This window comes from Lacerta agilis, chromosome 10, assembly GCF_009819535.1.
Source record: "Lacerta agilis isolate rLacAgi1 chromosome 10, rLacAgi1.pri, whole genome shotgun sequence".
In the NCBI taxonomy this organism is placed as follows: Eukaryota; Metazoa; Chordata; class Lepidosauria; order Squamata; family Lacertidae; genus Lacerta; species Lacerta agilis.
The window spans coordinates 43,886,187-44,174,544 of NC_046321.1; the positions used below are offsets into that span (position 1 = coordinate 43,886,187).

At 42.2% G+C, this 288,358-nt stretch overlaps 4 protein-coding genes across 4 annotated transcripts; 2 read left to right on the forward strand and 2 right to left on the reverse strand.

The window, feature by feature from the left end:
• Positions 1-777: 777 nt before the first annotated feature.
• Positions 778-21,525, reverse strand: HELB (DNA helicase B). The gene is made up of 14 exons (XM_033162590.1): positions 21,221-21,525; positions 17,951-18,337; positions 15,748-15,938; positions 12,307-13,191; positions 11,470-11,638; positions 9,811-9,952; positions 8,568-8,698; positions 7,049-7,133; positions 5,313-5,372; positions 4,372-4,546; positions 2,941-3,075; positions 1,838-2,269; positions 987-1,007; positions 778-956 (listed from the first exon to the last, which is right to left on the reverse strand). Exons 1-14 carry the CDS (start codon positions 21,429-21,431, stop codon positions 888-890), a joined length of 3,093 nt encoding a protein of 1,030 aa, XP_033018481.1. The 5' UTR covers positions 21,432-21,525; the 3' UTR covers positions 778-887.
• An 11,461-nt stretch (positions 21,526-32,986) lies between these two features.
• TMBIM4 (transmembrane BAX inhibitor motif containing 4) lies at positions 32,987-42,626 on the forward strand. Its single transcript, XM_033161997.1, has 7 exons — positions 32,987-33,129; positions 35,524-35,632; positions 36,923-37,028; positions 37,969-38,002; positions 38,786-38,903; positions 39,315-39,360; positions 41,694-42,626. The coding sequence occupies exons 1-7, from the start codon at positions 33,027-33,029 to the stop codon at positions 41,898-41,900; spliced, it is 723 nt and encodes a 240-aa protein (XP_033017888.1). The 5' UTR covers positions 32,987-33,026; the 3' UTR covers positions 41,901-42,626.
• A 1,816-nt stretch (positions 42,627-44,442) lies between these two features.
• LLPH (LLP homolog, long-term synaptic facilitation factor) lies at positions 44,443-47,569 on the forward strand. Its single transcript, XM_033162898.1, has 3 exons — positions 44,443-44,526; positions 46,337-46,541; positions 47,176-47,569. The coding sequence occupies exons 2-3, from the start codon at positions 46,352-46,354 to the stop codon at positions 47,337-47,339; spliced, it is 354 nt and encodes a 117-aa protein (XP_033018789.1). The 5' UTR covers positions 44,443-44,526; positions 46,337-46,351; the 3' UTR covers positions 47,340-47,569.
• A 44,888-nt stretch (positions 47,570-92,457) lies between these two features.
• HMGA2 (high mobility group AT-hook 2) lies at positions 92,458-223,992 on the reverse strand. Its single transcript, XM_033163365.1, has 5 exons — positions 223,594-223,992; positions 220,986-221,072; positions 206,526-206,576; positions 108,739-108,771; positions 92,458-94,463 (listed from the first exon to the last, which is right to left on the reverse strand). The coding sequence occupies exons 1-5, from the start codon at positions 223,723-223,725 to the stop codon at positions 94,416-94,418; spliced, it is 351 nt and encodes a 116-aa protein (XP_033019256.1). The 5' UTR covers positions 223,726-223,992; the 3' UTR covers positions 92,458-94,415.
• Positions 223,993-288,358: the final 64,366 nt, after the last annotated feature.

Consider the following 288,358-nt stretch of genomic DNA (forward strand, 5'->3'; position numbering starts at 1 on the left):
CTATCATTTTAACTTATGTGAACAGGAAGAATTTAGCTTTGCTGTTATTAGAGCACTGCCAGAGCATTCTGTTAGCAACCCTCACCAGAAGGAAATTGCTCTGGAGACACCTTCAAAACACTGCTATGAGATGCAGAAATGCACTGTGGAGCAGAACATGTTACAAACAGTGCCTGTTGGGTGTGCATTAGTACAGTACTGGGTTCCAAAATGGATTAAGAACAGCAAACAGGGTTAAGATTACAGGCATTCATTCTCTTAACTCAGGAGTTGGCAAGGCTTACCTCTGTGGGCCAGACCGGTGCAGTGCAACGCTGAAAATGGCTTCTGCGCATGCCCAGGTGCCGAAAATCGCACCTGCGCATAAGCCATTTCCGGCGTCTGGGCATGAACAGAAGCAATTTCTGGCACCACAGAAGAGAGCCCCCATGCCGCTCCAGTTTAGCGCAACGTGCTGGGACTCGCTGAGCAGGTGGCTCAGTTCGGGGGTGGCTCAGTTCAGGGGTGGCTCGTGGGCCAGTTAAACGGCCTCCATGGGCCGCTTCTGGCCCATGGGCCTTAGATGGCCGACCTCTGCTCTAACTGGCTAAGGAAAACAAAAGCCAAACAGCACTAACTAGAAACGAATGCCACTTAAAACACAGAAGTACAAACCAGAATTTATTTATATATATATATATATATATATATATAATTAGGTCCTCTAATTTTAAAAAGCTAGAATATAACTGTATTAATTTTGTTAAAACAGAGTAAAAAGTCATACCCTTTGAAGCTGCAAAATGTTTTCAAAAGTCCACGAACACTAAATATATTCTATCTAAATATATTCTAAAAAAATAAAAGACATAGCAGAGCATGAAGCATCTAGGTATAGAATATACTTGCTAGGGCGGGAAAAGCTGCTTGGCATGTGGACTTTTCAGTGTCAAGCTTTGAAGTTTGGTAGTTCCAAGTGGGGAGCTTTTAAGTCCGGTAGTTCCAACCGGGGAGTTATTTTCTGTTACCTGCAAAACAGCAAAAATGGGGGGAGGGGGACAACATTGGTTGTTGGCCAAGCTTATAGCAGAGAGAGAGAGTATCGCTTTAAATAAGGACAGAAAGAATACAGTAATGTGAGCAGTAGCCTGGAACACTATATAACAGGAGCATTTACACTTCGCACTTTGTAGACTGTGAAAATCTATGGCAGGCACTATCTGTCAAAGGTGTGTTTTCTAGCTACACACTGCCACCAAATGAGAAGGAACCTTCATGGGCGGTAACCATGTCCCAGCCTCTGTTTGGTGTGGAAGGTATTCCAAGGTGGGCTATGTAAAGTCTATGCAGGTTCCTGCATATGGGTCTTAAGTGGATGCCTTAGGGATGAGGGAGAATGTGCTTTATCACACTCTCCCATATTGCCACCCACGCAGAACTGTGGGTGTCAACCTTACAGCATCTACTGCTTGCTAAGGACCAGGGAGCTGCTCAAAGCTGGTAAGTATTCAATTCTATTTCTCACATGACCAGAGCCATACCCACTACTCCACATGGCATTTACAAAAAGACATGGTCCCTTAAAAGTGCAATTTTCTCGCTGGGCTTTATCGTATCCCCCACCCACCAATATAATCTTAGTCAGTGCTTGGACAGGAGGCCAGAGAAATTGAATTTAAAAGCTCTACTGTAGCAGAACAAAGGCCTACCATGTCCAACATCCAGTTCTCAAAGTTCCACAGCAAATGCTTATTCAGAGGCATACTGCCTCCGATAGCAGTACACAGCCATCTAGTAGCGACTGCTAGCCTTATCAGTTCCCCTAACCCCCTTTTAAAATGCTTCTTACCAAACGTATTTTCAAAGGACTTGAGCAATCATCTGGAAGTGTACATTGCCTTCTGAGTTCACCCGAAGTTTCCTCTGCGGTACCAGCCGGTTCAACAACTGCATCGTCAACTTCCATTTTATGAGAAACAGCAGGTTCCCCTCGACTATTTCCAGAACGAGAAGCAACGTCACACGTGTCATTCTCTTGCTGACTCTGCCAGCTCTTTTGAGGTGATGTTTGCTCGGAAACATCAGTTTCTTCTGCAAGTGCATCTTTCATGAACGCTTTTAAACGTGTTTTCCTGCGGAAACTCTTTTTAGCAATGACTGCTTGGAGTTTGGCTTCTTCAGCAATAATATAGACTCGGCAACGTCCTCTAGTGATAGCTGTGTATACATGCTGCCAGTTCTGGTGAGGTGTATCGCCAACAACATATACAATAGTATTTTCCTCAGAACCCTGAAAATTATATTGAGAAAGAGCTCTTGAATTAAACTGTTTAAAAAATGCTTATGGTTGGGCCCAGATTTAGCCATGTATAGAGAAGGTTCACTGAAATAGGGTCTTAGTTAACAATGACTAATTTAAACCCAATTTGTTTACTTACTTGACATGGCTAAGTCAAAATCCAGCTCTCAAAGTTTTACAATAAATTAAGGAGTCTAAATGCTTCAAGTTTTTATTTTTTTTCCTTTACAAAATTAAATAAAGCCATTTGCATCGCCTGTAATTTCTACCTCAGGAGCAACAAACAAAAATAGACAGGACTAAAGTAAAAGTATTTCTGCCTAATTCCTATATAGGCACAAGTTAAGTTTCTGAGTCATGTGGCCAGGCCCTGCCTCTTCCTTGGCTTCTTACTTTTCCACACTGGCAGACACACCTCTCAGAGACTTGCCATGTGCCCTTTCTAGATTTCAAAAGTTACTTTCTACTATGGATGCTGACTTCTCAAGTTTATGTTGCAGCAGGGCCAGGAACAACTTGATGGCTCTCATCGAAGCTTCCTTCTACCACAATCCTCTAAGTTGAAGAGTTAAAACTAACTCCACCTCACAGATGTGATAGTTTTGACAAATAAATGCTGCTGTTTTGAATTAGGGTATTTGAGCAATGACCCCACAGCTTACCTGAAATGTGTGAATAGTTCTGGCCCAGGCATGCTTTATCTTAGAGTGTTTCTGAAGGGCTCTATAATGCATGACATACTCAGGTCCATCAGTTATGCCAATAGTCAGGAAACGGCGACGATCGACTTCCTTATCCTATAAACAGAATATGCAAATTCACTGCTTTTCAGTACAGCATCAATTTGCCAGCTGGGTCCTTAACTTCAAGCAGTCCTTCCACTAGGAACCCAGCCGTGACATTCTCCTGATTACAACACAGGTGCATAGATTAAGCCCCATCTGAGAATTCCCTGATCTCCTGTACTTTGAAGCCACACACCTCATTTTACTTAGATGTGTTAAGTTTTCCAGTCCACCTGCCTCCTTCCAATTAGTGCTGCCTCCTTACCTGAGAATCAGACACAGAGATTTATTTATTTTTAAGCTTCTAAAAGCAGGACGATGACAAGTTTTTCCCCCTGCCACTAAACAACTATTGGATCAGCTGAAGATTTGAGCCAGTGGATACTCACATAGCATCATAGCGCCAATTAGATTTTGATAGCAAGGCTTGTAATAATTAAGGCTTTTTGAAATGATTACCACTTATAACGGCCCACCAGATCCACTATCACAGAAGCAGCGGATCTTCAATAAAGAAAGCCCCACGACTTAATATCAGCAATTGCCCCTTTTTACATCTTTCTATCATAATGAGGTACAGTACATTGTGTCTCTGTCATGGTCTAGAGGTTGGCTGCAATTAGTCTTGATTAAGCTTGATTTTACTGCTAGGTTTCTTTAAAGCAAAAATAATAACCATAACAAATACAGTGGTGCCCCGCTAGACGAAAAACGCGCTAGACGAACGGCATTCGCTAGCGGAAGGCTGCCCCGCAAGACGAAAAAGTCAATGGGGCTGCCTCGCAAGACGGAAAAAAAAATTCGGCGCGAAAACCTCCACGCTGCATTGCCGCTTCGCTAGACGGAAAATTCGCTCTACGAAGACACTCGTAGAACGAATTTTTTTCGTCTAGCGGGGCACCACTGTAACTTCTCTGGACAAGAATTACATAGGCATGTTACTGGACAACAAACCTTGGCTACAGCTTGTGGCTAGCGAAGAGGTACTGTAGCTTAACCACAAGTCCTGGTTTGGATGACACAAGAATTCAGCACGGGATGGGAATAAAAGAGAACACAGGAGCTGAAAGGTTGCAAACTCCTTCCTGGGAACCTACATATTTGCATAGTCCCACAATGTCCAAACCAGGCCACTGTAATGCCACAATTTCTGCTATTGTGACTCCAAGATTTTGAACGGCCAAATATGAACGCAGACTAAGAAAGGAGGCAGCTGCCTTTTCATGTGTGACCTGAAAGGCGGGGGGAAATGTCTCTCCTTTCCAGGAAGAGTTCCGAAATCCATTGATCATTCTACAGAGTACTTGCCTCTTTAATGAAGAATATTTCTCCATTGCACAACCGCTTATCATCATAATTGTTATTACGGTCATCATCAGCATCACAAGTAACGGAGTCTTTTGCGAGAAGATCTTTCATATACGCATTCTTTGTGGAACAGATTTTGTCACCACACAAAAATTGCAGCCGATTTTTATGGTTTCTGAATCAAATTGAAGCACAGGTCTAAATTAAATTAAAGTTTCAACAAGTTGCTCTTTTGGTTATGGCATTAATGACTGCCCAACAGCTCCCCAAAGTAATTTTCCTGGCTTTGATAAAGAACATGCAAGAAAGGATGTTGGGAGGTTTGCTAATAGATTCGCCAGCTTTGCTGCATCAATTAAAGCTAAGCTTTTTAAAAAAAATATATACCTCCTGGGAAAACAATAAAATAGCATATTTCTTAGCTTTTCCTTCCAGTTTATTATGAACGCAGTTAAAAACAATAAAAACACCAAGCACACCCCAATTTTAAAAACAATGTTCTCATGTCAATAAGCTGGCAAACTCATGGATTCTGGACTTTACAAATGTCTGCTAGTACACCAAGAACTAGAAATAAGGACCTTTTCACACAGCGAGAAACACTGCAGTTGTGAGTGGGACTCCCATGATATGTTCAGTACAGCATTGGAGTGATGTCCTAAGTCCATGCAAGGGGTGAACACAGCCATATTGTAAGTGCTCCAGCACTTGCCATGGTGTCCCGTTGCGCCAGAGGCGGTTTAGTCATGAGCCGGAAAACTGTCTGTGGACAAATGCCGGCTCCCTCAGCCTGAAAGCAAGATGAGCGCCGCAACCCCATAGTCGCCTTTGACTGGACTTAACTGTCCAGGGGTCCTTTACATTACCTTACCTCACCTTACAGCACAAACACTGGTTAGGGATAACCTTGAAAGAGTGAAAGCTCTTCAAAAATGTCATACCGCGTTGGGTGCCCCGAGTAGTGCTTACAGCAGATTTCATTTATGATGTCACAGTCCTTCCTAAGATAAGAAGAAAAAACTTTATTAGTTTAATTATGAATTATATACAATAGACTTAGAATAATAGAAGCTAGGTATCTTCAGTGAAATAGCAAACGTTTGCTCCCTGCCAGTAAATCGCTTCCATAGTTATCTGCTCAGACAGAAAAGAACTTAAACAATTAACACCGGCACAAAGAAAAAGGTGGAACAGCTGAAGTAAGGGTTTTTATCCTTACTTTGAGTACTTTTGAGTCCTGTGAGAATAAGAGAAGATAACAAGAGCTGCCACTGTCACTCTTAGGGGTCTCAAAAGCTCAGAGGGCAGTAAGTGAAGCAGAAGAACTGCAGATTGGTCACAGGAAAGGGGTAGCTATCTCTGTTCACAATAAATGACAGAAATACATATATGCTCTAGGAGCGAGAAGGGTTTATGACTTAAGCTATTATGGTCTAAGAATAGACCACTGCCCAACGGAAAATACCAGTGATCCACACCTTACACCTATGTTAACGATAGGTTTACAATGCACACATGAAGATCCATTATCTGCAGGAATTGTATACAATACACTATATCTCTCCCTCCTCTGCGCACATACTGCTGATATCAGGTGATGCACAACTTTTGCCCCATTTATGCAACGTTGTCCTCAACTGCAAGCACCTTGGGTTTTTCCTCCACCATTCATTGCATCCATTCATTGACCTAGGAAGAATAATTGGATGTACTCGGGCATCTCTTAAGTAAACGCTACTCCTGTTTTGCCTCATCTCAAGAGAATTTACTTCATATGCTCTGTGGGAGAACTGAGCCAATTGCTAGCTCTACAGACTCAACTGTCCTTTCACAGAAATTAACCCTAGGTCCTTTTTGTGTGTGTGTGTTACTCTAGAACGCGACAGAAATATTCTTAAGAACTGGCTTTATACACACACACACACACACACACACACACACACAAAACCAATCCTTGCAATATACCATAATGGAAAGAGGGATGTGATGGCGTATCTTGATAGTATGATATACAGTGCCAATCAAGAGAGTATTGGAAGATAAAGAGAAAACAAGCATTTGATTTACCCTCTTCTAGTTTTGCTGAAGGCACTACGGTAAGGTACAGATTTAAAGCTGTTATTTCCTTAACCATTGTTAAGATAGCAACGTGGAAGGGCTGTAACTCAGTGGTAAATATCTGCGTTGCATCCAAAAGGTCCCAAGTTCAATGCCCAGCATCTCAAAGTAGGGGAATGCCCCGTCTGAAAACTTGGTGCAAGGGCCGCACATTTTCTCCTCTCGTGAGAATAATACCCGCTCCAGCCTCCGCCATCAGTTGCTGTTAGTGATTATGTCTGTTCAGCACTAATCAGAGCTAACTCCTAATGGGGTTTTTAAAACAGTCAGCCCAGGGAACTCCACATGCGAAAGAACTGGGGAAGCAAGCCTGTGATTCTGCAATCAAATCCCAATTGCTTCTCCATGATTGACAGACGGGCAGTGTCCTTTCTACAACGGTCAGCCAAAGTTAGCCCACATCTGCACACACAACAGTAACAATATTTTTATTATTTATACCTTGCCCATCTGGCTGGATTGCCCCAGCCATTCTGAGCAGCTTCCAACACGTATAAAAAACATAATAAAGTGTCAAACGTTTAAAAACTTCCCAATACAATTTTGACATGGCTATTACCTTCTGAAAGCAATGAACTGTGACTGCTTAGGATCTTGGAGTCCCGGCCCGTTTTTAAGCAAAGCTTCAATGGCATATTGCAAATCTGATGACAACGCAAGACAGGAAACTGGTTACAGAACAAGCAACTGAAACCGAAACCACTACAGTCCACTGTGAAATGGCTGGTTACTGACTGCTAGGAGCCATAATGCCTTCCCTGTGGCCCACTGAAGATTGCTCAGCACTCACCCCCCATCAAACTGGCAAGTGTGTTTGCAAAGCTGTCAGGGAGGTAGGTACACAACAGTGGCTCTCCCCATCACAGTCCTGCTATTCTCAGCCCACACAGCTATTTATTATTTCAGTTATGAATCATTTCCCAGGAAACATCCCAAAGCAATTTAAACAGCGCACACACAATTTCTAATCCAATGCAGATAAAAATCTCCACTTACAAGGCTTTGGCTGTCTGGGGAAAGTGTGATTGCTAGCACCAAACAACAGGGAAGGAACACAATGAAGATCATTTATATCCCATCGTGCCCACTTTGTGTGTGTAAGCGAGAGTGGTGGTGGGGCATTCCAGTGCATGTGCAGCCCTGGCCCACCCCTGGCCTATCAACAACTTAGGATAGACTAGACAAGTTTCACAAAGCTCTAGGGCAGGGGTGGCCCAGAACAAGTCCCAATTTGGCCCAGGAGGCTGTTTTCACAAAACCATGACCACCTGCCCCACATCTAATGCCAGGTGCAAGACAGGTAAGAGATGCAGCAGGACTGGCAGTACCAGTCCCTGTGAGGATGTCAATCACTCAGCCAATTCCTGCAGTATGCAGCCCTATTCTCAGTGCTTTGAGAAGCACCAGGCTGGCGAAGTCCTTTTTGCTGCAATTGCCAGCTGGCTGTGTGGTGCATGGAAAAGCTCTTATGCAAGAGGATACATATCGGTGGGCGGAACAACCCATCTGCCAATTGTCTGATGTCATAATGATGTCAGGTGACCGAGAGGTAGATTGTCAGACCCAGCTGCCCAAGCTGGTCCATGAGGGTGAGGCCAGCTAATGATTTGGCCTGCTGGGCCAAAAGCTTTCCCAACCCCTGCCTTAGAGCTATGCAACAAATCTAATTGCATTCGGTGCAATGTTGAAGTTGCTCTGTGCTTTTTCAAGGAAGGGAGATAAGCCATCCCAGTTAAGTACATCATGGATATTGTGCCCGAGGTGGGTGGGTACTAAAGTGAGGTCTACATAGCACCTGGTGGCTGATAGCATTCAAAACTGCTGGAGTAGGTGGCATTTCTTATGCAAGAAGGTAGATTTGATGTGCCTCAGCTGTTTTAGAGCATGCTGCCTTGCCTTGGGAATTTAATGTGTGTCAGTAAACCATGACAAATTTCTTTTTTTAAGTAGACCATGCAAGGCTGAAGGCACCCTATACCTATGCTACCCAGTAGCTAAATCTAAATCTGCAGCAATAAAGCATGCATTGGATATTGTGCAGCATTTAATAAATTTTATTACAAAAGTTTGAAACTCACAGTGACTGCCATCTCCAGGAGGTAAAGCAACAAAAATAAATTTCTTTTCAGCACTTGGCACGGCCCACGTTTTGTTCTCTTCCGACATCCTTAGCACTTCATCAAACTCTGGGTATTTCTGCTTAGAGATTCTGCATCCAAAACAAAGTAACGAAAGCGTCTCTTGCTGCCCTCGACAGAATTGTTTTCTTTATGGGCAACATCATTTAATTTTTAAGCAAAGAACCATAGCTTCGTTTCATACACAATAACTTATACAGATTGTATCCTCCCATTACACAATATGTTTATGTATAGTTATCACACCACGCATTCCCAAAAGAAATAGGTTTGGTTTGTCCCAAATGCTGAACTAAATTTCAAACAAACATTAATGGGAGGATACAATCTGTTTCAAGTAAGAGGCTGTTTTTAAATACAAGTGTCAACACATGCACAAACACACACACACACACACACCAACATTATTCAAAAGGTTTGGGGTCTTTCCCCCCATTGTTCCGAGACAGAAATGTGACAGTGATAGGCTAAGCTTTCTAAGCATGTTACACATCTCCAGGTAGAAGTTCAGCAAAAATTCCAGTGCAACACACAACTCAATATCACTGTGAAGAATAGAGCAGGTTGTGGCAATCAGATATCTTCCTGTATAAGAGGGGAAAGTTCTCATGACACAGTCCGCTTGGGCACAACACGACAGCAGCACAGAGGGCAAGTGAAGCTGCGCAAATGAGCAGGGTGGCACAGCAAGCGAGTGGCACAAGCAAGCCTTCCTGTGTCCCTTGAGTCACAACCACCTGCCAGCCCACTTGCACGTGCACATAAGACAGAGAGGGACGCCTGCGGTGAGCCAGCGGGTGCAAGGAGCAAGCAGGCAGGCAGCCCAGACAGGTCTGCAGGCCTTCAAGCACTTCCCTCTCCCGTCACAATGGCCCCCATACCGCTGCCACTGCTGCTCACAAAGAAGGGGGGGGACAAAGAGGCGGCGGTCCTTCTCCCCTTTACACAGCCACCAACAGGAAGAAGCGGGCAGCATCGTGGCAGAAAGAGGAGAGAGGCTCGTTCACCTCTATTCTGTGATTGGTAGAGGCAGCAGGGATTTTAGGATTGGGGCAGGTTGTGAGGAGATTGGGAGGTCTGGGTGAAATGTGGGGGGGTTGGCAGCGAGGTGGGGGCTTGGCAAGCGCAAGGGCAGCAGCCCCACATTTTTTTCCAAGAACAACCCAAAAAAACAAATCCCTACCTTGTTGCGTTATCCACAATTAACTGTGACTCAGCCCTGTGGTTAGTTTTCAGTTCTATAGACCAGCCCCTTGACTGAAGACTCTCAAAAATATCGGCCAGCATATTACCAGGCTCAATACTGGGTAACTGCCTAACATCACCTAAACAAAGTACAAAGTTTATATTTAACGAAATTAGCTGCATTGTCGTCATTATTTTATTTACTGCATCTCTATCGCACGCTCGGGTCTCTCCAGTATCCAAAGCTGTTTACCGTGATATAGAATAACACATCAACCCAACTGCTTCAGTCTAAAGTAACAGCAAAGACAGCACCAGCTCCGAAATGATATTGTGTGATTTTCTTAGTAAGGATTTTAAAATAAATAAATAAATATTTCCCGTCTCTTATAGTTCTCCCCAAGTTGGGAGTCCAAATTAATATGGAAAGAACATTCTGTGTCTCTCTGTGTGTGTTGGCACAATAGCTCATCCTGAGCAGTCCGTAAGGACACAAGAAGAGCTCTGCTGGATCAAGCCCAAGACCCCTTCTAGTCCGGCATCCTGTTATCACAACCAGATTCCCAGCAACTGGGAGGCATGCTGTTTCTGACAGTGGATGCAGAACATAGTTTTTATCCCTCCATGCATATGTTTAATCCTCTTTCAGAACCATCCAAGTTGCTGGCCATCACCAAAGCTTGTGAGAGCACGGTGTTTAACTATGCACTTTGTGAATCTTTTGTCTGCCCTAACCTTCCAACATTCAGCTTCGCTAGACGGCACACAGTTCTAATACTATGAGAAGGAGAAAAGCAACTCCCTATCCACTTTTGTTGCATATCCTTATTAAGAACCTTGTAGCATCTGCTCAAACTGGGGATACCATATAAACATCTAGAGTAGGGGTCAGCAAACTTTTTCAGCAGGGGGGCCGGTCCACTGTCCCTCAGACCCTGGGGGGGCGGGGCGGTCTATATTTTGGAAAAAAATAATAATGAACAAATTCCTATGCCCCACAAATAACCCAGAGATGCATTTTAAATAAAAGGGCACATTCTACTCATGTAAAAACACGCTGATTCCTGGACCATCCGCAGGCCGGATTTAGAAGGTGATTGGGCTGCATCCGGCCCCCGGGCCTTAGTTTGCCTACCCATGGTCTAGAGAGTTCCCTAGTACTTCCCATTATAAATATTTATTCATACATCACTTTCCGTCAGCCCTAATGAAAGAAGCATGAAACACAGTGGGATCTCTTGTATTGGTCCAGAGCCAAGGGCTTTCTGGCGGTTCCCTCACTGCGAGAAGTGAGGTTACAGGGAACCAGACAGAGGGCCTCCTTGGCAGTGATGCCCGCCCTGTGGAACGCCCTCCCATCAGATGTCAAGGAAATAAACAACTATCTGACTTTTAGAAAACATCTGAAGGCAGCCCTGTTTAGGGAAGTTTTTAATATTTAATGTTTTATTCTGTTTTCAATCTGTTGGGAGCTGCCCAGAGTGGCTGGGGAAACCCAGCCAGATGGGCGGGGTATGTATGTATGTATGTATAAATAAATTATTATTATTGTTATTATTATCATCATCATCATCATCATTATTATCATTATCATTATTTTGCATGGATATAGCTCGTTTCGATTTGTCTTAATTGTTCAACAAAGCTTTACACTTACCAAGAATAATAATCTTCGCAAGCCGGGCATGGTGCAACAAGAGTTGTAAAACCCTGCTAAGCATTCTCACAGGCACCATACTTCCTTCGTCTACAACCAAGACATTTACTGAAGAAAATGTCCATTGATTGCATTTACTTTCACTCCATTTAGAGAAACTGTAGGTAACCTTAAAAAAAAAACACAACCCAGTAATTTGAAATTAGAATTCCTTCAAAGAATGATTTGGAGCATCAGAGTCGTGGGTTTGCTCAGACTATAGTTTGCTATGAGGTTTAAAGCAGCAAAGTATGGTTTGCACTTGGCCCTTCAAAGTAGAATCGGAAACCATGGATTGAAGTTGGAAGGCCTTTTGGGGAAATGACATGAAGAATAGCAGCTTTCAGAACAGGGGTCAGCAAACTTTTTTCAGCAGGGGGCCGGTCCACTGTCCCTCCTCAGACCTTGTGGAGGCCGGACTATATTTTGAAAAAAAAAAATGAACGAATTCCTATGCCCCACAAATAACCCAGAGATGCATTTTAAATAAAAGGACACATTCTACTCATGTAAAAACACCAGGCAGGCCCCACAAATAACCCAGAGATGCATTTTAAATAAAAGGACACATCCTACTCATGTAAAAACACGCTGATTCTCGGACTGTCCACGGGCCAGATTTAGAAGGCGATTGGGCTGCATCTGGCCCCCGGGCCTTAGTTTGGGGACCCCTGTTTTAGAGAATCAAACAGTTTCAGTTCTCTCAAATAATGCCAAATATAATATTCAGATCATTAAACTGAGGTGCATATGATTATTCTACCATGTTATTGGAACGGTTTTAAAAATAATTCCTACCTGATGCAGAGTATAAGCAGGTCGCCCTGTTTTATCAGACAAGAGAGAAGCTGCCCTCCCTGTAGGTGCTGTATATAAAACATTTAAAGATTCGTTTCTGCATTGAATCATGTTGGAAGAAAGGCCGGAAGAACCAGTATTCCATTCTTCAGGTGCATCGAGGTCAGCTTCAAAATCTTTACAGGCATTTATAGCTTCTTTATTTTCTGCCTTGCTTAGATAGCAGAAAAGGCGGGTAACTATTGTTGTTTTCCCGCAACCACCTTTCCCACTTATGATCGTCACTGGATTGGAACAGATCAGTTCTATAGCACTCTCCTGATCTGGATCTACTTCTACATTGCGTTTCAATTCCTTCTCGGGTTCTTCAAAGTCGGAATCGGGGTTGGAGTTTTCTTGCACATCTGAGGAATTGCCAGGCTCCTTTTGGTCCACTGCGCAAGGTTCCTCATCGTTTATTTCACTTTTAACGTCTCTCGAGTTAGTAGCATGTGCACTTCCATTAAGTACCTTTTTCGGATCGGCACGCAGCCGCCATGGGGTTTTATTGCTGAGCTCACATACAGAAGTTGCAATTTGCTTTTCAGAATTGAACAAATGGGGAAGGAACACAAGCTCTCTCTCGGTAACCACAATGTTTTCATCTTTCATAAATTTAATCGATTCCCAGGCATGTTCCACGGGCATATTCTTTGATACCATACGTGTCAGTTCACGCTGTTCTTCATACGTATGTCCCAATTCTGCACAGCTGTGTTTGAGCTTTTCATATACCATTAGTGCATTCTTCTGCAAATCGGGAATCTTCTCAAGAATATGTCTGCACTCTCGTATGGCCTTCCAAGATGCCTCACCAAAGTAAGTATGCAGCTCTCTTTTCATTATCTTTCAGAGAAAGCAAAAGAAAAAAGAAAAAAACCTGTTATTTTGACACATGGCATTTTTAACAGTACTCTATAAAGTTAGAAGGCATGCAACCTTCCATGAGCATTGGTGCACTATTTTCAACCAAAGCAAGCAAGTTCAACAGAAATCCCAAAAGCCAATTCCAATGTTGGCCAAAACATTAAGAGCGGTATGTAACTAAGTAGTCCGTTAGTACAGAGACTTCCCCTCGCTCTCCTCCCCAACTCCAACCCACATGCTAACGAGGGTTGGCAGGAGGGGGGGGGGGTAAACCCAGAACAGATTTAGGGGAGGCACAGAAAGAGGAGGGAGGGGGAAGTTCTGTTGCACAGCCAGAAGTCTTTGCACAAACAGAACTACTGTAATGGATCCTGCCCTAAGACTACAATTCTATACCCTGCTACTCAAGTCCTATCGTTTCCAACTGGGGACAGAACTGCAACAGCTAAAAACTAGTATTCACCGAAATTAAATAAAAAAACCTAATGGGCAGAGGGCTGCTAGGCTTAGGAACAAGAGGAAGGCTGATTGGGAACAGCTCCAAGGACTTTGTTAAGCGCACTAAGGATGCTGGGATTAGGGTGGCAGATACCAAGGACAAGCTGCGTGCACAGATGGTCAGGGAAGCCCAAAGTAGGCTGCAGGACTTGCCACATCAATTCTACCAACAGCAAGTATACGGTATGATGATACTCATCTGTACTTTGCTGCTAAACCTGGATCAGGAGAGGGTGTGACTGTTCTAAACTAGTGCCTGGGTATAGTAGTGAGCTGAAAGGCCTACAAAGCAAGAATGAATCCTGTTAAGATAAAGCAGGCATAGGCAAACTCGGCCCTCCAGATGTTTGGGGACGATGATTCCCATCATCCCTGACCACTGGTCCTGTTAGCTAGGGATGATGGGAGTTGTAGTCCCAAAACATCAGGAGGGCCGTGTTTGCCTATGCCTGAGATAGAGACTCTGCGGATGAGCAGTACCCAGGTCTAGGAGTTCCCCTGTCCTAGACAGGGTTGCACTCCCTCTGAAGGAACAGGTCATAGTTTTGGGGGTGCTCCAAGATCCAACTTTGTCTCGGGAGGCTCAGGTGACCTCTGTGACAAATAGTGCCTGTTATCACCTTATGCTGGCATGCCAAACTTGACTTTTCCTTGGCCATTGGGATAGATGCACCACTAACCTCAGGGTTGGACTACCGTAATGTGCTATGCTATGTGTGGGGCTTCCCTGGAAGCTGCAGCTAGAGCAGAATGCTGCAGCCAAGTTGCTGAGGGAAGCACTCTGATGTGCACATACTGCACCTGCGCTGAGGGAACTGCACTGGCTGCCGATCAGCTACTGGGCCACCTTCAAGGTTGCCTGAAAGACTGTATGTCCGTGTATAGACCTGTAAGATCCATTAGATCACCTGGGGAAATGCTACTCATAGCCCTGCATCCTACAGATTATCATAGGCTGGCCACCGCAAAATGGGCATTTTCTGCTATTGCCCCTATATTATGGAATGCCCTCCCCTCTGCCATAAGCGAAGCAGCAACCGTCAGTTGCTTCATATACCTTGTAAACGCATCGTTTTTCTAGGCCCTTCCCTGACTCATAAGGTTGGGCCCTGTTTTATGTGTCTGAACCCCCCAATTCCTGTTTTATTGGCTTCTATAGCCTTGTATTATTGCTGTTTTATTGGTTCTAGGCTGCTGTTTGGGTTTTAGTGATATTGGTGTCTGAGTGTGTGTATTGTAGACTGATTAGGGATTTTGAAAATATTAAGCAGTTAATAAAAGTTTTAAATAAATAAATAAAATTAACTTTACAGTCGGTGCAAATCAGGCCTCTTGTCTCTCTTTGGATTAGAATGCAACCCAGCTGTACTACAAGAAACTGAGGTATCTGCCATAATGGGGAGATGATGTGAGGACCCCGTTTCCTCTTTCCTGTTAGCTAGGTCTTTGCTCAGAGAGGCCAAGTTGTATTCAGGGAAGAAGGCAACTTTGCTCTTCCAACAGCTTCGGTATTTGGCTCATGTAACAGAAAGAAGAAAACACCCCGTCTCTCCCTTTGTAGCTGTTTGCTTCAATGGAGGAAAGTCAGCCGCTAAGGGAGACAAGGCAGAGCTGCCTTACCCTGGTTTTGTTCATGCACAGATCTGCAGTCCCATGAGAACATCTGGTGAGAGAACCAGTTGTGCATCCTTGCCCCAAAATTCCAGCAAAAGCATGGAAAAATCCCAAAGCTAGCTTTTGTACATGGCATTCTTCTATAACGCTTATGAAACCATTACATCTAATCCTGTTGAAGCCATTTTAAAATCTATTGTAGTACAGTATGACTACGGTTCAGCTGACTTGAGTTATAAGTTGTTACAGGGGAAAACTGAGTCCCATTATCAAATGAACCGCCATCATATTATGTTCGTTTGTTGGCATCCATCTGTCTCGAGAGACAACGGAGCCCAAGTCAAACGTCTGTGTTAGCAGCACTGAGGTGAGCCGTGTGTTTGGAGGTCATGGGCTGCCCAGGCAACAATATTAGTTTCTTACTTCTCCGAATCCAAGTTTCCATGGCTCTTCCTTCAAGATTTTATCCAATTTTGTCAATGTATAATCTTCAGCATGTATTTTGCTCCAGTCCAACTTTTCAATGCAACAAGAAACAGCTCGTGGCAGAAGCAGCGGCATTAATTCCAATATAATCGGAAAGGCCAAGGCTACTAGTACAGCTTTACCTGCAACTGTGGAAACAAGATACAAAAAAATAAATAAATGCTACTCATAAAAATTGAAGTCAATATGTTTTATTGCAAGTTTAATTTAGCATGGATAAAGATTCCTTGTGTAGTTACTGAAAGTAGTTCCAAACATCGCAATCTCATATACGTTGGGTTGTAATCAAAGGTAAAGGTAAAGGGACCCCTGGGGTTGGAATCAAAGGTAAAGGTAAAGGGACCCCTGACTGTTAGGTCCAGTCGCGGACAACTCTGGGGTTGCGGAGCTCATCTCGCTCTACAGGCCGAGGGAGCCAGTGTATAGCTTCCAGGTCATGTGGCCAGCATGACTAAGCCGCTTCTGGCGAACCAGAGCAGCACACTTAGTTCCAAACATTGCAATCTCATATACGTTGGGTGCCTTTCCTCAATTGGAGGCACCTTTGAATCCATCCTGTGGACATTTGTCATCCATTTCTTACTTTGTAGTAGCTTACATAGATTTATGAGGCTGTGAAAGCAGTATCTGCTTTGAAAGAGAGAGAGAGAGAGAGAGAGAGAGAGAGAACAAACTGCTGCTATTTATGAACGAGTTAGGACACTGTTTGAAAATATTAACGAACTCCTTGGTTCAAATATAAAGTATCTTGGCTTGTTAAGTTAAATTATGCTTAAGTCCTGTGCACCCTCACACTGAGTTCTTGCATTGCCTCCTTCCACATTAGCATGATGCAATTCAAAACCTCCAGGGGTAACTAAAAATAGCCGAAATTGTGAAACTGTAGTTATTAGGCTTGGAACAACCCAGGATCCGAAACAGCACTTTGATATTGTTTCAGATCCAAGTTTGTTCTAAACCTGGGAACTACCGTTTCTTGGTTCAAGGCGCAACGGGAAACTTTTGTTTAATTAATCCAGGGAGTCCTCAACTGCTGTGTGCCGAGAAGGGAAGACCAACAAAATGACAGAAGGCACAGGTGCATGTATTTCTCAATTTAATAAGCCAAGGCAGTTTATGTCTGAACCGGGCCAATTTTAGCACAGGGAATCTGAATACAGTCACTCAACAAGCCAGTATAACAGAGCTGTGGCTCCTGGAAACTCAAGAGTAGCTACAAGCAGAGTTTCACTCATTCTTTGTGTGTGCCTAAGTATGTTCTGAGTGTAAATATAGGAACAGCCAGCATAGTGTGACCCTGCTACTGAAGTGTATCCAAAGGCATGTATTTACACTTCCTTTAAAATAATAATAATAATTTCCTAAAATAATATTATTTTAAAATTCCTTTAAAATAATAAAACTACAACTAATCCAGAACGCACCTGCCAGACTGGTGACTGGGAGCAGCCACTGGGACCATATAATACCTGTCCTAAAAGATCTACATCGGCAGCCCAGTATGTTTCAGAGCACAGCACAGTGTTGGTGCTGACCTTTTAAAGCCCTAAATGGCTAGGCTCAAGGTTGCCATCTAAACTAGCCAGGTGTTTAACTGACAATCAATCACAGTCAGTCCATCATTTGGAAAATAAAGACTTTAGAGCTGTCTTGCCCTCAAAATGGCAACCAGACATTCTGTTTTGGTGACCGTAACCTTGTTTTAAGGGGGCCATTTGGCACCTAGCTTATATATCTGAGTTTCTAACACTGCCTCTGAGCAAATGATTAACCCTTAAAAAGTATTGCCCCCCAATAGATATTGGATTGTTTTTCCTTATCAACAAGCACAGCTTCCTTAGCCTTTGATATAATGTTTGAAATTGTTACAAAACATTGTTTTCCTTAAAGCTAACCTAAATGTGGTAATGGCCAGTTTGTAGCTATTGCTTCTTAGGTCTACACTTAGATCTTAACATAAAAATACTTCTTTTGAAAAAAAAAAAAGTTTGAAGAACGATACTGAAGTCTATCACTATCACTTTATAAACATATATTTAAAAAAAAAACCTGAATTCCTATCTGATTTCCATATAAAGCTAAGACCAGTGAAGTAGCCACTATAATAAGAAACAATTGAGTATTACATAGTTATACTTACATGACTCCTTAACGTAATGAAAAATGTCAAAGTTTTTGGTATCCGTACACGTTTGACTTTGGGTATTTGCAGATATCGCTCCTTCCTGAAGTTTTGACTCCTGAAACTGCTTCAGTGTTTTTTCAAGATGTGCAAAGTTTAAAGACTCTTTAGGAAACCATTCAAAGAATGCATCCCGAAATAACGGTGGGACATTACATTCTTCAAAGAACAGTGAAATAATATCTTTCCCTGCATCAGGCTGCAGAAAATAAGATGGGTAGCTCTTCATATAGTACTTTGATTGAGACCGTGTAAGTTTGGCATTCACTTTCCACCAGGGATCAACCAATGGAAACCGTCCAATCACTTGGTATGTCTCTTGGGATGCTTTATCCTGAATTTTAACTGAAATGGTTTAGAAAATGATTGTCAGTACAATAGTCAAATGTGCTGGTACAATATTATCTCTAGTGGGGTTTTTTATATATATAAAAAACAAACAGTCAATGATATGGCAAGGGGGTGGTCTGCTCAGATATAGGCTTTCCTAGAATACAGTACACAGGTTCCACCAATAATTGTTGGAATGCAGAAAAGATTTGTGCATAAATGGGCAATCAGTTTTGCAAGAAGTAGCCTATCAAATACATGAGGCAAAATTACAGAGTAAACACAATTCTTCTCTTAATTCTTCCACTTTTCTCACATACAGGACCTGAAATCATGGTTTCCCATTACAGTCATACCTTGGAAGTCGAATGGAATCCGTTCCGGAAATCCGTTTGACTTCCAAAACGTTTGAAAACCAAAGAGCAGCTTCTGATTGGCTGCAGGAAGGTCCTGCAGCCAATCGGAAGCCGCGGAAGCCCTATCAGACATTCGGCTTCCAAAAATAGTTCACAAACTGGAACACTCACTTCTGGGTTTGTGGAATTCGGGAGCCAAAACGTTCAAGAACTAAGCTGTTTGAAAACAAAGGTACGACTATATAGGAACAAGCCTAGATGGGTCTCATGCTCATATGCTCTTCCTCTCCTCTTCTCACATGGAAATGCAAAGCATTCATCTTTAAGCAAACCATGTTCCCGGTTACATCAGAACTCTAGGAACTGAGGCTTGTTAGAAGAAGCCAGATTCAGATCTTGGCTTGTTTTTAAAAGATGTACAATAGTCTGTTTTCACAAACCATCTCCCCCTAGATTGTGCTCACCAAAAAAAGTTCTACAGTATGTGTTTACTGCAAAGGCCAGCTGTGTAGAGCCCTGAGTAACTAGAAACATAGGAAAGTTCAAGCCTACTTCCACGCACATCCCAAACAATTATTTAATGTTGTATGGATTGTGCTTTCTTCATGAAAGGGAATGTAAGTTATGTACGTACCACACTTGAGTGAAAGGTACACTTGAACTACAGTATGGTGTAGTGGTTAGTGTTGGACTTATTACAGTCGTGTCCAAACTTTTTTTTCAAAGAGGGCCAGATTTGATGAAGTGAAGGGCTGTGGGGGCCAACCAAAGTTGTTGACCTTTTTAAATGATTTTTTAATTATTTTACCCCAAAGTTGTTGAGCTTCTTTTAGGATTCAAGTTGTTTAGCTTTGCTTAGGGTTGGAGTTGTTGGGCTTCTTTTAAGATTTAGGTTGTTCAGGTTTTTTTAAGATTTTACCCCAGGAAATAAACTGCCACAGGAGCTGGATTAAACCGAACAGTAGGCCAGATTAGTCCCCTGAAACAGACTTTGGACATGCCTGGACTAGCACCTCGGGGAACCAGGGTTTAAATCCACACTCAGTCATGAAGCTCACATGACCTTGGGCTACTCACTACCTCTCCTCAGACTTATTTACCTCACAGGGTTGTTGCGGGGATGAAATGAGTACAGAGAGAACCATTAAACAATACTCCCACTACTTATGTAGAGCTTTAACAGCAAGAAATTTGAACCCAGCTCTTACATAGTCCCCAACTGCTCCTTCCAAGGCAGCAGAAGTGCAAGCTGAACGTAAGACATCTAACTCACTGAGTGCCCTGGGCCAACTGATAACTCTTGGCCTAATGTGCTTCACATGGGGAGAACAAAGTATGCCACTTTGAGCTCCTTTGAGAAAATAGTGGGAGATAACTGCAATAAACACTTTCAAAAGCAAAGTGCCCACTAGAAACAATGGGATTATGAAATGAAGTTCTGCATTTGTTGGCAAACACTTTGCAAAGACAGGAAGAAGGCAAGGTTACAGAGCAACTGCTATACATGACTATGCAAAAGGGAGTCCCATGCAGTTGAATAGGACTTGCTTTCTTTTAAGTGTGCATAGTTTTACAGTCTTGAACTGCAGAAAAAAACATAACAAATCAACAATTAAGTCTTTTGCAACGTAAACAAATACGGTAGTCCCATGGTGGCACCTGAAAGGCTACCAGTTTTATTACAGCAGCAGCTTTTGTGGGCTAGGATTCACTTCAGCGGGTGGACCCAGGGCTTTTTCCCCCTTCCAGCAGCACCTCTCAAGTGGGCACCGTTGCCATTCTAAGAGAACGAAGTTCCGGCACCTCTTTCTCTAGAAAAATAGCACTGGATGCAACAATGAGTTGGCAAGAATGGGTGTGAAGAAAGGTCTGAGGCAAATGAAATGCAGGAAATTCCACACTTTCGTAATGACTTTAAGTGTGAAAATAACTACGACGATTCATTCACACTGCAGCATGGGTGGACAATTGCCCTCCTCCAATTCCACCCTAACCCCTCGATTCACAGCTTTCATTAAAAAAACCCAAAAGTTTGTTCCATTTGTAGAACCTGAAATGTGAGGCAAATGTACAGGCACTGTTCCAACTAGGCTACTCCCTTTCAGCGTTTTACTTGTCTCCCCACCACCAGGAAAAGTTTCCTCGGACGCCCATGCAAGTCCGAGGTGCCGCTGCTGCTTGTGTTAGCACCTAAAGTGGTTTAAAAAGTGAAAGACACACATACGCCAAGCATTTATATTCCTAAAAGGCGTGGGGTTTGTTTCCTGTTAATGCAGAGGCGCTTCCCTGTTTCTTCCACCTACACTAGTTGAAAACAAATTTCGGGTCCCACACAGCCTTGCCCCTCGGACTGCTAGTCCCAGACTGGTCAAGCGCCGCTTCAAATGCAAAGAGGAGGGCGAGGCCTGCCCACGTCCACCCGGAAATGCTGCCCAGCGGGTCCGCGGGGACTTGCGCCAAGCAGGCAAGCAGGCAGGTGCTCAAGGAAGCGAAGGAGCCTCCCCAGCGCCCAGGCCAGCGCGCGCCTCCTCCTGCTCCTTACGGGTCTTGCGCGACGGTCTGTGAAGCAGCTCCTGGTTCGCGCCACCGAAAACATCTTCGAAATCCTCCGGGTCAGGGTCGTCGTCCTCGTCGTCGTTGCTCTCTGCATCTCCGTCCTCGGGAGCCGCCTTTTCTTCCTCCGGTTTCAGCGGCCGCAAGAGCCCCCAGACCTCGAAAGAGCGACTCTGGTCCGACCTGCGGCTCTGCGCCATTTTTCGGAGTTCCCGCCCGTGCAGCTCTTTCCTCCGCGCGCAGCCGCTGCTTCGCCTGTAAGGATGCGCGGCCTCTTCCGGCCTGCGGGGCCAGAAACAGCGGGCAAAAACAACAGCAGCAAGAAGCGCCCTGTTTCCGGGTGTGGGATTTCACAGCTTGCGCAAGAAATTGCTGCTAGCCTCCTCTGCTTGCCCATGATGTGCCTGCGCAATCAGGATTAGCAAAGCAACAGTGCAGTTGGTGTGAGAAAAGCGGAAGTTGCCTCAGTTTTGGGAGCGGTGGCTGTGCTTAGCAATCTTTTGCAACAAAAGCAACTCGCCCCATTAGGTTCGAAGCGCAGAGCCGCAATGCCTAGCCCGCTTAAACTACAGGTGTATGTTGGGTATCCAGCCTGTGGTACCTTCAAGACGAATAAATGCTGCGTTCGTTAAGCCTCGTTGAACTCGATAGGACTTAGGAGCAGGCATGAGAAGGGTTGCACTGCTAGTCTGTAAAATAAGATACAGTACTCAGAAGTGGCTTGAGTTGGCCATAAACAACCTGACATGAATGCTGGGTTGACTTACGCATTGCTCTTGCATTGCTACAAATTCCCTTAAGCATGCTTGCAAAAAAAATAAAAATAAAGCAGCAGCGTTACTTTTAACTTTTAATACTGAATTTAGGGAGCTTACCTCTGAGTAAATATGCACAACATCACACTTCATCTATTAAATAAAGCTGCAGTCCTACGTGTGTTTACTAAGGACAGGACTATACTAGTCATCATTGGGCACCAATATACTTATTTCATTTTTTTTTTTATAAGAATTTATTGGTTTTACAACAAACAACATACAAATATAACACCCACATTAACCCACCCCCAGCTAGAAATAAACAAATACACAAATACCAATAATTCTTCTTATGCTGTTAAAAAAAAAAAAAAAAAATTCTTGGTCGAATCTTGGTACAGACTTCCCCTGCCTTTTCACCTTCGGTTCCAATCCCAAATATTACTTTCATAACATCTTATACCATCTTAATCTTAAAGATCCAAATATCTAAAAATTAAAATCAAAAGCTTCCTTTTAACAAATCTTGTTTCATAATAAACAATATTTTCCCATTCTTAACTTAACATAGATCAGATCATGTTATAACTTAATATTAATTCCATACAAGATTCTGGTTCTTATCCACTTATTTTCAAAATAAATCATAACAAATATCTTCATTCACTATAACTGCTGTTAGTAACAAAAATTTAGAATACCTCTTTTCTTTCTCTAAAAACTTAAAGTCTTGACACACCGGTTTCAGGTTACCATAATGCAATCTTTTCCTTTATACCTTAATATCATTCACCCTATCCCCCTTCTGTCCATTTTCTTTGGTCGTCTTGCTCCAGAGCTGCTCCTCGAAGTGTCCTTTTTCTTTACATAACCACAGATCCAGACTAGGTCCAAAGTAGTCCTTGCATAGAACATCCGGGTGCGCACCTTTTCCCCCAGCCTCTCCGGTTCATCATCACATTCTTCTTCTATTTGTAGATATAAACATAAAGTTCTCACCTTCACTCCCAAGCTCTCACCTCGGGAGTTAGTTATAACAATTTTCTCCGTCCTGGGTCTGCCACCCCCAAGGGACGATCCATTACTCCGGAGTAGCCATACCTTTTCATCCTGTTGTTCAATCAGTCCCTTCAGTTCTGTGCCAAGGCTCTCCTCCAATGCAGCCATTTCCTGTACAGTCTCCTCTGTGGGATATAACTTTTTTGACATATGACAGTTCAATATCTCCAATTTTCGGTTGAGCAGTTCCAGTCTCAATAAAATAGTCCTTTCTTCATGGGTCATTTCACAGTTCGTAACCAAGTCAAAAACAAAGCCGAGCATGGCAGAAGCAGGCATAGGTGTCAAATTACAGTTTCGGTTCTCAGACTTCTCCATCTTGCCAGTAACTTTCCATTCAGTCAAAGTCTTTCACGGCCATTTTCCCCGAATCCAGGGTGCAAGAGCCAAAAATTTTAAAAAGAGATACTGTCCACCAGTTTAGTCCCCAAAGGGGAAAACCATAAGTCTCACTTATCAAATTTTAAATACTTTGTTGCCATCGCTGTAACAGCAGTCTCTTAAGCTGGTTATTTTCTATCTCGCGAAGGGAAAGAGGCAGGCTCCCTTTCCAAATGTCCCCCAGGTCGTCAACAAGGCACAAAAACAAGTCCGATCCAGTACTCACGACACTGGGATTCTTAAACTCCAACTTTGACAGGTAGAACGTTAACGCACATCGCGGGGGCAACCGCCGCTTCGCGTCCCGGTTGGGGCTTGTCCCCTGAAGCCCGGCTCCGTTTTTCCCTTCACCCCCACTCCCCCTTTACAGGGGGAGCGAGGGAAGGGGACGGAGCCATAGTGGGCATAGCCGGGGAGCCCAGGGTGCGGGACGCTCTTCCCGCACCCTATCGGAGCCCCGCTTAGCGGTAGCGGGGCTCCAAGGCAACCCACGACCGCTCCGCCATTGCGTCGCCGCCGGAAGTCCCACCAATATACTTATTTCAGAAAAACCATGCATATGATTGCACTGTTGCTGGGCCCACCTTGTCTTGGGGGGGGGGGACATTTGCTTCTAACTACAACATTTATTCCTCTGGCCCTGCACTAAAACCACATGCAGAGTGCTATCCTGTTTATGTTCACCAGAAGTAAGTCTAACTATGTTCAGACACACATAGCTATGAGTAAGTCCCATTGAAGTCAGTGGGGCTTGCTTCTGAGTAAGCACGTATTATTGCATTGTGAAAACATTGGCAGTAATGATAGACGATTTCCTTTCTGTTTCCATAGCATTTGCCCTTAACTAATATGGCCACTCCGGGCAAACTAATGACTGCCTCCCTTCCTGTCTGTATTTTGGCAAAGAAGGGTGGCTTGATCATCTCCACTTGACTGGCCACTCTGGCTGCTGCAGAAGCTGGCAAATAACTTCATTGGAAGCCATGTTCCATGCAAATGTAAGGTAAGCATTACACTTACCATGAGAATAGGATAGTTTGCCAAACGATGAGTTCTTTCCGAGGTGGAAAGAAGCTAGCAAAAATACCTATTGCAAATGGGCAAAGACACCACTGAGCAAACATCAAAATGTGAATATAACAAAGCCTGCTTCTTTGCAGGAACTATTTTCTTACAATCTTAACCGTTTTGGACCTGTCAAAAAAGAATAATAGAATTGCAGAGTTTGAAGGATCATCTAGTAACAGATCACCACCAGCCAGGTCCCACAACATTCAACATTAAGCTTTCGTTTCACCCAAACACATCAAATTCAGTGCTTGCTAGGCAGTGTGGCAAATGGTGATTCATTAGTTTATGAGATGATAATTCATAAACTTGAGATAATAGCGTTAAATTAAATCATTCTTTAATTTATGGGAAATAATATTCCTACCTCATAAATTCAGGAGAATTGCTTTATCTCAAATGTGCTGGTAAAGATGTGCACATGTCTCATCCTCTTGACACTTATATTAGCTCATCATCATGGCAGAGACCTCTCAAAATAACTCCCCAGAATGATAGCTTTGGGGCTGACACAGAAGATAAATCTAGTAGCTGTAAAGTTAGAGGTCAGGGAATTGATGTTATAGGTTTGAAAGGAGCAGACTTGCGCTCCAAAATGCTTGTTTAATTTCATAGGCACAAGACAAAATGTGCCCGAAATGATTTCTTATTTTCCCCATCGGAAGGTGCCAGCCTTATTCCAATTGCCTGCTGGGTTGCTTTATTAGTCTTAATCAAGTCCTACCTCGTGCCAATAATTCAAGAGGCCAGAGAACTCAAAATCATCTTGCCACTAGCTGTACAAGTTGCTTTGTTCTATGCCTGATCACCTATAGATGCTCTGATCACCTATAGATGCTGAATCCGAAACCTTTAATGCCCAAGGGATGCCCTTGAGGTCCTAGTGGCCTGGGGGAGCCAAAACAACATCTCCCAGTGGCGGAGGAAGCCTCTCCGCTGCCCAGGGCGGCAGAGCGGAGGCAGCCCCCTGGGGGCATGGCATCACAACGCACGACAGCTGCACTACGCATGCCCTGAATTTCCGGGCATGCGTAGTGCATCCGGGCCAGCACTGCTGCTCCCGTGGTGAGCGGCAGGTTGTGGGGCTGCCCTGGCCATGCTGCTTTATGGACGGGGCAGCCCCACGACCTGCCACTCGCTCGCCGGCTCACTTGGTCGCTGTAGGAGCAGCAGTGCCAACTCGGATGCACCACGCATGCCTGGAATAGTGCATCCGGGCCAGCGCTGCTGCTCCCGCGGCAAGCTGGCGAGCGAGTGGCGGCTTGAGGGGCTGCCCCAGCCATCCGTAAAGAAGCATGGACGGGGTGCCGGGCGGTGGGGGAATGGTGGGAGGGGCTGGGGAGTGTCACCCCCCTCCCCTGGAACCCGGGGCAGCCCGCCCCCTATGCCCCACCCTTCCTACACCACTGACATCTCCTAAAACATTAATAACCTAGAGGTGCAATTTCCTATTTTCCTTAGTCAGCAGTTTTTGGGGGGCTAAATCGGACCATTTGGTGCCTTATCAGACCATTTGGTCCACCTATCTCAGTATTGTCTATATGGTACTAATGGGCAATAGCTCTCCAGAATTTTATCCAGGAATCTCCCAGCCCCACCTGAGGATTAAACCCACCTTTTCTTACCCAGCTGCATATATCATTACTACTGCTGTGGTGCTGCCAATAGGGCTGGCTTTCCATACAATACAGTTCAGTTCTACACTTACCTAGTTATAGTGTTCATCTCTTAGCTCATTTTATTTTATGGCATCTTTGCATTCTTCTTGTAAGTTGCTTTGAGACATTTTTTCCTGTAAAAATCAATGGATAAATATAATAAATAAAATAAAAACTCATTTAATAACTGAGGAAGGGAGTAAGCATAACAGAGAAGGATATATATATATATATATATATATATATATATGCATGCGACTCTGTGAGAAACTTATGCAGACATCTGAATATTAAGTTGGTCCATGAATATCTTTCCATGAAGGTCATTGGTAATTACTGCAGCCCTCCAGCTGTGATCATTTATTCAGTTAAAAAATATAGTCTTTCACAGATGTTTAGCAATCCTTTTGAAACACTAGGTCATGTTGTACATTTGCAACAAATTAATATTACGGCGAAGGATTGGTTAATCATCTCTACTGGGCACTCAAGGGGTATGACAAAAATGTCAGCTAAAATGTTACAATTATATTGATTGATTGGCATTCTAATAATTTTAAGTGGAGAATAGCCTAGTATTTTATGTACAAAAATTATTCATTTTCCTTTCATAAAAAGGGACTTTTAACAGCTGGATTTCAAGATGTCGCTTCCCAGCGGTGGGTGCCATCCAGCCAAGATGAAGTGTTGCAAGTCCGGTTCTTTTTAAAAATTAAAAATTGCAGAGAGTTAAGCATGCGCTTAGCTATACAACTGAAATGTGGAGTGAAATGCGCTGAACAGCTGGGATCTTCCTTTGTTTTAAGAAACCATTCCATATTTGAATATCTCTGTTACTAGGTTGACATTCATTTTCACTCATTTAATGTAGACTTCTTTGCATCACTATTGCAAGGGTTCAAGCCAATCTTCAATATAGCCTATTTTTTTTAATTTTAATTTTTGTACAAACTACATATTAGTTTGTGCTGTATGCAGAATTAGTATTACTGTATGCAGATTTCCCCCGGATGTCTCGTTGTTGGAGTCCTCCTCGTACAGTTTCTCAACTACAAGGTTTAACAGAGAGAATCAGCGCTCTGGTCTTCAGTACATTACAGTTGAACTCCTGAACCCGGTGATGTTGAATAGTAATCTGTAAGATTGTATATATCTCTTCAAGATTCATCTGTGTCTATATATATATATATATATATATATATATATATATATATATATATATATTCTTTAAGCTCGCGTTGAGTTATAGTATATGTTGCATTGAGATACAGTATTTAGTGTACAATGTACCTTTATTTCATATACAGAGTTGTGCTTGATGAGGTTCTAGCCTAGATAACAAAAGCTTTCCCCAAAAGGAAGTTCTTTGGGGGGGGGGGGAATTGAAGCAAAATAGCTCGATACTCACAACTCCCTTGAGATGTGCTAGAAGTAGGGCACTCCCATCAATGTTCTCTGTTCTAGCCCAGTGCTGAATTAGGCTCAAAAATAGTGAAATTGCTCCTGATTGAACAGAATGAGGAATGTGAATGGACATTGTCTAGTGTTTCAAAATGTGATTCACATGTAAACGTACATTTTAAAAAGCAGACTTAGGGTGCGACCATATCCTTTGGATACATTAGCCGAGCGGTCCTTTGAAGCGATGGAAGTGTTTATGTGCCAGTAGAGATGGAGCTACAGCCATGGAAAAAGATGTCTGTTGCCAACCTGCACAGCCCTGGAAGGCTTGAAGCTGCAGGGAAGGACCATAGCTGAGTGGTAGGGAATCTGCTTTGCATGCAGATGTTCATCCCCTAACATCCCTAGGTAAGGCTGGGAATGCCCCCTACCTGAAACCCTGGAAAGCTACTGCTAGAGTCCTGGGCTAGATGGACCATTAGTCCATCTAACCATCAAACCTGCTATGTCCCTAAGGCACTGCTCTCTGGAAGGCTCCACTAAGTCCCAGCTGTAGAGCAACCAAGAACAGGGTGTTTTGTGGGCAGAACAGGGGTGGCACAGGGGAGGAGCACACTGTCCACTTGGTTGCATGGACACAGCCATGAACACCAGGGCAATGTACACCAAAGCATAATCAAGCAAAAAATTACTCCTCTCCCATGGACTTGAATAGGAGGGATCGGGGTCAAATGAGGAATGCCCCCACTGTCTTCTGCAACACTTTTTCTGTTTTCCATCTTCTCTTGTGAGATGGGGGTAGCTTGGATGCAAAGACTGGGGAGGTGAATCTCAGAACCGGAGGATTCCGGGCCCTAGGACTGCTTGTTCCCTCAGTTATATTATACATCCTAGTGCGGTGCCTCCGAGCTATGCAACGCAAATAAGCAAGACCACTGTAAATGGTAGATATTCATATCAAAGCACAGTAAGCCTTTTTCTTTTTCTTTTTACTACTACTAATATTATCAGGCATTTGTTAATCTTAACAAAAACAGGCTTTCGTTTATCAGCTTATTTAGCTTCATGTTAAAGTACTCAACAATGACTTAAATGAAATAAAGCACAAGGTAATTTGCTTAAAAATGAACTCATTGTCATATAGTTAATAGAAATAGTTTCTTATTCATGCATCATTAATATTTTATGCTTGTTAAAAAAAAGTAGTCTAATTTTAATGTGCCCTTTTGCTAGGCAGTAATGGAAGTTTTGATGGGTCATAAAGCAATGATTGAAGATTCAAAGCATATTCCTATGGTCAGAGCCACAGCCACATTCCAAGCACATTGGTTTTCCTCCTCCTCCTCATGCTTCTAAGACTATTTGTATTGTACATGACTCTCAATTATAATCCACTTCTGTTAGTGATTCTGGTGTGTGTGTGTGTGTGTGTGTGTGTGTGTGTAAATCTACATGACTTACTCCTTGACTTGATTACAGAAGATGATTAGTTATGTTCTAATCCAGGCACGTCCAACAGGTAGATTGTGATCTACCGGTAGATCACTGGACGTGTATAGTAGATCACTGGTAGATCACTGGCTCCCCCAAAGAAGCTCAACAACTTTGACTTCCCTAAAAAAAAGCTCATTTTTTGCCCCGCACCCCAAAAAAACAGGGACTTCCTTCTCCCTAAAAAAAGCTCAACAACAACTTTGACCTGAACCCCAAAAAAGGGGGTAGATCACTGCCAGTTTTTAACTCTGTAAGTAGATCACAGTCTCTTGAGACTTGGCCACCCCATAGTGCATTATTATACACTTCAGCCTATTTTACCAAATGTGGAGCTGAGTCCTGCAATAATTTGTTTACTTTTGTGTTTTGTTAAACTCAGTGCTTTGGTGCATGAACATACATTGAACACTGCTCTGCAATACTTTGTGAAAATTAGGCATGCTTAAGTCCCAACTAAATCAAGGGCACTAAAGCTGCAATCCTACACACTTTGGAGTATCCTACTAAACACAGAAGGGTTTTGATCTGAACGAGCACAATGTATATTTCAAGGTTTCATTGATTTCAGTGTAATTTCAGCACACCTCATTTCCAGTGGCTTGCACCCAATGGTTGCTCCCATGGGGTTTATTTAGGGGTTCAGTGACCAGGGTGCGTGCATGGGTGTCCATTGTCTAGGATGCATGCACAATAGCCAGATACTTGGAAACATCATGGCAAGGGATGATCTCTTGCAAGAGAGGGCTGTTTAGGTGTGTTTAAGACGGATTAAAATTATCATCCATTTTGCAGAAAAGAATACACTGGCCTGCTAAACAATAGAAGGATGAAGGAAATCGGCTGCTGTTCAGATAGTATCTAATGTACTACTGTAATCAAAATGTATATTCTGTTGAACAATTTGCAGGTGCTAGATAATTAAGGTAAACTGAAATGTAATGTTAAGCTACTAGCTTCACCTGTCATGTTGTCTACAAGATTTCTGGAACACTTATGAAGGAAAAGAACATAGAAGTTGTTTTTGTTTAAATGCTGTTTGTTAATGGCCTTTTTTGTCCACTCCCCTGTCTTATTGGAGGCAGGATAAATTATGCCTGTTATCCTGAGTAACTATTTGCTAAGATTTGTATTTAACAACATTTGCATTTAGGTTTTGATTACTACTCTAAACAGAGTAGTTTTTCAGTATGTATTTATACTTTAATGCATATTTTATGTTAGAGTTAAAATATGTGATTACTAGTTCATAACAACTAAAAGCTTTCATAATATTTTAAAGACACTGTTCAAGCACAAAAACTTATAAATATACAATGGAAGTGTTCACTAGCGATGATTTTATGCCATTTTGCGAGTGCACCAATGAATTAAAGCACAATTTCTGGTCCATTAATATCTGATCTGGTAATATTTATTTTTGTTTTACCTGAAAAACAACGTTTAGTCTGAAGCTAAGTAGCTGTTTTAATCAGATGTTTCATGCTTTTACTTAGTGTGTGATTGCTAAGAGAATACCACAATTTCAATGGTACAGTCAAATGCATATATCTGTATAAATAAATGCATTTGCCCTTATCTTACAAGATACTGAGTATACATGCATTTTTCCCTGTAGGGATTTATCTAGAAGAAACTCAACAACAATAGGCCGGTAATAAGGCAGGGTGGAGAATTAGCAAGCAAGCATCAAACTCATGTATAAGACTGACATGGAGAATCTCAGATCCGGGGACCAATTACAACCCTTCAGATTACTCTATCTGGTCCAGCCACACCCTCCTTCCAGGCCATGCCCCACACCAATCCTACTTTGCAGTCTCCTTGGGTGGTTTTCCCTGACTGGAATGTGACTTTGAACTGTGATAATACTTCATTTGTCTGGATGTATGATAAAGAGACGGTCGGAGTGTAGCTAACAAGCCTCAGTCTGTCGCTGGTCTTTGCTGCTATCCTCATTATTCTCAAGAGCAGTGTTTTTCCACCTTTTTTGGGCAAAGGCACACTTGTTTCATGAAAAAAATCACGAGGCACACCACAATTAGAAAATGTTAAAAAAATTAACTCTGTGCCTATATTGACTATATATAAAGTAATTCTCTTGAATTTTTCAATTTTTCCCACGGCACACCAGGCAACATCTCGCGGCACACTAGTGTGCCGCGGAACAGTGGTTGAAAAACACTGCTCAAGAGAAGCACTCCTATCAGAACACAGTGTATTATTTAAAATACATGACTGCTTTCTGGAGCTTCTGGAAAAGCACTGATGGTTAAGAGGAAGTCAGGAGCATGGTAAGGGGAGTACTGTAGTAAAAATTAAGTTTGATTCACCCACAGGGAACAGATTGATTCAACGTGCCCACTTTCCAAGTAGACTAATTTGGAGTCATATTTTCCTGACTGTTATCAGATTATCTTCAGATTGAGGAAATCCAAATTCGCAGAGTGGAAGACCTTCAGTCTGAGGTGGATGTCACATGGATGAACCAGATTAAGTGGGAATGCACATTAAACTCTGGTGTGGACAAGACCATACTTGCACCAATGGCTATGTAACATTAGGCACTCTTGACATGGTGGTACCAGACAAATCCTGTTGTTGTTGTTGTTGTTGTTGTTGTTGTTGTTATTTTCATCAGAGAAATGTTGGAGGGTGTGCTAAGATACGAGCAGATGAACCTTTTGGCAATTCAGTCCCAAGACATTTAGTCCTTTAAAGACCATCACCAGCACTTTAAATTGGGCTTAGAAACACATTGGCAACTATTGCAAACTGCTACAACACAGATGTCATCTGTTCTTCTGACCAAGAGTTAAGCTGCCACATTTTGTTCCACTTGGAATTTCCACACTCTTTTTTTAAGGCAGCCCCATTAAAACTGTATTGGTGGCTGAAAGCAACCAGCAAAACCAAGCTCCTTCCGTTTTTTCCCTCCTCCTCTGTAGGGAAACACAGTCAGCGCCATTTTGCCATTTAGATGCTATGACTCCCATCTATTTCCCGGTGCGCCATGCACGTCTTAGAAAATCATACTGTAGAGTTGGAAGGGGGGCCAGGACGGTCATCTAGCCCAAGCCCCGCAGTACAGGAATGCCTTTGCCCAACATGGGGCTCAAACCCACATACCCTCCAACATTTCTCAGATGAAAATAGGGAAGTCCCATTCCAATTTTACTATTTATACCCCACACAACTTTACTGGGTTGCCCTAGCCACTCTGGGTAGCTTCCAACATATATAAATGCGTAATAAAACATGAAACATTTTTAAAATAAAAGCCTTCCCTATACAGGATTGCCTTCACATGGCTCGGGGGGGTCGGATAACTCCATACCCTCCAACATTTCTCCAGTGAAAACAGGGTCACCCTATTCCAGACCCTCCCAGGAAAATAGGGATGTCCTAAGGAAAAGCGGGACATTCTGGGTTCAAATCAGACACTGGGACAGTTTATCTAAAATCAGGGCCTGTCCCTGGAAAACAGGGACACTTGGAGGGATCTGAACCCATGACCCTGAGATTAAGAGTCTCTCATACTCTTGAGCTGCCTCGAATGCCCTTCTCTGCAGATTTTTAATTATTATTATTATTATTTAAAAAGTCTTTCTCTGTAAGCTCGAGGTCTGGGAACAGCCACAACGTCCTGCAGCTGTTTTGGAACTCGGGGGAAGGAGAAGAACTGAACAAGCCCTGCATACAAAGCATACTGTATTCCGAAGCCTTAGCCACGCCCACCACCCCTCCGCTTACGTCGCGACGAACGTTCCGACGCAGCGGGAGGGAGGGGGGGGGAGAAGCGCCGGCGAGCCTTAAAACGGAGGAAGGCCGAGCGAATCGCTTGAAGGCGCGATCGACGCGCTCCGCGAGCGACGACCTTGCGTCACCTGGATAGGGCCTGAGGAGAGAGGGGCGGAGGGAGGATCGTTGGTGCGCAGTTGTTGCTTTCCCGTACGAAGACGAAGCCGCCGCCGCCGCGATGATGGCCGCGGAGAGCCCTTCCTCCTACCCGAGGACGTCCATCGAGGACGATTTCAACTACGGCACGAATGTGGCCTCTGCGAGCGTCCACATCCGCATGGGTAAAAAAAGGAAAAAAAGGGGGGCGGTGTGTGTCCCGCTTCGCTTCCTGCTTCTTTGCCTCCTCCAGGTCTCTGCCCCGCTCCCTCTCCAGGCATCGCCCGGCTAACTAGTCCGGGTTTTCCCCCTCCCCCTCTGGTTTTGAAAGGCCAAGGAGTCGACCCGTTTGCTTCCTGGAGCTGAGCCTGTCGCAGCTTTTAAGGGCGCAGGACGAAACCAGAGAGAGAAGGTGTCATCGCCGCGGTGCTTTTAATTTCGTTTTCTATCCCACCCTTTTCTCCCAAGGAGCTCACGGCGGTGTAAACATGGTTCTTCTCCGCCCCCGCCCCCCATTGTAATCCCTACAACAACCCTGCCAGGTAGGGTTAGGCTGAGAGGCAGGTTTTAGTTCGACACTCTAACCTTTATGATACACCTTTAGGTGCCAGGCAAAGAAAAAAACACACGTTCCTTTTTTAACCAGGCCTTTGGTTGACTTGATTGACACCCGACCTATGCCCTTTTTAAATGTGGGGTTTTTTGGGGGGGTTATTGGGTTGTTTGTTTTTATTTTGATTATATATCCTGCGGTTTTGTATTTAGATTTTGTTCTGTGAACCGTCCTGAGACCTCTGAGTATAGGGCAATATATTATTCCAATAAATAATAATAACAACCACTGCACCACACTGGCTTCTAGACAGTGCTTTGGCAGCATCGCCCTGACGTACACACTAAGGTAGAAGCAAAGATATAAAGATGCTTTAAAAAAATAATAATAATAAGGCAGCTTGGCTGGAGAGAAAAATTATTTGAGCCTGTCTTTTTGTCTCTCACACGCACACCCCCATGTGCTGATAATCCTTATTAGTTAGGTGGCAAAGGATAAACCATCCTACCGTCTCCAAATTGCAGATTGTTGGGGTTCACAGGATCAAATTACAACTTGAAATCACAAAATATATAATGAAAATAAAAACAGAAACAACCCAATCATCACCACCACCACTTACCCATTTTAAAAGGGCATTGAGTGGCAGTCAACCAAAGGCCTGATTAAAGAGGAATGTTTTTGCCTGGCACCTAAAGGTGTGTAACGAAGGCGCCAGGCGAACTTCCCTGGGGAGAGCATTCCACAGACGGGGAGCCACTGCAGAGAAGGCCCGTTCTCATGTTGCCACCCTCCGAACCTCTCTTGAGGAGGCACATGAAGAAGAGCCTCAGAAAATGATCTCTGGGTCTGGGTAGGCTCATATGGAAGGAGGCAGTCCTGGGTCGTTTAAGGCTTTATAGGTCAAAACCAGCACTTTGAATTGGGCCTGGAAACTAATTGGTAGCCAGTGCAGTCAGACCAGGTTAATATGCTCAAACCATCTTGCCCTGGTGAGCAACCTGGCCGCTGAATTCTGCACTGACTGAAGTTTCCAAACCATCTTCAGAGGCAGCTCTATGTGTAACACATTGCAGTAATCTAACCTTGATGTTACCAGGGTATAGATGACAGTAGTTAGGCTATCCTTATCCAGATAAGGGAATAGCTGGGCCACCAACCGAAGCTGATGGGAGGGACTCCACACCACTGAGGCCACCTGAGCCTTGAGTGACAGCAAAGGATCCAGGAATACCCCCAAGCTATGAACCTGCTCCTTCAGAGGAAATGTAACCTCATCAAGAGCAGGTAACCTCCTAGCTATCCGGTCTAGGGAACCACCCACTAACAGTGCCTCTGCCTTACCTGGATTGAGTCTGTTTGTTGGCTCTCACCCAGTTCATTATCGAGAGAAGACACCGGTCCAGCACGTCCACTGCCTCACCTGCAGATGTAAAGGAGAAATAGAGCTGAGTGTTATCAGCATACTGCTGACAATGTATTTTCATTGTCACTTGCTGAAAAGGGTGGGGAAAGCTGCATCTACTTTAAGAAAATGTGTTTCTAGATGCTGCTAAAATTGCAGGAGTAGGACTAGTAAAAATGATGTTGACTGCAAGGAATTGTTACATCTTTGAAGGAGCCCTAAATCCAGCAATGGTCTTTGTACAGGTGTTATTTGCTCTGTGGCAATATGAACGCCCACTGTGAATGTATGGATGGAAGGTGGAAGGAGAATAATTCATTGGCCAGCAACAAACTGTCCATTGTCTTGTTTGCGCAGTTGAGTGCTTACTTGGGCTACTTATGTTTTCCCTGATGCATAACTTTGGCAGTGCTACTAAACAAACAGGTTGTTAACCTATTGCTGCCCTTTGAGGAACCACTTGTTCATTTTAATGAGTACAATTTATTCACTATTACACTATTTTTTGTTGTTTCTATACTTCATTAAAAAGATGCACTGGTTTTTTTTATTAATCATCTGATTCAAGGTAAAGCAAGAATTAAACCATGTTAATATGCTGTCTTATTTCCCAACTCTTAGCATTTCTGCGCAAAGTCTACAGCATTCTTTCAGTTCAAATTTTCTTGACTACGGTGACCTCTGCAGTTTTTCTGTACTCGGAGACAATTCGGACATTTGTGCATGAAAGGTAGACCCTTTTGATGAATACAGTTGCACAGTATTTTCCCCACATTTCAATGTATATTAAATTTTAGGCAGGATACTGTTTGATGTAATAATAGGTTTCAGGGAATTTTGCTGGCATCATTGGTTCTCAAGCATGGTTCTCTTCTATACGTTGCTTGTTACTGTGATATAACAATGATTTATTTATTTATTAAACATCTTAGTCCGAAGGGTCTCAAAGCAACTTGCATTGATTATTTTTTTTGCATAAATACATTATACCGTAGAAAGGGGGAGAGGTCTGCTGCATGCAACATAATTGGGGAAACAAAACACCAGCTCCTTCCCATAACAGTAATAGAAAAACATTAGCAGTATGTGAACAGTAAGCAAAACAGTACTGGTACCCACTAACTAGAAGAGAAAAATTAAAACAACACCGATACACCCCTCCCTGACCCAAAAATAATTCCCATCAACCTGCCATTTTTAAAAATAAAATGTAACTATTCCACCAATAAGTCTGCTATAACTCAGGGGTGGGTGGGTGGGTGGGTCCTTCAGGGATGGTCCATCACCTCTTGTCTCCTTTCAGGGGGAAAAGCAGCAGAAAAGCAGAGTAGGAAGATGGTCAGAGTTTTACCTGCTATACAGTTGTGCTGGCTGATGCTCCTCTCTTGCCACTGGTGGAGGTGCCACTTTTCACTGTTAAGAGCAACCTGAAGCCTTTCCTAATATGGAGATAAAGGGATGGCACAACCCTCATCTCTGTATTTTGTGTATATAATGATGCTTGTTAAAGGCACTCGAGCGGGGTCAATAAAAGATGGCAACAGTACAACTGGTGGATGTAGCTGTGCTACTGCTAAGAAAAATAAGCAGCATTTATATAGGTGTGTTCAATTGTTCAAAGCAGGTTGCATTACCTTGGTCACCCTTAATACAACCATTTAAGGTATGTCACTTATTGTTCCCATATTGTAGATGGAGGACTAAGGCTGAGAGAGATTATATTTTTCTTCCCCTCAGATGTGTTCCTGAATGAAGCTCATCTACTTTCTGTCATAGAATTTATACAGAAATAAATTGCTACTATGAGGGTTTCATACGCTTGAAATATTGGTAACTTTGTAACTATAGATGTCTTAATTTCATACAACCAGAAGAGAGGTGTCTGACTTTCATTGCAGACATAATAATTTTTTTAGACATGTATCCAATAGACTCTTTACTTTTTTTTACATTAAAACAAAAGGAGCTAAAAAAAACCCAGCAAATTAATGTTGACTGTGTTCTCTGTTAAATCTCACAGCCCAGCTGTACTTCTGGTTTCCGTGCTTGGTTCTCTGGTTGTGATTGTGGCATTAACTTTGTACAGACATCAGCATCCACTTAATTTATATCTTCTCTTTGGCTTTGTAAGTATTTCCATTGCTCACACTTTCTTCCTTAGTGCTTTGTGGAGACTTTTTAAAAAGTTGCAGATAATTTGTTCTTCTAGTAGCCTTTCTGTTAAGATTGCTTTTAAAAGAGAGAAGCATTTAAGTAGAGTTCTGTAAAATATGCACTGTACCTTCTGAAAATTGATGTACACTCAATTTCCTCTGTGTGCTCCTCAGAAATGTGCAATAGTGTGAATGTTTATAACTTCAGGAAGACAGTGGGTTGCATCAAACAGTGGAGTTATCTTTGTGAAATGGGACTTCTCTGTCCCCTCCTCCACCTGTGTGCCCCCAAATCTGCCCTAAAGGGCCCCTTCAGAACTTTGTCCAATGAGCATGAAGGCTGGAGGGTTTTTAAGTATGTTCAGTTGAATGCACTTAGATATTCTCCCCATAATTTGAAACCCTGATAAAACATGGTTCTTGTTCTGCAAGTTTTCCAAGTCTATTCAATGGAACATGCTTTAAAACTTTCTTTATGCCTTTGCAGCAATTGTCCCCAAATCCGATTTGCAGTGCCAGTGCCTGGCCCTGTTCCTACTTTAACCCTGTGTGTGCTCACACAAATGCTTTTAACACAGCTAGTGTTCAGTGCCCAATTGCTTATAAAGCACTGTCTGCTTCTGTGGTGGTTGGTGCGATCTCTAGGAAGTGAAAGGTATATAAAGGAATGCCACTTTTCCTTAATCCAAATAGGTTTATCTTGAACTAAACATATTACTCGGCTCACATGCATAGAAACCAGTCTAATGACTCTGTTGCATGCACATCCTGGCTGCATGAGCTGACCATTCCCATTTCTTCAGTGTCTGATAGAGCGCTGCCGTACACAGGGTGCCCTTTGGCTTGAGATTGCTGAGTGGAGCTGCCATAATGGTGGCTTTAGATGATAATTCTTTCATTTTATTTTTCACAGACCCTTCTTGAAGCACTGACTGTTGCTATTACAGGTATGCATTCACCCTTATATAGATAGAAATTGAAAAAAAAGCCCTATTTTATGATTAGTTACTGCTTGCTGAAAGGCGACTGACAGTACAGAAGCCAGATTTGATGTCTCTTCTGTTATACCTCTTCCAACTGAAAATAAACAAGGAAAAAATAGAGAAATGCAAAGTATAATTAAAAGAACAGAGACTGTATCCTAGAAGTATGGACATCTGCCTATTATTCTTTCATATTCTATAGAAATGAGCATGGTTATTCTTGGGATTAGCACTGCAATCGTAGGTGTCTCATTGCCTGGAATATAGGTATGCTTAAGTAAAGGTAAAGGGACCCCTGAACATTAGGTCCAGTTGCGGACGACTCTGGGATTGCGGCGCTCATCTCGCTTTACTTGCCAAGGGAGCCAACGTACAGCTTCTGAGTCATGTGGCCAGCATGGCTAAGCCACTTCTGGTGAGCCAGAGCAGCGCACGAAAATGCCGTTTACCTTCCCACCAGAGCGGTACCTATTTATCTACTTGCACTTTGATGCGCTTTCGAACTGCCAGGTTGGCAGGAGCAGGGACCGAACAACGGGAACTCACCCCATCGCGGGGTTTTGAACCGCCGACCTTCTGCTCAGCAAGTCCTAAGCTCTGTGGTTTAACCCACAGCGCCTGTTCTCAAATGGAGCTGATAATTTTTTTCTTAATGTGAGCACGATACCTGCATTGATTTAGTTTGAGGTAACAATGCCAAATGTTTGGTAAAGATTTTAATTATCCTTTCCTTGTTTCTCCCCATAGTGACTTTCTATGAAGTATCTGTTGTTCTGCAAGCCTTTATCTTAACGACGGCTGTCTTTTTGGCTCTCACTGTGTATACTTTGCAGTCCAAAAGAGATTTCAGCAAAGTTGGAGCAGGGTAAGTTACTTTCCTATACATGCACACAAACACACACTGTATATATATCAGTACATCCATGTATAAGAGGGATATATTGGCAAAAATTGGGGGAGTTTCTATAACCACCCTGCAAAACAACAACAACAACATTTGTATACTCATAGAGGTGAGCAAATGACGGTCACTTTGGAATACTATACAGTGGTGGTCATTTCTGTAGAGAGCTGCTGTTGGAAAAACACGGGGCAGCTGAATTGATGAAAATGTGGGCACAAAGTAAAATCGGGGGTCATTGTGACTTGTCATGACTGAAATGGTGATAGCGAGTATCACAATGTGAATGTATGTTCTATAATAGGCATGTATGTAACTTAAGATGAAAGCATAGTTTAAGAAGAAAGTCACTAACCTATTAATGTGTGTTCACAGGCTGTTTGCTTGCTTATGGATTCTTTTCCTATCAAGCTTTCTAAAGGTAAGAGGTCACACCTTGTTGTTGATATTGAAAACATCACTGGATAATTAAAAATGGGGGGAGGGTAGGTTTATGCTAGGGCTGTGCCCTCCATCTAATTTGAGGTCCTTCTGACTCAGGGCCTCCTTGTAGTAGTAAAAGAGTACACTGTAACATTTATTGTTATTCCACAGTTTGAAATGGGTGAAGTAAGAAGTTTAATACAGTTTTTAAACTAAAACTATATACTTAATTCAGTGGTTACAGTTTATATGTTTCAAAGCTGGACTTCTGCTGTATTTGATTTGTCTTAAGCTCAACAATGCGAAACCACGGTTTGCAAGCCCAATTAAAAATATGATTTCTAAATTTTTGAATGATGACTGAACTGACCGAGTGTAAACTCATTCCACCAAGATCTGGTACGAAACCTCAGTTCATTTGTGGTGTGCTTCTAGGCATGTTTTTGTAACATGTAACATAAATCAAGGATGCAGTCCTATACACACTTAACTGGGTGTATAGCCTCCTTGAGCATAATGGGGCTAAGTTATGAGTAAACTTGCATAGGGTTGCAGCAGAATTACTTAGCATTTTATTCCAGTATTTTAATCTGTTTTCTCTTGAAGCCACCATAAGACCTCTGTGGTGCAATGAGTAGGTGCATCAGGCTGTTCATCAGAAGGTTGGTGGTTCAAGCCCACCCAGGGACAGCCGTGGGCCAAATTCCTGCATTGCAGCGGGTTGGACAAGATAATCCTTGAGGTCCCTTCCCACTCTACAATTCCATGATTTGAATACAAAGTAGGAAAAACCAGTGCACATCACTTGGCCTGTGTGTTGTGCTATGGACATGTTAATACAATTTAAAGAGCTTAGATGTTTTCATCTTGACAAAAGTAAAAATGGCATTGGTATAAATTGCCAAATAAAGCATTTAATGAGAAAATCCCAAGATCTGTGACTATAGTGTGGGATATCTTTTTTAGAGAACTAACATAAGAGACACAGGTGGTAGAACTCAAATGTTTTGAAGAATGCAGTTCGAAACATCCTTTCAGAATAACACAGATGCAAAATGCCCAGCCCAAAACCTTTCAGGACAGCAATGTGTTCAAGAAAATAGATTAAAAAAAAAAATAACAGCCAATCAACAATCTTAACAGCTGTATAGGGATTGGGACTAGAGATCCCTGTCTGTCTATTCTGAAGCGAATTCAGTTTTGTCATCTCAAAAGAGCAGTTCTACAGCAGCAGGAGGAAGGAATATGTGGTCCTCCACGTGTTGCTGGCCTCCAACTCCCATCCACCCCAACCAGCATGGCCAGTAGTTGGAGATGATGGGAGTTGCTGTACTGCATCTGGAGGCACAGGTTCCTAACTCCTGTCAAATAATGAAAGTCATAGAAGAAGACATGACAAGGTCTGCCAATGTTAGGGTTGTTGTGTGTCCTCTTTTTCCATGACACATCCTCTTTTTCAGGGGTAAAATTTCTGTCTGGGTGGATTTTTAAAATTTGCCAAATTGTCTCTGGCTCTACTTTCTGGATGAGACATAGACTTACCTCTTCTATTCTCCTGCACCCCTCAGCAATGTATCACAGCTTATATAGCCTCCATATATTAGGGGTATTTAAAATGAGAGTCGCCATAGCGTCCTCTCTTTTTTGCTCTTCAAAATATGGCAACCTTACCAATGATAAGATGTGGAAAACACTAAAGACTCAGGAATGACCAGGAAATGGTATGTTGCACATACAGTCATACCTTGGTTCGCAAAGGACTTAGTTGTTGAACAAATCGGCTCTCAAACACCAGAAATCCGGAAGTAAGTGTTCTGGTTTTCGAAAAATTTTTGGAAGTCTGACACGGACTCCGCTTGAGTGCAGGAAGCTCCTGCAGCCAATTGGAATCCGTGCCTTGGTTTTCGAACGTTTTGGGAGTCAAACGGACTCCCGGAACGAATTAAGTCATGAGAACCAAGGTACCATTGTATACAGCTTCTCGGTAAGCAAGCAAAATATATTAGTGGCCACATTCAACTAAATTACTGCACTAGCAGAAATCAGGACAATGGTGCTTGCTAGTACAACATGAATTTCACCCCTCCTCCTGCACCCCACTCTTCAGATCTGCTCCAGAGGGTCAGAAGAACTTGCAGAACATCAGGGGAGGGGAGATTGTTCTGTAAGGCAAGCAGAAAAGCTTGTACTAATGGAATAACCTCCTTAGCATTACATTGACTACAACTCTTCAGCTTTAATTATAGTTCCATTATGGTCAAATCTAATTTTTTGGTGTGCTTTTATGAAAGACATTTGCACAAAACCTCTCTCTCTGTTCTTTGGTTACAGCTTTTTTTCTATAGTGAAGTATTCGAGGTAGTACTAGCTGGTGGAGGAGCACTTCTGTTCTGTGGATTTATCATCTACGACACTCATCTTCTAATGCACAAACTCTCCCCTGAAGAATACATACTGGCTTCAATCAACCTCTATTTGGACATCATCAATCTGTTCCTACACCTGCTGCGTTTGCTAGAAGCATTTAATAAAAAGTAATTGGGAGTTGTTAAAATTTGAGATAATTTGGATGTAGCATCAAAAAAGTTATTAAGACCTAGGAAATCTGCAGAATGCTCTGAGATTGGAGCTTGTTTTTACATTCCACTGTGGTTTCAGTGTTTTCTGTATAAAGGGTGTTTTAGAGAACTGGTGTTTATGATTCTATTCTGAGATCAGTTAATTACATATTGCAGTCATCTTGGCTGTTCAGTAAAGGCTTTACTCCATCCGTTTGCATATCCTTTTTGATTGAAAGCCTTGCTCATCAACCTCCATTTGTGCTATTAGAATTCTATTTTCTGCAATAATTGCCACAGATGTGTCCTTTGATATTCACAATTGTCACTGGCTGGATAGCATAAAATGGAGTCTCTTAATTTTGCTATTGAGCATCAAAGCTTTAAATAAGCTAACATTCTGTTGCTGGTCATCTGTGGAATGTGAAAGCTTACCCTACTAGCATTTTGATGTGAAGGAATTATCCCACAACTTGGCTCCTACACTTTCTGAAATGTTTTAATGTACTTCTAGTTAAATACTGTGTTTCCAAACACTGCAGTATTTTGTGAGATTAAAGGAACTTTATTACAAAAGTGGATAATTAATACAAGTAAAAGATGTAAATTATTTGTTTAACAGTAGTTTCTGCTATTTTGAAGGCTTGTATCCGGTCTATTTTAGATTTGTGAAATTTTAAAAAGTTCTAAAGCGTGTTTATATATATCACACAAAAACACCAGAGCTGTTTTCTGTTGACACTTCTGGAATGCTGGAGAAGTTTGAAGTATATTTTGACCCCTTTTCCAAGGCTTGTCGTTGACTGTTAATAAGGGGTAAGACACTTGCGTGCAGTGGAGTGTTTATCAGATGATGTTTTGTATTGGTTGTGTACTGTGAAGTGCAGGCAGATCAGGAGGGGCAGTTACACTCCATCTGCTCTTCTTTTGGGGTAACATTAAGAATTTATGAAAATAAATTTTATGAACTGTTAGCTGTGCATGTCATTTGCCTCTTTATTTGCTTTTTGTCTGGTGGTGCAAGATTGCGAGCTAATGGTTTCTTGACGATTAAGCAAGCAATTACAGGCAGAAATGCAATGTTGTGCCCGATAATTTAACAAGAGTCCTAGAAGCTCATACCGTTGGAGTGGCAGTGCTTCTCATTCTGACTTGCTCCTGTTTAACTTCTAAAACTAGTTTTGCAGGAGTAAATGACTGCCTGCCAGCCATGTTCTTTAAGCTATATGCCGGCCCTCTCAATCTTGGTTGTGTGGAGCCTGGTAGTGTTGCTCACTGATGTGAAAAAGACATTGAGGGTGTAATCCAGATTTGCACTATTGCAAGGCTCTTTGTGATGGCAGCTCTTCTGCCCACAGCCTTCACTTTTGGTAGGCAGAACAGGGAGCTCTGCTCTGGATGAGTGATGCTGCCTTCATTCTATGGACAGAGACTGGTGGAGATGGTTTGGGCTAGACAGAGGGAGACCCCTGCCCCATCCAATCTCCACAGTGTGGCACAGCCTATGGGATATCAATATAGTTGTCATAAGGTATAAAAATTAACCACGAGTGCTCTTAATAGATGTTTTTGTTTAAAATACAGAAAATACAACTGATTAGGAAGCTAAAACTATATATCCATTCCCTCAAGCAATACCCCCTTGCATGACCAAAATCAACGCAGCATTCTCATTTTGTGAGTTTGAGTGAATGTACTTTTCAGCAAAAATGTTGTAAGGATAAGCAAAGAGTCGGGGATTTGGCTGAACTTGTTCTCTTGGGATCTAACATGGTATATTAACCCTAGGTGGCAGACTGACAGTTTAGGAAATGAAAGTGGAAAGGGCAGTTGTGTATAAAAAAGTTCTCAATATTTTGCCACATGTGAGCAAACTGGAACGCAAAGTGGGATGGAGTGAACAGTGGGTGGGAGCACATTTCCTTCCTCCTCTCAGCGGTGTCCCAAGAGCTCCCTTTTCTGCTTCACGTGAGTGCCCCTTTACCATTCATCCCTTGCACTGAGCGGCTTGCCTGCCCTTTTCGATTCAAAGGACAATTCAGTGTGATTAAATAACCTGGCGGAGAGGAGGGCGAATAACTATGCTCCCTGGTTCTCTGTCCCGACACCTGTCCTTCATAATCTCTGCATGCATGGACATAGGAAGCTGCCTTGCAGCGAGCCAGACCACTAACGCGACTCATCGAGCTTGTCAAGACTCTGACTGGCAGCAGCGAGCCAGGACTTCAGGAAGCGGTCGCTCCCTTCCCGCCGCCGCCAAAGCTGAAGATGCCGGGCATTAAACGTGGGAAGCTTATTGCATGCAAGACAGGATCGCTATGCAGGGCAATTTCTCTTATAAAGCGTATAAACAGCAACAGCCAAGTCAGCCCACCCCCCGAACAGCGCCGCCAGCCTAGCTAAGAGTCATTTACAGAACCGCAGCTACGCCTTCGCGCCGTGCCGGAGGAACTCGCAAGGGGGCGCTGTTGGGCACTGCGGCGGGTAGGGCGTTTCTTGCTTCTTCCGGAAGCGGCGCAATTCCCCCCTGCGCGCGCAGCTCCGGAAGAAGCGCTGTGGCCGGCGTGGCTTTCTTCGCAGGGGACAGGAGAGCTCCGAGTGACCAGGTGAAAATATCGGGGGGCGGCGGGGGCGGGGTGTGGGGTTGCCTTTGGTTTCATTCTCTGCGTGCGCTGTCTCCCTTCCCCTTATTCTTTGCCGGAGGGGCCCGCCTGCTTGCCACAGGTAAGCACCCAAGGAGGGCCCCGCCTGCTGGATCGGACCGAAGTAGGGTTGACATATGGCCTGTATTTCAGTGTAAAAAATGCTACGTCCTGTAGCATTTATTTAGTTTTTATTTATTTTTATTTTTATTTTATTTTATTTTAGTTAGTTAGTTAGTTGTTAGTATTTCAGGTCTCTTCCCCCCGACCCATTTGCCTAGTGAGGGACCCTCTCCAAATGCACGTGTTTGGAAGGGTGTGTGAAAGGTCATGTATTTAAGCTCTCCTGGGTATCAAAACACAAGCAGATTTACAGATTCATGTGCCTGTGTGAGAGAGATTAAAATTCCAAGAAGGGCCATCCTGTCAGGCTGCCATTGCAGTGCATTGCTTTGAAGTCACTTCAGCACCAGGTGGGAAAAACAACAACAATTTAGCCCCAACTGCCCCACCTTACCCTGTCCTGTATTTTGCCTGAACGAAGGTGGCAACCCTACACCGAATATCTATCTGGTGCATTACGCTGTTTCCTGCAGTGGCCAACCAGGTGTCCCCAAGCAAGGAGTGAGCACTATATCACTCCTTTTCTGTGTTTCCCAGCAGCTGGCGCTCAGAGATGTTGGACTTCTGATATTGAAGTGATTGGGTTGGTTTTTTTAAAAAAAAAATATGTTATTTGACCTTAGATTGTGATCTTTGGATGAAGGATGGTATACAAATGTACAGTGGTACCTCTAGATGTGAATGGGATCCGTTCCGGAGCCCCATTTGCATCCTGAGCAGTCCGCAACCTGCAGCGCCACTTCTGCACACGCGCAGGTCATGATTTGGCGCATCTGTGCATGCGTTTGATGTCACTGCACATCTGCGCATGTGCGACCCGCCGAACCCGGAAGTAATCTATTCTGTTACTTCTGGGTTCGGCGTGTTCGTAACCCATGCGGTTCGCAACCCGCAGCGAATGCAACACAAGGTACGACTAATAAATAATAATAATAAAATAATAATTAGACTTCAAAGTGCCTAGCCAGACCCCCTCCACCCCAAAAAAACTATCAGGGGAACTGTAGTGATTAGAGGCCCTGACTAGGACTTGGGAGATCCCAGGATTCAGTCACGGTCTCTCAGCCTCACAGGGTTATATTCCAGGATAAATCAGGGAGGGAGAGAAGCACACACACCACGTTGAATGCCTTAGAGCAGGCATAGGCAACCTTCGGCCCTCCAGATGTTTTGGCCTACAACTCTCATGATCCCTAGCTAACAAAACCAGTGGTCAGGGATGATGGGAATTGTAGTCCAAAACATCTGGAGAGCCGAAGGCTGCCTATGCCTGCCTTAGAGGATATAAATAAATATAATACATAAATAGTGCCCTGCATTGCTGTCAGAAGCATGAAAGAAAAAGCAGAAAGGCATCAAACTGCAGGAAAAGGAAGGAGACCTTCAGCTGCACAAGTTTGTTTGTAGTTGGTGTTCCAAACGTGGTTTGGAATTAACTTTGGACTGAACCTAGTTGTTCAAGAAATAGGTTGAACAGAACTTGATCTGAAATGTTTTGGGCTGTTAAGAAAGATTTACTTTGTGTATCTGGAGGTACCCTTCCTTCCTTTCTCCTGCATTGGCCCGCCTTAATGTGGGTACCTGTGCAGCTGTGGGGTGCTGCACTGGCAAACAATGGGTTACATCTTGCCCTGTGCTTTCCTCTTCATAGAAGTAAACAAAAAAAATGGCAAAAAGCTTGAGGAGTAAATGGAAGCGAAAGATGCGAGCAGAGAAGAGAAAGAAAAATGCCCCCAAGGAGCTTGCCAGATTGCAGAACATCCTCAAAACAAACACTGATGTTCTAATGGATGACATGAAAGAGATAGCAACTGTCGTTCCTGCTGAGAAAGTCATAGAGAAGAAGGATCAGGAGGGTGAGTTGACCTATTTTTTGCTTTTGCTCTAAGGAATGCCGCAAATCAGCTCTGAAAAATGGGAAGCAAATATTACATACATCCTTTGCCAGAAATGCTCTTCCTCTAATTCATTTGATGTCCACTTTTCTGATTCCCACCCCCTCTTTTTGTTTTCCAAGTCTCTCAACGTCTCTATTAATGAAGTTCAGCCATTGCTACTGTAGGAATGCAACTGCTTCCTTGGCAAGTTTAGCCAATTACGTGGTGCAGTCAAAGGAATCTCTGTAGAAGAAATTTGCTGTTCTCTCCCCAAGTGTATTTTGAACCATAGCTTTCTTTATTCATATGCTGAGGACTGTTGCCTGTGTGCCCAAAGGGTTCAGCATTTGAAGTTAAACATAAGAAGAAAAAGTGGAGGGGAATATTTATAAAAAAAATATAAAATATCCCCATACTTTCTCACACCATCCTTTTTTCCAGTTCTTCTCTCCTCCTCCCACCACCAGTCAGTATTAGAAGTAGCCTGAATCATTTATCTTATTTCTCCCAACATCTTTTGATTTGCTTTCAGCACTAGTGTTTTTAACTAGCTGCTGTAATAGTTCACACTGCTCATACTTCCTTAAGTGTTTTCCCCCCTTTTCTTTTCCAGAAGGTAGTAAGATGGACATGGATTCAAAAAGAAACCAAAAAACCCTTCTGGATGAACATGGACAGTATCCAGTATGGATGAATCCCAGGCAGAGGAAGAAGCTCAAGTCAAAGCGGACCAAAGGGAAGAATAAGCACAAACCACCTAAGGGTTTAGCATGGTAGAGTCGGGGTGAATTTAAAAAAAAAGTCATGTGTGTTTGTGGAAGACTTTTCTGTCAAAAAAGTCAGCAAAAAAACAACCCTGTGACTTAAACCATTACTACGCTTTTCACTGTTTGCTTCAAATGACTAATTTCTTGCTTCAGACTCTTGGACTGTCACCTTGTGGATGTAATTTTGGAGGCACCTTGGAGTACTTTTGATTTAATAAAACTTCCACGTGTTTAGTATGCATTTTACATGCTGCGCAAACTAGAATACAGTCAACCTGAACAGAGTGAAAGCACATTCTAAGTTAGTTAGGTCTATGCTTTTCAAAACAATGGGACTGGTCAAATGCTTTAAGACACAGTGATTTCAATGGAATTCAGTCCCAACTAATTATCTGTGGATTGTGCTCAACATAAACAATGTGTGCTTCCATTTGGGTGCTGGTACCACGTCCCGGCAGAAATGTTTATTTTTTTGTGGTGCAGGATAGGGATCCACAGTTGGAATCCACTAGACAGGAGTATGCAAATTAGGAGACTTGCCCCCTGAATGGGCTGGGCACCCCTCCTTATTTCCTTCCTGCCTACCTCCACAGAAGATCATCAGCAGCATGCTCACCACTTCAAAGGCTTTATGCCTCCTTAATTTCAGTTGTTCAGAGATAAGCATATGCTGTGCAGCCCAATCCAGTTTTGTTCTGTTGAGTTCCCAGCTAAGAGTACACAAAAGCATAGCCCCATTATTCCCTTGAAATCAGTATCTCTAAGGATGCAGCCCAGCACACAATTGTTTTGGACTAAGCTCTATTGAAGTCCCTGGGGCTTCTGAGTAGACATGCCTAGGATTACACTGTTATTCTGTAGTCCTGTGCACACATACTTGGGAGTAAACTCCATTGAACTCCATTGAACTGACTTGGAATTACTCATGCTGCTCAGATTCACTTACATTTTTAGCCAATACACACAAATGGGATTTTAGCATTGCAAACGTCCTCGTATGTTAATGGCAAGTTTTGCACTTTAGTTTTTTTTTAAAAAAAACACCTGAATGTTGAACGGATCTGGGTTTCCGTGCTTGTGAGATTGACTCTGTATGGCTTAAAGGTTTGCTTAGATGTTTGGTGGATGTGTAATGCAGGTTCATTGTTTATTTCTAATCTCCCTGCATGGGTTGTGAAGGAGGACTGTGTGTAGTGCAAGGAGCAGGACGGCACTGCTGGTGTTTATGCCTGATGTGGCATGGCCTGGCTAACCTCCATCCCTCTCCCAAACCTAAAAATAACTCTGCTGGATCAGACCAAAGGCCTACCTAGTCCAGCATCCTGTTCTCTACAGTGGCCAGCCAGATGCCTGTGGGAATCCCACAAGATAGACATGAGCAGAACAGCAACTTCTCCTTGCTCTCCCTAGCAACTGGTATTCAGAAACATACCGCCTCCAATACTGGAGCTTATGCACAGCCACCATGGCTAGCAGACATGTTGAACATGAGCCATCAAGCTGTTGCATTTTGCACTAGGCTGCAACTCACTGGACACCTCAGAGGCTTCAACACAGAACACCATGTAGTAAGCCAACATGGAGGTTACCAGTGCATGGATGCCAGTCCAAGTCCAGAAATAGCCAAAGCTGTCATACCAGGTGAAGGCATTCCTAATCGCTGAGGTCACCTGTGCTTTTGGTGCCAGAGATGGATGCAGGAGCAGCCACAGACTAGAATTGGAATACAGCTCCATCCAAAGCAAGCAGTTGACCAATTATTCAGACTCATTTCACAGTCCCTCTGTCTTGCCAGAATTCAAGCTTTGTTTGTTGGCCCTTATCTGGTCTATCACTGAGTTCAAGTACTGGTCGAGGGCTTGCCTGGCCTCTCCTGCTTCAGATGCTAGTCTAGAGAAATAGAGCTGTGTATCATCAATGTACTGATGGCACCTCACCCCAAATCTAATCATCACTCCCAACAGCTTCACACAGATGCTTAATAGCACTGAGGTACCTTGCAGCACATGTGCCAGAGAACCAAAAATTAATCATTGATCCTGAAGATAGAATTGGAACCAATGAGTCAGCTCAGGGAGATGCCATTGTCCTGCAACCCACAGAGAGTTTAAGTAAAAATAATACACATTCCCCCTGTCCTCTTGAAGGTAGCCATTTATCAGAGCAACCAGGGCTGATTCAGTACCGTAATAAGGCCTGAACCTTGACTAAAATGGATCAAGATACTCTTTCATCCAAGAGCACTTGCAACAGTCTCACCATGACCCCCTCCCCTCACACCCAAGAGAGAATTAATGGGTCACTGAGCTTTTTCAGGTCAAATCGTAGCCTTTTTGAAGAAGGCTAGGACCACATGCTCCTACAAGGATGTGTTGTCCTCATAGCCATACCCCTTTAATAAGAAAAGAGAAGCAAGACAATAAATGGGCACATCATGGCAAGCATCTTAGCCATGACATCAGGCTGCATCAAGTGAACCTGATGCCATGGTGTCACAGTAGATACTGCGCCAAATACTTCCCTGGAGACTGCAATAAATTTCAAAATCGCTTGAGGGCAGTGATTCTATCCTCAGAGTGCATTGGAAGCAAATTAAAGTGAACTTCTGAAGCTCCATTTCCTGGAGGAGATGTGAGCAGGCCCTCAACAATATTTTAAAATTTCCACTCCCTTCACTGCCACACAGCAGGCACAATCATGTTCTCACGTTAAGCTGGCTTCACAGCATTAAAAATTTTTTTGCCACTTATGCTCCAGCTTGTTTCACCAGCCTTCATTCCTTGGTACACCAAGGGGCAGAACAGGCTTTTTAGTGCTGGAGAGGGTGCTTGGGAGTGGTGATGCCAAGAGTTCAGTGCATCTCAGTGTTCAACAGTGAGAAAGGGCTTCAATCAGGTCACCTGCTTTATCCACTGAAAAAAACACCAGGAGCATTAAGGAATCCATTGTATTAGTCATCAGCTGCAGACCATCCAAATCTGTCCACCCTCAACACCCCAGTGGTGCTGAGGGAGGGTCAAAGCACTACAAGTCCAAATTTCACCAAGAAGTGATCTAAGCATGATCACTTATACTCCTGTTTCCAAATAATCCCTTCATCTGAAGTGAACACCAAACTGAAGGTATAATGTACCCTCTTTGTCCAACGGACAACACCTTGAGACAGGCCTGTGGACATCCTGGAGGCCTGGAAGTCATGAGCCAGAACACTAAAAGGTAAAAAAATGATACAGGACCCCTGGACAGTTAAGTCCAGTCAAAGGCAACTATGGGGTTGCAGCGTTCATCTCACTTTCAGGCCGAGGGAGCTGGCGTTTGTCTGCAGACAGCTTTCCGGGTCATGGCCAGCATGACTAAACTGCTTCTGACGCATTAGAACACTGATGGAAACCAGAGCGCATGGAAACACCGTTTACCTTCCCGCCACAGCAATACCTATTTATCTACTTGCACTGGCATGCTTTCAAACTGCTAGGTTGGCAGGAGCTGGGACAGAGCAACGGTAACTCACCCTGTCGTGCGGATTCAAACCGCTGACCTTCTGATCGGCAAACCCAAGAGGCTCAGGGTGCAAGTGGCACTGGTTTAGACCACAGTGCCACCTGCACCCTAACATTAAGGCAGCATCAGCATGGACACTACAACTACCCAGAATTCTGGGTTCCTCCAAAACCGCACCTGCATTGCTTCCTAGAACCCGCAAGGCAGCAAGATGCATGGCACACCACCCAACCTTAGTTTTACTGTCTCCTTGGCTCGACACCAGATGCAGGCCCTCACATCCAGCTCCAAGATGGAGGGGTGTCCTGGTGTTAGAGATGCAAGTTTTGTGGACCACAGCAATCCTCCCCCTTTGTCCTTGCACTCTGTCTTGATGCTGCACCAAGTATCTGGACAGGCCACAAGTGGGTCAGGCTCAGCTCCTCCCAGCTTGCCCATTCAGCTCTCAATAATACATGTCCAGTCAGAACCCCAATCCAAAATGGCACCCTGAATTAGCAAGGTTTCATTATGCACCGATCGTGATTGTGTTTTATTGTGCTGTAACACAGCACTGCAACCATAATGAAGGGCAGCACATAGTCCCTACAAATATTATTGTTGTTCCCAAGAAACATTGCCAACTTAATATGTGCATCACATATTTTCAGCGTTTGAAAATGGATTTCTTCGTGGCATTGATTAGTGGAGAGGGAGCATAATTTTAAAAAAAACAAAACAAAAACATTTGTTCCTGTTTTCTCAAACTCTTCCCGCTTGTTGCATCCTGAAGCTCGCACAAAATATGCAAAAGTTCCCTGGATTAACGGGGGCAGTCAGTAATCCGAGAGGACATTTTTTTCACCTCTAGGTCATTGGTTCAAATGCAGTCCAGTGATGAAAAGTGATTACCATCTGATGGCTATTCAGAAGGCAATTTAGCATGAGCTGGTGGTCTCCCTCCAGTTACCCACCAACTGTTGTCCAGATCTCAACTGACACTAATTGGAACTTTTATTGACATCCAAAGCAATAAGAGCAAAGTGGCGGAATTCATTCCCTCTTTAAGAAATGATGCCCAAAGACTTGAGCATGTGGAAGTTCGCCTGGTTTCTTCATGTTTGATAAATACATCAAATCTTGGGTTTCCATGAAGCCCAGTAGATGGCACTATGAGTCAAGTACAAGGGAAAATGTGATTTCAAATGTTGTTGCCCCAGACATTGCAACAACTGGAACAATGATAACCATAACATTAATAAATAACAATTTTCAGCTTGTTTGGTACGAATTAGCTGTGTGTTTGTTTTTCTAAAATATTTTTTTCATGGCTGCGCAAGCTACAATTCCCCTTCCAAATGTTTTGCTCTTTGAGAAAGCTTTGCAAAAAAAAAAAAAATCTATTACCCATCATTACAGATAAGTTTCATGATTGTTTGTTTTATTTCTAAATTGGCATAAACAAGGATGTTTGGTTTGGATTTTACAAATTTCCTTTTGGTGTTTATGGCTCGAGCGATAGTGCAAGAAAACTGGGGAACGTAACTGAAGCTGACTGCTGTTCTAAATATTCTAATCTACAGTGAAGGGCAAAACATGAAATCAGCAGAATGCATGGTTACATATCACTTAAAACAATTTAACCTTTGCTAATGCAAAAATAACATTTGTTTCCTACAAAAATGTAGTCTGACAGTCTCCCCTTAAAAGTAATCTCAGGGTCATGGGTTTGAGCCACATGTTGGGCAGAAGATTCTTGCATTGCAGGGGGCTGGACTAGATGTCCCTCGTGGTCCCTTCCAACACTATAATTCTATGATTTGTGGTTTGTGCCCTGACATAGACAATTATCTGTCAGATTATGTTATTTCCAGCCAAGAAAATTAAGGTGTATTTCAAAAGTGTCAAATGGTATGATGCTGCTGAAAATAGCAGTGTTTTAGTAAAGTTTAGTTCATTTTTTTAATTTTTAAAATATTTTCCAAACTTTTTCAAACTCTTGCATTTTTTAAAAAAAAACAAAACTGGACAGTTGGAAAATTTGAGAATAGGTTATATAGAGTTACAGGTGACAACATTAGAAGCAGGTAATATACAGTACAAGAGAAAGTTTTTTTAAAAAATTAATTGCCAAACATCAACAGGATGGAAAATTCAGGAGAGTATTGACAGGAACATAGCATGCCCTCCAACATTTCTTCGATGAAAATAGGGACATCCTATTCAATAATGATGATGATGATTTTCTACTCCTTCCATCCGACTGGGTTGCCCCAGCCACTCAAGGCAGCTTCCAACATATATAAAAACATAATAAAACATAAAACATTTTAAAAACTGTCCTATATTGGGTTGCCTTCAGATGTCTTCTATAGTTACTTATATCCTCATGGCTCAGGGGTTGCATAACTCTATACCCTTCAATGAAAATATGGACGTCCTAAGGAAAAGCAGGGCATTCTGGGATTAAATCAGAAACCGGGACAGCTTCTGTAAATCCGGGATTGTTGCTGGAAAATTGGGACAATTGGAGGGTTTGACATAGGAAGCTGCATAATACCAGTTCAGGCTATTTTGTCCATCTACCCTAAGTGTTGTGTACTTTGACTGGAAGTTGCTGTCCAGGGTTTGGGGCAAAGAGAGTTCTTTGCCAGCCATGCTATCTGATTCCTCTCCCCCCCCCCCCATGCCCTGCTGGGCATGCTTGGAATTTAATCTGGGGCCATGTGCCGTACCCGTGAGCTCTGGTCCTTCCCTTGGTTTGGAGGAGAAAGGATTTTAAGCTTTTCTTGTATTTGTGGTAATCCATATAATCCAAGCAGATATTCTGAGAATACAGAAGCTTGCACAGCAGTACCAGATTCACAGCAGAATCCGTCATGTCTAAAATAGCTATTTGCATCTTCTGCACATGCATTAGAGCTAGTTTCATCCCCACCAGGTGTTACTCAATAGCTGCCTAATCTTTGTTGTTGTTCAGTCGTTCAGTTGTGTCCGACTCTTCATGACCCCATGGACCAGAGCACGCCAGGCACCCCTATCCTCCACTGCCTCCCGCAAACTCATGCCAGTCGCTTCGAGAACACTGTCCAACCATCTCATCCTCTGTCGTCCCCTTCTCCTTGTGCCCTCCATCTTTCCCAACATCAGGGGCTTTTCTAGGGAGTCTTCTCTTCTCATGAGGTGGCCAAAGTGCTGGAGCTTCAACTTCAGGATCTGTCCTTCCAGTGAGCACTCAGGGCTGATTTCTTTAAGGATGGATAAGTTTGATCTTTTTACAGTCCATGGAACTCTCAAGAGTCTCCTCCAGTCCAGCACCATAATTCAAAAGCACCAATTCTTCGGCGATCAGTCTTCTTTATGGTCCAGATTGTGTGGCCCAATCTTTAGGAAGTACTCAATGACTAGGCCACACAAAAATCTTAGGAACTCCACCTTGTAGCAACAGCGCAGTTTAAAACATGACATTGTTTTATCTTCTGGTCTTCCAAAGTGTAAGTATTCCTCTCTTTACTGGATTCAGTAACCGTTTGTTTGTTTGTTTGTTTGTTTGTTTGTTTGTTTGTTTGTTCCTCTGATGGTCTTTCAAGACCTGCTGCTTCTTATTTCAATTTTGCTAATTTTGGTGCTGCCTGAGGCAAAATGGTTTAGAATACAAAACCACAGCTCCCTTTTGGAAGGATAATTCCTCTGAGTGGAAGGTTGTGTGCATTTCAAGCACATCTTATCCCCCGCGAGAATACCGGGAATGGTAGCTCTGTAGTAAGTGAACTACCGTTCCCAGAATTCTTTGGGAGAAGTTGTGCTTTAAATATATGGTGTATTTGCAGCCGAAGACTTCTGTGAGACTCCAATGGCTGGATTTTCCACCACCTGTTGGTATTTGATGTGTGTTCGTAATCATGTAAAGGGATCAGTGTCGTGATTTGGAGATGGATGGATTATGGGTGGAGGGGGGCAGGCAGAAAAGGAGAGAAGAGACAAAGAGAGAAGCATAGGCTTCATAACTGATGAGCAGGGTAGAAAGCAGTGATGCCAAAGGACAAGAAGAGTAAACGGTGAAGATCACACATATAATTTATTCTCAAATCCTCTGTATCAATTATGTTTTTTTAAAGTAAGCACTAATGTTTATGTTGCTCAGTCTTGAGCTTAGTTAAAGATAAATCAGTCCTTCATAGGTATTTTGTTTGATCAGGATTACCGGTACATTTTAGAATGGAAAGAAAAAGAATGTAAATCGTTCTGATAGACTGAAAACTACCGGTAGTGCCAGTTTTTGTAAGTAAATAGGCAAAGGCACCCAGCAGTGCTTTTTATTATTTCACCCAGCAGTGCTTTTTTAGAGGCCAGGGTGGGGGTGGGGGGGGGTGGGCAGCAATGCAGGATCATGAACAAGAATATAGTGGGCACGCACCCATACTCTGAGGATGGAGCCCAGTTTGATACTGTCCCTGCCTGAAAACATGCATCCATTTCCTAAATAAAACGGGTTAATTCTAAATGTTGTTGTTCATTGTTTAAATGGCATACGCGTGTGTATGATCAGATCCAACTGCAACCATTTCTCCAAAGTAACGTTTTGCAAATAGCATGCATAACCCACTGAATGCATCCTCTTCACAGAAGCAATGTTAATTGCAAAGCTGGCATGGTTAAGTTGCTATTGCCAAAGAAAAAGAAGACAAAGTGGAAATAATTTGCTGAGCTCATGATTCTATGTATTTGCCAGTGGATTTTTTTAAAAAACAAGTTGCGCTTAGGCATCTTCCTCTGTTCAGTTGTGTGTGGATTTGATGCTTCTTAATGAATCAGTCTGCTTTTGTGAACAGCGACTGGATCATATCCAAATATGACTCAATGGGAAATCAGTTAGTTTTTCTTCCTCAGGGTTGCTTTGTGATCGCATCCGGTCATTGCTAATAAATCTGAATACCTTCTAAAAGGGTTTGTATTGGACCCCAGTGTAAATCTGTGGAAGAAGCTTTTCCTTTGAATATGTTAGTAGAATTCAGCGAAGGTGGGCTTTTTATATTTTTATTTCTGAAAGCCTGATTAAAAAACAATCTCTTTGCTCACATTCAGAAGAGACCTAAGCATTTGTTTAAATCTTTCTTTCTTTCTTTTGTTCTTTTATTTCTTAAAAAAGGGTTTTCTTTGAAAAGATGAAGCAGTCTGTGCAGTACACTAAAGAAATGCTCAGTTCTGCATTAATATCAGGAGCAAGAAGGCTTATAGGAGACCTGCATGCAGCCAAAGAATAGAGCATGGGTAAGGGTCAGGGGAGCCTGATTTCCATGGGCAGGGGTGGCACAGAGGGATGGCTCCCTCCACATGCCATCCCTACCCATCAGAAGTGGGTAGGGATAGCACTCTGCTCTGGAAATCAGGGAAATTTGGTCATGGGAATGTGACTGTGGCCACGGGGATTTTGACTGCAGGGATCATCTGGGCCACAAGAAAGGATGCAAGAAGGTGTTGTTTTTCTTTTCCGCCCTGTGTTTGTTACACGCATCGCTGTTTTTGTTCTGCTGCAGTTTGCCTTCTGCCCAAACTTATGGTATCTCACTTAAGTGCTGCGGCAAAATGATGGAACTTACATAGTTACATGCTACGTTTTCATTATGTGATTCCATCCTATTCAATTCAGTGTAAAGGAAACACAGTGCAGGTGTGTGTGGAACAATCAGTTATGAATGATTTGCAGACTGAAAGCAGCAACAGTGAACGCCAATCGTATTTGCTAAATTATGTTCTGTTCTGGACATGGGATGAATGAGCGAATATTGTCAATTTCCATCTCTGTTTCTGGCTTTGGTGAATTTCTCTAACATCTCCAGCCCCAAGCGCCATGTGAAAATGCATTCAAGCGGCCTGTGGGCCACAGTTTGCCAGTATGACATAAAGGTTTGCAGTTTACGTTTCCCTGGATTATGATCATGCTTAATCATAGCTCTACAGGTAAGTTCCTAGGTTCTGTCAGCTCAACAAACTCTAAGGGTCACCTGCTATGTACCCCAGGGACTGATGGTGTCTAGTCACATGGGATACTGATTCTCAGTGGCTTTTCATTAAATTCTGTGGGAGCAAGTAAAATCTCTGCAATCAAATCCTGCCTCCCTCAAGAAACTGAGAGGACGAGTAGATTGTTATTTCATTTTATCGTTATTTCATTTTAAAAGCACCTAAATACAGCTTAGAGTTGTTGTTTTTTCAAATAAACAAGACAGTCCCTGCCCACAAGCTTATCATCTAATAGACATGTCACAAAAGGAAGAAGGGGTGGTGAGGGAAGACGAAAACAAGCAAACTTGATCATCACTTGCTTCTTAAAGTCATGCAATTGTTATAACAACAACTGGCTGGAATGGAGTTGGTTCAGGGAGTGAGGAGCCAAATGGCAGCTGGTGTCTCAACCAAGCAGATGGAGTGGGCCCCTCTGTCCCACTTCTCTCTCTGCTACAGTCAGGTGGCAAGTCTAGGAGCAGAGGTGAACAGGACAAAATGCATGGAACATTGCTTTATCTGAATGTCTGGTCAGACATAGATGCATAGTCTGGGGCAAAGCCAAACAGGACAGTTTTGATGTGGACAGGTCTCCAGTTTTTATTATATAAATAGCAAGAGTCATATAAGTAATTTTCCAATGACGCATTCCTTGTTGTGGTTGGGCTACTGCTATATAGACTCATCTTAAAATCATGGCTGTATGTAACTCTATCTCTGTAATTTGTTTTTTTATACTGAATTTGCTCTATTTAGTATAAAATTCATATTGTTTGTATGCTTATGTGTTAGTTTGTACATATGTTTAGGATAAATCATATATATAAACACACACACACACAAAAAAAAAAACTGGTCTTTTTATTGGGATGGAGATTTCCAACAGAAATTCAGATGTCTGACTTTTCTCTCTCTCTCTCTCTCCTCCCCATTTTGTTTAATGTCTGGTCTGATTTAAGAGTTTCTTAGAACGCAGAAATTTCCTTGCTATTTGGTAGGTCCTATTAAATATATTGCCCTGTGTGGATTTTGGATTGTTTCCATTGTTATTTCAAATAATTTATTTGTCCTATTTTGTTATTTTATTGGACTGTAAGTGGTTGTTAAACAATCATGTGACATCTGGCGGTGGGAGAGATGTAAATATTTTAAATATAGTAAATAAAAAGTATACCTAAATGGACTGAGGGGAAAGCAGCAGGAGAGGAGCTAACTTTTGGATTGTATCGAAGAAAATTGTTCGATACCATCTTTTTTAAAGCTTAGGTGGTTTTTGTAGGTGCTCTGGGGTAGGGATGGCTCAGAGGCTTGGTCTGGCTCCCAAGGACTTCCCATTTGCCTGACCCAACCAGTTTATGTTTGTTAAGTCACCTTCTTTTGCAAAAGCCAAGACACAAGGGAGTTAATGTACATGTAGGTCACAGAGATCCAATTTCCCCCTGTGTGCTTTGGTGTATTTCCACCCACAAATGAACACTTTTAAGTCTATCTCAGTGGGAACTGCAAGATGCTATGTGGTACCCTCTCGTCATTTGCCGCTTCCTCATCCCAGGAGCTTGTATTTCCTTGTGGACATGCACGAAAGGCTGCTGAGGAAAGAGCAGGTGTGCCTTGGGGGAGAAACGGGGGAAGTAGCAGATGGGAAAAGGTATCTACTCTTAGTGGAAAGGTATTTGTCTACCTGTGCACCACCCACTCATACTTTTTTTTTTAATTGAAATTGGGTTAGTGCAGGTATGTCCAAAGTCGGTTTTGTGGGTCTAATCCCTGTGACAGTTTATTTATTGGGGTCAAATCCTTAAAAAAAAAAAAGCTCTTCAAGTTCAATCCTAAAAAAAAAGCTCACCAACTTTGGGGCAAAACCGTAAAAAAAAGCTCAACAACCTCAGCAACTTTGGTCGGCCCTCACGCATGTTCACTTCATCAAATCTGGCCCTCTTTGAAAACAGTTTGGGCACCCCTGGATTAGCACAATAACAAACTTTCACCAAAGTCAAAGTTTCTCACATGGCGGTCAGGAACAACAACAACAATGTATTTAATATTCGTCAGGTGCGCGCAAAACAGCAATTTCAAAAATATAAATATATTTCTGTGTTACATGCATCTCTATCAGGTACAGAACCAGCAGTGACTCACCAGGGCAAAGAATGACGGGGCGGATAGAGGCAGGGGCGTCGCTGGGGAGGGGCGGTGGGGGCGGTACGCCCCCAGTGACAGGGTGAAAAGCGGCGGGTGGGGGTGACAAGCGGCGGCCCCTCCCGCCACTCCCACGCGCTGCCGCTCCCTCCGTCACCCAGCAGCACATGGAAGGGGTGCTTTCCGCCGCTTTTTTCGGCGGGGGGGGTATCGACCAGCGAGGGAGGGTGTCACGCTTGTCACCCCTCCTCGCTAGTCGACCCCCCCCACCGAGAAAACCCACGGGGGGCGCGGGGAAAGGAAGCAGAGCCGGGGCTTGAATGCAGAGCGCCGGCTCTGCTTCTTTTTTCCCCTTTCCGCCGCTTTTTTCAGTGGGGGGGGTCGACTAGCGAGGAGGGTGTCACGCTTGTCACGCCCTCCTCGCTGGCCACCACCCACCGCCGGAAAAAAGCCTTGGAAAGGGGGAAATTCCCCCTTTCTGCACCCATGTGCGTCGTGACGTCATGATGACGTCACGACGCACGCGTCGTGCCCCTCCCCCAGGGGGGTTCCTCTGCGCTGCCGCCGCCCCCAGCAGCGCAGAGGCTAGCAACGCCACTGGATAGAGGCATGGGAGCTTCCAATCTCCAGGAAACCGAAAGCCACGGTGAGACTTTAAATAAATAAATAAACAAACAGTGGTACCTTGGTTCTCAAACTGAATCCCTTCCAGAAGTCCATTCCAAAACCAAAGCATTCCAAAACCAAGTTGCGCTTTCCCATAGAAAGTAATGCAAAATGGATTAATCCATTCCAGACTTTTAAAAACAGCCCCCAAAACAGCAATTTACCATGAGTTTTACTATCGTAACGAGACCATTGATTCATAAGATGAAAACAATAAACAATGTACTGCAGTCCCGCAATCAATCAATCAATCAATCAATAGCTGAACTGGGTCCCACAGAGTCACAAAAACAACAAAAAGAGACACAAAAACAAAAATGCAAAATAAATAGCAAAAACAGACAGACCTCAGCGTAACACTCAAAATGGGAGTGTGGCACTCAAATCAGAAGCGTAACACTCAAAACGGAAGTGAGGCACTCAAATTGGAAGCGTAACACTCAAAATGGAGCATGTTCGGCTTCCGAAAAAAGTTCGCAAACCGGAACACTTCTGGGTTTGCAGTGTTTGGGTTCTTGAGTACCAAGGCGTTTTGGGAACCAAGGTACCACTGTAATAATAATAATAATAATAATAATAATAATAATAATAATAATAATAATAATAATAATAATAATACTTTTATTATGTATACTCGGCCCATCTAGCTGGGTTTCCCCAGCCACTAGCGGAACATCAACAGTATGTTTTACACACAATCATGCAGAGCCTATGCAGGACTGGGAGAGAGATTTGGAGACAGTGTTTTTGTTTTTTTTCCTTACCTCATAGCTCCAGCTGACCTTCGGGGTCCCTTCCAACTCTACAATTCCCCGATCCTACGATCTGCTGAAATGGACCTGTAATTATGGACAGATTATAATGGTAAAATATCGTAAAGAAACAGCCACTTTAACAATCTCACTCTCAGCTACTCTGATAATTTTCAGCAAGGGGGCTCAGGGTTGTACCCAATTAACATAAGCTCAGAGTTGGTTAAGGTTTAGGCTAATTATTGAACCTAAGTTCACCATATCCATTAAGATCAATAGGTCTACTCTGAATAGGACTAGCACTGCGCACAACCCACTTTTATTTTTTAATACAGGCATGCTACATCCTCTCCATTGGGCTGATGGAAACAAAATGGCTAGGATGTGCTGCAGTGAGAATGTGCTGCAGTAAGGGGTGAGGCAATACATAGCACCCAGCAAAATGTCACCACACATGTAAAAAAGCCATCCATCCACTCAGTGCACTCAGGTAATGTGTGGTTTTATATTGGATTCCCCACCACCACCACATTATCCCTGCATCAGGAAAATCCAAATTAAAAGGTGAAAAAATGTGGGTTGCCACTTGGATGTGGGTGACCTTGTGTGGGCTAGGGCTGGATGATGTATCAACATATCGTCCAAAATTGGTTTGAAGTCCACATTGCAGTAATGGTTTCATAATATTTGACATGGCGATACATCATGAATCGTGATTTGTGCGTGCGCTATGGGGGAAAATATCACGATGTGGGGAAAACTGTAAAGCCGGTCATCGCTTCTCATGATTTCTGCTGCTCTTGTTGCTCTCTGCAGTCATACCTTGCATCTCAAACGCCTTGGCTCCCGAACAAATAGGCTCCTGAATGATCAAAACCTGGAAGTGAGTGTTCTGGCATCCAATGAGGCTTCCGCGGCTTCCGATTGGCTGCAGGGGCTTCCTGCAGCCAATCAGAAGCCGTGCTTTGGTTTCCGAACATTTTGGAAGTTGAACGGACTTCTGGGATAGATTCCGTTCGACTTCCAAGGTAAGGCTGTACTATAAAATAACAGTTGTAACAACAATATGTTAACAGTAAGTAAAAATGTATCAGTTTTAGAACCCTAAGTAGTAGCAGTTTGCCAGGACATTACCCTATTTCAGACATTGTGATATATTGGTACATCATGATGTTTAGCTGGCGATAGGTCACCATGTTGGAAACCAGACATCGCTCAGCCTAAGTGCGGGGAATGCAAAATACATGCACATATGAGGTGCTCTGAATTCACCTTAAACTGCCATGCGCGCACACCCCAGCAAAGCCATTTCAGCCGTCCACTGCTTTGTTGAGAGCATCTCTTATTTATTTGTCTTAAAATGGGTGACTCCATGTTTGCTGTGAAACTAGTTTATTTACTCAGGTTCTCATTACCGACCCCAGTGTGTGTGTGTGTGTGTGTGAATCTGAACCATATTCAGTGAACCAGTGGAGGCGCCACGGAGCCAGCTTTCTAGGATGTTTCTGTTCAATAGCCACAAATTGTCCCGGAAAGTGCTCTGTGTTCAAAGCAGAGTTGGCCCAGTCTGCCTCAAGTGGTGATTCAGGCATTAGTCACCCTCTATACCCGTCCACTTAAAAGTTGTACTTTGAAATAAATTTGTTCTCTAGGACTCTGTGGGAATTTTATGGGTTGCTGCCTGCATTTTTTTCATATAAATCACTTGAACCAAACTTTGTTTTTAAAACCCTCTTTTAAAACCCTCGTCTATGAGTAGTTTCTTTCGTGTGTGTTTTGTTTTATTTTCAAGAAATGTCCTGCTCTCAGGAAATGCATGGAGTAGGAACATAAGAAGCAATCAAGCGGCGTCGATAGAAAAACAAATATAGCACTTTTGCCCGGGTTAAATGTCAGCTGTAAGGAAGTGCAGAGCATCCTACAGCATCACTCATCTCTTCTACGGATGGCTGCTTCCAAAATGCAGTCATGAAAACTGGGCGGGGGGCAGGCAGGGGAAGGATGTGACAGTACAAGATGGAAAGATACTCCCATCAGGCATGGGTGACAGACATCTATCTACCATGAGTGATCTTCATTTCATAAGGCAAAGTCGGTTTCCCCCCTCCAATTGTTGCTTTATTTAGGTAACCCGCAATCCAGTGTTTGAGTTTAAAAGTTAAAATATTAACAGCAGTTTTCTATAGCATAGTGTTCCTATCAAAGTGAAATGACTCATAAGAATGCTAAATGCAAACCAGATGAGCATAAACATTAACTGGAGTGTGTGTGTGTGTGTGTGTGTGTGTGTGTGTGAAATCACACACACACAATATTTAGAGAGTTCAGTGTGGGTGCTTTCACAAATTTGCAGTAATAAAACAGAAAATTTAGAGATAATTTAAGGTACTTTAATTGCCCAAGACTGTTAACTTGAATTAGCATTTCCAAAACATTTCGTTGCCATTTTAATTTTTTTGGTGGGGGGGATGATGATCTCTTTAATATTTCCTGCACAACAAGGAAGTTCAGCTCTGTGCCATATGCTGGTAATAATTTTGAAGAATCTCTGGAGTATGCTTTCAACAAAGGAATAATTCTCAGACTATAGATTTGTAGGGTATAGGAATCTTCACCACAATTTGAAGGCATGGTGCCAAACTTAGCTTCTCTTTGAACAAGACTATGGAGAGGGAAATGCTCCTATTCTCTTGCTGTTATACGCAAGACTCCATTTCCCTCTGTGGCTCATCACTAGGGAGGGACTTCCACATTACTAATTCGCATGGCCCAATGCTATCTGTGCTATTTGATGTTTGTCAGAGTTAATGCGAGTTAATGCAATTCTGCACATTGCCTGGCTGATAGGCACAATCGCCAGGTGATGTTGGAGCATGTGAATTGCTAGCAACATTTTGCACATTGGCAACATGACATGCACACTGTCCACATTAATTGTACATGTCGGCTGGACACTGAACATACCGTAGTCCCACCCCACATGGGGACCATAGGCCAGAGTCCATTAACTTATCCCCCTTGCAGAAGCCCATGCAAGGACTTCTGCTGGTGCAGTGGGGGGCTTCTCCTGCCTCTTCTCCCCACTCAGCCAGCATGTTGTAAGAACTCACAGAACAGCATGCAGCGAGGAGAGGCAAGAAAGGGAGGATTGTTCCATCGGAGGCAGGCACACTTAGAAATCATGACTGTCCTTTACCTTTTTACTTTTTATGTGACAGGTTAGATACAATCCTATCAGCACAGCAGGTAATTTGCTTTACATGGATGCACAGATCATGTCTCCAGGGTGTTTGAAATGCCTTTGCGATGGTGCTTTTCTGTTCCACTTTACTTATACCACATTTAGTAATGATTATATATATCTGTTATAATCTATATTTGATTATATATATCTGAGGGACGCGGGTGGCGCTGTGCGTTAAACCACAGAGCCTAGGGCTTGCCGATCAGAAGGTCAGCGATTCGAATCCCCGCGATGGGGTGAGTTCCTGTTGCCCGGTCCCTGCTCCTGCCAACCTAGCAGTTCGAAAGCAAGTCAGAGTGCAAGTAGATAAATAGGTACCACTCCGGCGGGAAGGTAAACAGCGTTTCCGTGCGCTGCTCTGGTTCGCCAGAAGAAGCTTAGTCATGCTGGCCACATGACCCGGAAGCTCTACGCTGGTTCCCTCGGCCAATAAAGCGAGATGAGCGCCGCAACCCCAGAGTCGTTCATGACTGGACCTAATGGTCAAGGGTCCCTTTACCTTTTATATATATCTGATCAGTGGATTGGTACTACATGCTAGTCTGTGGTGTCTGGTTGAGTCATAGCAGCACTGAACCAGCTTCTTGCGAGACTACCACACTCACACTGCGACACTGCTGCAGCACAATGGGTCAAGGTTTTCTTCTACAAAGGATGGTGTGCTTTGATTAATGGTGCTATGCGGTTCCATAATATCTCTTGCATAGCTGCTGTTTGTACTGGTTTTTATAATGAGGCTATTTATATATTAAACCACACCAATTCAGTCTCCTGGGCTGGATCTAGACACATCGAAGAAGCATTTCCGTTCAAAGCGTTGTAAATTTAAACAGGGAAAGCAGGTAGAAGAAAAACGGGACTCTGTGTAGCCATCTTGTGGCACATTGTTATATCGCACCTACAACGCATATAAATTGCATTTTCTTTTCTTTACCAGTCTAGCTGAGTCCCTGGTTAATGAATGAAGTGTATGTTGCTATTCACCATACTACCATATTCCAATCCATATTCTGTAATCTTGCAACACACAAAAGAACAGGCTGTATAATGGCTTATCAAAGTAAAAGCTGAGTTTAAACTTCCTTCCTTCCTTCCTTCCTGAGACTATGGTTGAACTGAAAAAGTAGCCGAGACCAAGATTGATAACGTAGTTGGCACCTTATGATCTCTTACTAGGTAAAAATATGTTTCAGAATTCATCGGCAAAAGAATAGTATATTTTAGGCCAAGAGGATCATTGCCAATATACAATAACAAATTATATCACATTTTGTTTGACAATGAACACAGTTAAAAACAGTTTTCTAAAATTAAAATGATATTTGTAAGTGTGCTAAATTTCATTTGTATTGTTTCCCAAGTGAAATATAAATTTAATACAAACATGATAAAGCACACACTCAAAAACTTTTAAACCTGGCATGTTCTTATTGCAATAGGCATGTTTGTTCAGAAATAGATGAATTTCAGACTGGAAAAAGTTGACTTCAATCGGAAATTTGACTTAATTATTTAAATTGCTTTGTTTTAAATCATCCCACACTGCAACCCCAAGATAGGAAGAACCGGCTGGTGGGTCAAACCACAGCTCTTTGACTGCACTCCTTTTCATGTTCATTAAGAAACTTTGCAAGAGATCAACTAAACATATGTTATTAGAATTTTACAAAAGAAACAGAACATTGTTCAAAGCTTAAAACACAGCAAACTGCAGTGTCTTAACTTTTTTCCTTTGGGTTGAATGGGTGCCTCGTGCTGCATGGTCTCTGGGTCACTTAGTACTGTTGCCAACGCTCATGTTTTGTGGGTGCAAACACTGCTGGCTGGACAACTATAAAGGGGGATGGAGACTGGTCCTGTTGTTGGAGATAGTATTACTCTTCAAACTGTCACTTTTTATCCTTACTTTCTCTGACCACACCTGTCACTGTCCTGAGTTGCCGTTCCAGTGCAACATCTGATGCGTTTTACTGCACCAGTGATCAAATATAATTTCCCTTGACCACAGTCATCAGGAGAGGGTGGGAGCTATGTATCTTTGAGTGGCTGGTAGAATTGCTTTAAAACTAAAAACAGAACCCGAGCTGAAGCCTAAACAGGACATAGTTTGCTCATTATTATTTTTATACATCATTCATAAACCGTGAGTAGTTCTCAGCAAAGAGGCAGGCAGAATTAAATCAGTGCCTGACTTCTTAAAAACACTAGTGATTGTTCAAAGGGCTGTTTGCTATGAGACATTTGTACCTTTTCACTGCCAAGTCAGTGATTGGCGGGTTAGTCATCGGAATCCCTGGAGCTTGTAAATGAGAAAAGTGCTGAATAACTTGCGATTCCGCTTATAATCAACCCTAAGCAAACATTAGTAACTCTCAGCTGCCTACTCCGTCGCCCACGCCCTTGACGATACTCCTACACTCATTCCCACACTGAACCGGATCTGAGCTGCTGCCAGTAATTTTCATAAGTTGCTGCAGACAATATACTACTTTACTCTTCAGTGCCCTTCCAGTATCGCTCTCTAGCTACAGAGTAGTCTTCTTCTTCATCATCATCATCTTCTTCTTCTTCTTCTTCTCTTCCTCCTCCTCCTCCGCCTCCAATCCTCCCTTGTTTTCTTAGTAAGAATTTTAAAAGCATAACACTGAATTGAGTTCTACCAGAATGATCATGCTCCAAGAGACCTGGAAAAGCATGCCTTGCCTCTCACCTTCCCAGAGGGGATGATATCCTGCCTGGATGCCCACTGCAGGAGCATTTCACCAGATGGTTGTGGCAGATAGGTGATAATGGTTCTAGTGCTGCTGCTGCTGCTGCTGCTGCTGCTGCTGCTGCTGCTGCTGGTGTGATCAGCTATGATCAGATTGGGTCAACATGAGGGCCAGATCAGATCAAGAGTGACATAGAATCATAGAATCATAGAGTTGGAAGAGACCACAAGGGCCATCCAGTCCAACCCCCTGCCAAGCAGTGAGAGGCCAGGCAGTCAGGAGCCAACTGCCAATTGTAGACAGATCTGGTGGTGTGTAGGTCACGTTTGCAGCAAAAACTGTGAGGGGTCTGCTGACAACTCTCAGCATCCTTAACAAACCACAGCATGTTGTGGATGTGACTTTACACACCCACACCCACACCCACCCACCCACACACACACAGAGAGAGAGAGAGAGCTTTCCAATATCAGCATACAGCACAAAATATGCACTTAATACAAATGCTATAAAATGTTATCAGCCATAAACTGCTGTCAAGACTTCATTAAGGATACTAAATATGCAAATAATGAAACAGCAAGCAAAAAGTGGTGTCAGACACAAAATGATTTTTTTTTAAGGGTTTGGGAAACTTCTGTATTTTCCGAAATGTCAATATTTTGAAATTTATTATATTGATCAAGCAGGGTTTAAAAAGTTGTAAAGTGTTGTTTCTCTGCCCGAGCCATTATTTTTCAAGAAACTTCCATGATGGTCAACACAGGCCTAGCCTCATGTTGCTCCTTGCTCTGCCTGCCTCCGTGTCAAAACCCTAATACTAGCTAGTTTAATATGATTAAGGTTGTGTACAGTTACTTGAAATAAAGCAATTACACCTACACACAAACCCAACTGCATTTCGTTTTGAATTCATGGAATCCACATCCTGTGTATATTTTAGTTAGGGGTTCAATGTTATTTTTTCACCTTTTATTTATCGCGAGTTGTCCACTGGGTTTTAATGAAGAGTGGAAATTGAGCCCTCAGGTGGTTTCTGTGGTAAAAGCTTGTACTTTTTCTTTTTAAAAAGAGGGGGAAATACTTTGTTTCCTTTGGCATTATCGTAGATGAAGTTAATGGTGGGTGGAGGCTCCCGGGGAAGGAAATGTGTAGGGATTTAAAAAAAAAAAGCAGTTGTGGTGGGACTACCACCCTGTAGAGCTGAACAATAGTCTCAATGTTTAGGCTCTGGTTCTGGGAAATCATGTGTTGCTGAAGATGGGTACAGTTTTCACAACAGTAAAAGAATCCTGCTCATGTTCCCCACGCGGGGGGAAATTGAATAATACCTCATTTGCTATTGCTACGTTATTCAAATTTGCAAAATGGTGGCCATAATAGTCTCCTGTAGCAAAAACAACAAATGGTTCTGTGGTCCTCCAGATGCCATTGAACTTCACTTCTCATCATCCCTGAACATTGACCACGCTAGCTAGGAATCCAACAATATCTAGATTGGCCAACCCATTGGTTGTCAACCTGTGCGCCGTAACACCTTGGGGAGACTTGAGGAATGTTCAGGGGAGCTGAACATTCTCTCTCTCTTTCTCTCAGGGGAGCTGGCGGCTTTAACTTGCAGCCCAATATATACCTGCATACATCTCTCTCTCCCTGGTGGCCACCCTTCCTTTAGTCCACCCTGAAAAGGGGCAGGGTAGAATGGGGATGGGGCAGAGTAGGACGGGGTGGGGGCATCCCTACTTCACGCATTTTGTAACAGAACCCCAGTGTAAGTGGCTCCCATAAGGGAGCGACAGAAAGAATATGAGTGGTCAAGGGAGCCGTGGACTCCAAAAGGTTGAAGACCATTGGGGCTAACCCAACTTCCTGGGGTTTACTGAAACAAGCCAGTTTCAAATGTTGATTTATGAAGCTGGCTCATTTCAATAAGCAGTAGTTAAGACTAAACCAGTTTAGGGTCCAAGTCTAATGCTAAAATGTGGTTAACTGAAAATGAAAGGAAACACTTTCCATCTCTCCCTCACACAGCCTGGTTTGTAAGATGCAAGGTAACTGAACAACTCACAACAACGGTAACTGAACAACTCACAAAAGCAACTCAATTGTATATATTAAAAACGGAAAGTGGGGGGGGGATTTGGGTGAAATAGCCTAACTTGTTCTTTCTTTTGATATATTATTTAATTTGCTGGTGTATATTTTCCATATCAATTCTAGCAGCTACATGCTCACAGCAATGCACCACAAAAGCTAAAAACCACCCTAATAGCAATTCATAATAAAAAAAAAACCTAGTACAGCAGCAAATAAATTTAAGCCAGTATGCGCCACAGTCTCCATAAGATCTAACTGCAGCAAATCTAACCCCAGAAAGCACACACCCCTCAAATCTAACCACAGTAATTGAGAGAATGTAGGGCAAGACCTCAGTAAGTGGTGTAGTAATTGGTAATGATAGTGTTATACAGTGTCTCTAGTTATTTTGGGTTGGAGCTATGAGTCCACCCTTTAGCTTGTTCTCATGGCTACTTTCATTTTCATATATTGTTGTTGTTCAGTCGTTCAGTCGTGTCCGACTCTTCGTGACCCCATGGACCAGAGCACGCCAGGCATGCCTATCCTTCACTGCCTCTTGCAGTTTGGCCAAACTCATGTTAGTAGCTTTGAGAACACTGTCCAACCATCTCATCCTCCCCTTCTCCTTGTGCCCTCCATCTTTCCCAACATCAGGGTCTTTTATCTTTTCATATCTAGTTGTGTGTTAACCGGTTCACCAGCCTCTTCTGGAACAGCCTACAAAGTTAGTAACCCTGCCTTATCGATACATATAATAAAAATGTTTCAATTTCATCATGCTGCAGTTCATTTGGCCACAGATAGATGGCGATGTGAACTACAGTGTGATGACAGACTGGGCTTTCAGAGCTGCCAGGCCATAGCAGCACCAGCATATGAGCGCATGGAGGAAGGAACTAGAGGTGGGCAGGTGGGTAGGCAGCCCAAGGACCATAGATATTGTATATCCCCCAGGCTGCCCATGAAGAGAGATCCACCCTCACAAGTTTTTCTATTGTAGTTGTGGGCACCTCTTCTGCCATTGCTGTCCCTTCGTCTGTGCTCAGCAAAAAAAAAAAAAAAGGAGTTTTACAGTACTGGAGAAGGAAAAGGAAAAATTAGGAGCCACAATATTCAAAGACCTCCCATTCTCCTGATCATGGTTACAATTCCTTCCTTCCTTCCCCCACCCACAGCTACATTTAAAAATAAGTTAAAGTGCCGCACCATTTTCTACCCTGTCCCCCATCTCTGCCCAGTTTCAGCAAGTCTGTCTGCATACGTTTTGCCACAGCTCTTCCAGTGGAAGTTTCTGCCAGCCTATCAAGAGAGTTATTCCAGTGTATCTGTCACACTGGTGACATATTTTGATATTACACCACTGTAGTGGAGCTTCTTCATAACCCTAAAGCCCCTTTCGCTGGTGTAACCCCAGTAGAGGATTGTTCCCATAGGGTGTTTCTCCATCCCCACCCTCTCTTGAGATTCAGTGTATGTTTTCCTTGAGATTAAAGCTATCTAGAATGCCATTATTTCATATTAGAAATAATAATAATTTGACACGTTTTCTGTGAGTGATCTTAACCCACGCTCATTTGGAAGGCTCCGGGAGAGATTGCGAACCATATGAATTTGTGAATATTATTTTTGGAATCAAATCACAGAGAATATGAAGCAATTAAGTTTGCGTACATTTGTGCAGCAGCATCATTAAAGCTAATGAGTTCATTACGGAGGATAGGGAGACTTTATCAGGCAGCAGTACAAGTCTGTATCTCGTTCAACTTGCTCATCCGTGAAGATACAAGTGTGCTACAAGCTGCAGGCATGCGTCTGCTCCATGCGCCCTTACTTCAAAGATAACAGATGATGTCAGTGGGACTTTATATAAATATCATGGTCTAATATCACTATTAATTAGTCTGTGTTTACATTATATCCTCAGCAATAAGTCACTGATGGAACTAAGGACAGTAAGGATCGAGCCGGCTGGTGGCTCCTTCCAGATTGTCTGGTGAGTGGGATTCAATCACATACCCACAAATTTAAGGTTGTGCAATTAAAGGGGATTTGGTGCTCTTGCAGAACAAGCCCACTTCTCTCAAAAAGCAGACTTATTTTGCTATAAGAGAAGTGACGGGAAAATACATTGCAAAGTGTGGGTTAACAATTGCTTGACATGCATAAGATGGCAACGTAAGAGTTAGTAACAGTCCATTTTGTTGCTGTTGTGGACCACAAGTAGGGTTGCAGAGTCAAAATGTCTTCAGATAAAGAGTCAAATTGGAACAGGTTGCGTCTTGGATATAATTTGCTAAAGCAGCTCTCAAAGCGGCTCTGTATCATGAACTGGCAGGACGACGGGGAGGAGGAGGAGGAAGATGCCAGCAAGGGGTGTAGCTGGGACTGGGACACACCAGGGCAAACGGGATGGGGGAAGGAAGTACTCACAGGGCGATGGAGGATGACGATGGAGGAACCAGAGCGGCAGGACCCATCACCAGAGCCAGAGGGGCCCCTGTCTCCATGAGCATGGTAAGCTCTGAGGCGTAAGGAGCAGCAGGAGGAAGACTCTAGAAGGTTGAGGCAGGCAAGGGCCCACAGCCGAGCTCCCTAGCTGGCCAGGTGGGGCTCGCTAGCTCTGGGAGGAGGTGTGTGATTCCTCAGCCGGAGTAGACTCAGAACAGGTGGGGGTTATATGCCTCGTCAAGCCCAGATGCTGCAATCAGCATGCAAAGTACTAAAAGGAAGCAGAGCTGAGGTGCTAGGTCTGTTCAACTGCCCGTATTGAGGGACCTTGACTTGGATAGTCCTCAATCTCTACAGGACTGTGCACCAGGTTTGACTCTGGACTGTATCCTGACTGTTAGTCTTTGGACATGGGTACTTGGATTGACCCTGAACTTTGTTTCCTGACCTTTGGGCTTTGCTTGTGTGGAGTGATCTTCAGACCTTGAACTCTGGACTTGGGATATTGACTTGCTGCCAGGTAGGCCAGGAGTTCAGAACATATGGTGAGCTTGGATTTATCCTGGCTGCTGTTAACTGCTGAGCCCAGGTGGCTCATGCCTTTACTGTAGCTGCTATTTCTGAACTATCAGCGCTGTAAACATTCAAGGCTGCCAACATGTTTGCTTTCCAGTGGGCTGCTAACATATATACATGTGCAGTTTTGGATGCTCCAAAGTGGCAGTGGCAGTGGCAGCAAGGTCAAAGGTTAATAGATGAGTGCCGTCCTCAGCAGGGGACTGGGTTTGGGTGCTGGAGGAAGGATAAAGTGTTGGAGCCAGCAAGCTCCTTGCTTACCTGAGTATCTGCAACCTCATTCCCCATCCTCTGTGCATGGTCTGACCTACCACTTTTCATTTAGTTATTTGGTAGAAAGATGATTATGATGATTTATATCGTTATATTTAATTTTTCTGTAGCAGCTGCTCAATAAAAATAACTGTACATGACATTATGCAAACAGAAGGATCAAGCAGTAACCCACTACAACCAAGAACTACATATGGTTGGTTTTAGAGTGTCGCAAAGACCTGAAGTAAGAATTCAAAAGGGGAAACTACATGGGAATATTAGGGTTGTCAAGTGGTTAGTTTCTACAAATACATGAATCAGGGCTGTGATTATTCAAAGGTGAAAGACATAGAGTGGCATTCACCCTAAGCTTTACTCAGGGTAGGCTCATTGAAATTAATGGGCCTTTACTGATTTATTTCAACTATTTATACATCGCTTCTCATTAGAGAATAGAACAGCTTACTCATGTTCATGAATTTCAAAGGGTCTGCTCTGGTAAAACTTAGGAGAATTCTGCTTATGATTACTATTTTATTTCATGTTTCGGAGTTGAAGATTGCGCTGAAAATAGATTGCAGATTGGAGTTGACAACTTGTGGGGCTCAGCCCCCAAAGCCATGCAGATATACGAACATAATCTAAATACATGTTTTGATGAAAGCCAAGCTTTTTAAGAAATGAAAAGGAAAGCCTGACACGGTGGCAACAAGATGGCACAAAATCAATAATTGGCTTACTGAATGCTTGTCGTATTTCCCATGAACTCTTGAAATAACTTTGCAAGCTTAAAAAGTAGCAGACACAGAAGCTTTTAATATGCTGAAAAATGCACCATACCTAAAGCCCTTCCAAAATATCAGATTTAGATGTGATTGTATTGAGAGCTGCGAGTCATTTTAAAGCTTGAATAAGATTGGTATGTTTTTTCTTGTGGAAATTATTTGGCTAATTCCAACCGTTAATTAGCAGCCCCTGGACTGAGGTATATTCCAGACAGAGATGTTATTGGCATGGAGCTGGGTGTGTTGCTCCGTAAGAGATCAAAACAAATCTTGTATGCTCCGACAGCATTATACCCTGCTGTGACTTGATGGAGGATATGGTTTTTCGCTTGCAGAAGAAAAATTTAATTCACGATGTTGCCAGATGTTGTCCCCTAATTCCTCAGCCTCACTGCCTGCCCACAGAGTAGGTGGTCTCTTGAGGTAAAGCTAAGTATGTGTACACAGAGCTGTGAATATGCTTAGTTAAATAGTTTCAGAAATATTAAAATTACAGGAGTGGGTGGGGGCAGGGAGGTGAATAGCTGCTGGCTATCATACAATTAATGATCTTTCTGGGGTTCCACCAAGATGCATTCACTTGTAGGATTAGAGAATCGGTAGGGGGGGGGGAGGGGATGCTAGCAAAGATTTCCTAGCTGCTGATTCTAAATCCTTATGCAGTATTCAAAATTAGAAAGGAAACAGTGGTCCAGCTCTTACAATTTCAGCCACACAGTTTCAACATATCAATACATTCCTGAGGGCAGAAGAGTTTATCAGATGTCTTCATTTGCTGTTCTTCATGCATACACCACCTGGCACCTGTAAACATCAGTGAGGAGCATTTCCAAATGACTGAGATGACCAATCATTCATATTTCACAGGCGTCGGAAGATAAAACCTCACACCATACTATAATTTATTTGCTCGGGTATTGTTCTGTATTGTTTGATGTGCAAAATAGGGAGTGAAGCTTGTGTGGATCTCGCCTAATTCTGCTACTCTTGAGATGACCCAGTGTAAGAGAATGCTATCCAAAACCTTGTACAAAAAAATAATAATGCAATTTTCTCTCTGGTGAATTACAAGGTGGCATTTTTACCCTCTGTCTGTTGAACAGTTTTTATTCCTACCAAATGCACAAAATGGCTCCAACTTTACAAAATGTGGCTCCAGGCTCTGGCAGGATCTCTTATCTTTTGAAATCTATTTTAAAAAAAAAATTGGGGTAGTTGTGGAATAGACCCAATATCACAAACGGGGCTGTGTGTGTGTGTGTGAACCCATTATTCCCCATACCTGTACTACATATTTTCCTACTCTAAACTGTGTACCTCCCAAGCTATTCCTGTCCCAAGCTATTCCTATTCACATTAGCCTCCCTCCCCCATCAGTTGGCGGAAATGGTGGAGAGGGCAGGGTCCATCCTGATCTAATTCACTGCCTGCTCCACATGGCTGCTTTTAAAATAAAATGAGATGGGAACGTCTTTTTTTTGTTTTGTTTAGCAAACTTACTGCAGTTGTGTCTTCAGACCTCCATTATCAGGTAAAGTGGCCAGCTAATACAGTTGTCCCTAAATTTCTCTCGGTGAGTACTAATGTATGGCAAAAGCATCTTATTACTAGGCCACAAGCAGCATGTATTGCTGAATTTTTTTTCTGGATTCCCATTTTCCTTTTGATTCTGATTGTTTTCGGTAAAGACAACACTCCCCCCCCCCCACCCGATTTTGTCATTAGCAAGTATGATTTGGCATTCTGTCCATTGGCTTCTTAGCAGGATGCGGGCTGCTGGCCTTGCGGATCTCCTGGGCAGAGAGTTCAGCAGCTTCTGAGGCCATGGCCTCCTCGATGGCCTTCTGCAGCATGAGGTCTGGCTTGGCGAGGAGACGCCGTTGCAGACAGTTGTCCCGGACCCCGCAGACAATTCGATCCATCAGGGCATCGTCTAAGTCTCAGAACTCGCAGTGAAGTGCGGCCTTTTGGAGGGCAGCGACGTAGCTGTTGATCGACTCTCCCTCTGCCTGGTCCCGGTGGTAGAATGCATGGTGGGCAGCAATTTTGGACGGCTTCGGAGCGTAGTGGTTGCGTAGCTTCCCTTGTACTATGTCCCACGGCGTTGCCTGGACTGCTAGTGGCGCAACCAAAGCTCGGGCCATCTGGAACACCTCAGGCCCACAGAGGCTGAGGAAGAGGCCCCGCTTATGCTCCTCTGACCCTTCTGTCAGCTCGTTTGCTTAGAGGTAGCAGACGAACCGAGTGAGGTACAAGTCCCAAGATTCAGAGGCTGGGGCAAATGGCGGTAGAAGCACGAATGAAGCCATGGTTTCGATGCTGACGTGGTGGGCAATGGATGGAACACAGAATGGGTAGCTCTGAATTGGGTTCCCTTCAGTGATTTCACTCAGTGTTTCACCTCAGTAGTTTTGCTCAGTGAGTGTTTCAGCTCAGTGATTTCACTCAGTGAGTGTCCGAGTCTGGCTGTGCTTTGATGTCCATCATATCCCATCTTCATCGCCAGTATTAAGTAGTAGGTGGACATGGCAGATGACAGATATTTCTCCAATAAGTTCTTTATAGTAAGCTGGAACTGAACTGAACACAAACAGCTCAGCCAGCCTTCTTTTATAGGCAGCTGGCTGACAACATTGTAACAACAACAGCCCAGGGTTTCCCGCCTAAATTAACTGAGGTGGACCTGAGTGAAAACTTCAATACATAACAGTTTGGCATTCAGTCCAGCATCATTGTGGACAGGAAGATAATCTCCAAGGATGTGTTCTATAGAACTCAGTTTATAAATAACCTCTTTGTGGCTTAACACAGCCCTTTGTATTCCCCCCTCCCCAAAAAAGCCTATTCCTTGTTCATTTAATAATTTTGGAACTAATCCTCATCTTTTCCAGATTAGCTAATAATCTCCCATGTAGCACTGTGCCAAATGGCTGTAGTGAAATTTAAGCAGACTGGAGTATCACATTTCTATTGTCGCTAAATCAGTTAATTTATGAAAGGAAACTGGCATGATGTGCCTTTAATGAACAGATGTCGTTTCCCTTCTTGTTTTCCACCCCCCCCCCAGTTTCTTTCTATATGTCTCTTTAAATCTCTCCTACAAGCATTGTGTGCCATAGCTTCAGACTCATGAGTGTTTGGAATTGCATTGAACTCCTTTTTTACCAAGTGAAATCCATGATGAGAATTGTTTTCCAGCCTACATGTACAATTCACACACTATCTGAGCAATAATGCCAACTCTACAAGACTATCTTAATTAAAAATTAATTGGTTTTTGGTTCCAAGGGTAACGTACAGGCTTAAGCCTGAATTCTCAGCAGATTCTTATGGTGTGCTTGTGTTACAGAAATCCTATCTGTCACAGTACTCAGCCTAAGCATGTGACTGTCTTGAGTTCACTGACACATTCTGTTAAAGACTATATTGAATGCAAACTGGGAGCACTCCCTTGGACATCTCTACAAACAACGGACCCAATTATCTTAATCTGGCTGTACATGCGCACACCTAGGTTTCAGTTCTAAATGACATGGTGGCAGGCATGGAAGTGGGAAAAACACTATGCATTGCAGTCAGTCAGTCATCTAGGGCTGCCATATGTCTGGAATTTCCCGGATACAGCCGGGATTCAGATGATGGAAACAGTGCCTGGTCAGAAATAGTTTAAATGTCTGGAAAAATCCGGACATATGGCAACCCATGTCGAGAGTGTAGATTTTGGCAAATGTCCTTAAGAATAGCTCAAAAACATTTTTTTTAAAAAAAAAATTAAAACCCTAAGTGGTTTTATTTTGTTTTAAGAACTTTTTTGGCTGAGTTTTCAAACTTGTTAATCATTTATTCAGTTAAAAAAGTAGGTCTAAACTCCACAGCTGTTGTACAATTACTTCATTAAGGTTCAAGGTAGAAATACCAGATAAAAATGTAAAAATTGTAAAAGGAAACCCCCCAAACCCACTGTTAAAAATCATGTCAACCAGAAAGACGTGAAAGGCCATATTGCTTTCCTTTCCTTTGGACCACATCAGTGGAGCCGAGAGGAAGAAGAGGAGGAGGAGTTTGGATTTGATATCCCGCTTTATCACTACCCGAAGGAGTCTCAAAGCAGCTAACATTCTCCTTTCTTTTCCTCCCCCACAACAAACACTCTGTGAGGTGAGTGGGGCTGAGAGACTTCAAAGAAGTGTGACTAGCCCAAGGTCACCCAGCAGCTGCATGTGGAGGAGCGGAGATGCGAACCCGGTTCCCCAGATTACGAGTCTACTGCTCTTAACCACTACACCACACTGGCTCTTCTCAGCTGGAAAGCCCAGGACCTCCATATACACTCCCCAAACTTGTACCATTGGGGGAAAGTTACTTTCTTCAAAAGTTTCCCTTATTTTCAGCTAGACCCCTTCAGCATAAGAAGTCCCATTGATTGAAAGTACGTTTCTTAAATGTTTGAGTGGGAAATTTTCTGTGCAGAATAAATCCTGTCCCCCACCCCCCGCCCTCACACCTTCACTTTGTGTGCAACCATATAGCTCAGGAAAGAATGTTTACTCTCATCAGCACCAAGTGCAAAAGGTTTTGTTTAAGACCTCCACTGCTAATTTGTGTCTGTGTGAACAAAGCAATAAAAATCTTGCAAACCTGACCTGGGCATTGTTTTGCATCTCTGGAAGAAATGTGAAATGCCTATGGAATTTTCACCTGCCCCCCACTTTTTTCTCTAGACATAACCCCAAAGAGTGTAGAATCTTAATCACCTAGAATAATAACTGTGGGCTCTTTTTAATTGTGGTGCACTCTTTCTCCCCTCCTCCTTTCTCATGTTTATAATTTTCATGAGCCTTACATTTTATTGACCTCTTTAGACTCATAATTTTCAACCTCAGGACAACAACTGGCTGGCACAGAAAAGATTAAAAGCAAAAGCCAGAACGCAGTAGCATTTAATTCCAGGAGAATTCTGGCAGAGCAGCTAGTTATGTGCTGTTTTATTTCTTAATTATATTGCATGCTGCACCATTAAAGTAGGCAACATGGATCCACATTCAAGGAGGCAATTGCTATAAATCCCAGATAAATGATTAATCATTATGAAATTATGATGACAATCAAATATCTTTTAAGGAACCAAATCACTGCAAGCCTTCAAGCAAATGATGGTGTTCAGTCAGAGATGTTTGAATCTTATACTTCATTTCCCCCCTTTAATTTCCTCCTCAAGCCATATTTTTGTACTGATAAGTTGTAGATTCAATACAGGTGACTCATCATATATTCTAGCCTAGTTCACAAAACACACTAAGCCAAACCATGGCTTAATGCAAATGTGTGTGCCCACAGACTCCTGGAGAGGAAATCACAGCCATTTTGCTTCTCCCTGGTTATTCTGCTGCTGTGCCCTGCTGACCTAAACTATGGTTTGGCTTAGTGTGATAACCCAAGGTGAGGAGAGCTCAAGCATTACCTCTCTGTCTGCAGTTTTGTGCACCTATAACCTTGCCTTCTCCACAACTGTGGGTTAGATACAGGGTGGCTTACACTGTGTGCACATTATGGTTTACTCATGCTTCCCCCCCCCCCAATATTTTATTCAAGTTGGCACCCCTGATTGAAGTTATCACTGAATAGCATATTATTTGCCCCATATCACTCCTCTGTGTTAACACAAGAAGAGCGACAACACAACACAACAGATATTCCCCCTTGCGTCTGGATTGGAAAGGTCATAGAATGGGGTAAATGCAGAATCACATCAAGTGTTTGGTTTAAATCAAAAGGAAGGTTCACCACACATAAACCGTGAGGAAAAGATCACTTTGTGGCACTTTTGACACGTTAAACATGGTTCTTCTAGCCAGGTGGGAACCAGGCCTGTGTCATCTGAGATTACTGCACATGTTTGCCGTGTTTAGAATGGCTTCTTAAAATTGTGAACTATGGGTGTTCACTTTCCATCTGAGATCATAGAGCACAGAGCAATTAACACAATGAAATATTTATAGAAGCCAACTGCAGCTTTTCTTTATATATAGCACTGTACAGTTCATTCCTGTTTCCTAGACACAACCCTTTAGATCCAGTTTCACATTTGATAACGCTTTTGCAGGAAAGGTCTCGTCGTCAGCTGGGACCCCTTGTCAAGCTCACAGGAGAGAGGTGGCACGTGCACTGTCAAAAGAGGATGTGTTGCATCCTGTTATTATAACAGCACTCACCAACTTCACCAAACGGAAGGCCGAGAAGCTATTATGAACTCTTCCTTAGTATGAGTTCTAATCACATGGAACTCAATCCACTGGGGTGCTGTCATGCGCAAGCCACGCTGCCGTCAATGAGAGCTTGCAGCAATGGCTTGCTTTCTGCAGGGAGCAATTCCCCAGTCGATTGTGCCTTTTACAGTATCTCCTTATTGGCAATAAATCACTATTTGTTGTTGTTCAGTCGTTCAGTCGTGTCCGACTCTTCGTGACCCCCTGGACCAGAGCACGCCAGGCACGCCTATCCTTCACTGCCTCTCGCAGTTTGGCCAAACTCATGTTAGTAGCTTCGAGAACACTGTCCAACCATCTCATCCTCTGTCGTCCCCTTCTTCTTGTGCCCTCCATCTTTCCCAACATCAGGGTCTTTTCTAGGGAGTCTTGTCTTCTCACGAGGTGGCCAAAGTACTGGAGCCTCAACTTCAGGATCTGTCCTTCTAGTGAGCACTCAGGGCTGATTTCTTTAAGAGTGCATAGGTTTGATCTTCTTGCAGTCCATGGGACTCTCAAGAGTCTCCTCCAGCACCATAAATAAATCACTTATTTGTTTATAAATTTATAAATCACTTGTTTGTTTGTTTGTTTATTTATATAAATAAATAAATCACTATATATGGATGCAAATAGCACTGAATACAGAGTTCTGAATGCACTGGTGATGCTCCTGGTTTTCCTAGGGTCACCTTGTGGTCAACAGCTTCTCCCCTGAAAGTCTTCTGTGGATTTGTCTGTGGAATCTTGTGCATGCACAAACACACAGTTGGTCATTTTTTTGTAGACAAATTTCACAAAGCACTCATATAGCAACTTTCAGTGGTCTACAGTGGAGATGTATTATATTGCAAGTATCTGTACGTTCAGAATTGGATAAAAATTAACGCACATAAAAATGGAGACCTGTTTTTTTTTTAAAAAAAGGAATCGCCACAGAAGCTATTGTGTAGACGATCCCTCTGGTTCAGTAATCTTTTCTGGATGCAGAGTGTGGTCATGGAACTTCTCTCCTGAGAAAAGATTCCCCATTAATATAAATGAGGCACATCATTACAGAGGGGCCAGAAGGGGCTTTGCCCACCCCCCCACCCCTTTGGACTACTGCTTTTTGAAGGCTGCAGAATGGGGACATGAATAATAGTGCTAAAAATGGGAAGACTCATGGGCTGGGTCTTGAGGGTTCATTAAGATTCACCACAGAGCCTAGGGCTTGCTGATCAGAAGGTCAGTAGTTCAAATCCCCGCGACAGGGTGAGCTCCTGTTGCTCGGTCCCAGCTCCTGCCCACCTAGCAGTTCAAAAGCACATCAAAGTGCAAGTAGATAAATAGGTACCGCTCTGGCGGGAAGGTAAACGGCGTTTCCGTGCGCTACTCAGGGGTCCCTTTACCTTTTTATAGTGTGGTGTAGTGGTTAAGAGCGGTAGACTCGTAATCTGGTGAACCAGGTTTGCGTCCCCACTTGTCCACATGCAGCTGCTGGGTGATCTTGGGCTAGTCACACTTCTTTGAAGTCTCTCAGCTTCACTCACCTCACAGAGTGTTTGTTGTGGGGGAGGAAGGGAAAGGAGAATGTTAGCCGCTTTGAGACTCCTTAGGGTAGTGATGAAGTGGGATATCAAATCCAAACTCTTCTTCTTCTTCTTCTTCCTTATAATTTGAACACTACAATGGAAGAGAACACCTCAACACACAACAGACTGCCAGCATGGCTTGGTTCATAGATTCTTCATGGAATTTGGATCAAGACAGGCATCGGTCAGGGTTATTCACTCTCAATCTGCATTGATTTCAAGCATGCTTATACATGCTTAATAATAACTCTTTCACAGAGGACCATTCAACCTACAGCCTGATCCTGCGCATGTTTGCTTGGATGGAAAGCCCCACTGACTGCAGTGGACTGGATTTACATCCATAATTACATTTCATTCACGAATTCATTTGATGCTGGTTTTAATCCTAGAAGAAATTTAATGTAAAAAGGCATTTCTCATCCCACCCACCTCCAAAAAAAAAAAAAAAAGGTATATGTGGATAATGCGCAACAACAGGAAATGTAATACAGAAGCCTAAGGAAAATAGAAACAAAACATATTGTAAAAACCATTTTAAAAAATGTAAGTGATGTACTGAGATAGGAAAGCTCAACATGAGATATAGATGTTATTTATCCTGACTATCTCTTTAAAGACTTGCCATTTGTTATCCGAATGCAGGAAGGAATGGGCAAAAGCAGAGGTTTGTGGAATAAGAAGGTCAGAGAAAAATAATATCGTCTGAGACTACCCAGCTGATTTTTCTTTCTCTCCAAACCCCTTCCTCCCCCTTCAGTTTGGCTGCCAGCACTGATATTTACAGCTTTAACACATATGGCATTTCTTCGGCATGAGGTTATTTATGTTGTTGACATTATGATAAAACTGCCCGTTGAAACTTCTCTCTGACATAATAGACAAAATGTTACGTTTCAGCCTATCGCTCCAACATAGAAACATCGGAGGCTTTTCCTTTTGAATGTAATCAAGACAACATGTTTGGGACTGGTTTGTCCTTAGAAAGCAAAGTAAAAGCAGATGAAGTGTATTTATAGACTCATCAGCCAATGAATGGATGAAAGAGGAAAAGAAATTAATGGGAAAATGTCAGCAGGATGGAGGAGGGAAGAACTGTGAAGTTCATGTCCAGACCAACTATTTGGAATTAATTCCAAAGACACCAGAGTTCTCTTGATTTACAGTAGGGGGGGGGGAGTGGCACTTTATATGCAATTAATTTGAAAAACAAAAGAGAAAAAGGCCAAGCCCAGCTTAGTGTGGATTTTTAAATTAGACTTGAATTTTCGTGTATGAAAGGGAAGGTGGCAATTCAGACTGGCTGGTTAAATATACGTGGCTTTGATCTGGAGCTTTAGGAAAAGGACATGGAAGTATTTGTGTTTGTTTGCAACAAAACAGATTACAGTTTCTTTTCACAGCATTATATCAATGAAGGTAGGGTTGATATTAATTTAGTCTCCTGTCAGCTTGGCTTCTGTAGAGTATTTTTCTAATTCTTTAAAGCAGGCCCAAACTGATTTCACACATGCCACTAAAGCACTTTTGAGTTTCTCCTCTGCAGTTGGTCTGCATGTGTGAAAGACAGAAATGCAGTTCCAAACGTGCGTGCTTGTATCGGGTTTTGAAATCAATTAAGCCCATGCTAGAAGGTGGGCTTACAGTTACATCTCAACCTTCCTGCAGTTGTTTTTTTTTTGTGCCACCTGGGAACAGATGTGCTTTCTCTGAAATGCAGTTACAGTTTCCCACCCATTATTCCCCCCCCCCCATAGTATTGAACATATTGGGAATTACTTTTTCACATTTTAAGCTCCCCTCCACAACTAGAAGTATTGGTTTGGTCACTTTTAACAGACCCTAGCACGACTCCTTTGCCCCATAATTCCTACCTGTTTCCATGATGATGGGCAACCATCTTCCCTATGAATATTTGCACCACAATCCTCCTGTTACAATTCCAGTTAAACTGACAAGTTCAGGAGAAAGTTTCACAGTTTGTTTTGATTTTTTTTTAAGGTATTACCATATGCACCAGCAATGGTCTTTTTCAATCTGTCCTTTTGAAGAAGAAATAAACCTGGTGGAAAGATGATTATGATGATGATGATGACAGGCTTCTGCATGGAATTAGAACAGTTTTAAACATTTTTTTAATGCTCAGACAATTCGCCTGTGTAGCCCAATATTGTCTATTCTGGCAATACTTCTCTATGGTCTCAAGCAGAGAAACCTTTAACAGATGGCTTTTAGGTGCCTTGTAAATGCATTTTTATTTACTCAGTGGCTGGAGGAGATGTTTTGTTGCTCTCATGGTGTTTGTGGTATAATTTTGGTTTATTGTTTTGTGGTTTGAATTTTTTAAAAGATTGTTTTATTTTATTGTATTATACATTCTATATATATTGTGTTGTACTGTGCTCTGTGATTGATTCAAATAAAAGCAGGTAATAAAAGCCCAAAATAAATAAGTAAAAATCGCACTGCTTCTAATTGGGGATGCCTGGGATCGAACCAGCAACCTTCTGTAGACAAAGATTGTACTTTGCCGCTGAGTTGTTGAGACCCTTCTCAGTATAGTAGGCTGGAAGGAAACAACAGGAGTTTGTAATCATATTCTCCAACATTGTTTGTTATGGATTTTCATAGGCATCTGGCTAGCTGCTGTTGGATTCAGACCACTGGGTTATATGGAACTTTGGTCTGAGCTAGCAAGGCAATCCATTTTTATTATTTTTGGAGTTGTCAAATCACATCCAGTTTATGACAACAAATACAAAAATGCATTATAATTCAACAGAGGGAAAGAACATAAAACAAGATGAGGGATTATAAAGAGTGGCAATAATAAGAAAGGAGATAGAGAATATAGTCGAACAAGTAGAGCATAGCAAGGAGGCTATTTTTCGGATTTACTTCTGAGTAAGTGTGTGTTGGGTTGCAGTGTAAGTCTACTAATAGTGTATCATGCAGATACACTATGAAATTATGTTAAACCTGTGAAAGGGAACCAAATGTCCAGTTAAGTGTCTTTTGATCACCCTCTTGTAATTATTGTTGTTATTATTACCCGCCAGTCCCGCCATCTTGGTTTTAGATTTTCATGTGTTGCTGGCAGAAATTAACACCCAGCTCCCTTCTACCTAAGACTGGGTGTTAGGAGCTCCTTTTCACCATCAACCCTAGCTAGCACGGCTGTTTGTTAGCGCTGATGGACATTGTAGTCCAAAACATCTAGAAAATAACTTGTGGGGGAAAGCTGCTCTAGGTTTTGGTTGTAGGCAGTGCTATTTTTCTATAAAAAGAGGTGCTGGAACTCACCATAAACACCTCCCTTGTTTTCTTAGAATGGCAGTGGTGTTCACCTGAGAGGTGCTGGAATTGAGTTGTAGGGATATTCAGTAAATCAATTATATCATTGCTTCACCAAGAGTCTCCCCATCAGTCCTGCCATACAGTTATTTCCTGGCCAAAATTAGGGTTGCCATACTTTGAAGATAAAGAAAGAGGACACATTTGCCGACTTCTACTTTTAACTCTGGATTGCTGTGACAACTTTAATTTTAAATACCCCTACTATATGTAGGCTATAGAAACTGTGATATATTGCTAGTAGCAATGCTATTAACTTTCAACAACAACAAAAAATAACCGGACATATGGCAACCCTAGGGCCCAAAATAATATTTGACAGTTGGCGTCCATCTGCCTTGAGAGTCAATGGAAGAGTACGCCATTGGAGAATTAATAGCATCTGCTGTGCCTGTAGAAATGAATACTGTATGGGTTTGATAGTATAATTTCACATTTCATCAAGTTTCCCCGTGCAAGGAGCTGGTGTATCCTTTACTGGGGAAAACCCTGGTGATCCCAGGACAAATTTCTTAGGAACCTCACTAAATCAGCTTTAAGTTGCAAAGATACTGTAGACTGATAGGTTCTCTTCCCTCCCAGTTTCTAATCTGTTGCAGGGAGCAACTAAAAAGAGAGGTGTCAGTTCAGAGGCCATTAGAATTGGCAGGTCAGGAGCATCCTAGGCCCTGTGATTTCAGGGTCTAAAGCTGAGACCTAAGGGTGGTTCCTGGTGATGTCATGAGCAGGCCCTGGAGATGGAGGTTAATTGGAAGTGAGGAGCAAAAGAGGGCAGACTCCCCATGGCATGTTTGTGTTATAACTTGCAGTCAGATCCTGCAGGGATGAAGCTTGCAAGCTGCATGCACAGTCTTAAAAATTAAATTAAATTAAAAGCAGTCACTCACTTGGAGATTCAGGCCCTTCGCCTGTCCCCTGGAAGGGCCCAGGCAAACCTAAAGACTTCAGGGCAGACTGAGAGGTCTGGAAATCCCATATGCAACTACGTAGTTGTATAAGAAGATGGTGATGCTTCTTTTTTAATGCCACCAGCTGCAACATATACTCAGACGCCTTTTTATACTAATTCTGGAAGAGAAAATGAGGTTTTATTCTTAATTAGCTGAAGCTTTTGTGGAGGAGCCGTATGGATCCTAGCAAGAGAAATTGCAAAATCAATATGAGTGTAAAGAGGTAATTGTGGGCTGTTTTCTGGTAAATTGGAGGGAAGTGCCAGAGCTTGACCTGGATTGGAACTGGGCAGCCCTTTTCTGAGGCCATCTCTGTAGCAGTGGTCTGGGAGTAAGCCCAAAATTATCACAGGGCTTTTGCTCTGGGAGATTTAAGAATGGACGCTAAGCGCCCTGAAACAAGATGGAGAAACGTGTGAGATGAAAGTTGTTTCAGAGAATTCCTTGCAAAGTCCAGCAAGGAATAAGAACTTTTAGCATGTGGTAGTCAGAAGAACAGTCACCATATCTGAACTCCCTGAAGGTGAGTGGAAATCCCCTCTCACAAAAAAGGCTTTATGAAAAGTGAGCCTTCATGTGAAATGACTAACGTTCACCTCAGTCGCTTGGAAACTTCTGGCAGCAGCAATGGCCTTGCGCATACTGAGGCGAGACAGACAGTTGGGCAAATTATTTTTTTAAAAAATGCTCTACATAAGCACAGAGGGCTCAAGAGAGATCGCAAACACATGACTTTGTGTCTTACGCTAGATTCAAACCATGATCCCCCTGGTGCACAATGGATACTTTATCACCTCAGCAACCCCACATTTTTAATGGCATAAATTTAATAAAATGTCTTCAGGATTTATAGCCAATTTGCTACTTAACAAGGGTGCACAGTATTAGAAGGATATATTGCATTGTTTACATAAAGGTTTTCATCTCATTTTCAGCAACCATTTAAATAGAAATGTTTAGTTTTCAGTAAATGCTACCATTATGTTCCGTTGTATTCTCCTTCTGCACAAAAGCAAAGGTCATGAGTAGAATAATGAGTGTTTGAGGTTTCTAGGATTGCTTTGATGTAAATTCTATTTGCCACTGGTATTCTCCATTTACCACACACATCCCCTGAGAACAGCTTGCCTGCATAACGTATGAATTTGTTGTAAATAATAATACTAGGATTACATCATCTCCAGAATATCAGGGTAAAAGAACAATATCGCTCCCCCCACCCCATGTGAAATTTCCAGTTTGGTGGCATTTTTGGTTCATAATAAATTCCAGACAGCCTTTCATGGTATATCTAAAGTCTGCTGTAAAGTGATCCTATGGGCTATAAAGACTGCTGGAATTTTGTCACTGACTGCAAGGGGAAGCTTTTAAAACATTTAACTTTTTCTTTGTTGAAATAGTACACTGTTTTGAAACTAGCTTTATGAAAATGTATTTAAAGACACAGATGTCTTTATAGTTAATTTAGATGCCAGCTGTATGAATGACTTTTTCCAATCAAACTGTGTTTCTTTTTCTAGCTCAGCAACAAAAGCTATTTGTACATCAGGTTTATCTTACACTATAATTATTATTACTATTATCCTACATGAGTGTGCAGGGCATAGGGGAAATTATTTGTGTAACATAGTATGCACATCTGTACAGGGTGTTTGGGTGACGAAAGCACTTCATATATCTGGGCATCCTTGCCACAGTAAACCCCCCCCCCTCTCTATATATAATTTACATATTTATAATCTGCACTTTCATGGAAATTATATAAAGACGGTATGCAACATGAAAAGCCATACCATTAAAATATCAATAAATACTGCAGACCCTCCAAGCGCCCCTATTTTCCAAGAACAGTACCGAATTCACAGAAGTCATTTCTTCTGTTTCTGATTTGATCCCAGAATGTCCTGGCTTATCCTTAGGATGCCCCTGTTTTCATCAGAGAAATGTTAGAAGGTATGGAATTATGTACCACCGAGCCAAAGAGGTAAGTAACTATACAACCTTTAGAAGATATCTGAAGGCAGCCCTGTATGTGGTTGTTGTTCAGTCGTTCAGTCGTGTCCGACTCTTCGTGACCCCATGGACCAGAGCACGCCAGGCACCCCTATCCTTCACTGCCTCTCGCAGTTTGGCCAAACTCATGCCAGTCGCTTCGAGAACACTGTCCAACCATCTCATCCTCTGTTGTCCCCTTCTCCTTGTGCCCTCCATCTTTCCCAACATCAGGGTCTTTTCTAGGGAGTCTTCTCTTCTCATGAGGTGGCCAAAGTACTGGAGCCTCAACTTCAGGATCTGTCCTTCTAGTGAGCACTCAGGGCTGATTTCTTTGAGAATGGATAGGTTTGATCTTCTTGCAGTCCATGGGACTCTCAAGAGTCTCCTCCCTGTATAGGAAAGTGTTTTTTTATGATTTTTATATATGTTGGAATCCTCCCAGAGTGGCTGGGGCAACCCAGTCAGATGGGTGAGGTATAATAATAATAATAATAATAATAATAATAATAATAATAAATAGGACGTCCCTATTTTCATTGGGAACATGTTGGAGGGTATGAAACTGTTTGGTTAAAAAAGAGAAGGTTCTGATTGCCTACCCAAACCCTAAAATTTCCAAAAGTCATCTGAAATAAGCGATGGATAGTTCTTGCTCATCCTCAGCTGGCAGAGTTCCACAGGGCAAGACCTGCCCCTCTAAAGACTTGGTCCCTGGTGGAGGCCAACTAAACCTCAGGGACATGAAGAATTACCAGTAGTTCCCCATCAGATGACCCTGGTACTTGGGGCCCAGTTTGTGTAGAGCTTCATGAATTAACACAAGTACCTATTAGCAAATTGGCAACCACATGTAAAATGTGTGACTGTATTTAATATGCAGCAGTTTTCCATTGTGGAACAAGGGAATGCATTGGGGGACCACAGTGCGTGACTCCATTACATAATAAAAGTGAAGTTGAGAAATCCAGGGTATATATTCCATTTCCTTTTATTGAGAGCCTATCAACATGAAGCATCAAAGCAAAAGTATTAAGAAGCTTCATATCATCACTGGGATGAACTGTGTATTTTAGACAGTGGGTGGAATTCAGCATTGCGCTATTACAAAATGTTCCATCTACGCAAGCATATTAGATTGCCAGATGGAACAATTGCGCAGGACTTCCGCCGATGGGGTTCATTAGGTGAATCTTTCCCTTTATTACACTTTGTTGATTTGGCATCTTCTGCTTAACTTGCTAGCAAAACAACTTCCCTGTGTTGTTGCATCAAATCAAGTGAATAAACAATAAATAATGTTATTAGCAATTAAAGCAAACATGATCCTGTGGTGTCTACAGTTTGCAACACTGAAGATCTGAACTATCTAACAGTGTCTCCTTAGGGTTTCTCTCAAGTTACAAAGGATCTTGGTCAAACTATTTTACCAGCCCTTCCCAAGTTTTTCTTAAATTAAGCACCATGGCGATGTCTTTCAAAGTGCTATGCTTTGTTTTAGCAAACTCATATACTGAAAACCTCCTCTTAATTACTAATAACATTTAGGAAACCTCCTTGAAGAGGAAGCTCTCCTGAACAAAGGCACGTTTGGGAGATAGGATTTCAAAGCGGGAGAAAGATAGCTTTTAGAAAGATTCAAAACTCAGACACGGATTGTAACGTATATGGGTCTGAGAAGATTATGTGTCTTCTCAGCAATATAATAAGATGAAAGTTTTAGTTTATTGTACTCAATAAACTATCTTTCCCAAATTAAAATTGTATTTAAGTTATCTGGAGATGGAGAATGTGATGGTTTGTTTCTCCTTATTTGTGACCATGGATATTGTTTGCTCCTAATTAAAATCAATACAATGTTTACATTGATCTAAAAGTTAGTGTTTCCCCTTTTCAAGTGTAAGACACATGGCAATCTTTGTACTATCATCTTTGTGCCATTGTCATATTCAAGATTTACTTTGTGTTCATTGGGATTATTTCAGACTAATTGAGCGGAAGAATCATTTCTATGTCACTTTAATGTTTTTGCTTGCATACCAGTTAACAGGTGATTCTAATCGAAGTGGTCAAAATGTCAGAACCAAAAGATAAATTGCAATGCATTACTTTGAATACTGCAGTGTGAGGGCATTGTATCTTCTTACTGCCTTGAAGCTGATCTTTAAAAGACTTTCACAGTAACCAGTCAATTAGCTACTTTTATGTTGGAGATTTTCCACATATTTCCAAGGTCAATTAAGAAGCCTGCTATCAAGTAAGCCTTTGAAAATTATTTATTCTTTTATGACTGCAAAGTATGGAAACATGATACTTTTAATGGAAAACTATAAATGCTTAAAACATCTATGAAAGGGCTTTATGTTGGGCTTGTTATGTCACAAGCTACGCATACTTATGATCCCAGTGAATGGAAACTTCACTGATAAAGTCTGAATGATGAGGTCAGGATTTATAACGTGAATCTTGCAGTATCTACGCTTCTGTCAGATACTATGGGTTGCGATATCTGGGAATATTTGCTTCTTCAAAATCTGTTTTCCGTCACCTCATTGCCCCTTTGGCTAATATATGAGAATATATCACAAGATGTGGAGTTTCGTGGTTGCCTTCACCTTTGCATTCATTCCAATGACAGACCTAGGAATCTCGGGCACTACTTGGTATATATATGATTATGGTGCATTTTGTCAGATTTGTTCATTTTTAATTCCAACAACTAAATGAGCCTTTTGTTGGACCCATCTCTAACAAAAAAAGACTTGTCACTTTAGCCTCTTTGCTGTCCATTTATGTATGCAGTAACAAAATGATTTGTGCATTTGGCAATGCCGTTGATGGCCTTTGTTTTTTCAAGACAAGACACTGTCAGGATTGCACATCCCTGAAGAGTATATAGAACCTTGAGCATATCCATAATTTAGAGCTTTGAGGATTGAAAGAGTAAAATTGATGTATGCAGATCCAACCCCCCCCCCCTTTTTAGCATGAGGAAAATGTAGTGTTCAAGGTCAGTTTTTCCAGGTCAGGGATAATTACTAAAATGACTGGAAACAACTCTGAAGTTGTTAATGGAAAGCAGATAGAAAGAATATTGTGAATGCTTCCTGTGTTCCATAGAAAATGAAAAATTACTATATGTCTTTCTTAAACATATTGCCTTTGGAACACAAGAGATGCACCATATAACTTTATGTGTCTGCTACGGAAAAATATTGGCTTCATATCAACTACTTTGTGTTACACCTATTTTCTAAGGGAAAAAAACCTTCTGGCTTCAGTTAAGCCCACCCAACTCAGTAGTTGCTTGAGGACCTTATTTTTTAACACACCCTAAAATTAAACACATTTACTTGTAAGTAAAGTCCGGTGATTTCAATGAAATGTTAATCTGTGCTGGAGGTTGCCGGCTCACTGCAGTCTTTATGCAATAAATATAAACGGAGCTTTCTCTTAAAACATTTAATGTTTCATTTATGTATGAAAGGTTACTATAAGAATACTGGATTTATATGGGGGAGGGGGAATCCAGCAAAGAGATGAAGAGTGCAAACAAAATAATCACAGATCACTACATTTGCCCTTTTATTTTGGAATTTTTCAATTTCTTTCAATTTAGTTTTTTTTCATTCATTGCATTGTCTTGTGCCGTTGTGAGTCCATGTGAACAAATAACGTGCCATTACTGCTGTTGTCAGTGGGAACATTTCCCCTCCAACTTCCTCCCCTGCTCTTGTCTTTAAGGGAAAACAAAGGAGCGAGTTGGGGGGAAGGGACACCAAACTTTATGGACAAATGACTGTGCTTGTGGGATGGTGCACGCGTTTGCTTGTGTAAATTAAAAGGAAAGTGAGCTTTCAAACACCAAACACTTCCCACACGATTACACCCAATTAGAGATGTGTGCTACCCAATTGTGTAATAGGGAATATTATACAGTACACGTGCCCTAGGAACTTCCAACTTTTAAAAATGCACTTGCTGTAAAATACTGTGGTGCGTAGCAGAGAAAAGTGTTTTTAAGTGAGATACAGCACGATACTCATATAATGTGGATCCTATGTGACAATTCCATTTGCAAAGAATTCCAATGCAGTAATGCGTTACGAATGAGAGTAGATTCAGTGTAGTTTCTTAAAGCAATTTATCCACCATCTCCTTCAAAAACACGCTTCAACATGTAGCTACCAACATACAATGAAATGCATGGTGGCGGCGGACCTAGATCATGGTCTGATCTGTGGATATATCAAAACTCGTTTGCTGTGCGTGCTGGGTCAAAACAGCTGTACAGCCAAAGTTGCTGAAGATGTAAATAAATATATAGATGTGTGTTTATACTTTTTAAAGTTAACCATAGTATGGCTATATCTCCTAGGAATATTTTGATATGAATCTTTCATGTATGACCCATGTTGCTTGAACAAAGATAACTGGCATGCATTGTTTTCTTTTTCTTACAAACTTGGTTCATGGGGACCAAACTTTATTACTTATTTCATGGAGCTGTGACAAAACGCTAGGAATCAAACAACATGGGGATTACAGAGGCTATTATGTTTATTGTGCTGAACAGACGGTGATAATCCATTAAAAGAACATGTTCAACAAGCAAGCAATTCAAAGTACAGTCGTAGTCAGAAACTCTATATGAATAACAAAGCGAAGAGTTAGGAGACAGGCAAGGAAAACAGGAAAAAGTAAACTGTAGTTATACATCTTGACTTTTCTTCTGCAAGCACATCCACCTTGCAGAAATGGCAGAAAGGTTAATGTCCAGTCTTATTTAGCTGTGACCAATGACAGCAAAGAACAGTCCTATAAAATTTATCTCCCACAAAAATAAACTATATATATATAAATTTTTATGATGATCTTTCTGTTTCAGTGGTCACAAGCAGTTTTTTTTCAGTCTGAAAAATGAGGTATAGAAGACCCTGAGAGGTAGTAATGTATTTTGATTGTTCTACAATATTACAGAAAATATAAGATTTAATTTCATCAGAGCTGTAAAGTCCCTTGGAGTTTGATATCTGACCCACATATACTGATAGCATGATTTGTTTCGTCTCATGCTGTTACACCAATCCAGATGCTCCAGAACAGGGAATATACCATGCTGCCAAGGGCTACCTAATTCCTTTCAACGAGTCTCTCAAATCCATGGGGATTTCCCATTTTGTGTTCAGAACACTCTCTAAAACTGAAGAGAAATTCTCCCCCCCCCCCGAATGGAATATGTGTGCACCTTGGACACTTACAAGAGTTTTGGAGTGTGGCCTGTGTGCATCTTAAAACTCCATGATATAGGTAATATAGCATGTTATCAAGTCCTGACCCAGTGTCCCTATTAATTAGGTGATTTCTTCAAACAGTAACCCACTGTACCTCATGGGGTGCTGCTCCAGAGTGCCTTGCAATCTTTTTGGAAAAGGTGGAGGGCTTTTCAGGGGGCTAAAATGCCTCCCATGCACAGTCACTGTGCACTGTGCTTTTGATCCCGGGCAACAGCTTGAACAGACATGACTAGGGCCCATAAGGCAGTTTGGTAACGTAAGGATGCCAATTCCACCCCTACCCTGCCACTAATTTCATTCTTGGTGATCCATAGCAAGAAGTACTCTTGTCCCTTGTTGAGGTGCTTGTGTCTTAATGTTGTCTATTGTGAGGCAGCCAGCAAGTAGTTTTCCTTAGTTGCATTTGGCTAAGTACTTGAGTCATACTGAAGAAAGCCTTCCTGAGAAACTACCCCTGGCCCAAATAGTAAAACCATGTTAACAAGTAGACATATCGGCTATGTGAGAGACATAGAAAGGGAGAAAGAGAAAGAAGTATTAAACAAACTCTACATAAGAAGCATTTAAAATAAATCTGGTTGACACATTTTTTTTTAAAAAAAATCACATTTGTGAAAAATACATGGAAAATACTTGAAAAGTATTTGCATACAATCTACTAGTTTTTTAAAACACGCGCACATATTTGTGATTGCATTATGCAAAAAGCTGAGCTTGTTGCCTCCCACCCACAAAGATTCAAGTTTCTTTGAAGGGTTGTTTTTAATAGGAAAGTAATTAATGCATTCATTTCCCACAAAGTTCATTTACAAAAAAATAGTTTTGATCAGGGATTTGTTGCAGTCCTAAATGTTTCAATCTTCTCAAAAACTAATGCTGAAAGAAACAACAAGTTCATTCCATTTATAGTCTGGAGGTAGGTCTTTGTCAATCAACTAGTCCATTTCCTTAAAAAAATTATTTGAGGTACAAACTTGGACAGTAATATTTAAACATTGTGGTTAATTATTATTTTTTCTGTCATGTAGTGTTATCAAAGAAAATTATCCTTACAAACCTTATGAGCAATTCGGTACAAAAATATATTCAAGTTAATGGTACATTACACAGAAATTTAGCAGAGTAAAGGCATAAAAAGGGGGGAAATTACATGGTTATGCTGAAAAACACTAAAAGTATTGTCTCCTTGGCTGCAATTAGGTGACAAAAGTAGAAATAAGGGGGAAATGCAGAAATTAATGTTTACCTACCCAATAATAAAAAGTCTGCATTGTATGATTATAGCAGCAAATGTTTATATGACTGTTGAGTTAATGGTAAATACCAGAGGTAGTATTGAAAAGTGGGGTAATATTGCATTTGTGGCTAAAAAGTGCTGCTTTGAGTGAAAAAGGTGGAGACATTTGCCCAGCAAACCATCCTATGTCAAGGTATATTGCTGAAAAGTAATAACAAGCTCACTTGAGGTACACGGTGTTGGCTCTTGCATTGAGATGTGTGATTTAAGAACAGAGATCCATTTGTTAAGAAACAATAGAACGGGACCGACAGTAGTGAGTTGAGTCAAATGAAGAATTTGACTCTTTGCCCTCAGTTCCAGTTTATGACCGTGATTCAGAACAATTCTGAGGTAATTGTTTTAAATTCAAATTTTAGCTGTTAAATGTCTGCTATGAGAGAGGGTCTGCTGTCAACCGTTTGTAAGCAACAGAGGCTTCCCAGAAAGCATAGTCTACCTGAAGAGACGTCAAATGTGTTCCCACAGAGGTGTGCTGTTGAGTTCTGTTTAGTACTACTTCTGCAGATATATGTGTATTAGTGAATATACAATGTATCTTTGTCGTTTTTTTTCCCTTTCGCAAAGTAAAAGTACCTTTTTTCTTGTGGCTTTCTTTCCTGAATATCAGCTGAATTAAGTGAAAAATTATCAGCCATCAATGTATCTTGAAATACCAGTAATGTTAAAAAAAAAATCAATCAAGCACAAATCTAGAACAAGGCTATAAAAAGAGTAGTATCTAATCCTTATCTTTGGTGTACTAAACAGGGAAATTACTAAGCTAGGGGAGTGGGTTGTCAGAGGTGTTGTAAAGGACTGGTGTCAAACACCAAGGCCGCCTTATTTGAATGCCCATTATAATTAATATTTTACAAAAGTCTTATTTATATGCAGTGCAGTGAATGACTTAAAACCCGGTTCAGAGATTTACTGACCCATTCACCCTTACTTAGCAGCTCAAACAAACTATTAGTAGGTTAAAGCAAAATAAAAGAGAAAACAGTAATTAAATGTTGCATCATTAATCTGTGTCCCCCTGTGTTACAGCAGTTTCACTAAAACCGGGGCAGTGAAGGGATTACAACAAAGGTGATTAATAAGTCCTTTTTAAGGTTATGTGATTTCCCCCCCTCCCCGTCCCCCCTCAGGCCAAAGTGGAAAGATTGTGGCAACAGAAGCAAGTGGTCAAGGCAGTGTCTTCTCCCTTCAAAAGACCCAACTGCTGATGAGGTAGAAATTGCAATGTGTGGTCTTCTAATCATCTTCTGCAGATTCTTGTGAGGATGTCTCTTCAGTCTGTTCCTGAAATGTGCAACCAAAATGGTGCATTAGTGATGCAAATATTAATGATGCTTCTAGGTTCAAAACTATTCAACAGAGTCCATTTACATGAGGTAGAGGAGGGCATGGCATTTTCAGCAGGAGACCCATTGGTGAAATTCAATTCCAAATAAGGTGCAAATATCTACTAATTCCAAGTTTCTTTCCCTTCTATAATATATATCATGGTTCTGTTGTCTGAATTGGTGCTGAGTAGGATTCAATTATTTGACCCGATTTTAATGATATTATATTGGGTTGAGTGCTGTTCTTATTGTTCTTTTATTGCTGTGGTGTCCTACAGATGTTCTTACAGTTATTTGTGCTAGTATTTTAGATGTTTTGATGGTGTACATTGTATTTTTATATGTCGGAAGCCACCTTGTGATGGTCCGGGGCTAAAAAGTACCCTAAAAGTACTATTCAGTGAATAAATATACACTGTTTATAAAACAAAGTCACATTCCACAAGAAACGATTGATATACCCTGTTGTGATTTTTTTTTTGTGGCAAATACTACAAGTAATACTGCAACTGTGGGAATCACACCAAAGTGTGCCAGGGTGACATGCCTTCGTATGGTACTTTGTCTGTGATTGGAGGCAGTGCATGTGCCTTTAAACAACTGCATGGAGATGGCAAGAAATGCAAACTATTCCAGCTTCTAGATGGGGGAGAAGGCAAGTGCTTCTTCTAAAGGCTGTGAATCTAATGTGAATGGTTCTTTTGTTATCCATCCTGTCTCCAGGACTTTTCAGTGCACAACCGTACTTTATAGTTGCTTATCTCATTTATCCACCCAGCCAACAATCCTGGGAAGCAGGTTAGGCTTCGAAATGGAAACCTGAGCAAGGCCACCCAACAAGCTTTACAGCTGAGTGCGGAATTGAACTTTGGCCTCCCACATCCTAACCTATCACACTATACACTATACCACAATAGTCCCACTCAGCCATTATTGAGATTTTGTTAAACCAAGTGCCACTGTGGCACTCCATCTGAAGCCTAAAATGAGTGTTAAAGACAACATTGTTTTGAAAGTCAATGTCTAAAATCTGCGTTAACCACACAAAACAAAAACCTGACATAGGTTCATTTTGCTCTTTCTCTTTCTCTCTCTCTTAGCAGCCGGAGTCCTCCCCTCCCCTTTGGTCTTAAAATATGTAGGGGCCATCTCCTGACCTTGCTGTACTTCGCCATCCTTTTTACACTCCTTATTCAATTAATGTGCAGCAGTACCTTTCAGGATATGGGTGGTAAACTGGAGACAATAAACATTGCTGATAAAAGGGGGCCTGTGAGCGAGAAGTTGATTTTTATCAAATGCTGCACATCATCTTGTAAGACAGCATGTGAAAAAGATCTAGGGCGAATAGGTAAACATTTACCCGTACAGCAAACTGAGACCTTTTAAGAATGACCAGCTTATAACAGTCTTCATACTTTAATAGATTTGATTTTCCACATGGCTTCATTTTGTCTGGGTGGCTAACTGACACAATTTATAACTCTCTTCCTTTCCCAGGCCACTGCCGCACACCATTCAGCAAAGCATGCCTTACAGCTTGTCTGCATTATGTGACCAAACTTCCATTCATTAGTGTTTGAAACACTTCAGCTGTGAAGGGGATCCTAAATGCTACCATGTGTGACACTACTGCACAAGAGCAGCATGCAGAGGAAAGAAACAACGCTAGGCTTTAATCTTAGGCCACGGCTTACTGCAATCCTTCCCCCCCAAAAAAGGTTTCAAACATCCACCCCCCCAAAAAGGCTTGAAAAAGCTGTAAATCCAGGGAATAAACACAAGTACAAATGAATGGATGACAGCTTAAAAAATATAACCATAGCAGCATCAAGCCATGAGATTTCACACTGGTTTTGTTTAGTCTGCTCTGGGTTATGTGGGAAATGGGGAAAGCATGAAGAAAAAGAAAAAGAAAAAAGCCCCCCCCCTTTAAAACTGTGGGCCTCAAATATTTAAGCCAGTAGGTTTATACCTCTTGACTAGGAAACAGGCCATGACCCTGAGATAGTCTCTGGAGAACGAAGCACAAAGAAAGATGTAGCATGATCAAAGCCACGGGCAGACGAAAGAGAGAGAAGCCAAGTGTCGGCTAACCCCTGACCTTATCTTTTCAATTAATATTTAAATTACAAAAAAGGCAGTAACCTATCGCACAAATACAGTTCCATTCATCACAATAACTCATTTCCAGCCATCGTCCTATTCCTTCATTGCGCAACCATACGTAAGCTGCTGCTGCTGCTGAGGTAAACTTTATACAGCCCCTGCTAGTAATTGTTTAGGCCTACTGTCGAAACTCTTTTCCCAGCCTGTGAAGAATGGTGGGGACACGTTACAAATATTTCATTGTCACATTTTCTCCTTCTCTCTCTCTCTCTCTCTCTCTCTCTCTCTCTCTCTCTCTCTCTCTCTCTCTCTCTCAAACCCTGTTTTATAGTTCAGGCTGAAAGACAGTGACTTGTCCAAAACGGCGAGACAGAGTGTGCTCCTTGCCTCGCCATGCCCACAATCCCACTTAACACTACTCATATCTTAAAGCAAGTTGCTGTGATGCATTTCTTGCAGTTTTCCCAAAGGAAGTTGCCAGGCAGCTCTATTGTATGATTCCACCCCTGCTTTAGCAGCCGAGGTGTTTGCAGTGGTTTCTGGCATGATAAGTAAAATTGGCATCCTTTGCTTGCCAAATGAAGCGGAGTCATCCAGGTATGGTTCACTTGCTATTAAACACCTCCAAATACAGGGATAAAGGAAACATACATTTATCTGCCATTCTAAAGGCCTTGGGGTCCCAGCTATGGTTGTTGCTGGCCCAACCTGCTTACTGCACCTTGTGTGCAGTACGTAAACTGCTACAATGGATGGCAGGAATCTGCTGTGCCAGTTCTGGGAGTAAGATCACAGTGTTGTCTGTGGTCTGCCCTAGTTTGAGCACTGGGAATTTCAGGCTTCATCCTCTGATCTGTTGTGACAGTGCTAAAAGTCACTGGGCCATTAAAAGACTCGGTGACTCCATTAATCTAATCAGTGTTTTTTGTGATGGTACTCACTGGTACAGAGTACCATTGCCTTCTTTTTTTTCTGCTGTTCATGGCAGCCATTTTGTCCCTACACCCTACTTTTGTCCCTACTTGTAACAAGATATGAGCAGTGTTAGAAACTGAGATATGAAAGCTAGGAGCTAAAAGGGCATCTTAAACCTAGGTCAGGGGTCAGCAACCTTTTTCAGCTGTGGGCCGGTCCACCGTCCCTCAGACCATGTCGTAGGCCGGACTATATTTTGAAGAAAAATGTGAATGAATTCCTATGCCCCACAAATATACCCAGAGATGCATTTTAAATAAAATCACACATTCTACTCATGTAAAAACACCAGGCAGGCCCTACAAATAACCCAGGGATGCATTTTAAATAAAAGGACAATTTCTACTCATGTAAAAACATGCTGATTCCTAGACCATCCGCGGGCCAGATTCAGAAGGTGATTGGGCCGTATCTGGCCCATGGGCCTTAGGTTGCATACCTCTGACCTAGGTTATGGATGCAACAAATAGGCACACTTTTTAATAACAGGAATACATAGCTGAATATGAACGAACTGCGGCTAAAATAATATGTTCATTTTTTACATGGTCTAGTCCTTTTCCTGCCCACCCACTCCCCTTCTTCAGTCTTCACAGAGTAGCTGGAAGTAGGGAGGCAGAAAAAGGTCCTCCTCTCCTTTCACTCTGCAGTTTTAATCTGAAATCTTAGGCTCGGTACTGTGCCCCAGAGCTCAGAAACTGCTCACACTAATGAAGTTCCCTATTGCAAAATGCACCTAGAACAATGGGAGTTTTGAACACTGGATATGAGTACTGGCACTACTGGTGCTGCATCTAAGCAAGAGACCTCTGTGTTGCACAAGCATGAAAAGATATGTGAACCACCCAGCTGGGAAATGTCAATAATTCACAACTCATTGAGATCATAACTGTAGCTCCTTTTCCACAAAGATAACAGAAACTGTTGTGCTGTAAATGATGACCCTAGATTTGCAGATAACTTTTCTGCCCTGAGTCCTACGTGCTCCAAGAGGTGCTGTGTATCTGGGAATAATTTATCTGTATTCCTCAGCAAAGCAGTGTGATTGTAGGAGGGTATGAAAATATTTACACGGTGCCTCTTCAAACAGGAGACACGACCCACTTGCTTCAGTGACAAGCATTTGCTTACTGCAACATCAATGGCAACATAAAAGGCAAATAAATTTCATACCAATACCTCTGAATCTCAGGGTTTTCTGACTATACAAAGATTTGCTTAGAAAACATTCTCAGTGGCTGTTTCATCCACTGAAATTGACCTGTCACTATGGTCAGATTATAGTGATGTGGTTGAAGCAATTGCGCCTGACCCTATGAAAGATGTATCCAAAATTAATGGACTTTAGTTAGTCATGGCCATTAATTTCAATGTTTTACTTTGTGCAGAACTAGTATTGGATACAATTCCCCAGACTGAGCTTTCATTAAAAACAAACAAACAAACAACAACAAAAAAACCCATAGTCGTCCTAGAAGGAAAGCTGTTAAGCAAAATGAGCAGGCAATGTTTCAGTGATTTTGTGGGATGAGCCAGCCAGGCTGCACCCACATTTCCACGATTTTAACCAATGATTGAAGTCAAAGCTGTGACTGACAAGCGAGTTGTTTGGACACCAGGATATAGGAATCCATGGGTTCCTAAGATGTGCTGTTTCCCCCTCCCCTTTCATGCACTTTTATTTCCTGTTTCTCTCCATTTTTCTAGCCTTTAGAATCTCTGCAGTTTGCCTCTCTTGTTTCTTGGAGAGCAAAGTCCAATTTGTTTACATATAGGTTAATCTGAGATCAGATACTACTACATAATATGTATATCTACTCAGAAGTAGGTATTTTATGTTTAATAGGGTTTACTCCAAGGTAAGTGGGTACGGTCTTACAGCCTTGGATTTCTTTTAAGAGGCAGAAAGATTCATTGTCAGGGACTCAGCGTCAATGCAAATCAAGCAGAACTTACTTAAATATAGTTGGCCCACTATGTTTAAAGTTATTTTATAAATGAATGGTATAAAATAAAACAATATTGTTAAGACAAATTCTTATTAATAAAATAAAAATTATTCTACATTTAAAATGTAATGGAATTTATTCTACAACATCCTGTTATGTTATTTCAATGGTTTTGCTGTTGAGGCAGAAAGTGGGAGCAGATATTTTTTGAGGCAGGGGAATAGTGATTGACTCTAGGCTTTTCCATACTCCTTTACATGTAAAAAGATTTTTTTAAAAATCAGGACGGTCTCCCATCACAAGTAGTTATAGACCTAAGATAACTCATATTTGGAATACATTCCCGTGCAAACTATCCGGGAGTTAACTGTACTAATTGAGGGGGTGCATAGAAAAACTAAAATTTGATGCCTGTGGCACAAGAACGATGTCCCTTTTTGCAGCTACTTTATACCTCCTCCAGTATCTTCACAACAGCAGGTAGGCTATGCTGGGAATAGGTGACTGGTCTAAAGCAGGAAGTGAGCAGAAACATTTCTGGGTAGAAATGTGCCAGAAACCCTAGAGACACACTGCCTGTTGCCAGATGGACCAGAGGCCTAGCTTGGTATGAAGCAGATTCTTCTGTTCCTATAAACAGGAAATATGTCTTCCTGGGTGGAGGGAACTAGAAATGGGCAGTACTAGCAAAGGAAAGAGAAAGACCAACAAAATTTTAGCTACAGTCCAATCCTGTGCATGTTAGGAAGTCCAACCAAATTCAGTGGCTTACATCCATGTAAATGTACACAGGAATTAGAACTTTGTTTATATCATACTCTTGTCACAGAATCATAGAACAGGAGAGCTGGAACGGGACCCTCAATGCAGGAACTGCAGGTGAAGAATCCTTGGCAGGTGGCCACCCAACCTCTGCTTAAAAAACTCCAGTGGAGGGGAGTCTGCCAGCTTCCGTGGTCATCTGTTTCTTTCTTGAATGGCTGTTACCATCCTTCCTGATATTTAGTGAGAAGATCCTTTCTTGCAATTTGAATCTGTTCCTTCAAGCTGCAAAGCAAGCTTGCTCCACCTTCCACATGGCAACCCTTCAGATATTTAAAGATGGCTGTCATCCATTTGGTCTTTAGCTGCTGCAACCTTCTTTGCAAAGAAGGTGTTTGTTCCTCAAGGCAGCTGCTGGTTGGATAACAAATGGCATCTTTGCATTGATATCTGTGATGGATGAGGGCCAGGCACAAATGAGAAGATCAGGGCACAGTGGTGGCAGCAGATGCTTCTCCTTTTCCCTTCCAGAAGGGTGCATGAGAGCAAAGGTAAACAAGGAAGGTTTCAATCCTATGTACAATTAAACGAGAGTAAGACATGTTGAACTTCCAAGCACAGTGGTATCTAGGTTTACGAACTGTCCTGTTTACAAACTATTCGGTTTATGAACTCCGCAAAACCGGAAGTAGTGTTCTGGTTTGTGAACTTTACTTCGGTCTACAAATGAAATCTGAACGGTGGAAGGGCACCGGCTGCGGGAGGCCTCATTAGGGAAAGTGTGCCTCGGTTTAAGAATGGATTTGGTTTAAGAACGGACTTCAGGAACAGATTAAGTTCGTAAACCGAGGTACCACTGTACACATGGCTACGACCAACTCTGCTGCGTTGCGTATGCGAGGGAGCAAAGAGACATGTATACCAGCCAAAACACTAGCTGTAGGCCTCTAGTCAAATGTGAAAACAGCAGCTTTGAAGTTACACGAAAGAGATTGAAAGCCGAAAGCCAAGAGCTGTGCACACCTCATTAAGACCTAGCTATGTGGGAAGGCCAAGCTGCTGCTTCCTGGTCAAGCGTGCTTACCCTTTGGAAAGGGGGCTTCAGGAAGGTAAGATAAAAGAGCCTTTCAAAGTGGAAGTGCATAGTGACATTTTTATGAGCGCTAGTCAAGGAGGGTTCCAAGCACTGAACAGCTCACAGCCATATACATAGCAGCCCACTTCACAAAGAAAAATGAAGTCCCAGCTATACAAGGGGTTTAACAAGCACATTCTTCAGTGGGAGCAATGTCTGAATTGGATACAGAGAGAGAGCGCACAAATTTTCCTGGTTTTCCCTTGACCTCCCCTTTGATTACATGAACGAAGAGTTCAGCAAGTACAGCTATAGCTTCCTTGAGGAATGCTCAGCATTTTTTTTTTATGAGAGGAATAGGACTGGGGCTTGTGATATAGCTCAAAAGGGTTCAAATAAGGCACAGCTGATGGCAACGTCTGAGACGGCACATATCCTACGGAATGCCTCGCTAAGCAGGGTGCACTGTATGTCAGTCACTACATGGTTTAAGTGGGCTGGCAAAGACAGGGCTGTTCAGTCAGTGTTTGCCTGATTACTTTGTCTACTGCTTGGCTGTGCCGGAATTATTACTGCGGATTTTTGGTTTCATGATGTGACTTAATTGCAGATTATTTCGATGGAAAGACAGGGATTTATTGTATCACAAGAACAATCTAGTTTCATTGTAAGATTAAATAACAACTTGTCTAAAACACAGGATATGTCTCTGGCCCATAGCTGTCAACTTTCCCCTTTTTTAAAGGGAAATTCCCTTATTCCGAATAGGATTCCTCGCAAGAAAAGGGAAAAAAAGTTGACAGCTATGCTCTGGCCTGATCTTTGTAGAGGGCACAGTTGTGGCCCTATGCTAAGGAGAGTCAGCTGAACTGTATCCCACCTTTACAATGAGAAATGGTAGCAGTAGATTCTAAGGCATATAGATTGAAAATGGCTCCACTCATTGACCTGAAACTTAGTGTAAGAGACTGAGTGTAGGAAAGGAAGTTGCGAGGAGAGCTCATGCCAAATTTAGTGTAGAAAGAATAAGATATAGCTTTCTTTGAATAAGTTAAATATTTGATGAGAGACAGGTATAGTGACAGGTATTGAGTTTTTCTGCCATAGGCTTTGTTGGGGTGGTTTTTCTGGAAAGATTCCTCTTGTGTGTTTGGGGGGAACTGGTTGTTTGTCTTAGGTCAGGGGTAATGTTTAGTATGTGCTTTTTCACATGCATTGCTTAAAATATTTGTACCGTTGTTGTTGTTGTTGTTGTTATAAAAAATGCATTTTTACGAGCAATGTAAGTAAATATATGCTTATCCAGTTATTGCTAGGCAACAGTTTCTGGCTAATCATGGCTACTGATTATAGACCAGGCTTCCTCAACCTTGGCCCTCCAGATGTTTTGAGACTACAATTCCCATCATCCCTGACCACTGGTTCTGCTTGCTAGGGATCATGGGAGTTGTAGGCCAAAAACATCTGGAGGGCCGAGGTTGAGGAAGCCTGGTATAGACACTTGCTGCTGTTAGACAAGATTCCTATAGACCAGGCCTCGACCTTGAAGAGTTTAAGTAGGCCAGGAGATTAGGTATGAAAGGAGAAAGGGAAAGAAATTATAGGAGATGAGTAAAAAGAGTTAATAAGTATGTGAGAGTTTGTATCTCTGAAGTACACAGCAGATGGGCTACTGTGGTTTTAGAGCCTTCAGAAAAAGGGGAGGAGATTTAGGTGGCAACTGTATGGCTATGTGTGCTTTATCTTGCAATATCACCATTATAAAAACCTTTGTTTTTGAAACCCCATTTCACATAATTGGTCAAATGACAGATTTACACGCATATTGTTTTTAGGCTTCAGAAGTGATAAAAATAAAGTATGTCCTGTTGTTGTTTTTTAAAAAAGTTTCACTTTGATAATCTTCATGATGCGTCCCTAAAAATAACTATTTCCTTTGTATTATTTTACAATATAATCACCCATATGACACTCTGGCCAAGGATACAGCTGTTGCAAACTGCTTGCAAATTAGGAAACTGGCTTGTTTTTCCTCTATTGCTTATCTAGCAATTTAAGCAAAAAAGTACAACAGATTTTATTAGAAATACCAATTTTGTGTTGTTGTTAAATTTATATATCCTTTAGTCCTCAAACAGGCCTATCAAAGGGCTGTAGCTGAAAGGGCACAATAAACATTCTGTCTTTAAACATAGCATACCTAACTTTTCTGCAAGATATGTTTAAACTTAACTGGTGGCTTGCATGTAGATCTGGTAACCTTTTCTAAAACAAGTTCACTGCAGGAGTTCTTTCTGTAGTTATAAATCATTTCACAGCTATCATGTGGACATACACATATCTTATGATTTAAGAGTCTGTATTAATACTGAGAGAATATCATTTCACAGTGTAACCTGCTCTTGCATTCTCCAGCTGCAAAATGGAAAATCCTCTGGGTTCTTTAACTGTCTGAAGATACTGTTGAATTTTACATAGTGTCTTCATGGCTCTAAGCTAGAAAGCATCTGTCCCTAAAGTAAGATTTAGTGAATGGATTTGCCCTGCAGTGTGTTTGAAAGCTGGAAGGTACTGACATTTATAGAACTGTAGTAAAAAGGGGGAGGGACACACACCTTAGACTCTTCTGTATTTTGCACAATATTCTAAAGAAAGCTGGTGGTATTATTTCAGATGAAAATAGAGATAGGAGCTTGTTTTTTTTATAAAAAAAACAACAACTAAATAACTAAACGCGTCATCTTTGAAAACACACAGATCTAGAAGTTCAAACCAGTATACAACAAAATGTTCCATACACAAAAGCATACCTTTCAGATGCATATCATTAATAAATAAAAATAATACAACTGGAAACTGCAACAGTATGTTACTGTGTGTGCACTGGGCAGGCAGGGTGGGGACAACACAGAGCTCACACAATGATCTTTGGCAGGGGTCCCCAAACTAAGGCCCGGGGGCCGGATGTGGCCCAAGCACCTTCTAAATCCGGCCCGCGGACGGTCCGGGAATCAGCGTGTTTTTACATGAGTAGAATGTGTCTTTTTATTTAAAATGCATCTCTGAGTTATTTTGCGGGCATAGGAATTGTTCATTTTTTTTACCCAAAATATAGTCCGGCCCCCCGCAAGGTCTGAGGGACAGTGGACCGGCCCCCTGCTGAAAAGGTTTGCTGACCCCTGATCTTTGGTATCAGAACTGGAACGCTAAAAGCAGGTAACCTCTTGTTCCAGAGGGCACGAGACACTACAACTGGATTTTTGCGTGCTGCATTGTAAGGGAGAGTTACAGAGTGGTCTGTATTGGAGTTGTGTTCAGAAGTCTGGTGTTGTAAGCAAAAATTCTTCCACCCCACCGCTGGTATAAACTGGGCAGTGGGGAGATGTGATTCTGTGGTTTACCTCAGGTGCCAAAATGTTTTGGTCTGGCCCTGCTTTGAACACTCCTCAAATGCTTTTGCCTGGCTGCTTTTGCCTGGCTGGAATGTATCCCAGAACTGTGATGATCCCTCGTGTTTATAGTGTGTGCACAAACAGAAACCTAGGATTTTTGCATCTTGAATGTAGCCTATTACTGTACAGTGGATGCTCGGGTTGCGAATGCGATACGTGCGGGAGGTGCGTTTGCAACCCGCAGCGCCGCTTCTGCGCATAGCTCGATTTAGCGCTTCTGCGCATGTGTGAGCGCCGAAACCCAGAAGTAACCCGTTCCGGTACTTCTGGGTTTGGCACGGAGCGCAACCAGAAAACGCGTAACCCGCAGCATTCACAACCTGAGGTATGACTGTATATACAAAGGTGAGATACATCCCTTCCTCTGCCTGCTGTTTGCCTTTGGTTCCACCCAGCAATGGCATGCAGCCCCCGAGAGCTCCTCACAAGGGAACATGGCTCTGGGACTGAAAAATGTTTCCAAGGCTGCTGGTCCAAACTACAACTAAACACTTTGGTACTACAAGGCTTGGGCTTAATATTTCCAAATCCCATTTCATGGAGATTTCTACCTTAATCCAGAAAGCTGTCTGGAAAAACCATCTGCAAGGCTATTTTGAAGGAAACAGATGGAAAAGGAAGTGATTCCTCTGAATGTAGTATAAGATTTACATTATCCTCCATGAACTTCCATGTAGTCCCTATGTTTATATTTTATCATTATTTCCTTAGACAGCTCAGATTAGGAAGCCTGCATGAGCTCATGTTCTTGCTAATTTTGAGCCTGAACTATTTGCTTTTATAGATGATTTCGGTCATGTAAAATAAAAGGGAGTAGTAAGGCAAAGAGAAACGAGACTGAACTGTGGCAGAACTCTCATCCTTCTTAGGCTGTACAGCCTTCTCAGGCATATTCAAGCTTCTCAAATAAAAGGGAAGCTAGTTTTTCTGAGGCTCAAAGTACATATTGACGAAGACAGATAATAGATACCCTAAGCTTCCCCCTTAAAGCTGATCTCTTTGCAGAATTATTGTCCAATTACCTATGCATTTCCAAAATATATTTATAATACAAGTTTGGGTGTCCACCTTTCAGTTTACTCTCTCCCATCAAAGGAGAGAAAATGAAACTGGAAGAACATGTTGGAAATGTTAGAAGAAGGCTGCTGGTGGCAGGAACATGGCTTGCTCCCTTCTCTCTGCTTCCTTGCCCTGAGATTTAATACTTTCACCTGGGAACAGGTTAAGACCGCAGCCCTATACAGTGTACTTCTTTACTTGGGACTAAGTCCCACTGGACCTAGTGGGACTCACTTCTAAGGAGGCAAGAATAGCTTTCAGGCCAACTTTAGGTTAAACCCTGAGACCTGTTAACCCTGTCAAAGGCCAAATCAAGATTTCTATGCTAGTCACTATACTGATTGTGTTCAATGCTCAAATGAGCAAATATATCTTTAACCCGCTAACTAGAACTGCTAGAGGGGAATTGCTGGTCAGCACATTAATAACCTAGCAGTTTGAAAGCACGTCAAAGTGCAAGTAGATAAATAGGGACCGCTCCAGTGTGGAGGTAGACGGCGTTTCTGTGCGCTTCTCTGGTTTCGCCAGAAGTGGTTTAGTCATGCTGGCCACATGACCCAGAAGCTGTACGCTTGCTCCCTCGGCGAATAAAGCGAGATGAGCACCGCAACCCCAGAGTTGCCCGCCACTGGACCTAATGGTCAGGGGTCCCTTTACCTTTACCTTCATAACAAAACCACTATCATTGCTGAAAAATGATCCCAAACCATACATTAGGCTATCTCCATTATTTCTAAAGTAGTTTTCTAAAAAATAAATAAAAAATCAGCAGCTTGGTTTTCGGAGATGTGACAAGTTGAAGTCTGTGAGCTATTGCAAAGAATGTTTTGTTTGGGAGTGTGGGTGGAAAGAAGCACTGGCAATCAGCAGAGCACCAGGATCCCAGTTGAAGATGCTGGAACCCACCCAGGCCCTACTGATAGCTTGAACTGGAGGAGGAGCGGGCTCATATAGAAGTAATCTATAAAGCTGCCTGGCAAACACAGTGCGAGACAGCTTCCTAGATTCCTAAGGGAGCCTCCCCTTCCAGGTGCTACAGAAGTCTTTTTCCTGTGGTTTGAAGGTGTTTGCAGGACCCAGTGAGCAGCTGACCAGCAGGATATGTCACCCTCTTTATACATTATAAACCTTGCAGATCCCCGGGACTTCGGGCCTCTGAGCACCTCACCATCCCTGAATCAAGCAATGGCTGTTGATATTTCTAATTTCTTTGTCTATCATGTGTAATTCCTTCTAATCCTGTTAAGCATCTGTACTGCTGCACTGGAGACCAACCTCTGCAAATTGCTTCCCTTCCTACCCAATTACATCTCCCTTGGAACCCCCCCCAAAGGAGTCCCTCCCCTTCTGACTTTGATTTCTCCTTCCTTAGCTGTGGGCTGACTCCCTCTCAGATTCCCTGGCTGTGTTCCTTTGTCTCAACGAGAAGGGGAGAGATGAGACTCCTCCTGCTTCCCCAGCTGAGACAGCAGGACCCTGGGAGCCGAAAGCATCTGCTCCCCCCAGCCTCTTCTCTCTGGTCTCAGCCCCCATCCGAATGCTATCCTCTTTTCTCTCCAGCTTCACCTGTCACAGCCAGTCACTCCACTCCTGAGCCAGTCATGCCCCAGGACTCAAGAAAACACTGCCGTTTTTTAGTAAAACCTGAAGAGAGCTTCCCCATCCTTTCATGGATCCTGAAATCGCTTCTGATCCTCAGTGTCTCCTCTATTATACTCACTAAGGTTGTTATGCTCATATTACATAATAGTCTACCCTAGTTTTCCATGTTAAGCGGTGTGTAATAACTACCATGTTCCGGCTCTGTGTTTGGGGTCCGTAAAATGGTTTAGAGCTCCCATTTCATCCATAAATATTCATTGAAAAGGTGAGAAAATAACCTTTTTAAACAAGACAGTGTGACAAAGTGAGGTTAATGGCTTTTTAATCGGCCAATTCTGCATTGCTGAAAGGCATTGTCTACCTTTGAAAATGTTCAGTCAGGCCAAAAAAGCCTGGCCAGATTGTCAACTGGGACTGGCTAAAACGATCATATTATGCCAGTGCTCTGTAATATACAATGACAGCTAGTCTGTTTCTAGGCCCTAAGCAACTTCCCATATATACCTTCTCAAATCTTAAGGTCATATTCTGAGGCCCTTCTTCAATTGCCCCTGGTGAAGGTGGTGGCTACTAGAGGGACTTTTCACCAGTTTGCCTCTTTAAATAATTTTTTAGTCTTTCAGTTTTAAAAAATGTGTTGTTTATCAGGCGTCAGCAAACTTTTTCAGCAGGGGGCCGGTCCACTGTCCCTCAGACCTTGTGGGGGGCGGCAGACTACATTTTGAAGGGAAAAAAATAAACAAATTCCTATGCCCCCCAAAATAACCCAGAGATGCATTTTAAATAAAAGCACACATTCTGCTCATGTAAAAACTGTAAAAACATGCTGATCCCTGGACTGTCTGCTGGCTGGATTTAGAAGGCAATTGGGCCCCTGGGCCTTAGTTTGCCTACCCATGGTTTAGATCATTAAACTGCTGTTGGGTTTATTCCGTGGCTGTTTTAATTTCCTTTAGCTTCATTCTTTTATAATTGTTATTGTGCTTTGTGGTTTTTAACTTCTGTTTTGTCACCGTTTGGCTCTAAAGAAATGTTAGTAAAAAAAAAAAAGTTTAACATGCACCTGATGAAGTAAGATTCTTGTTTGCGATGTTGTCCTTGTTTAATCAGCATAAAATCATCTCGTTTATTTACCCTCAAGTATTTCTGTTCATTACATGTCAATGTCAGATTAGCATTACAGATGTATGAAGCTATATGAATTTAGCATACAGCAAATAACTCACCCACACCCACACCCACACTTACCCGAGCTGGCTTCTTCTGGGTCACCTGTTGTGGCTGCAAAGAAAGAGTAAAAAAAGATATTATTTAGATGGTTTATGACAAAGGAAAGTCTTCTCTTTCTCATACAGTCGTACCTTGGATCCTGAACGCCCTGGAACTCAGACGTTTTGGCTCCCGAACGCTGCAAACCCAGAAGTGACTGTTCTGGTTTGTGAATGTTCTTTTGGAACCCGAACATCTAACGGGGCTTCTGCAGTTTCTTATTGGCAGCAGCAGCTTCCACAATTTGGTTTTCAAACATTTGGAAGTCGAATGGACTTCTGGAACGGATTCCATTCGACTTCCAAGGTACGACTGTACTGTGTAACAAAGCCTTCCTCAATGTGGAGCCCATCAGGCTGTGCTGGATGATGCTCATGGAAACTGTAGTCCAAAACATCTGGAGAATACCAGGTAGGTGAAGGCCAATGTAACATACAGCAGGAAAACCTCAATTTTCAGTATTATGTGTGATATGATGTGTATCCTTTTTGATTAGAATTATATGCTTATACATTTCCAGTCTGGGAAATTACAGTACAACAATACAGCTGGGAAAGACAAGAGATTGTTTGCATATTTTCTACAATTATTCTAATTTAGCTGCACATACTTTGTATAACATTCCCATGGCATACATGAAAATAATGTAAACAAAAACTACAGTTGGGGGATATTTGCAGAATTCTATTAGTCTTCATGGAATTCCAGTAAATATAGGTAAAGAGATAACAGTACTGCAACATTGTACAAAGTCCATCCCCCATACCTGCTTTTGAGGTCATCCAGATTTGTGTACATAATTTTTGTCCAAAGTATCCCTAAATTGTAGAGTTGGAAGGGACCACAAGAGTCATCTAGTCCAACCCCCTGCAATGCAGGAATCTTTTGTCTAATGTGGGGCTCAAACCCCCAATGCTGAAACTGAATCTCATGCTCTATCAATTGAGCTATCCCAGCTGCCAACTGACATTTTGCTGCATTGGTAGGAAGAGAGTTTTTTGTTTTTTTAATGCATTCATGGAGATTTTTCTTCTCATTATACTAAGCAGAGGACTAAAATACAATGGTGGTTTGAATAAGAAGAGTCTGGTTTCAATCCTTTTGGAGCATGCAGAGATTCCTTAAAACAATGAACTCACAGCTTACTGTATTAAGGATATACTATGCAAGGAGTCAAATCTCTGCAGACAAAAAGTCTGTATCCTCTGAAGTAGAACATAAGGGTCCATGGGAGACCAATGTAGGACCAGGTTTGCAAAATCACCCATAGCTCAATTTTCTAGACACGTTACCAAAACATTTTTTTAAAATCATTTTTATTAAGTTTCCATTTTATATAAATATAACACACTCAAGTTTTTGAATTATATTCCACTCGCATGAACACTCGATTCCCCTCCCTTCCGGCCCATGGTTACCTTAAATTATATCTTTTTTTTAAAAAATGCATTTCAATTTCCCCTCTTCTATTCAATTCCAATCATCACTAAATTATATTAATTGTAAATTGGTGCTTTCTATAAACTATCAAGCTTTAAATCAGTCCTGTCAGTGCTGTTAAATGTTTACAATTATCCTTCAAATACTCTATAAACTTATTCCCGTCTTTTTGAAACGTTTGATCCCTAGTTTCGGATTTTCCCAGGCAATTTCGCAAACTCAGCATATTCCACCATCTTCGCCTGCCAGTCCTGGATTGTTGGTACGTTACCAAAACATTTTAGCTCCCCACTTTTTAGTTCCCCATCACACTTTTGAGTTCAAATGAATATGTGTTCAGCCTGGGGAGTTTCCCAGCGCTGTTGAAAATCCAGCCTGTTTCATAAAGCATAAAACACAACTTATGACTTTTCAAAGTCAAATGCAGCCCACATGCCATGTATAGCACCCCTGTAAACCTTTGGTTTTGTTGCCTGTGGCCACAAAAACATGGTTATGGAACATCCGGCAGGTAGGCTGCGTTTAGCCTGGTGGGTCACAAGGTGGGTCACATATATCCTGGCTTTAAAGGCTAGTCTGCCACTCACCTGTCTTGACCATTAGCATCTATCATTACATCTCCTTTCATTCTGCAATGCTAAATTCCTTAAAATATGAAATGCTTGCTCAAGACCACCTGAAAATCACACCCTTTGCCGAGCTGTGTGATCTGGCTGTGCCTACTCAGCTGTGAGGCAAAGAAGTTCAGAAAGGCACTTTCTTTTTAATTACTTCACAGCTTCACAGAATAAATCCTGCCCATTTTGACAGAATGCTGCCCCCACTTCTGATCTGGCAAGCCAACTCCTTCTCTTTCAATTCTCTCGTCATGCTCACTCCCCCCCCCCCGCAAATTATTTCCTGCAGCATACGCCTCACCTGTTCCACTCCGTCTGTTACCAGTTAAACAGACTCATCCTTTCTAGTTTATAAGGTAAAAAGGGAAAGGTAAAGGACCCTTGGATGGTTAAATCCAGACAAAGGTGACTATGGGGTTGCGGCACTCATCTTGCTTTCAGACCGAGGGAGCTGGCATTTGTCCACAGACACGTTTTCCAGGTTCTGGAGCAACGGAACACCGTGGCGGAAACCAGAGCGCATGGAAACGCCGTTTACCTTCCCGCCACACCGGTACCTATTTATCTACTCATGTTGGTATGCTTTCAAACTGCTAGGTTGGCAGGAGCTGGGACAGAGCAATGGGAGCTCACCCTGTTGCAGGGATTCGAAAAGCCAACCTTCTGATCAGCAAGCCCAAGAGGCTCAGTGGTTTAGACCACAGCGCCACCCGCATCCCATTAGTTTATAAGAAACCCCACTGAAGGGCCATAGCTCATCTGCATACTGAAAGTCCTAGGTTAAATCCCCAGCATTTCCAGGTAGGCCTAGGAGAAACCCTGGGGAGCCACTGCTATTGAGCTAGATCAGGCATGTCCAAAGTCTGTTTCTGGGGTGTAATCCAGTTCAATCAGTTTATTTCCTGGGTTAAAATCCCAAAAAAACTTCAACCCTAAAAAAGCTGTGAACAACTTTGGGTTAAAATCATAAAAAGCTCACAATCCAACTTCATCAAATCTGGCCCTCTTTGAAAAAAGTTTGGACACCAGTGAGCTAGATGGACCAATGATCTGACTCAAAGGTAGCTGCCTAAGTTCTTCTGTATTCTGTCCATTGGTAAACCTACTGGTATTAAGCAAGTGTACTGTCACAAGACAGGAAAGCTGTGCCACTGGAATAATTATTTAGAGCAAGTGTGGGGGAACCTTTGATCTGCCAGATATTACTAAACTGGAACTCCCATCAGCCCTGGCAAGCATGAGCTATCACCCAGGTTGATGGGAGTTGTAGTTCATTCAGCAACATCTGGAGGTCCAAAGGTCCCCCACACCTGATTTAAAATGTTATTTTGGCCAACATGGATAGCAGAATGCTCCGATACTTAGGGGCAGGGCAGAACAGAGTTGACTGGATTGAGAACAGAAAGACTCTGGCAAAACATCACACCTTCTGTACCTGGTATTAGTAATGGCTGGGAATCTGTGTGTGGCTTTTATTTATCTCAGTTGGTATCCATCCTGGATCTGAATTAATTTTACATATGTGTTGCTGTTGTTTTAATCTTTTTTATATTTATAGTAGTTTTTTATTATAAAAAACGTTCTTACTGACTTTTTATATACCTATCTATTTTATATATGTCATTGTGTTGTAAATTAAATTTTAAATGCCCCATGGGAAGTTATTCGCAAAATTAATAAACAATAAAATACAACTAAAAAATCAGTATGAATATTTCATGCAGGTGTGCCACTTACCACCTGAATGAAGCTTGTGCACCAGTTTGGGAACCCCTGCCCCTAGAGAGTGATTTAGTCTAGCAAGTTTATTTTCCTTGTATTTGGTAAACAAAGCTAAGCATTTCGGAACTGGCAATTCTGCCCAATATTTATTTGCAAGTGGCATCCAGTCATTGTACCTAATGAACTTATGAAATGGAAAATGTTCTGTAGAAACTTTTCTGCCCCATGTTACTGATAGCTACCTGAGAACCACATGTATACTGTCTTGATTTCCATGACAGACTAAAAGGCGGGATAGAAATGTGAGAAAATTAAAAATAGAAGCAAGGTTCATAAGGGTCGTAGCCAATGTCAATCCTACTCAAGAGTAGCGCTTAGTTGGATGCAACTCAATGTCCTGTCAAGTTGCACATATTCCTGCTTTCTAGGCAGTTATGTGCAGGGAATATCCACACAGTGAGCGGCTTTCCAGTATCACAGTGCCTGCATGTAGTGCAAGTTGGAATTAAAAAAACAACAACACCTCTCTGCGGGGTCCATAATATCTGAATAGGCCCTCAGTAGAAACTTTGGGAAATGCTGAATTAGAACATGGCAATAAACACATGGAACAAGCATCCACTGCCATCATGGAAGGAGATACTGCAGAACTGCAGAATAAATTCCAGCCCTGCCAAAGAAGAATTCTCACTTAAACAGAGCACTCATTCATTCACAGCCATTCTCCAATTTGCCTTAGCAATTACTGCAGGATCAAAGCCACACAACACCAACTAAACGATACAATGTTATTTACCATGGGTTAGATCTCCCATTGTTATATATCAACAATTATAAATTTTCTTCAGTTGAATAATGTCTTCCCTGTTTTAAGCCTTAAATGGCTTCATTTTGAATCACACAGTTTTTCCATGTGAAAGCTAGGAAACACATAAGTAATCTAGAGATTGTATTCCCCCCCCCCCCCCGATCAAACTTTTGGTGGAAATCTGAAAACAAGTGAGTTTTCAAGCAGCATGTCTCTTTTTCAGAAATGAAATGGTTCGAGGAAGACTTACGGTAAAAATCCCCCCCTCTCGGAGGCAAAGAAAAAAGATTGAACTAGTTTGCAGAAGTACAATCAATCTATCCAGGATCACAAACCCACTCTTTTTAAATTACAAGCCACAATCTAGCAGGCAAAGACGTTATCAGCCTTTAGACAGCAAAAGTCCTGAATGAGTAACATTCCTATAAACTTTGGTCTGCATCCAATCAGTCAAAGTACAATGTTTTCCTTTTGCTATTTTCATGAATGGCTGCAGTATTGTGCCTCGGTTCAGTCACGACTCCTCCTCTACAGCCATTCATAAAAATAAAAACAAACCAAAACAAACATGCACAAAAACTTTCTGGGTCCAGCCTGGAGCCACTGGGTGCCAGAGGCTGAGAAAACATACTGGCAGCTCCAACTCCAAACAGCACTGAAGTATTCAGGGATCTGCTTGGTGGTCTGTAAAGTATGAAGTGCTGTATGGAAGGGCAGCTGGTAGAATTACTGTGACACATACTAGGCAGTGAGCCAGAGTTGGCCTTGTTTCAGACATTGTCTTTCCTCTCATTGAAGTGTCAGGACCTAATTCATGGAAAATTTGGTGAATTGGCAGCTGTTTCAGAGGATTTCATTGAGTTGCAGTGTGCAGGAGTCACATGAATGCAGGGTACTCAGCCAAGAAACAGGGGGATTTCTGAGCAGTAGAAACCAGTAAGCCTGCAAGAATGTCTGTGGATTTGATGTGGTTTTGGAGTAAACATGTGTACAGGTGTAATCAGCAGGGGAGGGGAGAGAGGTGGAAGGAGTGCTAATGACTGAGATTATTAAAGAGAGCAAGGCCTTTTGAAATGCACAGTCTTCTGGCAACAACATCCAGGCCCCCCCCAAGGGTGCAAAGGTCTGGTCAGCACAAAGTTTGTAGTAGATACATGTGTAAGGCAGACACTGCAATGTAACCGAATCCTGAAAGAAGGCCGCTAGTTAAGGTTGAAACAAACAAATTGAACAAACAAGCTGGATAATAAAATGCATTTTTTGTATTTGCATTATTGTATTTGCTGAATACCCAGGTGGCGCTGTGGGTTAAACCACAGAGTCTAGGGCTTGCCAATCAGAAGGTTGGCAGTTCGAATCCCTGCGACTGGGTGAGCTCCTGTTGTTCGGTCCCAGCTCCTGCACACCTAGCATTTCGAAAGCACATCAAAGTGCAAGTAGATAAATAGGGACCGCTCCGGCGGGAAGGTAAACGGCACTTCCGTGCGCTACTCTGGTTCTCCAGAAAGCGGCTTTGTCATGCTGGCCACATGACCCGGAAGCTGTCTGTGGACAAACGCTGGCTCCCTCGGCCTATAGAGCGAGATGAGCGCTGCAACCCCAGAGTTGTCCATGACTGGACATAATGGTCAGGGGTACCTTTACCTTTTTACTTAAGAGGGAAGGCTAAATCACTTCCCTGTGTTCCAGGACATGCCAGTGCAACCTGCATAAGAGACTTGGGTTCGTTCACACTTTGCTCATCCCACAGCTGGTAAGCACAGGTCTGAGAGGTTTGCTGTTTGCCCTGCTGCATTCCCCAGGACAGCCTGCTCTTTACTGCTGAATTGGAGCGAACATCAATCCACAGAAAACCTAACTGACATTTGTTCCAATTCAGAAGTAAAGAGTGGCTTTCCGTGGGGTAAAGTGGCAGGACAAGCAGAAGTGTAGACGAGCCCTCAAATAGGCATATAGAGAAGAAAGAAATGAGGTAGAAGGATCTGTATGCTGGGAGGTAAGACACACTTTTGAGAGAGGAGGGAAAGACTGAGAGCCCTTCCAGAGGATCACTTTATTGGAGCACTCGTCCTGATTTGCTTGCACAAAGCTTACATGGAGGTTAGATTATATCTGGCCTTTACTGAGCATGCATTTGTTTTCAAAGTTATACAACAGGGAACATTCTTCCTGATTTTTTGGGTGGTGTTGACACATCTTCCTGTTAGCCATTCATTCATCCTACTCTTTTCAAATCATTTCTGCATCACTTTCCAAAATGAATAAATAAATTAATCTGTTTCTTTTTCTGAAGTGGACTTGTGCAGAGCCTTTTAATCTACTTTGAATGTGCAAACCTGAATTTCCGGTATGTAAAATAGTGACAGTCTGGAGGACCTCTGACTATGGAGGTGGCCCCTGGAGTTTGCCTTGTGACTAATCCTCTTTTCATGCCAACTTCTTTTGTGGAGTTATCAAATGTTGGAGAAAGCAAACCTTTCTCCAGATATTGGACTGTTCACGAACTCCATATGGAACATTGTGTTTTTATTCTGTAAACTGCCCTGTGATCCACAGGTATATTCAATAAATAATAAATAGCAACCCTTTTGCAAACTGCTGAAAGCTTTTCAAATACAGTTGTTTTTATGACCAACCTGTAAAGCTGACCCATTATTATCACCATAGTAGGAATAAATGTAAGTGTCAAAAAGCAGCTCGCTGTGGAAGAACCTCTTGCCTCCAAGATCTTCAATAGTGAGTTATTACTTTTGTCCCACGAGGCATTTTTACACTGGAGCCTCTTTCAATCTCCGTAATGACTTGGGTGGAGCTATCCTCACAAGTGCACACTGTTAAGGATAATGATTTAATTTCCTAAAATGGGAATATTTACTTACGTTGAATTACTGTGTACTTTTAACATGGCTTTCCCCCCTACTCTGGTAGTAGCTCTCATGTGACTGGCTGCCTGTCAGTCACAAGAGAGGCATTCCATTATGTTGTGACTGTTATTCCAGTAACTGTTGTTTTTAACTGGTGTGTGTGTGTGTGTGTGTGTGTGTGGGAGAATGGCTGTTGAGAGAGGCTTCTAAGGATACTGCTAAGGACAGTGCTGTGTCAGTGCGATCTGTCTGAAGCGAAACAGACAGTGGAAGATTCCCCAAATACTAATAGGGAGAAACCTGTGCAGGTGCTCTCAGTAAGGAACAAAGAGAATACTGCTGAGGTGAAAGTAAAAACTGTAAGGACTGAGTGAGGTAAAAAAACAAAAAAGTGGTGCAAGTTGCAACACAGTTTTGCTTTTAAGTCTAAATAAGAAGACTTCAATTTAGAATACAAGTGAGAACCTAGTTATGTTTGAATAAGGAAGAGGTTATAAATATATTCTTCTCAGCTATGTTTATGAAAATAAAAGTTCTTTTGAATATAAAGAGTCTGGACATTGTATAGTCTTTACAAAGAAGCTATCAATCACCTAGAAGAGTTATTTAGCGTCCTAGCTGTAAGCTACTCTGCTACTTTACATATGATCAAAATCTATTTTATATACAATAACACACACTTGTGGGGGGAAAAAATTAAAACAAACTCCAAATCAAACAGCTATTTTCTTTATACTACTTATGTTCTAAAATGTGGATTTTTAACAGGAATTACACCAGGGTGGAACTAACTGGAAGTTGGAATTCCCTGAGCAGTTTCAGAATTGAAGTGTTCCATTCCATCCATTCCTAATTAAAACCAACTGGAGTTGACAGTGTACCCAGAATCTTTTTAACACAAGTTGACAATGGCTGCACCTCACACTGTACATGAGTAGAAGAGGGTGGGGAAGTGGATGGAGAAAGGAAGAAAGGAGGAAAGGAAGAAAGGAAGGAAGAAAGAAAGAGCGAGCGAGCAAGGGAATGTGTGATGTCTCAGGCCTCTTGACAATCTAAAAGCTCCATTTCTGCACCTGACTCAGGGGCCGTTAATAGGACCAGGCTGTTTGTGACATTTGTGCTTTGGCTAAAGTATTATGTCCCCTAGTCTCTAGAACAAAAGGTCATGATTTCTGCCTTCTTCACCTCATGTTTGCAATTAAGTAGTCACCGTAATGTCTGTGAACACAGAGAGCTATGAGTGGCTGGAATCCATCCTAAAAACTGACCCTTATAGTGTCAAGGAGATTTAACGGTACTCTGTACAGACTCATAAACCTGAACAATAGTAACCTGTGAAGAATCTGTGGAATTTAATAAACAAACAAACAAACACTATTTTCTTCCTTTTCGTTCTACTTGGTTCCATTTGCAGAATTTAATACTAATGATACTAGTAGGATAATTCAAATGTTATTTATGGGTTTATTAAACTGACTTCTCTTGACTTTTTCTGGACCTAGTTTTATAGGAAAACCCACACAATCTCAGGGGGTTGCATGGTGGGAGTACAATGTTATTTAGCCAATTGCAATGTAAGCATTACTTTTTATTCGTAAGGTTATGGGGAACAGCAGTACTCCTCAAATATGATTTGATGGATTACTCTTTTCCAATTCAAATGTATTCCCACAAAAAGCCCATTCAGGCAGCTGACGCTTCCAAGATGTTACAAGCATATTCAACAGGGCAAAGTTCTGCTTACAAAGTTCAGGCTAACAATATAAACATTATATTGAAATAAGGAATCTTTCATTGTACAGTGAGAAGGCCCACCCCAACCACTTACCTGCTACCCACAATTCATTTGCTGTTTGAAGTGTGCATTTAAATATCCCAGTTAGGGCTGGAGTTTGGGTAGCCACTGCCAGAGGTAGAAAATGTTGTGGCAGTGAAAAGGGAAAGGAGAACAGACTCTCAGATCTCCACTTGGAGAAGATCTAGCTGGATTAAACTGAGGATTAAAGCTGAAACTGATCTATCGCCCTTTCCCAGCGAAGTGCTCTACCACCAAGCTATTGCCCCTCTGGGTCATTCCATGGTAACTCACGTTACATTTGACTTATGATTACAACAATTAAGTAATATCTAAACATAGTAAATGAGAAGCAATCTTGAATAAAATAATTGTGTATATAATACATACCTGGTTATTTTAAAAACCTATTACCTTTTTCATATTAATTTCAAAATATTAAAAATAAAAATTATTTTTGTGTGGTAACTCGCGTTACATGAATTGGACAGCTTAATTTTATGTACCCACGTTTTTTCTTTTTCCTCCTCTTACGAGGAATTTAGAAAAAAACTTTTTAGGTAATAGTATTACAGAAATCTTGCCTTTCATAGCATAGTGGTCAGGCATCTCAAATTTCAATGGTTATTAATTGAATAACTTTTCTCATGGTAACTCACGTTACATAATATGGTAACTCGCGTTACTTTTCAAATAATAATTTCATACATTGGAATTTTATGAAGGTAAACAATTATTTCCTTGTCACGTAGGAAATTTTGACAAATATTTATTTAAACATGAATGTTAGAGACAGTTTAGAATCTATAATAGTCTCTTGAATTAACCATAGTAGGTGGGGAAATTACGCCAATGACTTTAGATCAGATGTAAAATATTTCATCAGCAGGCATAGGCCATGTCCAGAAATTTCCAGTTTTTTTCATAGCACTAACTTTGTATTCCTGCTGCTCTTCAACAATTTTAATGTCTTTCACAGTTCCTGGAAAAAAACATTTCCCTCATAACTCACTTCTACCCAAGATCCAAGCTTAATATCAGCAGGAACTGTTGAACCTGCAACAGTAGGAAGGTTAGAACTAAATGAAGGTAGAACTCCCACTTCATAGGTCTGCTTAGTTACTGCATCACTATTTTTAGAAAGTATGGAGCAAATAGGTTTGTGTTCCAGAATCTTAATATGGTGCAACTTTGATATGGCCTTCACTGGCTGCGCACTTTTGAAAATATTCAGCGTAGCGTTTCCTTTAACGATTTGGCCTGGTGTGATCTCCACTACTTTCACCATAGAGACTTTAGTTGTTGTGGTGACAAACTGAGTGGCACTGAAAACCAGGGGCGTAGCAAGGGGGGCAGGCCGCCCCTAGTTCCAGGGGAGGGGGTGACACTTTGGCTGGCCCCTCCCACCCCGCCCCGCCAGGTGGGCCCCGAACAGGGGCATGTCGCCCTTCCCCCCTTTCCAGCAGCTATTTTTCGGCGGGGGGTGGGCCAGTGAGGAGGGGGTGTCACACTGGCATGACACCCCTCCTCGCTGGCCCACCCCCCGCCGAAAAAACCCCTGGGGGGGAGGAAGCAGAACAGGTGCATTCAAGCACCTGCTCTGCTTCTCTTTTCCCCCTTTCTGCCGCTTTTTTTCGGCAGGGGGGGCGGGCCAGCGAGGGGGGTTGTCACGCTTGTCACCCCCTCCTCGCTGGCCCACCCCCGCTGAAAAAAAGCCGCGGGAAGGGGGAAATTCCCCCTTTCTGCATCCACGTGCGCCGTGACGTCACGACGCATGCGTCATGCCCCTCCCCCAGGGGGGTGCCTCTGCACCGCCGCCGCCCCCAGCAGCGCAGAGGCTTGCTACGCCACTGTTGAAAACTATTTGCTTTCTTGCTCTCACTGCATTCCAAACTTGACGCTTAATGGTCCCTCCTATGCCATCAATTGGGCCTTTGCCATGCGATGTAGCAAAGTAGTTCCACCTTATTTCCTTGTGGTGCTTTTCTTCAAGAGCAGCAATTGCAGCCACAACATATTTGTTCTTAAATTGTGAGCTCGGTCCATCAGACCATACATTAATTATGTCAACTTCTTTACGAATCTTCTGCAAAATGAAATCTATGTAACATACCACTGTCTCCTTTGAATGATCAGAATTGTCAAAAGCAAGAACCAATGGGTGGTGCTTCCCACTATACCACATTGAACAAGTAAACAAGCTTACTTGGTTTTGTTTCCAGTGAGCACTTTGAATTTCATCCTGTGCCACACAGGTGTAATTTTCCAAAAAGTAATTTTCCGAAAAGAGCAATTAGAATGCAAAATTTGAGCACTGTAACGCGAGTTACCATAATTGCGGTAACTCACGTTACACATTTTGATAGTGTTTGTAGGGCACAAACTGTAACATAAAATTATAATGTTTACAAGATTACATTGCATCTATTGCCTAGAAGGAAAATGCAGAAAAGTTTAATTCTGAAGCTCCAATTCAGGAAGATATTCTAAAAATAACTTGTTTTGGTAACTCACGTTACAGCTTCATCATCAATAATTAAAATCAATCAATACCAATGAAAAATGTAATTGGAGCAATATAGACTATTTGCAATCAAAAGATGACATTTTAAGCTTTCAGTATACATATTACAATAATTGTTTACATGGTTTGAATAGATTTTATCTTACCTTTAATGTATGTCTAACTTCAAAAACAAATTCATTTGCAACATGTGCTACATTCAGGTGGTTGCCATCTTGGAATGAAGCATTCTGGGAATAATTTGTTTTGTTGCCAAAACAATTTGATATGTGTACACAAACTTAACATGTAAAAAATATATTTTTTTAAAAAAATATTTTTTTGAATTTTTTCCTCATTTTCATGGAATGACCCCTCTCTGAATATTTCACTTGGGCATTTTGAGGGAGAAATTTTACTTTCTTGGGTTCCATGATCACTGCAGTTGGTGACAGCAGTCATGAAATTAGAAGACGCCTGCTTCTTGGGAGAAAAGCAATGACAAACCTAGACAGCATCTTAAAAGCAGAGACATCACCTTGCTGACAAAGGTCTGTATAGTTAAAGCCATGGTTTTCCCAGTAGTGATGTATGGAAGTGAGAGGTGGACCATAACGAAGGCTGATCGCCAAAGAATTGATGCTTTTGAATTATGATGCTGGAGGAGACTCTTGAGAGTCCCTTGGACTGCAAGAAGATCAAACCTATCCATTCTGAAGGAAATCAGCCCTGAGTGCTCACTGGAAGGACAGATCCTGAAGCTGAGGCTCCAATACTTTGGCCACCTCATGAGAAGAAAAGATTCCCTGGAAAAGACCCTGATGTTGGGAAAGATTGAGGGCACAAGGAGAAGGGGATGACAGAGGACGAGATGGTTGGACAGTGTTCTCGAAGCTACCAACATGAGTCTGACCAAACTGCTGGAAGCAGTGGAGGACAGGAGTGCCTGGCGTGCTCTAGTCCACGGGGTCACAAAGAGTCGGACACGACTAAACAACTAAACAACAACAAAAACCTCTGCAATTTGCCACTGTTAGTGTCATGACTTCTCTTATTAAGAAGCTCATTTGTGTAAAGATTGATTCATTACTTACTAGCTCAATCTAAATTTCAGCTATCTGATAAATTACTCTTTTCTTTTTCAAAACATAATTATCTAGGTCTAGGAGGTGTCATTGTAATCTCAGCTCAAATCAGAACATACAAAATGGACAGTGTAAACATTTTTTTCAATTTATGATGGCTTCCCCATCATATCATATTCCATGTTTTCAAATTGCTCTCTTACTATTATTATTATTATTATTATTATTATTATTATTATTAAAATTCCCTAGCTACTCTGGGCAGCTCCCAACAGAACACTAAAAACAGAATAAAACTTCAAACATTAAAAACTTGGACTTGAATCTATGACTTCAGCATTTAGCAATTTTCACAGAAATTCTAGACTAGGATAAACACCCCTCATGTGCTTTGATTATGTGTTTATAGTTAAAAAAACCCAGTAAGGATGTATTAAAATATATTTGTCTTCCGATGCTTGTCCTTATGTAGTCAAAACCCCATCACCCATGTATCACACGAGAGTTATTGAAGTGACTGACAGGCTTAGGGGAGTTTTGAGGTATGCAGAAGGCCAGAAAATTTGGGGGTTATTAAAAACAAAAGAAAAATGGCCCCGTATTAACACAATGGCATAGAATGTTGGTTGACTGGGTTGAGTGGGAATAAAATGGACTGACTGAAACGGGGTGGGGTCGGTGAGTGTATAAAATGTGGAAAGAGCCATCACATTAGACAGGTCACCTCCTGGTTCACACTAAGAAGCTATTTTGAAATATCCTCAGGGACAGGAGAGCTGCCTAGACATATCAACAGAGAAATTGAATAATTTAATGAGGCTGGAGTTGGTGTGTCCACCTCAGTCCCTTTCCCTGCCCCGCCCCCAAAACCCCCAGCAAACGGAGAAAAGCAACCTAAAAGCAATGAGAAGTGAGCATAGAATGCTGTTGAGTATCGGGAGAAGAAAACTGGCGTTGGGTGAATGGAATGCTGAGAACCCTGAACTAAAGCATCACAACCTGTCTGCAGTGTTTTGTTGAAGGATCCCACTTGTTAGAACTCAGGTTTAAGATTCTAGGTTTTAAACCCCGAATCTCCAAGTTAAAACAATCGGGAGGGGACGGGACGGACGGACATATTTTAAAATAAAAACATTAGCTTTTTCTTCACCGGAGTTGCTAACTGTCCATACCTGTCAGGATAGGAACCAATCCCTAAGAGACTGAGATTATGAAGAATATTCCTTGACGGATGGGTCATTGCATATTTGACTAAATAGCTCATATCAGCACTGTCAGGATGTTGCCCTAGCTGACCTTCTTAATGTCCTATAGGACAATGGAATAGCACCCATATGGTAATAATTTTTGGTTACTGGCAATCTGAGCTGCACTTGAATTGGGAGACCTGCAGCTAAAAACTGTGGTATCTTGTTACCATCCTTTTTCCTTATTTGCTTAAACTTTCTCATTCTTTTGCTTCAGGCATTCTCTGTCAAAAGGAAGGATGTTCACACAGAAAGGTTGTTCTGTTTCTGGACAACTGTAATTTCACAGACATATTTATGATGAAGCAAAAATGAGCAAGATTCATGCAATTAATTTCTTGCCACTAGCTAACATCCACTTCTGCTTCTAGTATTCTCTTATGTTTTGATGCCTATTCTGCCTTACATCAGTGAATCAGAGAGACAGGATCGTACAATGCTTCCCCCCAAAAATGAATAAAAATCAAACATGTTAAACTCAGTTACTAAATTATATTATTCTTGATTATCCATATTACTCCTTTAAAAAGATAAACGAGTCTTTTCTTTTGATAATCTTATAAAAATCAGAATATTATAGGTAATATGCAGCAATAGGAATATAATGTTAATATTCATTTATGCATTCTGTCATTGCATCCTTAAAATTTATAAACCACTTTCACACTCATTCTCAAAGCGATCTACAAAGTGTACACGTACACACACACACAGACACTTCTTATTTTTTTAAAAAAAGAAACTTTTCTTTTTTAAAGTTCAGCTACATCTGCTTGATTTTTCTGTGAAGGATTGTGTAATATTAAAAATGGAAGACAGGTCCCCTACCAGGTCTCCAATATGTACAAGTTCAGTACATCTGCTGCTGCTGCTGCCGCCACAACTACTATGCTTTATAATCTTTTTTTCTAGCCAGTTCAAATCAAATTCTTCCTAAGCCAATTTCCAGCATTAGTTGAACACCTGTGGTGTACAATTGCCCTCGTGTGTAAACTATACATCATTGTACCACATGGGATGGATCCTATCCAAGCTGGGAATGTTCAGAACACCCCATAAGGAATTATATTTTTCCTTGTACTCTCTCACTCATTTAAGCCAAAGAACAGAGACATATTGAGAATTGCATCTTCCCATCTCAGACAGGACTCAAAGCAAAAAATAACAACCCCGGAGTGCTACATTAATTTATCTTTTGCTAAAAGAAGTATCCTCCAAAAATGGCTAAAGTATCTGCGTTGTTAATATTCTTCTCCGTGTGTATATGTAGACTTAAAGTTTGCCTTCTGGACAGTATCCAACTAAGTCACAATATAAACCCACCAAAATTAACGAGTGTGACTTATTTAAAACCACTGATTTCAGTGGGTCTGCTCAGAGTATAACTTAGTCAGGTACCACAGTCTCCCTGTTTTTGTCTGAAGAAGAGCCCAGTGAGGCAAAAAACTTTAATTTCCTAATCTCAAGAAAGTTGCTTTACACCAGGCCAGACTATTTGCCCATCTGGCCCAGAATTGTCTACTCTGAATGGTTTATTACTAAAGGTTTAGATTGATTGAATTTACATATTGCTTCCTATTACATCAAGTCCTTAAATGATTCACAACCAGAAACAATACTGTACCTCGGAAGTCGAACAGAATCCGTTCCGGAAGTCCATTCGACTTCCGAAACATTCGACTTCCAGGTGTGGCTTCTGATTGGCTACAGGAAGCTCCTGCAGCCAATCAGAAGCTGCGGAAGCCCCATCGGATGTTCGGCTTCCGAAAGAACGTTCAAAAACTGGAACACTCACTTCCGGTTTTCGGTCGTTCAGAAGTCAAAATGTTTGACTCCCAAGGTGTTCGGGAGCCAAAGTACGACTGTACTGTAATAAAAACATATAGGCATATTAAAAACATAATCACAATACAAACATACATCAGGCTCATCTTTGCCTGACGCTGAAAATTGGTATGGTGTGGGCCTCTGTGGGAAGAGCATTCCATAGAAAGGGAACTACTACAGAAAAGGCCCATTCTTCTCACCACCAGGCTCTGAGCCTCCCTTGAAGGTGGAACTTAGAGAAAGGCCTCAGGTGATTATCTCAGGGTTCATATGGGGAAAGGACTAGAAGTGGCTGTCCAGGATCCCAGGTGGAGAAGGGGACAGAATATGGAACTCTCCCTTCCCTTTTGACCCCTCCAGTTATTTGGTTGCAAAAGGATGAGCAAAGCAACTTGATCCCTTAGTACTTTGGCCACTCCTAGATTGACTCACCATTCAAACTAGTTGCTGATCACTATTTCATATCAAGTGAAATAACTGTCCTGTAACTGAACCAGACACAAGCAGAAACAAATATCAAACCAGTTCATCTCCAAATACTCTCTCCACGGAAGGATTTGTAGCTGCTTTTGTGACTATCTGATGGACCGTACACCAAGAGTGCTGCATCAATGGCTCCTAATCAACCTGGAGAGAAGTGACCACAGAGTTCTGTTCTTTATAAAATCTTTATAAATGATTTGGATACTGAAAAAACATGGAGATGACACCACACTGGGATAACCAGTGTTTGTAGGACCTTCTAGAACAGTGTGGCTAAGGAGAGGGGGACAGTGGAAAAAGTTGTCTCCCCTCTGTTGATGGGATCCCTTTACTCAATCAAAAGCCTTCAATAGACAGGTGTTACATTTATGTTTGCAGAAAGTGCATTCTAGATGCAACACAACACCCACAAGTTGATATACATTGTGGTTCATAAATGGGAAACACAACTGAAAGTTTAGCATCTTCCTATTAGTTAAAAAGCTATACAGTCATACCTCGTGTTGCGTTCGCTGTGGGTTGTGAACGGTGCGGATTTCGAACGCGCCGAACCCGTAAGTACCAGAACGGGTTACTTCCGGGATCGGTGGTTCGCGCATGCACAGACACGTCAGATGACATCATGCGCATGCACAGAAGTGCTGAATTGTGACCCGCGCGTGCGCAGAAGAGGCTCTGTGGGTTGTGGACTGCTCATGATGCGAATGGGGCTCTGGAACGGATCCCATTCACATCTAGAGGTACCACTGTAACTTTTTCAGTTACAGGGGACCTCACCATCTTGTACTCTCTTTTGTTTTCATGATATTTAATCAGTACATTTGTTGTGGCTAGATTTAATTAGTTATAAGACGAAACGACATCTGAAAGTTTTTTACTTTGCTGATAGCAACCTTATTTTCTCATAGTCAAGGGCATCACCTTTTGCGACCACGTGTTTTAAGTTTGTGTGGGAACAACTGATCTTGTCATCTGTGTACAATATGTTGCATAAGTATTAGCTTGTAGGCTCAACTAATTGGTTTGTATTATGAACCATCAGAGTGTTATAAAGTTCCTTCATCTACAGAATGGGGGTGGGAGACATCTGCTCACGATGCACCAATTATAGCCTCTTTAATAGTGGAGATATGTGTTGCATATTTAGACATTATCAACTTCTACTGTATTCCAAATAAAAACTGTACTGTTTAACCAAAAAATTGGTCATCGCAATAAAAATGAACTGAGAAAGTTTCCATTCAAAATCCAGAGCAAAATATTTAAATCCACTTCCAACAGGTTAGCAACAGCTACATCCATATTAAAGAAAGCATATGCCTGTTTTATGAAGGGGCCAGCTCAAGGACAGCCATATATAAACCCATTAGAAGATCTTTACAATTTATTGCATTAGCTTCAACATATTCCCAGTTCTGCACACTTCTTTGTAACCCACTGCAAATCCGGCAACCCCAAATATAACATTTGATTAGCCAATAAATTATCTTTCTTTAGAAGCATCTTATCAATACTAGACATTCAGACTCACAATTCTCTTTTCCTGATGTTCCCTAAAGATGTCACAAAGGAACACATTGTGGCAAATCTTTTTCAACAGCCCTGGCTCCACAGATTCAGACATATCATTTCCTTTGAATGTTGTTGGGACATTGGTTTTAAACCCAAAGGCCACGAAAACCTTTCAAGTTAACTATTACTGTCCAATCTTGTGCATTTTACTCAGAAATATGCCTCACTGTGTTCAATAAGACTTGCATTCCAGTAAGTTGCCTTTAAAGGCAGATCTCAAAAGATAATACGGCAATGCATTAAAATAAGGTAGGCAGGGAAAATACAACCACATCTAAATTATTATCCATTATCCTCATGCACATATTTTCCCTTCAACCTGGCTTTAACTAATTTATAAACCTGCTCCAAAGATCAATCCCTTGTGTTTTGAAAGTCAATATCAAAAGTCTACATTTTAGCTTCACAGCAGTGTCCCCAGCTGATCCGGTTGTAACTCAGCACTTGTTCCAGAAAGTAATAACTGCCATGAGAATATTTATCTTGACAGGCATAAAAACCAACTACTGTTCCCCAAAGGACCAAGAGTGCCTGATGGCACACCTAACAAAGCACTAAAACTTTATTTGTATAGATTCCAATTGCTCTTTTTTTCCAGAAAGTCCCAGGCCCTCTGCCTTATAACGAAACTCCAGGTGATTAAAATTTATGGTTTCGTCTATCAATATACCCCATTACAGTGATGGCCAAACTAGACTTGGAGTCAGCAACTAAAAGCCCAAGTGCCAAATCCCATGTCCTACTAGTTGCTCGACTAGAGGCAAGTGGTCTATGGAATGAGTGATGGCTGTGGGCAACAGGAGCTGTTTCTACAGTTCATTTTTTGTGATGGGACCATGGTCCATCCTCCCATGTTCTCACCTCAAAATGAATCCAGGGACTGGATAGGGGCTAAATAATGGCGCAAAAGGTCTCACTTCTGGAAAAGACGTGCCGTTGTTAACACCAGGTTGTCTCTTGAACTTCATTATAGAGTGACATCCAACAATTGAGAAAGGGGGGTGAAAGAGCAATGCTAGATCAAAGGGGAGTAAGAGGGACAGAGGCGGAGCTAGCTGCTCTGGCACCTGGAGCGGCACACGTGCTGTGCACCTGGGGGCGGGGCTAGCGTCCCAGGGGGCAGGGCGGCGATGTCACCCCCCTTCAAGGATGACACCCGGGTGGCCTGCACTTACCACACCTTCCTTCACTCCGCCAGTGAAGAGGGATAAGAGGGATTTTGGCCTGCTGCAGATGGGGAATAAATGGACACCAAATATTTGTTACAAAACTGACATGGAGCCTCATTCTGCTTTAACTGAATTTGGCATAAAGCAGACTGAACTTATTAGTTGTTTTCAATTCTACTCAATAACACATTGCATACCGAGATAACCGTTCTAATAACTCTGTTCTAATTAAGAGAACGAAAGGTGGTGTTTGGTCTGTTTTAGATGGGGTTGCAGACCACTTGAAGGACCAGGTTCATAATCTGGAGATGCTATTTTATCTAACCTAAGCAGCCTTAGTAAGACATTTAGCATTGTAGGCTTGAGTGCCAGCTACAACCACTCGTGGAGAGAGGCAACATTATTCATGCTCTGGTTAATATGCAATTTGTATTGCTGCAATGCATTTTACATGAGCTGCCCTTGGAAGAGACCGCCACCCATGCAAAATACAACAGCTAGAAAATTAACTGGGATGGGGTACACGGAACCTATCACATCAGTTATAACAACAGTACTGACTCTTAGTGGATGCCTAGGGTCTAGTTAAGATGCTGTTTTTTAAACTGTGAGCCATAGCTCACTGATACAGCATCTGTTCTGCTTTGTACCCAAAACGGTTTGCACCCTCTCACTGGAAGCTATGGGAGTGACACTGCAAAAATCCAAAACAAAATGGGAAAGGAAAACAAGAGGGAAAATGTTTTGGGTATCTGAGTTCCTGTGACATCAAACCTTCCCTGACCCACTGGTAGGATTTCTCTGCACATTTAAAAACGTGCATGACACATGCACATAGGTAACACTGAACGCAATATTGAAAGCAGCCAGTTTCAACCTTATATAGATCTTATATATGTATGTAGTTGTTTAATTAAAATGATTTGGTGGATGCAGTTCCTATTATTTAGAATATTATGTGCACTCCTGGTGGCCAATTATCATGGCGAGGGGGAAGCATCTGCAGTCTGCTCCTGGGGGGCACAACTACTCCTTCACGAGAATACAGTGCACATGGTACTTCAAAGAGCTTAGGAATGTTTAACTGTTAAACATGCATAATGCAGGTTGGTGTGATGTCATTGCGCAGACAATGGAAATTCAAAACCAGATTTAAAAATCTCTTGTGAAAGTGGGCTATTTTGTACTGAACTTCGAACAATTAATTATTTTTATGTGCAACATGCCCGAAAGGGAAGTTAAAAATAGGGATTGCTTTCAAGTAGACTCTGGATGTAATTTGAACATATGCTGGCTGGGGCACTGTTTAAATAGACGAGTATTTTATGCGCTCACTCATATGGAATGCAAAGTGACCACTGGGGAAAAGATCAAGTGACTCAGTGACTATTTGGTCTGTTTCATAAATAAATACAATTTTTTAAAAAAAAAGAAAAGAAAAGAAACTTATGACAGTGAACGATTTCCACAATTGCCATCTGCCCACAATCAAGTGTGTAATTCTGTGCTCACTAAAGGAAATCCAGCTAATGTAAGCATCTTCTCTTTTGAGTACTGTTCTCATGAAATAGGAATAAGCTTGCATACTTTTTTCAAACATAGAATGTGAACATTAGCACACAGGGACAAAAGTATACCGTCTTTCCATCAAAGAAAAGTTATTGAAAACACTATGCTTGTGAAGCTGGTTTTAGATCCTAGTCTGTCCATTAAAAACAGACTCAGGACCTTTCAAATTCGCACCCCTTTGAGTTCAAAAGGAAGCTTAGTGCATTTTCAGCTAGCCCTGATGCAAGGGGGAACCTAGGGTTGCCATATGTCCGGAATTTCTTGGACATTGCCAGGATTCGGCCATTGGAAACAGTGTCATTGTCCAGACTGGAATCACTTAAATGTCCAGGAAAATCCAGACATAAGGCAACCCATGTCGAAAGTGTAGATTTTGTCGAATTTCCTTAAAAATAGCTCCAAAATTTCTCTCTCTCTCTCTTTTGAGATCTTGGGGAGTGGGGGGAGGGAAAGCTCAACAAATATGGCCACGCTAGAGTTGTCTATGTATGAGGATCTCTCTTGCTGTTTTTACTCTGAAGAATTAACCTTGACGCTATACGAATTTTCCAAAGTCAGCTCAAAATAAAAGTTTATCTGGAGGTCACAAACAATGTATCAGGAAATGCCACCTGTTATTCAGCGATATCGCAGGAAATTTGTTCTTCCACCTTCTAAAGTGGACCGACAACTAGCATTATTTCATTATCCTAAACATTCTACAATCCTTCATAGCTATAAAAAGAGAAACGGAAAGAGCTGCTGTTAAGGCCTCTCTCCTGTAGAGTTGCAATGGCCATTAAGAGTTAACCATGAGAAGACCAATTGCATTTAGAATACATACATACTACATATACAGCTTTCAGCATCCGCATCTACAAATCACTCCTGAAACTTCTTAATGAGCAGTCTTTTACTGAAAGCTAGGTTTTTACCAGCCCATATTCTTCCATCTTATATAACGGTACAAGGTGAATGTCATAAATAAATACATAGTACTGGATCCGGCTACACCCCAAATTTAATGAACCAGGATGCCACAGAAAGAAGTCTAGCCCTCTTCCATGTTCCGTAAGCAGGAAAGGTAAAAGGTAAAGGACCCCTGGACGGTTAAGTCCAGTCAAAGGCAACTATGGGGTTGCAGCGCTCATCTCGCTTTCAGGCTGAGGGAACAGCGTTTGTCCACAGACAGCTTTCTGGGTCATGTGGCCAGCATGACTAAACCGCTTCTGGCACAACGGAACACCGTGACAGAAACCAAAGCGCATACAAACGCCCTTTACCTTCCTGCCACCGCAGTGGTACCTATTTATCTACTTGCACTGGCGTGCTTTCAAACTGCTAGGTAGGCAGGAGCTGAGACAGAGCAACGGGAGCTCACCCCATTGTGCGGATTTGAAACGCCAACCTTCTGATCAGCAAGCCCAAGAGGCTCAGTGGTTTAGACCACAGCGCCACCCGCATCCCTAAGCAGGAAAGTATCTGCAGTAAGCAAGTGGGATCACATGGGTGTTCTTATTAGCAGGGAAGCATCAACAAAAAGTCACCTTTGCTAGTGTAAGGGTGGTGTTATGCCAGCTTGGATCTGATGGGTGTTGATTTAACTGCGAATAGTTTTTTTGGTTTTTATAAGTTTATGACTGATTAAAGCTAATGACTGTGCTGAGAGATGTTCACGAAACACTAGCTCTTCTCGTCTCTCTCTCTCCCCCCCCCATCACCCCCACATACACTACAATACAGCTGCTGGATAATTTCAATGTGTTTCGAAGCTGCTGTTCTTCCTTCCACTATGGCTCAGCTAGAAAGATCAATCTGCCTGACACTTTAGAATGCTTGGCCCAGCAGTCAGAAGTTCAAAAGGTAAGAAACACCTCTCACCATGAATAAACAGTGTGACTTGCATTCAAAAATAACCCTTTCAATTGCAATTAGCCTTCGGGAAACTGCCTGGGTTGGCAGCTCTTGTGCTTAGAAGTGACCTGGGTAAGTCAGAGAGTCCATAAACAGTTTTTTTGCCCCACTTTAATGCAGCCTTAAAAGCCCAAAGGAAAAACGAGCAGTGTTTAATATTTCAACATAAAATGTTTGATTTTTAAACATCCATGTGCTTTTTTATGATTGTTAAATCAATATTAACACAAAATGTAAACTGTTTTATAGTCTCTCTGTAGGACTCCCTGGTTGCTGCTTTCCCAAATGCAGTCCACTTTTTTTCGGGGAGCATCACAGGAAGAAATCAAGAAATTGCCATTAAAATTATGGGTGTGGAGTGTGTGGACACACATTATGCAAACATGCATTTTTATTGTAATAATACGCTCCTGCTCTTTGAGTGTGGCACGGTGTGGGCAGATTGCATGCGTAATACCATTTGCATACATGATACTAAAAGGGTCTTTTGTATTTCCTGCATTTGTAATATTTGTGTAAAGTATGTTGTATTTAAAATCTGTTTTCTCCTCTTCCTCCATGCACACACACAGTGGACTCTTGACTTTTGTAGCGGTAGCGGGCCGACATTCTGTCGTTAACTCACGATTTGGGTCCGTGCGCTTCCTCCTGTGCATATGTTTCATAGTTCTTAGCAGAGCAACACAGCTTAGTCCCTGATAATAAGGCTTCCGGAGTCTGTAGTCTTTGTTCTACAAACTACTTTATTACAAACTATATACAGATCAGCCTGGAGCACACTCTTCTTGCATGGTGCTCACAGAAAGCGAAACCAAAAGTGTGAGACAGACAATAGCATCAGTTCAACAGATGTACATATCCAGTTGTGGGACGTCATATCCTTTCCAGGTTTAACCCTGTGTTAACCTGACACTACAACATGGACTAGGGCCGTGGAGATCTAAGCTGAAATCCCACTCAGCAGTAAAGCCCATTGGGTGACTTTGGGCCAATCTCTACCTCTTAGCCTAACGTATCTGAAGAAGTGTGCATGCACACGAAAGCTCATACCAAGAACAAACTTAGTTTGTCTCTAAGGTGCTACTGGAAGGATTTTTTTTATTTTTTATTTTGTTTTGACTATGGCAGACCAACACGGCTACCTACCTGTAACTGGTACTTTACAGGGTCGGTGTGAGAAGTTTGAAGGGAAGAATCACATACAATGCCTTGATCTCCTTAGAGAAAAGTCAGAATTTAAATAAACAAACAGGAAGTGTGAGGTTTAAAGGTACTCTAAAGGGTCTGAAATCCTTATTCTATGGTGGGCAAAGTGACGAGAAGGATTCTGACCAGAGATGATGATAACAACAACAATTTTATTATTTATACCCTGCCCATCTGGCTGGGTTTCCCCAGCCACTCTGGGCAGCTTACAACATATCTAAAAACACAATAAAAACCTCAATCTTTAAAAACTTCACTAAACAGGGCTGCTTTCAAATGTCTTCTAAAAGTCAGATAGTTGTTTATTTCCTTGACATCTGATGGGAGGGCCTTCCACAGGGCAACAAGACTGTTAACTGGGACTCATCACAATAAGCATATCTCACAGGTGTTTCACAACTACATGGGTTTGAGTTTGCGTTTAAAAGTGCTGGTTTTGGTTTATAAAGACCTAAATGACATGGTTATCAGAACCACTTCCTTCTCCTGTATGGAGTTGTTTAATCATCCCCATTGGAATTCCTAGTCTGGGTGTCCCTGGATTTTAGAAGTTATATATGTGGCTATCAGGATGCGGCTCTTTTGGCCAGGACCATCTTTGGAACACCTTCCCTAGGGAGGTCCACCTGGTTCCTATATGTCTTTTCTTCAGACACCATGTTAGGACAGTTTTATTTTCCTGGGTAATAACACCGATGATGACTAAATTTATTGCACCTAGTTTTTACTGCTATCTGCCTTAGCTTATATCCTATTATCACTGTTGTTTAAAATGGCTTTTTAAATAAATGTCTGTGAGCTCCCTTGAACAAATGGGAAAGATGGGATGTAAAATTTTTGAATAATAAAATAAGCAAGTAAGTGAATCTTCACTTAGGTTCCAAGGCAAATGAAAAATGATGCAACCTTTCGATAGAGTCGACCTTCGTACAAAGAGCCCTTAGTGCACAGTTATCTATAGGCCACTCAAATGGGATTGCCGCTAGAATAGATGAGCACCCACATATACAAGGACGTGTTGTGTCTCGTTAAAAGTGATGGTTATCTGCTGGAGTCTTGGATATAAACAAAATATTAGGGTTGTGAATGTTAGGCAACAATATGCAAGTCTATGCTGATTTTTGCATAAATGTGCTCAATATCATACTTTTTTAAACACACATTTTTTTTGGGGGGGAGGGGTTTATGAAGTGATATTACTTCCAAGCAGGGAAAAGTAAAAAGTAAAAGATAAAGGACCCCTAGATGATTAAGTTCAGTCAAAGGCGACTATGGGGTGTGGCGCTCATCTCGCTTCCAGGCTGAGGGAGACGGTGTTTGTCCACGGACAGCTTTCTGGGTCATGTGGCCAGCATGACTAAACTGCTTCTGGCACAACAGAACACTGTGACGGAAGCCAGAGTGCACGGAAATGCCGTTTACCTTCCCGTCGCAGCGGTACCTATTTCTCTACTTGCACTGACATGCTTTTGAACTGCTAGGATGGCAGGAGCTGGGACAGAGCAACAGGAGCTCACCTCGTTGTTCGGATTCAAACCGCAGATGGCTGAGCCCTATTGCCCCCCCATGCCCCAAAGCATGGAGCTGGGCGTGGTGTGCGTCCAGCAGTCAGCTCCTTCTCCTCCTCCTGCGGAGGGAAAGGAGGGTGAAAGCGGCCTCACACCGCTTGAGGAGGTGGTGGAGTAAACATTGAGCCATATGGCCACCACATCTGGTTCCGTCCCAGCTCCTCCCGACGTCGCGACATCATGCATGTGACATTGCCCCCCCCAATCACCTTTGCAAGCTGGCTCCTCTGTTTCCAGGTAAGTAAGTTTAGGATTGATGGGACAGTATCTGCTCAGAATACCAAACATCCTGCTCTAGCCCAGTGTTTTTCAACCTTTTTTGGGCAAAGGCACACTTGTTTCATGAAAAAAATCACAAGGCACACCACCATTAGAAAATGTTAAAAAATTTAACTCTGTGCCTATATTGACTATATATAAAGTAATTCTCTTGAATTTTTCAATTTTCCCCACGGCACACCAGGCAACATCTCGCGGCACACTAGTGTGCCGCGGAACAGTGGTTGAAAAACACTGCTCTAGCCATCGGTTTCTTGTCTGCCACAAAGCTTTGTTCAAACAGAGTGAGTAGCTGCAAGGCGGATCTGAGAGCTTGTACTCCAGGAGCTGAAGACATTAAACGTTCTTCCCTTCCTTCCTCCCAGTTCCTCTTTAACTAAAGCTTTACTCTTCAGCCCACACAGCAGCTCTGTCTGCTCACATAGATTTCCCTCCCTTTCTGCCAGGGATGAGGGGGGGGGGGAGCGCGGTATTTCCAAGTATATGGTCTGAGTGTTTTAAATGCCATGGAAGATTATTGTCACATGTCCCAACCCACAGCATATCTGTTGACACAGTATTACCTTTCATAAATTGCTAGATATCATTTCCTCATTGGCATCACTCAAAACACAGGAATTACTGCCAGCACACAGCCCTTCTACACTTAATGGAATAAATAACCTCTATGTCTTATTTCTAAAGGATTTTTAGTTATTTTGCCTCCATAGCCTCCTCCTTAATATCCACGTAATTTCTGAAGCCAAAACTTTAGCAATTTTTTTTTTTAGGTTGGAAAGGCAGGGTAGAAATTAAACAAAAATGAAGTAAAATAATATGAATAAATACATAAATAATGTTAGCACAGTTAATCTTTAAAGTATTAAAACAAGTGTACATTTGGAAACACTTAATTCTTTTAGAATAATTTTGTGCAGATCAAAATTATTAAGTTGTATAAATTTAATCAAAGCGACTTTTGGCGGATCTGACAGATGGAAATTTCCTCAGGGATCCCATCCAGCTTTTTGGTAACTTAACAATGGCTGAAACCAAGTGAGAGCCATTGATGGAAAGTAGGGTTGTGCAATAAATCGCCATATTGTTGAATCGCGGTAAGTGTTTCAACAAGGCAATGTACGAGTGAACATGGAGACTTGACAGCTGGGGGGGATAGCTCAGCTGAATGGATACTTTGCAGATTCTTTGCAGGCATCAGCTCACCTGCTTTGTTTGCTCTCTCTCACTCCTCACTCCCTCCAAAGCCCTCACACAAACCAGCAAACTCTTTAAGCTTCACTGGTATCTTTCCCACTGCCTCTCCCTGCTTTGTTCCCCATCCCCTCACCTAAGGAGAGGGGCTGGTTGCGGCCAATATACTGACCAAATTAATTTGGATATAAATTCCTTGACCCTTGTTGGTGATGCAAGGTTGGTAGTGTGAATTTTCTGCATATCTTGTGAGCTTTTGAATTAATATATTGAATTTGATGATTGAAATGACTAGCCTTCCAATCCTGGCTACTTATCAGCTGCCAGGCCATGTTCAAGGCCTTGTTGTTAACATATGACAACTTGGGACCAGGTTACTTGAAAGACACATATAGACCTGCAAGGTCACTTAGTTCCTATGGAGAAATTCTACTCACAGCATTGCACCCTACAGAATATCACAGCCCAGTGACCTGAACACAGACATTTTCTGATGTTGTGCCTGTTTTTTGGGAAACCCTTGCCTCTGTCACACACGAAGCAGCAACTTCATACTTCTATTTTTGCCCAAGCTTTCCTTGGCTCATAAGATTGGACCCTGATTCATTTTTTAAATACTAAGTGGTTTAAAAATGTTTTCAAATAAATATATGCAATTCCACAAAATCCTAACATAGTATTGATGTTTTATCTGAAAGTCTAGGTTAACGATACTGATCTCAGAATTGCCGTACATTTGCTTACAGCTCCCATAATGTGGTGGAGCAGTCGAACAGAAGAAGACAGCTGCTCTGTCAATTTCTTAATGGTATGGCAGAGTATGGAATATGTTTTTCGAAACTAACCTACTATAGGAGATTGACTAATGGACAACAGATGAATAAGTTTATTGAAAAACCAACTTCATTTGCAGAGTTGTAGAACAATACTTGACCATGCATTTTCTTTCATCTATTATGTTTTTTGTTGCCATTTCTTTTTTGATCTCACATTTATGACATAAAATAAACAAGCTTCACTTTAATAAACTTTGAAAGAACATCCACTGAAAACTTTAAAAAGGAATGGAAGGAAATAACAGGAAGTATGTGGCATTAAATATTTACTGCAAACGCAATGTAGTATACAGTTTCTTCAATCTGGTTGTGTACTTTTTTCGAAGTGTTTTATTTATTGTTTATGACTATTTTTTATTTTTTGTAACTATGCAAATCTTTTTATGCTGTAAGCTGCCTTGAACATAGTTTTAACTATGGAATGGTGGCATATGAATAAAATGACGATGATGTCTTATATATCTTAAATATAATAATTATAAAGGGATTATATAACTGGTTCCTTATGGCATATCAGCTTGGAACCAGTTCACATGATGGATCACCTCACCCCATATGGGTCAATTCGATCACTTAGATTTGTGGAACAGGTACTTTTACAAGCACTGCATAATGTTCATTCTTCACTTGGAAGAAATTGATCCTTTTGTGTGGTGGTAGCTGCACTTTGGAACTCCCCGCCCATTGATAATTAGGTAGAAACCTTCACTATATATTGTTTTCAGCACCGGCTAAAAACATTTTTGTTCCAGAAAGTCTACCAACGCATGCGATTTTAGTGTGTGATTTTAATAAGTATGTGTTTTAAACTACTGGTTTTATTTTACATTTTAGTTGAACTTGCTTTTAATGCTTTTTTAAAATTGGTGTTGTAATCAATATTTTAGATGGTCTACTGTAAACTGCTTAGAGGTCTTTTGTTCCAGTAAGCTCCATTAAAAAAAGTTAAATGAAAAAATATCAAATATAATATATACTTTATCATACAATCTATGCATGTTTGCTCAGCAGTAATTACTCCCTAGTAACCTGGGATAAAATTGTAGCCTTGGTCTATAATCCTATTAAACTCAGAGGGACTAACTTCTGAGTAGACTTGTATAGGAATATGATGACAGTCTCATAAGCATTTTATTGGGATATCCAATATATTGACCATGCAGAAATGAAGCAACACCAAGCAAAAATCGGTGGTCACTTCTAAATGGTGTTCAGCTGAAATCTCTATTGATTCAGATATTGGTTCATCTAGCTTGGTATGGTTTACACTGACTGGTAGAAGCCCTCCGGGGGTTTTGTTAGGTGCCTTTCCCAACCCGGAGATGCCGGGGTTAAATTGGGTGCCTTATGCATGCGAACTTCACCCCTGAGTTATGGACTTTGCTCTAACAGACATTCTCATTACAAATAAAGGTAGGTAGCCGTGTTGGTCTGCCATAGTCAAAACAAAATAAAAAATAAAAAAATTCCTTCCAGTAGCACCTTAAAGACCAACTTAGGTGCTACTGGAAGGATTTTTGTTGTTGTTCTCATTACAAATGGTGAAGTTAGGGGTCTTTAGCAAGTGTAAGGTTTCACTCAATTTCCTTGTTGATAGAAGACCTTGGTAATTAAGTAACTGATGGCTAGTGACAATTGAATAGGTGTTCCTTGCCTGAGCTACAGTATAATTGCATTTAAAGTTATGGGTTGTCTCCTCTGCTTTTCCTTATGGCTTTCAGATTTCACAATCCCAAGTACTTAGGTACTTGCAGTTTTTGTGATTTTTAAAATATTTTTTACTTCTTTCCTCTGTTATTTTAAAATACTTTGAAAATCAAGAAACCCCAGTCCTTAACGATCTCTGAAGTTTTATTTGTGCATGTTATGTGATGAGGGTCTGACTGGATATGCATGCTTGTAATCTAAGGCTCAAATGGTATAATTTATATTTAGTGGCTCACATCAGTGTAGATGTGTGCAGTAATGGTATTTTAAATTTGATTTCTTTATTTCGGAAGGAACAAAAATATTATGGCACAATCCGCTCCCTCCCCCATATGCGTAGCAAATTCCCCTCTCACTCACCCAGTTTCACAGGCAACTCTTACTTATTATGAGACTTAAAAATTTAAAAAGCCAGAGGACTTGACAAAGCTATCTTTTTTAAAAAACAAACAAACAAACAATTTCCCATCCAAAAAGACTTTTATTGGAAACATTACATATGGATTAGGAAACTAGTGCTAACCCATTTATCAGTATGAGCTTACTTTTAACACACATAAAGCCCGAGGGCAGAGGCTGTCTGATCACTGACATTTGTAAGCCATGCTGGGAGACTTTTTCCAACAGCAGGATAAAAATGCTTTAAATGAAGGTATGAATAAAAACAGCAAATAAATAAAAAATGCTGCAGCAATACATGGAGGGACAAGCAGAACTAGCACCTTCACTCTACAACAACACAAGACAATAATGAAAGATGGCACAATAACAACCGCACTATGACCACTATCATAGAAGATTGTAAAAGAGTTTGGACTTGATATCCCGCTTTTCACTACCTGAAGGAGTCTCAAAGCGGCTAACATTCTCCTTTCCCTTCCTCCCCCACAACAAACACTCTGTGAGGTGAGTGGGGCTGAGAGACTTCAGAGAAGTGTGACTAGCCCAAGATCACCCAGCAGCTGCATGTGGAGGAGCAGAGAAGCGAACCCGGTTCACCAGATTACGAGTCTACCGCTTTTAACCACTACTCCACACTGGTGTAGCGCATTAGGAATGGTTTAAGAAATGAGCAAACTCTGTATTTTCCTAGGAAAATGCAATTCCCCCCCTCACCCCCCTCACAAGGTTCATGATGACTTGGAAATAAAAGCCACTTCCGCCAAAGCCAGGAAGTAGTCCATTTATATTCCACCCCACTAAAGCCCTTAGCAGTGTTCTTCCTTCCTCTCCCTTAGCCACAGCTGAACAGTGTCTGCTGCCCTGGCCAATGAAGGTCAAACTACAATAGAGTGCAGATTGATGGCATGTGAATATCGTCGACACTCTGTGCTGGACTTGGCTAGGGATCCTATTCTCAGAGGAGAAGTAGGTGCTTCATGGAAGGGATTAAAATAAGAAGCACAACACATACTTTGCATGTATATGGCCCCATGTTCATTCCCTAGTATTACCATTTATAAGAAACCTTCTGCAAAACCTCCTCCTAATTCTTTGAGAGCCAATGCTGATCAGGGTAGAAAAGGCTCAACTAGATGGACAAATAGTTTGATTTGATATATACAGCTGCTTCCCGTGCTGAGGTTGGATTGTTCACATAATGTTTGCACCAGTCAGCGAGATTGTCTGGCAGCTGGGAACTATCATAAACCACGTGGCTCTTTTAAAATCACATGAGAATCACCATGCGAACTGGATACGTGGATCAAACCTGAGAATACCTTTCTTGCAACCTCCTTATGTGTATTTTCAGCAAAAGTGCCACCAAGAGAGAGGTGGCCTCCATCGCTGCTAACATTGAGCCATTTCACATCGCTGCTAACATCGAGCCATTTCAAGATTTATAGGTTCAGGCTAACACCTTGCATCTGGAAGCCCCCTGAAGTCAGTACAAATTATAATCTGCTCCATATGGGGGAAATTGCTAAGTACAAAACCAGGCATATCCTATGCAAAGTGAATTTTCCAAATGGACAGTAAGTCCTGAGCACCCTGGAGGAACGTACTCTGGAGGTGACAATGCCATGGACAACTCTATCTAGCAATTTCTATCAAGGAATGCACTTCTGTGCCTTCCTGCCAAACAGTCCCATTGCCAAGATATGTAAAAAAATAAATAGCCTTGTCTTCTCTTAAAATTCTGCCCTCTCTCGTCTTCATTTTATCTACTACTCTGAGAAATCAACAGATCAATATACATTACTCAAAGGCACAAACATTTCTCATTTTGGGAATTCTGGCAAGGCTTACTGTGAACTTCAGCACAATCCTGACAATAAAAATGGAGAATGAACCATCCTTTAGCATTTTTTTAATGGAAACATTTTCTCATTCTCTAGGTCGAGGACTGTTCTATAATCCTTGAATTGTTTTAACATGCAGTATTGATGAATCAGATCCAAGGTGGCACTAGGAACTGACATAACTTGCCGTGTCAATCCATAACAGAGACTTCCATTATATAAAAAACGAGAGTCCTGACAGGTACAATTTACTTGTAGCCCGTCAATGTAGATTAGGAAGACATTAACCCTTTCCCTGTGGGCTGCCACTACCCATATCTGCAACAGCAATGTTCTTTTGATGTGGAAGCATTCCATGGAAGTCTTGACACCTCAAATGAGATCTGCCACATGTGCAACAAAGCACTGTTAAGATGTATGCTTTGTGTCAACACCTGGTACGTTACACTTTATGGAAATTATTAGGGTGAGGTCACTGACACCAACGCCCTTTCTGACATCTTCAAAGCTATAATCACATCACTCTCCAGCACAAAATCTTAACAATTGAATACAGACATGGTCCATATATCAAAAAGTTAAATGTGACTCCTTGAGCTAGAGGGGAGCCCCAGCTGACGAAGCATCAGGGTGAGTTAAACAGCCAAGCGAGGAGATGGCAAGTAACACCTATTTGTTTGTTTGTTTGTCTGTTCAATTAAAGCAACAGCTCAGACAAATAAGGTCACTGCAAGATCACTGTGTGCTAGGAGCACCGAGCTAAACTCTAGGTAGAAAGTCGGTAGAAACCTAGTTTTCAGCATTACCCTAGCAGGGAAGCTGTGAGGGGTCACAATAAAGTAGACTGGAATGGAGAGAACCAGTAGGGCACAATTAACCCTGGATATAAACTGCATAGCAGTGACAGGGTAGGATGTATTGGTCATGGTGTTGCTCTGAACGTCAACAAGGGCATTGGGCCAAGAAATAACCAAAGGGGCAGAGACTCGTCAACAAAATTGTTGCCCCAAGAATAGTACTGGGAACATGCCATCATCACCATGATCTTGAGATGAAGAATGAAATCAAGGAGGCATCCAAAAGAGGAAATGCTGTAATAATGGCAGCTTTAATTACCCTCACACAGAGACTGGCTATATGTCCTCTATGAATTTGTCTGATCTTCTTTTAAAATCTACTCAGGTTGGGGTCCATCACTCCCTCTTGTGGGAATGAATTCCATAGTTTTACCAATGTGCCACTGCGATTCATGCATTGGTAACCCCAAAACTCAATCACCTTCTATGTGGGGCTACACATGGGCATTCAGCAAGTGTCTGAAACAGGTAGTGATGTTAAATTCTCGAGAATAATCTTTTGGAGAATATTCTCGATAAATGAGAATATTAGAGAATTTTCATTTAAAATAGGAGAATATTAATTTTAATGCATTGAAACTGATGTAATCTTAATGCATTGAAAATGATATAATTCGTTAATATACATGTTTATTCATGGATAAACCTGTTCAGATGGCAACCAAAAACTGTACAGATACTTTTATTCAATGGGGCAATGCAGTGAATTCATATTCTTTGATTTTTTGCACCAAACTTGAAATTGAAAATTCAATATAGAAACGCCAACTGTTTAAATCAAGGCACCTAACATGCTGTTACACATAACGGTATAGGCCTAGGTACTTTAAGTGTATAAAGCATTAAAGCTACTTTCTGTAAAATAAAAAATAAAAAAATCACAGTATATGACAAAGGGTATAGAATTGCTAAGAATAAGGTCACACCGAAATAGGAAAAAAGGCTATTACATATAGTTGAAATACATACAAATTCAAATGTTCATCAAATTAAATGATAAGCATTTTTAAAACTAAAAATAAATAAATAAATGTTTTCTGTAGCTCACATTTCAGAACTGCCACTGGTGAATGACATAATGCCCAGTAATGTAACTGGATAAAAAAAAATCATTATTCATTACTTACACTGGCAATATCACAGCTTGACTTATTATTTACTAGATTTTTTAAAATGTGGGTTGTAAAACTGTTTCTTACATTAGAATTTACAATTTGTGGAGAATATTCTCCGGAGAATTTTCTAGCAGAAAGAATATTCTCATTCTCGAGAATATTCTCACCTCACATCACTAGAAAAGGCATATGTGCAGAGAGCACCTCTGCAGAAGGAGGAATCTTGATTGGCTCAGGGTCCATCCCCCATCTCTGTTCCTTTACACATTCACCAAACATGCAGCCAGCGTGTGTGTCTGTGTATGGCCATTGAGGCTGTATGCACACCACCAGCTTAACATGCAGTGAGGTCATTCCTTTTTCTGCCGTGTTGCAAACTGCATTTGCCGCTTGTTGTACAACATCAGCATGGTTTAATGTGCATCTGAGTCACCTGCTGTATGTCCACATCAGTGGGCAAACAAGGCGGGGGTGTTTTTACTCCAAGAGGAGCTCTCAACTCAGACTGAAGCTGGCTTGAGAGAAACCAAATCAAAATTTGCAAGAAACTGCAGGATAAAGGTAAAAGGTAAAGGTAAAGGACCGCTGGATGGTTTTGTTGTTGTTCAGTCGTGTCCGACTCTTCGTGACCCCATGGACCAGAGCACGCCAGGCACGCCTATCCTTCACTGCCTCTCGCAGTTTGGCCAAACTCATGTTAGTAGCTTCGAGAACACTGTCCAACCATCTCATCCTCTGTCGTCCCCTTCTCCTTGTGCCCTCCATCTTTCCCAACATCAGGGTCTTTTCTAGGGAGTCTTCTCTTCTCATGAGGTGGCCAAAGTACTGGAGCCTCAACTTCAGGATCTGTCCTTCTAGTGAGCACTCAGGGCTGATTTCTTTGAGAATGGATAGGTTTGATCTCCTTGCAGTCCATGGGACTCTCAAGAGTCTCCTCCAGCACCATAATTCAAAAGCATCAATTCTTCGGCGATCAGCCTTCTTTATGGTCCAGCTCTCACTTCCGTACATTACTACTGGGAAAACCATAGCTTTAACTAGACGGACCTTTGTCGGCAAGGTGATGTCTTTGCTTTCTAAGATGCTGTCTAGGTTTGTCATTGCTTTTCTCCCAAGAAGCAGGCGTCTTCTAATTTCGTGACTGCTGTCACCATCTGCAGTGATCATGGAACCCAAGAAAGTGAAATCTCTCACTGCCTCCATTTCTTCCCCTTCTATTTGCCAGGAGGTGATGGGACCAGTGGCCATGATCTTAGTTTTTTTGATGTTGAGCTTCAGACCATATTTTGCGCTCTCCTCTTTCACGCTCATTAAAAGGTTCTTTAATTCCTCCTCACTTTCTGCCATCAAGGTAGTACCATCAGCATATCTGAGGTTGTTGATATTTTTTCCGGCAATCTTAATTCCGGTTTGGGATTCCTCCAGTCCAGCCTTTCGCATGATGAATTCTGCATATAAGTTAAATAAGCAGGGAGACAATATACAGCCTTGTCGTACTCCTTTCCCAATTTTGAACCAATCAGTTGTTCCATATCCAGTTCTAACTGTAGCTTCTTGTCCCACATAGAGATTTCTCAGGAGACAAATGAGGTGATCTGGCACTCCCATTTCTTTAAGAACTTGCCATAGTTTGCTGTGGTCAACACAGTCAAATGCTTTTGCGTAGTCAATGAAGCAGAAGTAGATGTTTTTCTGGAATTCTCTAGCTTTCTCCATAATCCAGCGCATGATTGCAATTTGGTCTCTGGTTCCTCTGCCCCTTCGAAATCCAGCTTGCACTTCTGGGAGTTCTCGGTCCACATACTGCTTAAGCCTGCCTTGTAGAATTTTAAGCATAACCTTGCTAGCGTGTGAAATGAGTGCAATTGTGCGATAGTTGGAGCATTCTTTGGCACTGCCCTTCTTTGGGATTGGGATGTAGACTGATCTTCTCCAATCCTCTGGCCACTGCTGAGTTTTCCAAACGTGCTGGCATATTGAGTGTAGCACCTTAACAGCATCATCTTTTAAAATTTTGAATAGTTCAGCTGGAATATCATCACTTCCACTGGCCTTGTTGTTAGCGAGGCTTTCTAAGGCCCATTTGACTTCAAATGGATGGTTAAGTCCAGTCAAAGGCGACTATGGGGTGGCGGCGTTCATCTCGCTTTCAGGCTGAGGGAGCCGGCGTTTGTCCACAGACAGCTTTCTGGGTCATGTGGCTAGCATGACTGAACTGCTTTTGGCACAATGGAACACCATGATGGAAACCAGAGTGCATGGAAACGCCGTTTACCTTCCCAATGCAATGATACCTATTTATCTACTTGCATTGATGTGCTTTTGAACTGCTAGGTTGGTTGGCAGGAGCTGGGACAGAGCAACAGGAGCTCACCCTGTTACAGGGATTCGAGCAGCCAACCTTCTGATCGGCAAGCCCAAGAGGCTCCACAGCACCACCCACGTCTCATAGGATAGATGTAAACTGTGGTTAACATCATGGGCACACAGTTTCCCAAACCAGCAGTGTGAGTGAACTGAATGGAGAGTAAGCAGGAGTGTGTACACAACCTATGTGTCTTGGTGGCAGGAGCAGGGATAGCCAATGCAGCTGTGCACTATCCTCATCCAATGAGTGGACACATGAGGGGGCTGTGTATATACCCTTATATGTACTTTTCCCCTCTGTCCTGCCACACATTTTCATTTCTCCCTCTCACCCCCCCTTTTTTTAATTCTAAGCAGCCCAATGTATGTGAATGATAATCTGTTTTCTTAATTTTGTTAAACTCAAAGAGCTGTAGAGCACATTATGGTTTTCAAAAGTATTTGTTTCTTTTTAGTTGAGAGGAATGCAAAATATGTCAAAACCTGGCCAAAGTGCTATTTTTGTATTCTTCTAACTAAATCGTGGCCAAACCAATTTCCTTTAAATTTTGTGGAGAAGAAAAATGTTCTTGGACTTAAGCTGAGAACTATACACTACATTTTGGTCTGGAGAGAATTTTATGGCTGTGTTATACACTGCTAATAAACAGTGTAAGAATGGAAACATTGACAGGACCTCCACTGAAGGGATACCAGAAAGAAAGGCTGCAGTAATAAATTCAATTAACATCTATTAGAAATTACAATCTTACCGCATGACGACTGGTATAAATGAGATAAAAGCGAAATCTACTGGTTCTTGTCACAGGTTCAGTAACTTTACCCTCAAATGCAACTCACTGTATGGAAAACTTTATGATTTCTTTTACATATGTAGAAACTACACATTCCTGGCCATAAACTGATCTCTGTTTTACTAGCTCCAATCCGTCATAAGTATAGTGAACATCCTGGTCCTCAACCGATGCCATGGAAACACAACATGCCCGCATGCATGTAAACGGCAAGTGGAGTTTGGCTCAGTTTTTTGGAAAAATTAAATAGAAATTAGTGATTCCATAAATACAAAATATTTGGAAGCTAACTAAAGTAAAAAACCAAACCCTGGTTTGTTTCCTGCCTGCAGGACATGCAACACTTTACATCCTTTTAAATTCCACAGGTTATAACATTTATACTGAATTGGGACAGGTCCCAGCACGCCTGCACTGGTGCCAGGCATAACAATTACTTTGATGTGCTCTGTTTTGAAAGTGCTCTATAGGAGCAGGGTTTATAAAAGGGCACTGCTAACAACATTTAGACAGATAATGTGATCCGTGCACATGCTGATTGTTCCTACTTTGAGAAAGGTTTTAGTAGGTTAGGTCATGGTAAAGGAAGAAAAGGGAGGGGGGGATGAAAGGGATTTGTAACCATCACAGAACACCCACTTGCATTTCCTAGAAACGTAAACAAAAACACACCCTCTCCTGAAAGATGCCCTTCCAAGTCCAGATTTCATAAGGTAGAGGCAGGCTTTGTACTGCAAAAAGGTAATTACGGTGGAATTTCAGCTGCTGCCAGAGAACAAAGAGTACAAGCCTGTAGTTATGAGTCTCAGGTTGTACTAGATATACCTAGCTATGTAACACAACAGAAGGTAGACTCGAGGAAGGAAACAACTAGTTCTTCTTCTTCTTCTTCTTCTTCTTCTTCTTCTTCTTCTTCTTCTTCTTCTTCTTCTTCTTCTTCTTCTTCTTCCAATGTAGCAATGTGTGCACTCAGAAGGGACCCTGAGAGACTTCATTTGAAAACCAAGGCGCAGCTTTCCATTGGTTGCAAGAGCTTCTTGTACTCAGCAGACGCCGCGTCACACATTTGGGTTCTGAAAAACGTTCAAACACGGAAGCATTTACTTCCGGGTTTTCGGTGTTTGGGAGCTGAAACGTACAATAACGAAGGTGTTCAGGAACCAAGGTTCCACTGTACCTCTTAAGGCAGGAATGATGGCCATGGGTTAACGGAATGCCCACCATGCTCCCAATCCTATGCAGATGGCAGGAAAGTGTTTTCATCGGTTGGTGGTAATACTACAGTGGATGCCAGCATTACAGGGCTGTGTAGATTACACAACTTAGTTGCTGTTAATTTGTTTGTTTGATGTATGTTTGCATGCATAGAATACTTTTTATGTAAACCACTTAATAGATTTTCATTATATTAAGCACTACAAAAAATTATAAATAAAATAAGTAACTTTCTGGGCCATGCCCTCACAAAGTGTACACCAGGGGTAGTCAACCTTTTTATACCTACCGCCCACTAATGCATCTTTCTTGATGGTAAAATTTCCTTACTGCCCACTAGTGCTCGATGGAAGGAGGATTCAGCTTATGCTGTAGAACCCCCTACCGCCCACCTAGAATCCTGAAACGCCCACTAGTGGGCGGTGGGGACCAGGTTGACAACCCCTGGTGTACACAAACGAAAGATACACAGATGGATGAGACACATCAAATTGGTATATATTACCATAAGATAGCATTTACTATCATAGAATTAAATGGCACAATAGAACTATAATTATTGCCCAAATATTTAAAAAAACACTATTAAAAGACAGCCCTTTCTTCTAATGTCAGCTACGACTTGCAGTTACTGAAGCTAAAAATCTAACATAAAAATAAATGCCCGCATATTCATATTGCATAAGGTACATGTAGCTCCTTCTAATTTAAAAATCACAAGAAATATTTAGTGCAATGTTACACAAAAATTCAAGCTGCAATTATATACCCACTTTACCCCACTGAACTCAATGGGACTTATAGGACTGCATTGAGAGTTAAGTTATTCTACAGCCAGTGGCACAACTTGCTTCATTGCATATGAAACCAGTTTTAGTTTGAATGCCTTCCATCGGTTTTATGAAGTCGCCTTTAACTTAAATCTCTTCATTTATGAATTTCATATTTATGAGGGTGTGTTTGGAGACTGCAATATCCCAAGTTGTACCCCTGTGGGTTCAGTAAATATTCCAAGTGTGTGGTCTGTCAGCTTGTTTGCTTTTCTCAAGAGCTGTGACTTGTTTACCTGTGCTCACAGGTGAGGGGGGAAATTACCACAAGCTTTCAAGGAGTGTGGTGGAGTCTCCTTCTTTGGAGGTCTTTAAGCAGAGGCTTGACAGCCATCTGTCAGGAATGCTTTGATGGTGTTTCCTGCTTGGCAGGGGGTTGGACTGGATGGCCCTTGTGGTCTCTTCCAACTCTATGATTCTATGATTCTATATAACCATAGTTAGCAGAATGTCTGAACAAGCTTTAGAAAGATCCCAGGCCAGCAAGTCAGACAGAACACACAGCTATGGTAGAAAAGGAATAAATGAACCACCGCTGAGCAAGAAATAAACAGGAACTTCTGACAACCCTCTTCTGGAGAATGTAAACCCTGCAATCTTTCAGATGGTGGCAATGCTTTATAAAATAAAACCCAGACTCACACTATAAGGCTCTATCTTTTCCATTTTCATAGCTGCAGTTTGCTTCCTTTCTCCATCTCTGTAGGTTCACAGAGTAGATACCTTTCCTGCAGAGAGTAGGCTGCAGAAACTTAAGGCATCTGGGATTGTGTCTAATGCTAGTCCTACTTGGAACCGAACAGACCTATTAAAATTAATAGCCATGGCTAACTTCAGTAATTTCAGTGGGTCTACACTATGTAAAATTGAGTTGGATGCAACTCCTGGATGACTTCCCTCTACATATGGTGTTGGCAGCATGATCCTAAGGAGGTTTACTAAAAAATAAATCCAACAAAAGTTCAACGAGATTAGTATTCTTACGTCTGCAGCTCTGTGGGCCTTGCTTATACAGAAACAAGTACCAAGCATGCAACCACAGTATTGCAACCTTAGGAAGCAGTCTTAAATTTGCTAGGGAGTGAGTTCCATTGACCACAGAAGTCAGGTCAGGTCAAACTTTTATTACTTATGGTCAAATGCTTTTGCAAAAAATTCATACAAACTCAAATATACATTCTACAACAGTGGGAATTGCTCCTGAGTAAACATGCATAGGATTGTGCTGCACATATTTCAGTAACTCATTTGTTCTGCTTTTAAAAAAACAAAAACAAAACAAAAGCAAAAACCCAACCCTAACAGCATCTGACAGATTAGTTTAGCAGAGAACATGCTCCCAAAGCGAAACAAAAGAGACACAGCGAAGGTTTTACGTATAGATCTAACTATTCAACATGAATGCTAGAATCCGAGGCACCTATAACTCAGGTGTAAACCCCAAATGAACTCATGAACATTTAGTTCTGAGTTAACATGCACAGTATTGGGCAGAAAATGATGCAAAACAGCTGGATTTCAAAGGGCTTCAAAGTTCTTAGTTTTAAATCTCTTCCGGCCAGCAGAGGGGAGCTGAGCATCTTGAAACTGGGTGAGCAAATGTGGGAGCGTATTCTCTTTCTCCTTCCTGTGCCGTCCCAAGTCATCACTTCTATAACTGGTAAGGGGGCTGTTTCAGTTTGACTGCCTTTTATTTTAAACTGCTGCTTATACCATTCTTTGGAGATTCAAGTACATAGAAAATAAATTGCGCGCGCACACACACACACACACAGCCTGTTGCTGGAGACGCTGACCTCCATGGCGACCTCTTGATGATTCCGCCTTGCCTCCAACAGAACACCAGAAGGACTTCACGTTCAATCATTGTTAAATGTGACCTCCTGGCTACTTCCCTACATGGGTTTAGCTGCAGGCTTATGTCTTAAAGTTCAGGCACTATAAAAACTAGGTTATTAGATGCAATCAAGAATTAGATTTCAAAGACCTTTCTTCTGTCATTTGAAATTAACATATTGGACAGCAATTAAGCTGTGATTGGCGTTTTATAGCACCAATCCTTTAAGAAGACTTGAAACTACTTTTTAACAGCATGGTAACCAGAAAAAGATCGTTCTTTAAAGTGAGCACTTAATTTCCAGCAAATTATAAATCAGCTCAATATAATTATAGAAATCTCTCTGACAATGCATTGCAGAAGGAATTGGAAGCAAGGAGATATATTGCTAGGTTAGTGGATGTTTTGTTAAATGAGCTTTTGGGGGGGAGGAACCTAATCAAATTCCAATGTGAAAATATTTAACAACTGTATTATTATTATCATTATCGTTGTTGTCAATAGGGGGCCACAGTCGGAAAAAGATTGAGAAACACTGATCTAGTCAAACATCCTGTTTCCTCCCACAGAGGTCAACCAGTTGCCTAGGGGAAGCCCACGAGTAGGATGTGAGTTTACTAGTCCTCTCCTGCTGTTGTTTACCAGCAACTGGCATTCAGAGGCACAATGCTTCTGAGCCTAGAAGGAGCACATAGCAATCACGACTAGTGACTGTCAATCCTCCTTGAATTTGTCCAGTCATATGGCACTGGGAATGGATAGATCTTCTTGCAGCATCAAGGGGAAGTAGAGCTTATAAAATGTGATTTAGATTTACACCAGCCGTAATCCATGCGCAATAACAAAGTGAGTTGTTAGTCACGGGGGGGGGGGGAGAGGTGGCTTGCCAAAAGGGAACAGAGTCATGGTTCATCAAGGGTAAAGTGGATCAGGCACCTTAATTGCTGTGCACAGTGATTCGGTTAGTTCAACCTCAGTATTTTTTTTTCATACAACCATAAAACATTAATCCACTCACATTTATTTTAATTAGTATTACTTTGAAGTTGCAGCTGGGATGTTTGATTCATAATACAATCTCTCCCCAATTCTCAGTCAGCTAAGGACAGCTCTGCTCCACATCAAAGGGCCAAAAAACACAGATTCTCTCACCAACTTTTGCCCATACCTATAGACTGCATGTTAGCATGAGAAAATAGTCTTGTATATCCAGCAAAGATTTTTATGTTATGTTTTGATTATGCCCAATTGGATTTCTATCAAAAAGTAAACAATGTATTCCATTAGAGAGTACCAGATCAAGAAAGAGGACTTCATCATAAGTTATTAGTAAATTTTTACAAAAGGTCATTTTCATCAGGCAGGCTTAATGAAATGAGGAAAACCTAACAGACAGCAACCAATTTTGTAAATAGTGTTACCTAGTCAAGTTGTACTAAACCACAGGTGCAGAAATTGTCCCCAACACAATGTTTCAGCACCACAGTCTGACAAAACATTGGAAAATAAAAACTTGGGTCTGCTATGAAAATCAGTTTGCTTTCCTGCACTCACACTGTCCTCAGGGGAACCACTTTTGCAGTAAGTGCCAGTCATCGTATAGAAAATGTTCTCGGTGTCTCAATGGCAAGATAATATTTTTGCCAATGCAATGTCACAACTGTTCTATTCTTCTGGCACAGGAAAAACACCCAGGACACCCAATTACTGCCAGCCAATTAATTCAGCCGTACCATATAAGGCCTTGCAGGAGTTGGTCGCAAGTGCATGGAAATTCGTGTTCAAATAAAATAAAGGGGAGTTCTTGAATACAACTAAGAGAGCTCTCCTGATGGTGGCCCACTTCTGCTCCACATTTGGATCCACCGGAGAGCTCCTTGGCATGCTTTACCCCTCTCATGCTGAAGCTCATGGAGTAGGAAAACTCTCCAAACTACCTGTAGTTGTTTTGTTAGAGCAGCAGATTGTTCTGCCTGGTTCTAAAACCCATTCTCTCCTAAAGCTTGGGGCTGCAGACCATCCTTCATTCTCCTCACCATCCTGCCTTTAATGTGATCCACCTTTCACTGGTAGCTGTATCCATTTCTCCACTTTTGAATTGCTTCCGCGCTAGACCTTGTACAGACCTCTAATTAGATGTTCCAGCCTGAAGCTGCAGCTACTGACTCTCACAATGAGCCCTTGATGACATCCTGGACTGCACCATTTTTCCAGTTCTCCAATTACAGTGGTACCTCATGTTGCGTAACCTCCAGATTACGGAATCTTCGGGTTACGGCTGCGGCAAACCCACTCACGCATGTACAGAAGCGCTCTGTGGCGCCACGCGCATGCACATAAGCTGTCCTCCGGTTTCGAAATTTTCAGGATACGGCCAGGCCTCCGGAACGGATCCCGTTCGTAACCGGAGGTACCACTGCACTGGCCTCTGTCCTGCAACCAGACATAACTGAAAGTGACCGCGCAGAACCCTTATAGGCTGGGGTCAAGGGAACAGTGCTCGTATTGCACACCTGGCATGGCGTAGAGAACAGAAGTGCTTTTTAAACCTATTTTTCTAATATTCAATAGCACCTGGCCACGAAAAGTTCAAGCAACAGAAAGTGAAGGAAGCACACGGCTTACAACCACGCTTCCACCTGTCCATTCATCTGGTTAGAGTGTCCCATGGCCTCTAGCAAGGAAGACTTCCAGCAGCCTCTGACAGGCTCTCATTTGTGCTGGAGTTTGGAGAAGGAAAGAAATCACCAGGCACTGCTCCTGCTTCTTTTTTCGGTAGCCTCCATGCAAGTGAGACAAGCTCCCACTTCTTCTCACAGCTCTCTGTGCTTGCCAGAGGGCTCTAGAAATTCGTAGTGGAAAATATGGAGGCTACTTGGCTAATAAGAAGACCCATGCAGAGCAATCTAAAAATGTGTAAGCAAATAAAAATACCCATATAACCTACAAATATCAAGTAACAGAGAGAAACAAAGCAGCAATGAGAGCTCACTTCCCCAGTGCTAATGAACTCAGTGTCAAGGGGGATGTTTATTTTATTATTACTTGGTAGTAATTTAGTAATTTATCTGCCTTGGGGTTTTTTTTTAAGTGTTTGCATTGTGCATATGATTTGTATTTTTACTGTAACCCACTCTGGAATTGCATTTAACTGTAACCCACTCTGGAATTGCATTTGCAATGAAGTGCATGTAGAAATGTTTTTAATAATATTTATCTGTCTATTGATAATATCAGCCACCAAGGAAGGCTTTCAAACTACAGTGGTACCTTGGGTTACAAACACTTCGCGTTACAGACTCCGCTAACCCAGAAGTAGTACCTCGGGTTAAGAGCTTTACCTCAGGATGAGAACAGAAATCGCGCTCCAGCAGCGCGGCGCCAGCAGGAGGCCCCATTAGCTAAAGTGGCACCTCAGGTTAAGAATAGTTTCAGGTTAAGAACAGACCTCCGGAATGAATTAAGTTTGTAACCAGAGGTACCACTGTACTGGGGAAAAGGAAAAGGTTCATGTGTAGACATGCCCCTTCTGTCTTGACAAAAATCATTTCACCACCAGGCTTTTGTTAGCCATTAAAAAAAAGGCCCAATGCAATGACAAACAATATGTTTGGTTCAAAATCTTAGGGCCAAGCAATCTTTCCAGAGTCACATAGTGAAGTAGCCTATTGAATGCCCCTGAACTAATTCCATATGCCGCAAACCATTCTGCGGGCAACAGTGTTATCAGACAAATTTGAATATAACCCCGCCCTGAAAAACCTCTCTCTCCTCCACGACAAGCTAATGCAAAGATAAAAAATAAAATAAATAGCACTGTCTGATCTTTGTGGTTTCTGAGATTAAAGTTTACAGAGCAAGACTGAATTTGTTGCTCCTTTGAGAAATTACTTTTCACAACAAATCCTTTGCTGGGACAGTGGAATACTTGTTTGCCAGCTTCTAGGGAGGAAACCTGCAAATGTAGTCTCTCTCTCCCCTCCCAAAACATTACAAAGAAACTGTATCCAGAGAGAGATGGGAGAGGGAGGGAAATAGTAAAGACTGGTGGAAACTGTAGTTCATATTATATTAAAGGCGAGACATTCCTTAATAACCTTCTCTCTCTCTCTCTCTTTCTCTCTCTCTCTCTCTCTCTCTCTCTCTGCCACTGAAATGCTATATTTAAAATTCCAATCTGGATTCTACCTCCATGCGAAAGTAAACTTTTCAATCAAGACTCCTTATGCATCCTCTTCCTCTGTGGCATAAAATCAACTGGGGAGTGGGGGAAGATGTAGACCTCCCAGTAGGCAGCACATTTATCGTATATTATCTTACAGAATCTTCTTACACACTAAAATGATGCAATGCAAGCTGCTGAACAACCCATTGGTTTATCAAGGTAGGGTGAATGTCCTAGGATCTACTAATACAGCCAGATGAACTTAAAATAAATATACAGGTGAAACTCGAAAAATTAGAATATTGTGGAAAGGTTCCTTTCTTTCAGTAATTCAACTTAAAAGGTGAGACTAATACAGTGGTGCCCCGCTAGACGAATGCCTCGCTAGACGAAAAGCATTCGCTAGCGGAAGGCTGCCCCGCAAGACGAATTTGTCAATGGGGCTGCCTCGCAAGACGGAAAAAAAAATTTCGTCGCGCAAAAACCGCTATTGCATTGGTGCTTCGCTAGACGAAAAAATCGCTAGACGAAGATACTCGCAGAACGAATTATTTTCGTCTAGCGAGGCACCACTGTATATGAGATAGACTCATGACATGCAAAGCGAGATATGTCAAGCCTTTATTTGTTATAATTGTGATGATTATGGCATACAGCTGATGAGAACCCCAAATTAACAATCTCAACTTTGGGGTTTTCATCAGCTGTATGCCATAATCATCACAATAAAGGCTTGACATATCTCACTTTTGCATGTCATGAGTCTATGCCATATATTAAACTCCAGCAGCTAATGAAAACAATTGCTTACATAAATGGACTTTTCCACGATATTCTAATTTTTCAAGTTTCATCTGTATTGATTTAAAAACAAAACAGGGAAATGAGGAAATGTTGAACTCTTCTCAGCAACAGCAATTCTGATTCCTCCGCTTAAGGTTACTGTGTTTTATTTATGGTGAAAAGATCCCATTAATGCTTCAGCCCCATCAAACAGCAGACCAAGTCCATGAATGGCACCTATCAGAGCCCAGGGTAAATCCAATGATTAGAGGAAATTTGCCAAAGGGCCTTTGTAGCTGAGAAAAATGCCTACTCCAGAGAGGAATTCAGAAAATTCCTGGGAGCACAGGCCTTCCTTTGTTGGCAGCCCGGCAGTATTCTGGAGCAAATAAAAGCGTGCACACAAAAAATCAGAACTTAGATGCAATGAACATTTGAAGAAAATGTTGTTCAAAGCATTCGTTAAAACATTCCTTATTATATAAAACTATGCCGACTTTGTTTAGAACCAACTTAAAAGGGCCTCTCTCAAATTACCATCGTTTCGTTTGAATGTTTCTTTTGCAGTAACAACTTATCCCCCTTTTTCCTGTTATTTGTCTAAATTAACCAAATAAATAATGTACTAGTCCAGCCATTTAATCACAGATCACAGGCTGACCACCGTGTGTTATTTTTCTGTATGCCCTGAGAAACTTCTTGGCTAGCTAAACCGGGAGAACTAACAGCATTAAAATATGGGGCTACAACTTTCTAAGCCAGCCAGGTGTGACGTGATATTTTATTAGGGGTGGTTTTTCCCAGGGAAAAAAATTATGTGGGATCCAGTCATGCACCTAGTGAGGCATGCACAATTGCTGTTAACCTCACAATGGAAGCTGAATTCCCACCATAGATATTACTAGCCGGGGGGGGGGGGTTCCCACAATTTTTCAACAGTTTATGCTTTTTACTTTTTAGTAAAAACAAACAGCTAAATAGTATACTTTTTAAAATAAGACATAGAAATATACTGAATCATTCCATCCAATAAATAATTAGAAAGATGGATTAAACAACATATTAATAGTACTGATTTTTGAAAATGCAAAGAGTAGTCAAATATTTGACTTAAGGTTGTATTTAACTACATGCAACTTGTAATTGGTTTTCATCATATCTATGTTCTGTTGTTTCATTTGATGAAAAGGTACCACCACCCTGAAGTTCACTAGGATTCCTGATAAACATATTAAATTAAAAACTTCAATTAATGGAGTTCTCCATCACACATTATGCATACAATGATGGCTGCGCTGCTCCTGGTGGTTAGCCCATGATGACAGCAAAGTTCAACAGCTTGTGATTATTATTCACCTCATCAGAAAAACTTTTTTATCCTAGAGAAGTGAACCATGCTGCTCCATTTGCACATTTGGTCTCAATTCATTACAAGTTGAAGTGGTGCTACCAAAAAGCACCACAAATTTATTTCATGTTAACAATAATAAAAAAGTAAAACCTATGTCAATACAATACATAATTGTACATAATTATAATGCTGCATGCTATACATTTTGGCTCAATATTTCTCCAATACAATATTCAGTATTATCACATTAAAAAGCAAACATCCGAATTGAATTTCAAACTGAAGAAGTCCCAGTAACGATCTTTGCAGAATTTGGTTTTTTGCTGTGTTTCTTGCTCTCGCTATTGCTGTGTTGGTGTGTTGTATTTTAAACTGCTTTTGCCATATCCCCCCCCCAATTATTGTAAGCCACCTTGGATTGGCTTTTGTTTAGAAAGGCAGGATATAAATTTTAGAATACATAATCGTGTTCACTTGACTCGTCTATCTCATGTTCATTAAATACTTTTAACATATGGCTGTATAAAGCTCCCCAACAAATACAGTCCCACGCATCTTCCAAGCTCCTAAGTGCTATTGTTGTCAAAAGTTCATGGTGTGGGGGAAGCAGACAGGGTAGGAAATAGGGCAGGGACAAGTACCCACAATAATTTGGCATGGGTGGAAGAGGTGGGAGAGAAGCAAAAAGGTAGCTCTCCAGTCTGCATGTTTCATGTCTCGACTTTGGGAGAGAGCAATGTCTCCAACTGAAGGTCACTCTGCAAACTGGCTCTGTGGACTGACCTAACTCCAACAGCTGTCATTCTTGCATTCCTGTTCCTCTATGCACCAGCATCCTAACCAAAAACATTTTTTGCAAAGAAGTCCTGCTCAACTAAGAACCTTCTACATACAGGCAAAACACAGTAAGAACATATAATCAGCATTTCACGTATAACATAAGCGGACAGGTGTCAACAGTGTATGCACAGAATAAGAAAGAAAGCACAATCCATAGATCAGTTAAGTAAAAAAGAAGAAGAAGAAGCAAATTTGCACTCAGATTGATTCTGCACCTCGTGGGCTGTGATTGCTGTTGCTATCAATTAAATAACGTGAATAAGCTAGGCATATATTGAAACTAGAAGCCAGAAGCAGACAAGAGTCAGATGACAAAAGACAATAGGCATTTGTATGTGTCCTTTTCTCCTTTCCTATAACACTTCATTGTAATCGGAGGCCGATTTTCATGTTATGGTTCAATGCCACTCTAAAACGTAACATGAGGAGGGTTTAGAAAAACACTTGATTCCAAACAACAACAACAACAACAACAACAACACCCAGACACTGGTGCCTCTGGGTAGTTAAGGGAAAAGACTCCTGCCTGAAGTGCTGGAAAGACACTGCCAGTCACCAGACAATACTGAGCTAGATGAACTGTGGACCAGCTTGCTATAAACAGCTTATGATGTTTCTGACGTTTTCCTCTAGGGCAGGGGTCAGCAACCTTTTTCAGCCGTGGGCCAGTCCACTGTCCCTCAGACCATGTGGTGGGCCGGACTATATTTTGAAAAAAAATATGAACATATTCCTATGCCCCACAAATAATCCAGAGATGCATTTTAAAGAAAAGGACACATTCTACTCATGTAAAAACATGCCGATTCCCGGATTTTCCATGGGCCAGATTGAGAAAGCGATTGGGCCGCATCCGGCCACCAGGCCTTAAGTTGCCTACCCCTGCTCTATTTTACTACAGGCTGCAGGTGAGAACGCAATGTTCCCACCATGCAAACTAGTCCTCTCCTTTTCACATGCTCATTTCATATACACAAAGGTGTTTTGGTGGGATTAAGGAGCATTTAAATGTACAAACACTCACCTTCAACCTAAAATGGTACACAGTCCCCCTCCCCTCAAAAGTGTTACTGATTGATTCTGCTGATTACATAAATTGGCCCTAAGCTTGCTACATGAGACTTAAAATTTTGACATGGGGACATTTTCAAACAAGCAATCCTGTGTGTGTTCTGAAATAGTACAGCTGCATGAGGTTACTTCTTTGAATAAGGACCCTGCATGTTTCAATCAGTCCTTCGTTAAGCTGCAACAACATTTCTCATGCCTGCTTTATACATAGCATCAACTTCTCTAGGCCATGCTGATGATGAGCAGACAAAATATTTGCAGGCAATATTATGTTGTGAACTACCCTGAGATCTACATGTATAGTGTGGTATACAAATGTAATAAATGAATAAAAAATAAAATTAATAAATGCAAATAAATATTCAGTCTACTAAAAGGCCAAATTCTGGTGTTGTAAACCACTCTGCAGATTTCAGTTTCCAGTGTAAGAATTTGGTCCTATGGAACTTACCTTGCTTACTGAAAACCATTTGCTACTGTTTACTTGGTGTGAATAATTAATTGCAGATTGCATGCATTAATTCAAATATCTTATCTGGTCCTGAAGTCCTTGCAATCTGTACCCCAACACATTCAATAATTGTGACTTCCTTTCCCCCCTCGCCACTTCTTATAGTTTCACTGATCTTAAGGGCTTTTCTTTGCAATGTGTCCTTAACTGCAATATGTTTCCTCATAAAACCAGTTATAGACTTTTATTTTATGTTGGGCTTTTTTTCTCTCTCTCCAGACTGTTCACTAGGATGAGGAAAGAGCAAAACAACAGCAGCGTAGGGGGAAGTCTGATTTGGCATGTGCATTCACTTGAAACCTAATAAAATGCTATTTATTTGCAGTGCTTGGTGACTGATGCTCTCACATTTTTCAAAATAATGAAGTTGCAAAGGTGCTGCCTTTTATTGCTCTGCAAATGTTGTTCATTTTACTATTTGCTTTAAATGCTCCTTTACTGCTCCTGGTGGGCTTGCATCTATAAAGCAGTGTGATGGCAGTGACGGAATACAGAGCCCCCATTAGCACGCAAGTGGCCTGCTTGCGAGTGACTCGCTCGCTCTCGTTTCTAGCTCGTTTCCACTTGGCAAAAAAAACGCGCAGAAATATTACAAAGCAAGAGTTTGCATCAAATATATGGAAAATATACGAAGAGATGAAGCTCAGGAATAGAGCACATACTTTGCATGCAAAAGGTCCCAGGTTCAGTCCCCGGCATCTCCAGGTAGGGCTGGGAAACACCCCTGTCTGAAACCCGGCAAAGACGCTGCCCGTCAGTGACTGTAGACAATACTGAGCTAGATGGACCAGTGCTCTTGACTCGGTATAAGGCAGCTTCCTATGTAAGAGATAAGAAAGTGGGTATGATGGCAACACCGGGACTCACCACATCACTCGTTTGGCACCTTAAAGCTATACTGAAGTGCTCTAGAAGTACTACTCTAAAAAGGAAGGCAAACATGCTGGAAGAATGTACCTCTTATTCTGACCCTATGATCCCCCCCAGATCTGGCATTTTGTCTACAAAACGTTAATGTAGAGATCAGCATGATTGATGTGAATCAGTGTGCCCATCCCAGACTCAACAAAAGAACCCTCACAAAACCGTTTGTGTCCCTGCTGAAAACCATACTCATTTTGCCACTATCATTGTCAGGCCATCATATATTTTATCATATAATAACTGGAGCTAGCACATGTTGCAAAGAAGTGCCAAAACTGTCTAGGCCAGTGTTTCCCAAACTTATAACAACAATAATAATTTATTATTTATACCCCGCCAATCTGGCTGGGTTTCCCCAGCCACTCTTGGCTCTCCAGCTGTTTTTTTCAGACTAAAATTCCCATCATCCCTGACCACTGGTCTTGCTAGCTAGGGATGATGGGAGTCATAGTCCAAAAACAGCTGGAGACCCAAGTTTGGGAAACACTGGTCTAGGCCATGCTTCAAGTCTTAAATTCAACCCTCCCCCTCCCATTTCACTATATGCTGGACCAAGTGACACCGCCCCAACCCATGTTTTTCTGGGAGATGTAGGAAGGCATGATATTCCGGGTTAGGACCCAGTTCCAGAGCAAGCTTCCCCAACTAGGTGCCCTCCAGATACTTTGGTGCACAACTCCCATTAACCCCAGCCAGCATGGCCAGTGGTAAGGGATGATGGGAGCTGTAGTCCAACAACATTTGCAGGGTTGTTCCAGAGCCACAAAGAAGAGGTTGGAAGTGACATTCTTTTCACTGTAGGTATTTGCATAAGGAAGACATTTTATTATTTCTGAAATGAGTGCATAAGTTCTTGAAGAAAAAGGAAATTCATGGTCTTCATACATATATTAAAAATATGTGAACTAGTCCTAAGTGTACAATACCAACGAGTGGGACACAATAATACAAAGACTCATGGGAAGCAATACTTTACAGTGGATGAAGAAGACAAGAGAGAGGGGAGGTGAAGACTGCTGTTCCCTTCTCCCACATCATCTCCCTTCCACCCAGCTCCAAGTAACTTCAGGGGCTATTGCCACAAATTAGCTTAGTCCCAGGAGATAACAGGGATGAGCAGCCCCATGTCTCATTCTACAGCCATTTTCATAAGCTAGATTCCAGGAGGACCCAGAAGTTGCCATTATCATTGCTTCAATGACTATATGAAATCCTGGGACATACTAAGTTTGCATCAACAGCAAGTTCTTCTGATATGGACCCTACAAAACAGGTATGGTGGTTACTACAAGGATGTCTAGTCATGGAAGATCCTGAACTGTAGAAACCACTGGACACCCAAGGTTGAGAGTCCTTTGTATCTGCTAGCTCCATGGAAAATGGACCATGGGAAAGGAGCATCACAGAGCAACAGGAGGTGGGTAGCAGCACATCAATTTCCTTCTCCCAGCCTAATGGGTGCAACTCAACCTCTTCCTTTCTAAGACACACTAGTGGCTTGGGCATGGCTGCTAATCCAGGGAAACATTGGCAGCTTGAGGATAGCAGGTGCTTTTGGTTCTTTCACTGTTATTTTACAAGGATTAAAAGCCCTTTTATCTAAATGCCCCACCACCACCTGTGTACGCAGCTGCATGTATCTAAAATAAAATAAAATATAGCTATTTCTAGGATGCAAATAAGTCACAATTGCTGTGTATATTAACATTTCACTTGTCGTAGCAAAGCCATAATCAAAAGAATACTTAAGATACGATGGGTTAACCTTGACTGACTGCTGCAATGTACTGCAATGACTTTCTTGAGACTATACTGGCGCAGAACACCACAGCTCAACATGTTATGGGAAAGGTGAAATTGTAATACATCCAACACTTTGGGTGTCATCCGTTTGTACTCTTAATGAAAGTAAACAGCAGCAGAAGGCATCGGTGCCACACACAGTTAAAGCTATGAGCCTACATAAATTACACAAGTCGGAAGTTACTTAGAAATCAATGTGAAATAGCATGTACATGTGCATTGCTATGCGAATGTGCAGCCTAAAGTGTTAAATTGTGTAAAGGAATGATATATTGAGAGAATAGCATGTTAACTAGAACCCTCTGAAAGGAATGTAAATGGCCACAAATCAGTTTCTTTAATTGCCATCAGCTGCATAAATTGTATGACAGTCTAAAAGATAAGTATCAACTCTGAGAATAGGTCGTCAAAAAAATGCAAACCCTGCAAAATGCACGCACTCAAACATGCTTGGTTTATCACATTTTATTTGATAAGTGCAGCAGATGGCTCACATTTAAGGGTTGTTCATTTTTTAAAGTGAGACAACCAGAGTTGAAAAATAATATGCTTTGTGGCCTGCATTTAAAGGAATTATTATAACAAATCAACATGATTGTTAGCTTGATTATAGTGGCAAAAATCAGGCTTATAAAGGAAGACAGTAAAAAGCTGGAGGCCATTCTTCTACATTTGGTTCTGCTCAAAGATTTCTATGAGTTAATTACAGAGCCCTCTCCCGATGGACTCCTCAAATACCGCCATGATCATTCCAGCATATGAATCCAGAAAGATCTAAAGTTCTATCAGAGAATGGCTAATGGATCTTTCAAGCCTATGTAATGACAGTATTCCAGAAGACAAACTGGGAGAAAATTTGTTGGAATTACTTGCTAAGCACCCAACACCAGCCATCTATTTTCTAATTCGCTAAGGGGTTTGGAGACAGCGACACTCATTGCAGTAACTGGCTGAACTCCAAACAATACACCACATTGCCATTCACAACCAGCAATTTCGAGAATGGCTTTTAAGAAGGAAATTGTGGAACCCTAGGTGCTAAAGGGGCTTTTACAGCTGGCCTCGCTTGTAGTTCTGATGCAGACAGATCCCTCTGTATCTGCTATTTGCATTGGAGGATCAGGAGCAGAAAGCTACCATTTGAGCAAAACCCATCTCTGGATGAGAAGGAACTTGCATGAGAGCCCAGAGCTCTGTAACGAGAGTGCATGCCTTGCATGAAGGTGGTTCTATATATATATATATATATATATATATATATAAAACGGGTATGTCAGCAAGCAATCCAACCTGGTACAAAGTAATTTCCAAAGTCCAATTAATGCACCGATGTGACAGAATTCACTGTCCTCCTGCAGAGGCCAATGGAAAAGGGGAAGGGTAGAGAAATAATCATGCAGAGACACTGCAGGCAATCTCTTCTGGGTATGGGTTGTGATCCTAGGTAACGCTACAAGACTTACTTTCTTCCTTGCTTTTTTCCTCTCGGCACACTAATGTGCTCTGGCACAGGGTTTGGGGATTTATGTTGTAAACTGAGGTGTAGTGGCTGGGATCACAGGGGGTTGAAGACCTGTTACTATTTGTACAGCAGGATCCCAACAGGATCCCTGTCTCCAATGTCCTGGAGCTGCCCAATAAGCATGAAAATGAGCTGTTTAGCCACTGAGAATTAGTCTTTTCATCATTTGTGTGGCTTGGAGCCAATGAAGGTGAAAGCAGGTAAATCAGCCACTGAGGGTTGACTCCTAGGGTCCTTCTGGAGAAGCCGTGAGGGAAGAACACCAGGGAGGAGTGGTTCTGTGTACATCAATCCTCAGCATTTTGGAACAATGACAACACAAGGTGCTTCATTTTCAAGAATGGCTTGCCAACTCTACTATGTACAATGGAACTTAAAGGAAAACACAACTTAAGTCACTCCAGCAGAAAATATTGGGGCACTCCAAATAATTTATTCATGCACATGCACAGAAAAAAGTAGCTCTAGCTGAAAAGCAACACATGGAGATCTGCACTGATCATTGCAATGCATCCCTTAAGGTAAGGTAAGGTAAAGGTAAAGGTAAAGGACCCCTGACAGTTAAGTCCAGTCACAGATGACTATGGGGTTGCAGCGCTCATCTCGCTTTACACACCGAGGGAACCGGCGTTTGTCCACAGACAATTTTTCCAGGTCATGTGGCCAGCATGACTAAGCTGCTTCTGGCACAAAGGAACACTGAGACCAGAGCAGCACACGGAAACACAGTTTACCTTCCCGCCAGAGCAGTACTGTACCTATTTATCTAGTTGCACTTTTTGTCGTGCTTTCAAACTGCTAGGTTGGCAGGAGTTGGGACCGAGCAATGGGAGCTCACCCTGTTGCGGGGATTCGAACCGCCAACCTTCTGACTGGCAAGCCCAAGAGGCTCAGTAGTTTAGACCACAGCACCACCCGCGTCTTAATTATTAGTACTCTTGTATAATTATAAGATCATGGTATATAATCTTAGAGGGGGCATGACCAGGGCTATCATAAAGAGATGCATTTCTGAATTTGCCACTATGCTATTGATTGTTAACCATAAACAGCTCAATCCAAAGCTTTGCTAGGTTCATAAACAATGTTTTTCAGTTCAGCGCCTGAGACTGTAGAGCTCCAATCAGATGGGAGTTCAGACATACTCCAGAACCTCTGGGTGAGACAGAAGTGAACATGGAGCTGCCACAGCCTCATGCATACCGGGGAAGAGATTGCAGAGGTAGCCCTGAACACACAAAAAGGGTCCTGCAATATTTCTCAAAGGTTCTCCTGTGCTAACAGCAATTAGAAAGTTCAGCTGTAATTTCACCCCTTGTTCAGGCAGGACCTTGTCTCACCTTAAACAGGAAATAGGGACTGAGTTAGCAGAGCCTGAATATAATGGAAGTCTGTAACTGCAGCGTAGGTAGCACAGTCATCAATATAAATCTGTCATAGATATATTCTTGGAGGAAGAGGAACTTCCATATGCTACAGACCCTACAATTTCTGATGCTGATGCAGATTGATGGCACTTGAGAAGGAATAAGCCTTTGAACCAACAGTGCTGCTGATAATGTTCAGGGCTAAGGAAGCTGGCCACTATTAAGAGAACGTGACCCTTTTATAACAGTGCACCAAACCGATACCTCCTTAAAGGAAGTGAAACAGGAAGAGAGATCGTTTTGTACTACTGCTACAAAGGACAAAGGACTGTGTGGTTCAGGAAAGGGCTCATAGTTTGAAATATATTCTGCGTATCTCCTTTCCACACTTTTGAACATGGTATTAAGCTAGCAAGGGTGATGCCAGAAGAACTGCTCTGCATTTGGAGTGCCCTGTCAGAGAAGGTATCCCTTGCTAGTTTATTGCTATCCTCAACAGCAAGGAAAGAAGATGTGCCAAATATATTTCAAGCCATCACTTTCCGCCCCCTGAACATGCAGGGCCTTCTCAGTTGAGGCACCCTGACTTTGGAATGCCTTTGTCAGAATGCACTGTCCTTATTCCCCCCCCCCCCCGCCGCCGCCCACCAGCACCAGCAGAAAAAAAAACATTTTCTTTGCCTTTTAGTTCTGTTTTTGCTCTTATGCTGTGTTTCTAACCAGCATGCTGGAATCTGTGTGCTGTATTTTTTAAAACTGTATTTAAATTTTTGAATGAGACTCTTTCTCATTGTGTGTATAGGCTACTGGCACATGATGACTACACCTAGCAGTGGAGCATATCAAGTCCGTGATTGACATACTTGGCAGGCACTGGCTGAAGTGTCCGAAGCGTCTTTGGAGGCAGCCCTCCGTAGAATGCATGGCAGGATGCGGACCTTGAGGCTGTCCTCAAGGTCTGCTTGCTTTACAGTGAGGCGAGAGGAGGGACGGACGGGAGCCCCTTCTGCCCCTCCTCCCAGCTCACTATAAAGCAAGCAAAGGGAGAGCCACTTACACACTCTGTGCAGCTCTTGCTAGAAAAGAATATTTTCCCTTGTTTTTCTCCTTTAAAAACAAGGAGCGTCTTATGGTCCAAAAAAATACGGTATATTTATTTTCACCGATGAATGAACCCCTGTCCATTTAATGCCCATACAAATTTGCAACTGTTGAAGGGGGTGTGACAAATGGAAAACAATCACGCTATATACCAAACTGGTGAACAAGCACCAAGTGAAATGTACATTATTGAAGACCAGTGATTAGACAACTAGCCTTGGATTATAAAAAAAACAAACAAACACACATTTCCCCATCATCACTGCCACCAGAGCAGTATGAAAATGTCTTATACAGGGCCAATTAGCCCAGTATTGCCCACTCTGATCGACAGGAGCTCTCTGATACAGGATGTTTTCCACCCGTTACCTGAGATCCTTTTGGAGGTCAAACCGAGGCCTTGCATATGCAAAAAAGGCACTCTGCGTGCTGCTGTCAATGTACATCTTGACATTTAGATAGCGTGAAATCATGTGTTCGTTGCATATTTTTCAGTCAGCTACATATACCTGACTTCAAATTATGATAGTTTAAAAAATTCTACCACAGTTCTTAAATCTGGTACCTTTCAAGCAAGCTAATATCCTCTTATATAAGTACATTTGAGGTATATGATCCAAAGTTGGGTATAAATTTTGCATACCAGAGCAAACAGCACACAAACATAAGAATGCAGCAATGGAACCAATAGAACTTTTACAAAACACTTACGTAGTTGACGTGGTAAAGGAAACGACAGAAACTACAAATTGAAAGAGATATATAGCCAAATATTCTGGAAGATCCCTGCTGTTTTAGCTTGCAGCATATTAAGAGTCTTGGACCTATGAGTGAAAGTGGTTTGGAGCAAATTAATAAACTGCTCAGTGTCACTATTAATTAATTAACAGCCATTCCCCCCCCCAAGTAGGACTAACAGAAGGCTTCCTATGTTCTACCACTAACTGATTAACTGAGTGACTCAAGACATAAAATCACAATTGGGCCTGCTCTCTTTCAGCTGGCAGGCCAAGTTCAATATTTTTCCTGTGAGGCATGCCTGTACTATAAAAAGAATGTGATATTTGAGTGTGTCCCTGCTCTCTCAGTGTTGGCACTAAATCCTTCCCTAGGCCTCTTGCCATATTTCAAGAGTACAGTATGAATCACAGTCATGTGGCTCCCCACGCTGCCAAATATTTGTTTCAGCAGCTACCAATGCAAGATTCTCTCGGGTCTCTGCCAACCGTAACGTCCCTTGGCTAAGACCATGAAGCACACATGTGTCGGTGGGAGGGAAAAGGGGTTTCCCCCCCGCTCCCGCCACACCTCTGCCGCCCTTAATCCTCAATGAGGAAATAAGTAGGCAGTTTGTTATAAAAATGTTAATCACGGAGCTGACTAAGTAGGTGGCCTATGAAAACAGAGGTTTTCGGAACAGGGCAAGAAAGCGCGAGGTGGGTGGAAAAATGGAGCAAAGTTCAGAGGGAAAGAAGAGAAATGGAGGGCTCCATAGCCATACCTGAATAGCTGAGGTAGGGTGGTGAACCTCTGGCCTGGCAGCTGAATTGCAGCCCTCGAGGGTCTCTCTTGTGTGGGACTCAGGAGAGCTCATCTCTTACCAGCCCAGCCCTGGGTGGGAAATGTCCTTGTACTGTGGAAATACCTCTTGCATGTCCACGTGGAAATTGCAACGTGGTGTGTGTGTGTAGGGTGGGTTTGATTTACCGTACTTTTCTGTCTATAAGACGCCCCATGTATAAGACGCCCCCTACTTTTGGGGACTCCAATTTAAGAAAATGGGAGGAGACAGCACAGAGTTGTTAACTTTTCTTCTTTTTTAGTGGAGGATTTGCCCAGAGTTGTTGAGCTTTTAGGGGGGGATTGCCGAAAACTGCTCACCTGCACGTGTTGCTAAGTCAGTCGGCATAAGCTGCCAATTGCCCGCCCCACTGCCGGAGCGTCAGCCAATCAACACCACCCACTGACGCAGCAACCAATAACATGCACAATTGCCACTGACAGCCTAGGCAGCAAACTATCAAACGCCCACCCTATGTACCACCAATGTATAAAATGACCCTCACCTTTTAGCATGATTTTTAAAGAAAAAAACATAGTCTTATACATGGGAGAGTACAGTAAATCAAACTGATTGAAATCACTCAGGCATGCCCAAAGTCCATTTCGCGGGCCTAATTCGGCCCACCGTTCAGTTTAACCTGGCCCCTGTGGCTGTTTATTTCCTGGGGTAAAATCCCCCCCCAAAAAAACCCCTCAACAACTTCAATCCTAAAAAAGCTCAATAACTCCAACCATAAAAAAGGTTAACAACTTTGGTCGGGTTATCGTATGGGGGAGTATAAAAGCGACAGCGCAACACGTGCCATGCACCTGCTTCGTGCTGCTGAACACCCCCCCACACCCTCCCTTTTTATTTAGGTGACTTCTGGCCTTGCTTTGAACTTCGGTTGGTTGCCCGCCTTGGGATGGGGACCGGGTAGGAATTTTTCCATTTGGCAAAATTGGCACTGGCCACTTCGTTTTTACCTACCTCTTAGCAATCGTCACAACTTTGTAAGGTTTGGCAGTTAGGCATTGGCTTAATTTTGAGTGGGGGAGGGGAGGTCAGCCATCGCCTGCCCCTCCCATTGTCCAAGGGTATTCCGTTAAAGGAATCTGGGGCCTGGATCCTGTCCGAACTCCGCTTGAGGGGCTAGGGCCATGCCAGGCGCCTGGGAACACCGAGGATTGCTGCAGGCGGGGTCCCCCGATGTGGCTTCCTTTTTGGGTAGTTTACCCTTACAGACTTCCTGCAAAGGGGGCAGGAGTCAGATATAGTATTTTGCCAATGCCTAAACCAATACCGCTCACATTTGTAATTCAATAAAGTTGTGGCCAAAATTTGCCCAAAAACCTTAAAACTTAAATTCTGTGTCTGTGTGATGTTCTTTATTCAATGGGGGCTGGTTTGAGGGTCTTGGCACGCAATAATAAATTTTCAGAGTAGTTTTTTACAGTTATATCAAAAATTCCTGATTTGTTTATACTATGAGAAACACAGAGATGGATAATTACAAAATTATTGTGAGGTTTAATAAGTTAACTGTTTTTATTTGGACAACTTTTCTGCTGTACTTCATTGAAAGGAGAAAAATAACCATTTCCTTAATAACAATTTAAACAATTTATTTAACTAAAACAATAACATTATGGCATATGTATCCATGTTTGTTAACTGATGTGGTTAAACAATTTAAAAATAAAAAAGACTGAGTTTTAGCACACATGAAAAACTAAAAACAAATCCTTATTTCTTGATTAACAGCCTTTGGACTATAATGTAACTTAAATAGAAAACTATCTTTAGAAAGATTTTTCCTCCAAAAGCATTTTGATTTAAATTTTTCAAAAATCTGATTTAAATTTTAAAAAATCTGATTTATATATATATATATATATATATATATATATATATATATATATATAGTTGATTTTTTTTAATCCACCGTGTGTGTGTGTGTGTGTGTGTGGTCACATCCACTGCTGGTGTGCAGCGTTCAGAAGGTTGCCTCTGACGTATGCAACCTTGAAAAATGTTCCTCACACTTGAGTTAAGATGGCCTTCTGCCTTCTTGCTGCGACAGCCGTTTCATACGACTTACAGATTATCTGCAAATGGCTATCTAGGTTTACGACCCAACCAATTCTTGTGACTGCTGTTTGTTTTAAACTGCTTTTAATATTGTGCTTTTGAATTGCTATCACCTGCCCAGGGATCTTATAGTGAAGGACAGGTAAGAAACAACAACAACAACAACAACAACAAATACCACAGGTAAAATCCCGTTACTAGTGATTCCTACATCAGTGTTTTTCAACCACTGTTCCGCGGCACACTAGTGTGCCGCGAGATGTTGCCTGGTGTGCCGTGGGAAAAATTGAAAAATTACTTTATATATAGTCAATATAGGCACAGAGTTAATTTTTTTAACATTTTCTAATGGTGGTGTGCCTCGTGATTTTTTTCATGAAACAAGTGTGCCTTTGCCCAAAAAAGGTTGAAAAACACTGTCCTACATGACCTCATTAGTGGATATGGGATTCCTGCCAATATATTCCAGCCAACCCTTAAATCTGAAGAGAAATCTGATGGAAAGCAGAGTCCTACAGCAACAAGAAATGGGGTGTATGGGGTGTTAGGGGTGGGGTGGTACTTCTGGTGGGGGACATATCATGTTCCTTCTAGGGTAGTTTGTCCATCTTCGGTCCCCACCCTGCACTCAGCTCTCACCTGTGGCTCCTAGAAGCTGTCAGCATGAGACAGCACCCACACGGGAAATAAATAATAATAATAATAATAATAATAATAATAATAATAATACCTCGCCCATCTGGCTGGCTTTGACAGGCTGGCAAAACCAGATGAAGGTAGACAATGGGTCTTGAAACTTCGGTGAGTTAGGGACTTCCCCTGCCTTTAAAGAGGCTCTGGCAGACTGAATGGACGAGACCAATAGTGGTCCAGCGGTCAAGAAGGCAGTTTCTGCATGTGCTGTAGAGGGAAGTGAGTGGCTGATGGGACTCATCAACAAGGGAGAGTAGCCCTATAGAAGAAGGAAAACTCTTATCCTAAATCTCTGCTGCCTCGCAGGATATCTTCGGGAGAAGAAAAGGCTGAGGAGTAAGCCCTACACAAATCTGGAGTAGAGTCCCTAAGGTGGTTCCGGCAGCCAAGCTGGGGCCAAATGTATTCTCTGCTTTCCTTTGGGCCACATCAGAGAGGCCAAGTGTCGTTTGGGCAGCCCAAAACTTCCACACACATTTTGACTTCACTCCCAGAGGTACACTCCATTGTCTCTCAAGACAGACAGGTGGCAACAGCAATAGCAATGAAAGAGGTGGAATCTCTGTGCTGCTCTCTGGAATACAATTCCAAGCTTTGAGGAGGAGGGTGGAGATGGTTTACAGAAGAAGGAAATATTCAGGTGTGTAAGGCATGATGTAAGGAAGGATGCAATTGGGCAGAGAGACTGTAACTTTTGCCCTACAAAGCACGATCTGTAAATAGAGCTCACATTTCTCAGTGTTGCTGCTTTTTTAAAAAAAACAAAAACACCACAATTAACGTTCCTCGGTAGTAATAAAGGAATCTCAATCTACTGCAAAAGAAATATGAGAACATGGTGTTTGTTATGGCAGTTTAAACAAGCGTATGTAAGTGTATGGAAGTCAGTTTGGAGATTACATTGCTGCTAACAGAACAGGAAGAAAGATGGAGACAACTGTAAAACTATTTTTAATTCACCATATCCACACTTGGTGAACAATAAATCATCTCTAGGAGGAATATTAAGATCAATGCACAACTTATTCTAAAGTTAAGGAAGTCGAGAAGTTGCTGTGAATGGTTATCCAGCTCACTTTGCAGGCTGACAAAAAGATTTGGCTGCTTCCTGCAAATTACCTTCCACAGTCCTTTTGAAAAGCTAGGAATATGGAAATTTAATATGCTTACTAACCCTTTCCGGTCATGGTTGCATTCCAGGAAGAGAGAAAGAGGATGCCTATGTTTCGCAACTGCCTAATAGTCTCAAATGCTGAGGAGATAGGTATGGCAATAATACAGAGGCATGTCTGATCAAACCAGAAATTTGGACAAATTACTTTTATTTCTATGTAAATAAAAGTGTGGCATTTAGAAAATAATTCTACAAAACCATCCGTCTGATTGCAAGGAAATGCACATTACAAAGAAGACTACTGGATTAGGAAAAGGATTTACAAGTTGAGTGAATTGTTTTTTAAGATCCAGATGTATATTGAGGCAAGCCATAGGCATAGGTTCTAAACACGCCCATTTATGCCATGATTCAAAAAAAAAAAAATCGCTTTAATCCGACCAGTGTTATGTGCACATGTAAAAGATTTCTGCACACAGATGGTCCCTTCTAAAAGTGCAAAACATTGTTGATATTTTTGCTTGTGCATGTAAAATAATCATTCAGCATGCTAGACTGCAATTGCACTCATCATAGCTTCACTGTCTAACAGATTATTCCTGCTCTCACCCTTTAGTAGTACCTGAACCACATTGGACATACCAATTTTATGGGTAATATAAAAGTGATTCCACAATACTTTCTGGTGGGCAGAAGGAAGAGGCAAAGCCACCTAGATGTAGCCTAGAGGAGAAAATGTCATGTGTGTCGTTTCTGCTGTTTCATTTTCCTGGATCAGGACCACAACAGATGTTGAAAGCAGTTCACAGAGTCAATTATGTCTCCTTATAATGCTCTGCACACATGTTTATGGAGATAATGTCTCTGTAAACGGTGTTCTCCAGGAGTGACACTATGGATACTAAGGGGTGATTTATCTGGTTGTGACAGCTGACAGATGAGTCATCATAGTTGTGAAAATCACAGCTGAGAAGCATCAGTTGCCTCCATAGTTATTGGCTCATACAAGGTATTGTCTGTGAAAATCTCTGGGACACTCGAAGAACATCATTATGATGAACCATCTTTAAGTTCCACTGAACTTCAGTGATAGAAAACACAACATCATTAACTTGGAGAAGGAGAAACTGGGCAGGGTGGAGTGGCCGAGGAAATTATTACTCTAATAGTTTCGGGCTGTTTCAAGATGTGTGGTTCCTCGTTGCTTTAAACTGATCAAAAGAAGAAAGAACAATCAAGTAGAATGTAATGGATACTTTAATATATAGTTATATGGTCTTAGAAGGGGTCAGAATAGTTAATCCTGTGGGTCCCTTCAGGCCCCTTGACCTGATTTTCGAGCTTTATATATAATTATAAAGATGTTCCATATATGGATAGTAACATTATTTATTATAGACTGTTGGTCAAATTTAGTTGCAAGTACTCATACCCATCTCAAAAGTAATTTCAAAGGATTAAAGCTTGCTATTTGGGCCCAACGTTAGCACATTGAGTTTCTCATACCCCATTTAGCTTCAGAAACTCTTAAATTCTATCTCGATTAGAGTACAGTATATTCTGGCGTATAAGACTACTTTTTAATCCAGGAAAATCATCTCAAAAGTTGGGGGTCGTCTTATATGCCGGGTGAAAAATCTGTGGTCAAGTATATCTCAAACTCTATATTTTAACTGGAAAAGTTGGGGGTCGTCTTATACGCCCAGTCGTCTTATACGCCAGTATATACGGTAATTTCCAAGGATAGCTTTTAAAATCTGGCTCTGGTAGCATAAAGAGACTGAGGAAAAAGTATAGCATACAATATATTAAATTTTACTCTGGCCTTAAATACAAAAGCATTGATCAGCCAGAATTAACAATTATTTTTCATTTAAGTAAGTTGAAGGTGTGATTTGAAATCTCAGTCTCGTAAAAGTTTTTTAGCACAAATGTTAAATCTTGCAAATACATTTATTGAATACGATCGTTCTTAATAAATTAATACCGTACAGTTCAGCAGGAATTCTGAATAATCTGCAACCAGTTATGGAGTGCATGGAATAAATTTTGTCTATTATCTTCCTCAACAGGTAAGTTTCTAGATTTGCTGAACGATCTATGGATAAATCATAAAACCAGGTAACAGTTTTTTGCACTTCATATTCCACTTGTCAGGCCCTGTTTGATCAAGCAAACATTTTTTATAGGAAATCTATTTTGTGATATCTGACAAAGCTTTATCCAAATATAGGAACACAACCTTATATATCTGTGCCATAACGGAAGGGAAATGGGAAGTGCTACTACAGCACTGAGCATAGCAGCTGGAGCTTCTCAAAGGAGGTTCAAGAGAGCTCTAAGAAGCTGAATTTTGGATGACTTCAAAATAATCTCTTCCCCCCACCCAGTGCTTCACAATTCCCTGCCATAGATTCTTTGGGCCACAGGCTTCATGACAAAGAATTTTAATTTCCGATGAACCCAAATTCCCACCATTACCCAATAGACTCAAAATGGCCCGTGAAGTTTTGGATTTTGTTGCCTTAAGGGCAGCTTAGTGTTCCTGAAAGAAAATCCCCAAATATTTAAAGCTTGTATAACCCATTCAATTTGATGCCCATCTATTAACTATTTGCAAATTCAGAGTCTCTTACAGAACAACCATTTTAAGTTTGTTATAGGAAGCAGTCAAATGTGATTTTGTAATAGCTGTCCCAAATTCTTCACACTTTACATTAATACTGGGATCTTATCATAATAAGTGAATGGCAAGTAAAACTCAAAGTAGCTCAGTTGTGCTGCAATGCTACTCTCTTAAAAGATTAACCAGAAGCGGCCAGTAAGCCTACTTGACAAACACTATGGGTAGCTAGAATTTTAGCAGTCAACAAGCTACCAATTCCAAACCCAACACAGTTCTGCACCTGCACACATACTTTTACTATTCTTCCTTGGTTAGACCAAACCTGCGAGTCCTGTATCCAGTTCTGGGTAAAATTTAAGGATATTGACAAGCTGGAATGTGTGCAGAGGAGGATGACCAAGATGATGAAGGGTATGGAAACCAAACCTTATGAGGAATGGTTGAGAAAGTTGGGTATGTTTAGCCTGGAGAAAAGGGAGAGTGATGGGAGATATGATAGCCATCTTCAAATATCTAAAGGGCTGTCACTTGGAAGATGGAGTAAGCCTGTTCTCTCCTCCAGAGGGTAGGACCTGAACCAATGGATTCAAGTTATAAGGAAGGAGATTCTGACTAAACATCAGGAAGAACTTTCTGACAGTAAGACCTGTTTGGCAGTGGAATGGAGTTCCTTGGAAGGTGGCGAACTCTCCTTCATTGGAGGTTTTTAAGCAGAGGTTGGATGGCCACCTGTCATGGATACTTTAGTTGTGATTACTGTACTGCAAGGGTTTGGACAAGAAGACCCTCAGGGTCCCTTCCAACTTTATGATTCTATGAATAGAAAAGGAAAAGCCACTATGTAATGGTATAGAGTGCAAGGTCAGCACTCATTTCTGTGTTATCTGGTTCTGGGGAAATCCTTTTATAACGCATTTACATGCCAAAAAGGTAAACCAAGAAAAATCATGGAATGTTGAGGGAGAGGGATGGCATGTAGGTGAGATGAAGTATTAGATCTATTAAATAAGACGATGAGTCTTTGACATCTATTGACGTTCATTGCTCGTGGTTGCTGTGTGAATGACATCTACAGCAACATGGCCAGCATAGTGGTCAAGGTGTGATGGCACAGGCATGTGCGGTGTGAAAAGAATGTTAGAAAACGGGACAGAAATGCAAGCCTTACACTCAGTTAAGCTAATGCAAGAAACCCCACGTGGGAACGCAGCCTAGGTCAGCAAGCACCCTTTCTGAACTCCATTAAAGCTTAAATAACAGATTTGCAATTCCCGACGCCAATTGGTGGCTGCTTGTTTGTGGTGTATTCTATAGCGCAGCCTTCTCTGCTGTAGCATCGTCTGCCTGCCCAAGTGTTCAACTCCTCCAAAAGGTATAAAGTATAGAAATGCTTGAGCAGCATGTATATGAAAGGTGACTCATTCTATTGTCACATACTGCTTATATAAACAGAATTGAGGACTTTCCCATTGTAAAGGAGAAACGACAACCAGCCTTGTCCTTTTCACCTGTCTTAATAAAACAGTGGAATCAGTCTGAGTTCATGGCTTTTTTCCTAAACTTAACAAAAAGATGGTGTTGAAGCTCATGATCAGCCCCCTCTCCTCTCGCTCCAGCTCTTTCGGTTTAACAAAGTAACTATTCAAGTCTACAGAAATGTATGCATGCTTTTCCTTTAAAAAAAAAATAAAAAAAAATATTTAATTAATTCAAGATCATTTTCTGGCTGGTATATAAATGCTCAGCAGAGGAGAGAACCAAAGTGCTGCTATGCTATGATGAGTGTTTGTAGATTTTAAAAGTTTGAAGGTCGCAATACCGCCAAAGCGAAGCATACTTAAGTCTCAGTAGGAGAGGGTGTTGTTGTTGTTTTTCATGTTCTTAACCTTGGTGAGTAAAAATCAACTGGTTTTTATTTTATGGAACAGCATTTATTTAAATGGCATTTACTTTCTTTTTAAAAAAAATTGAACCTTTTATTGTTTTGAATATCAGTGATATTGTCACTAAAAAAAGTACGGTAACCTGATTTCAAATAGGTAAAGGACCCCTGACAGTTAAGTCCAGTCACAGATGACTCTGGGGTTGCAGCGCTCATCTAGCTTTACAGGCCGAGGGAACCAGCGTTTGTCCACAGACAGTTTTTCCGGGTCATGTGGCCAGCATGACTAAGCCGCTTCTGGCGCAACGGAACACCGAAACCAGAGCAGCGCACAGAGACACCGTTTACCTTCCCGCCAGAGCGGTACCTGTTTATCTACTTGCACTTTTTGGTGTGGTTTTGAACAGCTAGGTTGGCAGGAGCTGGGACCGAGCAACGGGAGCTCACCCCGTCGCGGGGATTCGAACCGCCAACCTTCTGATCAGCAAGCCCAAGAAGCTCAGTGGTTTAGACCACAGCACCACCTGCATCCCTGAATATGACTTGGTTGGATACAACTGAAGGTCTACAAATACTTTGAATTCTCTTAAGGCGTAACTTGCAGAATCATAGAATTTTAGAACTGGAAGAACCAATCCCTTGCTTAATGAAGAATTCACCATGCAGGCTGCTAATGACAGTATCCCTGACAGGTGGCCTTCCATCTAAAGTAGGACACAGACCCTAAGAGATGAGGGGAGAAAACCAAAACACAGACCCCTACAAAGTAGGAAGGAAACAAATACATCCTCCCAACGGAGAGAGAACACAGGCAATATATGCGCCATCTGCATATTGCCGACAACATACGGTACTCAAAACCTCCAGCTGAGCTACAACCCTATCAGTGTTCATTCACCCTGTTCATTCACAACTTTTGCTGTTCATGACATGGCAGGAAGAACACCATTCTATCCAGTATCTATTAGTCTTTCCTCCTGGAAAAATTCTGGGCTTAGGGCAAGGATTCAAAGATCTGCTGACACTTGAGGTAGTCCAGTTGAATTTTTGACTTATTTTTCTTTGAACAGTCTCCTTCTGTCCCATGCCATGCTATATTTAAAACAAAACAAAACAAAAAACAAAACAAAAACCGTTTTCTGAACTTCCTTTCAGTTTAAAAAGCAGTTTGCCATGCTGCATGGGATGGCAGAGAGATGGAGAATGAGGTGGGAAAACGCTAGCCAAGCTCATGGAACTACTTTTCAATATTCCCCCCCTTTTTTTGCATCCTGGCATAGTCCTTCCTGTTAAGTTATTTGCATACTGCTGCTGCATACGTGTAGAGAATACCAAACCAAAATTCATTAATTTCACAATTGCCCCCTCCCCCCCCGCGGCAAACGGATATAATTCTTTAGCACAAAAGGCATGCTGGCTGAATGAACAACAGTGTCAGACTATGATCCTATATATAGTATAAAGGATCCATTTAGTTGTAAATCCAGTACGTTGTAAGCGTTGCGAGCCATAGGTTAGTGGACACATTCGTTCTAGAAATGTATGAATTACAAAAGCGAAGCTTGATTTAAACCAGTTCCACCCCATAGCTTAAATCATTATTTAAATCACTGGTTTAAATCACCTTGATTTAAATCAATTCACTTTGTTCTTAACCCTCTCATAATAAAATAAATGGGACTTATGAGGTTTACCTTTGGCTAGACTGTACACATCTGTTCCATTTGTTTTTGGCTGTTGTTGCTCTTTTATATATAGATATAAAACACAGCTGATTCAATGGGGTTGTTTTGTTTTCATTGCTGGATCAACTACAAATTCCATTGCAGACACAGGCAGAGCAGCTAGCAGCAACTGTGTAGGGGCTTCCTCTCTCATGGTAGCTCCTGGCTGCTTGAGCATTGACAGAGAAAGTGGCCGCAAGCCAGTTGGCAGAAATAGCAGAAATAGCAGTGCATGATTCTAATACAAGCAGCTAAAAGGCCATGCGCACACACAATCTCTCCCTTGCCCTTCTTTTGCTCACTGGCAAAGGTTGCTCTTGGCACACGTCAGCACGCACCACTTGGTTCAGTGGCACAGCAAAGCGGCAAAGCAAGGATAAACCTGACAATTGGCTGCAAGTCTTTGCTTCTTGGATGCAATTTCCTGCCAAAGGGGAGTACTCAGGGGCTTCCGGTGTGCTCTGCCCAAACTGATTCACACACACAGCATGATGAACGCGTGGAAAAGGGGCATCCAGCTAAAGGGAAGTGAACTGTGTAAACAGAAGTGACTTGGTCAAACCAGATCATTTATGAAAGTGAAGGTTGCTGGGATCACTATGCTTTTCTTTCTAAGCAGGTGCTCCAACTGTGTGCACATTTCTAACTATGTGGAGCCAGTTAGTGAAAAATAATATGAAGTTACTTTCTAAAATGTATAAGTTGTTGCTAGAATGGCATGCTAAAGATGAAGAAGTTAAATCGGTAATGATACAATGGGCAAAAGATATTGGGCACAATAGCCAATTTTCATCTTGGGAAAAGTTATGGAGGGAGGAATTTACAGCATGCTGTGCGCTGAAGGAGAATTATATGAAAATGCTGTATTGTTGGTATTTAACACCTACAAAATTAGCAAAGATGTATAGAACTGCTTCAAATGTATGCTGGAAGTGTAAGGAGAAGGAAGGCACGTTCCACCACATGTGGTGGACGTGTAAGATAACAAAAGCAAAAAGCAATCTGGGAAATGATAGATAATGAGTTGGAAAAAATGTTTAAAATAATGTTTGTGGGAAAACCAGAAGCATTTTTACTAGGAGTTTTAGATGCAGAGATACCAAAGGAGCAGAAATGATAAACGTATATACTCTAGTATAAGCCGACCCGAATATAAGCCGAGGCACCTAATATAACTACAAAAAACGGGAAAGCTTATTGACTCGAGTATAAGCCGGGTGTGCATGTGCGTGTTGGCTGTTTCGGGCTGCTCTTTCGGGCTGCTCCCTCCTCCTCCTTTGCCGCTGTCAGCAGAGGAGGAGGGAGCAGCTTGAAAGGGCAGAGATCATAGCCATGGTTGGGAGAGGCACAGTGCAGCACCTCTCCGAACCGCGGCTGATCCCTGCCATTGCGCGAGGCGGGTGGCGGTGGGAGCGGTGGCCTGAAAGGGCTCCTTTCTCACTGCTGCCGCCCACCTCACTCGAGTATAAGCCGAGGGCGGCTTTTTCAGCACAAAAAATGTGCTGGAAAACTCGGCTTATACTCGAGTATATACGGTATTTATATATGCAATGACAGCAGCGTGGATACTACTGGCCCAGAGATGGAAAGAAGATAAAGTTCCAACCAGAGACGAATGGCTGATGATGATGATGGGCTACGCCAAAATGGCGAAAATGACCGGGAAAATAAAAAACCAGGAAGAGAGAAACTTTAATAAGGAATGGGGTGGAGGGGAATTACAATTTACCCAAGAGAACACTGTAAACAAATAAAAACTTTGGCAGGATTTGAGTAACAATTGTAATGTATTAAAAACTAAGGTAAAAATTGATTATTTTAAGAAAAATAGAGAAAATATATGATGCAGTTGAAAAAGATTGAAAATGGAAACTACGTAAGGGTGGAGTGGAGTCTAAGGATTCAGGAATCCTAAATGTTGATGGTTATGTCTAATGTTTGAATTTAAATGTGTAGTGTAAAACTGAATTTTAAAAAGATTATAAAAAAATTAATTCCACATTTTATTCAAAATCCAATTTTTAAAAAAGTATGTGGAGCCAGAGATGGGGGAAGAGGACAAAATGAACTAGTCTTCAATACAAGTTGGTTCTTTGGTGCATTGTTTTCTTCCCATAGGACAATTCCAGTCAGGAATGCATCTGGACTCCAACCCAGTCTTTCCACCAAATGAGGATCAACTAGACTAGAGCCTGGGTAGGCAAACTAAGGCCTGGGGGCTGGATCCGGCCCAATCGCCTTCTAAATCCAGCCTGTGGACAGTCCAGAAATCAGTGTGTTTTTACATGAGTAGAATGTGTGCTTTTATTTAAAATGCATCTTGGGGTTATTTGTGGGGCATAGGAATTTGTTCATTTCCCCCCCTCCAAAATATAGTCTGGCCCCCCACAAGGTCTGAGGGACAGTGGACAATAACTTTAAATATGTATTTTAACCAGTGCTTTTTGCTTCTGGCTGGCCCATGCATTACTAATCCGTGAATTCCAAGTTGCTGGGCATGGCATCTGGAGAAGTCTCTTTGAAATCAGATGGTGGCTTTTAAGCAGAGAGTAGAAATCAGGTAGTAAAGAGGAAGATGCTGTTCCTCTATTAACTGAAAAGCGCTTTCTGTCTGAGCAGCATATGTAAATTTGGAGTCAACTGGACAGACAGATCTAAATCCCACTCTGCCACAGAATCCCCAACTTCACCCTCCTGAAGTGTGAGTGGTTATTCCCCCTCTTCGGCAGTAGCTGGCACCCACCCTAAAAAAGGGTGGGTGGGACATGAAGGAGGCAGAGATACGCTGGCCAAGAATCCACTGAAGAGAGCCAGTGTGGTGTAGTGATTGAGAGTGTCAGACCAGAACCTTGCGATATCCAGGTTCAAATCTCCACTCAACTATGAAGCTCACTGGGTGACCTTGGGCCAGTCACTGCCTCTCAACCTAAACTACCTCACAGGGTTGTTGTGGGGGATTAAATTAGAAGGGGGAGAACCATACATACCACCTTGAGCTCCTTAGAGAAAAAGGAATATAAAGGCAACAACTAATAATAATAATAATAACAACGATAATCATCATCATCTTGCTAGTCCAGCTACTGGTAGGTTTTGAATTGGGTGTCAATTTTGTTTCTATCTCTGGGAGCAGGTGGCACTGAACCACTGAACCTCTTGGACTTGCCGATCGGAAGGTCGGCGGTTTGAATCCGTGTGACAGGGTGAGTTCCCATGTTTGTAACTGGTTTTTTGCTATTTTTATTGCCTTGAGACTCTCGTGTAGGCGATTAATAATAATAAATATAATACTGTAATGGGAAATGAGCCCAATCTGCTCCTATCTGCTGCTCCAGCCTAGAGGCAAGAAACCAGAATATATTATCTCCTCCACACACACACCCCAAGCTGTTGCCATGATTGGCACAAGTGACAGGCCTTCGGATAAGACAGTGGATAAGTCTCCCTATTCAACTCTGATGCTGCCCACCAAGGGCTTAGATTGCTCTGTAAGTCTACCAAAGGAACATGGCACAGTCCTCACAAAGCTGTACAATTGTAGAATGTACCAGAAGGGAGAGAAACCACATACATCTCCAGACAAATTAAGGGAGCTCCTTAAAGGTTATTAAAGGGTGAACCCTTCTGAAAGCAAAATCCTACACCCTTCTTGTTGAGCTGATGCCTCAATTGTAAGGCTGTTGCACAAGCATTCATATCTGAAGCACAGGACCTGAAATATTAATAGATGTGGTATTAAGTTCCTCACTAGAGCTTGTAAACTTTTTAAAAATAAAAAATAAAATCCTGGTATTGTGTGTGTGTCCCTTTGGTTACGTTTAAGGTCAATAAGGAGTGCTGTTCTACTTTTTGTTTGCTTTTTCTTTTGTTTGCTTTTTTCCACTCAAGTAATACAGACTTTCTGGTGCTTCTCCCTGGGAAATGCCTTTCTCCTTATCGGTAGTGACCTTAAGTCAGTGTCAAAGGTTTGTGAATGAGTTTCAGAGTGAGTAAGAGGCACCTCCCATCTTTAGCTGTCTCCATTTTTTATAACCACTTGAATACTTTTGGTCAACCACTGTAAAACAAACATTCCTTCCCAAATGGTTTTTGTTTTTCTTTTGACAGCGTAGCACTAGATCATGCTAAATGCTGAAAAACACACCAGCTCTCTCATGCTGCTGTAAAGCTGCCCTTTTAGTTGATTTATATTGATCAGCTTGCTTTGGAGTAACCATGACACCAGATGTTGGTAAGTAGATAAACACACACACACACACACACACGCAGGAATGTCTGGAGAGATTAATTTTCTCACCTGTGGGAGGTTTGGGGGTTTATTTGAGGGGGAGGGGTTGCCTTTGAGTATTCATTTTAGCCTGTGAATATTCAGTACTTTATTTCATAAGCATGACAAGCCTCTTGGCTTGTAGAAATGAAAGCAAGTTTCAGAAGACCAAAATAAAACCCAATAAATTATCGCTCCTTCGTACAAAGCAAGCCAACCTGCCAACTTTCCCACTTGCCAGAAACATCTGGGTGTTGTTGTTTTTTAGTGTGACAACACAAAACAATTTCATTGCCTATGGCCACTTAAAAACTAAAAAAAAAAAAACCCACCTGAATATAAAATATTGCACATAGCTCGGAAGGATGATTGCAACCAGCTGCTAATGTTTGCGATCACCGTTCATGACTAACACAAAGTAGTGCTAAGGAGGTGTTTGTGGATATTTGGGTTTTGCAAGGATATCTCTGTTTATCTTTCTCATTCCTTCATCTGAAGGATCTGTCTCCAGCCTGCACAATCCAAGGCCCTAAGTTATACTGTGCTTCTGACAAGCATCATTAAGCCTTCATCTCAGCTTATTCCTGAGAGCTTAGAGGTTATCAGTGCAGCCATCACACCTGCCCTAGTGACAGCCAGCTGGGAGACCCACAGAGGTCTGATTTGGCTCAGGACTTCTCCAGCAGAGTGCAGTGATACGCTGTCAGTTCAGTTTAGTGCTGGAAAGCAAAGCAAGTTTCCATACAAGGAAAGGGGGGGGGGAGGCAAAAGCATCCAGTCTTGCCAATTGTGTATTTTACAGAATGTCAGAGGAGATAATCCCCAAAAAACTTTTGCAGGAGAGGATACCCTTTCGAAATAATGAATGAATGAATGAATGAATGAATGAATGAAAAATGCTACAAATGTGAAAAATGACATGGAAGCTTTTCAACTGCAACCTGAGCATGCTTACTAGGAAGCAGTGCTTTTTTCTGGAGGGGGGGCCGCAGGGGCACACATACCCCTAAACATTTTGTGAATCTTTGTACTTTTGTCCATTTACTGTATTCCCCCCCCCCCAATTCGAACTATAAAATGGTGATTTTCTTGAGTCAAAATGAGAGTACCCCTAAACCTTTTAAGAAAAAAAGCACTGCTAGGAAGTAATGTGCACTGAGCTCAGTGGAGCTAAGTTCTCTGTTACTTTGCTTAAGATTTGGCTGTTTGCCCAAATATAATAATAATATTTTTTTATTTGTATACCGCTTTTCTATCTTACAATGCTCAATGCGGTTTACAAGCAGAAGAAACAAAAAATGTACACCTTATAACAATCTAATGCAATACAAAAATGTAATAATAAAACAAAACTTTAAAATAAGCAACCTACATCAAACAGTACATTCAACAATTATTAAGAGTAATATAAAATAATATCAACATATAAAAGTTAAACAGAAATCCACTCAACATTTACAACAAACAATTTCTAAACTAATCAATAAAACGGCAAGCCACAGTACATAAAATAATACAATACAAATTGAGAAGCAAAGACTAGAAGGTGGAGCAAGGCAGGTGGAAGGAGGCCTTGCCTGATGGAGTCTCTCCCCTCACATATAAAAAATCACACTAGATCCTTGCATGCCACATTAGTTTAGATACTAGTACCACCATTTTTTTTGTTTTATAGGTTGTTCCACACAAGATTGGCCTGTTCATCATTTTTTAAAAAAATATCATCATCATCATACCCTGCCCATCTGACTAGGTTTCCCCAGACACTCTGGGCAGCTTACAGCACATATAAAGACATACCAGTAGTAAAATACAGTATCAAGCATTAAAAACTGCCAGATACAGTGCTGCCTTCATATGTCTTCTAAAAGTTGTGTAGTTCTTTATCTCCTTGACATCTGAAGGGAGGGTGTCCTACAGAGAGGGCGCCACTACTGAGAAGGCCCTTCACATACACCAAGGGTGGTATTCAACTACGTTTTGCTCACAGCAGACCCCACTGACATTAATAGACCTAACTTAGCCACGTTCACTAATTTCAGTGGGTCTGCTTGACTAGCTAGCTCAGTCAGTAAAGCGTGAGACTCTTAATCTCAGGATCTTGGGTTTATGTCCCATGTTGGGCCAAAGATTCATGCATTGCAGGGGGTTGGACTAGATGACCCTCGTGGTCCCTTCCAACTGTACAAATTCTATGATTCTTTGATTATACTCTGAGCAAAAATTAGTGGAATACCACCATCCCAAGAGTAGGAAACCATACATTCTCTTATGGACAGCCTTCCATTGGTGGGAGGAGCCAGAGGCTAAAGATGTGACTCTTACCTATGTACAGTAGGCTCTATACCATCCATGCAAAAGTCAGACATTTCTACACACACACACACACACATTCAGGCAAGCAAGAAGAACTATCATAGTTCAAAGACAAAATAAAAAATTCTTTCCAGTAGCACCTTAGAGACCAACTAAGTTTGTTCCTGGTATGAGCTTTCGTGTGCATCTGAAGAAGTGTGCATGCACACGAAAGCTCATACCAGGAACAAACTTAGTTGGTCTCTAAGGTGCTACTGGAACGAATTTTTTATTTTGTTTTGACTATGGCAGACCAACACGGCTACCCACCTGTAAATAGTTCAAAGACACATTCCTGCCAGAAAAAAGTAGCACTCTGGAGGACATAGACCCATATCTCCAACTACCCTAAAAATACTGGGATTGTCACAAAAACCCTTAAGCCATCTAGGCTTTTCACGAAGAGTCTCGAATTCCCAAGAGGCCTTCCATTTAGTACAGGGTTTCAACGTGTCACACGTTTCTTCAATCTATGCCTCCTGCTCGCTTCCCCACCCTCTATTCAATATGGCGCCACTTCCTGTTTTTATGAAAACAAGATCCGGGCCATTTGAATGTCTTTCACCGTTTCTCCGCTCCTCAGTTAAATTTCCCCCCTCACTGGATCTTCTTGCTGGTTACTGAATTCCTGGTTCTTATGTGCCTGATTTCACTTCTCACAAAGGAACAGAAATCTTAATGAACACACACAACAGGTGGCGACTCTAGCAGGGAATATCCCTGGAAAAAGGAATGCACCCTTTCCTTGAAATCCTCTTGTGCCAATATTGGGATTGCTAGCCATGAACATTGTTGAGCCTGGGCAGAAGGTGGACAAGCACAGGCCAAAGCCACTAATACATGTAGACAGTGGAGACATGAGCGCTTCAGGTTCTCCAAACCCTTCTTCACTGGCTTCAAGCAAAAGAGTGTGCTTGCCTGAGTGAGAGCTGTGGTATCAGCAACTAACAGGTGACGATAGCATGCTACATAAGTAAGCAAGCATCCCATGCTTCCCCGGCAGGCAAAGCCGCAGTATCTGTTTAGGGCCATGGAAAGGGTTTTTAAAAATACCCCTCATTAAGACGGCATGAGACTGTGGAAACAAACATGGTTGTATGATAAGCTCGCTCTCATATATTTATGTTTAATATGGCCGCATGCTTGAGATCACTCGGTGCAGATTAGTTACTGCCGAGCATACTTGAACTGTACTTGACCGTAATCGCAATCAGAGTGCTAAACGGGTGGAATCCCCATCGCACTATTTTAATGCATGCTTGTGGGTGAAATCGGGGTTTTGATTTACATGAAGGTTTGCAGCAGACAAGGGAGCAGCAGTTAGTCCAAATGACGCAAAGTTGCCAAAGGTAGCCTTAGCTATATAAAGTGGTACCTCCAGTTACAAACTTAATTCGTTCCGGAGGTCCGTTCTTTTTTTTTAAAAAAAAAAATATTTTATTAAGTTTTCCATAAAAAACATAAAATAAACAACACATACAATACAAATTAAACATAAACAACCAAATAAACCATACAAACAAACAAACAAACAAAAAACAAAACACTACTTACTCTAACTTCATTTCTATTCTTCTTAGGGGTGACTTCCCCCGTTCCCTTTTCTGCGTTCAATTCGAATTTACTTTAGTAACTTCTTAACTACGTTCCGGAGGTCCGTTCTTAACCCGAAACCGTTACAGTGGTGCCTCGCAAGATGAAATTAATTCGTTCCACGAGCTGTTTCGCCTTGCGAAAATTTCGTCTTGCGAAGCACGGTTTCCCATAGGAATGCATTGAAATTTAATTCCCATAGGAATGCATTGAAATTTTCGTCTTGCGAAGCACGACCATAGAAAAATTCGTCTTGCGAGTCACCTAAAAAATCGCAAAACCCTTTCGTCTAGCGAGTTTTTCATTGCGCGAGGCATTCGTCTTGCGAGGTACCACTGTATTAACATGAGGCGTACTTTCGCTAATGGGGTTTCCTGCTGCCACCAGGCCACCAGCGCGTGTCTTCCGCTCACATCGCGGGGCAAAGTTCGCAACCAGGAGCATCTACTTCCGGGTTAGCGGAGCTCGTTACCCAAAGTGTTTGTAAGGAGGACGGTACGTAACCTGAGGTTCCACTGAATATATATAGCATGATGCAGATACAGTAGGCTGAAATGGCACTAACTTTTTTCCTGGCTCATCAGATTACTTATAACAAAACCAGCAAATTTCAAACCTTTGAGAACAGTGGCATTTATTATGTTTATGTTAAATTGACCAAGTGTTTTGATGGGTACATCTGCAGAGCTCTAGGATGTAAGGCACACATGCATGGAGGCAGACCTCGTCCTTTACTGTGACCTTTTGACCCTTGCAATTATTCCTGTTGCTTCCTTTCTGGTATCTTTCTTACCTTTAATGAAGTAAAAAACGCAAAGCCCTCTCTAAGCCCTGATAAGTAACAATGACAAGTGTTGACTGTTTAACTGCTGCTGCCTTTGCTACGGGCTAAACATAAAACAGTTAGTCTACAGGCCTTATCTGAAATGTTGACTACTTCAAGCCATGAGAACTAATCTGAGAGCAGAGATAAACGCTTTCCCAAGGAAGCAGGGAAAGAATACTAAAAGCAAAGCTAGTGTGTATAACCATTGAGAACATGGATTGTTTCCTACCTTTTTGCTACGAACATAAAATGCATCCTAAAAGAGTTATACACGAGATGAAAAATGAGAGGCAGAAATAGTGATTTTTGTAAGATTGCAAGTAATCCAGAAACAGAACAAATATTCCAAGACACGCAAAATTGTAGAGTTGGAAGGAACCCTGAGGGTCATCTAATCCAACTAAAGAATTCATGAATCTCAGCTTAAAGCATCCATGACAGTTGGCCATCCAACCTTTGCTTAAAAACCTCCAAAGACGGAGAGTCCACCATCTCTCGTGGAAGCCTGTTCCACTGTTGAACAGCTCCTACCATCAGAAAGTTCTTCCTGATGTTTAGTTGGAATTGCCTTTCTTGTAACTTGAATCCATTGATTTGGGTCACAGCCTCTGGAGCAGAAGAAAACAAGCTTGCTCCATCCTCCATCTGACAGTTCTTTAGATATGTGAAGACTACTACCATATCTCCTCTTCTCTTCTCCAGGCTAAACATACTCAACTCCATTAACCATGGGAGACTTGGTTTCCAGACGCTTGATCATCTTGGTCATCTTGCTCGGCACGTTCCAGCTTGTCAGTATCCTTAAACTGTGGCACCCAGAACTGGACACAGTACTCCAGGTGTGGTCTGACCAGAATAGAGTGGTACTATTACTTCTCTTGATCAGGGCACTATACTTCTGTTGATGCAGTCTAGAATAGCTGTTGGAGGAGGAGCAAGTTCTACCGAGAAGAGTTTCTGTGCTCACTAGGACTGGTCTCCTGAGCTGCCTTGTTTCTTTGAATAAGGAATTAACTTCACCAAAGCTGTGCGTGATACTGCTAACCTGCTCCTTGCATTCGCCCACCAATAAAGTCTTCTGAGACCTTTGCACCAAAGATGACTTGGACCATTTGGATATTATTGCTCTGCATCTACCTGCCCATATCTGCCTGTCCCTTGACCAACAAATGCAGGAGAGACATAGGCACTGTTGCAATCAAAGCCAAGCTTTGCTGGGAACACCTAAGGGTCGGTGGTCCTCTGCTTACTAAAGAATGCTGACTGAAAGGCTTGGGAAAGTGCAGTCCTGCTGTTCGTGTCAACATTCCACCCCCTCTGCTTTTTCCCAAGGTCTCAGGCAGAAAATCCTTTTTTTGTTCTTATCAGTTCAAACAAGAACAATGAATTCCTCAAGCCCACAAGAATGTGACAAGGTGCCAACAAAGCCAACCAGGAAGGTGATGTATGGTCTATAGGCTGCAATAGCTCTAATAAATCACTTCTCAATCCAGTGCTGCAAGGAATGAGTTCAAGCAGCTTACAGCCTGCATTTTCCTTTCCCTGCTTCTTTCACCTGCCACCATCCAAAGGAAACCAGGAACAAGAATGCTAGCCTTGCTTTGCTAGTAATAAAGATAATGGCATCTGTGTTGCAGCAGTGCAGTCATGCAGTTTTAATGGAGCTTGAGCAAACCGATTCATTTTCAAATTTCTGTTTTCAGAGATGTTGAAAGACATGTCGCAAAGGGTAACTTGGCACGCAGAACCATATATTTCAAGAGCAATTTTTAATGCCCCGTTTCCTCAATAACAGATTTTTTGGTTTCTTTAAAGTTATGTGAATTCTTTAGGCACATTAAGAGGGTCCTGAGATGCTCTGTAGCTGGTCTCTTTCATTTCTGAGAAGGAATACTGGCAGGCTATTAGTCTCATTGTATAGTCTGAAGGGAGGAGGTTAACGAATAATGACCAGGGGCATTCATCCACTACAAAGATCTCAGCAGGTAGGTAATAAGAAGCCTTTATTTCCCAAGAAAATGCAAGTCCTGGGCACAAAGTCACATGACAGGATGGGGTTTTAGGAAGGAATACTAGATTGCAATCAGATTTCATTTACTGCAGAAAGAACACAGCAGCTAGGGAAAGGATGTTGGTGGTGTAGAGTTGAATCCCTTATCCTCTCCCATATTTCCTTTGGGAATACGCAGTGAATGGGTTTTGCTCACACTCAGGATTTGATGGTTGCAGTATTTAGTGATGGGAAGGGCTTTGTACCAAGCTAGACTGCCAGTCCCCCAAAGTGGAGCAGATCTTGTGAACACATATAGAGGTTACAGCTCATAAGGGTGGGTAGCCATGCGCACAATGTAGGGGATGGAACTGAACTGCTCTTCCATCAAAATATATTAGTGTTGGCCTCCACTGAATGTGGAAACCAGAGTTTTCCAACTGGGCTCTGTGTCTTTAATGTAAACTTGAAAGAGAGCACTCTTTAAATAATAAAAAAGCTGGAAATATTATTATTATTTAAACTTATAACCCACTCATTCCTCTGAAAGTTCCCAGGTTGGTAAATCATTAAAATACAGTGGTACCTCGGGTTAAGAACTTACAGTGGTACCTCGCAAGACGAATGCCTCACTAGACGAAAAACTCGCTAGACGAAAGGCATTCGTTAACGGAAGGGTGACTCGCAAGACGAATTTTCCTATGGCCGTGACTCGCAAAATGAAAACGTTTTGCGATTTTTTTTCTTTTCGTAAAACCGCGCTTCCTCCGACCGCGCTTCGCAAGACAAAATTTCCGCAACACACGCGGAACGAATTAATTTCGTCTTGCGAGGCACCACTGTAATTTGTTCTGGAGGTCCGTTCTTAACCTGAAACTGTTCTTAACCTGAAGCACCACTTTAGCTAGTGGGGCCTCCCACGGCCGCTGCGCTGCCAGAGTACGAATTCTGTTCTTACCCTGAAGCAAAGTTCTTAACCTGAAGCATTATTTTTGGGTTAGCAGAGTCTGTAAACTGAAGCAGCTGTAACCTGAAGCGTCTGTAACCTGAGGTACCACTGTACAACACATCAATATACTATAAAGATTTTAATAAAAAAAAATAACAAAAAACCCCACCAACATGATTACAAAACGGAAATCCAACAATAAAAATATGGTTCTTCACATCAGTCATCTCCCTAGGCTTGAAGAAAAATATACATATTGATGTCTAAAAACAGTCCGAGATACAAACATATCTCCAGCAGGAGGAAATTCTACATCTGGGATGCTATCATAGAGAAGGCCCCTGCTCTGTGCTTTTGCACCACGAACTACAGCTGAAGATGGAACTATGGGCAGGGCCTCTCCTTTGGATGGCCTGGGTTGGCAGGTAGGAGAGACAATCCTTTAAATACATGGGCCCCGACTCATTTAGGGATTTATAGGCCAATGTCAACACCTTAAACTGGGCCCAGTAGCAAACAGGCAACCACAGAAGATGCTTACGGGTCAATAGCATGTGACCAATAGGTGGCTCATAGTGGAACAGAGTACATTTAGTGTTCATGTCTGTGCTATTTGCTTCCAGAAAAAAACAAAACCCATTTGTAAATAATATGGAAGCGAGTCCTATACTTGCGCTATATGCTACTAAAATGCGCCATGAATATCAAATTATCTATATATTAAGGTATTGTTTATCATTTCTTTTGTGGGCAATTGCATGATCCATCCCCTCTGCACGTAGAAATGGAAACCAGACCCTCAAGGGAGAGAGGCAGGATGATCTCAACCACTTTATCTTTCCTCTTCTCTGTTCACTCTACTTTCTCTTGATGTTCAGAAACAGTACCTATTGCTATGCCCCTCCACTAGATGCATCTAGTAACTCAGGCCTACACATATAACTATTCCAGCTGTTGGGTCATCAGAAACACCTAGAAGAAGACCTACCATCAGGCAGTATAACTGTCAAGAGAGGGCCTCTCTTGGCTTTTCAAACCACTATTTGATTGCTGGGTTTATATCCTCAGTACAAGATAGCCAAAAGAGGTAAGTAACAAAGAATTCCAATGCAGATAGCATTTAGTTATTTTGACATAAGGATTTATATTTAATTACTTATATTAAAAATCCAGAACATGGGGGTGGGGCAATTCTATTGATAGAATAGTCTCTCCGCCATGGAAGACATCTCTTTGTTGATGTGTACAGGCTAAGTTGGGAAAAGTGAATCCACACTCAACGACAAGATGATTTTTCAAAGAGTGGATGTAAAGTATCTTTAACAGAAAACATCAGGCCGTGATGCAGGGAAATAGGAAAGATGGCAGGTTGGGAATGTGGGTTTATGAAGGGTGTGAATTAACAAGGTTCCACTTCATGGACCATTTCCTGACTTGAATTCAACGGGCAATTTGACAAAGTAAAAGACCTGCAGAATATGATCCTTTGTAATGTACTGGGTAAACCTAAGCAGCTCTGGAGAAGCTGTTCTGTTTCACTGAGTACATGATGCATTTGCTAAAAACTTCCCTAAATCTATGTTTTGCCCAACAGACCAGAACAGCTGAGTAAATAATTTATAAACATATTAATATTGTAACTCCAGAATGGATTTATCAGAATGGGTAAAGCCTCATGTAACAAGGAGAGGTTTCGGTAACTGCAGCCTGTCTACAGTTTGTCCAAAGTGTAGATAACTGGACCCACTTTTAGTATTACTAATCACAGCAGCAGCAGCAGCAGTAATAGTAACTGCAATTACTGCAACATCTCTATTATTGCGAAAGAGTAGAGCAGCAGTAGTGGATCCACAGGCTGAAACAATTTGAACTGAACCACACAAATCTTTTGACCCATTATGTTGTTTTGAGGGAGGAAAGCCTTTCCCACTCTATGCGAGTTAATGGAGAGGTTACTTGCACCATTAGCTTGGATGGGGAGGGGAAGGAAACAGTTGGGGGCAGATCTCACCCTATTACCTAAAAGGTGTTTGGCTGAGGGGAAGTAGTCCACTATCCACCAGACATTTCCAGGGTTCTTCTAGGGCTAGACTGGTCACTGGCTGAAAGGCTCAGGAGCGTAGAAGTGCATCTCACTGCACCTTGTATGCTGGGACCTTGGACAGCTATTTTATTGGTGGGTGGTTGGATGGCAGGCAGGGCTCAGCCTCTACTTACATTGTCCGACCAACATCTTAGTTTCTCCAAAATGCAGCTTCCCAGACAGATCTATAAAACTGAGCTCATGGTTCTATGCAAGATGTATAGGCTGGAGCACTGCATTTTAGGTAAGATCAGGTGATGGGCAACCACCACAGACTTGGCTTCCATCAAATGCAGTTCTGCAATCCGCCGAACACTAAAATGCCATTGGGATTGATGAAGAAATGCTGTTCCAACAACATCTGGAGAGCTGCAGGCTCCCCACCCATCAGTGTTTCCCAAACTTGGGTCTCCAGGTGCTTTTGGACTACAATTCCCATCATCCCTAACCACTGATCCTGCTAGCTAGGGATGGATACATATAGAGACTTTAGGTTTTTTTAAAAAAAAAAATTTTGAAGATGCTGAGCATAATATTCATATAGATGATGGATAGATATAGATATGATATAGATATACAGATTCTAAGAATATATATTCAGGAGTAATCCCTCTAAAATGTTTCTAGAACTTTATAGGATGTTATCTCCATTATTAACTTGTATGATGTTTCCATTAGAACAAATTTGCAACTCTTCTGCTCACTTGATACCAATGGACAGAGAGTGAAGTACCAAGATCAAAAAAACATGAAATAGTTCTTTGACTGGAGAATGGAATTTAGCCTATTATTATATTAAATTTCCTTTAATATAATTCAAACCTATCACTACATATGTTATTACTTCAGTGCTATGTTCTCTGTGTGTGTGTGTGTGTGTGTGTGTGTGTGCGTGTGCGCGCGCGCCAACTCTATGCCAATAAAGCATAACAGAGACTGCATCCACCCCCTACAAATTCAGGTACTTCAGAATTATGACTCCCACCTGACCTAAAAATGCAATTCTCAAAGAGGCAAAAGGAATGCTTTGAAGTCCGAATGACCCAAAAAAAATAAAAATCTATGGTACATGTAAAACAGGAGAGAGAAACTTTATCTAATTTGCCTTTTAGCTTTTCTTTGAACAACAAACAAAAAAAAAAATATTGCAACCAGTTCTAAGAGGCAGAACCAAACATATTAAAATGGAAATTTTGGACTTTAGCTCAACAAACAGCTTTTGTCACTGCATTCCAGGAGCAAAGCAAAAAAAAAAAAAAAAATCATTTACAGCAATGGTACAACGGACAGTTTATGCAGATACTTTGCTTCTGTCACAAATGACCAACTTAGAAGCCAACGTTAAACTTTAATCACATCATCCTAATCATCTGGTTTGCACCTTGCTATGAAAGTGAAACGCCCTGTTCTTGAACTCGCATCTGCATGGAGCCGTAAGGAGTGGGTGTGGGAGTCTCTACTGTTTTTCCCCAGAAAAACTGGAGAGTTCAAATGAATTTTCACTCCTCCCCCCCCACCAAAAAAAAACCCAATTGGAAGCAGCCAAGAAATCCACATGCACTAACCCTCAAACACTAGGTCTCAGGATTAAGAGTGCAGCTTACTGTGCTATTCCCCTGAACCTAAACTAATTCTCTCTCCCGCCCCCCATCCTCCTTAATCACCCCTAAGTAGTGGTGGGAGAGACCCACAGAATAGCTTCACAAGCAGAGGTCATCTTAACCCAGTTAGCCACTGAAAATGAGGCGCCTGTGCTTGTGAAAGTAGGTACACAATGCTGGCTTCTTTGTGTGCTTGGGTGCAAGATATGAAGTTCCACTGCTGGCTGTCTCCTGCCTAACAGGGTTCTGAGCATCCAGTCAAGTGCATTCAGGAGTCCTACATCAGGAATTCTGGTGGGGCCAAAAAAAAAAAAAGTTAAATAAGATGGCCCTCAGGGTCCCTTCAGCACTACAGTTTTAGGATTCTATGAAGTTAAATATCCTTCTGTGTGAATATATATACATCAAGGCTTGTGTACCTACCCACCCACACGGATATACATACATCCTCCACACACGATATTTCTATGCGTACAGAGGCAGAGATATAGTACTGAATTCCCCGCTTAACTTGTCCTTTTAAATGCTACAGTATGGAACACTAAGATTCATCTAATAAATAAATAAGGCCCCATCCTCTGACCTTTGTGTATAGGACCCGGATGCTTGGGGGTGTTCTTCAATTCCTCAGCAATGAAGAGGCAGCACTCAATGGGCTCTCAGAGGGAGCCTTCTTAATTACGGCTTCGCATATTATGCTGTGGGAGCTCTGGCAAGCATTGTAGGTGTCATAGCAGAGCCCTAGTGAATCTAGCGCAGACTGAACTCAAAACTGAATTATAAGGAGAAATCATTTTAACTTACGTTCATGAAAACTAGTTAAACCGTCACGTGCACACACTCGCTTCTAAAAAGCGTTCCAGGTGTTGCGATGGTGGGTCCAGTGGTCTCAGAAGTTGAGCTCTTTCTTCCACTCGGAACCCACACAGCTAGCTGTGCAACGTTCTCAAATGAAATTTCTTTTATTTTCATTCTATGTATACATATATATAGCCAATGAAAACAATCTCAAGGACATCAAACGCGCACACACGCAAAAGGCCCTCGTTGAAATAACATAAAAGATCTAATATAAATCCATAAAAGCCAGGAAATTCAAAGATAAAGGAAGACTTTCATAGCTGGGAATTTCCCCCCCAAAATATATTAGACTCCAGCATAAATTCACTTCCCCTTCACATGGATGTCATCAAGGCATTCCAGACACAAAAGAATACTGTACATCCACCCTCGATGGAACACCCTTGAGTTAATGGATTTAAACCAGAGGCAAATGCAGTGGGATGCAATTACCAATTTTTTCTAGCTGGCTATGAAATCATGTTTAAAACAATTCTACAACAGTCGCTTTCATCCTTTGCATCTCATTTCCCTTCGGCAGGATTTTCTTGTGTGAGGACATTTCCAAATGACCAATTGCCAATGACCGTGATACCACACAGCAATATCACTCGCCAAATTAAAAATTCGCTGGAGAATCGAGAAGATTGCAATGCTCTGAACGTGAGCGCATGTATGCCTACTTTATAAACAATCAGATGTAATCACAATGCCCTCATAAGAACAGCTTTACCGAGCCAGACGGTGGATCATCTAGCCGAGTAATTTTTTTCTTGCAGCGGTAGCCAGATCCAGATGTTTCAGGAAGTTACAACCTCCTGGGTATTATTCAGAATAGTCTAGTGCTACCATTCATCCCCAATCACTGGAGGTTTAAGCTTTTAGGCACCCTCTAGGGTTTTACCTCCTCTGATAAAATGGAAATGAAAACTGCATGCCCACTATAGGTCAAATTATGTAGGGAGAAGGGGGCCAGAAAATGTGTAGTGTTTTTTTTAAAAAAAAATGAAGAAGCTTGTCCACAACTTTTCCATCAAATGTTCTATTAAGATTAGGTATTGGTATTAAAGGCATGAACTCGGTTCCTTATTAGATGCATTCTGTACAGCTCCTCCCTGTCTATAAAAAGAAGGGGGGGAATGCTATTACTGTAAATTTTGGCTGGCAACTTATGGCTGCCACTTTGAGAATGTTGAGTGGGGGGAAGCAAATACTCAGCACCTGCTTTCTCCCTGTCATCATCCCTCAGTAGGTAAACTGATAAAACTGGGTTTGTGGTCTGTAATGATATATCATGTCCTCTGCTACTCTGCTTCCAAGCAATCAACTTTTACATAAGGAATCTGCAGGACAGTGTTATGACACTGATGTCATTACTCCATTAATAGGCCATAAATCAGAGATGGAGAAGCTGGGGGTTCCCTGTTGTGGTTGAACTACAACTCCCATCCATCCCTGACCATTGGTCACATTTTTTAAAATAAGGGAAGTAAGTACAGTGGTGCCCCGCTAGACGAAAATAATTCGTTCTGCGAAAATTTTCGTCTAGCGGGTTTTTCGTCTTGCGGAGCGGCAATGACAGCCGCGCTCCGCAAAACGGGGAAAAAAAGACGAAAATTTTTCATCTTGCGAGGCAGCCCAATAGACTTTTTCGTCTAGCGGGGCAGCCTTCCGCTAGACGAATGCCTTCGTCTAGCGAGGTTTTTGTCTAGCGAGGCATTCATCTAGCGGGGCACCACTGTAGATGCATAAACACGATAGCTGACTAATCTTGCATTCCAAAACCCATGCTTATAGTTTATCTATGATTTATCTATTTTATAAAATATTTGATACAACACTATTTCATTAAAAAAATTCAAAGCAGTTTACAACAATAGTACATACAATAAAAACCATATACCAAAGCTAAAATCAAATGCTAACTAACTACTGTGGAAAGATGTATTCTCAATTGCCTGCATAGCCCTGGTGGAATAGTAGAGTTTTCAGCAGGCGTTTAGAAGGTGAAACAAAAGGCGCCTGTTGAATTTCTATTGGCGGAGCATTCCGCTATACGACACTATTTCTTGTAGTCAAATGAGCCTCGCCAACACTGGGAAGGACCAATGATGCTCCTGTAGATTGAGCTGGGATATAAGAGTTCAGGTGATCCCTGAGATACCATGGACCTAAGTTGTTCAGGGCTTTGTACATTAAAACAAATGTAAATAAATAACTTTGAAAATTATTGCTTCGGAATATTTCTTACCAAACTTTTGCAAACATACAGGAAGATCATTTGATTGCCTCCTATGCAGACCAGCCAATGACTTCAGTATGAACTCTGAATGAAGCATGACCAGAATCAGGCCCATTCATTACAGGAAGAGCTCTGTTGCACCCAATTATTGTATAAATGCTTTAAACATTTAGGAATGCATGCTCCCCACAGCTGCTGCTTCTATTCAGGTTTTTTAAAGCTTATGAGCTGATGGCAAGCTTTTATTTTCTTTTTCTATTTGTAAAAAAAAAGTTCCCTTAACAGACAAATGTAAAAACAGGCCCCCAGGACAGATTTTGTCATCACCGACATGTCACAATACAGTATGAATGAGTTCTAAGCGAGCGCAAAGGAAACCTCAAGGATATGTTAGCACAAAGCAACGTTGTTAAGATCATAAAAGGAAAAAATTCCATGTGTTTGTATTAGGACATGAAAAGGGTCCCCAGTTCATCTTGATGAGGCTAATTGATGCGACAGTCAAACTAGATTAAGATAACATATTGGATCAAGTCACCCTTTTTACGGCACACTGGAACTACAGGTCCAAGTCTGCCTTTCAAATGTGTGTAAGCTACTTAAACATAACAGATGCAAACTCCAGGCTGTCTCGCTGATCATTTTAGCACAGGTTGCCTCTACTTCTCAGGGCCCAAAAGCAGCTGCAATAGCAGAGATCTGTGACTGGGTTTCCCATCTCTTTGGCAAAGAGCTGCCATAAGAGCTTGGGCTGGATCCCTGAATTATGATTTACAGGAAGGATCAAGAAGAAATAAGTTACACTGTAACTGCACATATGAATACTTTATAATTATCAGATGCAATCGCAACATCAGTAGGGCTGGGCGATATATCCATATACCGTCCAAAGCTGGTTAAAAGTTTATATTGTGATATCGGTTTTATAATTCTTGACCTGGCAATATATCATGAACCATGGCATGTGTGTGTCAGTACGCTCTATGCAAAAATCACAACGTGGGGGGAAACAGTGAAGCCACCCAACGCTTCTCTCGAGTCCTGCAGTGCCTATTAACTCTGCTGGGGCAGCTCAGTCCTTGCCTCATGCCGTAGGCAGCAAATCACAAGAGCAGGAAAAAGCATGAACCCAGTCAATGCCTCCATCCCTATTTCAGACATTGTGAAATATTGGTATACTGTATTGTGATGTTTAGCGGGTGATATAGCACAATGTTAAAAAACCAGATATTGCCCATCAGCGGATGGGCAATATCATCAGCGGATCAGGACCATGGTGTTGTGCGAGGTAACCCATTCCCTTACTGCCATTTCCCCAAAGAAACTGCTCATCCACCAACTGCTATCAGCCCAGCTATAGAAAAGTTACATGATTTAGAGCAGATAGAGGTTGACTGAATCAAGGGGTGGGATGGAGTGTGCAGGGAGCCATAGGCTCTGGCTGGGTTGCTATAAAGGCAGGTTGCTTTCTCTTCATAGTTCTGTGATAGACAGCATACTTTGCATCCAGAAGGTCCCAGATTCAGCCCCCAAGTATCTTGAGTTAGTTTGGTAAAGACTCTTGCCTGCAATCCAACAGTTGCTGCCAGTCAAAGTCGTTATAAGGCATGTTCCTACGTTCCTTCTCTCGCTGCCATGGTTCAGCAGTTGGGGATGGTCAAGTAAGCCAGTCAGGCATTGGAAAAGTCTTTGTTCTCTCTGGCTCTTTTTGTATTTCCTCTGCCATATTGCAAAGTGGCTGGCCACTGATAAGACTGTGGAAGGAGAATCAGGTGGCAGTCCATTGATTTAAGGGTCCTTGTTGTTGTTCAGTCGTTCAGTCGTGTCCGACTCTTCGTGACCCCATGGACCAGAGCACGCCAGGCACGCCTATCCTTCACTGCCTCCCGCAGTTTGGCCAAACTCATGTTAGTAGCTTCGAGAACACTGGGTCCTACACCACCATTAAGGAGTTACACCACCATTAAGGGTCCTAACACCACCATTAAGGAGATCACGGAGACCAGACCAAACAATCATAGTGATTCCTGCCTTTTATAGTATACTTCCAGATGAGAGCTGAGAGGGACACCTTTCTGATTCTAGCTGTCACTACAACATGGAACAGTTAGAACACAAAACACATCTTGGGGATACTGTCTTCCACGACATAAGACAGATAGACAAGATAGTTGCTACACTCCTTGCACTGTCAAAGAAGGCCCCATATGTCTGACCAGCCTACTGCTAAATTTGGAGGGGGGGAAACCAACCACCACCCAGGAACAGGCCAAAATATTCCTGGGAACTTGATCGTGAAAACCTGCAAAAAAAGATCCAAACACGTGGGAATTTCCTAATACACTGCCCTAAGCTGTTTTATATATTATGTATTAACTAATTATTAGACCCTATGTACCAGGGTGGCCTACAAATAAAATATCATTAAATTATCATAGCTAGCTTGTGAAAGGGGGGGGGGAGAATAAATATAATTTCCATGCAGGACATATGGCCTGTATACTATTAAATTCAGCAGCCATGTTTTGTTAGATTACCAAAGAAATAAGCTGATAAAGTAGCATTTAATGCAAACATGCAACAACTGTTCAATCTCAGCCATACAATGAACATGCTCCATAAATATAGCAAACACTGGAAATTTCCAGAGGGAAAACAATGGACCATACATACGGTTATGTATGGTCCAGTGACTCCCTTTCACATCCAAGAGCATGAACAATGGTACCGGTACTTCTACGGCTAATTCTAATGTATTCAAAAACTGTATCAGAGACTACTCTACTATCAAAAAACTTATTATCATTTGTGTAAGGTGTCAAGAGCAGACTACAGAGATATTAGCAAAGAGCGTCATTTCTGGTCCTTGCAGTCGTTACTTTGCTTTTTCCAAATCTGAGGCCAGCAACAAATAAATGAAAGGGAATACAGTGTAAGAAATATGAATAAAAACAGGTAGAGTTACCTAGGTCATACATAAAGTACTTTATTGCTGGTTTTTAGAAACCTCCATGTGTCGTAAAATTAGAAACCATCTCCTGGGATATATGTTTTTCAGTTGCTATTGCTTAATAAGAGATGCCTGCTTTCATATACAGCATATCCAATGCTACAAGGAAATAGAAGAGGGAGTTTCATTTTAGGTTTTCGTTTGGAAAATACACACAGTGCACATGCCTTTTATATGGGGGCCCTTGGAACTCTATATAATGTGACACCATTAAAAGAGATATGCATATGCTTGCGTGCTTCGCAACTAAACTCGGATTCCCCATGGGGGTAAGCGCAAGGGGCTTGGAATCGCTCCCAAAGTATCGCATATAAAAATGGAATCATTATACACTTGTCAAAAGGTATATTTAGCCCGAAAGATAGTAAACGGCTTGCCTGACACCTCACTGAACTAGAAACAGAACCCAGGAATCCTAACTCGTAATCCACTTTCCTAAACATAGACCACTCACATTTGGAAACTCTCGAGAGTGGCACAAACGCTGAACCTACCTCACGAGAGGTATTTTCTCCACCAAGAACTAGATACGTCCATCACAGCAGAAATCAGACACTTGTTTTCAATAAATGGCACTTCATGGTTTAATCATCAGCATGCTTACTCAAAAGTATGTCTCTCTGCATTCATTGGGACTTATTCACTAGCAAGCATGCTTGGGGTTGCAGTCTTAAAAGGCAAAAAAGAACAACACCTAATTAGCATGGTGTATGTCTTTCTATAGATCATAATCAGTTCACCCTTGTGAAAGGTTAATACATGCATGCAAACTTCTCATTATTACTGTACAATTGAAGGCAGGTAGCTGAAAGTGTGAATTCACCATTCAGAAGCATCGTTTGAGGTGATATGAATGTTATAGCAGTGGGATTTTTAAATGGCTTCTGTTTTAACATATAGCATTGTTGTCCCATAGAAAAATACCCAAACACCCAGCACAACTTTATTTTCTACCAGTGTGGCAATGACTTTTATACTTAACAAATGGAACCGAGGGGTCTTTTTTGATATGGAGATTTGCTATTATGATTGCTAGCAAAAATGTACACTGCAGTACAGATATGGTGGTTGAGACAGCAGCTTGTTCTCCCACTGACAAAATTTAGTGCAAACTTTGGTCCTAGCTCCCAACCAAAACAAGTTGACAGAGACTCGCTCCTGTAAATAAGAAAGATCTTTGTTCAGGCAAGTAATGGTGTGGGCTCAGCAGCGCACACAGTGCTCAAGAGCCATGATTCAGGAGTTCAGGAGCAAGGTAAGAAGTTCAGAACTGGACAGAAACAAGGAAGGCGTCCCAACAAGTATTCTCACCCCTCCTGCCAAGCTTTCATAGATGAGGTGTGGTGTGCTCACTCACAAGACTCTTTTGCCAAGCAGGAATGTTGAGCTTGCAAGCACACATTCTATCAGGGTCTGCTCCCATCTGCAAAGGCAGCACCTGATTCTAGGAAACAAGGCTGCACCATCCTGCTCAGTTACTCCCGTCTCCTATTCAGCCTTCCCCATCAGTTATCAGAGCCTTCCCCAGCCTCCACTGAGGCTCTCTGGCCTGCAGGAGGGTCATAGGGGAGGGCCAGTATACAGGTGAAACTTGAAAAATTAGAATATCGTGGAAAAGTCCATTTATGTAAGCAATTGTTTTCATTAGCTACTGGAGTTTAATATATGAGATATACTCATGACATGCAAAGCGAGATATGTCAAGCCTTTATTTGTTATAATTGTGATGGTTATGGCGTACAGCTGATGAAAACCCCAAAGTTGAAATTTTTAATTTGGGGTTCTCATCAGCTGTACGCCATAATCACCACAATTATAACAAATAAAGGCTTGACATATCTCGCTTTGCATGTCATGAGTCTATCTCATATATCAGTTTCACCTTTTAAGTTGAATTACTGAAAGAAATGAACCTCTCCACGAAATTCTATTTTTCGAGTTTTACCTATACATGCTTCTCCTTGCAAAGTGGTTGAAGTCATGGCAGAAGGGAGATATCCCCGGCTCACCAATTTTTTCTCTACCCCCTCTGTCTGGGCCTGACAATCAAAGCTCGATCTTGAGACCACTGTAGGGTTCATGACGACTGCTTATCCTTTTTGTTTACAAAACTCTATCAAATGCCATGTTCTCTGATGGTGCTGTATAATCATACAGTTGAATGGTCTAGCCTCCATGCTTCAACCATAGCAGCAAAAAGAAGAAAAAACACTACACAGTTGCATGACAGACGTGTAACATGTCATTCAGATACTATTTTCTTTAAAACATAGCTCATATCACTGACAAGGCCATCACCCAGCGCTCTGAAAATTAAAGAATACTGGAAAAATGAGCCTTCTACAAATGCTACATTTATTGGGGAAATGTCTTAGTAGCACACTGTGCCATAAAAATACAGTTCATGGATGGAGAAAATATGTCAAAAAGTTCACAGGTCCCTTCAGTCTCTGCCTACCTTCCCCCCCTTTTTGGTACGCATGTTACAAACCTCAGTAAGCATCTCTTCATAAATGAGCTCCCTTGCAAATGGATATATTTTGATTAGAAGCTGCCTCTGTGCTCATTCCTTGTGGGAAGTTAAAACAGTCACAGCAAGGAGCATGGCCTTTTCACCGATAGCCCTGAGTTAAAAGAACAACATTCTAGAAGGTGACGAGTGTTTGGATTTTAGAAACAGACATAAAACCTACTTGTTTTCCAAGGCCTTCAGCTGAGAACTGATCTAACCACCTAATTATGAGCATGTTAGCACTTTTTTGTGTTCCTGCTTGTTTTAAAAGTGCTGTCTTTTTAAATTGGAATTATTATTTAATACAGACATATTTTATCATCCTCTACCTGGAGTATGTGGAGAGATGCAATAAAAATGTATTAATGTCCACATTAATTTAAAAAAAAGCGTTCCATTATGGCTGCAAAATTAAGCAAATTGAGTTGAAAACACAGCCTGAAGTCAATGAAATTTACAGGTTAATTGCTTCATTTCACAGTTCTTTGTAAAGAGCCATGGGGCAAAGACCTTCCTATGTGTACTACTTTAAAAGACTGTACACAGCTTCTAAAGAGATGTTCATCTTTGACTGCGGACAGAGAGAAGGAATGTCAAAGCCTGCTGCACTGACTGCTATTTGTCATGCATGAATCCACTTCTGCAAGGATCACAGCATTAACCAATCCTGAGAGATGGGAATCCCATTTTTACCCTGCACCATACATATTGACTCACACAACTCATCTTCGGTATGGCAACCTGTGAACAGGAAGTAGGCCACAGATCGCTCTGGGGAATCAGGGCCATTGGCTACGATCTGGCACACAGCTACGAATGCTTAAGTCCCACTAAAATCACTGGGCTCAAATCAAGTATCTGTGGAACCGTATTCCTGTCGAGAAATGACAGCCGCCCGCGAAAACAACTGAATACATTTTTGTTTCAACTAGCTTTCTCAACCAGGTGCAAAGGTCATTTTGTGTTGTTTTTAAACCTACTTCTGGTTGTTCTTGTACTTATTTTAGCTGGTTTTAAGGATATATCTGTAAATCACATTGGAACCTATACGTGGAAGGCAACGTATACATCTACGGAGATTGCCTGGATTGTGACGAATAAGTCAGGCTTTGGGCAACAAATAATCATTTGTATATTTGAAACTAAGATACCGATTCCAGATTTTGGTTTGTATTTGGGTCTCCCTGATCAAAGAATGCATGACATTGTGCTCTATGCTTATTCTAGTAGCCTTACTTTCACGGAATGCTTTTCAGGAGCGATATTATTTTATTGAAAAGATAAAGTAATTTACTACACACTTCAGAATGCACTTTATGCCGTTGTTATTATTATGAATACTAGTACTATTCCAAGGTATCATATTGGTCCGATAAATTTAGTTACTATTTCAAAAAAAACGAGAATCACCAGATGTAAAGTATATAAGTTGGAACTGGCAGGAAGACTTGGCTACCACAAGTTCTGCAGAGCTCTGTTAGCTAATATATCTCTGCATGTACACATTGAAGGAAACAGGAGAAATAATACTTTACAGTTTGATGAACAACATATGACACAGAATCCTAGACTCACAAAAAGAAAGGCTTGCAGACTTATGCAAAAAAAGCAAAAAAACAAAACTCAACCACATGTAATTTTGCACCTTCTACCCCACCTCAAATATCATAAAAAAACAAAATTCTCAGTGACCTCTATTATAAATAATAGAGTGGTTTAGAAGGAATGCTAACTGCAAATGCACTGGATTAAATACGAAAATAACTCCAGTGCAATTTAAAGGTTTAAAGGAAATGTGTATGACAAACAGAGGTGGTGTGTAAACTGAGGTGAGTTGTTAAAATGCAAAAGGACATATGGCTTTGGGTAACATCCTCCTCAGATTTTTTTTTTTTACATCTCTTTATACATGGCCCTTGACACAGAGTTCTACATGTGTGGTCCATTATATATCTGGAGAGCTTTCCATAAAGCATTAACTTCAATGGAGGGAGCTATGGACACCCTTTGCAGGTATGGGTGTGTATCCCTTTAGACGCATCAGATCTCCCACATCCACAAATAATTACCAGATAAGGGTGGTTTTAAAAAACCCAACAAAACTAATTTATCATCTTCTGATAAAAATATATGACCATGAGTTTTAAAACCATTCACAGTCTCTGACAGATTCAATAATATAACTCAGGTGGTTGACTCCTACCCAGCCCCTAAGCAAATTTTTCATCCTACCCTATCCCCCCAAAAAACATTTTGGCATAAATCGTAAAAAGAAAATATAATGTAGACATGGTACCACAATGGGCGGAAACATTTAAAGCACTCCTCCCAGTCTTGCATCTTGATAGTGAAGCAATTGCCCCCTCCGCTGCTAATGAGGTCATCTGATGAACAGGGAAGGGATATTTGCATCCCCACCAGCAAATGGCGGAGGAAGCAACAGACATCCCATCAGGCTGTGGGGTTTGGGTAGAGTGTGTTGGGTGGCAACACTCACTTTGGGACGCACTCGTCCCTGGCGTGCAGACCCTGTGGGCTTAGGAAAATTGAACTGTGCCAATCAATCCTTGCCTCCACCATCCACTTTATGGTTGTGAAGATGACACCAGCAGGACACAATAGGCTTTTCCTCCAACAGTGAACTTCTTCACGCAAAAAAAAATAAAGTGTCCTCCTTTAACAGCTATTTGCAATATACTCTTTCCGTGGAAACCAGAGAGACTATAAAAAGCATACATTACGCTACCTCTTCATTTCTTAAAAGATGACATTCATCTAAAGCTACAACATATGGTTAAAGAATCTCTTAAAAGCAGGCCCAATATCTAAGGTTTGCACCCCCCCCCAAAAAAAAAACATTATTTTTTAAATGAGCAACTTCTGGGGCCCACACGCTGCCAATGGGCTTGCCACTGAATGAATTGCCTCTACAATTTCCATCATGATGTAAAAATTCTTCAATTATGTTTCCACGTGCAAAAAAAAAGGGGTGGTGGTTTTGGACCAGCTAAAGGCTAAATGACATCCTTACTTCTATGAAGCTACCTTGTAGTGAGATAGACCATTGGCCAATCTAGTTCAGTATCATCTACGCTGACAGGCAGCAGCTCTTCAGAATTTCAGGCGGGGTCTCTCACAGCCCAATCCAGAGATACCACTCTCCTCTACTACAAGCAGTTGCATGACGTAAACTTAGCCTCTGAACCTAATGTGTGCCTACACGCCCCCTGCACGGGAAACAGGGCTGGCTATTGTCTGCTCTTCAACATCACAACTGGCATCCTACTGCAGCTTTTTGTCCACATTGCCCAGCTCATCCCATTCTCTTCACACTGTGGTGGAGGGAGATCAGAGGCCTACTTAGATTGCCCAGGCTCCCGAGCCTAGTAGTGATTTGACTTATATCCTCACTGCCTGGAGAGCAACAATGACTAGTGAAGTGTTGGAGGGAGCAGGAGGATGAAGGGGATGTTTGAAGGTGACCTGGAAACTACAACTAATCCAGAATGCGGCAGCTAGACTGGTGACTGGGAGTGGCCGCCGAGACCATGTAACACCGGTCCTGAAAGACCTACATTGGCTCCCAGTACATTTCCGAGCACAATTCAAAGTGTTGGTGCTGACCTTTAAAGCCCTAAACGGCCTCGGCCCAGTATACCTGAAGAAGTGTCTCCACCCCCATCATTCAGCCTGGACACTGAAGTCCAGCTCCGAGGGTCTTCTGGCGGTTCCCTCACTGCGAGAAGCATTACAGGGAACCAGGCAGGGGGCCTTCTCGGTTGTGGCACCCGCCCTGTGGAACGCCCTCCCATCATATGTCAAGGAAATAAATAACTATCTGACTTTTAGAAGACAGCTGAAGGCAGCCCTGTTTAGGGAAGCTTTTAATGTTTGATGTTTTATCATGTTTTTAATATTCTGTTGGGAGCCGCCCAGAGTGGCTGGGGAAACCCAGCCAGATGGGCGGGGAATGAATAAAAAAATAAATTATCATTATAATTATTCTTATTCTTATTTGGTAGAGAGACCGAACCTGTGTTGGCACCAAAAAGAGCAGCAACAGAGCAGCAGCCTGAGCATAGAAAAAAGAGAGCAGCGTATGGTCTTGTTCTTTGCATGTGTGACAGTGAATGTGCACCCTGCATGCTTCTCGTGTTTGTTCTGTGCATGCCACACCACTGCTGCTTTAAGAGGTGCAAGGGGATATTCTCCTGCTCCATCCTCTTCCATTCTGAGAGGCACAAACCTTACCTCAGATGCTGAGTTGGTCTAGCAAAGTGACCTGCATGTGCAAATCCTCTTCCCTCAGGCAGTGGTGGACTTGGGGCTCTCAAATTTCAGTGACACCCTCGGTGACGCTAAAATTCGCTCCCCGCCCCTGCCTCTCGCTACATTCTATAGCATTGTTTTGGCTCCCCCAGCAATCACACTGGTTGTGCTACCCTAAAACTGCCTCTGCCTTAGGCCCGCCTTTTCCGTCTCTGAAGTGACCCAGATAGGAGAAATAATATAAATCACTGAGGCAGTGGGTATAGGTTTCCTAGGATTGGAGAGGGGTGTTTTCCAGAAACTATGGGACATTCATGAAAGAGACAAAGGAGTTTTGTTTATTAACCTGCTTTTTGTATACACTGCGTTTGAATGTTATCCTCTTTCCTAATCACGTTTGAACTCCTGATAAACCCCACTCTTTAACCTTTGTAACTGAATTACTCAACAAACTACCTCAGTGTTCTGTTTCCCCTCCACCTCTCACTTTTAAAAAAAGAAAGAAAAAAGAAAAAAGGGAAGAGCTGAGGTTCATTCATGCTGATAAGACAGATATCCCCTCCCAGCAAACAGTAGTAAAATGTGTCTTTGAGCAAACTCCCAGAGTCTAAAGGTAGGAAGCGTTGATAACTCCTCACCTGCCTTTTAACTCTCAGCAAGGGCTCTGCAGGTTTTCTTGAGTCCCTCTAGTGAGCCCCTCTGCCTCCTATAAATGCACATCGGGGTGGGGAACCTGTGGCCCTCCAGATTTTTGTTGGACTGCAAGTACCATCTTCATTGACCAATGGCCATGCTGGTTGAGGACAGCGGGAGCTGGAGTCCAACAACCTCTGGAAGCCCCAAGTTCCCCAATCCAGAATCTGCTCCTCACCAGTGCTGCTATGGGTTGCTGTGCCTCTCCTTCACTGCAGAACTTGCACAGGTCCCATCCCTTTCCATGACTCACTGCCATTGCCAGGGCGTGGAGGGGAGTGGGTTCTGGCCAGGAGGCTCTAAGGACGTGGAAGAGCAGTGACGGTGGCAATGAGGAGAAGGAGTAGTTCAGACACCTTGTCAGACACAGACTTTTTGCCCCTAGCCATTACAGGGGGCGGGGATATATATATACACCATACAAGGATAATAAACATATATAGCTTGTCTCACGCCGGGGGTGGGGGGAGGTCACTCATGCATGTGCGGCCGCCTTCCATGCCACCTCTGTCTCCCTCCACTTCTGATGTGCTAACTCCAACCATCTCAGGCCTGGCATTAGCAATCTGTGCCCTCCACCCATTCACGGGCCCTGGAACATGCCTGCCAATGCCAACCTCTGATGATGGGGTCTGGTTCACTGGATTGAGGCAAATTGAATTGACCACAGCTGTTTGTTAAACTAAAATGAAATAGCTGCCTTCTTTCTTTCTTTTTAAAGTTACCTTGCTGAAATCTTAAGAGAGGAAAATTTAATTTTATAAAAACTAAAAATGCAATACTTACCCATTTCCTGGGTCGGCCTCTTGGTCGTTTTTCTCCAGTAGCTTCTGCTTTCTGTAAAAAAACAAAAACAAACACAAGATATGTGCTGTAGTTCAAAAGTATTTGTAATTACGTTATATGATACTGTTAGGCAATTCTGGTGGGTTGGGGTTTTTTTTTAATATATAGTCAGTACATACTTCCCACAACAGTGTTCATTTTATTTATCTATTGATTAGATGAGAGGCACAAAGAAAAATCACTTTGTTATCTCTCTCTCCTATAGAGAAATGCTGCTCCCATCCTTTCGTAAAACACACTGAGAACCTCTTTGTTTAAGGAAGGAAACTGCTTCTTTAAAAATGATAGACTATTCACTGTGTTCTCCTTGTGTCTAGACTATTGATAAGAATGTATGGAAAAGTAAATCAACATACTTGACAAAGACTATCCTTTGGACATATCTGTTTAAAGAACTTGCCTTTGTTTTGCAGGCCAAAACAAACTCAAAATGTTAGTAATGGCAGCTAACACAAAAGCTGGGGCTTGGAGAATCAGGAAACATAGGATCTGTCCCTGACTTGAATGCTGACTTCCCAGGGAAATTGGGGTGGACAGTCAAAAGCACAGAATCCTTATTAATTAAATTGTTACATCTTCCATCTCCCTCCCCACCCTTTCAATACATATATCTGGACTGAGCAGTCATTCTAATTGACATCAGAGACCGAGTTAATAAAAGCACAGCGTGGCAGTTCTTTTTGACTAATTCCTTTAATTTAAAAATGTGTCATCTTACGTGTAAACAAACATTTCATCTCCCCTGCACCTTCACAGATCCTTTAGCAGTTATGTGCATAAACCATTTTCCTAACTGCATGCAAAGCAGCTATCATTTAATATGTCTCAATCACAACACTCACCTATCCTATGTGTGGTTATCCATCCAAAAAGCCTCAATGACATCACTGGCTGCCTCTCCCTACTGAGTGTGTGCAAGAATTATGTAGCTGAATTTCTATACAGTGGTACCTTGGGTTAAGTACGCTTCAAGTTAAGAACTCCGCTTTAAGAACAGAAATCGTGCTCTGGCGGCACAGCGGCAGGAGGAGGTCCCATTCACTAAAGTGGTGCTTCAGGTTAAGAATGGACCTCCGGAACGAATTATGTACTTAACCCAAGGTACCACTGTATAGCTATAGTTAAAATACAGTGGTACCTCGGGTTTCGAGCGTCTCGGAAGCTGAACGTTTCTGAATCCGAACGCCGAAAACCCGGAAGTAATTGCTTCTGTTTTCAAACGCACGTCAGAAGTAAAATGGCTTTCGCGTGTTTTCCTTTTTTCTCTATTGACTTTGCCAACCGCACTTTGAGCCTCGGTTGTCAAACGTTTCAGAAGTCGAATGGTCTTCTGGAACGGATTACATTCGACAACCAAGGTACCACTGTACTGTATATATACTTAGCATATAATATGTATATAACTTTCCTTACATTAACATAATAAGGCATACAACATTCCTGTAAACTTATTATTAACTTTCCAGTATGAAGATAATGGGGGAAGGGGCTGAGAGACGTTGAGCAAGACAAGGCTGAGGAGTGGCTGAGTACATCTGAGAAATAAATAGATGAAGAACAGCGTTATTTTCAGATGTTGAGCTTAGCGTTTTAAAAATCATTATTGCTTAAGACAGTGTAAAGGTAAAGGGACCCCTGACCATTAGGTCCAGTCGCGGACTCTGGGGTTGCGGCACTCATCTCGCTTTACTGGCAGAGGGAGCCGGCGTACAGCTTCTGGGTCATGTGGCCAGCATGACTAAGCCGCTTCTGGCAAACCAGAGCAGTGCACGGAAACGCCGTTTATCTTCCCGTCGGAGCGGTACCTATTTATCTACTTGCACTTTGATGTGCTTTCAAACTGCTAGGTTGGCAGAAGCAGAGACCGAGCAACGGGAGCTCACCCCGTCATGGGGATTCAAACCGCTGACCTTCTGATCAGCAAGTCCTAGGCTCTGTGGTTTAACCCACAGCGCCACCCGCATCCCTTTAAGACAGTGTACACCTCCTTAAATATGAGCGATCAGGAAAAGAATGGGCAAAGTTGGGTTACAACTTTGAATAGCTTACATCCATGTTGAAAAAGAAGGTTGAATCTGACTAGCTCATACTCACAGGAGACTAGAGGCACCATCTTGTCCAGAGGATTGAGGGCCCCCACGTGTGATGCCCTGCAACATCCTGATGTCACATGGGGAACCCTCTGAACATTAAAAAAATGGAGGACCCACAGTGTCTTGGCCCCCAGGAGCCAGCACCCTTGCAGGAGAGCCATTGAAAACAATTGCTCTACTCCTGACCATGATATAGTTCAGGGGAACCTCAAGCCTGAGGGCCAAATGTAGCCTTCCATGTCTCTCCATATGCCTACTGGGACTCTCCAAGGCACACACCATTCTCAACAGACCACATCCCTCACTGGCTCTGCTTCCAAGTGTTTTTTCCTGGCGGGAATGTGCCCCTGAATGTCTCACCACTTAGCGACGCTTGTAGTTCAGAAACTGATAATGCCTCTTGCCTGTCTGGATAGAGGATAGAAGTGTGTGTAATAATTAGCTTAATGTAAAAAAAAAAAAAAGAAGTAGTAAGATTTACATGTCTTCTTCTAGCCACTTTTGCCACTGCAACGTGTTCCAGGAAGGAATGCCATTCCCCACCCCAGCAGGGCTTTAAGAGGTTCCCTAACTAAAAGGTGCCTTCATTTGATACGATCCAGAGTTAATAAATCAAAACAATAAATTTCAGAATAAAAAATTGGCAAGATTTTTTAAAAGTACTTAAGATTCTTCTAGGTAGAACAATACATTGAGCCACATTCAACTTAGATGTGGTGCCAGTGGAAACCAGCACAATGGGATTTTTCCCCACCCCTCCTCCCCCTGCATACCCTCCCCACTTCTGCTTTGGGTCAGGAAAACCCCCCTAGAACAACATGTAAGGGGGAAAGAGGGGAGATTGTTCTGTATAGGAAGTATAAATACTTGCACTGATGGAACACATGCCTTAGTGCAAGGTTGAATTCCATCCATAGGATTTAATCTTGTTTCTCTTTTGGCTTCTGAGTCTTTCTGAGATATTCTGCAGTTACGTTTTCAAGATTTTCTCCCGAACTGGGAGATTTAGAAATTTCCTTTTACTCCCTTTACAGCTGTGATTAACACAGCTTTATCATACATCTCACCATTTTAGGATTTAAGAAATCCCATCTAATCCCAGTAGTGCCTATGCCCTGTAATTAATAGTGTATGCATGTGTTTTCGTTTTTCCTTCGGGAATCTATCATCTTAATGTATCAGTTTACTTATTGGCAAATCTCTGTACATGACCATGCCATGTAAAGGGAATTCCACGGAAAGCTGGGAAAATACTGTTGTTGGTCCCTGCTACCCTCAAAGCAAATAAATGTAGCCAAATATCTCCACCATATCACCAAGGAGAAAGAAACGTGCGAAAATATAAAATTCACACTACTGTAGGGCTAAATTATCACTTCAAACTTGTTAAAATGGCAACTTCCTCTTTAATCTTTAAAGTGGTGAGTGTAAGATGAAACTTTCTTGGGATAACGCATTAAAGCAGCCCTGGCTGCCTATGAAAGAGAACTTATCTGTGCTTTGGTTATAACCAAATTCTAGTGGAATTGCCACAAATACTGCAGCCATCCCTCTATGGGAACTTGAACTTCCCATCTAATCCCTTAAAACCATTTTAGTCTGGCAAATGGTCTTTGGTCATCTTAAACCAAGAGTCACCAGTGTTCTGGAACTCAGGGGAACATTTGCAAACTAGAGGAACTATGGCGGTCACTATCTGTGTATGCCAGCCATGTTCATGCACCACAATCACATGCACACTGCCTCCACCCCTCCTGCAGGGCAATTAGGCTTCTGTTGGTGTTTTTGGAGGCGTCACAGCTGGTGAGGGGAGAGCTAAGCCTCCCTTCCCCACCAAAATGCTCTGCTCTGCTGCAATTAGGCTTGGAAATCCCTTCAGCGGGCTACAACAGAAGGCTTCTTTCAAGCTTTATTTCAGTGGGGACGGAAGTCATTGGGACTCTGCAGATGCCAAAAAACTCATCTACAGGCACATGTGTAGCTTGCAACCAATGTCTTAAGCAGATGCATTGTAAAGAAGAATGGTCTTGCAAACACTCTGATTATACCCCTCATTTTCCATCAGAAATACAACATAATATAGTAGAGGTGCTTATCAGGAGATGCCTCCAATGAATAGTTATCATGCCTTGTGCTTCATTCACACTAAACACTGAACTTGACATCTCTCACACACACACCTCAGAATTCCCTTGCAAGCTATTGTTGATTATTCCCTTGATAAATAAGCAAGTTGAGAAACACTTTTCCTTCAGCAGGGGTGCTTGAACAAATTAACGTGAACTCTGATATGAAGTGACCTGCTGGGCAACATTTCCAGATTGGAACTTAAGTGATCTGCTGGCCTTCAGACTTCTCAAATATTATGACTCTCTTCTTGGTTTACTGCACTTTTTTCCATTGCTTTTTGAATTGTGGAAATGGGATGGAACGGACTTATCAGTGAACATGTGCCAAAGTGGCGTAGACCTGAAGTAGACTGATACATCCATTTATGGCCAACTACTGCTGGCCAATGAGCCCCAGCATCCTCAGCACCACTGTTAAGAGATGGTGGGGAGCTTCTCTCAATTCACACACAGCATTATTGGTCACCGCTCCCCCCCCAAAAAAATACTAATTGCTGCCCATGCTTGGGTTGCTTACACAGTTAAGCCTGCCCCTTGGAGGTACGTTACTTAGGGAGATCTGTCTATGAAAAGTAAGCATATTTGTTGTTTGAGGTGTAGTAGTATGATGCTTTAGAGATCTGTGGATGAAGGGTGGCATGCAAATTAAATAAATAAATAGGTAAATTTTTGGGAGAGCTAAGGCTTTCAGAGTAAGAAAGAAAGCAAACAAACTATATGCCCCTCTTAACTAAAGATAAGTTGTGACTAAGTCCCCAATTAGCTGCAAAACCCGACTTTGCATTTGAAAAAAGGGGTGGGAGATTACAATCAGAAATGCAGGCAAGCGTGAGTGTCCAAGAAACCCCAGGCTGATACTCTGCTGCTAAAGCTTTCCTGCAGTAGATTCATTGCCTTTGAGAGCATTGTAGTAATCTGAACGGAAGTTACCAAAGCACAGATCACTTGTATTACCTAATGTCAAGATAATCGCATAATGGCATATCACAAAACAGACAGAACATACAATGGCACTTTCTGAGAAGGGTGGTGGTTCACTGCATTCCCCCCCCACCCCCCAAAAATACAGAGATTGAAAGAGATATTTGGATATTTACCACCAGCTAATCATTTAATAGATGATACTTTGCTCATTTTCATAAGCTGTCTTATTTAAAAGTCAATTATATACATAATGAGGAACTAGATCTTCCTACTTTTTTGCTCAGATAGTCCTAACGGAGATCATGTGGTTTCCTGCCAATGAATATCGTTTCAGTAGAACACTCTTTCTACGCATCCCCAAAGATGTATTTTTCACATCAGACATTTCTGAGAGAGGGGAAGAAAACACTGAAACATTCCAGGTCTTGCTTTTTTTATATGGAATGATGTGATAAACCAGCAGAAAGTAATGATATTCCCCACTCTGAAAGGCATGTGACCAAATTCCATGGATAGTTATTTGAAAGTAAGTTCCACTGGGTTAAATGTAAGTAAGTAAAACTTTAATACAGTCAAAGACCAGCAGAGTGGGTTAAATGCAGTTTACTCCCAAGTAAGTATGGGTATGACTTTGGCCAGGAATGCACGTTCAACTGAAGCTAAGCCACCTTAAACTAAGTGTGACTTACTCCTAAGTAAAACACTATTGGGACTGTGCAAAAAAGAAAGAAAGAAATACTGGAAGACTCATTTCCAATTATAAATTGTGTTGAAAACAAAATAATAATTATTGTTTGCCTACCCTTCACCCTAAGGTCCCAGGGTCAGTTACAACATTAAAACACAATATTATAATTCCTGCATTGCAGGCCGTTGCACCAGATGACCCTTGAGATCCCTTCCAACTCTACAATTCTATGATTCTAAAAACAGTTTAGAACAACTTGCAATCACAAAAACAAGGTGGGTTCTAAATATATTCGCCTCAAGTGCCAAAAGCTAGCATAAAAGCCACCTATGAAACAAACCGTATTTCCTATCTGGAATTATTTTTGTTATGATAAATATATTTTATTTGGAAAGGACTATTTCTTAAAGATTAAAGCTGTTAGAGGTCACAACGTCCAGTCACTTCATGTGGTACAGTCAACATTCCACATATAATTTTATTTTACTCAAGAAAGAGAGAATGAAAAAACCCACCACGGATTTGTATTCTGGGTGGGGGGGTGGGGGGGATAAGTCAGCCAACATTTATTTTATGTACTTTTTTGGTGTCAATTCATGTTGTGTCTAGAATATGGGACAATTCCAGACAATACAACAATACCTCAAAGATAATGAGGATGGTTATTTTAAACCAGCCATGACTTACAAGAGGTCTTGAGGGATCTCATGTTACTTTTCTTTTCCTCAGAGGGGCAAAAACTTTACACCAGTAATATGAGGATGCTTCTGTAATGGATGACACAAATGAAACTACTAAGAACGTTAAGGGAGCTAGGTCTTCCTCAATGCTGCAGATTTTGTTGTGCTCAAATGTTATATGGGAAAAGATCCTGCTAAACCTTCTTAGATACACTAATAGCTAAAATTGTGGAAACCTTTAGGAAAAGTTGTATTTCTGAGGCTTGAGGGCTCATCACATCAGTCTTTTTTAGAATAATACCATAACATAATACCATAAAAAGTATATATCATTAGAGGGATAATTTAATGCAGACTATAATGCAACAAACTGTGTTGGGTTATCTTTATTATAACAAAAGTTATAGCCAAATAAACCAAAAAAAGCACAACTGCCCTATGTAACAAGGAGTGGATTTCCTTAACTCAAAACTAACCAATGGCAAACAGAGAGAAGATAGCTGGCTGGTCATCAAAAAAGCAATGCAGTAGCCCTGACTAAAGGCCAGTCACTGACTATAGAACAGAGAGGGAACCTCCAACCTGTGGCATCACTTGGGCCAAGCCCACCTGCCATACAGCCAATATCATATACGGGCATCAGGTGAAGTTGAAACTGGGCCAGAAATGGATTTGGAGGCAAGGTTCTTTGAAGCACCAACTATCAGCTGATTACCGGGGCTTCAAAGTACAGAGCAGGTCTCTCTGCAAAGACCAACAATCAGCCAATTACAAAGAGAGTCCTGCATAGCCAACAATCAGCGGCACAGCCAACATCTTATTTGGAATTCATAATCCAACTGAACTTGATAGTAGCAGCTCATGAAAACAGAGAGATGGAGCCCTCTCAGTGAAAGTTCAGGTAGCCACAGCACCTCTGAGCAAAGAGTTCCACCATGTTTGCCTCTGTATTCTTGTAGCCTTTAAAGAGGAACTTAAATCCATACCTGCAGCCTACAGAAAACCTCCTCTAGATATTACAAGAAGTGCCACCAGTTCAATTGGCAGTTTGCTAGCATTAGGCTAGCCACACTTCTTCAGTCAAAGCCACTCTCAACATCTAAACTGATTCCTCCACCACTCCATTTATCATTATCCAGATCAGCTCAAGGGACACAATCCCTCCTTTCCAAGGCCACGTGTCAATTATGGACAGGTTCAAAGACAAATGTGGGCATAGAAACAAATGTAATTTTCCCCCTTCGTTCACTAGGCTAGTTTCCACATAAACTCACATACCTTTCTCTCCTCTTTATCTATACAAGCAAGAGGCATTATTAGAGTTCAAGGGTGCATTCCAGTCAGGGGGGAACACTCCAGGAGGCTGCAAAGCAGAATCAGTAGGGAGTGTGGCCTGGAGAAAGCTCTGGGGGCTGGATAAAAGAGGCTTCAAGGGCCACATTCAGCCCCAAGGCCTGAGGTTCCACAGCCCTGATCATATTGTCACGGTCCCCTTCCTAAGCTCTACCCTTACTGTGCATTAAGTCATCACAAGTTATACCCATGATCTGTGGCAATCTGTATCTGCTTAACCAATTCAATCTGCTGCCTAATTCTATTCACACCTTTATCAAGTTTAAGGTGACTTGCTTCTGGTTGTGTTGCATCACAACATGTGACCAAACATGATGAGGCATGATTTAACTCAATGTTTAATACATTTTCCTATAAACGGGAGAAAAGGAAAGAATGCTTATTAGATACAATGTTTAAAGGTGCTTTGTTTTGTTTTGTTTTGATTTGTTTTGGAAACAAAACAGCAGGCTCTGATTTACATCTTTGTAAGCAGTTCATAAAATAATTTGGAAAAAGATCTAGCCTGAGTAACCTCTGAGGTGTGCCTGAGGAAAATGCCTGCCATCATTCAATTACAATCAGGAATAACACCAAGTGTCACATGATCACAGAAGCCATCAACCACAGTTGACTTGCGCTAGGACAGATGGCTGAACACAGGAACATATATGGGTCAGATCAATTGGCTCTTCTAGTCCAGCACCCTGTTCTTGCAATGGTCAATCAGACAGTGTTAGAAACTCAGATATATAAGCTAGGTGTTACAATCACCAAAACAGAATGTCTAGTTGCCATTTGGGGGCCAGATGGCTCTAAAGTCGTATTTTTCAATGTGATTTTTTGGTTCCTGCAATTCATTCTCACTGTGCAGATAAAATATAACAGAAAGAATTCTACAGGGTGTGTTGCTGGTGTGTGAAAGCAGTCAAGATCCAAGGATCCCCAGGTACGAACCTCCAGATGGTGGAGACGGCAGGCGCCATCTTGGCACCCCGGCATCTTCACTTGGCAGCAAGTGGCCAATAGCCAGGGGCAAATTGCTCCTGGCGCCTGGAGAATTTTGAATGCTGCAATCAGATGTCTATAGGATGCCTGGTGCTGAACACAATGCCACCCTCCCCACCTGCAATTCCCAGAAACTTGGTATAATCTTGCACACTGCTTTGCTCACATCTACAGCGTGAAATGCATTTATGCACCAATTATTTTAGATACACTGACGATGTCCTTTTGCTACAACCCATGTCCTACAATCAATGTGATCGTGACATGAAAATGTGTGTTGCTGTTTTTAATCCGTTCCAAGACGTAAGAATTTGCGTTTCAGAATCGCGCGAAGCAGACTATATTCCTAAAGAGGAATCAATGGGGTACAACAAAGCAGAGCTCCAAATGATCAGCTTGCTGCAACAAGGGCTGGATAAGACATGTTGAGCCGCTGCCTTCATTCCAGTTCTCCTATAAAAGGACACCTTTGTTGGGAACTGCAAACTCCTAAAGGCATGGCTGAAGGCAAGTGCTTTTCCTTCACTACATGGTCTCCCACCCTGCATGCAACCTGAGGGTCTTGGCAGTGTTTCTATTAAGTTCTGATGCTATAGTATGCATTCCAGTAGCCTCCTGCCTGTCAAGTTCAGGGAGCCCCTACTCAAAGGCTCAAAGCTAGGGACCTTGGTCCAAGTCCTCAGCCAGTGGTCCAGCAGCCTCTAACTTGGGTCTTCTGCTTACTGCTGGACTCCAGTGTCATGACAACATCATGATGCACTCCACAAAAGTCAAATCTGCCTCTTACTCGTCAACCAAATCCCCAACCTCTATGGGGAAAGGGAGGGGCAACATTACAAAAACTGCCCCATCGAAAGGCCAGTCGCCAAACTGACATGCTTATAAGGCAACTAGAGTGAATTCATACGGATCAGCACAGGCTGAAGCAGTCAAACGCCTGCTTTACAATACACCCAGCCCACCAAGCATTCACTGCACCAGACCTCAGTTGACTTTAAATATAGCTCTGCAGTGGCACAGTCAATGTGGATGCAGTTACAAACTGCACATGCTAAAGGAAGCAAATGACTTGCTTCACCTGGACCACACTTTATAGCCATCTGTTCAACCACCATATCGTCCACTCACCAATGGGGTCACAGCAATTGGTGCAAAGTCAATTGCAAGGCAGAACTGAAGCTTAAGTACTGGTTAGGACCGTCATCTGTCAAATATTTCCTGTTTTATATACTACACTAAAAAGAAGTCCAGATCATCAAGATCAAATCTGGCAACGGTCTAGGAATAACTTGAGGATGATGAAGTGAAGGTAACATAACAAGAGCCAGTTCTACAATGTGCTCCATCATTGGACCAGGGAATCACTTTTTAAACAAAAAGATGATCGATCTGTGACAGATAAAACCCTGTTAAAACTGCCACACTGTGTTTGCGATCTTGACCCAAGCTTAAATAAGCGGCAGTCTACATACTGACAAGGTTTACACTTGCAAATCATGCTTCATCGTCCAAGTCTGATTGTGGGCGATCGACTGAGGAATAGAAAACATAATCATATTTAAAGGATATTCCAAGCACAATCCTGGCTTCTTGTTTTAAAGACTCACAAGCCCATTTTTCTAGTGCAAAACGTGTCTTGCCCCAATACAAATGTTACAAGAATTCCTATTCTTAAAGTAGCTTGCTTTTCATTATTTAATTTCACCCTAATACAGTCATACCTCAGGTTGCGAACGCTGCAGGTTACGTTATTTCGGGTTGCACTTGCGCTGAACCCAGAAGTGCCGGAACGGTTTCTGGCATCACCTTTAAGCTCTTAGGTGTTAATTATCTCTGTGTTTTATCAAGTACAAGCCCAGAGCATGAACAACAAAAAACCCTATATGCAGAGCAGGAACTGTGATATTTATATCCTTTCAGAAATATGTCTACAGGGTGCCTTTATATAACATAAGCTACCCATTTCCAAACGCTTAGAGAATAGGTTTTCAAGTAATAACGTCAGAATTTGTTTGGGGGAAGGGGCACAGCTGTAAATATATATGAATACAGTGAATGCACTTCTCATCTTTTGATTTGTTATCTCTCACCATAATATCTGCATGGATTCAAACATTACACATTTTATTAGATTATGTATTCATTTAGTTATGGATTTTACATGACTGTTTTTACCTGCCTACACTCTGAGATTTGTGCAGCGGGCATGAAACATACTGCTCAAATGTTCCTGCAGCGTTTTGTATGCAATGTCAAGTTTCACACTGCTAATCTCCTAACAAGCTCAATTTGGGTTTTTTAAATGCCTTTAGGCCAGTTTTCAAAGTCCAGACACAAGCCTTGCAAGTTGTGGTTTTTTTTTTTAACCAGCAACTCACCGTGCACCAAGAAATTTTAAATGCACACAGCAATCAACATCCCAGGACAAAGATTTAAAGGTATTTGTTGCTCAAATATAACAAAGCAATCTGCCTGCCTATGTGCATTTCTTAAAAAAAAAATCCCTGTCAGTTGTGTAATACATTTTTAATTATGATGTGCAAGAGTTTGCAAGAGAACACCTGATCAATTAATCATGAGTGCCTTCTTAGGTCTCCTCTGTGAATTCTAGCCATGCACATTTATCTGGCATGTTGTAGGCATAATACATTTCAATTAGCTCCCTTTTAAAAAGAGGCCACCCATTCTCCACCAGAAATTCCAGCCACTTTTCACTGCATATAGAACCATCTTTAAGGGTAAAATGCTCTTAAGCAGTGAACAAGCACTGCTTTGAAAGATGGAAATAAAACCATATGGAAGCTTTTTTTAAAAAATGAACAAGCATGCCTCACAATGATACAAACAATTTTCAAGAGCTGACATCCTCAAAACTGAAGCTTTTTACTTTTGTTTAAAGAACAGGATATTTTACAATAATTCAAAGTGCTCTGAAGGATCAGCATGGTATGTCATGCACACAAGTGTAAACCTTAACCTTAGACACAAAACCTGGGAATTCTTACAGGTGTAGAAGTTTCAACGTAGCTATGCTGTTCATATAGGAAGTTTCCCCATTCATTCCAATGCAGGAGGTACACCTGTGTAAACCGTCTTCCATTAAGGTGGGTCTGTTCCCTCCATTGGAATGAATGAGTCAACTTGTACATCCAAATGTACACACAGATCTCTAGAATCGGATCAGTTATACAGTATATACTTCCTTACATGCAAGCATTCCTTCCAAGTTTTGACTTTCTGAAAATAGATAACAAACCAACTCATATGTGAACATTTAAACTGCATAAACAAAAATATCAGACACAGATCATTTGTTGTGAGTTCAACCAGCATGCAGGTTTTACTATGATTTTTGCCATGAAAGGTTCACTAAATGTTTATGGACAGGGTCCATTTGTAACATCTTACATAGCCCCAGTTTCAATGAATGGTAGTTGCCCAGCTGCCACATGGCAATGTTAGACATCTTCCATTCATTTCAATGGGCACCTAACTGGTTATTTAAACCCAGCATAAATGAAGCAATGTTGATATGATTCAGTTGAAGAAACTAAAGCAAAGTCAGTCTGGTAACTTTAAAACCACCAATTATTTTAATAGCAATGATCTGACCTTTGACTAAATTTATAGTGAACAATAGTGAGCAGCTTTTGTCTTCCCAAACTTAGCAAACTCTGCAGCTCCAAAATCAAACGCTTCAGTCTGTAATTCTGCCTAAAATTCACTTTATATTCCAAACTGTTCCTACAAATGTAGGTTGGTTATTATTTCTCCATAGGCCTGAAATCCTAAGCATCCTTTTAATCAATCAATAGTGTGTGCATTAAAATAATTTTGGTAGGAAGTTTATTTGTTGTTTAAGCTCTATAAATGTTTAAATGTCCCTTGCTGTAAACACAATTTTAACTGCATGTTATAAAGACTATCCCTAACACTTATTTTTGCTTGACCACTTACGGTACAATGTGATCTTATAATATGTACTCAGAAGTAACCCCAGTGTGTTCAATGGAACTTGCGCTCCAAAGTAAGTGTGTGTATGATTGCAACCTAAGAGGTTCAAAATGATAGAACTTACTTTGAGTTGCAGATATAAAGCACAGGTATCTATGACCCTTCTGATGTTATTGGACTCCAGCTCCCATCATTCCTGGCCACTGGCTATGCTGGCCAGGGCTGATGGGAGCTGGAGTCAAACAACATCTAAAGGGCCATAGGTTAACCACCCCTGCTCGAAAGCGACAGGAGGAACAGCCAACTAAGAGAATGCTACAGGGAGGCTAGGGTGACAAAAACCCTTAACAAAAGGGGATGAACCACTTAGCTGGCTGAATATAGCTTTTTAAACTTCAGCTGCTAAAGAGAGAAAAGGGGAAGAGCAAATTAAGAGAGAGAGGGGGGGGGAGAGAAAGGTTTTCTGTAATGATACCCAAAAGTTAAAATAAAACAGACACAAGACCACAGTCAGTCCCTAAATAAAATAAAATTTATCATAACTTGCTGTGGTATTTTATAACCCTGAAAACTATCAAACATAACAGGACTAATTCCCACAAGCAAAAACCACCATACTAAAAATTATCTATAATCTGAGGAGCCCACAACAGTCTTCTGAAAGGCATTCTGCCACATAGCTTCTAACAATTACATAGCTAGAGAACATACACCACAGTTGACATCCAGGTTTGGTAAGACTTTGTTTTCAACAATATACTTGTAAATTAAGAGTGCTGGTGCTAACTGCTGGGTGACTTGTCTACAGAAACATGACTCCAGTGTTTATTTTCAAAGCTCCATATAACTGTTTCTTAATGTCACTAGTATTCTTCTGGTAAAAAAATATATATTATTAGCCCAGTATTTGTACATTTGTTAGATAAAAAAGTTCTTTCACTTCCACTAAACCTGAAAGTCTTTTCAAAAATCAACTGAGGACGAAAAGGATTCACCCCTTCATTGCCAACTAATCTGTTGGTGTCTCCCATCTCCTGACAATATTCAAAATTTAATGATGGTTCAAAAATTGTTTCTATTTTCTTTCAAAAACTTCCCTCCAAAATGAATCCAGCAAACAACATATGGCATAAGTTAGCAAAGTGCCCTAGAACATGCCCTATAATAATTTCTGATAATTAAAACTTTTTCAGAAACCTCCTGATTCTCACCAAGACATCATTGGTTTTATTCTCATCCACACGTTTAACAAAACACTCAGCTGCAGCAGACAGCTTGGATATAATGTAGAAGCCTGCAGAATTAGCATTTTTATTGATAGACATTCAAAATGTACTTAATTCTCAGCACTCAATTTTTATTTCTTCTGCAGCAGCACCCTAGAGTGCAGAACTTAAATATGTTTAAGTAGCAACCAAGGATTGCTAATTTCAAAATGGAAGGAAAACTGCCCCAGCATGTACTGGCTCCTCCTACAACACCCCTTCATGAAATATCATTAAATTGGCACAAACTCTGCAGATTAGATGTTCCACAACTGAAATCCTTTGGACATTGGCTGATAGGTGGGTGGTAATATGAGCAAACCTCACCTTTTGCGCTGCTTTAGAGGGACTCTTGTTTTTGCTTCCTTTAGGTCTTCCTCTTGGTCTTTTAGGAGATGGCTCTCCTATTGGTTCCTAAACACAGGAAAACACGCTATTGTGGCAAGAATCTCAATAAAGATCTGAAACACAACCCAAGACACTTAACATGCACAAAACAAACAGTGTCAGTTACTCAATCAGTTTCAATAGTGAAATAAAATAAAAAGAGCAGAAAACATTAACGTGGGTGCATTTTACTAAAACATTTGTTCATGCCTACTGGAAGTGAATGACAAACTGATGAAAATGTGTGTGTGCTCTGACACTTTGGATAACTCTTTCCAATCTTTATATAAACTTCCCTAACCTTTATATAAACTTCCCCAACCTTTATAATCAAGGATGGTGTTTGCAATTCTAATCATTCATGGCTTTTCACAATTGATTTATAATTACTCATTTAATTTTCATTTGCAATCACAAAAGAGGTTTGATTTTGATGTAGATTTCCAATATGAAAGAACTTAAAATACTGAAGTCTGTCTAAATTATAGTTTTTTTTAAAAAAAAAAAAATCTGAACGTTACAAAGAGAGTTGTGTCTTGTTCTATAGCTTAACGTTCTATAGCTTACCAGGACAGCGCTCCACACAATATACTGTATAAGATGAAAAACAATGCAGAATTTAAAAGGTGCCTGGGCTTCAAGGTATACAAAAACACTGATTGTTTTCACTCTGCTCCCCAATGGCTTCTCTGTTTGATAGTAAATAAAATCATAATCCGAATATGACTTCAGTTTTCAGATATTCCAAATATTTATTCAGTGAATCATATGGACTAAAAGAAAATATATATCTATCTCCTCCACATCCACTTCCAAATACTGAACATTTCATTTGGATTACAGGATGCGGTAAGACTAATTAAATTCAGTTTGTTAAAGGAGTCTTGGAATTCTCCCTATTGGTAAACTCTTGGGCTAGAGAGGAAACTTAGTGACATAATATCCTTCTCCAAAGGGAGTCACAACAGAAACAATGCTGAACACTGACTGGGAGGGGTGGAAAGGGGGGGAGACACGTGGGGGGGGGGCTCTTTCTGTGCAATCCACTGAAACCCTAACCATTCCATCCTCAAATCACAACCACACACACTTTTTGCGAAAACAAAAAAAAACAGGCTGAGGTAGGGGTGAGCTGGGAAGGGGAAGGAACGTCGTGATAGCTCAACAAAGGTAACGCAAGGGGAGGGGGCTTGCAATCCTCCCGAAAGGTATTTTATTGCATTTCGCTGGAGAAAGGGGGGTGGACATAGGAGCGGCTGGGCGTGAGGACTTTGGGGGTGCTCATCCACCCTCGTTCCAAGCTTAAGAGGCGCCCTTTCAGAGGCGTTTCTTTGCATTTCTGGGCTCAGATCGGTTTGCTGATCATCTGATTTGCTCTGAAAGGAAGTGGTTTGACGATAATGAATGAAGTAAACTTTTTAAGAAAGAAAGAAAGAAAGGGGGGAGAGAAAAGCCCGCGGAAGTCAAGTTTTAAATGCACTTGGCGTATCCCTATTGCTCGATACACTGCAAACAGCAGCAGCAACGCCGGCCAGGATGCAGTTTTCTCCATGCCGGCTCCGCAGAGCTACAACTGCAATGCTTAATTGGTTGCATCCGCAGACTGTGTGCGTGTGTGTAGTAGAGAAAAAGCCCGGTATCCCCACTGGCCTGTTTACTTAGAGAAGTACAAAGTATTTCTGGCGTTCTCACTGCCTTGTGCAAAGAGCCAGCGAGAGCCAGGCGTCTTTCTTATATGCTCGAGTCAGCGAGCAAAACCCGAGCTCGATTGTGGGTTGCCAGAAAGTGCCCGAGGAGATGGGGGGGGGGGTTTTACCAAGCTAGATTCGCCCCTTCTTAAAAATAAAAATAAAAAAGAGTAAGCCGAGTTTCCCGGTGAGGGGTGGAAAGAGATAACGCAGACACGCAGGCGATCACGGAGGGTCTCCTTTTGTACATATGCACCGGAGGAGTGTGGCGCGTTTTTTAAAACCCCCATAGTCAAGATAAGGAGGACCGAGGACAGCAGTGCCCTCTGGGAGCACACACACAAAAGATTGAGACATAGCAAAGGCAGCCGGGGAGCCCAGCCTGCCTGCCTGCTGTCTCCCTTGCACACCCCTCCAGTTTAAAATCTGCTCGGAGCGCTGGTTGGTGGGACCCGAGCTGCTCTGCGCTCCAGAGCGAAATAAACCCTCCCGGGCACACAATAGAAAAAAGGCCGAGGGAAGTTTTCGCCTTTTAAAAAGAAACAAGCGCGCGCGCGCGCCCAGAGACAGACAGACGGACGGACAATCCAGCACACACACACACACACACACGCGTCCCTCTGTCCTCTCCAAGAGGGACTTTCCCCCCCGATCCTTTCCTACAGTCAGCAAATACACCCGCCGCCACAACAACAATAACAGCGGCGGCGGCAACCACCACCACCACCGTCGCATCTCCTCCAACCACGCGCCGCTTCCTCGCCGCCGGGCACGTGCCCTCCCGGTGTGTGTGTGTGTGTGTGTGTGTCCCCCTCCGCCACCCCGGCTTTGCGCGCGCTCTCCGTGTCGAGGCTACTAACTTGGGGTTGCTTCCTGGGTCTGCCGCGACCCCTCTTCGGGGGCTCCGAGGTGGCAGGTTGCTCCTGGGAAGCGGCGGCGGCGGCGCTTCCCGAAGACGAGGGCTGGCCGGCTCCTTCGCCTCGCGCGCTCATCGTGGCTCCTCGCTTGGGCTGCAGCCGCGCTCTCGTCGCCTCCGCGCTCGCTCGCCCGCCCGGCCAGGCACCTCGGAAGAAAGCGGCAGGCGCCGAAGGCGAGCTCGCGTGCGCGCTGCCCCCAGCAGCAGCAGCAGCAGCACCACACCGGACGTCCTGGTGCTGCCAAAAGGAGAAAGGGAGGAGGAGGAGGTGGCGACGACGGTGGTAATAATGGTGGTGTTGGGTGTTTGCTGCAGCCTCTTTTTGCAATTTAGCACGGGAGTGGAAAGGCAGGAGGACGCAGCTATAGACGCTTTTGGAGGGAAGGTTTTTCCCCCCCTATTTCTTTTTTGCTTTCGGGGGGCTGTGGTAGGGGGGAGGGAGAGACGTCGAGGCTGGCTTGCAACGCCGCCACGAGAGAGCAGGAAGGGTGGGCGGTCGGGCGGGACGCGCGCGCTCCTCGTCGTCGTAGGCGAGCGGGGGCTCCGCAGCCCTCCGGTGCGTTTCAGCTCCAGAGGAGACGCATGGCAAAGACGCGGAGAGGACCCAGCGCGCCTTTCGGCTGCCTTGAATCAGACACGCCGGGAGAGGAAGAGAGATCGGATTGGGGGGGGGGGGGGGGCTTGAAAATAGAGCTATAGTTGGATAAACGCGGAGGGATTGGACGACTAGAGTTTTTCTCTCCTCCCCCCCCCCACCCCTAAACAACCACCACGATGCTGGAGCCTGTGAGTGAGCTGCCTGCTGGGGATGGAAATAGGAGATTCCTGCCCCCGATGGCAACTGGGATGAGGGTTTGAGGGGGTTTTTTGTTTTTTAAAGGGAAATGGGAGGGCGTTGGGGGACGGCGGAGGGAAAGGCCACCATGAGGAAAAGGAGACGGCAAAGCTACGGGGGGGGGGGCGGTCAGGGCTGGTTTTGGACCAAAGAAATTATTAGAAAGATAGCAGCGCTATCCCCCCTCCCTCCCATGTAACTCCTCAAGTGGCCGATCAGATGTTGGTACTGGTAGGTATTTTGGGGCCAGGCCACCAAATACTGTTGAAATCCCCTCCCAGCACATCCAACAAGCTTTTTGGGGGTCGGACTGGGCCTCAGAGACCAGCACTTCTCAAATTAACTACTGGGGTTAACAGTTCCTGCTCTGTGCCAGCCACAGTGTGTTTTTGGTTCTGCTCTGGAAAACTACATAAATTAATCAGGGGTTGCTTTTTCTAGGTGGCATTTTTCAAAATGACTACTAACGTCACTTTCTGCTATTCAGAGGTACCAAAGAAGTTGACACGGTGGACACTGTCAAGAAAGAAAGAAAAGGTTGCTTCTGAGAATCTTGCTCTATGCACACCAAACTATGGCTTGGTTCACACATAACACTAAGCCAAACAATGGCTTAGCCTGAATGAACAAAGCTGTGGGTACCCAAAGGAAAAAAAAAAAAAACTGCATCCATTTTGCTATTCCCCCAGCCCTTCTACCCTACTCAGAACTAGTTTGGCTTAGATTTAGGTGTGAAACCAGACTTGTGGTTTGTTTTGCTCCTAATAAACCATGAGCAGGAACCAAGGTGGTTCTTGGTTTAATGGCCACAGTTTGCTTGGGAGACACTGACAGCATTTCAGGGTCCACATGGAATGCCAAGTCAAACCATGGCTTAGCCTCTTATACCTGGTTAACCATATTCTGACATAACTTTTTTTTATTAGTGTTCACTTTTATTTGATGGTTGATTTCTGATCCTTTCCCCCTTCCATTTAAGAAATGAACCGACTGGTCAAAGAACTGGAAAGTTAGGATCAAAACCAACACACAACATTCATTTACCTCCTCTCATGGCCTTTCCTGGCTCATTCCAGTTGCCGTTCACAATGCTATGGTGACAAAAGCCTCAAATGGCAGAACTGCCCTCAAACTCTAGACCAGCCTTGCCCAACTTGGTGCCCTTGGTGCTGGATTACAGCCATCATTATCCCTGAACATCGGTGATCCTGGGTGAGGCTGATGATGGGAGTTGTAGTCCAACAGCCCCTTGCCTGCCCATGTCATCGTCAATGTCTCGGTTCTATTATTCTCATCTGCTCATCTTAAACCTCATTCTCCTCATACCTTGCTTCATATAAAAGATAAAAATTTTGTTATTATCCATATTCCCTCTTAAATTCATTGCTCATTCTGCACCCTTCCTTTTGTCTCTGAGCTTCTTTACCTCCTACAATCTTTTCTCGGTGTAAGTTTTTAAACCTCAGCCGAGCTGACAGCATTCTCGTTCCTCACAAAATTTGCCTGCAAACTGCTTAAGTTTCCTGAACAAACATTCTGAGCTATCCCATAAGTTCAGCCAATCTGTGCTAGAGATCTGCAAGCCACAAACACAATATTGATACTTGGGACTATTATAAGTTATCTGAATACAGAAAACATTCTTCAATGTTATGCACGTGTACACTTGCATGTGTGTGTGTAAATGGGTGGCTCGTTAAGTTCAACTTCCACTGATCAATATAAACTCCAAATGCATCGAGACTGAGAGGCCAAATGTAGCTTTTCAGTCTTCTCTATTCAACCTTCCAAAATCTTTGGCGATCCAGAGTCTGACACCCAAGAATTAATCTCAGCCTCACCTCTCATTGGTCCTCCTGGCTTCACACTCTGCTCACGTGCCTCTGTGGCCAGAAGGTGGCCTTGGACGGTGATAATTCACCTCACTTGTTTGCAGGGCGGATAGAGAGGGACCACTGATTTTGTATGGGTGGAATGTAGACTAGTGTCCAAAGGGAGGAGTCATATCCATTGCCTCTGGCCCCACCCATCCCTGTCATGTGGCCCCTGGGAGGATGGACTTGAAGGAATGTGGCCCTTGGGAGGCCACTTGGGACTGAGCAGGCTGTAATGGACACCTCAGAAGCAACAGGGTCAACTCAAGATGAAAATGTTGGGGCTTTGGGCAGTGCAAGGGTAGAGTGGATAGGAAGATCAGGGAAGTGAGAGAGTGGAAAACCTTAAAATGCTGGTGATTACCTGCTTCAAAGTAGGAAGCAGGAACACAAGTGTTCTCTCTGGTATTCACAATGACCTGACATCTAACGTTAGGCATGCCAGTGGTCCTTGGAGTGTTCTGGTATGAATTCTTGGGGGGGGGGTCAGACTCAGGATCTCCAAAAACAAGATGTCCTCCAGAAGCAGCCACAGAAAATGTTAGGATTGTGAATGGAAGATAAGCAAAGTTTCACAGCTTCTCCTGAGCCTTGCATATTTTCTTATATTATCGTTGGTATTGTTATGACTTGTAGGCTACTTTTCAGAATCAGATCCTCCCCAAGTGGCTTAACAGTCAAACAACTTTGTTAAATAATCATTCAAATCAGTTAAATTAACTCAGTAAATAGAAAACAGGCAGCAGATATTTTTTTAAAAAAAAACAGCCCTTGTTCAGCCACCACAGTCCCTTCTTCCCAAGACAGGATCACCACATGTGATATGTCACAATCAGCTCAGTTTGTCTTAACCAAAAACCCGATTGAAAAATGAAGATCTTTATGCCTCATCTAAAGGAAGTCAAAGTGAGAGTCCCATGCAAATCTTGAGGGAGAAAGTAGGGAGTGGGGCGCTATCAAAAAGGTGGCATCTCCTGTATCCACCAATTTTAGCCACTGGTAGTTCCAGGATCAGGGCCTCTGAAACTCATAGGAGTGCAGTCAGTCTTCAAATAACTCAGTCCTAAACTGTTAAGACCATAACTAGCACTTTGAATGGGGCCTGCAAACAGCTAGCTCATGCCATATCAGAGCAATATGCTCAAAAACAGCTGGACAGCTGCAGTTTGCACTAACTGAAGTTTCCAAACCATCTCCAAAAGCAGCCCCTCATAGAGCATATTGCAGATGTCAAGGTTAGATGTAACCAGGGAATTGATAAATAAGGCCAGAACTACCATACCTGCAGTGGACCATGGCTGGTGTATCAGTCTGAGCTGATAAAAGGGGCTCCTACCCCTCATGATCACCTGTGCTTCTATAGATAACAAGTCTAGGAGCTAGGATAACAAGTCGGGCTGCAGAGGGACTGCAATCCTATCCAGAACTGGCTGAACATCACCTTCTAAATTAAGTGACTTTCCCACCCAAAGCAATTCCATCTTACCTGGATTAAGTTTCAGCTTGTTCCCAAGCAAGCAACCTGAGTTTCCTGGAATCTCCCTAAATGAGTAAAAAGAAGCAAAATGGGCTTCAAGTGAGACTAAGAAGCAGTGTGAAATCCTGGTGAGGAGAGGGACCTCTAAGACAGAGCAGAATGAACATGGGCTTTTGGGAGAAACTCTTTAAGGATTATGTTAACCACCTGGTGGGGTTAGCCACTAGTAGGGATGGATCAGTTTCAGTATCCCATTTTTCCAACCTTAAGTTCCCCACATTTTTTCAGAAATTCGCAATTTACTTTTTTAAATCCTTACGAGTATTCATCAGTGTAAATTTCACCAAACCAACATATTTTTGTATACGGTTTTGATTAGTGTTGCAAAACCTGCTTCAAAAATGTATTTTCAAAAGCTGTTTCCCCTAATGATTATGTTTTCTATATTCTGTAAGCTGCCCAGAGTGGCTGGGGAAATCCAGTCAGATGGTCGGGGAATTATTATTATTATTATTATTATTATTATTAATGATGATGATGATAATAATAATAACACTGGATATTTGTATGTTATTTTCACTAATAACACACGTTCCCCAAATAATTAAAAGTTTTATAAACATTGTTCGGTACAAGAACATCATTACAAAATTCAGATAAGTATGACTTAAAGAGGAAAGCTGGGTCTCCCATGTCGGTTCAAGAAGTGCAAACCTAGGTAGTTTCTCATTAAATGCACTTCTCGTGATAGATATATCTATTCTTGTGCACATTGGTACTTGAACCGCATCACAAAGTGCAAATTCAGGAGGATAGGTGTGTTTTGGTATGTTGGCTCAAGAAGTGCAAACTGAGAAGTTTCTCGTTAAAGGGCAAACAAAATCAAATTCCTCTCCTGTCCCTAACTGCTAGCCTACTTCCTTGAGAACTCTGAAAAGTTAATACTTTAATACACTTCTCCTGTGAATCTGGTACACATTAAGCCAGAAGAGCTTGTGGGCAAGATGAGCTACAGGTTTGGGAGCGGTGACCTAGATCATCTCTGGATTTGATGCTATGTTCAAACTAAGATGCATGATAAAGTAGAACAGATGTTTCAACCAGGCCATCCTCACGGTACTCCCCCAGAAACCCTGGGTAGCAACAAATTTGAGGCTACCACTGAAGTGGAGACTTTTCACTACTCCCTCAAATCAGGTTGATTTTCAACCCTCTTTCATCCCCCTGTTCTGAAATGTTAGTGCCATTTAGAGACGTGTTTCACTATCGCTACACAAAGATATCATCACATTGTCGCTGGGTAATTTAAAATACAGGAACCTCCCATTTATGCACATTCATTATGTGTGTGACTGCACACATACGCACATCGTGCCAAACCCAGAAGCGACCCCAAAAGTCACAAAAAGAGGTGGAACGGGGCGCTTGCAGGTTTTTCCAATGGGGTATCAAATGTATGTGATTTCACTGATGTGCATGGTGCCTCGGAATGTAACCCCCCCCCCCCATAAATGGGGAGTTGCCTGTATGTGAGTATTTAGATAAGTGGCAAAAGTCATAGAATCACCCAATTTAGCAGTGGTGGTTAGCTGTGGAAACAGGAAAAGGGATATCATGTCCAATTCACCAGAATTTTAAATCTCAAAATGAACTTTCTACTTCTTTTCCTATCTCTTTGAAATCCTTTAAAAAAACATCTGAAACGTGGCTTCACTTTTAATTTAAAAAATGCTATATTGACAAATAGATTGTTCCCTAAAATATTTATGTTCTACTTTTGTACCAAAATATCAGGAGGCATAGGTTGGGCTGGCTCCAATGTTGGCTAGTTTCTGATACCACTTCATCCCATACCAGGTCTTTTGAACTGACGGCATTAATCTATGTAACATAATATGACAGTTGAGTAATTGTTCTTTACCGATTTTGATCTTCTGATTTGTGTTTTCAAAGAGTTTACTGATCGTTTTGGTGTATTTGCTGTGTTGTGACTGACGCTGGGGTAGTTCATGGTAGTGGGTGGGAAATTAATCCAACGAAATAAATAAATTCCGCTAATGGCGATAGCCTGTCTCTATCAGAAGATAGCCTGAACTTTAGGGAAGTATTATAGGAATGAGACTTGTTCAGACAATTGTTAAAATGTACATTGTAGTATGACTCATGGGGTGAGTGGGTTGATAGAAATGTTACTACAGTGGTACCTCGGGTTACAGACGCTTCAGGTTACAGACTCCGCTAACCCAGAAATAGTACCTTGGGTTAAGAACTTTGCTTCAAGGACTTCCGGCGGCTGACGCCATTGCGGGTGGTCATGGGATGCTTCGGCTGCGAAGCACCCAGTCCATCCCGGGGGTTAGGAGCCCTGCAGCCGCATAGCGGGGCTCCGGTTGGGGTGCGGGAAGAGCGTCCCGCACCCTGGGCTCCCCGGCTGTGCCCGTTGTGGCTCCAAACCCTTCCCCCGCTCCCCCTGTAAAGGGGGAGTGGGGGTGAAGGGACGACGGAGCCGGGCTATAGGGGACATGCCCCAACCGGGATGTAAATGCGGCGACAAAGCCTGTGATGAGCGTCTAAGTTCTACCTGTCTTTGATGAGCTGATAAGAACCCAGAGGCTGTGAGTAATTGATTGACTCTTTGTATTCTTGGAACGATCTGGGGGAAAGAAGAAAGGCAGCCCGCCTCCCTTCCCTTCGGGAGGTGAAAGAAATTAACTCTTTAAGTGACTGCTGCTACAACAATCGATAGAAAGTATTTGGAATTTGAAAACTGAGACTGTTGAGATTCCCTCTTGGGGGTTAATTGGGGAAAAAATATCTCCATTTGAAGTTTTGGTCTTTATACTCCGGCTTCGGAGAAATGGCGACGACTTGGTTTGTCGTGGGAAAAAACTGAAACAAAGGAAGGAAGAGACAGGAACTGAAATTTGATACTCACCCTCCCTCCTAAAATGCTGGACTTTGTGCTCGCACTGGTATTGAACTCTGGTTTAAAGGATGAAGAAATGCTCACTGTCTTGAGGCTGGAACTGCTTAATCGAAAACTACAAGTTTTGAGTGGAATTATAAACAAAAAGGACTTACTTTCCACAGAGGAGGCTTTTCAAAAGTTCTACACAATGGAATCAAACCTTGGCAAAGAGCTGGGAGGGGCGCTGGAAGGATGGTTTGAAATGGCTGGGCAACTCCGAAAGGAAAAGGAACCGATTTCTGGGGGTGGCAGCCCTGGAACGGGAAAATTTACAATATCCAGACTCCGAGGTGGCAGCTCGGGGGCAAGGGACATGGAATTAAGATTTCTGCAAGAAGAAGAAGAAAAAGAAACGGAGCAGCCCAGAATGGAGGTGATGAATACCCTGAGGCTCGATGCGGGGTTTGTTGTGGATGCCTGGATCTGTGGACACTTAGAGGAAGACAATTGGAGATTTGGTTCTGGTGAAAGACAGAAAAAGACAATGGACAGAGGGGGAGTGGGTTGAAGTACTAAATGTATAATCCAAATGGTCTGCCATGGTATCTGAAACTGGAGTGTGAAGTCTGTTAATTACAAGTTTATTTTAAATAAGTAAGGAGATATTGAATCTTAAGTTAAAAGCAGCATGATAAAGGATAGAAGAAATAAGTTTAGCTATAAGAATATTTGGTTATGATTTAGGTTATATTTCAAAGATTAAGACAACTATGTGTTTTTTTTAAGTAAAGTTAAATTTTTTTTATAGAGAAAAGTTGTTAAGGAAATAGTATATTGATTTAAAACCGAAGGTGAATAGGCGGGGGAAGTCAAACGTCAAGATTCAGAACTAGAATTTTTTTTTTTTGCAAGGTATATAAATAAGAAGAAGAATCCTGACTTTATGTGTATTTGTATTTGTTTTTGTATTTGTAGGTGTGGGGTTGGGTTTGTGTTATATTATGAAAATGCTAATAAATTCTGTTTAAAAAAAAAAAAAGAACTTTGCTTCAAGATGAGAACAGAAATCGTGCGGGAGACCCCATTAGCTAAAGTGGTACCTCAGGTTAAGAACAGTTTCAGGTTAAGAACGGACTTCAAGAACGAATTGAGTTCTTAACCCGAGGTACCACTGTATTTTTGGTTTTATAAATGATTACTACTAAGCAGTGTTTATTCTGCTTGCTGCTAGGAGATAAAAGCATCCCAACTAGAACTTGCTCGCCGTTACATGCACAGAAGGCCTACTGAAATTCAAGGGACGTATCTGTTCTTGCCTCTGCATAGGAATGCAACAGAGAGGGAGAGAGAAAAAGAGGGTGTGTGTGTGTTTAAATACATCCAGGGTGGAATCTACACACATATAAAAACTGTTCTGAAAATGCTTTTTTTAAAAGCATTTTTAAAAAAGACATTGAATTTTCCATAAGGCTCACCATCACCATCTAGTGTCACGTTGTATATTGCACTAAAAACACACTTAAAATGTTTTATTTGCAGGTAGAGGTAGGTGTAGCTGAGTCCCAGAAACATTAAGACTTTGGTTTGATGCAAAATTACCTGAAAACAAGTTCCACTGCAATCAATGGGATTTATTAGGCTCATGCTCGCAGAACATATATTCAACCTAGGTTGACAACAGTTGTGGTTCTGCAGCAAAATGTTGCAAATCCCCTAAGAGGATAGTTCTTATTCAGGGATTAAGCCAGACCTTCTAGCGTCATGTAAATCTACCAAAGAGGGAGCAGGAGGCCTCTTGAAATGATAGTAGAGGGTGGGGTATGTGGTCTGGGTGCCTATGGTAAATCTGCATTATTCCGGTTTGAACAAGCCCTAAATTATTGTCGTCCACTGGAAAGGATTAGCAAAACTGCAGGCCTGTGAGTGCAGGAGTGCAGAGACCATTTTGTCCTAACAATGGCTGACCCAACATTTCCTCATTGGTGTGGTATTTCATTTCAGAACTGCTTTTAGTCTGTAAATATTCTAACATCTAGTGATGATGAGCAAACCCACTTGGACTTGATTTGTATTGGGACCAGTAATTATGAGTGATATTAAAGGACTTATCATCATCATCATCATCATCATCCCGACTGCAATCTTAAATCAGATTAAAAACTATGAGGAGTGGAGAATGGGCTGGAGTTGTGCATATTATGAACATGAGAGATTTGTATAGTGAGTGGGGTGATTACAAGTCTTAGTAACAATACTGGAAGTCCTTTGGTTCAAACATTTCTTGTTCATGGGAGTCTGTGACAATGTTAAGTGAAGATGCTAGAACATTCTGATGCAATTAATAGTTCCTAAATTTCTTCCAAGGAATCCACGCTTTCTGGGAATCCAAATATACAGAATGCAGGGACCATTCTATATTTATTTCTCTTATATTCACTTAAATGAAATAAATAACTTGCACTCATGTACAAATAAGTCCTTTGCAAAGCAGATTCACATATATGACAGTGATTTGGTAACTGTTACACTAAAATACTTTCTGGGGATTATATTATACTGTTTGTCTCCGGACTTCCCCAAAAGGTACAGTTTGTACTATAACAACACATCTTGTCATCTTTGTGATTTGAAAATGATATAATATACTTTGAACTGCACAGATGTGCAATAAACACATGTCTTTATTACAGGCTTATGCAGCAAAACATCAATGAGGTGTGGCTCTAGTACAAATTTTGCTTCGGGTTCACTTTGTTCCTTCATCCACCCCTGTTAATTACACAATGAGCATATGCCCTGCAGAGCTGCTCATTTATTTATGATTATACCATGGCTTCTCACCTAAAAAATTTACAGGGGGGGGGGAACCCTCAAAGGGTGCTGAACAGCAGACTAGGTAGAAGCAGCTATATTTAAGGAGAAGCTTCCTTCGTCCCGCCTGCCTCAAAGCCTTGCAGGTTCAGACTCCTCCTCCCGGAAATAGCTAGCAGTTGGGAAGCAACCCGGCTGCCTGCCCGTAATCAGTGGTGCCAAAGAATATAGAAAGTGGCTTTGATGGGCAAACGAAGGCAGCAAATATGTGTGGCCAATGGTCTTACCCAGTCATATTTTCAGAAAAAGATGGTATCCATTCCTTCCACATGTTAGCAAAGACCTTTCAGCTAGACTTCTTACTGAAAGCCATTAATCATTTTGGACAGGTGTGCTTAACCTTGTAGTGATTTTTGTCTTTTGAGGGAGACCCAATACATTATTTGAATTGTCTCTGCTGATGTTTAAGCACACATGTCTACCCTGCTGCAAGGCAAAAAATGTTGTTGTCGGGGTAAACACTGACAAATCAATACAAATATAGCTTTCAAAAAAGTTGGTCATGCCTACCCTGCATCCTGTGAATGGTGTGACTGTCTATTGCTCACTTTTATTTGCTTGTTTGTTGCTCAGTGGAGGGCACAGAGAGCTGGCTGTCTAAAAAAACTCTTATTTCATTCTTTCTTTCCTTGTCCTTATATCCCACCCCTTAACTTCCAGTGGGAACCCTAAGTCTTCTTTATTATAAATAAGTATTTCTAGAATAATGCAGCAGCATGGCATGATGATATCTACTTGTAAATAAGCATTTAAAAAACACACTTAAAATCATTTCTACGAACACCTGATAAATGTTATGGACCTTAGCAATGAATGCTACAAATTTCCTGGTTGTCGGTCCTTTATTTTACATTTATTTAACTTTCCCATGAAATGTCCAAGGCAACTAACAACATCCAAGACCAATATAACAAACAACAATGCAACAGCAAAGAGAAAATCAGCACATAAAGTCTAAGTCGTCAATCACTATAACACACATACACAATCTTCAGAAGCAATTTCTCACAGAACATCTCCAAAATCCAATACAAAGAGGTCCAAAAGTGATTCCTATTGCCCCAAGATGTTCTAAAATGACACATGCAACGATAGGCCATCAGCAATAGAGGAAGGTGGGCTTTCAAGGCAGGGAGTTCTAAAGCTAAGGCATTTCCACAGAGAAGACCCCCTCCTTAGCCCAAGACAAATGTGCTTCAGATGTTGGTAAACTACATAAGAAAGCATCCATTTTCTACCTGCAACTATCAGGCAACGGGCATAGTCTGTCATGAATGACTTAGCAAGTCAGGAAGCTAGACAACAACTTTATTCTCTCCCCTAAACAAGAACAGCACACCAAATGAAATGTTCGTCTCTACCCAGATCAGAGGCAGATTTAGGGCAGCATGACTGGTTCCACTGCACTGGGAACCAAGTTTAGGGGGCGCTGCAGGACATCATAACATAGGGAATTGTGCAGAATGGGAGGCACCAAATTTTGGTCTCAAATGGGGCACTGCTGGAATTTGAAAGACCAAAATCCACCCATGGCCAGATACAAGCAAGTCTGGTACCACTTAGTGACACTGTCTGCACAGAGTTCGCAAGCTGGAGGTGAACCAAAGAGTAATTCCTACAAAATTTTAATCCACAGATGCAGTGTCAGTGTTGGGTCTCCTGGTGAACTAAGGGACTTTGCTGGTGCTTCATAGTCTCATATTATGGTCCCATTGGTGTAGAAACACAAGGGCATTATGTGGGCTTTTCTGGGTACAGTAATACCTCGGGTTACAAACACCTCGGGCTACAAACACTTCGGGTTACAGACTCCGCTAACCCAGAAGTAGGTACCTCGGGTTAAAAACTTTTCCCCAGGATGAGAACAGAAATCGTGCAGTGGCAACGCGGCGGCAGCGGGAGGCCCCATTAGCTAAAGCGGTACCTCAAGTTAAGAATGGTTTCAGGTTAAGAACGGATCTCCAAAACAAATTAAGTTCGTAACCAGAGGTACCACTGTATTTGGCCTTCCACACACCCTCCAATTCTCTTTACTGTGAGGGCCTGCCCCAATGCCCCCTCTGGTGCTCACCTCCTATGGATGCAGATCAGGCATTATCAGAGCTTGCTTGTGGAGAATGGCTAGGAGATGAGTCAGATAAGGAACAGCTGGGGAGAGATACAGCTGCTGACACTGAGGCTCAGATTCCCTCATAGTTGAGGTAGGAAAGGGGTGGGACAGAGAGGGCCTGTCTGGAGTTCCAGCTGTGTCAAAGCCCAACAAATAAAAGGTGCTGGGAAGGCACTCAAGAGACTGGCAGGCCACCGTGTGAGGCCTCAACCTGTGTGCAGCTGGTGCTTCAGCAAGAAAATGCCAAAGGGTATTCACTAGGGGAAAGCGGTGATCTAATACCCTGTTCTTAATAAACAATGGTATACCGAACAGTTTTGTGGTTGTGGTTATTTGTGTGCAGAAAAAGGGGGACTCGGAGCATGGACACAGAACCTTTTGATGCCCATGGAAGGCCAACACTTATTCCTGCAACTTCAGGTAGTTATATTAATGTATTAATCATGCTTCAACATCCATGAACATACAAATCACAGCTCAACATCTGGAGTGCTAATACAATGATGAAGTGGTGGAAGGAAGGGACATATATTTCTCTAGACGAGAATTCGCTGCATCTCTACATTTATACTAGACTATATATTACATGCATGTGTATTTATTTAAAGGTAAAACACATTTCTACTAAGATTAATTAATAATACATGTACTGTTAATAAAAAATCATTTAGTTCTGTGTTTTCTTTGGAAACAACGATTTTACAAATTATGTGAAATACCAGCAAATGAGGGCACATTTCCCTCCTAACTGTATGAATAGCACTTTTCAATTTGTCATTCTGACATTTCCCCCCTTTGAACTTTAAGTGAGCTAGCGGGGGGGGGGGGCGTTCTTTTCAGAACATTACCTAAACTTTTTTTTAAAACAAACATTTATATTAGAAATTTAGTTGCAAAATATATCTGCCTCCCGTGCCACTTTTTAAAAAAATACAAATTGTACGGTAATAAATTTGTAGTTATGTAAGAGGGCATTAGAAAGAAAAATGAGGTTACTAAGATATTCATATTCAAGGCAACAATGACTGATAAAAAAATTTTAAAAACCATTTTTTTTAAAAATGACTGATAAAACTTCAGATAAAATTCAAAACTGGAGCTAGGTTAATCTATTGTATCAAAACAAGTGAGTTGTATCCAATGCTCTGTGAGTGGAACTCTTCTCATGCAACTAGACTTCTCCCACTTCTCCTCACATGCACCCCCAAAATCTGCTCCAGAGGGTCCCCCAACCCCCTGGAGCTGATTTTTAGGGCACATGTTAGGCTGAATGAGAGGGGGGGGATTCTGTTCTTGCACTAGCGAAGCAGAAACAACAGATACCACTCAGTGCTTTTGGGGCACCTTAAAAACTAAGAAATATATTGTGGCCTTCTTTTGTAAGCAGGGGACAACTTTCTCAGCTGCATTAAGCAAATTCTTACCTACAAATGTTTATGCCTCCTACAACCCCCCATTAATCATGCTGTGAGTTGAAGTACATACATCTCCCATTCTCCTCAACAATTAACTGTAAATGGGGAGCAGGGAAGAAACATACCAGGACAACAGCTGACTCCACACAACAACAACAGCAACAACACCCATGCATAAAAGCACAAGTGAATTTGTAAGAGGCTTCTCTTGAAAGGAAGTCATTTTAATCCTGGAATCATTGGGAAACTGGCAGATATATAGTACATTTATTTTGCATACTTTCCAAAGGCGTAGCTATATCTTTGATTTTTCCACCTAGTCCAATATCCCAAAGATAAACTGTCCTCCTTTGCTTTTGGGTAAAGGTAAAGGGACCCCTGACTGTTAGGTCCAGTCACGGATGACTCTGGGGTTGCGGCGCTCATCTCGCTTTGTTGGCCGAGGGAGCCAGCGTACAGCTTCCGGGTCATGTGGCCAGCATGACTAAGCCGCTTCTGGCAAACCAGAGCAGCACACAGAAATGCCGTTTACCTTCCCACTGGAGCAGTACCTATTTATCTACTTGCACTGCGTGCTTTCGAACTGTTAGGTTGGCAGGAGCTGGGGCCGAGCAATGGGAGCTCACGCTGTCGTGGGGATTCGAACCACCGACCTTCCGATTGGCAAGCCCTAGGCTCTGTGGTTTAACCCACAGCGCCACCCACATCCCATTTGCTTTTGGGTAGCTGTGTGCAAAGGGCTTTCGAGGCATCCAGGAAGTCTCTAACCTCCTCATCCTCCTGACCTTCTGAATTGTATTGCCAGCCTCAAGCACCTGCTACTTTGGGAATGGCTGCTTTCCCGGTCTTTATAGCATTTATTCTGCAGTCCTTGGGGTCACAAGCTGAACACAACTTGGTTGCAGCAGAGGCCAGAAAATGGGGGTTGTTCCTAAGCTTATTTTTTTCTGCTTGTGAGGGAGATGTTGTTTTTCTCTCGAATCTCAGAAAACCATCACCTGGAGGCAAGCATAAAACAAATACCACAGTATCCCTTTGCAACAAATGGGACGTAGCCATCCCCCCCCTCCTTTTTATAATAAGGCCCTGAGCTGACATTATGTGATATTGCAAGAACCCATTATGAACACGCCAAACAATGTACCAAGTATAAAATGAAGCAAGCCTACTTAGTTCGAAGGGTCTTTCCTATGAGAAATTCTGCAGAGAATAGTCAAGTTACATTAGGAACTATGGTAACTAAAACACAGCAGGCATATAGGTATTCACTACAGGAAATGTAATATTATAAGTAGTAATAAAAAAAAGTTCGTAAAATGGGATTCTGGCAAAAGCCTAACCACATTTGCATAAAGGTTTCTCCTAGGGTTCCATAGGATCAGAGCAAAGCCTCACAACATGAAGTACCCTTGGGTTTCCCCTAGGAATTTCAAAGACCCAGAGCATGGCAGGTGGAAAGCGACTGGTTAAAACTGCTCTTCTGTTTCTGACAGTTTCCAATGTTATTCCACAAGCCGCTTTCTATATATTGCTTGCCATATGGTTTTGGTATTAATTTACTCATTTTTATTCTGTTTCGTTTCGTTTCTTTCCACCTTCTCTCATTCTGTCACAAGAATATTAAACACATTTAAGGCTACTTGGGGAATTTCCCCCACCTTTGAGAAATTACCTATTACTATCATCCACATGCAAGTCCAATATTGGAGTTTCAAGGCAGCCTAAAATGTCAATGTTTCATTTATTTAAATCATTTCTATACCCCGCTTACATTTCAAAAAATCATCGTCGCCATCCCTACAGCATCAAAGGCAACATTACTAAATAGCCAAATAAAACATTACAAATGAAAATGAAATACAAAATATAATAAAGATCTGCATTTCAGTAATTATTTTTAATAATAGCTATTTGTTTTATGCTGCTTTAAATTACTAAAACCCATATAGACTAATCCCACGCTTTGAAGGAAAAGTAGTTTCTTTATGAGATGAAGGTCATCTCACATTTAACAGGCCCAATGTGACTGAATGGCAAGCACAGTGCAATTGTATCCGGGAGGTCTGGATTCAAGACTTTGCCACACAGTCATCAGAAGAGCTTGCCTGCTGGATCAAGCCAGTGGCCCACCTAGTCCAGCATCTTGTTACCACAGTGGCCAACCAGGTGCCTTTGGGAAACTGGCAAGCAGGACCTGGCCACAAGAGCACACTCTCTTCATGAGGAACCTAGCAACCAGTATTTAGAATCATTGCTGCCTCCTTAGGGACTCAGGTGGCGCTGTGGGTTAAACCACAGAGCCTAGGGCTTGCCAATCGGAAGGTCGGCAGTTCAAACCCCGCAATGGGGTGAGCTCCCATTCCTCGGTCCCTGCCCCTGCCAACCTAGCAGTGGGAAGGTAAACAGTGTTTCCGTGCGCTGCTCTGGTTCGCCAGAAGCGGCTTAGTCATGCTGGCCTCATGACCCAGAAGCTGGACGCCGGCTCAGATGAGCGCCGCAACCCCAGAGTCGTCTGCGACTGGACCTAACGGTCAGGGGGTCCCTTTACCTTTACCTTTATCTTGGAAGCAGAGCATAGTAATAGGAAGTGAGGCCAAGTCACATTTAGCTTTTTACTTGTACTGCTCTTTTTTTTAAGGTTTTTGTAATTGTTTTTAATGTATACCGCTTTGAGTTACTTGGTAACTCAATGAACAAATATACAAATGTTTGATGTTTTACTGTGTTTGATGTTTTAATTTGTCGGAAGCCACCCCAAGTGGCTGGGCGGCATGTAAACAGTGAATTATTATTATAATAAATTTTTATAAATAATTGTAGCGTAGTAAACCACAAAAGCAGCAATATATTTCACAAGGTTGATATAAACATAACAGAGACAGTGAAGCCCTTTGAAAAATCATAGAGGAGTTGGAAGGGCCCATGGGAATCTTTTGCCAGACATGGGACTTGAACCCACGACCCTGAGATTAAGAGTCTCATGCTCTGCTGACTGTGCTCTAATACTTCCAATGTTATATACATACTGCACTGGCAATCGAATGCCAATAAACTTTCAGAAGCCAACTCCAGATAATTCCCCCCCCCCATCACATTGGTTCACATTGCCCCTCTCCCACACCTCTTGTGGAATATGGCTCCAATATGCGTTTGCCCATACTGAACTGGCTGGGCCTCTTGTGACTATATACTCTGGGAACCAAGCGCACTGAACGACCGACCACCTCTGATCTCCAAAATCTAGAGAACCCTCAATCTGTTCATGGTATCATGCTACTAAAATGCTGGTGCTCATTTCCCACGCCAAATACCTCCCCACACCGATGTTTCATTTTGTAAAGGCTTTTCAATGCTGCTCCTTAAGGAATATTCCAATTACCTTCTTTTCGTATTCTCACGTTCAAAAGCCTCGAGGCTAACATTCCTTCAGGAACACCTTGAAAACTGATACTGAAGCTTGGCTGCAGCTTTAGAAACATTTGCGCAGTTCCAATTAAGGGGCAGTGCTCTCTTCGATTTTTATTATTATTTTATTTTAAGTGCCTTGGTTCTATATCTAGAAAGTGTACGAAAGAGTGTTAATTTGTAAATTGGGGTTAGATCGGGATGTTAGAAAGCAAAATATTCCCGAGTATATATGCATGTGAAATTATTACAGCGAAGACATTTGATTCCCTTTAAATAATGCAATTAAAGACTTTTGCATCCCCACAAAAAAACCAAAAAAAACTTCTGAAGCCCAGACTCTCTTTAATGGTTTATACTCTGGGGAGAATGCATAGGTACGAAGCTTAATAACGTATTTTAATAATGTTGTGGATACTGACAAATTGATCGCAGCAGTCAGAGGGTGAAAACAGCTGATGCAACCGGGGGGCACCAGGTTCATGTTTTCCTAGACATGGCAAGGGCCACCCAGATTGTCAAAGAAAGTTGATAGCTTTAAAAACTGACCTCTGAGTTTTGGCTTGATCTGACTTCCTTGTTTCCAGCCATACTTGATTATATCTAAAAGGGGGAATTTTTATTTTTATTTTCAAAATTATAGATCAAGGTTTGGCCTCACAGAAGAGTAAATGCACCAATAAATAATTGTTTATTGCAGTATAACACAATTACAGTTTGCTACCACTGCATATATCTGAAGCTTTGGGGGAAGTGTTTCTGTTTCTCCTTTGCTACATCACTCCCAACCCTCATATATACACACACGACACTAAACAGCGTAAGCGTGTTTTCACAGACAGGCTTAGATTCCCCCCCCCCATCAAACTTAAACAGCCATTCCTCCTTATTAAACAATAAGTCTTCGTCCATATAAGAGTCTCACCGCTATGATCATATATTCAGATATTATTCCATAGTTCTTTTCTTGTTAAGAAAAACTGGATGGAATCAGAAAGAAACGAAAGTATCTTTTTACTCAGTACACGGGGGAATGGGACTAAGTGCTGAAAAAATTATAAACACTGTCATTAAATATATAAAAAAATGTTCATGCTAACTTCTATGTAGGAATGTTTGTTTCAGAAAGGTAAATCTGAATACAGAAATATGTATTGGACAAATTTTGAATTTAAGTGCTATCAAATGCCCTTAAGGGTGCACTAACTTGCAAGCAAACCCCATTGAACTCAGTTGAACTAATTTTAGTACTTAGTAGACATATATAGGAATGTACTGACAGTGTGCTTTTTGACTTAGATGACAAACAGATGCTATCTAAAGTAAGTTTTAATCACCTGCTGCTTTTAAGTCATGGTTTTTAGAATTTTTTTTGTTTTAATTGTATGGAGATATTTGTTGTGAACCATCTATGGGGCCCTTTTGAGGGCAAAAGGGTCCAGAATCATATGAATGAAGAGTTGGAAGGGTTCCTGAGTCTCATCTAGTCCAATCCCTACAATGCAGGGATCTCAACTAAACTTCCATCTGCTTAAAAACATCCACCGAAGAAGAATCTACCACCTTCCGAGGGGGTCTGTTCCATGGTCTAACAGCTCTTTCTATCAGAAAGTTCTTCTTTAGTTGGAATCTCCATTCCTGTAACTTGAATCCATTGGTTTAGGTCCTACCCTCTGGAGCAGGAGAAAACAAGTTTGTTCTATCCTCCATGTGACAACCCTTAAGATATTTGAAGATGGCTATCATATCTCCTCTCAGGCTCCTCTTATGCAGGTTTAAATATGCCCAACTCCCTCAACTGTTGCTGTATACTTTATATAGTACACACACACACACACACACACACACACACACACACACGTAGGGGTGTGTGTGTGTATATACCTGTATGTGTGTGTATATATATATATACACACACACACACAAAAGAAAAAGTGAATGCAAATTTTGAGAATTCTGAAGTTTTTCTGAAGTGATATCTGCCTTATGGTTTCACAGGTATTTGATACCATATTTGGTATTTGATACCACTGAGGCCTTATGATATGGACTGCAACTACATGTGGTATTCACAACCAGTTGAGGCCCTAAAGTCTGTAAAATCTTTATTTCTTTAAAGTCTTTATTTATTTCAGGACCTTTCCTAGGCTTTTGGTCAACATGGAGTGAGCCTGTTGTAGTTTCCAGCTGTTGCCTTTGCCTTTTTCCTCTGAGATAGAGGGTAACCCATTAATACCTGAGGAAACAAAGAGAGGCTGGAAAAATACAATGACATCTATACTGCCATGTATACACACTGCCCTCAATAGCAATAAAATTATTATTATTATTATTATTATTATTATTATTATTATTATTATTATTATTATTATTATTATTGTTATTATTATTATTATTGTTATTGTTATATTTATACCCCGCCCATCTGGCTGGGTTTCCGCAGCCACTCTGACAATAGTCTATTAAACATTAAAAGCTTCCTTAAACAAGGCTGCCTTCAGATGTCTTCTAAAAGTCTGGTAGTTGTTTTTCTCTTTGACATCTGGTGGGAGGGCGTTCCACAGGGCAGGTGCCACTACCAAGAAGGCCCTCTGCCTGGTTCCCTGTAACTTGGCTTCTTGCAGTGAGGGAACCGCCACAAGGCCCTCAGAGCTGGACCTCAGTGTCTAGGCAGAATGATGGGGGTGGAGAAGCTCCTTTAGGTATACTGGGCCGAGGCCGCTTAGGGCTTTAAAGGTCAGCACCAACACTTTGAATTGTGCTCGGAAACGTACTGGGAACCAATGTAGGTCTTTCAAGACCGGTGTTATGTGGTCTTGGTGGTCGCTCCCAGTCACCAGTCTAGCTGCTACATTCTGGATTAGTTGTAGTTTCCGGGTCACCTTCAAAGGTAGCCCCACATAGAGCACATTGCAGTAGTCCAAGCGAGAGATAACTAGAGCATGCACCACTCTGGTGAGACAGTCTGTGGGCAGGTAGGGTCTCAGCCTGTGTACCAGATAAAGCTGATAAACAGCTGCCCTGGACACAGAATTGACCTGCGCCACTATGGACAGCTGTGAGTCCAAAATGACTCCCAGGCTGCGCACCTGGTTCTTCAGGGGCACAGTTACCCCATTCAGGACCAAGGAGTCCTCCACACCTGCCCACCTCCTGTTCCCCAAAAACAGTACTTCTGTCTAGTCAGGATTCAACCTCAATCTGTTAACCGCCATCCATCCTGCAACTGATTTAAGGAATAAATCGTAACTGCTACACTCCTTTCCTTTGTGTAGTTTTCTCCCCCACCCCCACCCCCGGGTCTAATAGATGAGTGAGCTCTAAGGATCTATCACTGTAAAATAGAGATTCCATTTGAGTATGTCAAATGAGTCAACGGCCTAGCCTTCCCATTGGAGCCATTTATGAACAGCGGGAGCACGTCCAGCAAAAAGCCATTCCTTACACAGACCTCACAAGTTGACCCATCTTCAACAGAGAATCTCATAGGGGGGCTAGCCGGATTGGGTTTTAGAGAAAGGCAGAGCCCTTCTGCAAATAATGTAATGGTTAGGTGGAACCAAGGAAGAATTTCCCAGAAGGAAACCTTATCATACTCTTTTCCCACATCAGCTACTCCAAAAATTTATCAGCGATGATAGTATAGGAAAAAATGGACTCGTATTAGAGCCTGAAAAATACATTGTTTCTCCCAGACAGGCATGCAACTTCCTGGCACCAAATCCCAATATGATTCTGTAGAATTGCTTTTCCTGCTTGACCCCATGTTTTTGGACTCAGTTTAAAAAAAGTCTTTCTTGCAGGTATGTTAAAAGGCTCGGTTTATCATGTGGTGACAGCTGATGAATGGCTGAGAAAAGCTAAGTTTCTACTTAGGAAAACAAAACAAAACACTCGGACTTCTACCAGCACCCCCAATTAAATAAATCCAGAAACCTAGTTAATTAGTCCTACGGGTTTTAGGCAGTTAACCAATGGTTTTCACCTGCATATATCTGCAATAATTTGAGAGGGAAAGGGAATTTGATAAATAATTTCTAAGGGGGACGGGGACGGGAATTGTTGTCTTTGTTTTCAGTAGTGAACACATGTCTTACAACACACATCACCTACACCCTGTCCTGCCTGAAAGATAATGGGAAATGCTTCTGGAATGCCTATATGCCACTTAAAAATATATATTAAAAATCCAAAGGAATGCACAGAAAAGATAAAAACAACATAAAACCAAAATACAAAAATTAATAATACTGTGATGGTGCAACAGGGAGCAGAGTGAGAGAAGCAGAGAAGATGAGGACAAGGAGTGCTGGAGGAACAACTTGGTGCTGAGGAGGAGCCTGTCCTTGGGAGATAAATTCATCCAACCATTGGCTACTTTTGGAGGGGGGCGGGTATATCTTTGTAGTTGCTGCAGGTGGTGGATCACAAATGGTGGGTCAAACCTGGCAGAGTCAACTTGGAAGAGGTGGGACCCAAAGGGGTTAAATCCTTTGGGGTTTGTTGTTGTGTCTTGGAGTCTCAAAGAGGGCAAAGACACACCTCTTAGCTGGGTTCTGAATTGGGTTCCTGTGAAGGATTTCAACCAGAACGGTTGGTGAGAGAAGGAGAAAATTATATGGCTGAGAGCCCTGAGTAAGATCTGGGAAGATTGGCCAACTCCGAATTTTGTTCATACTTTTAAAAAGCATGCTTAACCTGATCACTTTTATTTTGAATAAAAGGACCATCATTTGCAACACACTCCTGATCTGCTGAAAATCCTGGTTGCTATTTATACACTTTAGGGGGAAACAGCAGCCAGGGAAGAGTCATTCTCAGCAGAAAACTGTTTGTGAGACCTGTATCTAGAACGGGAGCATGTTCTTGATGGGAGCACACGCACACACCCCTCCAAAGCAAAGCATACTTTGGTTAAGCATACTTTCCTTTTCTCTTTTCTTTTTGCTTTGTTGAGAAAACAAGAATTAATAACATCACCTATAATTTTGTTCTGACTGCTGTGAAGTTTTGCAGGATTCCATCTTGTCTCTCCTTACTTTTAAACATCTGCATGAACTTGACTGAATCCATCCAGAGTGAGGTCATCCATATGCTGATTACATACAGCTTTGCCTTTCTCTCTCTCTCTTTTTTTATTTAAAAAAATCAGATTCAGGTGGTGAAATTGAGGTGGCGAACCACTTCTTGAGACTGGTAATAAACCAAATGATAGCCAATAATCTGAATCTCAATCCTGAGAGGAGAGAGCTTCTGGTGGTAGGTGAGATTCATCCTCTTTTGGACATGGTCCCTTCAAAGGACCAAGTTCATTAGTTTTGGGGCACTTTGTGTTCAACATTGTCAGTGGAGGCCACTGTGACACCTACAACTCTCCTGGGCATAAGCAGCCTGGTCATAATAGGCTCTAGATCCTTTCTATTCCACATTAAGTGCCGTTTCTGAGATGCGCTAGCCATCCACCTGAATCTAAGGGAACGAGGGAGGCGGTGGGGGGGAGGTGTTTAATTCACCTACACCACAACCAGTGGCTGCCCCGAGTCACCCAGTGGCTTACTGTAACAACTTCAAGGTGAGTTCCAACACGGGCCATCTTTACCTGGGGGTGCAACCGGTGCGGAGCACCTGGGCGCCAAATTCGGGGGGGGGCACCAGGCGCCCGCCACTGAAGCCGCCTAAGCTCTTAACTATATACCTGTTATGAAATAAATAATTTTGATCAAGCTAGAAAAACAAAATACATGTATACCTACTGTTTCACTAAAGGACTTTCGACTTTGTGAGCTTATTTACCAAAGACGTGCTGCGCCAGCGGCGGTGCTTGTAATTCACAATGGCAGCACTTGTCAGACTCAACAGCGGCGCTCACAACGGTGGCTCAAAAGTTAATTTGGGGGGCTAAACTAAATTTGGGGGCACTGGGCAGATCTTTGCACCCCGGCAGCGAATATGCTAAAGGCTTGCCTGCCAATACCTATTTTTCTTGAAAAAAAGCATTGGGCATCAATATCATCATCACCTCTCCCCCTCCCCCTTTTTAAATATTTATTTCACTTTAATACATCAAAAAAGAGAAATACAAAAATAAACAAATATCCATCACCTCCTGACAATTAAAACAACAACAACAACAACAACAGTATAGTGGTACCTTGGGTTAAGAATTTAATTTGTTCTGGAGGTCCGTTCTTAACCTGAAACTGTTCTTAACCTGATGTACCACTTTAGCTAATAGGGCCTCCTGCTGCCACCATGCAATTTCTGTTCTCATCCTGAGGTAAAGTTCTTAACCCAAGGTACTATTTCTGGGTTGGCTGAGTCTGTAACCTGAAGCATCCGTAACCCGAGGTACCACTGTACATAGAATAGTGTTCACAATACTTTTAACATAAAAATGGTCTTTTTTCTATATACCTGACTTCCCGTCTACTCCTTACTTCTATTTCTCATCACTTGTTCACTGCCATATCATAACATGTTTTGGTTTAAATTATTATTTATTCTATCATGGGTTTTCCATCAAACTTAAAAACTCCTGCTGAAGTTACTCAAATGCTGCTACAGACTTTAAACTGCCATTACAAATAAATTTTAAAGACTTCCCATTTTGAGATAAATACTTCCTTTGATTTATTTTTTATTCTTTCTGATAGGTTGTCATCATCACCTCCCTCTAAGCGATTCTTCCAGTTGTTGGGGATGGCTGGGGGGGGGGGGACAGTGCAGAGGCACAATCACCATCACTTTTTTTCTGGATTGTTTCCATTTCAGAGGCCACATCAGCATCATCACCTTTTCTTCCTGCCTGGCCCTGAGCAGGGATTGCTTCCAAGCAGTTTGAGGGGAGCGGAGCACAGTGCAAAAGCAGAAGCGTTATCTTCTTCTTCATCATCATCTCCTCCTCATACACCCCTAATTTCAACGTAGTCACATTTATTTAGGTGAACGAGCAACCCCTGCCTTCCGAAAGGACTGCACACAGCACCCCGGAGACCATAAATCCGCCACTGTTAAAGGGGCTGGACAAGAGTGGTGAAAGGTCCCTAAATGTGTGTGGCTGTATCTGTGTGGCCTTCCTTACTCCTGCGAGTGAAGCCTGGCAGATGAGGAAGTGTGGTTTATGAGGTTAGAGGCATGTGAGGCTCCAGAGTGTGGTTCGAGATGCCTCGTTTATGTGTTTTAAAGGGCGAACAGAACACAATTCTCAGCCACTAACTTTCTTCATCTATAAAATTAAGGGGGAACTATACATGCCTGGCAAAAAAAGGCATTATGTGAATCAGTCCCTTAGTACCCATAAAGCAGGAATGGGGGACCTGGAGCCTTCCAGATGTTGTTGGGACTCCATCTCCCCACATCTGGCCCAGCCTGCATGGCCAGTGGTCGGAGCTGATGAGTGTTAGAATCCAACAACATCTGAAGGTTCCCCATGCCTGCTATAAATGGAGCCAAATAACTGTTAACGGAATATTTATTTAGTCATTGTGATGAAGAACCTGGCGTAGAATATCCATATTGCAGTACTGGTGCAGGAGGAGTAATAACTGCGCAAACCAAGTTTTATTTATTGTAATTTGGCATCAAAACTCCATTCTACAGACAAAGATTTTCCAATATTAAAGAATTAGGCCCAGGACACTTGGCAAGAAGAGTTACCACGTAATTCACCCTTTCCATTTAGGGTAAATGAAAAATGTATTGTTTTATGTGGCACCCTATTTACAGTACCAGTTACAGGTAGATAGCCGTGTTGGTCTGTCATTGTCAAAACAAAATAAAATAAAAAATTCCTTCAAGTAGCACCTTAGAGACCAACTAAGTTTGTTCTTGGTATGAGCTTTCGTGTGCATGTACACTTCTTCAGATACAGCATTCACTTATTTGACAGCATAAACTGCCCTTCGGCACAGAGTCTCAGAATGGGATACATACAATACCATAATACATTTTAGGATTACAATTTGTTTAAGCAAGAGCCCACACTGCAATGTGTTAGGGAGGGGTCAGAGCAAAATCTTTACATAATTCATTCACCCTGAAAGACGCAGGTGCTTCTTGAGCTGCCAGCAAAAGTCATACAATGAAATGGAGGCCAGACCCACCTCAGAAGGGAGGGGATTTTAGAGTTTTTCCTTGCCCAAAGGATTGTTTCACAATAACTCAGTACAAACTATTTGATTTTGGAATTCTGTACTACATATTAGACAAGCTACACAATCATTCCCAATCCAGAGAGAATATAATAATTTTTTAAAAAAATCACAGTTGTCATCTTATCTCTATAATTTTCCTATAAATATCATACAAACCAGTAACCATTACACACAAATAGGGGCAAAGTATTGTGCTAGGAATATTAGTGGTGAAGCAGAGAACATAGTATTTCCATATTATTGCGTATTTCACATTATTTTTTAATAGACTGATTAGATTGTCTAAGTACTACAGCACTGTACCTCAATGCTATTCATTGGCTATGATCTGAAATGTGAAGTAATTGCGAAGATCCTGCTTTCTCCATATTTTAATACGCATTAGAAAGATAGCTTCCTCTATTTTTTTATACACATTTCACACACAGAGCTCTAGCCAACAATACTGGGGGATTTTGTATTTAGTGGCATCAACCCCGAAAAGTAATAGACTGCCTTTAAACAATGTCCAACAAGACATCGGAATTCCACATAAGTGGCTGAAGTAGAATTTTAAAAGTGGAATTTGTAGCAACAGATGTGTCCTCTTAGTAAGGATAATCAATCTGTGGTGCATTTTTAGTTCTCCAGCATTCCTGTTAATTATGATGATGATCTTGGAAAAACGTTGGCAGGGTCAGGAGTACTAAAATGTATATAATATGGAAAGCAGGTGACTTGGAATTTTTAACTAAGAGTTAGTCTTCAAGCAAAAGGATAATAATCTTTGTGGTAAAAAAACACACAACATTTTTCACAAGAACATGGGCAGAGGATCAAATGTAAGGAGGAATTTGTATTAGCCGAGTCACAGACGTTAAAAAATAATGGCATTTCTTAAGCACAAGGATAAAGTGGAGGGCTACAGCTTTCCTACCCTGGTTTAGGGAGAGGGGAAGGTACATTTTACTCCTGAGTGCACAGAGGCTTCTACAGTTATAAAGATATTATATCTGTTTTTATTGTTAGATATTAATCTGTTTCATTACATGTCCAGCTGATAGGCTATGTAAAGAGAAATGCCATATCTGGGGGGTTGGGGAAGTTTTCACATCAGGTTCTGTATCATAGCTGTCAACTTTTCCCTCTTCTTGCGAGGAATCCTATTTGGAATAAGGGAATTTCCCTTTTTTTTTAAAGGGAAAAATTGACAGCTATGCTCTGTATAGGGAGAGTTCAGATGCCCCATCAACAAACGCAAGAGGTTGCTTTTTCAATGATGCCACTTTTTAAAACACATACCTTCCGGTCAGAAATGCCTGGTTAAGAACGTGGTGGCACATTTGAACAGCCCCATGGTTGTCACAGCAGCCATGAAGTCCCCGGTTGCACCAGACAAATCAGGTTTGGCATAAATGTTGAGGTCCCACAGCTCACTCTAGCCTGGAGATGAGCCAGGAAAATGTTCGATATGTCTCCCGGATTAACACTGGTACAAATATTCAATCCAGAGACCAACTGGACAGGAAGCCTGGAGAAGGAGATGGAATCTCTAGACCACTGTAACCCATTCTCCACAAGTCTGTTGGCATTGCTCCAAGTATTCTCCCCACTGGAGAAAGCTGGGAGAAATCAAGATCTCCCAGGTCTTGGAACACAAGCTAAGGTGGCATCCACATTCATTTTCAAATCATGGTAGTTTTATGTACCTGAGAATAAACTGGCAAACCTATTGAGATAATATATGCACACAATTGTTTGGAAATCAACATAGGATTCAGTTTTTTTATATATGCATTTACCCATTGAAATCAATCTAGTTTTGTTCTTAGTAGACATGCATAGGATTGCATTGTTAAAAGTATGTTTTCTCCTTGTCTCCCCTGGCACTAAATAAAAATGTCAAATTATTATTCATCTAAATTTAGATAAAGGTAGAAATTATTATTCATGCAAAAGTGGATAAACTTTTCATTTACATCATGAAAGTTATCTAGTTCTGAAAATCTGAGGCTGGGGTCATTTTCTTTAATTACTGTACAAGAAAAGAAAAGAAATAAAAAAGACAATATATTCATTTAGTATTAATTTCTATTTTTCATTTTCTTTGCATTAAGTGGCCAAAGCTCATTTCCCCCACCAGGTGTTCAACAGACTGCATCAAAAGTCAGTTTCAGTGGGAAAGAGACACACACATCTCAAGTGCAATAGATTGAAACAGATGAAAATTAATGCGAGAAAATTAACCCTCCTCTGAAAAACTGAACTCAGTTACAAGATGTCATGTTTTATTTCAACAGTTTGCTAGTTGCACTTTCTTTTTGGCACCCAAATAAAATCATAAAACAAAATAATATTAAATATTGTGTTTTCTTGCCTTTACCCATTTTACTCAACGGGACATACTTTTGAATGGACATGTATAATATTGTGCTGTCATCTTTTCCATTCAGAAAACAGGGGTAAGGTGAAATTGGATAGTTTTCGTATTTTCAACCCCCTTAAATATTTCTATTTACTGTAATGCTGGCCAGATCCGTGTATGATTTCAATGAGATGTTGTTTTTTGTTTTTTGTTGGATTGTAACCTAAGAGGAGCAAAATCTAAAATGCTGCTCAAAGATTTCTTTTCTAAACCTTTTGCCAATGTGACCCTATTTTGAGATTTATATTTTCCCATGACCCTGGGCAGCTATAAAGACCAATCTGGCACTGTGGGAAACCCCAAGAATCCAAGGAATTTTGTGGATTATATTGTTTTTAATGTGTGCACCAATCTAGTCCAACACAAGGGGTTGGTGGGCTGCAATCACTCAGCTCTTCACCTGCCCTGATTCCTTTGTCCAGTGGCCTCTATGTGTCCTGATGTTGAATCAAACGCTGATATATGTTTCCACTATAAATGAAACCTGAATTGATTGATTAAATTTCTATACCATAAACCAGGCATGGCCAAACTCGATCCTCCAGCTGTTTTGGGACTACAACTCCCATCATCCCTAGCTAATAGGACCAGCAGTCAGGGATGATGGGAATTGTAGTCTCAAAACAGCTGGCGGGTCGAGTTTGGCCATGCCTGCCATAAACTGAATCAACATTTTTAAATAAAAATAAAATATGCACACTCTCATTGGTATGGCTGCATCAATATGCCAGGACTGACACACAGAATTAAGGACACACTAAGAGAGAAAATACAGTGGAGAGACCAGCTAGTTAAAGAGGAAAATGATAAAGTATTGTGTGTGTTAGAGGTTAAAAATGAAAGGATATCAATGCACATTTAGATGCATATATTGAGAAGGAAAAGGCAAGGTGGTGCCATGTGTTGTTTAGAGTGTGCTTCTTGCAGTGTGCTATCGTTGCTCGCGGTGCCATTTTTATTGCTTAGTAAAGTCAATCCAACAACTCTTGTGTCAACTCAGCCAGCTGTATAGGTTAAGGCAGAGCTTTCCTAACTTTTCATGTTGGTGACAACACTTTTTAGACATGCATCATTTTGCGACACAGTAATTCAGTTTTAGGGGACGCGGGTGACAAGGGACGCGGGTGGCGCTGTGGTCTAAACCACTGAGCCTTGGGCTTGCCGATCAAGTTGGCAGTTCGAATCCCCGCGATGGGGTGAGCTCCCATTGCTCAGTCCCAGCTCCTGTCAAGCCAGCAGTTCGAAAGCACGCCAAAAAGTGCAAGTAGATAAATAGGTACCGCTCTGGCGGGAAGGTAAATGGCGTTTCCATGTGCTGCTCTGGGCTGGGTGTTCCTTTGCACCAGAAGCAGCTTAGTCATGCTGGCCACATGACCCGGAAAAACTGTCTGTGGACAAATGCTGGCTCCCTCGGCCAGTAAAGCGACATGAGCGCCACAACCCCAGAATCGTCCACAACTGGACTTAACGGTCAGGGGTCCTTTACCTTTACCTTTTTAATTCAGTTTTACTATGAAACCAGAGCTTAAACAACACACCTACACACTGCAGCCGACACACTAACATGTCGCGACACACAGTTTGTAAAGCTCTGGGTTAAGGCACCATAAACCCAGCTGTATAAATAAGATGTTGCATATGTTACATGCAAGAAAATACAGTACCCTGTTTTATTTTGTGTGTGTACACTAAGGTTTGAAGCATGGGGCATGTGGGAAATCTCAGCAGCTGCTTCCCTGATCAGAAAAAAAAATGCAACAAGAATCCCCCCCCCCACTGACATCTTTTGCGTGTTCCTATATTGAACATCAGACTGCTTACATAAGAACTGCAGTCGTTTCTGCATATCAGCTGGCTGTATCAATGTCTGCACAACTCCCATATTTCCAGATCTGTTACTTGGTTGGGGGGATGCTCTTTAGTCCTGGAATTCCAAGGATCTGGAGGCAAAGGCTGACAACTGTACTGGTTTTGGGACTCTGGGACAGTTTCCAGACTGTCACTGTTGTGCAGATGGGATTCAACCAACTGCATACTGGCACATCCAGATTACAGTGGATTTGGCATTCTTACACTCTTGCACTACTGGGGAAACCATAGCTTTACCAGTAGTGATGTATGGAAGTGAGAGATAGACCATAAAAATGGCCGATTGCCGAAGAATTGATGCTTTTGAATTGTGGTGCTGGAGGAGACTCTTGAGAGTCTCATGGACTACAAAAAGATCAAACCAATCAATCCCAAAGGAAATCAGCCCTGGAAGGACAGATCCTGAAGCTGAGGCTCCAATACTTTGGCCACCTCATGAGAAGAGAAGACTCCCTAGAAAAGACCCTGATGTTGGGAAAGATTGAAGGCACAAGGGGACGACAGAGGATGAGATGGTCAGACAGTGTTCTCGAAGCTACCAACATGAGTCTGACCAAACTGCGGGAGGCAGTGGAAGACAGGAGTGCCTGGCGTGCTCTGGTCCATGGGGTCATGAAGAGTCGGACATGACTAAACAACTAAACAACAACACTCTTGCACAACAAAGCCACTCCCCAAGTGCCCTCTCCTTTTTTTGCAGTAAGGAAAGAGATGAGGAAAAGCACTGGAAAGTGCTCGACATCGGATAACCTCCCTAAAAAAGAATAATAAATGCATAATAAATAGGGAATGCTGTATAAGCTTCTCATGTGAACCAGAAAGAATGCTCAGACAATAACAGACATGACTGTACAACCTCTTCCTCACAGTATGCTAGTGAAAGGACTTACGGATGTGGTTTGTAATTCCAAACCATGGTTTGCACATCACTTTGAATGCTAAGAAAAAGGCACTCAAATATCTTTGGTGGAATTCAGTGTTGTGAGAGTAGGCAGCCACAATCAATTCAGGACTTCTTCATCCTCCGCTCCCTGCTACAACCCCTGGTCCCCATAAATTGCTCCAGAGGATTGGGGGTACATTGAAACAAATTGGGTGTGAAGAGGAGAAACCAGAAGTCCTGCTGTACTCACAGAGCTGTTCTTGAGCAAGTGAGCAGATGTAATTTGGTATCAAACTTTACAGATCAAATAAATAAACAAACTCATTATACTTATTTTTCATTTTTCTTCCAAGGAGCTCAAGGAGCTCAGCTTCCCCAGTTTTAGCCCCACAACAACCCTGTGAATTAGGTTAGGTGGAGAGAGAGCGATTGGCTCAAGACCACCCAGTGAACTTCATGACCAACTAGGGATTTGAACTTGAAGATCTCTAGTCTGAACCCCTCAGTAACCACTCCATCACGCTGGCTTTTAATAAACAAATGTCTCCCTTCAAACATGCATACCTTGGGTGTACCCCACATGAAGGCACAGACAGCCAAAAGTTCCCCCAGGAAGTGATAAATGAAAACAACATGAGGCAGGTTAAGTGTGTGAAGCTTATAACTTTATGAAATATATTTGTTAAAAGCTCATTTGCTAAGGCAGCTTCATCTTGGCTACATATGTATTTGTGAGGCCGCTCAAGAGTACAGGTTAAACCCTCTGAAGTCAGCAGCTTCTTGGGGCTTTCATAAATTGACGCAAGCTCTGACAGATCTGGGTGGCAGCATATAACAGTATTAAGTTATTTTGCTATACTCGAGCGTTACAAATGAGAGAAAATGTGAAGTAGCTCTTTTTAAACAGAAGGTGTGTTGTTAACCAGAAGTTAACCACAAGCCTGACACCAAGATCCTTGCTTTCAAAAGTTCTAGTCTTGCAATTAAGCGCCACTGAAGTTAAAGGGACATCTTGTAGCTGCATAATCTGACATGTTCCGGATCTTACAACGCAATCCTTTACATGTCTACTCAGCAGTAAGTGACACTGACTTTGGTTAGGCTTTCACCAAGGCAAGTCTGCATAGGATTGAAGCCAAACAGAACAACCATAACTCTGGTCACTGAGCAGTAGAGAGGGATGAAGTGGCAAAACCACCACTCAAGGGAGCCCAGCCACTCAAATATTTTATTGATGGGGGCGAAGGGATCTCAGTCCCTAGGAGTTAGCTCCTATGAAGGTGTGTGTATTCAGGGGCTGGAAGGAGGCTATTTTTTATTTTATTTTTTATTGCTTTGCCATCTCCAGGCTGGTACCCCAGCAACCTTTTTCAGCTGTGAGCCGGTCCACCGTCCCTCCGACCATGTGTTGGACCAGACTATTTTTTTGCGGGGGGGGGGGGTGAAGGCGAATGAACAAATTCCTATGCCCCACAAATAACCCAAGATGCATTTTAAATAAAAGCACACATTCTACTACTCATGTAAAAACACCAGGCAGGCCCCACAAATAATCCAGATATGCATTTTAAATAAAAGGACACATTCTACTCATGTAAAAACACACTGATTCCCGGACCATCCGCGGGCCAGATTGAGAAGGCGATTGGGCCACACCCAGTGGCGGAGCTTCATGCTCTGGCACCGGGGGGGGGGCGGAGCTGGCACAGGTTCTGGGGGCGGGACGCGCTGCCCGCAGGGGCGTGGTGTGCATTCTGGGGGTGGGGCACGCAGCGCAGGTGGGGGGCAGCCGAGATGGAACCCTACCAGGATCGCGCTGCCCGGGGCGCCCCACCCCCTACACCCCGCCCTTCCTACGCCAGTGGCCACATCCGGCCCATGGGCCTTAGGTTGCCTACCCCTGGTTTAAAACATCAGTTTATAAAGCAGAAGCACAATTACATGTTAAAAGCTTCTCACTCTTTAAGTCCTCAGTCTCTCCAGGGCAATAAAATTAGGTTGCAGGTACAGGGTACAAATTGTGCACATAAATGTTAGGTTTATGATTGGACGCTTCCACATTCCATGCAACAAGCAGGAGGTGGGACGGTAGCCAGAATGCGCTTCTGAGAACTGCAAAATCAGCAGCGTGCCCCAACCATGGATGCATTCTTAAAAATACCGACTAAAGCTTGGGGAGTCAACGAAGGAGGGAGCCGTTTTCCTTTCGTTCCCTGCGTGGTAGTAGGGTAGGTCAGTGCAGCAGCAGCTGCTGCACAGTGGCCAGCTACGTCCGAAGTCTCTCCTCCCTGAACAGCTGGCCGAGAGCGCACATTTGGCTACGCGCTTCTGGTCTGTGTGTGGGTTGCAGTCGTTCGTTCCCCTCCCTGCATGTAACGACAGCTCCGCGTCACTGCTGATCGATCTCTGTGTGTAAAGTACTTTGGACAACCTCCAGTTGGCGCCACGCAGCCCCGCGCCTTGGGCATGGTGGTCTGGGCGCGCCTTGCCAAGTGGGCCACGGCAGGGACAACCCCCTAGGCCGACGAGGGGGGGCGCGCGCCTGTCTCTGTGTGGAGTGCGCGCGCAAGGGGGGGGGGAAGGTGGATGTTGCTTCCATGCGCTTCAGAGATCCTTGAATTGCAAGGCGCAGCCCGTTCGGAAGCCCCCCCCCCCCTCTCCAATCCCCGAAGCCCTCCCCCCTCGTCTCTTTCCGCCTGCGATCGCCTGTTCGGAGCCCGGCGGCGAGCCGCTTTCGGCCCCTTCCCCTTTTCTCCTCCTGGAAGGCGAGGGGGCCGGGCGAGCGCTCTGGCGGCTCCCGCCTCGACCCCCAACAGCCTCGCCTGCCTTTGAAGTGCTCGGCTCCTCCACTTGAAGGGAGATCGATTACAGAAGAACAACAGGCACAAAGAATCCGCGGCTTTTACGGGCGGGCCACTTTCCCACGATCAGAGCAGGCCAGCTCTGCAGCAGCAACAGCCGACCGCTCTACCCCCACCCCCCGCGCGCCCATTCTCACCCTCATTAAGTAAATAAATACACATTAAATTATCACGCCTCCTGCCACCCCTTCACCCTTCAGTGGAATCGGAAAAAGAGAGATCCCCTCTCCTGCATATTTCTTTCAAAAGAGCTGATCAACTTGGACAAGAGCGGCAACATTGGTACCGTGGTTTTGTCATTGAAAAGCAGCCAAGTGAAATAATAATGTATTTTAAAATATAGGGCATTTTAACGTCGTGCACCGAAAAGCCTCTGAAGCGCCCGGAAGTGGCAAAGTTTAGCTAAGTCAAGCCCCGCCCCGTCTTCCCGCCGCCTCACTCGGGGCTCTGGGTCACATGGGTGTAACATAAACACACTCATTCATTCATTCATTCGCAGCGTACGATCCGGTTAGGGGAGGGCGCCCGAGCTGGTGGCAGTTGGAGCTCACAGTACAAGGGCACGTACGTGCGTGTGTGGAGGCCTGGAACAGGACACGCCATCTCCCTTGACGCCCAGAAAATGTATTCTGTGTCATCGGCGGCGCTGCTGGGCGGGGGGGGGGGTGAGGGGGGGGAACAGGCGGCGAGAAAGAGGGAAAGCAGACCTCCGGGCACAAAGACTTACGAAATCCTTTCGCAGCAGGACCCACATCCCGCACACCCGGAACTGCTTTCCCTCCACAGACAAGAGTATGAATGAAAGAATGAATGAATGAGGCTCCTTGGCCCATAAGCGTGGGTGAGAATTTAAACGGTCCCCCATAACAACCCCCACTTGCTCGAAAACAGGTTTGCCTGGATGCCACCCTTAACGGGTTTCTTAGATCTGGTACTAATTTGGTCTGATTTGGAGAACGGGTTCAAACGGAGACTTACAATACAGGTAATTGGTTTTGGGGTCCAAGTTACTAAACTGACCTACGGATTCACAGCCCCCGTCTTTGGCGTGTTTGTTATGTATTAAGTTTAACTGCAGTACTCATTCTACCCACTACTCAACAGTGTTTATTCAGTCACTGCATTCTGTAAGACCTGCTCACGGGTAAGCGTTGTACAGCAGGCTCGCTTTCCTGAGATCAGCGGCAACTATCCCCGCGCGCACTCATTCACCGCACTCGTGTCAGGGATGCCAACTAATACATTTCGTTTTTTTTTTGGGGGGGGTGTGTGTTAAACCCCGCCCCGCTTAATCAAATCACATGATGCGGTGCATGCACACTTCGAATGGCCCATCAACTTGGGGGGGGGGCTCTTAAATTTATTTTTTGGAGGGGAGGGGCGAAGACCCCATGGCCCCTAAGAGTTGGCTCCTATGACTGGTGTTAACTGGATTATATGAACCACACACGGTGCGGGGGAAAGGGTTTGGAGGGGTAACGTTTTAAAAAGTGCCGGAGTGCCACTCTCTCTGTAAGCTGCTCCCCTGCGCGTAAATCCTCCTTCCCCGCCGTGGTCACTCCCTGCTCAGAAATGCCTTTCTTTAACTAATGCCGACCACGATCTCCCCTGATCTCCGTTTTGCCTGGGCAGCTAAACTCTGGAGCGAGGCGGGCGCCCGCGTGGCTTTGAAACCTGGCGGGAGAACGGGATTTACGCGCTGGGTGAGCCGCCGCCGAGCCCCGCCCAAGGCAGGCACCCCTTTTATCCAGCTGCTCGCCTTCTCCTTGCCCTTTGCGATCTGGGAGGGGTTTTGTTAAGGGAGAACTCATCACGCGCCCAGAAGCGACGCTTCTGGATTTGTCACAGAGTGCCTTCGGTTCATTCATTAAAATAAGACGAAGGGACGCGCCCCCTCCCGCTCTAGAGTGGGAGCCACGCCCCCTCGCCTCTACACGGCAGACTGCTTGGCGTCAGAACAGGGAGAGCGAATCGCGTGAAGCCTCTCGGCCGCCTTGGCCGCAAAGCAGCCGGAAGTGTTAGCTATTCACGAGGCTTTCTCCCTGGCGCTGCCCTGTTTCTTTTGTTTGCACGGGAGGCGGCGGCGGCGGCTCCTGCCTCGCGATTAATTCGCTGTTCAGTCTAAGCTCTATTACGCACTCTTAATTCTTTATATCCCGCCTTTTGGGGGAGCATATTAACCCCGCTAGCCTATCGGCGAGAAGATCCTTAAAGGCAATTTACAAGAATGCAGGTAAAGGAGGAAGAAAATGCTCCGAACTTCAGTGGGCATCGTTAATGGAGTATAGGAAATGATCAGAACACATTGCATTGGTACATCGAAAATGGCAACGTGGAGTTCCTAGGTTCATAGAAATTTAAGAGGTGGAAGGGGACCACAGAGGTCATTCATTCCAACCCCCCAGTTCAATGCAGGGACCGCAATGGAAGGAATCACAATAGAGTGTTGGCTACAGCACCACTGGGCTTCCAGCCTCGCACACAGAATCATAGAATTGTAAAGTTGGAAGGGGTCTTGAAGGGCATCCAGTTCAGCCCCCTGCAATGCAGGAATATTTGGGCAAACATGTGGTTCAAACCCATGGCCCTGAGATTAAGAATCGCCATGCTCTACCAACTGAGCTATCCCAGACTGACATGAAAGTTCCTGGGTGACATGTGCCAGCCATTATCTCTTAAAAGTAAAGGTAAAGGGACCCCTGACCATTAGGTCCAGTCGTGTCCGACTCTGGGGTTGTGGCGCTCATCTCGCGTTACTGGCTGAGGGAGCCAGCGTACAGCTTCCGGGTCATGTGGCCAGCATGACTAAACCGCTTCTGTTGAACCAGAGCAGCACACGGAAACGCCGTTTATCTTCCCGCTGGAGCGGTACCTATTTATCTACCTGCACTTTGATACAGTGGCGTAGGAAGAGTGGGGCATAGGGGGTGGGCCGCCCCGGGTTCCAGGGGAGTGGAGTGACACCCCTGGCCCCTCCCGCCACTCCCCTGCCACCCCGTCCGTACCTCTTTACGGACAGATGAGGCAGCCCCACAATCTGCAGCTCGCTCACCGTGGGAACAGCAGCGCCGGCTTGGATACACTACACATGCCCAGAATTTCCGGGCATGCGTAGTGCATCTGAGTCGGTGCTGCTGCTCCCGTGGCGACTGAGCGAGCTGGCAAGCGACCGGCAGGTCGTGGGGCTGCCCTGTCCATAAAGCAGCACGGACGGGGCAGCCCCACAACCCACCGTTCGCTCGCCGCGGGAGCAGCAGTGCCAGCCCGCATGCCTGGAATTTCCGGACATGCACAGTGCATCCGCATGCGTTGTGACGCCCCGCCCCCAGGGGGGTCCCTCTGCTCTGCCACCCCGGGCAGCGAAGAGGCTTGCTCCACCACTGCTTTGACGTGCTTTCGAACTGCTAGGTGGGCAGGAGCTGGGACCGAGCAACAGGAGCTCACCCCGTTGCAGGGATTTGAACCGCAGACCTTCTGATCAGCAAGCCCTAGGCTCTAGGAAAATCTACATTGCAAGGTGGTTGTGAGGAGAAGGAAGGAAGGAAGGAAAGAAGGAAGGAAGGAAAGAGGGAGAACTGTTATGCTGTCCTGTACCCCTGGGGTACATACAGTGCTGTTTTTCTAGAAACAGAGGTGCTAGAACTCTCCATGAACACCTCCCTTCTTCTCTTAGAATGGCAATGGCACCCACTTGAGAGGTGCTGGAACTGAGTTCCAACTGGAAAAAAGCCCTGGATAAATATATAAATAAATAATGTTCGGAAGTCTTGCTTAAATGCTGAGCAAAACTCTGCTCCATTACCATTTCCACCCGTTTGTTCTAGTGCTGTCCTGCTTTCTGGTGCAGCAGAGAACAAGGATGCTCCATCTTCTGTGTGACAACACTTTAGAGATGAGAAAACAGCTGTCCTGTCTGCCCTTAGTCTTCCCTTCTGCAAGGCATACATACAGCTAAGCATGCTTCTAGTCTGCTGAACTGTGACCAACATACAGGCAATCAGTGGTGCTGGAAACTGCTTCTAAGATACCCAGGTCTTTGGTGCTTGCTTTATTTTCATTCATTCATTCATTCATTCATTCATTTATATGCTGCACTTCCAAAGAATCTCAGGGTGGCAAACAACAAGTGATACAAACAATTTTTAAAAAAATCTTAAAAACAATTCCAATACAGGTGCAGACCAGGAAAGATCTCAACTTAAAAATCTTGCTGAGAGAGGTCTTCAGTAGGTGCCGAAAAGACAACAGAGACAGTGCCTCAAATGGTTAAAGGGAGGGAATTGCAAGGGATCTTGAATGCCATATTGTATGCCTAAAACAAAGAAAGCTTTCTTTGTTTTTTTTCTGTTCGTTTAATTCCTCAGGGACAAACACCTTGTGATGTGAAATATGTCATTAAGGAACAGCAGCAGGTTTTTTGAATGTTAGTAGGAAGGACACACACATTTCTAGTGTGGATATTCCCTTGAACATACTGCCAAGTAACAATAGAGAAATAACAAGTATTTTGAAGGGAAAGGGGTATGTTTCAAACTTGCATTGATCCTCCAAAATTGACCCAATGCATGTGCATGTATACTCAGTTGTGTGCATGTTCAAAATACAGGAAGAAACCAACCTTAGACTTAAGTACTAACATTAAGGAATTTCCAACACTTAAAGTATTATTTATTCAAATTGATGTTATACCCTGTCTTCAGGGAGCTTATAGATTGCCCCATTTTATTCTCTCGTGTAGTTTTAGGTAAGGGATGGAGACTGTTCCACTAATGGCCTCAGCTTCATTGCTTTGATCACTGAACATATCTGAAAAAAACTAGCTTTGGGGTTGTTTCCAGACATAACCCAAAAGTGCTGATTTTGATCTATAACCCCCTAAACTTGGTCGGAGACCAGAGCCTCTGATGGAGGGCTTTCACCCATCGTGAAATCATCTGTTGAGTCCCTGTTCTATCTGCCTCCATCTTTAGAGTTCACATGGTGGCTACCTTTAGAGATCATATGGTGGCTACAGGGCCTTTTCTGCTGTGGTGCCTCATCAGTGAAATGCCCTCCTCAGACGTCTGGCACCCATTATTGTAGCCATCAGGTGAAAAGTTCCATTTGCTGAAATGGGGGAATAGGTTGTCCTCCAGATGTTATCATTTATTTCATTTATATAACACACTTCATAAAAAAACCCAGAGTGCTTTACACCATAAAACGCTAAAATACTATAATAAACACCAAATTTACACATATAGTTAAAATCCACATAAAACACCTACCTTACCTGGATGATTCTGGGGCAGAGCCGGGCAGCACCGAAGTTGAGAATGCACAGATGCTTCAGCAGGAGCACTAGATAGGTTTTGCCAGTGCCCCTGTGCATCCCTGACCTTGCCATGTCCTTGCCCCAGCCCAGCATCATCCAGGAAGCGGAAGCAAGTGCCAATGTCAGGAGACTCCCCCCCATCACACCCGTCACTAACGTCTGAAGGGCTGGAGCTTATGACCTCCTACTGAAGTCCTTAGAGGGTTTTAGTTATTATATGATGTTCTATCCATTTACCTCTTCCTATTTTTATCTGTTGTCTTTGCCCATGGAGTTTTCTTGGCAGGGATACTGGAGTGGCTTGCCAGTTCCTTCTCCAGGTGGATCATGACCACTGATCCCATCACCTCCTGGCAAATAGAAGGGGAAGAAATGGAGGCAGTGAGAGATTTCACTTTCTTGGGCTCCATGATCACTGCAGATGGTGACAGCGGTCACGAATTTAAAAGATGCCTGCTTCTTGGGAGGAAAGCAATGACAAACCTAGACAGCATCTTAAAAAGCAGAGACATCACCTTGCCGACAAAGGTCCGTATAGTTAAAGCTATGGTTTTCCCAGTAGTAATTTATGGAAGTGAGAGCTGGACCATAAAGAAGGCTGATCACCGAAGAATTGATGCTTTTGAATTATGGTGCTGGAGGAGACTCTTGAGAGTCCCATGGACTGCAAAAAAATCCTAGAATCATAGAGTTGGAAGAGACCACAAGGGCCATCCAATCCAACCCCCTGCCAAGCAGGAAACACCATCAAAGCATTCCTGACAGATGGCTGTCAAGGAATCAAACATATCAAACATATCCATCCTTAAAGAAATCAGCCCTGAGTGCTCACTGGAAGGGCAGATCCTGAAGTTGAGGCTCCAATACTTTGGTCACCTCATGAGAAGAGAAGACTTCCTGGAAAAGACCCTGATGCTGGGAAAGATGGAGGGCACAAGAAGAAGGGGATAACAGAGGATGAGATGGTTGGACAGTGTTCTCGAAGCGACTAGCATGAGTTTGGCCAAACTGCGGGAGGCAGTGGAGGATAGGGATGCCTGGCGTGCTCTGGTCCATGGGGTCACGAAGAGTCGGACACGACTGAATGACTGAACAACAACAATTTTTATCTGTGTTTATAGTAGTAATATTTTGTTGTTTTTTATGATACACTTTTCAGTGTTTTTTTGAGGGGGTGAGCAGTGGTACAGAGTATCATCACCTCTTTTTATCTGTGCGCTGTCACTCGTAGCACTTTTACCAAAAGAAGAACACCAGTGCTCATTTATTACCAAAAATAAAAAGAATGGACTTTCTTGTTATTAGACAGATAGTTTTAAATTATGTTTATACAACCACTGAGAGATTTTAATACATTAAGGATATTTAGAAATGCTTTTAAACAAATACATACTTTTATTGCTGCTGTTTTGTGTTTGCGTACATTAACATTTCCGTACATACATTCTGTATTGTATTTAAATTTGCTTTAAAAAATTGTTGGTTTTTTTGAATTTTTTTTGTAAACCACCTAAAAGTCCAAAGGGAAGGTGGGGCAACAAAGATGTTTTAAAATAAAATTGATAAAAATGTTTCCCGATATGCTGGTGGGTACGAAGTTACGCTGACCCTCCTGGGAGAGCCTTTTGCCTTTTGCCTTACCACATGTGCTGGGGAGGACAGCCTAATAGCTGGGCTTTCTGGCAACCGGAGTGGAGATGGCCTCAGCCATTTAAAAGTGGTCGATTTCCCCCCAGAGAGCAGCAACGGAGGAAACTGCTCAGGGCATGCGATCTGGTGGCTGAGCAGGGAAGGAGGGGCCTTGTGGGAGTCTGCTCTGCGCCCACCCGCATTGTTCAAGCAGAGGAGAGACAGAGGAGGGGAAACAGGAGTGTACAAAATCAACCTTGTTTCTCCCAAGATGAAACACTTCCTTTCTCCTTTACATGGGGGGGGCGGGGGAGAGAGAGAGAGAGAGAGAGCGAGCTGTGACAACTCCAGAGATCCAGAAGCCACAAAGTTTCTCTTGCAAGAAAAAAGAGAGCAAACCACAAGGTTGTTTGTACTAAGCGGGACCATTAAGTTGTTATTTTCCTTTCTTTTACAGCTTTCTCCACTCTTAAAAGTGCTGAAATCTGTAGGATGTTCCCTACAAAACAAGCAGCAGTTTTCAATTTTGAGTTTGGGGCTTGGAGTTATTTTAATAACCCCATTCCCTCCCTCCACCCACCATCCTATCCCTGAAAACAGGGGGGGGGGACTATTTACCAATTATTATCCCTCTACAAACAGTACTTGACTAAAAAACAAACAGCTTTGTTTGCCATCTGTTAATGTGCTAACACATTCTGCTCTGAACCTTGGCACTCGCTTTCCTGAAAAACAACAAAAAGCACCTCTTCTACTTAAATTTGAAAAAAAAAGATCTGTTGCTATTTTTAAAACCCTCCAAGTAAAGGAGTTTGTTCTGTTTTTAGGATTAAGCCAGTACATTCCCCCCCCCCAAAAAAAATTATGGACATGAAAAGTGTGTTTACCAAGTGTCCTTACTGATTTAATCAAGAGCCGTTCCTTGTATATCACAACCACAGAATGCATGTAATGCTCTAGCTTGTCATGAGAGATTGATAACTTAAAACATCCTTGGGGAGGCCAATCCTGTTTCCTCATGTAGATCTCTTGCAGCATAAATAGAGGCTCAGGTCAATGGCTACCATATACATCCTGTTCAATGCAAGGAGGGCAAAGCAGGAGAGCCCTGCTCTGATTACCTCTAGACAACAAAGAGAAATTTCCATGCTGTTGTATCAAGCTGGTGCATACCTGTTCTGGGAAACCTGACGTAGGAGAAGACGGCATTATGGGAGCTGTATCTTTGGGCTGCTGAAAGGCTCTCCCTTATCCCCATCCCATGCTTAAACAACAGCGATGAGGTGGAGGAAACAGTGGTCTCCTTGGACCAGTACTGGGAGCCTTAAACCTCAGCTTGCATTTCGATTTGGCTTTGGACCTTGTGGCCAGTGCATTTATGGCAGACTCCCATGCTTTCAACGTTTTCAAAATTCCCTAAAGATATGCCTCTTCTGACTGGCCTGTGCATGATTGATGTTTCACTATATGGATTGTGGTTTGTTATTACTGTGGAAGGTGTTTTAATTGTCTGGTTGATAATTTTTATTGGCTTTTCTCTTGGGGGCCTGGAATGATGATGATGATGATGATGATGTTTTATTTATACCCTGCCCATTTGGCTGGGTTTCCCCAGCCACTCTGGGCAGCTTCCAACAGAATATTAAAATGCAATAATATATTAAACATTAAAAGCTTCCCTAAAATATGAAAATATGAGGGGGACGACGACAGAGAATTCTTAATACAGAAGAAGGAAAAGAATGATATAAAATAAAGAGGGAAACTAACATAGGAAGCATGAACTCCTTACCACTGCATTGTTACTGAATACGCAGAAAATCCCTTAAGATTCACAATGAATTGGGAAGGTGGGTTTAAAAAAACAAACAAAACTGTAGCAGCCAGACACTGCAGTCCACAACCCATTTCCTCCAGAATAATTCTAATCGTATCAGCAAGACTTCAAAGGGCTCGTGGACTGCAGCCCTGAATGGATGGTAGAAAGTGATTTACACAAACCAATTATGACAGAGGAGTTAAACTAATTTAAGCCTGGTGATTTCAGCAGCAGATATAGTCCAGGTCCACCATCACCAGCTAAAACAGAGGACTGGAATTTAAACTATGGCTGGTAACAGTCAGCTTTCCAAACCTTTTAATAGTTGCAGCACCAAAATATGAAAAGTTCTGCTTCCTGAAATGTCTCCTTCCACACAGTTCTGAAAGGTACAGGATGCCACACGTTATTCCTTATTTATTTATGTATTTATTTCTATTCTGCCATTTCATTAAATATCAGGACGGTCAGCACAGCATAAAAACATCATTACAGGAGCTGGTTTATAATAATAAAAATAAAATTAAAGAGCTGAAAAGGCCTGCCAGGATAAAAAAGGTCTTCAAGAGAAAGCCTGAAAGTCAAAAGTGAGGATGCTCCCCAAATCTCTGCTGGAGGAGTGTTCCAGCAATACTAAATGCCCATGGGGAACAAATACCAGTGCTCCTCCAACTGATCTCTGGATGTTCATTGTTATATCTCTTGCATTCATACTTTGTGTTCCATTCCTGGGATTTTAAATTGGTTTTAAGAGACTCCATCAAAACATAGGAAGCTACCATATATTACGGCAAAAACACTGGCTGCTCATTGGACTCTGGGTTTCCTGTGTGGCCTGGCAGTGTCTTTCCAGAATTAGCAGACAGAGGAGTCCTTGCCATACCTGCCTGGAGATGCTGGACTCCTGATCAACCTGTGAATTCCTATGGGCAAAGCGTTTGCTTCCATCACTGATCCACGGCCACCATGTTTGGACTGGGATTGGGGAGGAGATTGTCAGTACAGGCAGAGGTGTGTGGTTAGTGGACTAGGGGGACTAGGCTACTCCCCTAAATATTCCCAGTAAATTAAAGTGTTATAGTCTGGTGCCTGGCAAGCTTCTGCCCAGCTTAGGGAGGGAGGTGCGAAGCTCCAACAGGGTCCAACATGTGACCATCACACCCCATACTCAGGGCTGCTCCGAATGTATAAGCAGTGAACAAGTTCAATGGGTAGCAATATTTAATGCACACAAGCAAACTAGTGATCCAAGTACAAATATCTTGCTATGCTACTGAGGGTGCTGTGGCATCACTGCAGGCTCTGCTTCCTAATAAATAACATTGGCTGCGTACACACCATTCACTTCAAGCACATTTAAAACACACCCACACACCCCACCATAATAATCCTGGGAAGGGTGCTGAGAATTGCAGCTCTGGGAGGGGTAAATTACAGTTCCCCATGATCTTGGGTGGCAGGGATGCCTCTGAATATATGGTGTTTACACAGCCCTTGTCAACTTCTGTGTTTTAGGATGCTTATAAATTATCGTTGTAATGTTCAGCGTGAGATCCTATGCACACTTACTGTATATGGGAGCAGGGAATATGACTAACGCTACACTTCTATACCAGTTTTTCTGTTAAATGCCTATAGACAAGTAAGGGATTGCTCATGTCTTAAACTGAGTAAACAAGCAGTGGATTGGAATGCAAGATTACTGAAATTTCTGAAACACTATACAGTAATGAACTCCAGGATATAATCACAATAGGAAGGTAAATACAGTATCTGATCTGACACCATAAAGGTAAAGGTACCCCTGACCGTTAAGTCCAGTTGCAGACGACTCTGGGGTTGCGGCGCTCATCTCGCTCTATAGGCCAAAGGAGCCGGCGTTTGTCTGCAGACAGCTTCCGGGTCATGTGGCCAGCATGACTAAGCCGCTTCTGGCAAACCAGAGCAGTGCACGGAAACGCCGCTTACCTTCCCGCCGGAGCGGTACCTATTTATCTACTTGCACTTTGACATGCTTTCAAGCTGCTAGGTGGGCAGGAGCTAGGACCAAGCAACGGGAACTCACCCCGTTGCGGGGATTCGAACTGCTGACCTTCTGATTGGCAAGCCCTAGGCTCTGTGGTTTAGACCACAGTGCCACCCGCGTCTGACACCATAACTCATACTAAACCTGCTCACTTGCCATTATATGAATCCCATTTGTATTATCCTGAAACCAGAATATTCATTTTCCTGAAGCCCCATGAATAATTTTGTCATAAAATGGGCCTTATTTCCTCCCCACTGTACCCTGAAATGTGTGTTTGTGTGTGGTTTAAAAAAAAGCTTTTAAACAAATGTCCCAAAATGAAGCGTGTGTCTGTTTCAAATGCTTTCAAATGAAGCTGCCAATTTTTATGAAAAAGGAAATGTTAATCAGTTCTGCATTCAACACAGATAATATAAAAACAACATTATTTACTACATTTTAATGTGGTTTTCATGAATGCATCAACCACACCACAGATAAACATTCAGATAATGTATTTTATATCAACATTGTTGCAGCTCTGCTTAGCAGAGGTTTAGATAATAAAGTGTTTATGACAAACACTGACCTTTAAAATTACCCTAATAAAAAATGAAAACAAAAGATACTGATGCTATCAGAGAACCCGACTTTGGTAGCATACTGTTTCCAGTTACTTGCTTATCAGCATTGTTTAAATTAACTGTGACTGAAATATGCTCTACCCTTTTCCTCAATTAACTTATCATTCATTCACAAATTCAGTGGGGCTCACCCTGTAATGGGACCCTTCATTCTTCAAAGAGTTTGGTTGACCTGCTAGAGTTTTCAACCAATCAGAGGAACAAAAAAAAGCAGAGATTAAACTCTAAGGAATTGCAGTAATCTTTGGTTTTACTTGCAAGAATAACGCATTGGTACTTCTATAACATATAGATAGATAGGCAAACTGCAGGATATCTGGTGCAGCAAAGATTTCTTCATTTGATTTGCCTCCTTATTCAGAGTGGTTTTATTTTTCTAAATCAAGAAGCTAGGATGGTTATGGGACAAAAGAAACTTTCAACCTTCAGGGGAAACTCAGAGTGCTGTGTCATAGTACTGCATATGTAGGACCAAGAGAAATGGATGGTGAGGTAGCTGCTGTAATGTCTTGCCACACCTGTGCCATGTTTGTCTTCTGCACCAGCAACAAGTGCAAACTGGTTGCCTTGCTGGGAGAGAATGTTCAGCAACTTGAGGCCTGCCTATCCCACACTTGGGCAAGATGAGGAAATTCTCGCTAGATCAGAATGGACTGTCCTGCAACAGAGATGCATGAGGGTGCCCCTAGAGAGGAGTAACATCACCCAGTGCAGGAGACAAACCACTGGAGGAAGGTGACACAAGAAAGCAGGACTGTCAGGAGCCATGCTGTGCCCCTGGAATTGCAAAATCCATTCCAAGCCCTCACCTTGGACACCAATTCAAGAACAGCAGTTGTAGACCTCAGAATAGCAGCAAGGTGGAAGTAGAAGGTACAGTGCACCGTACAGTGCACAGGACGATTCTTGACAACCAGAGGAAGAAGAAACGTGATGGTGGCCGGTGACTCCCTTCAGAGGGAGATGGAGGCAGCAGTGTGCAGAGGAATGACTCATAGTTTCAGATGTCTCTACACTAATGCACAGAGTATGGGAAATAAGCAAGAAGAACTTGAGCTGTTAATACAAGATGGCAAATATAACTTAATAGGCATTACTGAAACCTGGTGGGATGAGACTCACGAACGAAATGTAGAAATTGAGGGGTATAACCTATTTAAAAGAATAAATAAGAAGAAAGGAGCAGCAGCATTATATGTAAAGGATGTATACACTTGTGAAGAGATCCATGACTTGGAGCATGGAAGGCAGATTGAGATTTTATGGGGAAAGTTTTTCAAAGAGGGAAACAAAAGTGACCTTACTGGGGGTGTCTGGTTGATAATAATGTTGAAATGTATCTGAAGAAGTGTGCATGCACACGAAAACTCATACCAAGAACAAACTCAGTTGGTCTCTAAGGTGCTACTGGAAAGAATTTCCTATTTTGTTGAAATATATAACAGCTAATAATAAATGTAACTATGAAGCTGCAGCATTTGTAAGATTTGCTAAACTAGGACATTTTGTGCACACTGAAGATATGCCAGAGTTTTTCCTGAGTTCTGACTTTCTATGAGCCAGCCACTTGGAAGGAGGAGAAACCAAACCCTACCTGTATAAAACCAACTACTGGATACTGAGAATAATAATTTATCTTCATTAAAAAGGGGGGATAGGGTGGATGCAATGATGATGGGAACTAAAGGTTTAATGAGTTCATGAATGAAGAGAAGAAGTTCTGCTGAGCACCAGGATGGAAGTCATTCTGAATGTGCTTCCAGACAGTTGCACTTTTTGGGAGTTTCTGGCATGGGATTCAATCACATCCTGGCAAATTCAGGTTGCGTAAAAAACAAAAACAACCAAACCAACAACCAAACCATTTCCCTCAAACACTGGACTTTTTGCTATTTAGAAAGTGATGTGGAAGTGTGGAATTTCAGTTGCAATTCCCACAAACAAATCAGAACGCATACTCATTAAATATCCAGTTTTGTCTAATCTCCCAGCAAACAAATAATAGAAAATACATTAAGGAAAGTTTATTATTTTGCAGGCTCAATTCTAATGTGTTGCATTGCAGGACGGATAAGGAGGTAGGGACAACCAGAGATGAAAGTCAGTTCTAAGTATAGATTTTACATGTGGCCAAGTTAACACTAGCTCATGCTAGCTCATCCCGAGAGTGCCTTGAATGAACTAAACTCATAAAAGAAGCAGTAAGCAAGTAAAAGCATGAAGGGAAGTAATCTGCTTTACCAACAAGTAGTTACTAAAAGAGGATGCTAGGGGAGAATAGGTTGCCTTTCTGTCCCCAACTGGTTCAGGTTGTTTATCTCAAAAATTGTTGCGTTACTCCAACACAGATAAACTCCATAAACCTGAAACTGGCCCCATATCTGGGCTACAATCTTCAGAGTTGCAATTAGGGAACTCTAGGGAAGTTGGTATCATGCTTCTCGGTCCATCATAGTCCCTTGCCTCTCTTTCTTGGAAATTCCCTAGGCACTAAAGAACCAGAGACACAGAATTCCATAATTGGTATAAAGGCAGTTTTATCCCTGGGCTTTTTTCTTTTGCTTTGCGTGGATCACTGCACTGATGGATCCATGTCTGGTGGGGATAAATCAGCTCCTCTTTTTTTTTTTTTTTTTTGCTCATGAAGTCTCATTAACTGTATTATCAGAATTAGAAGTGTTCAACCTTTTCAGACATGTGCCTGTCTTTGTAAGCAGGGAATACCACACAGATTGAGTCCAGCCTAATTTTGCATGTGCATGTTGGCCCTACTGAGTTCAGAGTGACTTTACTACCCAGTAAGTATGCTTAAGATTGTAGTATTGGGCTGTCTTCCAAATAAGGGCTTTGATCATTGACGGAGAAAATCTGGAAGACTTCCAGATAAACTGTTTAGACTACTTGACTGACTGATGGATAGAAACTCCCCCCACACACACACCCTGCAATTAGTGCACTAATATTAACAACCAATAATATTTAATAATTGCATTTTCTCTAGACAAAATGCTCAACTTGTTATCTGTGAGAAATGGAACATTGCTCCAAGCAAAATATTTTAAGAAAGAAAGCAAGGGTGGATGGCCGGGATGCATTTCAGATTTGGTGGTGAAGGTTTCCCTCCAGAAGATTCCCTTGGTGTGAATTGAATGAGAGCTCTACAGAGCCATAAAGAACAGCAATAATCTGTAGTCACAAAAGCAGATGGAAGAAGACATTGTCTGTCAGAACTCACTGACATTTAGAGGAAAAGAGAGTGAAAATTAGGCTATGTACACACTCCTGTATAGCCTGCATCCAGGGTACTTGTCTGTACTCAGGATCAATACATTGCTGATGCCAGGTGGATCACGGACCATCCTGCTGCCAGGTGACTATATTGGAGGCTGGGTGGCCGATGGTGTTTCTGGCATGTTTTGTCTGTATTTTATTGTTATACTGTATTTTATACTTTTGGGACCCTCCACAGGATCGCTTGTGATGAGGCTATAAACCTACAAAACAAATCCCCTGTTCTTATTGATATTTAATCATTTCTGCAATAAAAACAACCATAAATACCTTTCAGCTCTTTCAGCCAATACAAGAGAATAATGGCACCAAATCTACAACAGGTGAATCACAATACTGAGTTATTACACCTTCATAAGTTATTAAACCTTATAAGTTATAATAATTTATTTAAAGGTATAATGCCCTGTTATGACCTGCTTTCTTTCCACCCTCTTTACACAACAGAGGTCATGGATAAAACTACATGGAACAGCTGCTCAAACCTTGCCAGGCTAGTTTACATTATGCAGGCTTTTCTGGAGAGAGCCATAGTTTAAACAAATGGCTGTGTCTATTTTAATCATTTTTGTCCTCCTTTGAAGTGCCCCCCCCAAACATGAGCATCCTCACTTTAAGATTCAAGTTTAGCTTTACAAATTGGTCTGCTCTGTCATGTATCTGCTAAACACAGCTGTTAGTATAATGTAAACATAGCTTTAGAAACATGGATGAAGAGTTGCAAGAAAAGTGTTTCAAGAGTTCCTATCATATGGTCAGTCAGTACTCACTTTGCTATCTATAGCATTACATACCTGAAGTGACAGAGGTTGAGGCCAGAGGTAGCCAAGTCAGTGCATTGTACTCCAGGCATTGTGAAACTACAACTCTGATGAGAAACATGGGCGAAGACTTACAATAAAAGTTCCAAGAGCCCCTAATGTGGTTAGTCAGGACTCAGAGCTGGTGCAGAAGAGGGTTCAGATAGAAGTTGGATGTCCTATGATTTAAGCTTCACTCTTGCCACAAACTCACTGAGTGGTCTTAGGCATTTTGGCCCCCTTTCTGCAGTATACATTACAATGCAACAATACAGAACAATGCAATAATATTTGCCTACCTTCCAAGGCAAACAGTACCTTACAAGTGGCTGATAGTTGGTGCTTGCACAGTGTTGAGTGTGGAGTCTGGTGGGTGCTGCCAATGAGCTGGTCTGCAGTGCCTACAAAGCACTGTTCATCCCAGCCATGGGTTTACCTGCCTCACACCTGGCACCATATATGCCACACCTGATGTCAGCACAAGGGGGCACAGCTTGGCCAGCGTGACTTCGCAAGCCTAATGAGAACTGCTGGGCTGAATTGGGCTTGCGGGCCAGAGTTTCCCCAACCACTGCTTTATGGTGAGTAAGAATAATGTACTTGAAATGCTTTGATCACCTGGGCAAAGGAGTTTACGAATAATGTGGGCATATCTCCCGGCTTTTAGTTGCTGGTTGGCATGATGGTCATTGATTGAGTGACTATGTATGAGGGCCTTCTCAGTAGTGGCACCCGCCCTGTGGAACACCCTCCCATCAGATGTCGAACAGATAAACAACCACACAACTTTATGAAGGCATCTGAAGGCAGCCCTCTTACCAGGAAGTTTTTAATATTTGATGCATTGTTGTGATTTTATTCTGTGGAAGCCACCCAGATTGGCTGTGTCAACCCAGTCAGATGGACGGGGTATAAGTAGCATCATCATCATTTGGTGAGCACTAGGGCAGATTCCCACATAATCAGCAGAATGCTGAAAGAAGCAGGCATATCCCTTTCCCCAAAAGTCTTCTAGCAAAACATTTCCCAGCTTCTTGATTTAATGTGCATGGGATTTATACAACATAACTTAATTGCTGCTGGTGCATTTGTGCAAGGCCTTCTTGCCCAGCCGACAGAGGCTCCTGGAGTGCTGTGAATATGTCAAAACCACAATGTTCCCCTGAGCACTTTCCATCCATCTGTAGCTCCAATTCATTGCAAGGTCACCTCACCTTCTTCACTTCCTCTGCTTTTACTAACACCCACAGTGGATCCATTAACCTCAGTGGTGCTGTAGATTCCAGAAAGAACTTTGATGCACTGTACTTTCGAATGCCTGTATCCCATGAACAGGAAGTAGATTATGATAAAGGGAAGAAGAAGGGGTGGTGGCAGTATTTCAGAGGCAATAATTTCAGAGTCCTACCAAAACTGAGCAAAACAAGCTAGTTACTGTCCACTAACAGACCTAGTCTGCAAATAAACTCAGTGCCAGATGTGCATTTCCCCCCCTTTTATCGCTATTGTTAATACTCAACTTTGCCAATACAACAACAATCCATTATTATGGTAGCACAAACTAAGACAAATAGGTAAGTTGCCACCATATTCAGTCCTCTGGAGAATCTAAAATGAAGGTAGAGTTCTACTGACCTGAGTTCTACACCAGAGCAGAGAGATACAAAGACATTGAAATGACTAAATTGTACGCAACTGTTTTGGAATACAAACAATATCATCCCCATCTAGTTGCTCATTGCTGCTAAATTCCCATGAGAACTACTTTAACACGGACATGTCCCAACCAGTGGTGAGATCTTCTAAAATCCTTTTACTTTTTAATAAGAGAAAGAGTGGGGGCTTGCAAAAACACATTTAAGTTCCCCAATTGAAACCAACGGGGCTCAAAAGTGGTTACCGTAACTTTCTCCGGATTGTGCTCTATATGCTTTTTCATCTAAAGCCAAAACACTGAGGCCATCGAAGAGGAAACTCTCCCCCCCCCCACCTTTTCCATAATGTGTGTCCTCATCCACACAGAAACCAGCGCACATATGAAAATGATTTTATGCATGTGAACTTAAAAGTGAACATTTTTGTATGGAACAATACATTTCTAACATTTGGAACTGTTTTAAGGCAATACTCTAGATTTCCCACCAGGTTTGATCCTGAATAAAGTACATAATGATTGTGATCCCCACCCCCCAAAACTTCCATGACCCTTAATATGTGAGTTTTAACATCAGGCTCTTTGATGAAAGGATTCTATTTAATAATTCATCTCCTATTTTCATCCATTATAATTCCTTTTCTCCTGCCCCCTGGAAATGTTGCAATTTTCATATTATGACTGCCCGGCTGGTCTGCTCCTCTCCCCCTGTCTTTTCCTCCCACCCTTTCCATCCACACAATTCATTCAGCAACATTGAACTTCTTGCTATACAAATGACATCCAGAAATTTGCCATATACGGTCAGCTTAATGACTTCTGCAGTTAACTTCAAGTCTGGGCTTTGAACCACAGTCGAAATGCTCAAGGGTCAAGTACAGTTTTCAAATGCATGGTCCAGCTTTATTTTAAAAATGTCTTTTCTGTGCACTTAGAAGGATTTTGCTTGGGGTTTAGCTGCACGTGATGGCTTTCTCTCTCTCTCTCTCTCTCTCTCTCTCTCTCTCTCTCTCGTTGAAATGTGTGGCAGAATTATATTAACGTAATGCAAAAGAAGAGGAATTCCTCATTATTTAAGACAATTCTGCTAATTAGCAAGAAAATGTGTGAGCGTTGGCTACATCTGGCTAAGGGCTAAGCTACTGCTGCTGCTCTTTATCTGCGAAATTCAGAATCCATTAAGCCGATAGCCACTGATCTTCTGAGGAAACCATATCACTCGTGGACCTTCCTGTTTCCTTTTAATTATTCTTAATGTGATCATGGAAGAGGATATCCTAAGGTCAGACATTACAATGTAAAGTTGTGAGGTGATGATTAAATGGGAACACAGTGAAAACTTCACTCTTCATTATGTTAATATAGTCCAGCCTGGCCTTTTATAATTACTTCCAGGAGAAAATAGAAGGTACTCGGGGAAATGCTGAAAAGTAAAGCCCTTTGTTTATGGGTGTGATTTTTAATTCTTTTTTAAAAGAAAGAAAGAAAGAAAGAAAGAAAGAAAGAAAGAAAGAAAGAAAGAAAGAAAAAGAAAAAAAGTTCCCTGTGATTTAAACCTTGAAAGCATGTTTTAAAAGACAACGGTATTGTCAAGCAGGCTTTACTCTTTTGATCTCCAAAGTCTAATGGCTCCTGACTTCAAAGCTCAAAGCACACATGATGGTGGCATGCCAGTGCTCAGAACATGGAGGGAAAGGTAGAGAGGCTTGTAATGAAATCCACAAGCCCCACCCCTTGCTTGACCCTCACCAATCTCAGCCCCACCCATTGGTTCTCAAAAGCCATATCCCCAGCTCTGTTACTCCATTTATTTTCTTACAATATACCGGTATTTCGCTACAATCTTTGCAGTACTCTGTCTCCACATTCCTGCCCAAAGAGGCAGAATCTGACCCTTCTCTGCATTTCCTGCTGACCGCTGGAGTTGTACTCCCCACAATATTCTCCCACTCATTCGCCTGCTGGAGTTCAAGAATGTGCTCAACTTGGAGCCAGGATTATTTTGGATCCGGACACTGCCCCAAATGTAAGTTTTGAAGCAGTTAACAAAGCTGTCCCAATTACCACGAGATATTCCTCGGCCATACTTTAAGGCTGCTGGGACTTTTGATGTGGCAGACGCAGAGATGGGAGAGAGGTTGGATTCAGTTTGCATTTAAAGGAGACCGTTTGCGAAGCGATACGAGAACCGAAACACGGCCATCGTTTGGAATCCTCTGAATTTTGCAGCGCAGTTCTCCAGCCAAGTGAAGTGTCCATAAAAATGCATATCCATGAAATAACACACAAAATGCATCATAAAAGAGGAAACTGCTTTGCAAAAATGTGTATATTAGGCAAAAAAAATGCATACAAGGTGTGTGTATTGGAAGAAAATTGCATTAAAATGCTGAGGAATTTTCACGAGGACTTAAAAGAGTGGGAGGGGGGTCATAACCTGATGCAGAACTTTGGGGAGCTGGATTAAGGACTGGAAAGATCAGCAACCAAGAGAAACCCAAATTGACAGATTCCCCCATCCCACAGGCAGGAGACGCTGATAAATACTGTATATAGAGGAGTTGAGTCATATTAGAGGAAGAGGACATGAAATGGATGAATCTCGGCTTGCCCAAGTAAACAAAGCAATGCAGAGCCGGAGACCAGGCTGCTCTCCTCAGCTGGGCACATTACCATGGAGGGACCAGGTGGAGAGATGGAAGTGGTGCTAAGGGCCCTTCAATAGAGGACAAATAATGAACTGCCTCAAGCCTTCTAAAACAGCAGCTAGGGGAACCCATGACAAAAGCCTCCCCAATGTCCTGTAATTTGAGCTATAGTCTAGGCCTAGAATATAAATAGGAAGTTCGGCTTCTTTTAAAAATTCTTCTCTAGTCAGTTCATCTATATATTTATTTTTAATTCATCCAGACTTTACTGCTCCTTTTATGCATTCCCATCTGAAAAGTCACACACACACACAGGAAAAAGGAAGGTGGGGTGGAGAAAAAGTACAGATTTAATCAACTGGCAGTAAAGCAGGTAGCATTTGTTTTCATTTACCTCAGCCTGAACAAAGCCTATACTGTAAGAGCTTTAGAACTACAGGCTTACAAATGGGCCACCTCTGCTTGTCAGCATTACCTTCTTCTATAACATTCATCTCTAGACTTTGGAAATCCTATTCATCTCTTTCGGGAAGCACAATATTTTCACCTTACGGATGGGCGAGAATGCTTCTTTAAAGCAGAACTTGGCATGAGGTGGGAAAAATAGGCATCCTTTTTCTCCTCTGAGCATTGTAAGCCCTCGCTCTTTTATTGAACAGGAGAGTAAACAGTCGCATAAAACCTTGCATACTATAAATGGCCAGGGGATACTTCAGACCTGCTCTTTCACAAGCTAAATTTACATTCAAGCTGTTGGGCTGGGGGGGGGGGAGGGAGTGTCAGCCTTTTTCCTGACATAGTTCAGGCTGAGCATGTGAACCATGAAAGGCTTTTATTAGTATTTTTCATTGAACTCCACTCACCCTTTAGTTTTGCTTTTGATTTGTGATTTTAACACAGGATAAACCAACTTGCTAACAAGGGAAAAGCAAGTTAACAGGCCAGGGGAAAGGGGGGGGCAACAACTTTTCTCACACTGTACAAAATCATTAAAAGCATGTAGTTAGCATCCCTTACTGACAAAAAGGCAAGGAGGGCATTTTATGGCTACGTGCACACACTGCACCTTTAAAGTACATTCCAAAGTACATTATTCCTTCAAAGAATTCTGAGCACTGTCATTTGTCAAAGCTTTCTAGGATTTGTAATACTGTGAGGGGTATTATACTTACACCTGAAATATCCACCCAAATCCAGAATATGCAATGGTAGGTTTCCTCTCCTTCTTAATCTATTCTAGAGGAGCTCAGATTCACATATGACAAGGTATATATATCTGATAATAGTATCTTATTTCTCAGGGCACCATTTTTCCTGCGCAAGCTACAGCAACTATCTCATGTCTCTGGGAAGGGCACTTGAGCATGTCAGAAACACGGCTAGGTTTGTTTGTTTGTTTTTAAAAAATAAAACCTACATATGTGACAGCACACATTCTGACAGTTGGCTGTCCATAGCCATGTCTTGGAGGTCTCAGGTTGACAGGTTTTATCCAAGAATCCTCATTTCCACCTTCCACCTTACATTTGCTTACTTGGTATATATTTACAATGACTGATAACAGAAAAACAGGAGTCATCAAGAAGATACTTAGAGGGGAGTCAAATGCCTGGGTGATGAAGACATGAATTATAGTTTAGAATACAAGTGTTTCCTGTTTGTAGCAACTATCACTTCATGCCTTAAAGAAGGGGGAAACCATTGGCCCTCCAGATGTTGCTGAACTGCAACTCCCATCAGCCCCAGCAAACATGGCCAGTGGCCAGGGATGATGGGAGTTGTAATTCAGTAACATCTGGAGGGCCAAAGGTTCCCCACATCTCTCTTAGGAAAACAAACTTGTGTATCACAAAGCATCTCTCTGAAAAAACCCATTTCCACAATTTTGCCTTTTGCCCCAAATAGACATTTCCCACCATTTGCATTTTTGGACTTCCATTCTATGCTGTATTTGACCATTTTTAACAGGGTGAGACGAAGACAATAAGGGATGATGGGCCCAGTCACACATGATGTTGCAGTGGGTAGAAAGATGGAATATATTTAAGTGTGATTGTAAGGGAGAGCATATATAAATGAATGTCATGAATCTGGCAGGTGTATGGATGCCAACGCTTTGTTTACAGTCCTCCTTAAATGATATTAGAGTCTTATTGTTTATTCATGCCACAACACAAGCTTTCTATTCATATGGTTCCAGGTTCAAGCACAGATACCTCCACTTAAAACATCTCTGACCACCGACCATGCTATCTGGGGTGGGCCATTACTGGAAGGACTTTGGAATATTGGTATGCCAAATGATGGAAAATTGCCTTGAACCAAAGGTCACTCAAAAGCTTCGCATATTAACTGCTGACCAGGGGCGTAGCAAGGGGGGGTGGGCCGACCGGGGTTCCATAATGGAGGGGGTGACAAATTAGCAAGGATTTTTTTTTTTTGAAAATGCCTGCTCCGAAGGTCTTATCTTACTATACTAGGGATTATATAGCTATATATGAAATTTCATGCATATCGGTTAATATCTTGACCACCCTCCACCAAAATAGCTGTTCACTTGGCTGTTTTCCTATGTCATGAAGGTTGAAATTTCAGTTCAGAGAACACTTACTGTTCCCAACCCTAACCCTGTGGAAAGCCATATAATTAGACTTTGAGAGGTTTTTAGGAGGTAATTTAATTATTGTTTGATTTTATACCAATGTTATGTATCTGGTATTAGCCACCATGAGCCCGACTTTGGCCGGGGAGGGCGGGATATAAATAAAAGGGTTTTTTATTATTACTTGTTATTATTCCTTTGTAAGAAAATATGAAATAATGTAAAACCATTTTTGCGGGGGGTGGTCAATGGGGGGGTTGACAAGAAATTTTCCGCACCGGGTACCACCTTACCTTCCCATGCCTGGGGGGGGGGGGGAGACAATTTTTTTTTTGCCCCTGGGTACCAATTTACCTAGCTATGCCCCTGCTGCTGACTAGTACTCCTTTACTGTACCCACAAACAGACCTAGCAATAATGGGAAGGCTTGGAAAGTATATACCAGGATTTGGACTGCAAAAGGACCCCAGAAATCTTATGATGTAATGTCCCCATCTCTGAAGTATTTACCTGGATGATTTCACACGCGCACACAATACGTCGACAAGTAATCTCGTATGTTATTTCTGATGATGCTAAGATTGCCAGCTAAGCCTCCCCTGCTTCTAATGATGATATCATCCTTTGTGCCACATCCGACTGTCAAGTTTCAGTCCTCAGAGCTTGTTGGTAACGTGGGTGGTCTGATCTAGTCAGGGCCCGAGCTGACAGCTGAGCTCGGCTTTAGGCAGCAACAGACACACCAGGGGGAGAAAGGAAAGTTTAGATTGATTCTGCGGAACATTTTGCTAAATCAGCCATGGAGAAGAGTCAAGGGCAGAGAGTGACTGCTGGCGAAAGTCCTTTGTGGATCTTGACGACAGCTTGCTCAGGATACATTCAAAGAAGTGCAGGTGGAACAGGAAAATATCCCTCAACTAGCCATGGCAAGGAGGAATGCTCTATTTGCACAGAAAAGGCAAGTGTTATTGTCTGCCTTCTACTATAAGGTTTAGGGTATAATGGAAGGAGTGTCACATTTTCCAGCAGGAATAATCCACTTTCCCCAAAGAGAATAAATGACTCTGTCTGTCTCAATAGCTGTCAACTTCCCCTTTTTTGCGGGAAATTCCCTTATTCCAGCGCCGTTTCCCGTTTCAAAAATAGGGAAAGTTGACAGCTATGGCTGTTTCCCAATGCAAAAAAGGAAGGTTGACAGCTCTGGTCTCTCTCCGGCCTCATAGCTTGCTCATTCACAAACCCAGATTATTGCCTTGTAAAAACCAAGCACCCCTTCCACGATCCCTTTAATGGTAGAATAACAAATACTTGCAAGCACAAAAAAACCCATCTGAGTCCAGTCAAGTTAACTTTCTGAACAACGGGCTTGCTCTTAAGAGATGCATTTATTTGAATTATATTTGATGATCAGTTTTGATTAGCTTTGCAGTACAGTACTTTAAATAAACAATGTCTTTAGGGACTGAATAAGACAAAAAAAAAAAAAAACCACCCAAAAAACTAATGAGCTCCGGATTATTTGTTTCATGTGAGCTGGATCAAAGGAAACGTCAGGATATGAAGGAAAAGTAAAGGAGACACACTCCTCCTGCTATGGAAACCATGTGTCCAGGAGAAAGAAACTGAACTGAGAATAGGTAGTTGCTACATGGAAGATTCATACACCTCAGCTGCTCTGATGAAAACGGTGCTGGTTTCCAAGGTGGGAGTTATAGCGATTTGAGGATGGAATGCTCAGAAGGCCTTGATTCATTGAAGCTCAGCAATGCTGATATACTACTGTCTTCTAGGTTGAGGCTCTGCAATGTTGGTGCGTTTCCCTGCTGTTTCCCACCCTGGTTTACAGATAATTCGTGGCTAGATGTTGCAAGGATGTTCTGAGACATGGTGTTGCACACGTCTCACAGTGCATTTGCAAACTCAACCATCACCTATATCACCCCTTGGTCCTTTTTCACTCCATCTCCATTTATGAATGCCACCCTGTGCTCCCCGGAGGAAGGCAGGACACGAACGTGGTAAACAGAGACATTCTTTTAGGTACCCAGATGTGGGAAATGAACATTCTCCGTTTCCAGCGACTTGCCTTCACAAAGTGCCCTTATTTCAAGCAACAAACTGTCAGATCTCGTATCGCTGTGAGGGAAGGAGCTTGTCAAGTGTGCGCTGTTTTGAGAGGCTGATCCAATGGGAGCACTTCATTCTTTATAATCACATATTGTAACACACCATGTGCCTGCCAGAACGGAGTGGTGAATACAATGAACAGTTAGTCACAGGTAGTAGCGCAGTCGTGTGGAGCTTTCAGATGCTTGCTTGTTGTTCAGAACTTGGGGGGAGGGCGGGAACCAGGGAAGGGCAATTAATCAAGTAGCACAGATTTAAAAAAATATAATCCTTTTAAATGCAAGGACTTGGGAAAGCTGCACATGGGAAACGTCATTTAAAAAGGGGTTTTCCATCGTTTTTATGGGGAAATTACTCTCCTAAAATGATGCCTGCTATATATATGATAATGTCTGAATTATCAAAAAACCATGTATACTGTTGCACGCCACCCCAATCTCCAGCTTGCCTCAGTTTCCAGGACATTTCTGAGGTCTCCTTGTTTCAGGCTGTTCACCTCTTCTTGCATATTTCACCTATAAGAACCCAGGATATAGCTGCCTGCTGAGGTGGCTGTCTTGCTCTGCCTAATGGTCATCTTCTTGGCTATCAGCCCCTAAAATATTTACCCCTAGCAGAAGTCTTTCTATCCTGAAGAATTCTGTGCTGCTGCCTCCAACAGACTCTCTGGTAGGACACCTGCCTCTAATCTAGCTAAGGCATTGTCAAGCCCCAGGGGATTGTATTTGGGTATTGTGGAGTCCTGTTACTCATTTTTTTCAATTGGAAGCCACTGTGCAATTAAAAAGGCTCAAAAGGTTCCAGAGTGGAATGTGTTACTCTGTCCACTTTCCAATATTTGTTTTGAAAATGTGCCAGGGAAACTTCCGCCGTTAGAGCTCAGTGGAAGTAGAAGCACGTGGGTAACATCCTAAACCCTGGCTCCCAACCAAAGGGCTTTTCCACTGCCAGTGTGATAATACAGTAAAGCTCCTCGACTCTCTCTCTCTCTCTCTCTCTCTCTCTCTCTCTCTCTCTCTCTCACACACACACACACACACACACAGAGAGAGAGAGAGAGAGAGAGAGAGAGGAGAGAGAGAGATAAATATTACATTTACCTTGTTTTCAGTAGCAGCTTGATTATTTATCTAAGAATCCTTGTTACAGAAATACCTGTGTCACAGAGGCAAAATAAATTGTTCTGATTTATATAGAAAAGCTGACATTCCAGTATTAAGCAAGGGGGGGCGGGGGCGGGGGGAATGCATGACATTTGCCATTTTGAAATCACCTCTGGGCAGGATATTCAGCCAGACATTACCACAGCCTAATTAACCTGATAAGAACAGAGGCTACAGTTAAGGTTCAGAAAACAAACCATGCTCCCCTTTTCACCTTCCTGAAGCACCGGGGGGGGGGGAATGAGGGGGTTGGGATTATTTTATTTTATTCTAATCAGCCTGATGTCTATTAATTATCTCTGCAGTGTGGCAAGAATAGTGATCTCCCTGTAAATGGGAAATGAATGAATGGCTAACAGGTTAGAAGCTCCTTGGAATGTTTTATTTTGGATTTCAACACTGAAACAGGAGGTGAGGGGAATATTGTGGTGCCATGCTATTCTTCTAGAAAAAAGAAGTGCCGGAACTCACCACAAACACCTCCCTTGTTCTCTTATAATGGCAACTTGAGAGGTGCTGGAACAGAGTTCCGGTCACTTCCAGCTGGAAAAGCCCTGTTGTGCTTTCTTAAATAATGTCCTTTTAATTACTGTTTAATAAACACTGCAGAGTGAAGAAGGCCGAAACCAGACATTTCACACAGCAGAGGTGTATAACAGCATCCAAATCTGAGTTTCCTCTTCACCTTCAGCAGCACACCTCTGCAGCCAGGGACCAGGTGAGTGTGGAGTGTGGGAAACAGGAGGATATAACTCTCTAGTCTACACGTTTCATGCACTTGCAATACACTTGAGTTCCCTTCCACAGCCCAGGGATTATTTCGTAAAGTAATTGTCTAAATTACTGGATATAATGACTTATTAAGGGTTATCACAGCTAATTTGAAAGACCCTTTTAGATCCTGATAACTCTTTCAGTGGAGCACCTCTCAAGTGGGCTCCTGTGTTTACCTTGGAGTAAGCCCCGTCCCCTTTTAAAGCATTTTAAACCACTTAGTATTTAAAAAAATCTCTAAGTGGTATGCAAAAACACAACAAAAATCAATAAAACTTAAATGGCCCCTGATATCTATCCACTGATATATATATATATAGATATAATATTTTATAAATATAATAATAATAATAATACTACAATATTCCTAATATAGTGGTACTTCAGGTTACAAACACTTTGGGTTACAAACACCGCTAACCCGGAAATAGTACATCAGGTTGTGAACTTTGCCCCAGGATGAGAATGGAAATTCCCTGCCGGTGGCTGCAGGAGGCCCCATTAGCGAAAGCGTGCCTCAGGTTAAGAATGGTTTCGGGTTAAGAACGGACCTCTGGAACAAATTAATTTTGTAACCCGAGGTACCACTGTAAAAGAAATAACAAATAAAGGAAAGTGACCCTGGGCAAGGTAAGAAAAGAATGTATTTGAATGGAAAATCATAGTGATGCAGCCAACAATAATGGAATAATCATTTGCTTCTTTGTTTATGTTTCAGATATGTTTAGCTGATGAAAGAAGAAGATTGACCACTACTGTTACAATGTTTGAAGGAAGAAATTCATGAAGTGACATAACTGAACATTTCAAATTAATCAAATACATTTGAAGGTTGGTGAGGGTGTCATTCATTTTCCTGAATATTCACATAGGTAATCTGGTCATACCATGCTACACAGGAAACCTATGAATGGCTCTCTCAGGGGTTTAGGAGCACTTATGTTTGAACCTATACTCTTTTCCAGATCTAAATTCCCCTCCACCCAAAACCTACTGCAAGCCCTCCAGGGGGAAAATACAAGTGACTTATCTAACACCATTGCACCACTCAGATTTGAAGTCCTCTGCAGCTCCTTTGACATATATCTCTTCGACTATCTAAAAGCAGAAGAGCTGGCCATGATCTCTTGAAATCATGCACTGCTTGGCCTTATAGCACACTTGTCTCTCCCCATATCCTTGGAAATCTGTTTTCAGATTTAATATGCAATTCCCTTGTATTGAAAATAACCAGCATTCATACACAATGCAACCTTCCCTCCTCCTTTTTCTTTGCAAGTTTTTGAGCCAATATGCCCATTGTCCTGCTGCTCCATGACTTCAGACCTTAGATATTTTAACCAACAGTGGAGAATTTTGCAAATGCCTTCTGAAAAACTGAGTGCACAATATCCCTTCCCTTTACTTTACCGTGGCAGTAATTTCCTGACAAAAAAATTCCAACAAATTAGTTAGGCATGATCTCCCTTTCCTGAATTCATGTTAGCTGTCTTTAATCAAGCCCTGCTTTTCCAAGTGTTCCCCATTTGATACCTAAAAAGTGCTTCAGAGGATATTTCTCCCATAACAGTTGAACTGAGAACTTTGCCTTTCTCCTGGAGAGCAGACACAGTTTTCCTTACTGAAGTACTCACCGTTTGTGTGATGGGGAATCTGGGGAGTGAGAAATTTGAAATCACAGCCTTTTGGACCTGGGCCAGGTGAGCCTCTTAACCCCCCCCACCACCACCACCACCACCTTAACTGGCTTTGATTTTGCAGGATTTGTAGACCAAACACAGGAAAATGCAGTATTCCCCAACAGGACCGTCTCATTCTAAATTGCTATTTCACTTGGATGGAGGAGAAATAGAAATTCAGTTTGCATTTAATGGCAGACCAGCTTGATTTACATTTTCTAAAACACAGCCATCCAGCGAAATTTGAAATTCTATGAATTTTGCAATACAGTGCTCCAGAAAGAATTGATATTTCTGTTCCTGATATTTCTGTTCCTGAGGGTAGGCAGCCAAAGAAAGAAAAGGGCTGTCCATCACTAACTTCCCTGCTCATCGGTGAGAAATGCAATTAGCTGAACTTGCAAAAAGGAAGTGTTTAATTAAAGGCACAGGAGCCCTTACCACATCAACAGCATGTAATCTGTCTGCACTAGACATGGTAGGGGAACTGAAGTTTAACATATGTGTAGAGATCTTGTTGGGATTTTTAAAGACAAAGGCTTTTAATCAGTGCTTTTTTCTGGGGGTACACATACCCCTGAACATTTTGTGAATCTTTGTGCTTTTGTTCATTTACTGTATTTCTTTCCCCCGATTTGAACTATAAAATGGTGATTTTCTTGAGTCAAAACGAGAGTACCCATCATCATTTTTTTAAAGAAAAAAGCACTGCTTTTAATGGTTACTGAGATATTATTGAAAAGCTGATATGTTAGAAATGTATTCTTACTGTTACTTTCAGGTGTTGCTGCTACGCACATTGTGAGCCACCTTGAACACAACTTTCCTTCCGGAGAGGGATCTCTAAATTAAAATCCAATCAAATTATAAAACACACCACCGCAAATCAGGTTTGAAATAATTTAGAAGAAAAACACAGGAAACATTAATATGCAATGGGCTGATGGCATTGTCCGGAGAAAAGCGAGTCAACAAATAATGGCAATTCCAGAGCACAGTGTGAATGTAGAAGCAATTCGAGAAGCAGAACACCAAGGAGAATCTTAAGCTCTTAAAGGAAAAGAGGCCACATGTATGCAAACAACATCATTGCAAAATGACAGCTGCCTGAAAACCTAAGGTAGTATCTGATATGATAATACTAATATGCTTTCAACCATAGTCAGTACTGTAGACTAGCTTCACTTACACGGGACTCTATCTGTAACTGGGACTCTATCGTGCCACCTCATGTGAAAGAACTATCTGCCATCAAAGGTAATACTAGTAGTTAAAATGCTAATCCACAGCAGCTGTAGAAAATTGGGTAGGCAGTTGCCAGCTGCAGGAATGCAGACTGGATTAAAATACATGGGGGGCCTTGTGCTAAATTGTTCTCTAGGGTTCCCTAACAGATCCTTTCTTTTGCCTGCACTCTTTCTCTCTATCCCACTACAGTTCATTGGCGAAAGGAGTCACTGTAGAATAAAAGGTGACCATTCCTTCCCAATACAGTACAACAACATATTAAGAGTAAGACAGATTTTTGATATCTTGCATTGAACAAGTATAGTGTACACAGTTCATTCCCAGTGGGAAACAAAGATTAAAATGGATCCAAATAAACAGGAGATGACTAAATCTTCTAAACTTCAGACTTGGACGCAGCAACAGGGCAAGAGGTTCCTGTGTTGGATCAAATACAAGGGATTGAGCTGGCTTGGTCCACAGGAACAGGATGATTCAATCCCTAGTTGGACATACTCTAGATTTGTCAGGTCACTTGTTCCTGGAAGCATCTTTGCTCTACAACTGAAATGGTACTAGAGAATAAATTTGCCTCCACCGGCACAAAGTGTAGTCCTTCACAAAATTATTTATGATGCACTCAGCTGACCTTTGTCTCCCTCTCAATGCAACCATGCAACTTTAGACGGCTAAAGGGGAAACATAAAAGCGTGGGCTTGCTAAGCCACAAATGGCCTTTGAGAGCAATCAGGTCACTAGATGCCAACTATTCAGCTACAGAACTGGTGAAACAGTCAGTAAAGATCAGTAGGCATTTCCCCCTTATAGTTTTGTCAGAGGTCAAACAGGACAAGCAATCCTAACTGAGCCTTCATGAGCAAATGGTTGCACCACAACAGCAATGGCCTCCTGGCACTAGACCAATTTCAGAGCATCCGTTTCCGGGTCTATGTAAGCATGCAACCCAACACATGTCTTTTCACATGTATCAGTTCTAGGGCGGCCACTTATGACTTGCCAAAAAGTGGACAAGAGATGACAAAGTCAATTACCATTTCTGAATGTGGAACAAAATCATTTCAGAAATGGTATTCTGCTTTTTTTCTTCTACAGTGGGACCCATTTCGGAAATATCCTATCACAGGAGACTGTCAACCAAGTGCAAACACAATTACAAACAGCGAAACTGTTATGTGAAGATGCATATTCATTACGTCATCCATCTTGTAAACAGCCATTCCATGTTTTGCTGTTCTCTTTGGTGAATTTATGTGCATGTATAAACACACACATTTAGAAATACTTACTATAAATTGAAATGCAATACATCACACCAAAGTAGGGAAGATTGTGCAGAAGTAACCTATGTGCCTGCTCAGTCTGGTGCTAATTGCTGAAGAGCAACTCCTCTCCGTTCCTATGAGTCTTTTCTTTTTAAACTGGAGGGCCCTTCAAATAGTGGACGGATGATAGAGGAGGTGCAGAGCTGTTCAGACGGCCAGCACATCCATATAACTCAACCAGATCAGTAAGTCTGGGTGACCTCAATACCACTCCTAGTTTATCAACATCATAAGCAGAGTTCAGGGAGCCCATTGAACTGAATAGTAGCCAGTAAAGCAACATGATATCCAGCCTATCCCAGGCATCCTATGTCAAGCTTTTTATGTGTGGGTCTCCACCCCCCCCCAATTTCATACATTATATTCAGATTATATTCAACTTGTAGCTTTTCATCACCACATCTGCTCCTTGTCCCTGGAATAGAGAAACCGCAGTAGGCAGAATTACTTATTTTCTGACATTTCGCTTTCAGAACACCCCCAAACAAGTTGACTTACTTCCATTATTAAAGCTGAAGCTTACTTTAGAGACTAGCTTCCAGAAATAATAAAATGCTGTCTTGTAACAAACAAACAAAAAGCGGGTGTTTTGATGGGCAATTAAATTACACTTTAACTCCCAACTGTTTCCCTATAGATCTATGTAACTTCTAGAGACAAGCTTCTTCCTCGCTACTACATTCTTCAGACTGTGCTGCAATTGTTCCTTTTGTCTAAGAGCTGGAATGCTGTTTGTTCCTAAAGGCTGAAAATCACAACAACAAGTTAATAAAGCTCCATGGTTTCTCTTTATCAAATAACAGCTCTCAGTTATGGCAACAACACTAAGAATTCCTCATTTGTGTTTTGGAAACATTTACTTCTAGATTAAATAAATTTGATTCACTTCACCTATAAAGGTGAACCTAGGTCATTTGCACTT

What these genes read in the sequence shown, in the direction of transcription:
- HELB (XM_033162590.1), bottom strand. Translation starts at nt 21,431, where the DNA reads ATGGCGCAGAGCCGCAGGTCGGACCAGAGTCGCTCTTTCGAGGTCTGG. An exon ending in CAGACCGTCGCGCAAGACCC is followed by an intron (nt 18,338 to 21,220) that starts GTAAGGAGCAGG and finishes AAACCATTTCAG; the next exon opens with TTAAAATTCAGGATAAAGCA. An exon ending in CTGCTTATACTCTGCATCAG is followed by an intron (nt 11,639 to 12,306) that starts GTAGGAATTATT and finishes TTTTTTTTTAAG; the next exon opens with GTTACCTACAGTTTCTCTAA.
- TMBIM4 (XM_033161997.1), top strand. Translation starts at nt 33,027, where the DNA reads ATGATGGCCGCGGAGAGCCCTTCCTCCTACCCGAGGACGTCCATCGAG. An exon ending in ACTGACTGTTGCTATTACAG is followed by an intron (nt 38,003 to 38,785) that starts GTATGCATTCAC and finishes TTCTCCCCATAG; the next exon opens with TGACTTTCTATGAAGTATCT. An exon ending in TTCAGCAAAGTTGGAGCAGG is followed by an intron (nt 38,904 to 39,314) that starts GTAAGTTACTTT and finishes GTGTGTTCACAG; the next exon opens with GCTGTTTGCTTGCTTATGGA.
- LLPH (XM_033162898.1), top strand. Translation starts at nt 46,352, where the DNA reads ATGGCAAAAAGCTTGAGGAGTAAATGGAAGCGAAAGATGCGAGCAGAG. An exon ending in AGAGAAGAAGGATCAGGAGG is followed by an intron (nt 46,542 to 47,175) that starts GTGAGTTGACCT and finishes TTTCTTTTCCAG; the next exon opens with AAGGTAGTAAGATGGACATG.
- HMGA2 (XM_033163365.1), bottom strand. Translation starts at nt 223,725, where the DNA reads ATGAGCGCGCGAGGCGAAGGAGCCGGCCAGCCCTCGTCTTCGGGAAGC. An exon ending in GACCCAGGAAGCAACCCCAA is followed by an intron (nt 221,073 to 223,593) that starts GTTAGTAGCCTC and finishes TCCTGTGTTTAG; the next exon opens with GAACCAATAGGAGAGCCATC. An exon ending in GAGGCCGACCCAGGAAATGG is followed by an intron (nt 108,772 to 206,525) that starts GTAAGTATTGCA and finishes CTTTCTTTGCAG; the next exon opens with CCACAACAGGTGACCCAGAA.